This window comes from Oncorhynchus tshawytscha, linkage group LG04 (genome assembly GCF_018296145.1).
Source record: "Oncorhynchus tshawytscha isolate Ot180627B linkage group LG04, Otsh_v2.0, whole genome shotgun sequence".
In the NCBI taxonomy this organism is placed as follows: domain Eukaryota; kingdom Metazoa; phylum Chordata; class Actinopteri; order Salmoniformes; family Salmonidae; genus Oncorhynchus; species Oncorhynchus tshawytscha.
Window position 1 is genome coordinate 43806853 of NC_056432.1, and position 288358 is coordinate 44095210.

Consider the following 288358-nt stretch of genomic DNA (forward strand, 5'->3'; position numbering starts at 1 on the left):
CAATGTTTATTGAAAACAAATACATTTGCACAATGAGCACTTGTTCTCTCAAATACATTGATACAGTTTTTGGTTCGCTAGCTAGCCAATTTAAGCCAAATAAGCATGGACATGAAATCAGTCAAAACACCTCAAAACACCTCAAAAGGGTATCAAGAACAAGATGAAATTAGCTGAAATGAGTCACTTACAAATACCCAGATGGCAGTTTCTAGTCATTCTTGCTAGCAATCTGGCTAGCAATGCTGTTCATTCTTGCAGTTTTACCTTACCTTGCTATCTGGTGTGCTATTGTGATCAACACACACAGTTCCTGAGCCTGTTAAATATAGCTGACAGATTTGGCAGTGCAGGATTCAGTCTCTCTCTCTCTCTGAATTATCTGTGTGTGAATTAAACACAGCTCTTTCTCAGATGAATAAATGATAAAACATTGAGACAAAGACAAATACAATAAGCGACAAAGGAACCACTTGACAAAGAGTCATTGCACACTTGCAGGGAATCTGCTAAAGTGAATAAAGACAGTCTAAACATCAGTTTTATTTTGACACAGTTGAAGACAGAGAATGCAGCTCATCTAACTAGTGATTAAAGGGATTTACTTTTTAATATGATGCAGAATGTATCTCTGCCAGACCAAAGATGATTAGTCAACTCAACATTTAATCGATTGATTTCCATAAGTCTCGCTATTGAAGGCCAAATTTCCATAGATCTGAATCACTTTACCTCCCCTCGGCATTTACTGGTGTCCAATGTTATCAACTGGCCCTCAAAAATCTAGAAAATAAATGCTTAATTCTTAGAAAACAAGTTTAGTAATGAGGAAAGTTGGATAATCAGATGCTGACCTGATTTAATCTGTTTGAAAGCACCCCTTTCAAGTCCTTTAGTACTTTGATAACCCCCGCCTTTGCCAACTCATCTATCCCTCCCTCCCCCCTGAAATTCATGTCAGTGTTAATCAACAAGTGTGTGCCCCTGTTAGAGGATTCAGTGGGTAATGGAACTGGTAACTCCTGACAGCTTCTGTGTGTTCACAGAGCAGACATGAATACAGGGAGTACATGCAGAAGGGCAAGCTATTAACCCTGGATGTATAAGGCAGCTTAGCTGCCTGCGCATGTCTCCCGATCCAGGCTTCCCTCATTCCCTGACTGAAATGAAACCTCCATAACGAGCTGACAGGTGTAATGTTAATGCTTCAATTGTCACTCAAGTCGTAAGGGCCGACGTTCAGTGTTTAGTCTCTTTTTGTTTTTTAATGATACCAGTCAAGCAAATGTCTATACAGATTCAAAGGATTTATGTTAAATATTGGAAGGAGGTCTTCTTAATGCGTGGCTTTGTCATATTATCAATGCCTGCTGTGAACACTTTCCAATCTCAACATGTGTGCTATACTATACTACAGCATGTTTGCAGTAGCGTCTGTAATCCACTCTGATACACAGTGCCTTCGGAAAGTATGCAGACCCCTTGACTTTTTCCAAATTGTGTTACATTACAGCCTTATTCTAAAATGGATGAAGTAAAAAAAACATGTCAGCAATCTACACACAATGCCCCATAATGACAAAGCAAAAACAGGTTTATAGACATTTTTGCAAATGTATAAAAACAAAAAAACAGAAATACCTCTAAGTATTCAGACCCTTTGCTATGAGACACAAAAATGAGCTCAGGTTCATCCTGTTTCCATTGAGCATCCTTGAGATGGTTCTACAACTTAATTGGTGTCTACCTGTGGTAAATCCAATTGATTGGATATGATTTGGAAGGACCCACAGTTGACTGTGTATGTCAAAGCAAAAACCAAGCCATGAGGTCGAAGGAATTGTCCGTAGAGCTCCGAGGATTGTGTCGAGGCACAGATCTGGGGAAGGTTACCAAACAATTCTGCAGCATTGAAGGTCCCCTAGAACACAGTGGCCTCCATCATTCTTAAATGGGAGAAGTTTGGAACCACCAAGACTCTTCCTAGAGCTGGCTGCCTGGCCAAACTGAGCAATTGGGGAATAAGGGCCTTAGTCATGGAGGTGAACAAGAACCCAATGGTCACTCTGACAGGGCTCTAGAGATCCTCTATGAAGATGGGAGAACCCTCCAGAAGGACAACCATCTCTGCAGCACTCTACCAATAATGTCTTTATGGTAGAGTGGCCAGATGGAAGCCAGCCTCAGTAAAAAGGCACATGACTGCTCGTTTGGAGTTTGCCAAAAGGAACCTAAAGACTTTCAGACCATGAGAAACAAGATTATCTGGTATGATGAAACCAAGATTGAACTCTTTGGCCTGAATTCCAAGCGACACGTCTGTGGGAAACCTGGCACCATCCCTACGGTGAAGCATGGTAGTGGCAGCATCATGCTGTGGGGATGTTTTTCAGCGGCAGTGACTTGGGGACTAGTCAGGATTGAGGCAAAGATGAATGGAGCAAAAGTTGAAAAGTTGAGAGTCCCAACATAATGGCAAATGGGATCCTTTATAGCAAAGATCCACCCCCCCTAGACGACATGACAAACCACAGGTCTTAGGAACTTACACAAAGAAAGACTTTACTTCAGAGAGGAGTATCCCCTAGCCAGACAGAGTTGGCTATAAATTATCGTTCAGTTTGGTCTCCTAAACAAAGCTCTTATTTCGTCCTTGGTACAAAATGGTACCAAGACATTACCCCCACCCTATGATATATATCAAATTGTCATTTAGAGACAACCAATTCTAAATACAACCAATCCCGGACAAGCTCACGGAGAGGAGAGTGAGGCTATAGGTTAAGATAGGGGCAAAAAAAAGGGAGCATAGAATGATTCCAGACACTGCCATCCTCCTCTCCCCGATGGGAAAAGTAGGGAGTGACCGGCACACAGACACAGTGGAGCAAAAGATATGTTTACACATGATGACACCTTGACCTCTCCCCTCTCTCCGGCCCAAGCAACTTAGTCTTGACATAGAACAGATACTGCAACCCCGCCACAGTATTATACAAAAATAACATTCTGATGAGAAGTAATTTACAAACATGTGATGAATATAAAACATCTTACCTATGTTACCAACCAATTCTGATTATTCCCCAACACTACGCTAAACATCAATATGAACGCAACATGCAACAATTTCAAAGATCTTACTGATCTCCAGTTCATATAAGGAAATCAGTCAATTGGAAAAAAAATAATTAGGCCCTAATCTATGGATTTCACATGACTGGGAATACAGATATGCATCTGTTGGTTACAGATACCTTAAAAAAGGGTAGGGGTTTGGATCGGAAAACCAGTCGATATCTGGTGTGACCACCCTTTGCCTCATGCAGTGCTACACATCTCCTTTACAAAGAGTTGATTAGGGCCTGTGGAATGTTGTCCCAATCTTCTTCAATGGCTATGTGAAGTTTCTGGATATTGGCGGGAACTGGAACACGCTGTCGTGCACGTCGATCCAGAGCATTCCAAACATGCTCAATGGGTGACATGTCTGGTGAGTATGCAATGGAAGAACTGGAAAATGTTCATGAATTGTGTACAGATCCTTGCAACATGGGGCCGTGCATTATCATGCTGAAACATGAGGTGATGGCGGCGGATGAATGGCATGACAATGGGCCTCAGGATCTCATCACGGTATCTCTGTGCATTCAAATTGCTATCGAAAAAATATCATTGTTTTCATTGTCCGTAGCTTATTCCTGCCCATGACATAACCCGACACCATGGGGCACTCTATTTATAACATTGACATCAGCAAATCGCTCGCCCCCACAATGCAATACACGCTGTCTGCCATCTGCCCGGTACAGTTGAAACCAGGATTCATCCGTGAAGAGCACACTTCTGCAGCATGCCAGAGGCCATCGAAGGTGAGCATTTTCACACTGAAGTCAGTTACGATCCCAAACTGCAGTCAGGTCAAGACCCTGGTGAGGTGACGATCACGCAGATGAGCTTCTCTGAGACAGTTTCTGACAGTTTGTGCAGAAACTCTATGGTTGTGCAAACCCACAGTTTCATCAGCTGTCGGCGTGGTTCATCTTAGATCATCCCACAGGTGAAGAAACTGGACATGGAGGTCCTGGGCTGTTGTGGTTACACGTGGTCTGCGGTTGTGAGGCCGGTTGGATATAATGCCAAATTCTCTAAGGCGAAAAATGGTAGAGAAATGAACACTAAATTCTCTGGCAACAGCTTTGGTGGACATTCCTACAGTCAGCATACCCATTGCCTGCACCCTCAAAACTAAAGACATCTGTGGCATTGTTTGGTGTGACAAAACTGCCCATTTTAGAGTGGCCTTTTATTGTCCCCAGCACAAGGTGGACCTGTGCCATGATCATGCGATTTAATCAGCTTCTTGATATGCCACACCTGTCAGGTGGATGGATTATCTTGGCCAAGTAGAAATGCTCACAAGAAAGGAAATTTGTGCACAACATTTGAGAGAAATAAGCTTTTTGTACATATAGAAACTTTCTTAAAACATGGGATCAACACTTTACATGTCGGTTTATATTTTTGTTCAGTACATATATGGGTCTTTAAACTTCATTAGACACCATAGCATTGTTTTCAAAGGGCCACATGACCACAAAAAGAAACATATGTGGTTAAGATTGTGGTCCTTCCACGAGACAGAAAAAAAAAGCATTACTTCATGTAGACACCTGCTCATCCCCCCCACCCACCTACCCCACTCCATTGTTTGCCACAGACCTGTTTGCAGCTCCTCTGTGGCGGATGAATGGGCCAGTTTGCAGCTCTTCTGTGATGGGTGGTGAGTGGGCTAATGCTCCTCATTAGAGAGGTGAATTTTCCAGAAATTGCAACTACGCTCTCCCCACAACACCCCAATTACCTCTGTTACTGCAGCTCAAGTCAAATACCCCCATTGACTCGCTGGTTGTAGCTCTCATAGACAAGAAAATAAAAAACTTTCATTGATGCCTCTCCTGGCACGTTTACTGGAAATGTGTGTTGGGTGGGGGGTGGGGTTAAAGGGGTGTGTGTGTGCATTCATATGTGTGGATGGCTGATACAGTGTTGGCAGTGCTGGGAGGTAATCATTCTACAGTACATAATAGACCTGGACTGCATGAAGTATTTTTGTTCTACTATTAAATTAGATTCCCAAGCACCAAAAGGTGAAGAAGTCATTGGACATTATTTAACACGAGCGCCGGAATTCCATAACTACTAGAATGGCCATGACATCATTCTGTCCATTGCTATTTAAATTGTATAAATATTCCATAATAAATTGCTAAATGAATGCACTTATGACCTAAAATATGTCATAAGAAACCACAGGACAACAAATACTCTAGGCCTACTTGGAATAAGCTACACTGTGCAATTTACAATGGCAAGACCATGCAGAATGGATGCACATGCTTTGTTAAGGTGTCAGCATGCTTCAGTTTGGCTGGTGGCTAGATGAACCGAATGAGTGTGCGCACATACTCAGCTTGAAAAATGAGAATAGTAAGTCCAATCAAAGCTACTGTAGATATAACGTGATTTGACGTCATTTTATCTGTGGCCAATGACCTTGAGCCTTCTTGGAAGGCAATTCAAATGTAACTCTATGGCAGCACCCAAAGGGCTCACATTCTTGATGTCTACCCTTTCTAAAGGCGGATGACGTAGTGTCCCTATGAGTGACAGAACATTGAGCCAATCACGGTGCAATGCTCCTATTTTCTGCTGGCCTGCCCCACCACAGAAAGCACTGAGCTAGGCTGAAACACCTACATTTGGAGCTGCCTGTTTGTTTGCGGCTTAATTAAGTCAATGATATATATATTTTATTTTATTTTTTTATTTCACCTTTATTTAACCAGGTAGGCTAGTTGAGAACATGTTCTAATTTACAACTGCGACCTGGCCGAGATGAAGGAAAGCAGTGTGACACAGACAACAACACAGAGTTACACATGGAGTAAACAATAAACCAGCCAATAACACAATAAACAAGTTTATGACAGTAGAAAAAAAAGAAAGTCTATATACAGTGTGTGCAAAAGGCATGAGGAGGTAGGCAATAAATAGGCCATAGGAGCGAATAATTACAATTTAGCAGATTAACACTGGAGTGATAAATGAGCAGATGATGATGTGCAAGTAGAGATACTGGTGTGCAAAAGAGCAGAAAAGTAAATAAAATAAAAACAGTATGGGGATGAGGTAGGTAGATTTGGGTGGGCTATTTACAGATGGACTATGTACAGCATTGTTTGCAAACTAATGTGGCACATATAAATGCCAAAATAACATGCAAAACAGGCAAGTCCCCCCCAAAAAGAATTAAATATATATATATTAAATTACATTTTTGCAAAAACATTGGGGCTCAAAACAGGATAACAGGTTGCCACTGTTCACGACATCTCTCATGATTATTATTCTGATTCAGGCTGACCGGCTTTCCATATCTTGGAAAGGATCCATATCGGGCAGCAGGTGAGCGAGTGTTGGATAACGTTTTGTATCAGATGGCACGCCTTTACTAGGTGAAAGGAGGAACACTCCGCTGGCCTGCTGCTGTGTTCGACAACATGCTTGAACTTGGCTACAATCAACGTACACGTTCAAGCAGTGCATGAACAACACGAGTAGGAGAGACTTCATAATGAGTCTGGCACACGGGCTATGTGAGAAACATATCAGGTACAAGGCAGCAGCAGCAAAGATTCACGGAGCCTTTTTTATTTTTATTTCACCTTTATTTAACCAGGTAGGCTAGTTGAGAACAAGTTCTCATTTACAATTGCGACCTGGCCAAGATAAAGCAAAGCAGTTCGACAGATACAACGACACAGAGTTACACATGGAGTAAAACAAACATACAGTCAATAATACAGTATAAACAAGTCTATATACAATGTGAGCAAATGAGGTGAGAAGGGAGGTAAAGGCAAAAAAGGCCATGGTGGCAAAGTAAATACAATATAGCAAGTAAAACACTGGAATGGTAGTTTTGCAATGAAAGAATGTGCAAAGTAGAAATAAAAATAATGGGATGCAAAGAAGCAAAATAAATAAATAAATGAAATACAGTTGGGAAAGAGGTAGCTGTTTGGGCTAAATTATAGGTGGGCTATGTACAGGTGCAGTAATCTGTGAACTGCTCTGACAGTTGGTGCTTAAAGCTAGTGAGGGGGATAAGTGTTTCCAGTTTCAGAGATTTTTGTAGTTCGTTCCAGTCATTGGTAGCAGAGAACTGGAAGGAGAGGCGGCCAAAGAAAGAATTGGTTTTGGGGGTGACTAGAGAGATATACCTGCTGGAGCGTGTGCTACTGGTGGGAGATGCTATGGTGACCAGCGAGCTGAGATAAGGGGGGACTTTACCTAGCAGGGTCTTGTAGATGACATGGAGCCAGTGGGTTTGGCGACGAGTATGAAGCGAGGGCCAGCCAACGAGAGCGTACAGGTCGCAATGGTGGGTAGTATATGGGGCTTTGGTGACAAAACGGATTGCACTGTGATAGACTGCATCCAATTTGTTGAGTAGGGTATTGGAGGCTATTTTGTAAATGACATCGCCAAAGTCGAGGATTGGTAGGATGGTCAGTTTTACAAGGGTATGTTTGGCAGCATGAGTGAAGGATGCCAATTCTAGATTTAACTTTGGATTGGAGATGTTTGATATGGGTCTGGAAGGAGAGTTTACAGTCTAACCAGACACCTAAGTATTTGTAGTTGTCCACGTATTCTAAGTCAGAGCCGTCCAGAGTAGTGATGTTGGACAGGCGGGTAGGTGCAGGTAGCGATCGGTTGAAGAGCATGCATTTAGTTTTACTTGTATTTAAGAGCAATTGGAGGCCACGGAAGGAGAGTTGTATGGCATTGAAGCTTGCCTGGAGGGTTGTTAACACAGTGTCCAAAGAAGGGCCGGAAGTATACAGAATGGTGTCGTCTGCGTAGAGGTGGATCAGAGACTCACCAGCAGCAAGAGCGACCTCATTGATGTATACAGAGAAGAGAGTCGGTCCAAGAATTGAACCCTGTGGCAACCCCATAGAGACTGCCAGAGGTCCGGACAGCAGACCCTCCGATTTGACACACTGAACTCTATCAGAGAAGTAGTTGGTGAACCAGGCGAGGCAATCATTTGAGAAACCAAGGCTGTCGAGTCTGCCGATGAGGATGTGGTGATTGACAGAGTCGAAAGCCTTGGCCAGATCAATGAATATGGCTGCACAGTAATGTTTCTTATCAAAATGTGCACAGCTCCCGGGGAGGAGAAATTGCAAGGTGGGCAGATGCACTAGGAACTCTGACCTGGTTAATGAACTTCTGCCTGTCCTCAACCTGCCCACTGCCTGCCCCCTGTTTTCTAATAAATATCAGAGACTCAAACCCTCTGCCTCCTGTGTCTCACCCTGTGTCGTCATATGCTGGCCCCACATGGTTACCATGTTGACAACTTGATTGCTAACATTCACAAAACACTACAATAACGTTTTTTAGTAAAATAAAATCATTTCATAGCACCTACCATTCATAGCACCTACAAAGCTGTGTTGAGTAACTTTTGCTCAATCATTTCCACATCCTGGACCGTATTCATATGGATATCAGCCTCGGGTAGTGCTGCTGTGTCTGTGTTACCGTTGTCAGGTCCTGACTCGTCTTCATCCATGTCTGAGCATCTGCAGATCAGAAGTCTACTCTGCCTTTTTAAGATTAATCTGGGCCTGTTCATAGGTAGCTGTGAAAAAACACATCAAGTATTTAGGCTACTGATCTAGTGCAACATTTCAGACTTTACCCAAGGGCTCTAAATACTCATTTTAGCTGGTATCTAGTTGGGTAAATCTCTTGGGCCAGTCATTAACAACCCTATGTGGGCTACAAAATGGATCCTTATGGCTGCGTTTACACAAGCAGCCCAATTCTGATAATTTTTTCCAATCAGACCAGCTCTTTTGCCAGATCAGCTGTTATAGTCCTCAAGGGTTTACTCATGTGTGACCCTGGTTGTAAGCCCGACTTCGTCCCAGAGACAGTCCCTGACCCTATTCACACCAGGTAGCCCACTTGGGAACCATGTTATAGCCCACATGGGTTTTCCTATTTGTGACCCAAAAGGTTGGGACCCAATCGTGTTAATCATTATTCCTGAAAAAATAACCTCAGATTGCCCATTTTACAGCCCATCAAAACAATTATCCAGGGCCTGTTTGGGACCCACATGGGTTTGTCCATGTCCGGCCCAAATGTTAACTCAACTGGCACCAGCTAACAACCGTTTAGAGCCCTTGCCCAGTTGAAACCCAATAAGCCCAGTTATCATCCATTTTGTGTTTCATAGCTTGTTATGGGCCTGGTTTTCTTTTGGACAGATCTGGATAAAGTTGTGGCCAATCATAACTTTCCTGACATATGGTATTATTTGAGCTTATAAAAAGCCCCCAAATCTGCTTTCAGAGTGGAGGCTCATCCCTCTTTAATGTTGCCTATTCCAAGTAGAGTTCTTGGGCTCATCCTTTCGAGCTGACTCCATGAATTATAAATGTAGGCTCTAAAGCAGCACTTTGGTATCCCTGCAGCAGTCTTATTAAAAAGACATGTTCTGTCAGAGCAGAGTAGACCTATCCTCCATTTGTTTTTTATCTCAATATCAAATCATGTCTGGGTATCAATAAATTACCTTACTGTGATTTTTTAATTTTATTAAAATGGTCAAAGATCAATTTCTCAAGCAACAATTTAGCTCTGTCTGGGAGTGGTCTGAGTGGGGAGGGGAAAACTGGCTGAGAGGTATGGAACTCTCTTTCTTATTGATCTATCAACTGATTTTCTTGCAGCTTTACTTGTGTAGTTACAGGAATACAATTCTAGGTAGGCACAATGAGACCATAACACCACCTAGCAACAACAATTCATCTACAGTGCCTTCACAAAGTATTCAGACCCCTTGACTTTTTCACATTTTGTTACGTTACAGCCTTATTCTAAAATAGATTTGAGCATTGTTGGTCATTGTTGGTCCAACTGCAACTCTGGTGATCGTTTCGATGTCCTGTCCTGCTCATTTAAGCATTGATCCAGATCCCCGGATGGAACGTCCTGTCTTTCTTACTATTTCCAGGCCAAATCCTTCCTTAAAACAGTTGATGCAGATGAGCTAAGAGGGTTAGAGAGCTTAGGGAGGAAGCCATGATAATAGTTCAGTAAGCCTAGATAGGCTTTCAGCTCTGTAAAGTTTGTCAGAGCTGGAGCTTCCACAACAGCCCTCACTTTAGCTTTGACAGTGTGTAACCCCTTGGCATTCACCTTGTGACCCAGGTACTGCACTTCATCAGCTAACACTTGCTCCTCTTCAGCCGTAGACATGAATGGTAGGTGGGACCCCTTTTAATGTCCCTAGCTCTTCTTTGAAAACACACTCATGCTTTGAAAGCACCTGCTGCAGTGTCAATGTCTCTGTGGTGACATGTTCGATTTCATCTCAGTTCAAATGTATTTCCTCAAACCACCCTCTCCCTAGTAAACTGGGGCCAGTACCTTCCACTACTAAGAGAGGCAGACTTTTCTTTTCTTTTGTCCTTGATATTCCACTTGAACATCAGCAACTCCAATCACAGTGATCTTCTCCCCTGTGCACAGTTTAGGCACTCCAACTCCAAAGTTTTTCCACTTCCTATATAATTGGGACCAGTTCATCAGTGTGACACTACATCCTGTGTCTAGTTCAAACGGTACCTTAAATCCATTTATTCCCATTTCCACAATGAAAGGATTCACCTTTTTCATATTCGCCCCATGTACACTGTACATTGAGAATGCTTGCTCTGCGTCTGCGCAATCACTTTCTATCACTTGATTAGAGCAGTAGCTAGAGCGTCTGGAGGTATTCGGTTTTACGTCCGATTTATTTTATTGCGGCAGGCCCTCGCAATGTGGCCGATTATACCACATGCATAACACTTTTCATGTTTGAATTTACAGTCAAAAACTGCGTGTTTGCCTTTCCAACGATAAGTCTCTATTAGCTGCCTCCCCACGCCTTTCTGTTCTTTGAAATTCAACAAGCTCAGAGCTGCGCTCTTTTACTGTATGGCACGTAGTTGCACCCCTTGCCTGCAAACCCAGTGCATAACTATTCACGGACTCCATTGCCTGGGCCAGTTTGAGTGCATTCTCAAATGTGAGATTGGGCTCTGATAACAAGCGTATTTGTATCCGGTCATCATTAATCCCACGCACCAGCCGATCGTGTAGCATTTGCGATTATGCATTCCCATACTTCCCATATTCAAAAACTCAATAGCCTTGTTTTCTCAAATGACTGCCTCGCCTGGTTCACCAACTACTTTGCAGATAGAGTTCAGTGTGTCAAATCGGAGGGCATGTTGTCCGGAACTCTGGAAATCTCTATGGGGGTGCCACAGGGTTCAATTCTCGGGCCGACTCTTTTCCCTGGCACCCGCCCGCCCGACTAGCATCACCACCCTGGATGGTTCTGACCTAGAATATGTGGACAACTACATATACCTAGGTGTCTGGTTAGACTGTAAACTCTTCTTCTAGACTCATATTAAACATCTACAATCCAAAATCAAATCTGGAATCGGCTTTCTATTTCGTAAAAAAGCCTCCTTCACTCACGCCGCCAAACTTACCCTAGTAAATCTGACTATCCTACCGATCCTCAACTTCGGCGATGTCATCTACAAAATATCTTCCAATACTCTACTCAGCAAACTGGATGCAGTCTATCACAGTGCCATCCGTTTTGTTACCAAAGCCCCTCATACCACCCACCACTGTGAACTGTATGCTCTAGTCGGCTGGCCCTTGCTACATATTTGTTGCCAGACCCACTGGCTCCAGGTCATCTATAAATCTATGCTAGGTAAAGCTCCGCCTTATCTCAGCTCACTGGTCACGATAACAACACCCACTCGTAGCATGTGTTCCAACAGGTATATCTCACTGGTCATCCCCAAAGCCAACACCTCCTTTGGCCGCCTTTCCTTCCAGTTCTCTGCTGCCAGTGACTGGAACGAATTGCAATGATCGCTGAAGCTGGAGACTTATATTTCCTTCACCAACTTTAAACAGCAGCTATCTGAGCTGCTAACCGATCGCTGCAGCTGTACATAGTCCATCTGTAAATAGCCCACCCAATCTACCTACCTCATCCCCATATTGTTTTTATTTACCTTTCTGCTCTTTTGCACACCCGTACCTCTACTTGCACATCATCATCTGCTCATGTATCACTCCAGTGTTAATCAGCTAAATTGTAATTACCTCGCTACAATGGCCTATTTATTGCCTACCTCCTCACGCCATTTGCACACACTGTATATAGACTTTATTTTTTCTATTGTGTTATTGACTGTACGCTTGTTTATTCCATGTCAACTCTGTGTTGTTGTTTGTGTCACACTGCTTTGCTTTATCTTGGCCAGGTCACAGTTGTAAATGAGAACTTGTTCTCAACAAGCCCAGCTGGTTAATAAATAAATGAAATTTAAAAAAAATAGTTACAGTCCAGTGCTAGTTCTCAACTCAGCCACATATTTCCCCACTGATTCGGTAGGTTCTCTCATGCGTGAGTCAAACGTGAATCTCACTGGGTTTGGGGATGAAGTGATTTTTTTAATAGATCGACTAGATGTATAAATGACTTTTCTCCTGGTTTATCTGGGCTCATCAGGTTTCTCATTTAGCTGTAGGTCTGTGCACCGACAATGCTTATGAGTATGGATTTCTGTATAGCGTCATCAGTTGTTTCATTAGCAGCAAAGAAATGTTCCGTTATTTCACAGTACTCCTCCCATTCCTGATTTTTAGGATCATATGATGGTAGCGAGCTTATTGTTGCCAGAGCCATCTTTTCCGATTCTCTCTCTCCTCACATAGTCAATCATTTGTCCTACCCGTATCCAGGGTTATCAAGCCTTCAGAATCTTCCACCACCCACTCATCAGGCATCAAACGCCAAACACTCCGTTGAATTCATGGCAAAAATATCCAACGCAGTCCTCCAATAATTATCCTCAATGCCAAATATGTAGTATCCTAGAGGCTCCTTAGATTGACTCATGACACATAAGTAGAATAACATTCTCTAATGCACCTGGCTTAAGCTACCTGAAGCTTTCTTAAATCATGGTTAAATAGGCAGACATAGGAAACAGCTATGGACAGCGGAAAGCAAACCCCCGTATTGAGTCAATACCGCCATCTATTGGTAAACATAAATATACCAGGTTACCACATTTTTAAAATGTCAATCCTCAGCAATCTTCGCACAATACACCATAATGACAAAGTGAAAACATGTTTTATACATGTTTGCAAATGTATTACAAATGAAAAACATACCTTATTAACATAAATATTCAGACCTTTTGCTATGAAACTTGAAATTTTGCTCAGTGCATTTTGCTTCCATTGATCATCCTTGAAATGTTTGGATGATTGGAGTCCACCGGTGGTAAAATTAAATTGATTTAACATGATTTGGAAAGGCACGTGCATGTCAGAGCAAAAACCAAGCCATGAGGTCGAAGGAATTTTCCGTAGAGCTCAGAGACAGGATTGTGTCGAGGTACAGATCTGGGAAAGGGTACCAAAACATTTCTGCAGCATTGAAGGTCCCCAAGAGCACAGTGACCTCCATTATTCTTAAATGGAAGAAGTTTGGAAACTCCAAGACTCTTTCTAGAGCTTGGTGCCTGGCCAAATTAGGCTATCGGGGGAGAAGGGCCTTGGTCAGGGAGGGGACCAAGAACCTGATGGTCACACTGACAGAGCTCCAGAGTTCCTCTGTGGAGATGAGAGAAACTTCCAGAAGGATAACCATCTCTGCAGCACTCCACCAATCAGGCCTTTATGGTGGAGTGGCCAGATGGATGCCACTCCTCAGTAAAGGCACATGACTGGCCACTTGGAGTTTGCCAATATGCACTTAAATGACTCAGACCATGAGAAAGATTGAACTCTTTTGCCTGACTGCCAAGCGTCACGTCTGGAGGAAACCTAGCATCGTCCCTACAGTGAAGCCTGGTGGTGGTAGCATCATGCTGTGGGGATGTTTTTCAGAGACTGGGAGACCAGTCAGCATCGAGGCAAAGATGAACGGAGCAAAGTACAGAGAGATCCTTTATGAAAACCTGCTCCAGAGCGCTCAGTACCTCAGACTGGGGCGAAGGTTCACCTTCCACCAGGACAACGACCCTAAGCACACAGGCAAGACAACACAGGAGAGGCTTCGGGACAAGTCTCTGAATGTCCTTGAGTGGCCCAGCCGAGCCCAGACTTCAACCCCATCTGACATCTCTGGAGAGACCTGAAAATAGCTGTGTAGCAATGCTCCCTATCCAACCTGACAGAGTTTGAGAGGATCTACAGAGAAGAATGGGAGAAACTCTCCAAATACAGGTGTGCCAAGCTTGTAGCATCATACCCAAGAAGACTCGAGGCTGTAATTGCTGCCAAAAGTGTTTCAACAAAGTACTGAGTAAAGGGTCTGAATACTTATATACATGTGATATTTCAGTTTAACTTTTAGTAAATTAGTAAACATTTCTTATGTATTATGGGGTATTGTGTGTAGATTGATTTAGAAAAAAAACTACAATTGAAAATCAATTTTAGAATAAAATGTGGAATATGTCAAGGGGTCTGAATACTTTCCGAAGGCACTGTGCATGTCATTTAAAATGTCACAGGAAACATGCACACCACATGTTTCTTTGTCATGTCTAGTTGGCAGGTCTTTTTGTCCACTTCTCTATCATTTATAGCCATGCTAAATATTTCTGAAGAATTAAAAAGATAAACAACAGCATTTCTATATGTTTTAATAGTTTATATACATATTATAATACAATATTTTTATTCTGTCAACAAAATCATTTACAATAATTATAACCAAAAATGAAATCATTATAGTCAGTAAACTCTTTAAGCAGTGTGTGTGCGTGAGAGAGAGAGTCTCTGTCTGAAAACTAGCCGGAAAAGTATTGCTTCCTCTCTTTGTTGCCTCCTATCCTTGCAAGTGCACTGTGGCCTGAGGGGAGGAACCTTCCCTCCTCTCCCCCAATGTGCTTTGAGAGGGAGGTGAAACGAGACGAAAATCTCAATTGCTTGTCCTTGATTCCTCACGTGGTGTCTCCTCCTCAAAACCTATTGGATAAGAAGGTGAGAGGAAGAACCTCTGACATTCTCATCCAATGGGTTTTGAGAACAAGACAAGCATAGACGATGCGACAAATCAAATAAATGTAATTGAGATTCTCCCGAAGACAGGGGAAGCAAGTATTTAACAGCTATTAAAGCCCCCATGCAGTCTTTGCAATTACATTTTTTAAATCATCAATTATGTCTAATAAATCACTGTGTGTGTTTATATAATGAAAACAACTCTAATTTATTTCGCTGAGCCTCCTTTGGCCCTTGAAATGTTCAGTCTGATTGTGTGGGTGTTAGGAAACAGAATGGAAGACATTTACTTACACATCCAAAATATTTATTTATTTTAAATACAAAAAGTTTTTAAAGGACCAAAGTGTTTGGTCTGCTTAGTGTTTTCAATTTTGCCAAGGAAAAGATATTGTGATACTGATATAGACATATCATAGAGTGTGTGTGTGTGTGTGTGGAAATATCTTTTTTTTTTAAACAGGAAAATCAAGTTTAACTGTACAGCCCCTATAACATTGCCAGACAGACTACACTACCATAATACCCATGGCCCGTCCAGAAACAACCCCTAGCCCCAACTTCCCAGTCTAGACACTTGTGAAGATCTGAGTGGGATTATTGGGTGTTGACATCGTGAAAGATCCAGCTTTCCCTCTGAAAGGCTTTGTGGAATTGTGGTGGTATTGCTTACACCTGACCAATCCTCTCAGATCTACACACGTGTCTAGGGGTAGGGGCTATGGGTTTCGTCTGGACAGGACCCCACAACCCTCTGGGTGTGTTGTGGACCTACATCGCGACTTCAGGCATTGGTTGGATGTTTCATTCCATTGCTATACACACTTGAATTTGCACAGGTGTAAACAGGACACACCCATGGAACCCTATCAGGCTGATCAGACAGTTCTGGGAAGCTGAAAACTTGCTGTAAACAGTGAAAGGATATATGTACATGTCTACTATCCACATCATTGCTTTATTCCAGCTAGTTATATGTGCAACCACTGACTAACTATAGCTAGGGGCATATCTCTAGTCTAGAAGATACTGATACTGTTGTTTTCATTGTATGACATGATTGAATAGGATTACAATGGTAAGTTAGGTAGCTAGGATATATCGATCAGCTAATCATTTACAGTAACATCAGTTAATTAATAAGTCAATACACACTAAATATTATGAAGACATTGAGAAATGTTACTTTATCTTGGCACTGTTGCGCTGTATTGGCAGCTATTCATCGATTAATTAATAGATAATAGATTCATAAAATGGGGTTAGAAGGGTGAACCCCTACTTTGAAAGGACAGGAAGTGTTGGCTGTGCACTTAACCAATGACAGGCATTCCACATTTAACCCCACCCACATGTGAAAATCAAAATATCAAGTATTTATTTGCTTTTGTCGTGGAAATTTCCTGTATTACCAAATCATGAGAGAGCAAACCACACACAAGTCAGAGTATATTATAAAGTCTCATCTTTAATTATATATGAGCTTTACCATAGCCCTGTTTGACTCTCAGATCAATTCAGTGTCTATAAATGAATTCTCTGAGAGTGCTTACAAAACGGTACTTAGTATCATTTATAGCCAAGACACACCCATCTCAACTCACATGACAATTAACAGATCTTAGGAACACTACACAAAGAACCTTTTACTTGAAAAAGGAGTATCCCATAGCTTTATAGCATTAGCTATAAATTAATGTTCCGTTTGGTCTCCTAAACGAAGTTCCTATCTCGTTCTTGGTACCACTTAGGACCAAAACATTACCTCATCCAATGGCATATATCAATTGTCAATTCTAGATACTCCCATCAAAAAATACAATCCCCCCTGGACAAGATATAATGAGAGGAGTGACTGGCACACAGTGGAGATCCAGTGGAGATCCACATTGTGGAGCCAACTAACTGGTTCCCCATTAATCACACCATCCCTTCACATGGTTTAGGAATAGTTACAGACACATTCACAGATAAGACAAACCTGACCTCTCCCCACTCTGGGCCCAAAGTAACTTTTTCCACATAAGCATACTTATAAACATTGATAAAACATCCTATTTATCAATGTTACCTAAAGAATTCTGATTCTGCCACAGCATTCCCCTCTCAGGGACATTGTCCCTTCTGGAGAATCAGAACATTAATTACATACTCAATATTTAAAATAAAATACAAAAACAAATCCCTTCAATGTCAAATACCTTAGCTTATATGTAAGCTTTCTCCCTTCTGAAACTAAGTTTACAACCTTTATTCTACAAGGCAAACTTGCACATGTTTAATAACATAGAATAATCCATTTGAGGAAAATAAAAACATAACATAGAAATGCTCCCTAAGTTGCATGAGAACCAGTATCTAAACACAGACCTCATCACAGCATACAGGACAGTCCCTCTAAGTCCTTATGCTCAGGGATGTAGTCAGGAATAGAGAATAGGTCAGGAAAATCATTTATATTCCAAACCATAACTATTTATCCAACCAAAATTTAGAATGACATTCCTCAGTGAATCTTGTCACTCAAAGTCAATTAAACTCACTATAACACACATCCATATTAGTAGAATTTACATTCATATTAACATTCAGTATAATTATCCCATAATTCTACTATTAACTTTTTAATCATGATTATAATACAGATCAGTATCTCAATGCATTCTTAATCTAAATTACTATAATTTACATGGTGTAGACCTCTACAATCAACCTGATACCACAAAAGTATAAAAACAATTATTGGCACAATTGACCAACCCCCTCTCTCAGGCATGGATTCTTCTGGAGTCCTTTTCGTTCTTCTTCATATAGCTTTACAGTTCAAAGTGGATGGCCCATGATAATGTCCCAATTTCAATGTCTCATCTTTACCACTCATTATGTCTTGTCCATTCGTCAACCAATATACCAGCATCATAAGAAAAGGTTAGAACAGATCTCTCTCTATGCTTACTCCATGTGGACTCTCCTCTCACACTCAGAAGAGAAGCATGAAAGAAAAGCAGTTGATAGCTTAGATCGGATACTGTACACCGATTTCTGGCTTGGTTCCTTTCTCTCGGTAGAAGGGGTTCGGAAGGGCCTTATTCAACGCCTTTGTCACTCTTCTTCAGCCAGTTAGAGGAGCTTTGGAGGTACACACACTATTCGGTCCAATTAACAATACAATACACTCCTTCACATATCACTCAAGGTGTTTAAACTTCAATCCAAAACCGATCCCATGTTTTACACGTATCTCTCCATGAGAGTAATGTAAAAAACAAAACTACTACTGGAAAAAAATAAAACAACATTTCAAATAACCTAATCAAATTAAAATCACTAAACTGAAAAAACTCCACAAATAAAAAATATTTAACCCATATGGTCATAGGAAAATAGACTTGAAGCAGCATACCCTTAGTTAAAAGCAATGCCATCTCCTTCTTCACATTGGTCCAAATTTCAAATATGGCTGAGAACTACTGTAGAAACTCAAACATATTTATCAATTACACAAACTATATTGAAATCAGTATTACAAATTACCATAAATTCATTATCCAAATGGCTTTCCAATGCGGGTGATCACGCCACAACGGAAGGTCATGATAAAGGTCATAGGTCATACAAAACCTTTCAAAGAAGTCTATTTTACTATATTAGACAAATTATAAGCAATAGTCAGATAGTTCCTACATGTTGTATCCTGGGACCCCAGAACATTCCTTTATCAAAATAATGTGTTTAATTCAACTGTCCTGCCTTATTATTATTCGACCATGCTGGTCATTTATGAACATTTGAACATCTTGGCCATGTTCTGTTATAATCTCCACCCGGCACAGCCAGAAGAGGACTGGCCACCCCACATAGCCTGGTTCCTCTCTAGTTTTTTTCCTGGGTTTTGGCCTTTCTAGGGAGTTTTTCCTAGCCACCGTGCTTCTACACCTGCATTGCTTGCTGTTTGGGGTTTTAGGCTGGGTTTCTGTACAGCACTTTGAGATATCAGCTGATGTACGAAGGGCTATATAAATAAATTTGATTTGATTTGATTAAACCTCAGAAAATAAAAACTCATTAAAATTCCACGTGCGTAAGTGCCCCTTTAAGATACCTTAGCACTAACACAAATCAAACATACTATTTTAAAAACACCAACAAATAGTCATAACAAATGTTTTATGTGTGTGTATTTGCAAACCTTAAGGTAAAAACAAAAACTTCCAGGCCCTTTTCAATTTGGTAGTTTATGGCCTCAATCTCACTCACTCTCCCCAAGATTATAGTCACAGGAAACATTTCAAAGAGAGACAATGAAACACCCATTTTCCCAGAAAAAAACACATAACACTTCGTTAGCATTCATTATACTACATCGATTCAGAAACTCAAAAGTGAACTATAAACCAAACCTAATGATAATTCCACTGTACCTCAAATCATTAATCATAAGTTTTAATCAACATCAATGTATGTGTATGCTTAATTGAACATGTTAGCCTTAGATACAATTATCCTTACTATCTAAATGTAATACTTTTCCCTCTGTCGCAAATGTAGTACATTTCTCAGCGTAAGGAATCTGTAATTTAATCCCAGGCATTTAATAAAAATGTAAACGTGTTCTCCCATGGCTCCTTCAACTTACATATTTTAGATAACTTCCATCCGTCCGGAAGAAAGAATCCTACTCAAACACATCAGATAATACAATGTTTAATTAAGTAAAATCAACACCTAAAATCAACAATAAACAGTAAACAAATAAACAAACCACACAAGAACTCACTACTATAATGGTTCAGATGACAAAATTGCTCAGAGTCTCATGTTTTACACCTCAATAAAATAAAACACAGTCTGCATGTTCCTCAAAAAACAACAACTGATGCCCCTGAGACAGATGTCTATGTATCAGGGGAAAAGCTCAAATAACCAAATTCAACCTAGCTAATTTCCCAAAACATATGAAATTGTTTTGACTAGAGGTAACAAAACTATAATTAAAATCTATGATACTCCCCCACTTAACATACTACCTTACTAGTTTGGCCCAAGCTTACTTTTCAACGTTAATACCCATTCAGTCTTCTGCCAACAGAAGAACAGGAGGTGGGAAATAAAGTGTGCAAAGCTGTCATCAAGGCAAAGGGTTGCTATTTGAAGAATCTCAAATATAAAATATCTGTTTAATAGTTTTTTGGTTACTACATATTCCATATGTGTTATTTCATAGTTTAATGTCTTCATTGTTATTCTACAATGTAGAAAATAGTAAAAAATAAAGAAAAACCCTTGAATGAGTAGGTGTTCTGAAACTTTTGACCGGTTGTGTAAATGTATGAAAACAATAGGTAATGTTTTATGTCACACAATTTTTGCCAAATCTGTGAAGACTCCAAGCTCCAAATAGTCCACTGCATGAAATGCTCACTGGTACCCTAGTTTATAGAAAGACCTTTATATACTTTGAAAAATATCTAAATTTATAGTTGATGTTGATCTTGGTGGAAGGACGTTAAGGTAAGAGGGCAATGATATGTGATGCATGACTAATGATGCCTTTCATGTATGCTTTAAAATCAGACTGTCAACGAACACATGCAATGGACCATGCACTTACGCTGAAGCAATAAAGTCATTGTATGAAGCAAGTAGGGTTGCAGAGAAAGGGTATATTACTGGAAACTTTTGGAGTTTACCAGTAAACTACCAGAATTTTGGTAACTTTCAAGATGACACCTTGTGGCGTCAGATTATCAGGTGTTTGTAATTATCTCTGGACCTCTGTGTGGCCTTATCACGTAAAATATATGAAATAATTACATTTGATTATTTTAATTCATATTTTGATTCACAACTTGCTTATTTAAAAAAATATATATTATGATTAATTTAAACAGAAATATGCAATTGATAAAAAATAAACCATATGAAAGTATCTTCCTGTCCCTGTTTTGCTGTCGGCTGCTGTGTGAGCGAGCTACTCCCTCTCCCTACTCTGTGCACGGAGGAGAGAGGGGTGCATTCTAATAAACACAACCATATGACTGTTACATAGAGGATAGTCAAAGCTTTCTGTGAGTGAATAATATATTTTTCAGCTCTCAATATTGAGTTCATAGCACCACTTCACCACTGGAAAAGGCTATGTAGTATATGGATATTTCCATCAAAAAGCACCAACATGTGCTTATGTTGGGTGTCAAACGAAAGCTAAGAGTAATAAAAAAAAAAAAATTAAAACATCTTAAAAATGTGATATTAAAATCTTAGATTTTTGGATAAATAGATGGAAAAGGGTTCTTAGAAAACATCGACCAGAAAAAGTTTTCAATGATATCAGTTATACATCAAAACACAATAATGTTGACTTAAAGACCCCTGCCAACTAATATCAACATATATTTAGTTTTTAAGACATTGTTAACCTTCTGTAAGTTTAAGAAATATTGCCTTGTGCCTTGTAATTCGTTCCCAAAACCCACCTATTTGGGCTGGTAGTATTACAGAGAAAAAAATGTTTTACAGTATGAATTTGAGTGGGGCTCATGCTATGATGGGTTCAGATTTGGTCCGGTCTGTCTATGGAGGTAAACATCAAGGTTAACCAGACCAAATTTCAACTACTTTTCAACGTGAATGTCTGATCAGCATCCTCACCCACTGAGTACCGATCCGACATCGGACGTCTACGTTGAAAACTAGTTGAAATTTGGTCTGGTTAACATTGATGTTAACCTCCACAGACAGACCGGACCAAATCTGAACCCATCATACACATGTGTCACAAGTTTGGATAGCAAAGTACAATACAGTGAGTATAGCACAGTAGAGTAGAGTTCAACAGAGTACTGTAGAGTGAGTAGAGCACAGAAGAGTACAGTCCAATACAATACATAGGAGAGTACAGTATATTGTTGTGAATTGTACTGTACTCTACTGCAGTGGTTCCCAAACTGTGGGGCGCGCGGCCTATGGGGTGGGGGGCACGAGAGGTCGGCGCAGGGGTCCGTACTCAGTCCGGCTTTAAACTTACTCTTGAAAGTTGTAATAGTAGAAATCACAAAGTGCAGTTTTGAAATTGGGTAGTGCATCATCAGTTCCTCTTGTCATGTTAGTCATTGCAAACTTTAGAGAACTATTTATAACTTGTCAGAAATGTCCAGATCAACGAGCCCATGTCAGCTAATGTTTTGTTTTTTTTGCCCATAAATATTGTTGTACATTTTTTTGTCGCCTAAATATCACATGAATACACATTAGACATGGCAAAATGTATACAATTGCAGAAAATAAGCTTAAAACCTGAAGAATTCTCTCTACCAACAAGAGGAGTGTGAACAGTTTATATCATGAAGAGTGCGTGCGCCATAGAAATAGACGTGGCACATGCAAACAGGTGGGGCACTAGATACTTGCCAATGCTGGACGGGGCGCCCCGAGTGAAAACGTTTGGGAACCCCTGCTCTACTGCACTGTACTGAACTTTACTCTACCCTACTTTGCTCTGCTGTGCTGTATTGTACTGCACTGTACTCGACTGTGCTCTGCTGTACAGAACCGTGTTGTTAAAACTTGTGAAACATGAGGAGAATGACATTCATAACCATAAATATGCATATCTTAGGTAGTACAGATCAGGGTCCCATGATGTAATTACGTTACTATAATTCCATTACTGGGAGTAAACCCACTTCACTTACCAAAATCGTACCAGTGCTAGAGACGTCACAACAGGCCGGGGTAGGCCGTCATTGTAAATGAGAATTTGTTCTTAACTGACTTGCCTAGTTAAATAAAGGTTATATTAAAACAAATACAAATAGTCCTTGCTGACACCCCATTCTTTCTGCAGACATCTTTGAATCTTAATTCGGAGCATATATTTACCCTTATACACTCATGGAAATTGGCCTATATGGATACGGATCAATTGAAATGTTTCTTAATGAAGAAATATGAAAATAATACATAACCATGGTAGTAATTGAAAGGTAACAGTTTGGAGATTATGGGAAAATTATTAGACCAAAAACACAACAGTTCACCTGACACAAGACTGAATCCAAACAACTTTTCATTTTAAATGTGCATTTTACACTTACTGTACTTTGACACATTTGTTGATATTGAAATCTGAAAATACTCTAACATGAAAATAATATTTCTAGAAAATGTGAGGTAGGTGCAACATAAATTCAGTGAAGGGACTAACCGCTGTCCCCAAGTGACTACACACCTCTCTAATGTGTGCACAGTTCCAAAGTAATTTCAACTATTAGGTGATTTTAAAAAAAAAATCTCTCCTAGCTGTGCCGTTGAGGAACTAGAGCAAGCACAATTGTAGTTGTTTTGTTTGGAACAACCCTGCATCCCCGCCATCACACAATTACTGTTGTTTACGCAATCTAAAAATGTTCCATTATAAATATCAATCTGGGTTTGGTGGGCATCATTTGATAGCTTGTTCTATTGCCAACATGACTACTGTAGCTACGATATAAAATATGATATTACAGTGTTAGGCTTTCACAATGCAATTCAGGGAAACAAATCCTAATTTTGGTGGGCATAGAAAGGAGTCATGAGTGCATTCAGATGCGTAGACAAACAAAGGCTCATTCTGTTCAGAACAACCCAGGGTATGACGCCATGTCATCTTGTAACTGTACATAAAACATAGTGCTAAAAAACGACAATATATGACATGAGTTCACATTTGGACTCACATTTGGTTTGCTTGTATGACATCAAAGCAGTATTTATTATAATCCTCAACGTCTCTTCTTTCTAAATACGCAGAGTCCTCTTGATGTACAGCATTTCCCTCACTCAGACAACAAAACACTTGCAAAAGTTGCCTAATTAGTGGGAGAGATGGGGGCGACTTCTTGTAAAGCAAGTTGCTCAAGTTCAGAACGGCTGTCAGTCAAAACCTATACAGCGCTGTGAAGTGCAGAGAAGGAGCTCTGACATCATGTATTGCATGTTACTGTTACAGAAACTGAGTTTCAATCAAAGAGTTTGTCAGTGAAATGTTCAACCCATATACGGGTACAAGTGTAAAGGGCTGAGTTTTTGGAAAACGTGGTTGCAATAAAAACCTGAGAGAGATTTTACCGTAATTCCATTACCAAAGTTTGCATCTACACAGTTCTTCCACTAAATTTGTTTTTGTAAATTTATCTGTGGAATTTGTTAAAGTAGTCCTTGTGTATAGAGTTGTATGGTTTGTAAAACTTTTAAATCAATGTTTTTTAACTTCTTATGGCTGCAGGGGCAGTATTGAGTAGCTTGGATGAAAGGTGCCCAGAATAAACGGCCTGCTCCTCAGTCTCAGTTGCTAATATATGCGTATTGGATAGAAAACACTCTGAATGATGTCTGTGAGTATAACATAACTCATATGGCAGGTAAAAACCTGAGAAGAAATCCAAACAGGAAGTGAGAAATCTGAGGTTGGTCGATTTTCAACCAAGGCCCTATTGTATACACAGTGGGATATGGATGAAGTTGCACTTCCTAGGGCTTCCACTAGATGTCAACCGTCTTTAGAAACTTGAATAAGGCTTCTACTGTGTTGTGGGACTGAATAAGAGCTGAATGAGTCAGGTTACAAGTAGAGAGCCATTTCCTGGTCACGCGCATTCCACATGATATCGACCCAGTTGGAACTTTATTGAAGATTTATGATACCACCCTAAAGATTGATTCTATACTTAGTTTGAAATGTTTATTCGACCTGTAATATAACTTTTTGAAGTTTTTGTCAGAAGTTATGCCTGACCTGCATGAGCGTTTGGATATGTTTACCTACCGCGCTAAAAAAAGTAGCTACTTGGACATAAATAATGGACATTATTGAACAAATCAAGCATTTATTGTGGAACTAGGATTCCTGGGAGTGCATTCTGATGAAGATCATCAAAGGCAAGGGAATATTTATAATGTGATTTCTGTTTTTTGTTGACTCCAACATGGCGGAAAATTGTATTTATTTTCTGAGTGCCGTCTCAGATTATTGCATGGTTTGCTTTTTCCGTAAAGTTTTTTTGAAATCTGACACAGCGGTTGCATTAACCTCTTGCGTCGACCTGAGACGCAGACGTCCCATCTAGGCATCTGGAAATGCAAATGCGCTACGCCAAATGCTAATAGCACTCGTTAAAACTCAAACGTTCATCAAAACACACATGCAGGGCACTGAATTAAAGCTACACTCGTTGTGAATCTAGCCAACAAGTCCGATTATTAAAATGCTTTTCGGCGAAAGCATGAGAAGCATGAGAAGCTATTATCTGATAGCATGCAACACCCCGAAAGTTTTCAGTTTTCAGTGATCAGTTTTTCTTGCGCTTTTCGATGAAACAGACGCTCTGTTATAGTCACAGCGGTGATTTAACCAGTTTTAGAAACGTGAGAGTGTTTTCTATCCACACATACTAATCATATGCATATACTATATTCCTGGCATGAGTAGCAGGACGCCGAAATGTTGCGCGATTTTTAACAGAATGTTCGAAAAAGTAGAGGGTCGACTTAAGAGGTTTTAAGGAGATTATCTACATTTATGATGAGTATTTTTGTTGAATCGAACAAATATATATGAAACAAGGTTTTCATCACTGTTGATGCTTATTGCTTTGAACTGAATAAATTGGAAGGACAAATGTGACCCGTTTCAGGACACTAGGTGTATGTTGCGGTCATTACTTCACAGGAGAGCCATTTGATTGTTTTTTTATTTTTATCAAAATGCTTCTTTTGGCAGAAATGCCTTCTCAAACATGTGAACTTCCATGTGCCTTAATAAAAAACTTAAAATAAAATCTGTAAATAAGAATAAACATTTGAATTACGAGCCTATTTGGTTAAGCCACAGAAAAAGTAAGCAACCTTCCCGCCAGCCATGATTGGCTGAGATAATGACATGCTGAGAGATGAGTTGGGATTGGTCTGCCATATATGACACTTCTGTCTATTTGAGCTGGTCAGTATGTCTATCGCGGTTTTTAAAAACTTTTTATGGCTGCAGGGGCAGTATTGAGTAGCTTGGATGAAAAGGTGCCCATATCAAATGGCCTGCTCCTCAGTCATAGTTGCTAATATTTGCATATTATTATTACTATTGGATAGAAAACACTCTGAAGTTTCTAAAACTGTTTGAATGATGTCTGTGAGTATAACAGAACTCATATTGGCAGGCAAAATCCTGAGTTGAAATCAAAACAGGAAGTCAGAAATCTGAGCTTGTATGTATTCGCCAGAGTCCCCAATGAAATCCCCTTGAGATATGAATGATGTTGCACTGCCTAGGGGTTCTACTAGATGGCAACCATCAATAGAAATTATAATGAGGCTTCTATGTTGTTGTGGGAGTGAATGAGAGCAGAATATATCAGCTGTCCATCAAGCAGCCGTTTTGTGATCCCACTTTTTCCTCATGGTAGTCACTTGCGTTCCATTGCTCACGAAGACAAGAAAGAATACTCCTGTTGGAACTTTATTGAAGCTATATGTTAAAAACATCCTAATGATTGATTCTGTACTTAGTTTGAAATGTTTCTTCGACCGGTAATATCACTTTTTGAAGTTTTTGTCCGATATAACGCTGACCAGAATTAGCGTTTGGATATGTATACCAAAAGAAGGTATTTGGACATAAATAAAGGACATTTTCGAACAAAACAAACATTTATTGTGGACCTGGGATTCCTGGAGTGCTTTCTGATGTAGATCATCAAAGGTAAGGGAATATTTATCATGTAATTTCTTGTTTATGTTGACGCCATCTTTGCGGCTGTGGTGTTTTTAAATTGAGCGCCGTCTCAGATTGTTGCATGCATTTCTTTTTCCGTAAAGTTTTTTAAAAATCTGACACAGCGGTTGCATTAAGGAGAGGTATATCTATAATTCCATGTGTATAACTATATTATCATCTACATTTATGATGAGTATTTCTGTTGAATGATGTGGCTATGCAAAATCACTTGATGTTTTTGGAACTAGTGAATCTAACGCGCCAATGTAAACTCCGATTTTTTAAATATGAACTTTATCAAACAAAACATGCATGTATTGTGTAACATGAAGTCCTATGAGTGTCATCTGATGAAGATAATTCAAGGTTAGTGATTAATTTTATCTTTATTTCTGGTTTTTGATGTTGGCTATATTTTGCAAAAATGGCTGTGCTTATTGTGGTTTGGTGGAGACCTAACAATCGTTTGCGGTGCTTTCGCTGAAAAGCCTATTTGAAATCGGGCACTTTGGTGGGATTAACAACGAAAATAGATTTAAAATGATATAAGACACAGGTATGTTTTAGGAATTGTAATTATGAGATTTCTGTGGTTTGAATTTTCGTGCCCTCTATTTTCACTGGTAGTTGTCATATTGATCCCGGTATCGGGATTGCAGCCATAACAGGTTGAATGTATTGCGTATTAAAACTGCATAAATGTATTTTTCTAAGGTGTATGTAAACTTCCGACTTCAACTGTATATGTTACACTGTCTGGTGGTTAATTTCTTTGCTATCAAATGAGGTGAGACAAACTTACCACACAAGTCAGAGTTATACTTAATTAACCTCTTGCGACGAGCAATCCCAGATCCGGGATCGTAATCATAGCCTCAAACGAATTAGCATAACGCAGCGGACATAAATACCCCTAGTAACTTTTCCTATTCATGAAAATTGCAAATGAAATGAAAGAAATATATTCAAACACAAGCTTAGCCTTTTGTTAACAACACTGTCATCTCAGATTTTCAAAATATGCGTTACAGCCAATGCTAGACAAGCATTTGTGTAAGTTTATCATGGCATAATGCTATGCTAGTTCTGCTGGCAGCAGGCAACATTTTCACGAAAATAAGAAAAGCAACCAAATTAAATAATTTACCTTTGAAGAACTTCGGATGCTTTCACTCAGGAGACTCCCAGTTAGATAGCAAATGTTCCTTTTTTCCAAAAATATTATTTTTGTAGGTGAAATAGCTCCCGTTTGTTCATCATGCTTGGCTGAGAAATTGACTAGAAAATGCTACCACTACAACGCCAAACTTTTTTCAAAATTAACTCCATAATATCGACAAACACGGCAAACGTTGTTTAGGATCCATCCTCAAGGTGTTTTTAACATATCTATTTGATAATATATCCGTCGAGGCAATTGGTTTCTCATAAGAAGCGATTGGAAAAATGGCTACCTCAGTATTTTACTCTAAGATTTTCTGCGGGAGACACCATGTGACCACTTGCTATATATGGTCCCTTACGGCTATTCTTCAATGGAAATGCTTAAAAGGCGTCACAATGCTATAGACACCTTGGGGAATACATGGAAAACGTAAGCTCATTCGTAGCTCATTCACAGCCATATAAGGAGTCATTGGCATGAGGCGGTTTCAAAAAATGCGGCACTTCCTGGTTGGATTTTTATCTGAGTTTCGCCTGTAACATCAGTTCTGTGGCCTCACAGACAATATCTTTGCAGTTTTGGAAATGTCAGAGTGTTTTCTTTCCAAAGCTGTCAATTATATGCATAGTCGAACATCTTTTCGTGACAAAATATCTTGTTTAAAACGGGAACGTTTTTCATCCAAAATTTAGCGCCCCCTAATGCATAACTGGTTAAACTACATGTTTTATTCACTTATTAACTTCTCTAGGGTAGGGGGCAGCATTTTGAATTTTGGATGAAAAGCATGCCCAAATTAAACTGCCTTCTACTCAGGCCCAGAAGTTGGGATATGCATATAATTAGTAGATTTCGATAGAAAACACTCAAAAGTTTCCAAAACTGTTAAAATAATGTCTATGAGTATAACAGAACTGATTTAGTAGGCGAATACCTGAAAAATCCATTCAGGAAGTAGTTTTTTTTTGTAGTTTTCTTTTCAATTCCATTACAGTATACATTAACTCAAATTGCAGTCCCTGTGCCTTCCACTAGATGCCAACAGTCTTTAGAAATTGTTTCAGTCTTGTATTCTGAAAAATGAGGGAGTAAGAGCAGTCAATGAGTGGACCCTGCCGTGTCACAGAGCTTTTTCATGCGGCGACCGAGAGAGTGCCTTTCATGTTTACCTTTTAAATTGACAACGTTATTGTCCGGTTGAAATATTATCGATTATTTAGGCTAAAAACCACCGGAGGATTGAATATAAACATCGTTTGACAGGTTTCTATGAACTTTACGGATACAATTTGGATTTTTTTGTCTGCCTGTTGTGACTGCGTTTGAGCCTGTGGATTACTGAAGACAACACGCGAACAAAACTGAGGTTTTTGGGTATAAAGAGAGACTTTATCGAACAAAAGGAACATTTATTGAATAAATGAATGTCTTCTGAGTGCAAACATATGAAGATCATCAAAAGTAAGTGATTAATTTGATCTCTATTTCTGACTTGTGTAACTCTTCTACTTGGCTGATTACTGTTTGTAATGACTTGTCTGCTGGGCTATGTTCTCAAATAATTGTAAGGTATGCTTTCGCTGTAAAGCATTTCTGAAATCTGACACTGTGGTTGGATTCACAAGAAGTTCATCTTTAAACCTATGTAAACAAGTTGTATCTTCTCTGAATTTTTATAATGAGTATTTCTGTATTTGAATTTGGCACTCTGCAATCTCACTGGATGTTGGCCAGGTGGGACGCTAGCGTCCCACATACCCTAGAGGGGTTAATAAGGGAGCAGGTCACAACAACACACACATATGAAGTTAATTGATTGAGTGCTATATGTTAATGATGGCTGGTCGATTAATTACTCTCAGATGATTCGTTGAAAGCCCTGAGACAAAAGTACAAAAGTTTTTTTATAGACAAGATACACCCCCTTCAGGCTACATGACAAACAACAGATGTATGGAATGGGTCACAAGGTTAAGACTAGTATGAAAGATACTTATAATTCACAGCAGACAGTATATCATTGTGTGGAGACCAGGGTCTGGCCCTGGAGTCATCTCTCCCTGGTACCTTATAGAACAGAATCATGCACTGGAATGCAGTATCACCCAAAGATATCATAAATCTACCAGAGGCCCATCCTCAATCGAACACTCACAGATGAGCGTTCTAACAACTCCTTATTCTGTTGCATAAAATAACCAATTGATGCAATAACAGCATTATAACATCATCTTGTCATTTCTGTTCTGACAACTGACTACCTAAGTTTTACTCAGTGTATACTGCTGTGCTTGGGTTTTAAAAGTGTAACTGATCCCGTAGAGGTTTAAGTAAGAAGTAGATAAGTAAAAAATAGAAAGTAAAAGTATGGCTATATACAGGGGGTACCTGTACAGAGTTAATGGTTAGTCGAGGTAATATGTACATGTAGGTAGAGTTAAAGTGACTATGCATAGATAATAAACAGAGAGTAGCAAAGACGTAAAAGGGAGGTCTAGGTAGCCTTTTGATTAGCTGTTGAGGAGTCTTGTGGCTTGGGGGTAGCTGTTAAGAAGCTTTTTGGATGTGTTGTTACCTACCCTTACCACCTGGGGGCGGCCCGTCAGGAAGTCCAGGATCCAGTTGTAGAGGGAGGTGTTTAGGCCCAGGATCCTTAGCTAAGTGATGAGCTTTGAGGGCACTATCATGTTGATGCTGCTGAGCTGTAGTCAATGAACATCATTCTCACATAGGTGTTCGTTTTGTCCAGGTGGGAAAGGACAGTGTTGAGTGCAATAGAGATTGCATTATCTGTGGATCTGTTGGGGCAGTATGCAAATTAGAGTGGGTCTCGGGTTTCTGGGATAATGGTGTTGATGTGAGCCATGACCTGCCTTTCAAAGCACTTCATGGCTAGTAATTGACAATCGTAATGTATTTTTGTATTGTTGAGATACTGGTCTATATGAGCCACCACCTGAATTCGGTCCTATGTAGCAACATTTAAAAACATTTTTTTTTACATTAGGTAAAAGTTGAGGAACAATGGAAAAGTAGTTCTGCGTTGAAAGTTGATAAACTTGTAACCTCACTTTTGGGAAAATGGCCAGTGAATGTTTTGGTACACCTACTGGAGAGCTCTTCTTTGTCTACACCCATTCAGCATCGCTCACACCCTTTTAAGCCTCACCCATCTCTCCTTTTGGGCTAGGCGTCCCGCTAGCGGGACAGCTTCCGGTGAATCTGGAGGGTGCGCAATTCAAATAAATAATTTAAAAAAATGATGGATATGAAACATTTAGGTACATACAAGTGTCTTATTTCGGTTGAAAGCTTAAAAATTCTTGTTAATCTAACTGCTGATATACAGTAGCCACTACAGCGAAAGCATACCATGCGATTGTTTGAGGATGGCGCCCCACATCAAAATGTTTTTCCACCGGCACAGGTTTCATGAATTCACAAATAGCGATGAAATATTCACTTACTTTTTGAAAATCTTCCTCTGATTTGTCATCCAAAGTGTCCCAGCTATAACATGTAGTGTCGTTTTGTTAGATAAAATCCTTCTTTATATCCCAAAAGGCCTTAGTTGGCGCCATCGATTTGAGTAATCCACTCGTTCAACATGCAGAGAAAATACTTTGAAAATCTACCGCTAAACTTTGTTTCAACTTGTCAAAATACATTTCTATTGACTCCTCAGATACCCTTAAACGTAATCAAAGTAAAATATTTCTTACGGGAAGAAGTATGTTCAATAGGAAACCGATTTTAGCAGGTATGTCTTGTCTTCATCGCGCGCCAAAACACACATTTCCAAGACTGTCCCTGTACTAAAAGTCATATTTCTTATTCGTTTTGAAAGTTACAAGCCTGACACCTTGAACATAGACAGCTGACACCCTGTGGAAACCATAGGAATTGCATCCTGGGAGTTACAACTCAGTATGTTCCTACACTTTCCATTGTAAGATCATGGGCTCTCAAAAAAAACATTCAGGTTGGTTTTTCTTTGGATTTTCTCCTACCATATCTATTGTGCTATAGTCTCCTACATTATTTTAATGTTTCTCCAAATGTCAACGTGTTTTTATTTCCAATGGTATCAATTATATGCATATCCTGGCTTCGGAGACTGAGCAACAGGCAGCTTCCTTTGGGCACGTCAGTCAGGCGGAAATTGAGAAAAAAAGGCGCATAGCCCCAAGAAGTTTTAAAGATTCACAGTGTAGTAAACTAAAAGTGGTGAAAGTAATAGAAAAAGTAGTAGTAAAAATATACTTTATCTATTCCTTGGCCTATATCCTAATCTGATTTTGGTGCAGATCATGTTGTTCTTCACATTACCGTCTCTGGAAAACACATACACTTTATCAAATAAAATCTTAGTATTTGTCATATGCACAGCAATATAGAAGGTGTAAACAATACAGTGAAATGGCTACTTGCATAGTGGAGTCTTTTGTTTAGACATATAGCTCGCAAGCTAAACAATGAACCATAACAACAACTCTAAAGCCGCGTTGAAAACGTTTTGTAAGCGGCAATACTACCATTCATGAATCTGCAGGTAACTAAAGCTAACCAACTAGGTTCAGCATTAACTATCACTAGCAATGCAAATGGGTTTCTGAGATACAAATAATGTACACGTAATGTTAGCTAGCGAGGCAGCCAGCTAAAGTTAGTTAGCCAGCTAACAGTACGCTTTAACTTCCATTGAAAATTACTTTCCGACTAAATTAGAAACATATCATATCTGATAGTGTAGCTAAACTCTTACCTGTATACATGAATGAACACTTTTTTCTCTCTGTCATGGATGCCATGTTTGCCCTTAGTTTGAAGATGTAATCTGGAGACAGGTGTTTTATAGAACAGCCTTCTTTCTGTGTTCTCAACCGCCTTATTCTGAAATGGATTAAATAGTTATTTTCTCCTCACCAATCTACACACAATACCCCATAATGAATTTTTGCACATTTCTGAAAATATTTAAAGTTAGTTTTAGGGTTAATAGTAATGACACCTCAGTTCAATGTTTCTCATTATGAGTGGAACATTGCCCGGAACGTTGCACTTGCAACAGGGGTACATTGACCAGACAATAGACAATGGATGTACAGACTTATTTGAACCTTGTATCTCTTTTTAACTTCTAAGGGCTAGGATTCCCGTCAGCGGGACACCTGTCGACAACATCCGGTGAAATTGGAGGTCCCGCAATTCAAATAAATAATTGTAAAATGAAACATTTATGAACATACAAGTATCTTACATCAGTAAAAAGCTTAAATTCTTGTTAATCTACCTGCATTGTCCAATTTACAAGACTTTACAGCGAAAGCATACCATGTGATTGTTTGAGGATGGCACCCCACATCAAAATACATTTTCAACCAGCACAGGCTTCATAAAATCACAAATAGTGATGACATAATCAATTACTTTTAGAAAATATTTGTCTGTTTGCAATCCCAAGGGTCCCAGCTACAACATGCATGGTGGTGTTGTTAGATAAAATCCTTCTTTATATCCCAAAAAGACTGTTTAGTTGGCGCCATTGTTTTCAGTAATCCACTCGTTCAACATGCAGACAAAGGAATCCAAAAAGCTACGCTAAACTTTAAAACAAGTCAAACAATTTTTCTACTTAAACCTCAGGTACCCTAAAATATAATTAAACTATAGTATTTCATACGGAAAGAAGTATGTTCAATAGAAAAGTAAAATTAGCAAGTGTGCGTCCTCTTCGTCTCACACCCAGACTGATTTCCAACTGTGACTCTCAGTACCAAAACTCAAAATTCTTCCTCGTTTTGGAAGAAACAAGCCTGAAACCTTGAACAAAAACTGTTGACATCTAGTGGAAGCCGTAGGAATTGCAATCTGGGAGCTGGAATTGAATAGGACCCATTTATTTCCATTGAAAGAGCATGGGATCTCAAAAAAAATGTATAGTTGATTTTTCATTGGATTTTCTCCTACCATATCAATTGAGTTATAGTCTCATATATTATTTTAACATTTCTACAAATTTCAAAGTGTTTTCTATCCAATGGCACCAATTATATGCATATCCTGGCTTCTAGGCCTGAGTAACAGGCAGTTTACTTTGGGCACGTCAGTCAGGTGGAAATTCTGAAAAAAGGACCCGAGCCAACTTGATTGCACAAGTTTAGTTTACTTATCTTAAAAGCACAAAGTCTATAATTTGGCCCGGTATAGAATTTATAGTATCTCAAGCTTATCCTCTCCAACGGAGAAAATTGTCAATTAGGAGCAGTGAGTCATTGAAACCAACCATTTGTAAAATCGCTGATCTATAAATTGTATTCCCTGCCAAATAATAGGCTTTGTGCAATTAAGATTCATAGAGCTACGCCTCTGCTGGCTAAATGATGATTCATGGTCAATCCAATGTCTGCAGAGGCCATACAGCATTTACTGCGATGCGGCCTCCACAAAAGTCAGAGGATTTATATTTTTTGCACTTTGGGGAGCTGTCATACACATCTAATAAATTGGTCTGCACTGCACCACTAGTAGTGATAAGCCATCCAGCTAATTACGAGCAACTGGCTAAAGGAAAAGACAAGACCTTACCTCTTCTGAGATGTTGGAGTCCGTTTCCCGGTGCATGATATAGGAGCTCAGCCAAGATGGCATGAAGTAAAAAGGCAGCACCGTTTTCCCACATGCATATCCATCCTGAATCTCCCCATTGCCCCCAGCAAAATGTACCTACATATAGGCTACAGTTCATATATGTATTTCACACTATGTTGAGATAAACATTTGAGTTTTAATGCTTGTATGCATGTCAACCCCAATAAATGGGCATGTTATCATAATCAATCAAATGCATTATAGTTAAAAAAGTACTGTCTACCACTACTGATTTCTGTATGCTAGCTATGCTACCATCTTAAATGTTATGCAGTTATGCAGCCAAATATATCCAAATTGGATTTGAGTAACTATTGGGTTCTAAATAAAGAGCAAAACCTCATGGACGATTAGTAAAGCTCAAACCAAGTTAATTCACCCAATGGGTCAGACAGTTGAACAGACAAAGACATGTTTCCACCAGCACAAGTGTATATATACCCCCATTTGGGTAAAGTCTCCTCCTTCCCTCTAAACATGACATCTTTATTGCTAAGCAGGAAGTTAAGTGATGCGGGTAATAAACTAGTCCTTCTCCCTTAATGTGATCTGACCTCGGCCCCCATTCCTCACTAATCCACAGCTCTCCACCCTTATCAGTGACTGCAAGCATGTGATTGCCTTTTCTTTACTCAGTACATTCCAAGCCCCTGACTCATATCCAACCTTAATTGACCCCACCATATACATTCCTCCTACAGATGACCATTAACTTTGTCACGTTCTGACCATAGTTCTGTTATTTTATTCTTTGTTTTAGTATGGTCAGGGCGTGAGTTGGGGTGGGCAGTCTGTTTGTTTTTCTATGTTGGTTTTTGTGTTCGGCCTAGTATGGTTCTCAATCAGAGGCAGGTGTAGTTAGTTGTCTCTGATTGAGAATCATACTTAGATAGCCTGGGTTTCACTTTTGGTTTGTGGGTGTTTGTTTCCGTGTGTGTGTTTGGGCCACACGGTACTGTTTCAGTTTTGTAAATTCACGTCATTGTTTATTGTTTTGATTCAGTGTTGTGCTTTCTTTAATTAAAATCATCATGAACACTTACCACGTTGCTCTTTGATCCGATCCTTACTCCTCCTCAGACTATGAGGACGATATCCGTGACAAACGTCTGGTGTAGAAACCAGAATGTGACCCTTCTCATTTCCATAGGATACCTGATGATTAACAATATTTCAGGTTTAGAAGTCAGAACCCATGAGTCCCCCCTTTTGAACATTAACACCTTAGTGTTAAACATTATATAACCATGGAAATTACTTAGAGATAAACAAAAAATAACTCATGATTAACGTTCACAGTTGATTATTATGCTTACAGCTCCAAGACTTATGGTCTCTGTTCTATAATCACACTGTGCACACTCTTATTTCCATTTCTCGTCAGATAACTGAGAGTGACATTTCAGCTGGGGTTTTTGACTTTCTCCATTTCCTCCTTCTGGTTCCCAACAGAGTGATAGCACATGACATGAAAAGCATAGAGAAACACAAAGCATAGCAAATATGAATGTGTTAAACTAAGCATAATTATATATGCAAAGAAAAAAAAAAGTTTGATAACATGACGATTCCCACTCTCTCTTCATCTGACTCTATGGCTTCAGGATACTTTTCTGCTAGGTTACACATAAATGAAGACCCTAAAAAACTCCTCATGCTGTCACGCCCTGGTCTTAGTATTTTGTGTTTATATAATTATTTGGTCAGGCCAGGGTGTGACATGGGGTTATTTTGTGTTGTGTTGTGGTATTGGGGGTTTTAGTAGGTATTGGGATTGTGGCTGAGTAGGGGTGTCTAGCATAGTCTATGGCTGCCTGAGGTTCTCAATCAGAGTCAGGTGATTCTCGTTGTCTCTGATTGGGAACCATATTTAGGTAGCCTGGGTTTCACTGTGTGTTTGTGGGTGATTGTTCCTGTCTTAGTGTTTTGTATTTCACCAGATAGGCTGTTTCGGTTTTCATTATTTCATTTCGTTAGTTTTATAGTTTCTGCATGTATAGGTTTTCCTTCGTTAAAATATATCATGAATCATCATCACGCTGCATTTTGGTCCGATCCTTGTTCTACCTCTTCGTCAGAGGAGGAGATAGAAGAGAGCCGTTACACATGCCTTCACCCAGTCTTCCCTTGTCCGGCCACAGGTTCCAAAAGGTGTTCCTAAGCCATGTCATTTTCACTTTGCTTCCTTACTCCTCCATGGCCACCCGATATATACATGCGTGGCTTTAATCAACTTTACCTCATCTTGAAGTAACTCAGCACTATATATGTTTCATCATCAATGCCCTCAGAAGATGATATCCCAATAATGTTAAAAGTAACCCCTGCTACTACTAACACTGACCATGACGCATACTTCACAACTCCCCCCATTTGTGCGTAGTCCAATTTTATGCTGTTACTATAGCATCCTTCAGTTACTGTCCCTACAGCGACTGCTGTGAGAATAACTATTGCATGGAATCTGTCTCCTGTGCTCCTATTATTTTCATGGTTCACCAATAGATCTAGAACGGAACCTTTCAGATACTCCCTACCTACAGTGGGGCAAAAAAGTATTTAGTCAGCCACCAATTGTGCAAGGTCTCCCACTTAAAAATATGAGAGAGGCCTGTAATTTAAACTACTCTAACTCTCTGTTGACTACGCTCATCCACTTGTGTCATCAAATCCCTGCAACTTACCCGCCTGGTGTTCAACCTTCCTAAGTTCTCCCATGTCACCCCACTCCTCCGCACACTCCACTGACTTCCAGAATAAGCCTGCATCATCTTCAAGACCCTGGTGCTTGTCTACTCTGGTGCTGCCCATCCTTATCGTCAGGCTATGCTCAAACAAAACATTCAAACCTGAGTACTCCACTTCGCCGCCTCTCGTCCATTGCCCCTAATGACTAAAATGTAAATGCATATCCATTGCTTAGCTGGAATGGAATTTTTGTATACTGTATATTTGACTGATATGTGGTTGTCTAACCTACAGTTGAAGTCGGAAGTTTACATACTGTGGGGCAAAAAAGTATTTAGTCAGCCACCAATTGTGCAAGTTCTCCCACTTAAAAAGATGAGAAGCCTGTATTTTTCATCATAGGTATACTGCAACTATGACAGACAAAATTAGAAAAAAAATCCAGAAAATCACATTGTAGGATTTTTAATGAATTTATTTGCAAATTATGGTGGAAAGTAAGTATTCCCTATCTTCTGGGAGATATGTCAAGCGTTTGCTGGCTGTTAGAATTGGGGAAGAGATTAGTGGGGTTGAAAGAGTATCCAACCTAACAAAACTCTGAGTCACATGTTTATTTTAATCACACTCTGCAGGAGATGTGATGCTTTTATTACAGCAAACCACCCTTCCGGTGATGTGGCCTCCTGTAATCATGAATCTGTGGCTATCCTTTCAAGCGTTGTACCTTCTTTGACAAACCCCCCCATTGAAAGTTGACAATAGTGTCTGAAATGATAACACAACCTCTGCTACTCACCATGATCTGGGTATGTGTGATGTTCAATTTAACTCCCTAATAGTCTCTATATTGTCCACAGTTAGCTGTACTCCCTCTCCTACAAACTATCTCCTGTAACAATATACATAGTGGTATCATTCCCCAGAGACTATCACCCCTTCCTTAATTTATGAGCCTCACAGATCTCTGCCCCAGTCACATTCCATCTAACCCATAACACATTAGTCAATACTACTAATCCACTTCTATAGTTATAAACATACTAAAACATTCTCAAGACAATTAGTAAATTCCCACCAATCCCTCCTCTGGAACAATGATCACTCTAATGTTCCACGACAACTCGAAAACATATTGACTTAATGCAAAGGAGAGTGGGAAAAGAGCCATCCATCCGTTTTGTTCTATGCCGATGGGATGCTAATCTCCATGCCAGTCTCCTTCATCCTCTTTCTCGGGTATTAACGCAAGACACAGACTATGAGCCTTGTATGTAATTAATTGTACTGTCCAGCAATCCGTACGTGTTGATGTGATTTAACATTAAGATTCTGATGACATTGTAAAACAAAAACCCTCAAACCTTATGACTGGGCCAAGCTATCATCTAGTGGGTTCTCTAATAACCTCCCTCTCAGAGGACACTTAAAGATAAGGTTTCTAGGGAGAAAAACCCTCCCTAGACCCAATAAATTTGAGCAGTACAGCCTCCCCTCACTTTGTGCTCTCCTCACAGCTGAGGGCAGCAAGCAACACAGGGGAATGGAGCGGAGCGACACAGGGGAACCCAAGACTAGACTCAAATCAGGAAGCAGGGATGAATGAACCAAGCTATTTATTGTTACACAGAGATATGGGGTGCAGATCCAGGGAAGCTCAGAGGAGTTGCAGAAAAAAAACAGATGTGGAGACTGAGGTTGGAGTTATCTGAGTAGACCAGGGTAAACAGGTCCTGAGGGGAATCCAATGTAGTGGTGGTAAGTAAAATCCAGAGCAAGGTAGTTGGGTGGTGAGATGTGGAACAGGAGCCAAAAGACAGAGCAGTAATGAGCAGAGATTACAAACTGCCAGAGTGGAAATGGCAGGACTGAGTATTTGTAGATGTCTTGATTATGGAACGAGTTGCAGCTGGTAGGGATCTGCTCTGACTCCAGCACACCTGTCTCCAACCACACAATCACACAGAGAGGGAGAAGGAGAGAGTGTGTGTACAAGGGGAGTAACTGCAGGTCAAGAAGACACCGGATGAACACCAGAGGGCGTTGCAGGAGCAGATGGGACAAGCACTCTCTCTATTATCTCCTTTCTGAATCATAATTAAAACATTTGATAAATTATCCCACCCAAATATAGAATGACAGTCCTTAGACTCAGCTTGAAGTACTATCACTCAAATTCGAGCCCCTCAATGTAGCACACATCGTCACGGTTAGAATGTACATTTATGAACGGGACCATATATTACCTGTATTAACTTTTCTCATTACAACCCACGTTTGTCCCTGTTTTAATGTTGCGAGTGGCAAGTTAATGACAGATCGGTATTTCAATGCATTCTTAGTCTTAATTACTATGAATTTTGCAGTGTACAGACCTCCACAATCAGCCTGATACCCCAAATAACCAATTACGGGCACGACTGATCACCACCCCCTCCTTCTCCCGACACTCATCTTCTAGCATGTCTTCATTGGTTCTTTTTCAGATAGCGTTGCATTTCATCTTCCCAATGGCACATAGGTTACTCATGCCTGTCACAGTTGATGGCCCATGATAATGTCCTGATTTCAATATCTTTGAAAATTAATCAGATTTTCCCAAGCACATAAGTCTCTCAGCTGAGCTGCCACCACCATTCTGTACAGTACCTTCTGTCTGGTCCATTTTTCCCATCAGTACACCAGCAGCATGAGAGAAGTTTGAATGTGATATCTCTCCCTGCTCACGCAACCTGCACGGTCTCAGGACTCATGCTATGCTCCTGCCACTTGTACCCAGGTTGATGGCTCGGACTCAGGTCACATGTAGGAGTGGTAAAAGACATGGTCGTAGTGAATGCCTTTTGTCGCTCTTTCTTCAGCCGGTTAGGGAGGGTTGAGGTTCACACTGTCTTGTTAAAATGATCACTTCCATGCATCAAGACACCATCTGAGTTCACCTTTGCCATAACTTGAGACAGGACAGAGCAAAACAACAGTTTAAGACATTTCTGATTCTGGAAATCCAGACCATCTATTCACCATATGACAAATTATTACATTCTCAATTTTCTCATACCAAAATCTCTAAGACAAATGTCAAAGAGCAAAACAACACACTGTTGAAACATTGTCCACATTGGCTTATACTCCCTTATCATACCAGCGACCTCACCGCAGAGTTACCAAGTCAGGGAGCTAGAGCGCTAACCCTTCGGGAGAAATCCCAACAATACAGCAAACCCAATCATATGCATATTTACCAAAGGTCCAGGGCCCCAGGGAACTGGTCCTTTCCCCTTTGAACACGTGACTCACCTCTTGATTCATGCATAAAAGAAACAAACAACACTGCCTGTTAAATCAAAACTAAACAAATTAGAATAACAAATAACATTTGAATTACAACTCTTGATTACTCCATAGGAAATAATTGTATCCCACCAGTTAGTTGAGGTAGTGTGTACATGTAGGTAAGAGTTAATTAAAGTGACTATGCATAGATGACAACAGAGAGTGGCAGTGGTGGGGAATGGGGGGCAATGTGAATAGTCTGGGTAGCTATTTGACTAGATGTTCAACACCAATAACAAATATTCATAACTGATGAATGCATGCTGGTGTGTGTGGTAATTCATAGGGCAAAAACACTCAAATGGCCAGGCCTTTACTTATCAGCCCTTTACGGCTGAATCTGGATACCTTTATACTTATAAAACCGTCTCAGGAAACATTCCAAAGAGAGAGATAATGACACCCGCTCCTCTCCTGGAAGTGTACACTTCGTTTTAATTCACTATGCTTCATCTTAAATCAGCAACCCAAAAGTTTTAATTACAAACCAAACATGATAATAATAAGTCCACTGTCCTCCCTCCAATCATTCATTGTTTGTTTTAATCCACCCCAATGTTTATGTACCTTTTATTTAGCATATACTACACTTAGACGGTGACATTTATCTCGCCACTGAGTTTAACAATTTACTCCCGTATATCACTGGTCTCTCTTTTGCCCATCATTTTCCATAACCACAGCATTAGAAAATTTTAAAAGGTAATTTTAGGTTTGGTAACCCCAACTCTAACATCTCGTGACCCCTCCTCCCTTTTGTCGATTCTATAAAATATTTTCAGAATAAGTCAAAATAATATGTCTCACGAGATTAAAACCCTGCCAAGGTTTTCCAAGTTTGCAAGGAATGTTTGGCCTGGTCATTTTAATCTGTTACCTTCTTAGAAACCATTCCCCTGGCATTTTGCATAGGTTCTCCCACCCCAAATATCTGCTCCACTTCCTCCCATGTAAAATCTGGGTATTGTTACTGGTCCTATGTTTAAAGACAGGTAGTAATCATATCGCTTTTGATGCTGCCCCTGTTACCTTGCTGTATGTACTGTACATTTAGCATATTTCTCATCGTAAGGAATCAGCGATATTTGATCTCAGGCATCTATTAAAAAGTTGTGTGAGACGTGGCCTCCAACGTCAATCTCTTCACATAGAAACTGTCATCACTATGAAGCACTATCGATCGAACCATTGCCCTACACAACTACAGTGTGTGAGAGTTTCCTGCCACGTTGCTTTCAAGAGTGTTCGCTGCTGGTTCTTTTGTCGCATCGCAGCATTCCCTCTATAACAGTTGTCATCTGGAGAAAGAGAGGAGGACCAAAGGGAAGTGTTCATATTTTTAATTAAACAACTGAACACTGAACAAAACGACAAACGAACAGTCCTGTAAGGTGACAAAGAACACCAAACAGAAAATAATCACCCACAACCAAAATGGGGAAAACAGGCTACCTAAGTATGCTGCCTCTGATTGAGAACCATAACAGGCCAAACACAGAAATACAGCAAAGAAAAAAGAACATAAACTACCCACCCCACACCCTGACCAAACTAACACAAAGACATAATAAAGGAACTAAGGTCAGAACGTGACACCCTCCAAATTCAGCAGGTGCAGTAGGCTCCATTACCACTCTACACTCATTCTTCCACAGACCAATGTCCCCACATCTAAAACAGGGATCTATCGCCCTACACTTTGATGTTTTTTTCGCAACGTTTCCCTCCCTGTTTCTTTGTCTAACCTTGGCCATTGAAACCACTGTTAGTGACTTTTACTGTGGCTGTACAAACCCCTCACACAACTGCGAAGTAAGTGGAGTTAGATTCCACTCTCAAAGCATCCTGCTCTATTTCATCCACTACCCCCCACAATTGCCATTTTGATAAGAGGTTTCAAACCTGCCATCAAAGCAGAAATAAACATTCTATTCAATGTACTCACGTACCCAGTCTTTTTGCAGCTAAGTACATCTACTAATTTGGGGTTTATCTGTTTTTTTATCTGTTTTTTTGTTGATAGAATGCTGACATCAAAAAGCTGGTGTATTGAGCTTGCGATTTCTCATTGATCTCATTGTGCCATACCACAACAGCATCTCTGAGTTCTTTATTTGTTGGGATTTTTCCGTCAGCATGGGTAATCCGGACCAATTTTATCTAGTTTGCAAAACAATAATAATGTTTGAGACAATTTGGTAGAATGCTCATGCACCTCTATGGCATTATTAAACTTTTCTTCCTCTAGCCTCGCTTTACAGGAAGAATCGGGAGCACTGGTCGCCATTTCAAAAGTTATTATTCCGACTCTTCTCCGGGCGGGGTCCAGGGTGTTTAGATTTCCTCATCCATGGCTCTAACACATGCCAATTTGAACTATTTTTCAGGTATTCATTAGGTATTCATATTCATTTCCCGGAGAGGAGTTATGGTATAGGTGCCTAATAATTTGGTCACGCGACCTGATACCTTGTATTAGATCCAAAACTAAAGTGTCTGCCAATTTAATCCTGGAGAAAACAGGTGACCTAATATCTTATTCCAGTGTTACGCCTCAAATATCACTGTTGTTGATAACACACATTACCAAAATTATTCACAGTTGTCTTTCTTTTTCCACATAGTCTGTCACGGTTCCCCACCCCAACAGGTCATAAACCAACCTCTCTCCTTATTGCTACTGATAATACACACAACATTTGAATATCTTCTTGTTTTTTTAACCGTGAACGTGGCTTCCCTCCAGAACATATAGGCAATCTTCTTATCACCATCCACATTTCCACCAGTTGTCCTTCTCCATGTTCTACTTCTTAAAACCTACCGTACTAGTACACAAGCATAACCATTTATCCATACACACACACTCCATGTCCTTACGGCCAACGAGGCTGGGACTTTCACCCCCCCTTTAACCTTTCTGGCACAGGCGTTCCGCTAGCGAACCATCTCGACAACAATGGTGAAATTGCAGAGCGCCAAATTCAAAATACAGAAATAGTCACAATAAACATTCATTAAAAATACAAGTTTTATACATCAGCTTAAAGATGAACTACTTGTTAATCCAGCCGCTTTGTCAGATTTCAAAAAGGCTTTACGGGGGAAAGCATAGCATGCGATTATCTGAGGACAGCGCCCCTCATACAAAAGCATAAAAAGCATTTTCCAACCAAACACATGCATCACGAAAGTCAGAAATAGCGATAAAATAAATTGCTTACCTTTGAAGATCTTCATCTTTTTGCAATCCCAAAGGTCTCAGTTACACAATGAATGGTCATTTTGTTCTATAAAGTTCTTCTTTATATCCCAAAAATGTCTGTTTATTTGGCGCGTTTGATTCAGAAATACACCGATTCCACTTGGTCCAAACATTTCAAACAACATTTCTAATCTAACCTCAGGTACCCTAAAATGTAAATAATCAATCAAATTTAAGACGGAATAAACTGTTTCCAATACCGGAGAAAAACAATAAGGAGCGCGCTCTCATTCACTCGCACCAAAACACTAGAGTCCACCTGAGTGACACTTAGAAAGAATACAACTACTTCTTAATTTTTCAAAAAATAAAATATTAAACCATTTCTAAAGACTGTTGACATCTAGTGGAAGCCATATGAACTGCAATCTGGGTCCTAATAATTCGGCTTCCCCATAGAAAAGCATTGGAAAATCCGATGACCTCAAAACAAATTTTCCTGGATGGATTGTCCTCAGGGTTTTGCCTACCAAATCAGTTCTGTTATACTCATAGACATTACTTTAATAGTTTTAGAAACTTTAGAGTGTGTTCTATCCAATACTACCATGCATATGCATATCCTAGGTTCTGGGCCTGAGTAACAGGCAGTTTACTTTGGGCACCTCAGTCATCTGAAAACTGCCCCCTATCCCTAAGAAGATAATTATTAAGGGTCTAGTAGGGAACTAACCCCACTTGGGATTTACCCCCTAGAACTTACCTTCTGTAGGTACCAGCATGCTCGGGCTTAACTTCTGGGACTTACCATATACCATAAAGCTACGACCGGTCATAATACAATGGGACTACTGAAGAAGCTCAGGCTTTCTAGGTCTGAACTCTATAATCGGTTGAGCCTACGACTCATCTCACCTAGGTCAGAATCAGTGATAAGAGGTGTAGGAACTATGCCTACCTTGTTTTTGGTGCCGGCTCCTGTGTCACTAATCAGTCAGAATCCCAAGTTGGACTGTTTATTGTTGTGAACCCTACTCGCACTGCCAACTGTTCTATATAAAGGATACAATCTCACGGGCGATTAGTAAAGCTCAAACCAAGTTTATTCACCCAATGGGTCAGACAGCTGAACAGACAAAGACATGTTTCCACCAGCACAGGTATATATACCCCAATTTGGGTGAAGTCTCCTCCTCACCTCTAAGCATTTCATCTTTATTGCTAGGCAGGTAACGCAGGTAATAAACTGTCCCTTCTCCCTTAATGTGACCTGACCTCGGCACCCATTTCTCACTACTCCGCAATTCTCCACCCTTATCAGTGACAGCAACCATGTGATTGCCTTTCCTTTACTCAGTACATTCCAAGCCCCTGGCTTATAACCAACCTTAATTGACCCCACCATATACATTCCTCCTACAGATAACCATTATCTTCTGGTGTAGAAACCAGACTGTGGACCTTCTCATTTCCATAGGATAACTAATGATGAACAATATTTCAAGTTTAGAAGTCAGAACCCAATAGTAACCACAGTGTGGTTTATTGATCAGATTTGTTGAATGTGCACCAATCCACGTCCTTCTATCCCTGCGGTCTGCATTCCATTGTCCTCTTTAACACATCTATCGTCATTATCTCCCTGATTTCTTTCCAGGAGTTCAAACTCATTTTCATGTATTTTGAAATCCCTACAAGATGTATCATAAAGATGTATTTTATTTGTGGACTTGTTCTGATACTTTCGTCAAAGTTCTGCATGTTGGTTGTCAAGGATGTTGTCAAAGAAGTGAGTTTGTGTTTATACAGTATGTACCACCCCCACCTACCAATTCTCTCAATGAGACCGATCTCCTCTGTGTGTCAGAGGCTCTTCGCTCTGCCAAAGTTGACTCTTTCTCCTAGGTTTTCATCCTCCTAGATTTATCTGCTGCCTTTGACATTGTGAACCATCAGATCCTCCTCTCCTCACTCTCAAGGTTGGGCATCTTAGGCTCTGCACACTCCTGAAATGCATTGTACCTAGCAGGTTGCTCCTACCAGGTGGCGTGGAGAGGATCTGTCTCTGCACCACGTGCTCTCACTACTGGTGTCCCCCAGGGCTCGGTTCTAGGTCCTCTCCTATTTTCACTCGGCTCTGTCACATGTTCTCTCCTATCATTGCTATGCGGATGACACTCAACTACTCTTCTCCTTCTCCCCCTTGGACACCCAGGTAGCAATACGTATCTCTGCGTGCCTGGCAGACATCTCAGCTTGAATATCGGCCCACCACCTCAACCTCAACAAAACAGAGATGCTCTTCTTCCTGGGGAAGTACTTCCCACTCCAAGACTTCTCCATCATGGTTGACCACTCCACTGTGCCCCCCTCCCAGAGTGCAAAGAACCTGGATAACACCCTGTTGTTCTTTGCAAATATCAAAGTACTGACTCGCTCCTGCAGGTTCACACTCTACAACATCTGTAGAGTACGACCTTTCCTCACACAGTAAGCGGTGCAGGTCCTAATCCAGACACTTTTCATTTCCCGTCTAAACTACTCTAACTCTCTGTTGACTACGCTCCCCACTTGTGTCATCAAACCCCTGCAACTTACCCGCCTGGTGTTCAACATTCCTATGTTCTCCCATGTCACCCCACTCCTCCGCACACTCCACTGACTTCCAGAATAAGCTTGCATTATCTTCAAGACCCTGGTGCTTGTCTGGTGCTGCCCATCATTATCCAGTTAAGCATTAGGGGGCGCTATTAATTTTTTGTGATGAAAAACGTTCCCGTTTTAAACAAGATATTTTGTCACGAAAAGATGCTCGACTATGCATATAATTGACAGCTTTGGATAGAAAACACTCTGATGTTTCCAAAACTGCAAAGATATTGTCTGTGAGTGCAACAGAACTGATGTTACAGGCGAAACACAGATAAAAATCCAACCAGGAAGTGCCGCATTTTTTGAAACCGCCTCATGCCAATGATTCCTTATATGGCTGTGAATGAGCTAAGAATGAGCTTACGTTTTCCACGTATTCCCCAAGGTGTCTACAGCATTGTGATGTCTTTTTACGCATTTCCATTGAAGAATAGCCGTAAGGGACCATATATAGCAGAAAATCTTGCGTAAAATACTGAGGTAGCCATTTTTCCAATCGCTTCTTATGAGAAACCAATTGCCTCGACGGATATATTATTGAATATATATGTTAAAAACACCTTGAGGATTGATCTTTGTCGTGTTTCTGTCGATATTATGGAGCTAATTTTGAAAGAAGTTTGGCGTTGTAGTGGTAGCATTTTCCGGTCGATTTCTCAGCCAAGCATGATGAACAAACGCGAGCTATTTCGCCTAAAAAAATAATATTTTGGGAAAAAAGGAACATTTGCTATCTAACTGGGAGTCTCCTGAGTGAAAGCATCCGAAGTTCTTCAAAGGTAAATTATTTAATTTGGTTGCTTTTCTTATTTTCGTGAAAATGTTGCCTGCTGCCAGCAGAGCCTAGCATAGCATTATGCTATGATAAACTTACACAAATGCTTGTCTAGCGTTGGCTGTAACGCATATTTTGAAAATCTGAGATGACAGTGTGATTAACAAAAGGCTAAGCTTGTGTTTGAATATATTTCATTTGCGATTTTCATGAATAGGTAAAGATTCTAGGGGTATTTATGTCCGCTGCGTTATGCTAATTTGTTTGAGGCTATGATTACGCTTTATTTTCAAATATATTCATAAAAAATCCTACAATGTGATTTTCTGAAATTTTTCTTTCTCATTTTGTCTGTCATAGTTGAAGTGTACCTATGATGAAAATTACTGGCCTCTCTCATCTTTTTAAGTGGGAGAACTTGCACAATTGGTGGCTGACTAAATAATTTTTTGCCCACTGTACACCTTAGCCAAATACATTTAAACTCAGTTTTTCACAATTCCTGACATTTAATCCTAGTAAAAATTCCCTGTCATATGTCACTTAGGATCACCACTTTATTTTAAGAATGTGAAATCTCAGAATAATAATAGAGAGAGAGTGATTTATTTCAGCTTTTATTTCTTTTATCACGTTCCCAGTGGGTCAGAAGTTTACATACACTCAATTAGTATTTGGTAGCATTTCCTTCAAATTGTTTATCTTGGGTCAAACGTTTTGGGTAGCCTTCCACAAGCTTCCCATAATAAGTTGGGTGAATTGTGGTCCATTCCTCCTAACAGAGATGGTATAACCGAGTCAGGTATGTATGCCTCCTTGCTCGCACACGCTTTTTCAGTTCTGCCCACAAATTGTCTATCAAATCAAATCAAATTTATTTATATAGCCCTTCGTACATCAGCTGATATCTCAAAGTGCTGTACAGAAACCCAGCCTAAAACCCCAAACAGCAAGCAATGCAGGTGTAGAAGCACGGTGGCTAGGAAAAACTCCCTAGAAAGGCCAAAACCTAGGAAGAAACCTAGAGAGGAACCAGGCTATGTGGGGTGGCCAGTCCTCTTCTGGCTGTGCCGGGTGGAGATTATAACAGAACATGGCCAAGATGTTCAAATGTTCATAAATGATCAGCATGTTCGAATAATAAGAAGGCAGAACAGTTGAAACTGGAGCAGCAGCACGGCCAGGTGGACTGGGGACAGCAAGGAGTCATCATGTCAGGTAATCCTGGGGCATGGTGCTAGGGCTCAGGTCCTCCGAGAGAGAGAAGGAGAGAATTAGAGAACGCACACTTAGATTCACACAGGACACCGAATAGGACAGGAGAAGTACTCCAGATATAACAAATTGACCCTAGCCCCCTGACACATAAACTACTGCAGCATAAATACTGGAGGCTGAGACAGGAGGGGTCAGGAGACACTGTGGACCCATCCGAGGACACCCCCGGACAGGGCCAAACAGGAAGGATATAACCCCACCCACTTTGCCAAAGCACAGCCCCCACACCACTAGAGGGATATCTTCAACCACCAACTTACCATCCTGAGACAGGGCCGAGTATAGCCCACAAAGATCTCCGCCATGGCACAACCCAAGGGGGGGGCGCCAACCCAGACAGGATGACCACATCAGTGAATCAACCCACTCAGGTGACGCACCCCCTCCAGGGACGGCATGAGAGAGCCCCAGTAAGCCAGTGACTCAGCCCCTGTAATAGGGTTAGAGGCAGAGAATCCCAGTGGAAAGAGGGGAACTGGCCAGGCAGAGACAGCAAGGGCGGTTCGTTGCTCCAGAGCCTTTCCGTTCACCTTCCCACTCCTGGGCCAGACTACACTCAATCATATGACCCACTGAAGAGATGAGTCTTCAGTAAAGACTTAAAGGTTGAGACCGAGTTTGCGTCTCTGACATGGGTAGGCAGACCGTTCCATAAAAATGGAGCTCTATAGGAGAAAGCCCTGCCTCCAGCTGTTTGCTTAGAAATTCTAGGGACAATTAGGAGGCCTGCGTCTTGTGACCGTAGCGTACGTGTAGGTATGTACGGCAGGACCAAATCAGAGAGATAGGTAGGAGCAAGCCCATGTAATGCTTTGTAGGTTTAGCAGTAAAACCTTGAAATCAGCCCTTGCTTTGACAGGAAGCCAGTGTAGAGAGGCTAGCACTGGAGTAATATGCTCAAATTTTTTGGTTCTAGTCAGGATTCTAGCAGCCGTATTTACCACCAACTGAAGTTTATTTAGTGCTTTATCCGGGTAGCCGGAAAGTAGAGCATTGCAGTAGTCTAACCTAGAAGTGACAAAAGCATGGATTAATTTTTCTGCATCATTTTTGGACAGAAAGTTTCTGATTTTTGCAATGTTACGTAGATGGAAAAAAGCTGTCCTTGAAATGGTCTTGATATGTTCTTCAAAAGAGAGATCAGGGTCCAGAGTAATTCCGAGGTCCTTCACAGTTTTATTTGAGACGACTGTACAACCATTAAGATTAATTGTCAGATTCAACAGAAGATCTCTTTGTTTCTTGGGACCTAGAACAAGCATCTCTGTTTTGTCCGAGTTTAAAAATGGAAAGTTTGCAGCCATCCACTTCCTTATGTCTGAAACACATGCTTCTAGCAAGGGCAATTTTGGGGATTCACCATGTTTCATTGAAATGTACAGCTGTGTGTCATCCGCATAGCAGTGAAAGTTAACATTATGTTTTCGAATAACATCCCCAAGAGGTAAAATATATAGTGAAAACAATAGTGGTCCTAAAACGGAACCTTGAGGAACACACTTCTATAGGACTGAGGTCAGGTCGTTGTGATGGCCAATCCAATACATTGAATTTGTTGTCCTTCAGCCATTTTGCCACAACTTTGAAAGTATGCTTAGGGTCATTGTTCATTTGGAAGACCCATTTGCGACCAAGCTTTAACTTCCTGACTGACGTCTTGAGATGTTGCTTCAATATATCCACATCATTTTCCGTCTTCATCATGCCATCTATTTTGTGAAGTGCACCAGTCCCTCCTGCAGCAAAGCATCCCCATGCTTCATGGTTGGTAGTGTGTTCTTCGGCTTGCAAGTCTCCCCATTTTTCCTCCAAACAAAGCGATGGTCAATATGGCCAAACAGTTCTATTTTTCTTTCATCAGACCAGAGGAAAATTCTCCAAAAAGTACAATCTTTGTCCCCATGTGCAGTTGCAAAATGTAGTCTGGCTTTTTTAAGGCAGTTTTGGAGCAGTGGCTTCTTCCTTGCTGAGCGGCCTTTCAGGATTTGTCGATACGGGACTCGTTTTACTGTGGGTATAGATACTTTTGTACCTGTTTCCTCCAGCATCTTCACAAGGTCCTTTGCTGTTGTTCCGGGATTGATTTGCACTTTTCACACCAAAGTACGTTCACCTCTAGGAGACAGAACGCCTCTCCTTCCTGAGCGGTATGACGGCTGTGTGGTCCCATGGTGTTTATACTTGCGTACTATTGTTTGTACAGATGAACGTGGTACCTTCAGGCATTTGGAAATTGCTCCCAAGGATGAACCAGACGTGTGCAGGTCTACAATATTTTTTCTGAGGTCTTGGTGGATTTCTTTTGATTTTCCCATGATGTCAAGCAAAGAGGCACTGAGTTTGAAGGTAGGCCTTGAAATACATCCACAGGTACACCTCCAATTGACTCAAATTATGTCAATTAGCCTATCAGTAGTTTCTAAGCCATGACATCATTTTCCGTAATTTTCCAATCAGTTTGAAGGCACAGTCAATTAGTGTATGTAAAGTTCTGACCCACTGGAATTGATACAAGTAGTGTGATACAGTGAATTATAAGTGAAATAATCTGTCTTTAAACAATTGTTGGAAAAATGACTTGTGTCATGCACAAAGTAGATGTCCTAACCGACTTGACGTAACTATAGTTTGTTAGCAAGAAATTTGTGGAGTTGTTGAAAAATACATTTTAATGACTCCAACCTAACTAACCTAACAACTGTATCTAGCTTAAGATCATTGTTTTAACTGTAAGTCACTCTGGATAAGAGCATCTGCTAAATTACTAAATTGTCAAATGTAAATGTTTTACATACAGATCTCATTTTACTGTATTTTTTTCAACTTCAAAAAACAATATTGATATCACGAATGTATCATTGTACAGTTCTTTATTCAAAATGTAGTTGTTACATTTGACTGTGTTGAACCTAGCAGTACTACTTATTTAGAAATTATTATTTGTCTCTGAAATGAAACCATCAAATAATGTCTTTCATTGAACAAGGGAAAGTAGTCAGTTGCACAACTGAATGCATTCATCCGAAATCTGTCTTCCACATTTAACCCAATCAGAGAAGTGCGGGGGCTGCCTTATTCGACATCCACGTCTTCGGCGCCTGATGAGCAGTTGTTGTTGGGGGGGGAGGGTTAACTGCCATGCTCAAGGGCAGAACAGCAGAACAGCCGGCTCGGGGATTTGAACCAGCTCCCTTTCTGTTACTGGCCCGACGCTCTTAACTTCTAGGCAACCTGTGGCCACTTGTCATGATTAGATAGTGAAAAAACACACTAATCTCTTTCATAAATTCTTTAAAGCCAATTTACCAACATTTCTGAAAATTGATTTTGGTGTGGAATATCTCTGATTCAAAGGAGAGAGACTTTTAGATTTCTTCAAAACAATCAAATTGTATTATTAATTACTACAATAATGGAGCTGATCAACGACCTCCCGTAAGTGATTGCTGATAGCCCAATGAGCACATTTTGGTTACAGCTCTTTATAGCAAAGTACATCCTCCTGAATGTTCATAACAAACAACAGATGTGTAGAATTATACAAAGGTACTGTGGTAGCAGTATTACAAGATTATGGTATATTTATGCACCAAATGGTTGTTTTATTTCATAAAGGTTCTTAGGACTCCTTCTCTCCTTTCTGAGTTAACTGAGAGGAGTCTTTACAGAGCTTGGGCTGGTGACTGATTAAGTGATGGCTTGGTGATAAAAAACCTACAGCTAGCATTCCATAGATCAGATGTGGTGGGTGGGGGTGGGGTGGGGTTGAACCAGCTATGACTGATGAATCTTAGTATCAGGTATATAAGGCACAGCATGGTCTGTAAAAGGTAGGCTCTCAGCCCAACAGTCATGACTGTTGAGTTGACGGTTTCATTATTGTAATAATTAATCGATATTGAATAAAGATGATTGTTTGAATAAATGCTGAAGTCTCTCTCACTTGAATAGAATATTCCATCACAGTACATTTTGCTATCAAGCAAAAGACAGCAAGATTTGCATTGCGCCAGGTTTCTGTCTCTAGGTCATGTACTGGTTGTTTATTTTCTATTTATTTAACCTTTATTTAACTAGGCAATTAAGAACAAATTCTTATTTACAATGACGGCCTACACGGCCAAACCCGGAAGACGCTGGGCCAATTGTGCTCTGCCCTATGGGACTCCCAATCACGGCCGGTTGTGATTCAGCCTGGTTATCTTCTCAGTTTCGCTCTCCTTTACACACAGATACTAATGCAACATGGGACACTAGGTCCTCATCACAATTTCTGTAGTCCAGTGTTCATCTGCATGTGGGAGAGAAACTGTAGGGAAGGTTCACCTGGCCCTGGCAGACAGGCCAGCATTTCACAGACATTAGTTATTCAATGGAATGCAGGCTATAGGTTTTTATCACCAAGCCATCATAAATCAATTGTCAGCGTCAAGCCCCAGAGGTCCAACACAGTCCCACAGACACAAATGTGACAATACTGAGAAACCTTATGATGTATAAACAGTATTAAAACATTATCTTCTAATTTTACATCATAGGATACATAGCATTTTGGAATGAAACGCTTCATATGTTCATATGTCCATATGTTCATATTAATTGTAACATGTAGTATCCGAACGCTATCAGGAACCTGCAGCGAGCTGAGAAGTTAATATAATGGTAAATATGCCAGTGTGCCACCAGGCGTAGTAACTGACCTCAGAGTAGGGGTGGAAGTAAGACCTCGACATGAACCAAACAAATAAATATTTCACTACATTTACAAACACATGCACTGCCTCCATGCTCTTTTCAACATCTACAGTACTGTACCTCTGCTGTACTGTACGTCATTAGCTGACTCACTGTTCCTCCAAAGTACAGAGTACCCACTTTGTTGTAAATAATTTACTGTATGTTATTAATTTATAAACAGAAGACTGTGATTGTGATGAGGCTGATGGTGATGACAAGGAGAAGGATGATGATGACGACAAGGGGGGGGGTGGTGGTTTGGAAACTTTTTTTTGTTTTTACCTGCACCAAATTGTAAAATAATGTATGAATTGACTACATTTTCTGTGTTAGTGGTTCTTTGAGTATTGCTATGTTTATCATTGTGATTCAATTTGTGACAATACAAAATCGAATGACAGGGATTGATACAATTATTTGTTGCTCTGTTTTCTCTAATGCATATTATTTTATCGTCTAGTCAACTCAGTCAAGATTATTTGGTTTAGGAACAACACTTGAGTGTGATGTTAAACCTGCCCGTCACACCCACGAGAACCAGCGATCTACAAAATACTTTACAGGTGAAGCCTTACAATGTGCGACTGACTTATACTCCCAAAGCCGTTTGTGTAATAGCCCTGGCTCTGATGTCATATTTGTAGATCTAGTTCTTTGAGAGCCAGACTGCATATAATTTCATATCTCAAGTGAACAACAAGTGAGAGGGGTTAAGCTCCATTTCTTGGTTATAGCATTACATTGTGGGTGTGAAATCTCTATTTTACTGCTCCTCTCCCTTTTTTAAAATCAGATAAAAGTGGATAAAAGTGGAAAGTAAAAGTGTCAGATTCAACTGTTAAAAAGTGATTAATAGCTCACAGCTTCAATTACTGTTTGGAACATCTGCTTGCTTGTTATTGTTTGAAATTAAATTGATGAGTAATTAGTCATGCAAATCCATCCATGTCTCTTTGGATTTTCCCTGCTACGACAAAATGTGTTTTTGGATTCGAACCACCCCTGTCATGAATATGTGACGGGCTCTATCGTAATCAGTCGGAAGTCTCTATGGCTAATTTGTCTAAATTTATATTTTTTGCTGTTTGTTTCATCTGGTTTTAACCAAAAAAATACCTGTGTTCAAATACTCATACTAACTGCACTAACCGTACTATTGATGACATAAATTGAGTACATAGTATGCTTATTGGTATGGATATAGTTAGTATGCCAAAAGTTCTCGGTTGTTGTACTAGATTCACCAAAATATGAAGTATACACGCAGAGGACACTATTTCCTTACTTTTGTGCCCATAGTGCAATTTTTCAGGAAATAGGCGTGGGTTCACATCATTTTCAGATTTGAGGAAAATAGCATAAAATATGCAGCCGAAGTACAACGAGAGCAGATACAAATTCATTGCTTTAACATATTTTGTCAAATGTTAAGACAAATGTTAAGACTCTTCAAATAAATTACCTAACACGTTATGTTGGCCGACAATTTGTTAGCTACGCTGTCCTTACGAACCACATAGCATATCATTACAGCAGTATGTACCGATATGTTACCTAATGTTAGTTGGCTACTTATACATCAAACTTGCCAGTATATTAGGCTAGCTAACTACCCAACATTTATTGACTTGATTATTCCCATCATTCTTAGCTTAACTATATGGTATAGTTGGTGTGCCTTCTCAATGGACATTCGGGTGCTTTTGTAAATTCGCTCTGGCTATCTACTCCAATTTCAGAGCCCTCTCGTCTGAGTGTACCAAAGTGCAGAATAATGCATATATGAGCGCTCAACACCAGTTGAAAATTGTCTGTGTCAGTAAACGTTGGCAAAAGAAGCACAACTAAATTGTTGCTAGCAGCACAGTTACAATGCTCTGGATAACATGAAAACTGCCTAACCAGATCTGCTAGCGTGAGTGAAATGGTCAGAGTTTGGGTGGGGACACAACAACTGGCCAAGCAACAGAAACTACACAGGACGCCTTATTTAATGAAATGGTTGCAGTCTGCCGTGAAGCATTCATCCATCTATACGGGTAAGAGTCTAGCTACAGTTTCAGATATTATACATTTCTAGTTTTGTCAGAAAGTTATTTTCATTGCATGTTAAAGCATACTGTTAGCTAGCTAGCTGACGTTTAGATGGCTGGCTCGCTAGCTAACATTACGCTTATGATCTGTGTCTAGTAATGTTATCTCAGAATGCCATTTCACATTGCTAGCTAACTAGCTAAAGTTGAACCTATTTGGTAAACTATAGCTAGTGTAATGAAGTGCTATTTCTTATGCAAATGACCAGTTTACTGCTATTACATTGCTATAACTAAGACAACACATAGCAACGTATTTTCACAGTAAAACATGTTAGGCCTCATAACAGGATATCTCTCACACACACACTCACTTAAACCATCCACAACACTGTCAAAACAGGAGACATCCTAGCCACAGGTGCTAGCCTGCAAGGACACACAGACTTGCCAAGATAAGAACGCACACACATTACACACACTCACTGTGAGGACACACAGACTTGACTTGCCAAGACAAGAACGCACACACATACACACACTCATTCCCTCTCCTGGGGATGGGTTCCAAAGACAAAGAACTCTTCCAACTGCCAATGGGACGCCGACACCAGTCTGGAGGGAACTGCCAATCAACTACCAGCAACCTACCAGAGGCCTGATCTACCAGAATCTACCTACGTCATACCCATGAATAAAATGACTGTACACAATGTATCGGGGCTTTTTTCTGAAGGTTCCCTATGAGCCAGACGAACGAGAGTCCGTGCACGCTTTGCCAGATATCTCTACACTGTTAAAATAAACTGCCTTTACTATACCTGATCCACCCTGTCCAGTGTTTCAACTTGGTCTCCTGTATCGATTCATCAATACTAGCGATGGCAATCGGTTTGTATTGCTAGTACTCTATGGATTAAGATTATGGTTCACTGTTTAGCTAGCATGTCTAAGGAAAAGTCTCCACTTTCGCCAGATGATTGATTAAATGAACACTTCAAGTTAGCCAGGTGAATCTGACAGTGATTACGGCTATCTGTTGTGTAATAATGCCAAAATATTTGTTTCTTTAATTTGTCTTTCAGCATCACACCCTGACTCTCCACCAGTCATTCAAGGAGAATGGTCTAATGCCTCCCATCAAAAAGAGAGCTGGCCCAAGCAAACACAGGTTACACCTGAAGCATGAGGACTTGCAGCGAGTGGTGAACTTCATCAACAACCATGCAGAGGATAATGCAACCCAGCTGATGTCATCCCATGTGGCAAAAGCAGCAGTGTGGCATCTCTACAAGGAATGGATGACAACACTTGGTATGTAAAGCATAAACAACACGTTTTGATTATTTAATTGACCTCCAACATGGCTGGCACTACTTTTATTGATCTCACATTATTTCTGTATTTTCCAGAGGTACGTGTAGTCAGGCTGTGTGTTAGCATTTTAATAATCCAGTTTCCAAGATTATGTTTCTGTATGCAGTGCTGCTGCACTCTGCACATTTGTAGGTTACCTGATAATGTTGCATTAAAAAATGATATCACGTTTAACGTTACATTTTCTTTTTATTAACTTATCTTAATGTTCTTTTGTTATTTGCAGGTGGACTATCCTCCTGACCCTATGCAGCCAGGTCCCACCTACTAACTCTTCACAAGTGTGGCTTGTTTGGTGTCTGCTGTGAAGGAATACCACAACAACTTGATTTATGAAGGCATGCCATCCAGCAAAGGCAGCAGCGCAGTCAACTACATGTACCATTTCTTCACCAACTACAGAGTTGGGGAAACACGTGTGGACCTGAATTGTGATAACTGCAGTGGCCAAAAGAATAACAAGTTTGTGCTCTGGTATTGTGCCTGGCGGACCATGCACAAGCTCCACCACAATCTGGACCTTCACTTCCTGATCACAGGCCACAGCAAGTTTGCCCCCCGACTGGTGCTTCGGCCTCATCAAGTAGCGCTTCAGAAAGACCAGAGTGAACACTTTGTCTGCGATTGCTGGTGTTTTGAAGGACAGCACTGTGAGAAGGGTTAACATCCCACAGCTGGTTGGACTGGAGGATGGTATGGTGCTGGAGGAAAGCTATGGCTGTCAACAACACCTGACTCCGTACTTCAGGCCGCTGCCACAGTTCAAGCAATACCAGCACTTCAGGTGAATATAATTTTCATTGCATTGTATGAGGTTATTCTTCTTATCTAAACTTGGGAGGTGAATTGACCCCGTTTTACAGCTTCGATGCTCTGGAGCCTGGTGTTGTCGCCAAGGAGCATTCGGACTCTGCTGCGCAACGCTGACATCCTTCCTCCCATAAATGGTCTGCCTGTACAAGCACCAACTGGAATAGACACAGCTAGACAAACTTATGTTTTTGAGAAGATCAGGGAGTTTTGTGACAAAGAGGCTGTGGACATCACATCCCTTGCACCAAAGTCAAGGGCAGGACAGAAACAGGCTCTCCGACTATAGATTCCCTTTCTTAATGCATGGTTCGGATGGACCAGTAATCAGCACTATCTGCAAAGCCACTATTCAAATGACTCTCTCCTAACACACACGCCATACATTACTGCTAAGGGTTGCAAAATTCCTGGAACTTTCAATAAATTCCCTGATTGGAGGATTCCGGATTTCCTGCTTATTCCCTTCTGATTCCGGGAATCCTCCAAAAGGGATTTTGGGAAATCCAGGGAATTTCTTGAAAGTTCCAGGAATGTTACAACCCTGGTTGCTGCTACAATTGTTTTACCTGCTGCTCAGCCACTTTACACCTGATTGTATGCATATTTAGCTACCTCATCTATTACTGATATTGTTCTTGTACATACTGTATTTGATTTATATTGACACGGTCTATTTCTGATATTGCTACTGTGCAAGAAACCATTTGGCTGTACCGTTTACACCTTCTGTAGAGACCCATCCACTTGGAAATATGTGGCTTGGGGTTATGTAATTTCTTTCACATGACCAATCAATTTTGACAAATGTGTCTGGGTAAGTGTTATCAAATTTTTTATTAAATATTATTATCTGAACACTTTCTGTTTACCTGGAATATTTCCTTATAAGTAGGCTACTACTTTTAGTCTTAATCTTTACTACACTTCTCAATGTTTAGCACCTGACCAAACATGTGAATCCTTAAAGAGATGGGTGGGGCTGGCTTAAGAAGGTTTGAACAATGCTCAATGGGTGTAGACATATGACAACTCTCCAGTAAGGAACACAATATTCAATGGACATTTTCTCAAAAGTGAGTTTCCACGTTTGCCAACTTGCAAAGTAGAATTACTTTCCTATTGTTCCTCAAATGCAGTGAATGATACATCATTTTGGAGCTGTGAGTCTATCCAATGTAAAAAACACCATTTCAAATTTTGCTACTTAAGACCGAATTCAGCCGGTCGGTCACATATGAACTGTAACATTAAAATCTTTGAAATTCCTGCATGTTGCATTTATATTTTTGTTCACTGTAGTTTTGTTCATTATAGAATTTTGCAGGGCATGGAAACATTGCTCAATTGGTATCAAGGGACCTAACGTGTGCCATAAAAACATTCCCAAGGCCATTACATCACCAGCCTGTACCATTGACACGAAGCAGGATGGGGCCATGGACTCATGCTGCTTACGCCAAATCCTGACTCTGCCATTTTTTAAAACATTTTTAATTTTTTTTACCTTTATTTAACTAGGCAAGTCAGTTAAGAACAAATTCTTATTTTCATCAGCATGACTCAACAGGAACCGGGATTCGAAGGACCAGACTATGTTTTTCCACACCTCAATTGTCCCGTGTTGGTGATCGCATGCACACTGGAGTCGCATCTTCTTGTTTTTAGCTGATAGGAGTGGAACCCAGTGTGCTCGTTTGCTTCAATAGCTCAGCCGTTATGCACACCACTGTTGTACTGTGCCATTATTTGCCTGTTTGTGGCCCGCCTGTTCACTTGCAAGATTCTTGCCATTCTCCTTCAATCTCTCATCAACAAACTGTTTTCACCCACAGGACTGCCACTAAGTGGAAGTTTTTTGTTTGTCACACAATTCTCTGTAAACCCTAGACACTGTTGTGTGTGAAAAGCCCAGGAGGCTGGCTGTTTTTGAGATACTGAAACCGGCGCGCCTGGCACCAATGATCATACAATGCTCAAAGTATCTTAGGTCACTAGTTTTGCCCATTCTAACATTCAATCAAACAGTAACTGAATGTCTTGATGCCTGTCTGCCTGCTTTATATAGCAAGCCACGGCCACCTGACTCACTGTCTGTAGAAGCTAAACATTTTTGTGAATGGGGTGGTGTAGCTATATATATATATATATATATATATATACACACACACTGCTCAAAAAAATAAAGGGAACACTTAAACAACACAATGTAACTCCAAGTCAATCACACTTCTGTGAAATCAAACTGTCCACTTAGGAAGCAACACTGATTGACAATACATTTCACATGCTGTTGTGCAAATTGGAATAGACAACAGGTGGAAATGATAGGCAATTAGCAAGACACCCCCAATAAAGGAGTGGTTCTGCAGGTGGTGACCACAGACCACTTCTCAGTTCCTATGCTTCCTGGCTGATGTGTTGGTCACTTTTGAATGCGGGCGGTGCTTTCACTCTAGTGGTAGCATGAGAGGGAGTCTACAACCCACACAAGCAGCTCATCCAGGATGACACATCAATGCGAGCTGTGGCAAGAAGGTTTGCTGTGTCTGTCAGCGTAGTGTCCAGAGCATGGAGGCACTACCAGGAGGCCGTAGGAGGGCAACAACCCAGCAGCAGGACCGCTACCTCCGCCTTTGTGCAAGGAGGAGCAGGAGGAGCACTGCCAGAGCCCTGCAAAATGACCTCCAGCGGGCCACAGATGTGCATGTGTCTGCTCAAATGGTCAGAAACAGACTTCATGAGGGTGGTATGAGGGCCCGACGTCCACAGGTGGGGGTTGTGCTTACAACCCAACACCGTGCAGGACGTTTGGCATTTGCCAGAGAACAAGATTGGCAAATTCGCCACTGGCGCCCTGTGCTCTTCACAGATGAAAGCAGGTTCACACTGAGAACGTGACAGACGTGACAGTCTGGAGACGCCGTGGAGAACATTCTGCTGCTTGAAACATCTTCCAGCATGACCGGTTTGGCTGTGGGTCAGTCATGGTGTGGGGTGGTATTTCTTTGGGGGGACGCACAGCCCTCCATGTGCTCGCCAGAGGTAGCCTGACTGCCATTAGGTACCGAGATGAGATCCTCAGACCCCTTGTGAGACCATATGCTGGTGCGGTTGGCCCTGGGTTCCTCCTAATTCAAGACAATGCTAGACCTCATGTGGCTGGAGTGTGTCAGCAGTTCCTGCAAGAGGAAGGTATTGATGCTATGGACTGGCCCGCCCGTTCCCCAGACCTTAATCCAATTGAGCACATCTGGGACATCATGTCTTGCTCCATCCACCAACGCCACGTTGCACCACAGACTGTCCAGGAGTTGGCGGATGCTTTCGTCCAGGTCTGGGAGGAGATCCCTCAGGAGACCATCCGCCACCTCATCAGGAGCATGCCCAGGCATTGTAGGGAGGTCATACAGGCACGTGGAGGCCACACACACTACTGAGCCTCATTTTGACTTGTTTTAAGGACATTACATCAAAGTTGGATCAGCCTGTAGTGTGGTTTTCCACTTTCATTTTGAGTGTGACTCCAAATCCAGACCTCCATGGGTTGATAAATTTGATTTCCATTGATAATTTGTGTGATTTTGTTGTCAGCACATTCAACTATGTAAAGAAAAAAGTAATTAATAAGAATATTTAATTCATTCAGATTTAGGATGTGTTATTTTATATATATATATATATATATATATATATACACACAGTACCAATCAAAAGTTTGGACACACCTACTCAGTCAAGGGTTTTTCTTTATTTTTACTATGTAATAGAATGTTTATGTTTATGCTTATAACTAATTTCTGTGTTCTATTTATGTGCTGTTCTATAAACCAGTTTCTATGTTCATACAAATGGCTGATGGAACAAATCCTCACTATCAGTAGCTGCAATTTGGCAGTACGCCTAGACGTTGTTTTGAGAACAAAGTACAGATATCTAAGTTTCAAGATCTCAGCTTAGAGGGAAGAAGCCTCCTGAGGTATTAGTCTGTCACATGTTATGAATCAGTATCGGTTGGTCACATGATTAAAACAAAATTGTAATGATACATTAATTATGCTAAATCATGCAAATATAACTTGTCTGTGTATAGCCGTATATAAGACAACTGCTGGGACTACCCAGGGAGACCTCCTGATTTACATGTGTACTATGGTGCATTGAGTTGGTTGGATCCTCTCCAGCACGCTGACAAATAAATGACTATTCATTTAAGGTTGACTTCAATTGTTCCTGTGTAAGAATTTCAACAATAATTATTTTCTATATTGTAGAATAATAGTAAAGACATCCATCAAAACTATGAAATAACACATATGGAATCATGTACAGTGGTTCTTCCTTTAAAAGTTAAGAGCTTATGCCGCAACCGTTAAGTGTAGATGGTGGCATTCTGTCATTGCACCACACTTTCACAAGGGGGACTTAGAACGCTGATATGTCGATAGTCTAAACTGTTGCAATTGATGGAGGCATTTTCAGTCTGAGTCTCTCTTCTCTGGCACTAGAGTACTGCAACACAACAAAACTGTCGGTGGTACTGGAGTTAGGAGAGAACTTGGGTAAATACAATGGGGGGATTTCACTTCACATGTGAACTGCGATTTTTGAAAAATAGTCACAGTGTGCCTTTTGGTTTCTCTCGCTCTAAAAACAGAAATTATTCTAAATAAAAAACTGGCTTTATTTACAAATGAGTAAGAATGTCTCACCCCATGTTAAAAAAAGCCTTTTCCTAGCTAAGACCCTTAATTAAATCACTTTAGCCGTGATTGTAAAGTTAATCAGCTGATGCATTGGTCCAGAGCCAGGTGGCATTGGCGGAGAGTCATGTTATTGGAGGAGAGTCAGGCGGGAACAAGATGGAGTCACAATCCATGCCAGGCACACCTGTGAGCTCTGGAACTCTACCTCCTCTTTGTGGACTCTGCAAACAACGTGTCCTTGATGAAAATTACAGATAAACTCTTTAGTCATACAGTGGGGAGAACAAGTATTTGATACACTGCTGATTTTGCAGGTTTTCCTACTTACAATGCATGTAGAGGTCTGTAATTTTTTTAATCATAGGTACACTTCAACTGTGAGAGACGGAATCTAAAACAAAAATCCAGAAATCACATTGTATGATTTTTAAGTAATTAATTAGCCTTTTATTGCATGACACAAGTATTTGATACATCAGAAAAGCAGAACTTAATATTTGGTATAGAAACCTTTGTTTGCAATTACAGAAATCATACGTTTCCTGTAGTTCTTGACCAGGTTTGCACACACTGCAGCAGGGATTTTGGCCCACTCCTCCATACAGACCTTCTCCAGATCCTTCAGTTTTCGGGGATGTCGCTGGGCAATACAGACTTTCAGCTCCCTCCAAAGATGTTCTATTGGGTTCAGGTCTGGAGACTGGCTAGGCCACTCCAGGACCTTGAGATGCTTCTTATGGAGCCACTCCTTAGTTGCCCTGGCTGTGTGTTTCGGGTCATTGTCATGCTGGAAGACCCAGCCACGACCCATCTTCAATGCTCTTACTGAAGGAAGGAGGTCAAGATCAAGATCTCGCGATACATGGCCCCATCCATCCTCCCCTCAATACGGTGCAGTCGTCCTGTCCCCTTTGCAGAAAAGCATCCCCAAAGAATGATGTTTCCACCTCCGTGCTTCATGGTTGGGATGGTGTTCTTGGGGTTGTACTCATCCTTCTTCTTCCTCCAAACATGGCGAGTGGAGTTTAGACCAAAAAGCTTTATTTTTGTCTCATCAGACCACATGACCTTCTCCCATTCCACCTCTGGATCATCTGGGTCATTGGCAAATTCAGACGGGCATGGACATGCGCTGGCTTGAGCAGGGGGGACCTTGCGTGCGCTGCAGGATTTTAATCCATGACGGCGTAGTGTGTTACTAATGGTTTTCTTTGAGACTGTGGTCCCAGCTCTCTTCAGGTCATTGACCAGGTCCTGACGTGTAGATCTGGGCTGATTCCTCACCTTCCTCATGATCATTGATGCCCCACAAGGTGAGATCTTGCATGGTGCCCCAGACTGAGGATGATTGACCATCATCTTGAACTTCTTCCATTTTCTCATAATTGCACCAACAGTTGTTACCTTCTCACCAAGTTGCTTGCCTATTGTCCTGTAGCCCATCCCAGCCTTGTGCAGGTCTACAATTTTATCCCTGGTGTCCTTATACAGCTCTGGTCTTGGCCATTGTGGAGAGGTTGGAGTCTGTTTGATTGAGTTTGTGGACAGGTGTCTTTTATACAGGTAAGGAGTTCAAACAGGTGCAGTTAATACATGTAATGAGTGGAGAACAGGAGGGCTTCTTAAAGAAAAACTAACAGGTCTGTGAGAGACAGAATTCTTACTGGTTGGTAGGTGATCAAATACTTATGTCATGCAATAAAATTTCCTAGCCACCGTGCTTCTACACCTGCATTGCTTGCTGTTTGGGGTTTTAGGCTGGGTTTCTGTACAGCACTTTGAGATATCAGCTGATGTACGAAGGGCTATATAAATACATTTGATTTGATTTGAATAAATGCAAATTAATTACTTAAAAATCATACAATGTGATTTTCTGGATTTTTGTTTTAGATTCCGTCTCTCACTGTTGAAGTGTACATATGATAAAAATTACAGACCTCTACATGCTTTGTAAGTAGGAAAACCTGCAAAATCAGCAGTGTATCAAATACTTTCTCCCCACTGTATCAGTGTCCCTATTTGCTTATGGTTTAGCCTAAACCTAGATACCTTTTGAATTTATATGAGCAAAACATATTCAATTTTATTTGGAATGGGAAGCCAGACAAAATTAAAAGGGCCTATTTACAGTATATAATGAATATGAAGGGGGCAGAAATGTGAAATTACCTTATCAATTGGAAACTTTATCAAGTGGATGGGGGTAAAAGTAAGGAACTTGTCTGTCGGCCCTACATTAAAGACCAAAATTGGTTAAAGAAAATTGTGATAAATAAAAATATATACCAGTTTCATTTAAGGACCAAAAAATGTACAGCTGTGATAGATTTCAAAATAGTTGGTAAGAGATTTTCGATATACCGATTAAATGGCACATGGTTTATGAATTGACACGCAATTTTCCGTACCTCCTGAAAGCCCTAATATTAAAACCAGTCAAATGCATTCTCTCCATCACCCACACGCACTTTAAATATTTGGATAATAAAGCATTTAAAGGCTGACATTGGTTGATTTTAATACTTCTGACAACCAAAATTCTAACTCCACCCATAACTTTTGGGCTTTTAAACATTCCAGAAGGCATGGATTATTATAACCAGATCTAAAACATGGTTGCAAACAACTTTTCCGTTATGGGCTATTAGCAGGACAACAGACTCTTCAACCTTTACAAAAGGATAGTTCGGGCTAGGTGTGAAAACAAATCTCCCCAACTTGCAATGTATTTAATTACTCTAAAGTTTTACATTTAACTACAAACATCATGCAACCGCAAAATGTAAAGCATATACTTTATGCTTCCGTTAATAAAATAATGATAAACACTCTTGTAACGGTTTTCTTCCGTTGAAGGAGAGGAGGACCAAAATTCAGCGTGGTTAGTGTTCAACATCTTTAATATAGACGATCAACGAGAACACTACAAAATACAAAACAATAAATGTGAAAACCGAAACAGTCCTATCTGGTGCAATGACACAAAGACAGAAGACAACCACGCACAAAACCCAACACAAAACAGGCTACCTAAATATGGTTCCCAATCAGAGACAATGACAAACACCTGCCTCTGATTGAGAACCATATCAGGCCAAACAACAAACCCAACATAGAAACACAAAACATAGAATGCCCACTCAGCTCACGTCCTGAACAACACTAAAACAAAGAAAACACAAAAGAACTATGGTCAGAACGTGACAACTTTCAAAACGTTTATTTCAACTATCAGCAGGACAAAAGACTCTTGCCAAGTTTTGGGACTTAAAATATATTAATGGAATAAATATAATAAATATCACTGAATGACATAGCATGGGGACTGGTCTTGATAAATCAAACAGATTTTTTGGGGAAATGTTAGGAGTACTTCGCTCTTTGCTGTTAAAATATTAAAATCTTTCAAATGTATTCATAATTAAAATGGTTTAGCCAACATGTTGTGGTTCATTTAATGAAGGTGCACATGGGCCTATTTATATAATGAATATGAATTCAGAGGACAGAAATGATTAAATATTAAAGCATTAGAGCTCTCACTAAAGGCGTCATACATACAATAGTTATACTTAAATCCAAACTGGTTTTGAAGCACGCAAAGTTCTTTGTTTGTCAGACGAATCAGTGGGTCAAAACTACAGAACAGTACAAAACAATAGAACACACATGGTTAATGTTCTGGGGAAGACTTTAAAAAAAAATATATATATATATATATATATATATATATATATATATATATATATATATATAAAATATATATAAAAATCAGCAAAAATAAACTTCCCTTTTTCAAGACCCTGTTTTTGAAAGATAATTCTTAAAAATCAAAATAACTTCAGAGATCTTCATTGTAAAGGGTTTATTTGCTGAAAATTGTCCACCATGTTCATATCATCCTGAATAAACAGTACAGCAAAAAAAAATACATCCAGAGTGCATCAAACATGATTTAGACCATAAACAATGAATGAACATGCACCTGTGGAACAGTCATTAAGACACTAACAGCATACAGACGGTAGGCAATTAAGGTCAGAGTTATGAAAACATAGGACACTAAAGAGGCCTTTCTACTGACTCGGAAAAACGCCAAAAGAAAGATGCCCAGGGTCCCTGCTCATCTGCATCAACGTGCCTTAGGCATGCTGCAAGGAGGCATGGGGATTGCAGATGTGGCCACTGAAATAACTTGCAATGTCCGTACTGTGAGAAACCTAAGATGATATAAGCTCAGTGAAACTCCCTTTTCAGGACCCTGTCTTTCAAAGATAGGAAAAATCAGACAGAAAGGGTTTAAATACTGTTTCCCATGCTCGTCAATGAACCATAAACAATTAATGCATTGGCAGACCAACATGATGGTAGGCAATTAACACTGTTATGAAAACTGCACAGGATCTCTGAAAAACACAAAAATAAAGATTCCCAGGGTCCCCTGAACATCAAGGAGGCATGAGGACTGCAGATGTGGGACAGGTACAGAATGGCAAAAACAGGACTAATCGCCCGCATTGGCAGACCACAGGAACACCTGCACAGGATCAATCTGAACCTCGATCAGTGCAAAAACAACTTAGAACTCTCCACAATAGCCTGAGAGAGGCTGGACTGGCTTGTAGGCCTGTTGTAAAGGCAGGTCCTCACCAGACATCACCGGCAACAACGTCGCCTATGGGCACAAACCTACCGTCAATGGACCAGACAGGACTGGCAAAAAGTGCTCTTCACTGATAAGTCAATGAACGGATTTGCGTTCATCATTGAAGGAATGAGCGTTACACCGAGGCCAGTACTCGGGATCGATTTGGAGGTGGAGGGTCCGTCATGGTCTGGGGCGGTAAGTCACAGCATCATTGGACAGAGCTTGTTGTCATTGAAGTCAATCTCAGCTCTGTAAGTTACAGGGAAGACATCCTCCTCCCTCATGTGGTACTCTTCCTGCAGGCTCATCCTGACATGACCCTCCAGCATGACAATGCCATCATCCAAACTGCTCGTTCTGTGCATGATTTCCTGCAAGACAGGAATGTCAGTGTTCTGCCATGGCCAGCGAAGACCCCGGATTTGAAGCAAATCAGGCTTTTATGGTAGAGTGGCCAGACGGAAGCCACTCCTCAGTAAAAGGTGTATGAAAGCCTGGTGGGTGTTTTCCAAAAGGAACCTAAACGACTCTCAGACCATGCGATACAAGATTCTCTGGTCTGATAAAACCAAGATTGAACTATTTGGCTTGAATGCCAAGCGTCACGTCTAGAGGAAACCTGACACCATCTCTACGGTGAAGCATGGTGGTGGTAGCATAATGCTGTGAGGATGTTTTCATCGGCAGGGACTGGGAGACTAGTCAGGATCGAGGGAAAGATGAACATAGCAAAGTACAGAGAGATCGTTGACGAAAACCTGCTCCAGAGTACTCAGGTCCTCAGACTGTGGTGAAGGTTCACCTTCCAAAAGGACAACGACCCTAAGCACACAGCCAAGACAATTCAAGAGTGGCTTCGGGACAAGTCTCTGAATGTCCTTGAGTGGCCCAACTAGATCGTGGACTTAAACCCGTTCAAACAACTTGACAGAGCATGAGAGAATCTGCAGAGAAGAATGGGATGGACTGTGGCCTGGTGATCACCTAGATACTGTCAGTAGGCCATTGATAGTTCTAGAGACATAAAGTTCAAGAAGTTTAACTTTTTCCTTGTTTTCCTTGTTCCTTATTTTCAATATGGATAGCAAGTGAAATGCTAAAGTTTTGCCAATAGGGTGCACAGCTGCGTTGTTGGAGACATGGACAGTCCATGCCACTGACTCTCTCATTCCTGCTCATGAAACAGGTTTGAACTCTAGTGACAATAGTGATGCAATCTTCAGCTGCTTTTACAGTAAAGGATTCCATTGGAATGATGAAGATGAATATCACAAACTCGTGTTCACTATTGGACATCTTATCTGTAGAGACCACACTGCATGCGCTGCGGGAGTGGCTCTCTCAGGCAGGATGGCATAAGAAAAACCTTGTATGGAAATCAATGCATTGCTATAGTGTGTTTGTTTCTGGGGAGGTATATAGGCAGCTATATTTTCAAGTCAGTTGTGACTAGTGATACTGAGAAGTTTGCTCAACAATGTAACTCATCTAATTACCTAATTGTATTTATTCAGATGTTATTATTCTCACCTGCTAGATGGTGAATTGATTAAGATAGCATCGATTGTTTTAGTAATCTCTGAATAGGATTACATAATTCCCTCATTCTCTGTTTTGGGATACATTTTGTTAAATGTAATCCATGTTTCTTCATAATGGATCTAAAGTAATATATTTCAGCTCATTTTATTTGTTGACCTGTGCAGGTTAGAAACCAGTCTGAAATGCACAACACAGTTGGTTTTATGACCTGTCTGCTGAAAACATGGAGTAGAGTTTTATTCAATTTTTTTTTATCCTATAGCTGTTTTTGCACAAACACAGTCTTTGCAACCTTATGTCCTCAATTTGAGCAGTTTATTTTTGGATGCAGATGTTCAGACATTCACAGAAGTAGCAGAAGCACAACACAAATCTCTTCCAAATCGGAAAATGTAGGCTACGTTAGTACTAGCTCTAACTAAGGAAAGATTGAGTTAACACAAGCCATCTGATTTAGCTTACTCTTGGCTGACAGTAACCATAATATGAATTAGCTAATAGCGGTTACTATTGACAACATTTAAAATCCCCAAATAAAGGAACAACACAGTGATTTTGCGGGACATTCACGGGACAGTGTAGCTTAAATGTCGGAGTCCATCCATTGGGGGCTGTCCTGCTGCAGACAATCCCCTAGACCTCACTGCACACGGAGGCACTACAAAGTCTGCCAGTTCAACACCAGGATAAGGAAGCAAAGGAGGTTGACAAAGTATGTGTTTACCTTGTGAGACACCCTTGTGTGTTGCGCCATGCTTTGGGGAAGTACCATACGCTCAAGCACTACTGAGCACATCCTCAGAAGTTTCTGACTGAATGACCGACTTGAAAGGTGACCTGCCATGATACTATGACTTTAGGGGTGGAGGGTGGGAATGCAGTTGTTGTTTAGATTTGATGATTTGAGAATTATAGACTGTTGCTCTATGATTTAAATTCACTTTGTTATTGTGTGAGTTAGTGTGTTCTCGAAAAACCTTATCTTGATGGTGGTCTTGTTGTTTGTTATGGGTGTTTAACCTGCACAACTATGGAAAATACATTTATGTTATAATGGATTTGTGAAGACAGGTTGTGATGCTATCTTGAGTGTTATTTATAGCTAGCCTAGTGCACTTACCAGTATTTCTATAGTAGAGAATTCTGTATAACCCACAGTGTTGTTTAACATTTCCAAAATACAACCTTGGCTGTCAGGAGGTACAGTGTAATTACATATGTAAGGGTGGCAATTGCAGTCTGTAATGATAGAGGTGTAACAACGAATGCTTGTTACCATGCATGTTAAAATGTTAAAGTTTCTGAAAGCATCCGAAAGCTAAAATTTTCAGACTGCACAAACCCCATTATAAGTGTCAGCCAATTTAAAAACCAACCATCTGATTGACGCAACTATCCTATTAAGGGCTTTGGATTCTGATGCCCAGGCCCATCTTTATTTTGAAATGCATGGAAGCCTATGAGAGCTATGGCAAAAAAGGGGGGTTTACATATACGTACTTTTTAATTGTTAAATCATAAATGGTGCATTTGACCTGGAAAGCAACAGTAACCAAGGGGAGGGGCGGGGCGGGGGGGTGAATGGTTTATTAATGCACTAAAATAGTCATAGGACAACCTCTTATTTCATCATGAAACCTTGCAAATGTTTCACAGTTGAAGAACATTCTCACTTTTGGATAGGATGCATTTGTGCATTTATTTATTAAGGCATTACTTCCAGCTGGATAACACATCATCTAGGTAGCTAAACCCAAAATGCTAGAAATCACAATAGTGATGATAGTACAGATATTGCAGGAAGGTTTCTATACCATCTCTGATGATAGCTAACTAGTAGGCTTATTGTAGAGTTTCTTTGCTAAATTGTTATACATTCGTCTTCTTCTCTACCACAAGGTATCAGATACCAGGATGGGAAAATTCTTAGAAGAAAGAAACAGATTAAGTCAATTTCCATTGTTATTTGTAATGTTAAAAAGGGAAGGAAATGATCATCCTATTTTCTCTGAATTGGCTTGCTAGCTACAGTAGGCTACTCACCATTCTATAGGCTGCAGCTCTGAATCACCAAATTATTTTATGTTATTGAGTAGGCCTATATTTTTGTTTTTCTAAATGATCTAATTATTCATCCAACAATAAAAATACTTATCATTTTGTAAGAAATTAAAGCAATTTTTACATGTTCCAATAAAGCTGACTAAAGTAGAAGCTTTTCTTTTGTTTGTTTTTACTTGGTAATGAGTAGTAAGTAAGTATATGATAATTGCTCATTCGTAACATATTTTGTAAGTACCCCTCAAGATACACTTCATTTTAACTAGCAAAATCCTGTGTAACACCTAGTAATTACATTGTACTTGTAACGGTTTTCATATAGTGGTGATGAAGGAGAGTCGGACCAAACTGCAGCGTGTCGATTGCGATCCATGTTTAATATAACAAAGAAACACGAACTTACAAAAAACAATAAACGAAACCGAAACAGCCTATCTGGTGCAAACTAACAAAGAGTACACATAGGACACTAAGGACAATCACCCACGACAAACTCAAAGAATATGGCTGCCTAAATATGGTTCCCAATCAGAGACAACGATAAGCACCTGCCTCTGATTGAGAACCACTCCCGAACGCACCTCAAAACAATAGGGAGGGTCCGGGTGGGCGTCTGTCCATGGTGGCGGCTCCGGCGCGGGACGTGGACCACACTCCTTTAATGTCTTAGTCCCCTCTCCCTTCGTCCCTGGATAGTCCACCCTCGCCGCCGACCATGGCCTAGTAGTCCTCACCCAGAACCCCACTGGACTGAGGAGCAGATCGGGACTGAAGGACAGCTCGGGACCGAGGCAGCTCGGGACTAAGGGGAAGCTCGGGAGTGAGAGAAAGCTCAGGAGTGAGAGAAAGCTCAGGAGTGAGAGGAAGCTCAGGAGTGAGAGGAAGCTCAGGAGTGAGAGGAAGCTCAGGAGTGAGAGGAAGCTCAGGAGTGAGAGGAAGCTCAGGAGTGAGAGGAAGCTCAGGCAGGTCGATAGATCTACCAGCTCCTGGCTGGCTGGTGGTTTCAGCAGATCCTGGCTGACTGGCAGATCCTGGCTGACTGGCAGATCCTGGCTGACTGGCAGATCTGGAAGAGTCTGGTTGACTGGCAGATCTGGAAGAGTCAGGTTGACTGGCAGATCTGGAAGAGTCTGGTTGACTGGCAGATCTGGAAGAGTCTGGTTGACTGGCAGATCTGGAAGAGTCTGGTTGACTGGCAGATCTGGAAGAGTCTGGTTGACTGGCAGATCTGGAAGAGTCTGGCTGACTGGCAGATCTGGAAGTGCTGGGCAGACTGGTGGCGCTGGGCAGACTGAGTCGCTGGGCAGACTGACGACGCTGGGCAGACTGGCGGTGCTGGGCAGACTGGCGGTGCTGGGCAGACTGGCGGTGCTGGGCAGACTGGTGGCGCTGGGCAGACTGGTGGCGCTGGGCAGACTGACGATGCTGGGCAGACTGACGGCGCTGGGCAGACTGGCGGGCTGGGCAGACTGGGGGCACTGGCGCGCTGGGCAGACTGGCGGCACTAGCTGCTCCATATAGGCTGACAGCTCTGGCGGCTTCTTACAGACTGACCACTCTGGCGGCTCCGTGCTGACTGGCAGCTCCTTGCAGACTGGCAGCTCCTTACAGACTGACAGCTCCGTGCAGACTGACAGCTCAGTGCAGACTGACAGCTCCTTGCAGACTGGCAGCTCCTTGCAGACTGGCAGCTCTATGTAGACTGGCTGCTTCATGCAGACTGGCAGCTCGGGCTGCTTCATGTAGACTGACAGCTCTGGCTGCTCCATGCAGACTGACAGCTCCGTGCAGACTGACAGCTCATTGCAGACTGGCAGCTCTTTGCAGACTGGCAGCTCCATGCAGACTGGCAGCTCCATGCAGACTGGCAGCTCCATGCAGACTGGCAGCTCTATGCAGACTGACAGCTCTGGCTGCTTCATGCAGACTGACAGCTCTGGCTGCTCCATGTAGACTGGCTGCTCTGGCTGCTCCATGCAGACTGACAGCTCTGACTGCTCCATGCAGACTGACAGCTCTGGCTGCTTCATGCAGACTGGCAGCTCGGGCTGCTTCATGTAGACTGACAGCTCTGGCTGCTCCATGCGGACTGACAGCTCTGGCTGCTCCATGTAGACTGGCTGCTTCATGCAGACTGGCAGCTCTGGCTGCTCCATGCAGACTGACAGCTCTGGCTGCTCCATGCAGACTGACAGCTCTGGCTGCTCCATGCAGACTGACAGCTCTGGCTGCTTCATGCAGACTGGCAGCTCTGGCTGCGCTGAACAGGCGGGAGACTCCTGCAGCGCTGTGTCGGAGGAAGGCTCTGGCTGCGCTGAACAGGCGGGAGACTCCGGCAGCGCTGGAGATGAGGAAAGCTCTAACAGCGCTAGATAGGCGGGAGACTCCGGCAGCGCAGGAGAGGAGAAAGGCTCCGACAGCGCTGGAGAGGCGAGGCGCACTGTAGGCCTGATGCGTGGTGCTGGTACTGGTGGTACTGGACCGAGGACACGCACAGGAAGCCTGGTGCGGGGAGCTGCTACCGGAGGGCTGGGGTGTGGAGGTGGTACTGGATAGACCGGACCGTGCAGGCGCACTGGAGCTCTTGAGCACCGAGCCTGCCCAACCTTACCTGGCTCGATGCCCACTCTAGCCCGGCCGATACGAGGAGCTGGAATATACCGAACCGGGCTGTGCACCCGCACTGGAGACACCGTGCGCTCCACAGCATAACACGGTGCCTGCCCGGTCTCTCCAGCCCCCGGTAAGCACAGGGAGTTTGCGCAGGTCTCCTACCTGGCATAGCCATACTCCCTGTGAGCCCCCCAAGAAATTTTTGGGGCTGACTCTCGGGCTTCCATCCGCTCTGCCGTGCTAGCTCCTCATAATGCCGCCTCTCTGCTTTTGCTGCCTCCAGCTCGGCTTTGGGGCGACAATAATCTCCAGGCTCATTCCAGGGTCCTTTACCGTCCAATTCCTCCTCCCATGTCCATTTCTCCAGGTGGTGCAACCTCTCCCACTGTAGCTGCTGCTGCTCCTGCTGCTGCTGCCTCTGTTGCCTCTTCTCCTGTTGCTCCTTTGGGCGGCTACACTCCCCTGGTTTAGCCCAGGGTCCTCTCCCGTCGAAGATCTCCTCCCATGACCAGAAATCCTTGTTGAGCATCTCCTTTTTCGGCTGCTCCTGCCTGTTGACACGCCGCTTGGTCCGTTGGTGGTGGGTGATTCTGTAACGGTTTTCATATAGTGGTGATGAAGGAGAGTCGGACCAAACTGCAGCGTGTCGATTGCGATCCATGTTTAATATAACAAAGAAACACGAACTTACAAAAACAATAAACGAAACCGAAACAGCCTATCTGGTGCAAACTAACAAAGAGTACACATAGGACACTAAGGACAATCACCCACGACAAACTCAAAGAATATGGCTGCCTAAATATGGTTCCCAATCAGAGACAACGATAAGCACCTGCCTCTGATTGAGAACCACTCCAGACAGCCATAGACCTTGCTAGACAACCCACTAAGCTACAATCCCAATACCACCACCAAAACCCCAAGACAAACACACCACAATTACAAAAACCCCATGCCACACCCTGGCCTGACCAAATACATAAAGATAAACACAAAATACTTTGACCAGGGCGTGACAGTACTCTGTAGTGTACTAGTGGGTTTATCCTCCCAGTTGGATGGTAAGGAGGTTCAGGTTGTCATAATGGGAAACACACACATTAATTGTAAGGACAATTGTTATTATAATCTGGGATGACACTAGTATGGTAGACCGCAGTCACTGAGGTGGACCTACTGTATATCTGATCTGTTGTTGTAAACTCAGCCAAGTTAACCCAGATCAAATCAAATCCAATGCAACTTTCTTTGTCACATTCGCGGAATAAAACCTTACCGTGAAATGCTTACGTACAAGCCCTTAACCAACAATGCAGTTCAAGAAAGAGTTAAGAAAATATTTACGAAATAAACTACAGTAAAAAATTACAAAAAGTTACACAATAAAATAACAATAACGAGGTGATATAAGGGGGTACCAGTACCAAGTCCATGTGCGGGTTGCAGGTTAGTCAAGGTAATTGGTACATGTACAGTTGAAGTCGGAAGTTTACATACACCTTAGCCAACTACATTTAAACTTGGTTTTTCACAATTCCTGACATTTAATCCTAGTAAATATTTCCTGTCTAAGGTCAGTTAGGATCACCAATTTATTTTAAGAATGTGAAATGAGAGAATTATTTATTTCAGCTTTTATTTCTTTCATCACATTCCCAGTGGGCAGAAGATAACATACACCCATTTAGTGTTTGGTAATGTTTTGGGTAGCCTTCCCCAAGCTTCCCACAATAAGTTGGGTGAATTATGGCTCATTCCTCCTGACAGAGCTGGTGTAACTGAGTCAGGTATGTATGCCTCCGTGCTAGCACACGCTTTTTCAGTTCTGCCCACATATTTCCTATAGGATTGAGGTCAGGGTTTGTGATGGCCACTCCAATACCTTGACTTTGTTGTCCTTAAGCCATTTTGCCACAACTTTAAAAGTATGCTTGGGGTCATTGTTCATTTGGAAGACCCAAGATTTAACTTCCTGACTGACGTCTTGAGATGTTGCTTCTATATATCCACTTAATTTTCTGTCTTCATGATGCCATCTATTTTGTGAAGTGCACCAGTCCCTCCTGCAGAAAAGCACCCCCATGCTTCATGGTTGGGATTGTGTTCTTCAGCTTGCAAGTCTCACCATTTTTCCTCCAAACATAGCGATGGTCAATATGGCCAAACAGTTCTATTTTTGTTTCATCAGACCAGAGGAAAATTCTCCAAAAAGTACAATCTTTGTCCCCATGTGCAGTTGCAAACTGTAGTCTGGCTTTTTATGGCAATTTTGGAGCAGTGGTTTCTTCCTTGCTGAGCGGCCTTTCAGGTTTTGTCGATGTAGGACTTGTTCTACTGTGGATATAGATACCTTTGTACCTGTTTCCTCCAGCATCTTCACAGGGTCATTTGCTGTTGTTCTGGGATTGATTTGAACTTTTCACACCAAAGTACGCTCATCTCTAGGAGACAGAACGCATCTCCTTCCTGAGCGGAATGAAGGCTGCGTGGTCGCTTGATATTGTTTGTACAGATGAACGCAGTACCTTCAGTCATTTGGAATTTGCTCCCAAGGAACCAGACTTGTGGAGGTCTACAATTTCTTTTTTAGGTTTTGGCTGATTTCTTTTGTTTTCCCATGATGTCAAGCAAAGGCACTGAGTTTGAAGATAGGCCTTGAATTTTTCAAGCTGTGCAAAGGCACAGTCAACTCAGTGTATGTAAACTTCTGACCTACTGGAATTGAGATACAGTGACTTATAAGTAAAATAATCTGTCTGTAAACAATTATTGGAAAAAATGACTTGTGTCATGCACAAAGTACATGTCCTAACAGACTTGCCAAAACTATAGTTTGTCAACAAGAAATTTGTGGAGTGTTTAAAAAAGGGGTTTTAATGACTCAAACGTAAGTGTATGTAAACTTCCAACTTCAACTGTTTCTACAGCATAACACAATCATCCAAACTGGAAAAATGTAGGCTACATTTGTCCTAGAGGTAACTGATTGACATAACACAAGAGGTCATATTTGTATAACTCTCAGCTAAAAATCTACAATATGAATTAGCTAATAGAATTTATTATTTATAATTAATCACATTCCGGGTGAGCTCACCATTGATCAAAATAATTGAGTAAAACACTCTCTAGAAATAGAAAGTAATCTGACGATGGGTAGTTTCTCCGCGATGCCATGCTTTTTTCCCTCACAGAAACCAAAGATAATAAGAGAAGACAAGACGAGTTTGGTCTGTTTATAATATGCATGTTCAAGGGGGTGTGTCGTCTACCATCGTTCACATGCCACAATTCATTTCCGGAAGTTCTCAAAAAATGAGTGAACCCTTACTCATCTCATTTTGTTTTAACATCTTTGGTCCACCAGACGATTACGTGAAACCCAGAATGCATTGCATGTCAACAAGCATGGCTCCACACACAGCTGGAATTAGCTTAGCTCATCATAATCAGTACAACCTTCAAAAAAGTATTTTACACACATAGTATGTGCCCATTACAATCTATGCAAGAATTGGAATGCATGATTTGTCACAGGTAATTGAAAACATATGGATATAACAGTAAATATATATATAATTACCACACAAAACATTTTCTGATAGTTATTTATTGATACAAGTGGCACGTGCCGGCAGTCAATCACGTAACCTCTCACTCCCACTCTGAGCCATTCAGTGTTGTTGTTTATGTATGTAGCTAGTGAGCTAAGCTGTAGCAATAGCAATGTCTTTCAAAAGGAGACAACACACAAATGCTGAAATTCTGGAGATTTTTTGTAAATTCTGAAAATGAGTATGAATGTCAGGAATCAGATTCTGACAGTGACAGTGAGGAGCTGAACTCCAACCTTGTAGCCATTGAGAATCCTGAATCTGAGGACCCCTTGTCCACTGACGAAGTCCCAGGTCCCTTTGAAGATGCTGGTGGTGATGGAGGTAGACAGACAGTTGATGAAGTACAGGAGTTCTGTGGTAGCTGGGAGGCCGCCAGCCATTTCACCCCTCCTGGCCCTGCTGTTTGCTTTGATGTGTCCCAGTCTGGAGTGCAACGCCCCTTGCCATTTCCAACTGAGGCAGAGTGCTTCAAGTTGTTTCTAACAGAGGAGCTGGTGGGAGACATAGTAGAGGAGACCAATCTCTATTCCTTTGGAGCTACAGGAGACGAGGGAGCCAGGATCGGGGGGGGGACTCGCTAAATGGGTGACAACCACAATTTGTGAAATGTGTACCTTCCTGGTGACAGCCCTTCTCATGGGGATAGTAAAGAAGAACTCCCTAAGAGAATACAGGAGCACAGATCCTATGTTTGCAACTCCCTTCTTTGCCACCCTCTTTTCCCAAGACCGCTTCTTAGTTCTGCTGCGATGCCTGCATTTCGTCAACAATGCTAATGCCATCCTAAATGACCCATTATGCAAAATAAGAAATGTTCTTACCAGCCTGACATCAGCATTTGGTCGGGTCTTTGTGCCATACAAGGACCTATGCTTTGATGAGTCTGTGATGTTATGGAATGGTAGGCTGGCGTCCAGTCAATATATTCCCTCCAAAAGGCACAGGTTTGGGGTTAAGTTCTTTGTGATGTGCAACGTGAAGACAGGATTTTTCCAGGACATTATAGTTTACACAGGGTCCACCCCTGACATCCAACATTATGAGGGGCTTGGGGTGTCTGGGTCCATGGTGATGATCATGCTGGCTCCTCATCTCAGCAAGGGATACACTTGTATGTGGACAATTGCTACAGTAGTCCCACACTCTTCCAGCATCTGATCTACAACAGCACAGGGGCCAGTGGCACAGTCAGGTCGAACAGGAAGGGGATTCCTGGCATTCGGATGCAGGAAGATGCAGAGAGGGTAGGTGGAGTTCAAGGAGAATGGTCAACAGCTGGCAGTAAAGTGGCATGCCAAATGAAACGTCCATGTCCTCTCCACTATCCAGACAGCAACCATGTCGGCCACATGGAAGGTGGAGAGAAAAACGACAACAGACTGAGTGCTAGACTATAACCTCAAAAGGGGGGCAGTGGATAAGGCGGACATGATAAACAGCTTTGAGGAATGCACTCAGAAAACGACCAAGTGGTCTAAGAATATATTTAACCTCATGTGAGAGCTGCTGGAGGAGCACCACACCCCTCGGCCCCCATCCACTTGGGGTTCGTCTTGCTGCGGACAATCCCCTACTCCTCACTGCACTGCATTTTCCCTTTAAAGTCACTCAAACTGCTGCTCAAGGTGGTCGCACACAGAGGCACTGCAAAGTGTGCCTGTCTGGCACCAGGAGAAGTAAGCAGAGGAAGTTGACAAAATACATGTGTTTAGCTTGTGATTACACCTCTATGTATTTCACCGTGCTTTCATATGCTCAAGCACAATTGAGCACATCTGCAGCAATTAGTGACTGACTGACCTGACAGGTGACCTGCCATGATACTTTGCCTTTAGAGGTGGGGGGTGGAAATGCAGTTGTTGTTCAGTTACTGCATGCATTTTAAATATTGGTTATGCATATTCAGTTTTTTTCCCTCTATAAAAACAAGTAGTTGTTGTTGTTCAACCAACCACCACCAATTCTACAATAAAATAGATGACTACTACATATTGTAATTTACATATATGTGTTTTCATCCAGTAAAACTGTTCAGGAGTTTACACTAGCATACAAAAGCTGGCCTCAATCTTCAGCTCGAAAGATGTCCAGCTCCAGTTCCAGTTCTGATATTGGCAAATACTGTTTGTGGTTTCTGAAAGTACAGAATAAAGAGGAATTATTAAGTAGAATATAGCAATAAAACAATATTACAAAGAAGTTCCAGAATAAACACTATGACAAAAATAGTATATTGGATTGACAAAATCACAAATTTGAGTTATAACAGTAAGAAACAGTAACTTTTGAGCTCCACAACTTTTTATATTTTTGATTTTATATTTTTCTTAACCTCAAATTCAACATACTCTCCTGCAACCTGCCTCACCCAATGTTGCATGGATCTGCTCATTACTTTAGAACCGGAACCCCCAACAGAAGCTAGCCAGCTAACTAGCTACTAGCTAGTAATCAGCGAGCCACTGCTAGCAGTCATCAGCTAACCTTGAGCCCGGACAACTCCTGCCAGTCTGCACAGCCCGATTCAAACCAGAGCATATTGGACTTCTTCTTCTCCATATCTCTGGATTCCTATCGCAAGCTCTGAACCTTTTCACCTGGATCATCGCAGCTAGCTAGCTGTTATCTGAGTGGCTACTTCTGGCTAACGTCTCTGTCCCGAAGCAAGCACCAATTAGCCTGGAGCTAGCCTATGCTAAGCCCATCTATTGGCTAGCTGAAGAGGTCCATCAGCAACTCCTTGGGCTACAATACCTATTTTGCCAATTCTCCTTGACACCTTTTACTTCAGATAATGAGCCCCACCGATTCATCACGACTGGACTATCGATGAAATCCGCCCAAGGGTTTTTTTCTACAGGCTCCTCCGTCGTGATGTCCCCTGAATGCCCATCTGCTAGCCTGCTAGCCGCGACCCTCTAGCTGTCTAGAGTATATCGAACTGTTAGCTGAAGAGGTCCATCAGCCAATTTCTTGGGCTACTATTACTTTTTTTGCCAATTGGCCTGGACCCTTTACTACACGGAGCCCTGCTGATCCATCACGACTGGTCTGCCGATGTAACTGCACGAGGCGGATAGAACAGACTTCCACCATTGCGACGTCCCTATAAGGCCCTGCTGCTAGTCTGCTATCCATGGCTGCCATCTACTCACTGGACCTCTATTATCACTCAGGTATGCATGCCTCTCTTTAATGTCAATATGCCTCGTCCGTTGCTGTTTTGGTTAGTGATAATTGTCTTATTCCACTGTAGAGCCTCCAGCCCTGCTCAATATGCCTTAGCGAACCCTTTTGTTCCACCTCCCACACATGTGGTGACCTCACCTGGTTTAAATGGTGTTTCTAGAGACAATACCTCTCTCATCGTCAATCAATGCATAGGTTTACCTCCACTGTACTCACATCCTACCATACCTTTGTCTGTACATTATGCCTTGAATCTATTCTACCGCGCCCAGAAACCTGCTCCTTTCACTGTCTGTTCCAAACGCACTAGACGACAAGTAATTATACCCTTATCCAACTCCTCTGTTCCTCTGGTGATGTAGAGGTTAATCCAGGCCTTGCAGTGCCTAGCTCCACTCCCATTCCCCAGGCGCTCTCATTTGTTGACTTCTGTAACCGTAAAATCCTTGGTTTCATGCATGTTAACTTTAGAAGCCTCCTCCATAAGTTTGTTTTATTCACTGCTTTAGCACACTCTGCCAACCCTGATGTCCAAGCCGTGTCTAAATCCTGGCTTAGGAAGGCCACCAAAAATCCTGAAATTTCCATCCCTAACTATAACATTTTCCGACAAGATAGAACTTCCAAAGGGGGCGGAGTTGCAATCTACTGCAGAGTTCTGTCTTACTTAGGTCTGTGCTCAAACAATTTGAGCTTCTAGTTTTTTTAAATCCACCTTTCCAGAAACAAGTCTCTCACTGTTGCCGCTATAGACCACCTTCTAACCCCAGCTGTGCCCTGGACACCATATGTGAATTGATTGCCCCCTCTATCTTCAGAGCTCATGCTGTTAGGTGACCTAAACTGGGACATGCTTAGCACCCCTGCCATCCTACAATCTAAGCTAGAAGCCTTCAATCTCACAAAAGTTGTCAATGAACCTACCAGGTACAACCCCAAATCTGTAAACATGGGCACCCCCATAGATATCATCCTAACCAACCTGCCCTCCAAATAGACCTCTGCTGTCTTCAAGCAGGATCTCAGCGATCACTGCCTCATTGCTTCCATCTGTAATGGGTCTCCGGTCAAACAACCACACCTCATCACTGTCAAACACTCCCTAAAACACTTCAGCAAGCAGGTCTTTATAATCGACCTGGCCCGGGTATCCTGGAAGGATATTGACCTCATTCCGTCAGTATAGGATCCCGGGTTATTCTTTTAAAGTGCTTTCCTCACCATCTTAAATAAATATACTCCATTCAAAAAATGTAGAACCAGGAACAGATATAGCCCTTGGTTCACTCCAGACCTGACTGCCCTTGACCAGCATAAAAACATCCTGTGGCGTACTGCATTAGCTTCGAATAGCCCCCGCGTTATGCAACTTTTCAGGGAAGTTAGGAACCAATATACACAGGCAGTTAGGAAAGCAAAGGCTAGCTTTATCAAGCAGAAATTTGCATCCTGTAGCACATCCTGTTTGCACACCAGTATCACAACTTACACACCATTATCTGCATCTGCTCATCTATCACTCCAGTGTTAATCTGCTAAATTGTAATTACTTCGCTACTATGGCCTATTTATTGCCTTACCTCCTCATGCCATTTGCACACACTGTTTATAGACTTTATTTTTTATATTGTGTTATTGCCTGTACACTTGTTTATTCCACGTGTAACTCTGTGTTGTCTCGGTAGCACTGTTTTGCTTTATCTTGGCCAGGTCGCAGTTGTAAATGAGGACTTGTTCTCAACTAGCTTACCTGGTTAAATAAAGGTGAAATTTAAAAAAAAATAGAAGAAAAAAAATCCCAAAAGTTCCGGGACACTGTAAAGTCTATGGAGAGTCAGACCACCTCCATCCAGATGCCCACTGCACTGAGGCCAGGAAACACTGTCACCACCGATAAATCCCCGATAATTGAGAATTTCAATAAGCATTTTTCTACGTCTGGCCATGCTTTCCAACTGGCATCCCATACCCTGGTAAACAGGTTTGGTTTCTCAAATGACCGCTTCGCCTGGTTCACCAACTACTTCTCAGACAGAATACAGTGTGTCAAATCGGAGGGCCTGTTGTCCGGACCTCTGGCAGTCTCTATGGGGGTGCGACAGGGTTCAATTCTCGGGCCTACTCTTTTCTCTGTATACATCAATGATGTCGCGCTTGCTGCTGGTGATTCTCTGATCCACTTCTATGCAGACGACACCATTCTGTATACTTCTGGCCCTTCTTTGGCCACTGTGTTATCTAACCTCCAGATGAGCTTCAATGCCATACAACTCTCATTCCGTGGCCTCCAACTGCTCTTAAAAATGCAAGTAAAATGAAATGCATGCTCTTCAACCGATTGCTGCCCGCACCTGCCCGCCTGTCCAGCATCACTACTCTGGACGGTTCTGACTTAGTAAGTCTTCATTGAAGACTCATCTCTTCAGTAGGTCCTATGATTGAGTGTAGTAGCCCAGGAGTGTGAAGGTAAACGGAAAGGCACTGGAGCAGCGAACAGCCATTTTTGTCTTTGCCTGGCCGGTTCCCCTCGCTCCACTGGGATTCTCTGCCTCAAACCCATTTACATCGGCTGAGTCACTGGCTTACTGGTGTTCTTCCATGCCGTCCCTAGGAGGGTGCGTCACTTGAGTGGGTTGAGTCACCGACGTGGTCTTCCTGTCTGGGTTGGCGCCCCCCCTTGGGTTGTGCCGTGGCGGAGATCTTTGTGGGCTATACTCGGCCTTGTCTCAGGATGGTAAATTGGTGGTTGAAGATATCCCTCTAGTGGTGCTTTGACAAAGTGGGTGGGGTTATATCCTGCCTGTTTGGCCCTGTCCCGGGTATCATCGGATGGGGCAACAGTGTCTCAGCCTCCAGTATTTATGCTGCAATAGTTTATGTGTCGGGGGGCTAGGGTCAGTCTGTTATATCTGGAGTATTTCTCCTGTCTTATCCGGTGTCCTCTGTGAATTTAAGTATGCTCTCTCTAATTCTCTTTTTCTCTCTTTCTTTCTTTCTTTCTTTCTTTCTTTCTTTCTTTCTTTCTTTCTTTTTCTTTCTTTCTCTCCCTCGGAGGACCTGAGCCCAAGACTATGCAGGACTACCTAGCCTGATGACTCCTTGCTGTCCCCAGTCCACCTGGCCGTGCTGCTGCTCCAGTTTCAACTGTTCTGCCTGCGGCTATGGAACCCTGACCTGTTCACCGGACCTGTCCCAGACCCACTGTTTTCAACTCTCTAGAGACAGTAGGAGAGGTAGGGATACTCTGAATGATCGGCTATGAAAAGCCAACTGACATTTACGCCTGATGTGTTGACCTGATGCACCCTCGACAACTACTATGATTATTATTATTTGACCATGCTGGTCATTTATGAGCATTTCAACATCTTGGCCATGTTCTGTTATAATCTCCACCAGGCACAGCCAGAAGAGGACTGGCCACCCCTCATAGCCTGGTTCCTCTCTAGGTTTCTTCCTAGGTTTTGGTCTTTCTAGAGAGTTTTTCCTAGCCACCGTGCTTCTACACCTGCATTGCTTGGAGTTTTAGGCTGGGTTTCTGTACAGCACTTTGAGATATCAGCTGATGTAAGAAGGGCTATATAAATAAATTTGATTTGATTTACGTAACAATCACATTTTGGAATGGAGAGAATGTTCTAACATTACGTGCATAAAAAACTTACGCTGGGGCAACCGTTAGGGATTTTTGGAACCCACGCATGAAAGGGTTAATCCTGTATTGTCGCTTTGCCTGTTTGAGGGTTCATCTGAGGGTGTAGCGGGATTTCTTATAAGTATACGGATTAGTGTCCCGCTCTTTGAAAGCAACAACTCTAGCCTTTAGCTCAATCCGGATGTTGCCTGTAATCCATGGCTTCTGGTTGGGATATGTATGTACGATCACTGTGGGGACGACGTCGTCGATGCACTTATTGATGAAGCCGATGACTGAGGTCGTATACTCCTCAATGCCATTGGATGAATCCCGGAACAAATTCCGATCTGTGCTAGCAAAACAGTCATATAGCGTAGCATCCGCATCATCTGACAACTTCTGTATTGATCGAGTCACTGATATAATTATGGTCAGATTTACTAAATGGAGGGCGAGGGAGAGCTTTGTATAGGTCTCTGTGTGTGAACTAAAGGTGGTCTAGAATTTTTTTCCTCTTGTTGCACTTGTGATATGTTGGTAGAATTGAGGTAAAAATGGATTTAAGTTTGCCTGCATTGAAGTCCCCGGCCACTAGGAGTGCCGCTTCTGGATGAGCATTTTCTTGTTTGCTTATGGTCTTATACAGCTGGTTGAGTGCGGTCCTTGTGCCAGCATCGGTTTGTGGTGGTAAATAAACAGCTGCAAATTATATAGATGAGAACTCTCTTGGTAGATAGTGTGGTCTACAGCTTATCATAAGGTACTCTACCTCAAGTTAGCAATACCTCGAGACTTCTTTAATATTAGACATTGCACACTAGCTGTTATTAACAAAGAGACACACACCCCTGCCCCTTGTCTCACCAGACGTAGCTTCTCTGTCCTGCTGAAGAATGACAAATTCTGCCAGCTCTACATTATCCGTGTCATCGTTCAGCCATGACTCGGTGAAGCATAAGATATTTTAATGACCGTTGGTAGGATAGTCTTGATCGTATGTCATCCATTTTGTTTCACATGGATTGCACGTTGGCCAATAGAACGGATGGTAGTGGAGATTTACTCACTCGCCTACGAATTCTCAGAAGGCAGTCCAACCTCTGTCCCCTTTTTCACCATATTTTCTTCACGCAAATTACCAGGATTTGGGCCCGGTCCCGAGAAAGCAGTATATCCTTTGCGTCGGACTAGTTAATTAAAAAATCTTCGTCCAGTTCGAGGTGACTAATCGCTGTTCTGATGTCCTGAAGTTCTTTTCGGTCATAAGAGACGGTAGCAGCAACATTATGTACAAAATAAGTTAAAAAATAAGTTACAAACAACGTGAAAAAACAAACAAAACAGCACAGTTGGTTAGGAGCCTGTAAAACGGCGCCATTTTCACACTTTTGGAGTTTGCACATTCACAAGTACGTAATTAGAGCCTAGTGAGCATCCAACATTTCTAATCTTGGACACCCAGCGCATCTGTCCACGAGAGATTATATCCTTGTGACAGTTGTTACTCAATCGGATGGAGCTAAGAACAAAGAAAACAATAAATGTGTGAATTTAGTGGAAACTTTCTTACAATTTTAGTGGAAACTTCCTCTGTAATTGTCACATGTTCTGAACAGTTGAAACTGGTTTTCAAAGAGCTGATTGACTCTCTGCTAGACACTAATAAAATACCCATCGTATCAGGCCCTGTGCCCTCTCGGAATCGTGGCATTGAACGCGTGAGCAGGATTATTTATCTTCACAACTGGCTATGTGATTATTGCAGCTCATGTTGACAATTTTGGTACCTTTTGGAAGCAAAACACGTTTTATAAGGGGATAGGATCAACCCAAATAATTTGGGTTCCTGGATCCGTTCACAGCATTATAAGGTTGCGTTGAGACAATGACTTATCAATGACCCAAGTCAAGCTTAGTTAAAGTGCGCCTGTTTACTATAATCAACTCTCATGCACTTGACTTCGCCTCCCATGTACACGCCTAACACATTCTTGTAAAGATTAGAGAGGATCTCATGTTAAATACTGTTGAAGTAATATGGCTGGCTAATATGGTTCATCTGCCTCACCTATAGCCCATTATTGTGGGAAGCTGCTATATACCACCAAGTGCTAACAGACAGTATCTGGATTACATGTCAATGCTTGATAATGTGTATGATATCAACAGAGAGGTATCTTTTCTGGGTGATTTCAATATCGACTGGCTTTCATCAAGCTGCCCACTCAAGAAAAATCTTCAAACTGCCACCTGGTTCAGGTTTTCAGTCAACCTAGCAGGGTAGTTACAAACAGCACGGGAATGAAATCATCAACATGTATTAATCACATCTTTACTAGTGCTGCAGAAATGTGCTTGAAAGCAGTATCCAGATCCATCGGATGTAGTGATCACAATATAGTAGCCATATCTAGGAAAACCAAATTTACGAAGGCTGGGCCTAATATAGTGTATAAGAGGTCATACAATATGTTTTGTAGTGATACCTATGTTGTTGATGTAAAGAATATTTGTTGGTCTGTGGTGTGTAAAGAGGAGCAAACAGGGTGCACTTGACACATTTATGAAATTGCTTATTTCAGTTACTTATCAGCATGCACCCATTAAGAAAATGACTGTAAAAAAACCGTTAAATCCCCGTGGATTGATGAGGAATTGAACAATTGTATTGATGAGAGGGATTGGGCAAAATAAATGGCAAATTTGTCTGACTGCACAAATGACTGGGAAAGTTATTGCAAATTGAGAAATCATTTGACTAAACTGAATAATAATAATAATAATAATAATAAGACACTACACTATGAAACAAAGATAAATGACATAAAACATTATTTTAAAAAGCTTTGGAGCACCTTCAATGACATTCTGTTACCAACACTTAGTAAAGTTTTGGGGAAAAAATGTGTTTGATTAGATACAACAGTAAACAAATTGACAACAAACTTTAAGCCCACTTTTTAAGGAAGGATATTCAACAAGCACAGCACCTACACAAATGACTGATGACTGGCTGAGAGAAGTTGATAATAAAAAGATTGTGGGGGCTGTTTTGTTAGACTTCAGTGTGGCTTTTGACATTATCGATCATAGTCTGCTGCAGGAAAAACGTATGTGTATGGGTTTACACCCCCTGCTATATTGTGGATAAAGAGTTACCTGTCTAACAGAACACATAGGGTGTTCTTTAATGGAAGTCTCTCCAACATAATGCAGGTATAATCAGGAATTCCCCAGGGCAGCTATCTAGGCCCCTTACTTTTTCAATCTTTACAAACGTGGATGACTCAACACTATACATGTCAACTACCATAGCAACTGAAATGACTGCAACACTAAACTAAGAGCTGCAGTTAGTTTCAGAATGGGTGGCAAGGAATAAGTTAGTCCTAAATATTTCAAAAACAAAAAGCATTGTATTTGGGAGAAATCATTCACTAAACACTAAACCTGAACTAAATCTTGTAATAAATAATGTGGAAATTGAGCAAGTTGAGGTACTTGGAGTAACTGCTTGGAGTAACCCTGTCATGGTCAAAACTTATTGATATAACAGTAGCTAAGATGGGGAGAAGTCTGTCCATAATAACGCGTTGCTCTACCTTCTTAACTTATTCTGCGCTATCAACAAGGCAGGTCCTACATGCTCTATCCTGGCTCAAAGTAGAGGAGAAATTGACTTCACTATTTGTATTTGTTAGAGGTATTGACATGTTGAAAGCACTGAGCTGTCTGTTTAAAAGACTAGCACACAGCTCAGACACCCATGCATACCCAGAGGTCTCTTCACAGTCCCCAAGCCCAGAACAGAGTATGGGAGGTGCACGGTACTACATGGACCCATGACAACACATAACTCTATTCCCCATCAGGTAACTAATGCAAACAGTAGAATAAGATTTTTTTAAATGATACACATGCACCTTATGGAACAGTGGGGACTGTGAAGCAACACAGGCACAGACACATGTATACACACACATGACAACATACGCACTATACACACACGTGCACATAGATTTTGTGTTGTAGATATGTGGTAGTGGAGTATGAGCCTGACGGCACACACTTAAGTGTGTTGTGAATTCTGTGATGAATGTATTGTAATGTTTTTAAAATTGTATAACTGCCTTAATTTTGCCTAGACCCCAGGAAGAGTAGCCTTGCCTTGGCAGCAGCTAATGGGGATCCATAATAAAAACAAATACAAAAAGGTAAAGACTGGTTTGTGATACATATTGGATGTCTGTTAACCTTAGGTGGCACCAACATATGTAGGGTTAGGTTAGGACTTGCTTTCGGTTTCTATAAACCCACCTGGATGTCTCATACAGTGGGGCAAAAAAGTATTTAGTCAGCCACCAATTGTGCATGTTCTCCCACTTAATTAAAAAGATGAGAGAGGCCTGTAATTTTCATCATAGGTACACTTCAACTATGACAGACAAAATGAGAAAAAAAATCCAGAAAATCACATTGTAGGATTTTTAATGAATTTATTTGCAAATTATGGTGGAAAATAAGTATTTGGTCAACAGCAAAAGTTTATCGCAATACTTTGTTATATACCCTTTGTTGGCAATGACAGAGGTCAAACGTTTTCTGTAAGTCTTCACAAGGTTTTCACACACTGTTGCTGGTATTTTGGCCCAGTCCTCCATGCAGATCTCCTCTAGAGCAGTGATGTTTTGGGGCTGTTGCTGGGCAACACGGACTTTCAACTCCCTCCAAAGATTTTCTATGGGGTTGAGATCTGGAGACGGTCTGGCCCACTCCAGGACCTTAAAATGCTTCTTACGAAACCACTCCTTCGTTGCCCGGGCGGTGTGTTTGGGATCATTGCTGAAAGACCCAGCCACGTTTCATCTTCAATGCCCTTGCTGATGGTAGGCTTTGTTACTTTGGTCCCAGCTCTCTGCAGGTCATTCACTAGGTCCCCCCGTGTGGTTCTGGGATTTTTGCTCACCGTTCTTGTGATCATTTTGACCCCACGGGGTGAGATCTTGTGTGGTGCCCCAGATCGAGGGAGAATATCAGTGGTCTTGTATGTCTTCCATTTCCTAATAATTGCTCCCACAGTTGATTTCTTCAAACCTAGCTGCTTACCTATTGCAGATTCAGTCTTCCCAGCCTGGTGCAGGTCTATAATTTTGTTTCTGGCGTCCTTTGACAACTCTTTGGGCTTGGCCATAGTGGAGTTTGGAGTGTGACTGTTTGAGGTTGTGGACAGGTGTCTTTTATACTGATAACAAGTTCAAACAGGTGCCATTAATACAGGTAATGAGTGGAGGACAGAGAAGCCTCTTAATAACCTGTTACTCCCCCCCCCCATTCAGCTGAAAAGGTGGCGCGGGGTATTCAAAAATATTCTTATAAATATTTAACTTTCACACATTAACAAGTCCAATACAGCAAATGAAAGATAAACATCTTGTTAATCTACCCATCATGTCCGATTTTTAAAATGTTTTACAGTGAAAACACAACATATATTTATGTTAGACCACCGCCAAACATAGTCACACAAGCAGAATTAGAGATAAAATGCATCACTAACCTTTTGATAATCTTCATCAGATGACACTCATATGACATGTTACACAATACATGTATTTTTTGTTCGATAATATGCACATTTATATCCACATATCTCGGTTTACATTGACGCCATGTTCAGAAATGCCTCCAAAATATCCGGAGGAATTACAGAGAGCTCCGCCAGATAACATAAATACTCATCATAAACTTTGACAAAAGATACATGTTCTACATATAATTAAAGATACACTGGTTCTTAATGCAACCGCTGTGTCAGATTATTTTTAAACGTTACGAAAAAATCCTACCATGCAATAATCTGAGACGGTGCTCAGACGTAAATATATTTCTCCGCCATGTTGGAGTCAACAGAAATACGAAATTACATCATAAATATTCCCTTACCTTTGATGATCTTTCATCAGAATGCAGTGCAAGGAGTCCTAGTTCCACAATAAATTGTTGTGTTGTTCCATAATGTCCAATACTAGTGTCAAATTAGCTGCATTTGCTAGCACTTTCAGCTCATGTGCCGAAAAGCTGGCGCTGGTCCAGGAGAACTCGGATGAAAACTTCAAAAATATATATTCCAGGTCGAATAAACTGGTCAAACTAAGTAGAGAATCAATCTTCAGGATGTTATTTTCATATATATCCAATAACGTTCCAACCGGAGCATACGTTTTCATCTGCAGCCAAATGGAACGATGGTGACATCCACAGACAAATGCGCAACGGGGAAATTCCTTTCTGCCAGGACAGTGACTCATTCCCCTCTCATTCGGTCAAAGTTCACACCAGAGGCTCCATTCCACGTTCTACTGAATGAGGACATCTAGTGGAAGGCGTAGGAAGTGCCATCAGATCCATATCTTATTTGGAAGTGAAGAGGCAATGACTTAAAATTAGACCCGCATTCAGAATTTCACTTACTGCCCTATGAGTTCTGTTATACTCACAGACATAATTCAAACAGTTTTAGAAACTTCAGAGTGTTTTCTATCCAATGGTAATAATAATATGCATATATTAGCAATCTAGGACAGAGTAGGATGCAGTTCACTATGGGCATGCAATTCATCCAAATTGAAAATACTGCCCCCTTTCTCCTCCCATTCATCTACACTGACTCAAGTGACATCAACAAGGGAATCAAAGCTTTCACCTGGATTCACCTGGTCAGTCTATGTCATGGAAAGAGCAGGTGGGCTTACCGTTTTGTATACTCAGTGTATGTCGGCTTGGATTCACCGTGCCAAAAGGTTTTTCCCCAGGTGCATGAACAAAGATGACATTTACTGCGATGTTAATGCATTTTTGCTATTGGATTACCTGTTCGTTAAAATAACTAAATTGAAAAGATATCTTTATGTGTGGTTTTGGTATTTAAATCAATGTTCTCATGGTATTTCACAGTGGGCGACAGGTAGCCTAGTGGTTAGAGCGTTGGGCCAGTAACCGAAAGGATGCTATATCGAATCCCTGAGCTGATAAGATAAAAATCTGTCATGCTGCCCCTGAACAAGGCAGTTAACCCACTGTTCCTAGGCCGTCATTGAAAATAAGAATTTGTTCTTAACTGATTTGCCTAGTTAAATAAAGGAAAAATTGAAAACATATACTTTGGATCAATGGATGTATGGCAAAAGATGTCTTCAAACAAAATGAATATGAGACTTGCTGTGTTACCAGTTTGGAGTTTAGAAAATTCACCATATACTTGTGAAAATAGCACCAAAAAACCTAACACTACATTCCAGACAGAACTGCTGTCTCACGAATCCCACCGAAGATGGTGCCTCTTCCTGTTGGGCGGCGGTCGTCGCCGCCGGCCTACTAGCTGCCACCGATCCCCTTTTCTGTTTCAATTAGTGTTGTCCGGTAGGCCCTACGGCTTTTGTGCGGGCTTGTTTTTCTGTTATTGGTGTGTGTATATTTTGTGGATTTTATTTCCCGAACCGTTTCGTCCTGTTTGTTTTGGACTGGGTCTTTTAGCGTCCTGTGTGTGGCGTTGACCGACACTCTGTTGTTTGGGAATAAATATCCATGTATCAAACTACCCTGCTCTCTGCGCCTGACTCCTCCACCCACTACTTCTAGAAGTCCTGACATGCTGAAGGTCAATGGATTTTCCAATTGATTCTAGCAAATGTTCACAGGTCTGTCAAATGCTCACAAGGTATTTATATTAGGCTGCATATTCCACTGTGTGACCGTCAGAGAGGAGAAGGGTGACATTGATGAACCATCTGCTCGCCGAGCATCACCGTAGGCAGCTGTACTGATGGACAGAGCCCTATGCTTTCTGACACTCTGTGCACTAGAAAATGCCAGCTCAGCAAATTTGGCGTAATAATTATGTACAAACTCCTGTGAACCAGATTCATCAGAGTACAGTGTGCCCTCTCCTCTCTCTGGATTACATAAAGAAAGGAAGAAAGAACATTTTCGGAAGTCTGAGTGAGAAAAATTGCTTGTGAAGGCTGGAGTTTATTTTTTTTTGCACTGGTTTGTGACATCACTGAACCTTTCAGGGCCTTTCCTAATGTATGAATGTATGTGTGTTTGTGTATGTGTGTGCATGAGTGTGTGCTGTACGTGCACATGTATGTGGGTGTGCATGTACTGTAGGTGTGTTTGTCAGAGAAAAATTGTTAATTAGCAGACCGAAAAGCAAGCAACTGTTTTAGCCTCCTTTATATGTCTGAGGTCCTTCAGTGGTGAGCAGTGAGCAGCATAAACCTTGTCATATAAGCCTATGCTGAGAGAAATGTCTTGTTACTCATGATCAAAGGGTGCTGTTCTGTTAAGGAGATGTGGAGAGTCAAACAGAATATGCATGAAGACATGTAGGCAGGTGACTTTTATAAAATATTGGAGAATTTTCTGTCTGGACTGCGGCCATTTATTCTTTGTCGTTGTGACTGCTTATCACTGTGTCTTTGAAGCAAACTGGATTAAATGAAAATGTGTTAAATATCACCAAATTACGAAATATAAACAACAAATAACTGCTAAAATTATTTCTACTAAAATGCAATGCCAAATGTGACTGAATTCAGGAAGGTGAGCTTTGGTTTATATTTTTTATTTTTTACAGTTATATCACAAAGCAGTTGGAGGAAACATGGGAAAGTTATGCTTTTTTAAATGTGATTAACTTGTTATGCCACTTCGCGGACAAGTAGAAGGAAAATGCCCTTGATTGATTTTCACGCTTTCTAGAGAGCTCTTCTTAACTTAGGCCCATTCAACATTGTTCACGCCCTCTTAAGCCTTAAACAATCTCTTTAAGAATTCACATGTACAAAACAATAATATAAACACAATATGTAACGTGTTGGTCCCATGTGTCATGAGCTGAAATAAAAGATCCCAGAAATATTCCATCCGCACAAAAAGCATATTTCTCTTATTGTATTTGTTTTACATCCCTGTTAGTGAGCATTTCTCCTTTGCCAAGATAATCCATCCACCTAACAGGTGTGGCATATCAAGAAGCTGATTAAACAGCATGATCATTATACAGGTGCACCTTGTTCTGGGGACAATAAAATGCCACTCTAAAATGTAAAGTTTTGTCACACAACACAATGCAACAGATAGCCTATGTTTTGAGGGAGCATGCAATTGGCATGCTGACTGCAGGAATGTCCACCAGAGCTGTTGCCAGAGTACTGCATGTTCCTTTCTCCTCCATAAACCGCCTCCAACGTCGTTTTAGAGAATTTGGCAGTACGTCCAAGTCGCTAGTTGCTAGTATCACCTTTTTCCACTACATTTGTAACTAGTCAGATTTTCTAATCCTCTCTTTCGCTTCCGGGTGAGGTAGATCCAGGATTGGCGACAGGTTCTTAATTTAATTTGGCTCAGATGTATATGCCCTCAGGGCTGTTTTGCTAGAGGCTGTTTTCCTTGTCAAAGTACTCTGGGATGAGTCCATGGATGACATTCAAATTCCACATCACTGTACATACACTTTATGTGCATTTTGGATGTGTAACAATTACTGTACATAAATGTTTCTGTATTATAACCACGGTCAAGATTAAAATAGCCATGCGGGTGTCATTTCTTTGAATATTCGGCCAATTTATCATATACACTGAAATCATTAGCAATATAGACTTCATGGATTGCAATATACAGTGCATTCTGAAAGTATTCAGACCCCTTGACTTTTTCCACATTTTGTTATGTTACAACCTTATTCTAAAATTGATGAAATTGTTTTTTTTTTCTCAAAACAATCTACACACAATTGCCCCATAATGGCAAAGCAAAAAACGTTTTTTAGAAATGTTTGCTAATGTATTAAAAATTAAAAACTGAAATATGACGATTACATAAGTATTCAGACCCTTTACTCAGTACTTTGTTGAAGCATCTTTGGCAGCGATGACAGCCTTCTTGGGTATGACGCTACAAGTTTGGCACACCTGTGTTTGGGGAGATTCTTCCACTCTTCTCTGCAGTTCCACAAGCTCTGTCAGGTTGGATGGAGAGTATCACTGCACAGCTGTTTTCAAATCTCTCCAGAGATGTTTTTTCATTTTTTTCACCATTATTTAACCAAGTAGGCCAGTTGAGAACAAGTTCTCATTTACAACTGCGACCTCGCAAAGATAAACCAAAGCAGTGCAACAAAAACAACAACAAAGAGTTACAAAGGGGATAAACAAACATACAGTCAATAACACAATAGAAACATCTGTGTACAGTGTGTGCAAAATGAAGTAAGGAGGTAAGGCAATAATTAGGTCAATAGTGGCGAAGTAATTACACTGGAGCAATATATGGGCAGATAAGGATGTGCAAGTAGAAAATACTGGTGTCCAAAAGAGCAGAAAAACAAAAACAAATATGGGGATGAGGTAGGTAGTTGGTTGGATAGGCTATTTACAGATGGGCTTGTACAGCTGCAGTGGACGGTAAGCTGCTCTGACAGCTGACATGTCTCCAGCTTCAGTAAGGAAGCAGAGAACTGGAAGGAAAGGGATGACCAGTGAAATATACCTGCTGGAGAGCTGCTATGGTGAGCTGAGATAAGGCTGAGCAAACCAGTGGGTTTGACGACAAATATGTAGTGAGGACCAGCCAACGAGAGCATACAGGTCGCAGTGGTGGGTAGTATATGGGGCTTTGGTGACAAAACAGATGGCACTGTGATAGACTGCATCAATTTGCTGAGTAGAGTGTTGGAGGCTATTTTGTAAATGACATTGCCGAATCAAGGATCGGTAGGATAGTCAGATTTACGAGGGTATGTGTGGCAGCATGAAGGAGGCTTTGTTGCGAAATAGGAAGTGTTCTAGATTTAACTTTGGATTGGAGATGTTTAATGTGAGTCTGGAAGGAGAGTTTGCAGTCTAGCCAGACACCTAGGTATTTGTAGTTGTCCACATATTCTAAGTCAGAACCATCCAGAGTAGTGATGCTAGTCGGGTGGACGGGTGCGGGCAGCGATCGGTTGAAGAGCATGCATTTAATTTTACTAGTATTTAAGAGCAGTTGGAGGCCACAGAAAGAGTGTTGTATGGCGTTGAAGCTCGTTTGGAGGTTTGTTAACACAGTGTCCAGAGAAAGGCCACTTGTATACAGAATGGTGTCATCTGCATAGAGATCAAAGAATCACCCGCAGCAAGAGCGACATCATTGATATATAAAGAGAAAAGTGTCGGCCCGAGAATTGAACCCTGTGGCACCCCCATAGAGACTGCCCGATTTGACACACTGAACTATATCTGAGAAGTAGTTAGTGAACCAAGCGAGGCAGTCATTAGAAAAACCAAGGCTGTTGAGTCTGCCGATAAGAATACAGTGATTGACAGAGTCGAAAGCCTTGGCCAGGTTGATGAAGATGGCTGCACAGTACTATCTTTTATCGATGGCGGTTATGATATTGTTTATGACCTTGAGCGTGGCTGAGGTGCACCCGTGATCAGCTCGGAAACCAGATTGCACAGCGGAGAAGGTACGGTGGAATTTGAAATGGCCGGTGATCTGTTTGTTCACTTGTCTTTTCAAGACTTTAGAAAGGCAGGGCAGAATGGATATGGGTCTGTAACAGTTTGGATCTAGAGTGTCTCCCCCTTTGAAGAAGAGATGAACGCGGCCGCTTTCCAATCTTTGGGGATCTCAGACGATACAAAATGGAGGTTGAACAGAATAGTTAGTGACAGGGGTTGCAACAATGGCCCTGGATAAGTTTAGGAAGAGAGGGTCCAGATATGTCTAGCCCAGGTGATTAGGGATCCAGATTTTTCGGCTCTTCAGAACATCAGCTGTCTGGATATGGGTGAAGGAGAAGCAGGGGGGGCTTTGTTTGCCAGGGTTGGGGTAGCCAAGTGGAGAGCATGGCCAGCCGTAGAGAAAAGCTTGTTGAAATTCTTGATTATCGTGGATTTATCAGTGGTGACAGTGTTTCCTAGTCTCAGTGCAGTGGGCAGCTGGGAGGTACTCTTATTCTCCATGGACTTTACGGTGTCCCAAAACCTTTTGGAATTAGTGCTGCATGATGCACATTTCTGTTTGAAAAAGCTAGCCTTTTGATCAGGTTCAAGCTCTGGCTGAGACACTCAAGGACATTCAGAGACTTGTCCCGAAGGCACTCCTGAATTGTCTTGGCTGTGTGCTTAGGGTCGTTGTCCTGTTGAAAGGTGAACTTTCACTCCAGTCTGAGTTCCTGAGTTCTCTGGAACAGGTTTTCATAAAGGATCTCTCTGTATTGCTCCTTTCACCTTTCCCTCGATCCTGACTAGTCTCTCAGTCCCTGCCGCTGAAAAATATTCCCACAGCATGATGCTGTTACCACAATTCTTCACAGTGGGGATGGTGCCAGGTTTCCTCTAGATGTGACGCTTGGCATTCAGGCCAAAGAGTTCAATCTTCATTTCCTCAGACCAGAGAATCTTGTTTCTCATTGTCTGGAGTCCTTTAGGTGCCTTTTGGCTAACTCCAAGCCGGCTGTCATTTTTACTGAGGAGTGGCTTCCGTCTGGCCATTCTACCATAAAGGCCTGATTGGTGGAGTGCTGCAGAAATGGTTGTCCTTCTGGAAGGTTTTCCCATCTCCACAGAGGAACTCGGGAGCTCTGTCAGAGTGACCATTCAGTTCTTGGTCACCTCCCTGACCAAGGTCCCTCTCCCCCGATTGCTCAGTTTGGCAAGGCGGCCAGCTCTAGGAAGAGTCTTGGCGGTTCCAAATTTCTTCCATTTAGGAATGATGAAGGCCACTGTGTTCTTGTCGACCTCCGATGACCTCAAGGCTTGGTTTTTGCTCTGACAGGCACTATCAACTGTGGGTCCTTATATAGACAGGTGTGTACCTTTCCAAATCATGTTCAATCAATTAAATTTACCACAGCTGAACTCCATTCAAATTATAGAAACATCTCAAGGATGATCAATGTAAACAGGATGCACTTGAGCTTAATTTCGAGTCTCATAGCAAAAGGTCTGAATACTTATGTAAATAAGGTATTTTGTTTTTTTATTGTTCTACATTTGCAAACATTTCTAAAAACCTGTTTTCACCTTGTCATTATGGGGTATTTTATATAGATTGATGAGCGGAAAATTATTATTATTTTATCAATTTTAGAATAAGACTGTAACGTAACAAAATGTGGAAAAAAGGAAGGGGTTTGAATATTTTCCAAATGCACTGTACATACATTTTACTTGATCTTTCTGTCAGTTGCCCCAAGGCAAGTGGCATACTGTGTCTGCAGTTAATGCTCAAGCAACTTGACACATGCAGGGCATTTGAACAAAGAAACAGTGGTATAGCTATACCAAATGGGCTTTTATGACCTATTATTCTGTGTCGTGCTTTTTCAAATAGCTTTGAGAGGTCACACCAAAAGCATATTTTGAGAAAAGTGCTAAGGGTAGGCCTACTCTTTACAGACATATCAACTTTGATGACATTAGAACCGATACATTTAGACCCCCACAAAGTTAAAAAGCTGAGAATAAAATAGCTTTAGAGGTCATAATAAAGGTGAATGGGCACTCTCTATAGACATAATGAAAGGTGTATGGGCACTCTCTATAGACATAGCAGTGTTGAGGCCTTTAGCCTCCCACCGAATAGAGAAAGAAAAAAGAATGTAAAAGACAGAAAAATAGTGAAAGGTGAAAAGTATGACATGTGGTCTCCAGGCTATGACCTCACACACACAAACACAGTGGAGCCAGCATGTCACTCATCTGGCGGCAGACGCCAGTATCCCGTAGAGAACTGAGAGGAGAAAGAAGTAAATGTGGAGTACTACAATACTGGGGCTTGAGATCAGGCCACCTTTGACAAAGCACTCTGTAATCAGCCACAAACAATGAGCCTTCCTTGCCACAGTAGGCCTGGGCCAGAAACGGACTGGCAATAGAGCTGGTCCATCTTTACGCAGTGGGCCTGTCTAGGTTGGGGCTCTTGCACAGAACGATCATTATTTGGCTAATAATGGGGGCCTCAAGGAAGAAAATGGGCCAGAATGTGGGCCTGCCATCTGTTTTAGAAGGAACTGAGGGAGAGATTACAGATTAATTGAGGGAGAGATTACAGTCTACTTACTGTACACATAGGTGAAGTGTAATGTGAGGTTTCACTAGCTGTTGTTCACTATAGAGCTGAGGGCAGTTTTTGCTGAAAACATCTGAGGGATCTTTTTATAGTATTATGAGGTGTATATTTTTCACATACCTCATTCAAACAGTATAACAATGCTGTTGTACATTTTTATGAATGTTGAATGTTGATGATGTAGTATCTGAGTTGGCAATGTAAGAGGAAACCTGCCTCTGCTATTATTTAGGTAATTAATTATGTCATGATGTCCATTAGATCATACAGAATGTATAATAAGGTCTCATAATTATTACTGTATGTGCGAATGAATTCAGACACTGCCAAAGGCCTACTGTATGTTTGGACATGTACAGTATTACATTACATTCGTAAGCATTAGTCTGCGTAAGCAATATAAACTCTGTCTTTAAAAGATCATTTGTAAAAATCAAAATAACTTCAGAGATCTCCATTGTAAAGGGTTTAAACACTGTTTCCCATGCAATTAATGAACATGCACCTGTGGAACAGTCGTTAAGACACTAACAGCTTACAGACAATAGGCAATTAAGGTCACAGTTATAAAAACCTAGGACACTAAAGAGGCATTTCTACTGACTCTGAAAAACACCAAAAGAAAGATGCCCAGGATCCCTGCTCATCTGCGTGAACTTGCCAATGGGCAATAAATTGCAATGTCCGTACTGTGAGGCGTCTAAGACATAGCTACAGGGAGACAGGATGGACAGCTGATCGTCCTCGCACTGGCAGACCACGTGTAACAACACCTGCACAGGATCGGTACATCCGAACATCACACCTGCTGGACAGGGACATGATGGCAACAACTGCCAGAGTTACACCAGGAACGCACAATCCCTCTTTCAGTGCTCAGACTCTCCGCAATAGGCTGAGAGAGACTGGACTGAGGGTTTATAGGCCTATTGTAAGGCAGGTCCTCACCAGACATCACCTGCAACAACGTGGCCTATGGGCACAAACCCACTGTCGCTGGACCAGACAGGACTGGCAAAAAGTGCTCTTCACTGACGAATCGCGGTTTTGTCTCAACAGGGGTGATGGTTGGATTCGCGTTTATCGTCGAAGGAATGAGCGTTACACTGAGGCCTGTACTCTGGAGCGGGATTGATTTGGAGGTGGAGGGTCCGTCATGGTCTGGGGCGGTGTGTCACAGCATCATCGGACTGAGCTTGTTGTCATTGCAGGCAATCTCAATGCTGTGCATTACTGGGAAGACATCCTCCTCATGTGGTACCCTTCCTGCAGGCTCATCCTGACATGACCCTCCAATAGGACAATGCCACCAGCCATACTGTTTGTTCTGTGCGTGATTTCCTGCAAGACAGGAATGTCAGTGTTCTGCCATGGCCAGCGAAGAGCCCGGATCTCAATCTCATTGAGCACGTCTGGGACCTGTTGAATCGGAGGGTGAGGGCTAGGGCCATTGCCCCCAGAAACGTCCAGGAACTTGCAGGTAGGTGCCTTGGTGGAAGAGTGGGGTAACATCTCACAGAAAGAACTGGCAAATCTGGTGCAGTCCATGAGGAGGAGATGCACTGCAGTACTTAATGCAGCTGGTGGCCACACCAGATACTGACTGTTACTTTTTTATTTTGACCTCCCCCGCCCTTGTTCAGGGACACATTATTCCATTTCTGTGGAACTTGCTCAGTTTATGTCTCAGTTGATGAATCTTGTTATGTTCATACAAATATTTGCACATGTTAAGTTTGCTGAAAATAAAAGCAGTTGACAGTGAGAGGACGTATGAACAAAACAAGATTCATCAACTGAGACATAAACTGAGCAAGTGGAATAATGTGTCCCTGAACAAGGGCGGGGGAGGTCAAAATAAAAAAGTAACAGTCAGTATTTTGAGTTTGATTGAGTAGTCATGAGTGATTATCTTTAATGCTGTTGAATTCTGTGTGATTATTAGTTATAAATGAGAGCTATCCTCCAGTGCCTAAAAATAACACATCAATAACCAACCAGCTATAGGAAAGGATAACTTTTATTCATAATATATTCATACTTGTACACAAGTAAAATAAAATGCATATCTATGATTCCATTGCAATCTCTGTGAAACATTTAGACAGCATTATTTTAGCCAATGCTACCCGTACCCATACTGTGATGAAAACACAACTCAAACTGGGGAGAGAAAACATTTGTCTTTACTTATAAACATAAAAAACATAACAGTACCCGACAAATGCAACACTTTTTGAATAAATAATGGGGGAGTGAAAATCTATTTTTCAACAAACAGACCCTAAACGTTCTTTGTGTTCGTTCAGACCCTCTGAATCCATGTTATTTTTTATTCATTTTTTGTGGTCTGTCTAAGCAGTCACTGTCTCAGCAGTAAAAGCTTTTGAGACAGAAAAAGGAATAAGGAGAGTCTCCAAAGTGGTGTAGCTTAGACAAGGTACAGTACATACAGAACAAACAATTTTGGGCACTGATTTGTTATATACATTAGATGAGACATGTTCTGTAAAGGCATCCTTTTTTGTTAACTTCTTTATCATCGTAAGTCCTTGTTACCCTGGCGATGGGTCCAAACCTGACTTCCTGTGTTATCAGTCTCTGGGCTGTTAGTGGAGGTCAGAGATCACTGCAGATAGATTCTGTATCATTGTCATGAGCATTAATAACAATCTGTGAGTCCCAACAATGTTTATTTAGCATGAATCCCATCCCAGGCCCTAATGTCCTAAGACATGACCATAGAGAACCAGAACCAGATTATGGACATGAAGATAAAACTCAGCTCCACCTGCATTGTAGATCCATGGCCTTTGAGACATTGTGCATCGGATTTGGGTTTTTTAGTGCACTTCTTTTTCTTCCTGGTTGGGGCTGTAGAAGGTTCCAGATCTTGCAGTTGAACTAAGGACTGGTCAAGGTTGTTGGACAGAGTCCCCAGAGGCCCGTCGTTAAGACTCTGCTTATTCCGGGTGGTCTCATTTTTTGTTCGCTCCTGCTCTCTGAATTTGGTCTTGGATATGTTCTCCTTCTCCTTGAGGGGGTTGTTGGTGATCTGGCGGCTGTTGTAGGATGAGGGGTCAGGGATGGTTTTCTCGGAGATGATAGAGGACTTATCATTATCTGGAAGACAACACCTGGGAATTCCATTTCCCAGAGGATATTCCGTGGAGGGAAATTTTCCAGACCACAGGTTGGAGCTGAAGAGCTGGGTTTGGATCTGAGGAGTTTCCACACACCCTTCCAGATCATCACTCTTCAGCCGTTTCAGGTCCTTCCCAAACAACTCCAATGGGACGTTACACTCAAGCTCTGAGCTGGAGCCCTTGAAGCGTTTGAACCAGTCCCACAGTGTCCTGGCCCGACAGTCACAGACCCACTGGTTCCCGTTGAGACGCAGGTACTGGAGGGACCCAAGCGGGTCCATGGTCTCCCCAGTCAGCACGGTCAGGTTGTTGTAGAACAGGAACAGTGTGGTCAGTTTTCTCAGGTCACTGAATGCTCTTGGTTGGACGTAGATCACCCGGTTCTGGTGCAGCAACAGGCGGTCGAGGTTAATGAGGCCACGCAGCATGTGGTCCGATACGGTCTTGATCTTGTTGTTGTGCAGGAAGAGATAGGTGAGGTTGGCCAGGTCCAGGAAAGTGTCATCGTGCAGGGCCAGTAGGTTATTGTCCTGCAGGTAAAGGTACTGTAGGGAGAACAGTCCCTGGAATGCTCCAACAGGTAACTCCGACAGGCCGCACCTGTGCAGGTGGAGGGTGTGGAGCTTGGACAGGCCCCTGAAGGCCGTGGGGCTGATGATTCTCAGGTTACTGTTGTCCCCAATGTCCAGCTCCTCCAGCCGCTCCAGACCATAGAAGGCCCCAGCTTCGATGTGGCTGATGTTGTTGGAGTACATCCAGAGGATGGTGAGGTTGTGCACAGAGCTGAAGCTGGTGGAGCGGACCACTGTCAGCTTGTTGCTCTGGAGGAATATCCGCTGGCTCTGCACAGGGATCTCATTGGGGATGGAGAACAGTCCTTGTTGCTGGCATGCCACGGTGGGCCGTGGCTCACTGTAACACACACATTTGACCGGGCAGCCCTCTGCTCCTCGAGGCACCAGGTTTAACCACAACACAAGGAACAGGAGTCGGCCCCCTGGAGAGAGAAGAAGAGATGAGTGGGTCAGTTCTACAAGTACATAAAAATACTTAATCTTAATTTCAATATAAATGTGATTTGTAAATGGTTTGTAAATGTGAACATCTCTGCCTATCTTTTGATTGGTTTTTGATTTTGCTTTCCTCTAAAGCAAAACAAAAACTTTACAATATTGTTCCCTGATCTCCCTGGTCATTTTTTGTAATTAGACACTGGCCTAATATTGAACTTCAATACATATACCATCTATCCAATCACCATTACAGCACTTTCCTTTACATTTACAGTAAGTAATCCCCAAATATTTTGCAGCATAAAAAGGCAGTGGAACACCCTCTAGGCCAGGGCTCTCCAACCCTGTTCCTGGAGAGCTACTGTACTGTAGGTTTTCACTCCAACCCTAATCTAGAACACCTGATTCTAATAATTAGCTGGTTTATAAACTGGGGTAGGAGCGAAAACCTACAGGGCAGTAGCTCTCCAGGAACAGGGTTGGAGAGCCCTGCTCTAGACTCTCACATAGTCCTCTCCTAACTAGTGATGCAGTGTGTCTTTAAAGAGAAAACCGTCAGTGATTATTTGCCCCTGGGGACCCATTTCCTCCTTGCTTCTAACGCAAGCATGAAGACCCGGACGATTGAGGAGAGGGGTCCCAAGAAGCTGATTCATTAAATATGGGTGTGTAGCTTTTAAAAGCAGAATCAACAAACGCTGATGGGGTGGATGGAACTAATGTTTGACATTTAGCCTGTCGCGTAAAGATAAGTGTAGTGGGAGCCTGGACCCTTTCGTGCCTGGCTGAGAGGCTGAGATCTTGATGCTAGTTTTCAGGGCGGAGAGCAGAACTGGGTTCAAATAGTATTTGATATCACTTAAAATAAGTTATCTGTTATCACTGTTGTGTTTCTAATTGTTTCCAGAAGTAATTCATTTCCGCTTGAGTTATAGGAGTTATGTGTTATTGCTAACCTAACACCGGAACATATAGATACAGCACAGATACAAGTATAGCGATTTCACTAATTCATCAAATGCAGATCAAGATTTCAAAGTGTGACAGCAGGAGATGCCAAATCCAATATGTCATGTCAGGTGTCAGGTGTTATTGGCAGATATTGTCCAAATCTCAGTGAATCCAGCCCTAGCGCCTATCCTAAGTGTGGATTTCCATTCACAGCTGCCACAGCCATCACTGGAATCCCAGGCTCTGCCGTGACAGGTAGTGAAGTACTGGAAAATGCATGAGCTACCCTCCTTCACTCACTCCCTCCTTCCTTCCTTCTCTCCACCACTCCTGTTTTTCCTCCCCTGCCTCCCTCCCTATCTCACTCCATCTCTCTTTCCTCCTCCTCCCCTACATCCCTCTCCGTGCCTCTCTTCCTCCCTCTGAATCGGTTTTAATCCATCCCTCCCTCTCTTCATCCCCCTCCCTCATCCCTCCATCCCTTCCTGTTCTTCATGCAGCAGTTGTAGCAGCTCATCCCTGGCCATTGTTAAGAGGGAGCTGTGGTGTGGCTTGACAGCAGCCCCCTGCTGCACTTTCTCTCCAATCTCCCTCTTCAGCCTTCAGCCAGACACACTATGCCACCAGAAACCTGTTAAGTTTCCTTCCACTACTCTTTATTTCTGCATCACAACACATTTCCCTCCCAGTTCCCAGCCACCTGCTTCTCTAACAATAGCAATATATTGTTTTGTAACTGCAGCAGGCTTTGTATCTCCTCACCGCATCTCCGCTCATTGTCTTATTTCCACCCATGCGTTGTATGTTGGAGACCTGGTTTTCTCAGCTCCCGGTATAATGTTCTATAATGGTCTTCAATAGCATCTTTTGAATGACAGTATAGTCTAAGCCAATCAGGTGTTATCAGTTTTATAATACTAACTATTGCCTGCTGCCTGCTGACTGCTTTCTTTATATAGAGATGTAGGATATTAATTACAGACCGTTTGCTACAGCAGGAAAATAATCATTCAGAAATAGGAAATGTGGATTATAATTAAAGGACAATTTTGTAAGGGTTGACACATGTTTCAAGTCTGAAATGTAAAGGTGGAAATGGCAAAACTCAGAAGCTTTTTAAAAACCTCAAATACACTACAAGTTTTACATTTCCTGCATTGCAGTAAAGTTGTCCTGCAACAGGGTGATCAAATTAAGATCCTACATCTATAGGACTGTGTCAAATGCCTTGCAGTTAGTGTTGTCAAACAGAATTAAGAAGTCCAAAGCCGTTTTTGCCCTCATCACCTCTTGCACCTTATTTTTACTGTGCTTACACTTCTGTGATTAATAACTGTGTAATAATAACCACACAGTTATAACTGTGTTAACAACATAGTAGTTACATATGTTTTACTATGTAATTAAATGGTAATAGGGTTGAGGAATCAGTTACACAATTTAAACAAGGAATGAGTAATTACACATTCACTTGATGAAGGTTATTCCACATGTGTAACTACTGATGTTATTACACATTTTCTTGTTCCACTATGCAACTGTTTTGTAATTACACATTTGAACGTCACCTGTGAATTACCATATTAATAACTGAAACCAAAACCGGACTTTGTTACATGTAACAACAATTGTAACAAGACACTCCCTGTCATTAACTACCGGCTATTTTTCAATAAAGTTTATTTCTGTTTTGGAAAAAGCAACAATATAAAGTGAAGTGACATTTGAATTGCTTTGTAGTTACAATGTAACAACCTTTACAGACAATAGGCTAACCAAGGGACTTTTCTTTAATGGATTTGACAAAGATTCATTTTCAACCATTTCAAACTCAAAGCAATAACTATTTTAGTTAGTAAAAATACAGGGTGGTAAAGCTAGCTATTTAGCTAGCATTTCCCCATCATTCACTAATGTAGCTAGCTAACGTAAACTCACGTAAACTCGTACATTGCTTTGGTCCGTACAATTGCCCTTATTTTAGCGCCCCAGAAACGTAATACTTCCAGATCAACTGTAATGTCAATACCATTGTAAAGCACAATTTCTCTCCTTTCCAACATAATCAATTACATGACCTAAACGCTGCCCGTTTCTGCATAATTTAAGCAGGCAATGAGCCCCATTGGGTCTTTTTAAAAATGGCGGGTGGGGAAGCGAAACTAATGCGTGATAATGAGAAGGAGAGATGTTGTGTGGGAAAATTGCTTTTTTTCACTCGATCTGGCCAACTTATTACCTTATCGCCTCTAAAATGTAAATACAACACTATAGAGTTTATATAATGTGTCATTACATACCTATTTGAAGGTTTGTGTCAAATTTTAATTGGGTTTTTAGGGCGGTGCTAAAGTGATCTTCGAAGTAAACAGCGGCTTTGAGAATGATGATGATGCAAAAAATGACTAGGTATCCCCCCTTACCCCCGTCACTGTCCATTTCTTGTTTTTAAAGGATGATAAAAGTGCTACACCTGGTGGAGAGAGATTGTAAGACAGAAATAGTTGCTTTATGCGTGCTGTACATTACGACATGACACGTCAAGATGTAACGGAGGGTGAGTTTTTCAACTTTTCTCCAATACTATAGAGCCATTACCATGTCGATCAACGCTTGAATAGAAACCTAGTTCACACCCCCGATTTTGACGTCAACACAGTCGCTACAGTCCCATTAGTTTACTTTGTAGCCACGTTTGAATGTTGCGGTCGCGCACATTTGTACGGAATGGGGTGAGTTTACGTTAGCTAGATGATTAGCTAGGCACTGGTAGCCTAATGTCAACACGTTTTCCAACTCAGTTAAGAAACTTTACTAAATCATGATAAAACTCATAAAACATTTTGTTTACAATGTTATTTCACTATTTTGGAGACTTACATTGAACTTTGCACATTAAAAACATGACAAATGAAGAGACAGAAATAACATGTAACTTCCACTTGGCTGCATAGGAGAGTTGTGAGAGGTCAGTGTGATGTCAGTGTTCTTTTGGCTTCTTTTTTATATATTTATTGTTCTTTTGAATGTACAAATATGTAAATAAATAGTGAACAAAAAGGTTAAAAGGATAAGACCCTTTAAAAAAAAATCTGCGTAAAACGACATACCCAAATCTAAATGCCTGTAGCTCAGGACCTGAAGCAAGGATATGCATATTCTTGATACCATTTAACAGCTTCCACCCCCAAGCCATAAGGCTCCTGAACAGCTAATCAAAGGGCTACCCAGACCCCACTTTTACGCTGCTGCTACTCTCTGTTTATTATTTTTGCATGGTCACTTTAACGCTAGCTACGTGTACATACTACATCAATTACCTCGACCAAAATATAAAAAAGCTGAATGTAAACAATGTTGTATGAGTTTACCAGGAAATTATGTCACACTGACCTATCACCTCTCAAACTGTCCTCTGCAGACAAAATGGAAGTCACATACAATTTCTGTCTCTTAATTTGTCATTGGTATTTAATTGAATGTCCTCCTGTCTCCAAATTTCTCCTGGATAGCCTATGGTCTGCAAAGGTTGTTTCATTGTAAATACAAAGGTTGTTACATTGTAACTAAGTAATTATAAAGCTTATACACTACTGGGTTTCACTTTACGTTGCTTGCTCCTGGTTAGGTACATGATAATGACAAGTATATCCCATGTAACTACATTGTTCTTACAATACACTTGATTCGGAATAGCCTCTGAGCCAGGTCATGGAATAACCTTCAGCAAGTGAATGTGTAATAACACATTCCCTTTTCCCAATTGTTTAATAACTGATTCCGCAACAACCCTATTCCATGTAGTTACATAGTAAAACCTATGAAACTATTATGTTAACACAGTTATGAATGTGCTAGTTACATAGTAATAGGGGCAACCTAATGTAAAGTGTTACCTGAATACATACAGTATATAACACTGTTATCGTTTTGGTGCCAACCTTCATATCAAACAATCACAAAATGTAGCATAAATCCACAAAGAAATATATCTTATTTTGCTTTGCTAGCTTTGGTTTCAACATTGAATCTCCCCTATCTGGTGTGTCGAAACACAGCCCAACACAGCACAATGTCACACATCCACAACTCCAGAAACGGGTGTTTCAGAAACTGGCATCCCACGAGAAAAATCTGTTATGGTCCAACAGCAATCTTAACTCTGTCTAAGATGAGCCAAGAACCTCTTTGTCTTATGGCAACGATACAAAGTCAAACATCCTCCCAAGCTCTTAGTAAACTGAAGCTCAATGACTCAGGCTCGCTTCCGTGTTGGAGAAGCAATTGTCTTCACAAAAGGATGCAAAATCTGAGTCCCAAGTGGCACCCTAGTCCCTATATAGTGCACTACTTTTGACCAAAGCACTATGCCATTTGTGACACAGACAGAGAGGCGGACAGGGGGACAGAGGTGGAGATATGCCCAGACAGTTAACAACCTGGTGATGAACGGCAGACATCAAGCATAATCCTCACTTGTCTAATTGTATTATTTACCAAAACAAAACAAAAGACTATGAACAATGTGGGAGAACAGAGAACACTCCAGATAATAGCGAGGGGTGAGGAGGGGTAAGGAGGACATAAGTGGGAGCAGCCAGAGAGCGCTGTTTACTTAGCGCAGCAGTGCATGACAAGCCTGACACCCTCCAGCTCATTTGCATACATCCCTGGCTGTGTGTGTGTATGTGTGAACTACTTCACTACTCTAGCCCCATCCATGGCTTTCTCTCAGCATGATAGAGGCATCCTATCCCAACCCTGGCAGCACATTGAGAGCACACAGGGCATGCAAAAAGGGGATCCAGGGGATCTGCAATCCATCATACTGGCTTCACTCTGAAGAGGCTTGGATTGGGCCTGGATGGGTAACATGACAGTATTATCCTTCAGCAGAGAGGAGAGGAGTGTGGAAAGGAAGGGAAGAGAAGTGATGTCTCTCTCTGAGATAGATGACACAGAGCATCTCAAGGGATGCAATGGCCTCTTTCTTTCTTTACTCACACAACATTAGTGATTGTTGTTTCTCTGTGGATTTCAACATGTTCTTAATATATTCAAGATGTTTGTACGTTAGGCGGTTTGTTGTAAATGCATTCATGCATACAAATGCACCCTTATATCATGTTGAAATGAATAATTTAGATCAGTCATATCAGGTGATGTGGTGTTATTTTCCCAAAGCACTGTCACAAAGTGGTTGTAAACCCAAGTGATTGTGTATGGTGAGAGTGCATTAAAACCTCCTCCATACTGTCATCTAAGGACCTACATTTTGACTGAATGGTGACCGGATTTGAAAAGTTGGTACCACTCCTAAATGCTTCCCCCCAGGAACATACAGGCATGGAACTACTTTTCCTAAATGTTTTCCCCAAAGAACATTATGCAGGGATGGAACAGATGCTCTCTTGTATCAGTAAATAAAGATGTGTGCATCCTGATCAAACCCGGGTGTTTAGGACAATATGCCACATTGGAGTCACTACCTGGTCCCTGCCTGCTCTGTGTGTGTTTGTGTGTGCATATGTGAAAGTGTGTGTGTGCGCATTTGCATTTGAGTGTGCATGTGTGTGTGTGTGTGTGTGTTTCTAGGGGACACCATGGTCTAGCATGCAGACAAGGACAGAATTAGCGGAGTGGCAGAGGGACAGATCATGTTCTGTCTGCCACACATCTGAAAGAAAGAAAGAAAGAAAGAAAGAAAGAAAGAAAGAAGGGAGCAACAGTGTGTGTAGCTGTGTGTGTGTGTGAGGGGAGGGGGGGATGAGGAGAAAAGGATGGGCGTTATGTGTGGGAGAAGTGAGAAGTGAAAATATGTAAACAATACCAGATTGTGAACTACTGGCCCCAAAACACTGTATTTTCAGATGCACGACTCTTCACTTGTAAAATGGGAAACATTACCAGAAAAAAATAATACAACACTGACACAATATAATCTAGCAAGTCACTGGGTGAAGGCCTTAAAGCACAGCATGTTTAGAATGCTTGTCATCATTTCTAAAATGGTCAACACAATGCCGAGACCAACTTTAAAAAAAAAACTGTGACATCATTTATTCCAGCAAATCACTTAAAGTCTGGGATGAAGTTATGAAAACCTGAGACCACTTGTCCTGATTTGTAGTTGGAATCCAACCAACATGCCCTCAATACAACCTCATGTCATCACGGTAAAATGGGAAGATTGTAATAGATGACATTGAAGTCCCTATGGGAGGTTTTTAGAGGTTTCTTCCATACAGTTATCTCTCTGCACCCCCAAACCCAAAGCCCTTGCCACTTAGCACATTCAATTGTGTAGAATGTATAATGCAAGTAATGTAAGCTGAAAATAATGTAGGCCTCAGTTGAGAAAGTGTGCGTGGGAGCCATATCAGAAGAGTTGACCTACTTTGTGTTATACCATGCGGTTCATCCTATCCTATATATAGCATAGCACATCTATGTACAGTAACAGCAAGCGTCATTCTGCATGAGCATATTTTCTTCAGCAAAAGTGACTTAATTATGCCATGTAGAGGCACATAAGTATAACGTAGATATGCCAATCGGAATAAGCAGCACAAATGCTACTGTATTTAGTGTGGTTGCCATCTTTCAGATGTGACACCATGTAGCTGATTATGGTGATACTAAGCACAGGTGTTTGTCCATCTAAAAGCATCATTCTGCATGGGTGTAGTTATTTTCTGCATACAATTACACTATACATACATAAGTATGTGGACACACCTGAAATTGGTGGATTCGCAATTTCAGCCACACCTGTTGCTGACAGGTGTATAAAATCGAGCACACAGCCTTGCAATCTCCATAGACAAACATTGGCAGTAGAATGGCCTTACTGAAGAGCTCAGTGGTTTTCAACATGGCACCGTCATAGGATTCCACCTTTCCAACAAGTCTGTTTGTCAAATCTCTGCCCTGCTAGAGCTTCCCCGGTCAACTGTGAAGTGGACACGTCTAGGAGCAACCATTGCACCCACTACCGAGCTCCAAACTGCCTCTGGAAGCAATGTTAGCGCAAGAACGGTTCGTCTGGAGCTTCCTGAAATGGGTTTCTATGGCAGAGCAGCTGCACACCAGTCTAAAATCACCATGTGCAATGCAAAGCACTGGCTGGAATGGTGTAAAGCTTTCCACCATTGGACTCTGGAGCAGTGGAGTGATGAATCACGCTTCAACACCTGGCAGTCTGATGGACGAATCTGGCTTTGGTGAATGCCAGGAAAACGCTACATGCCTCAATGTGTCAACTGTAAAGTTTGGTGGAGTTTGGCTGTTTTTCATGGTTCGGGCTAGGCACCTTAGTTCCAGTGAATGCTACAGCATACAATGAATTACATTCTGGACGATTCTGTGCTTCTAACTTTGTGGGAAAACTTTACGGAAGGCCCTTTCCTGTTTCAGCTTGACAATGCCCGTGCATACAGAAATACAGAAATGGTTGGTCGAGATTGGTGTGGAAGAACTTGACTGGCCTGCACAGAGCCCTGACCTCAACCCCATCGAACACCTTTGGGATGAATTGGAACGCCGACTGCGAGACAGGCCTAATCGCCAAACATCAGTGACCGACCTCACTAATGCTCTTGTGGCTGAATGGAAGCAATTACCCACAGCAATGTTCCAACATCTAGTGGGAAGCCTTCCCAAAAGAGTGGATGCTGTTTAAGCAGCAAAGGGGGGACCAACTACATTTTAATGCTCATGATTTTGTAATGAGATGTTCATGTAGTGTACTTCAATATATCACTGAGCTGTATAGAAGCTATCGTATTTAGATTAGTGTTGCCAGATGTTTAAAATGATTCACTAGGTAGCTCATAATGGACTAAGCACAGATGTTGGTCCTTTTTTATCATGGGACCTCCGTTAATCTGAATTTAGATGAAGCCATCATAACTAAACTCTTTAAAAACCATGTCCCTCCTTCCCGTCAGAAATGTCATCACTGTCTCACATTTGGGCCTTTTATTAGCAATAAAGCTTCAATTTGAAATCTGTGAAGTTACCATCACTGCAGGGTTGAGAGAATGAATTACCCTGAAATAAAAGAGAATGAGGACTAATGATTCACCACTGTATTGCTAAAAGGAACCATGTCAGACCTCTAACATGATCTACTCTGTACACAATCGCAACATCAGCCTGTTCATAATGTTAAATTTGAGTGTTTTGTAGACTGTTTCAGACTGGTACTTGTTTTATTGTTGTCAGTTAGAGCCATTTTTGTGTGTGCCCTAAACAACCCAGTGGCCCACATTATCTACTCTCCTGGCAATCTCTGCATCCCCATAACAGTTTCATTTTGGTACAATTGTAGTGTTTGACACCATTTTAAACTGGCACTTGTTCTTTGCTTTTTTGTCTTGGCCATAGTTACGCAGTTAGTTTGGCTATTTAGAAATGGTTTAAGCCATTTAAAAGGCATTACAGTCGGACTACAGTTGGACCTAACATTATGTACTCCATCCACATCACTAGGACAGGATTATTCCGGAAAAATTCTAGTGTTAGGCATTTGGCACCTAGACGTTTAAGAAAGCAATTGTTTTCTGCTCGTCAACAACAGAGGCAAGTTGAGATTAACTCTTTGCAAAGGGGGTTAGAATTGGAGGAAAACAAATCAAACAAGGTTATCTCTTACTCTCGACCTTTAGACTAAATCCCATCCACTTCTTAAATGATCCATTTACAGAGCATTGTGAGTGATAGACGGTGGTAGAAATTGCCTGGTAGCAAGCTGCTGCAAAGGGGGAACTTATAGGGGATTTCGATTTTCTTCCAACACCTCCGGGTTTTGAACTATTTATGTTGAGCTCAACGTGACCTTCCAAAGACTTTAAGAGCATGCACCATTTGCCATTGTCAAAGTTTCTTGCATTGTCTTCTGTATCATGCTTTTGTGACTACAGTAGGGTTGCAAAGCCACCGGTAATTTACCAAAGTTAGCGGAATCTTCAGTAATTTTAGTAATTAAGAAGTAATCTATGGCAATGTATGGTCACTCTGGTAATTTATACTTGAATAACTTAAAAAAAATATATTAATGTATAGATTTATTTTTTAATGGTTAGGGCATTGGTCCAGAAACCGAAAGGTTGCTAGATCGAATCCCCGAGCTGACAAAGTCATAACACCCATACAACCTAGCGGTCAAACAGGGAAATGGTTCCAATCGTTTTTCCACCATACATTTCTCCCATAGGGGATTTTAGAAACTGTCCGAGACAGATTTACATGGTTATCAAAACGTCATGCCAGAGTAAGCCTACACGAAACACAGCCCTTATTTAAAGTGTTTCCCCCATTGGAGTAATGTATTGTGGAAAAACCATAGATATACCATATTGTCAAAGAGGAATTAGCCTTATTAAAGAGATTCTCCTGAACTTTTGTATACTTTTTATATACTTTTGTATACTGAACTTTTGTATACTTTTTAGCCAGTAATTTGGAAGTTGCGCTCACGTAACAAAACGGGTCCCTGGAAATTCTGTACAATGTCATCACGTCATTGTTCTTGAGCCTCTGTAGCGTGCACAAAGAGAATAAAAATAATAATTGTGGTGTGCATGTGGGGTGATCTCACCCTGCAACATCATTGAACAATACTGTGCTGACCAGATCCCACCTCACACTTTAATTCTTAAGAGTCGATTGATCCATGTGTCAATATAATTAACATAACATGCCCCATCAAAATCTGTGTAGCCCTTTCTTGCAGTAAAATAATCAAATCACGCTATAGTGGCCTCATTCGGTGGAATGTTATTAATAATTTTCACAAGTAATAAACATGTATTTTTTTTAGACCTTGAAAATCCTATGTTTCTTTATTTAAAAAAAAAATTGTGTGTGAACTTTACCCCTTTTTCTCCCCAATTTCATGGTATCCAATTGTTTAGTAGCTACTATCTTGTTTCATCGCTACAACTCCCGTACTCACTGTGCACCTGGCAACCATGGTTAGCGCGCACTGCACCCGGCCCGCCACAGGAGTCGCTGGTGCGCGATGAGACAAGGATTTCCCTACTGGCCAAACCCTCCCTAACCCAGACTACGCTAGGCCAATTGTGCATCGCCCCACAGACCGGGACAGAGCCTGGGCGCGAACCCAGAGTCTCTGGTGGCACAGCTGGCGTTGCAGTACACCACTGCACCACCCGGGAGTCTGAAAATCCTATGTATCTATGTCAAACATTTTTGTTATATTTCAAACTTCTGTGATGTATATAAAGTGTAATATTGGGATGCAAACTCAAAATGTAATACATTTGAACTCTATATCTGACATGGTAGAGGAGTCTTTTTAAGGCCATAACTAGGTGTGTGAGGTGTATATTTTTGTTTCAAAGTAGATTTGTTTAAGACCAGATTTTAACCCACTACAAGGAATGTGCAAAGCTGTCATCAAGGCAAAGAGTGGCTACTATGAAGAATCTAAAATATATCGTATATTTTGATTTGTTTAACACTTTTTTTTGCTTACTGCATGATTCTATATGTGTTATTTCATAGTTTTGATGTCTTCACTATTATTCTACAATTTACAATTCTACAAGTTTTTAAAAAATGTTTAAACTTGAATGAGTCCAAACTTTTGACTGGTACTGTATATTATTTAGTATATGTAAAGACAAGATTAAATCAAGAATAGTCTGATGGGTGACAATATTAACCTATCACTTGTGAATGATATATTATCACTTGTGAATGTAAGAAACAATGCCTTTTTTTGCAAATTTTTCGAATCATAGTCGCACACCTCATGTAGCCTAGCCCATAGGCCTTTATGTTTTAATAAGGTTTGTATCACAACTAAAGTGGCCAAATATCTTCTTAAAATTAAGCACATTAATCCAGTTTACAAGGGGTGTAGAGCCTAAATGGCATAGATAAGTAGCGTGTGAGTTTCACATTTGGGGAAGATCATTTTCATCTTTATAATAAAATAATTACATGCGTAATTGAATACGTGGTCACTTTTGATAATGGTGTTTTACTCTAATGGAACATTGGCGCTTATAGCCTACTACCATTGCTGCACTTATTATGTAAAGAAATAGCCTAATAGTTTATCAACATTATAAGCTAAACGTTCTGATCTGTTGCATCAGCCACATTGCATAAAACAGTTTCTTTGATGCTAGTGGTTGTATTAATTTGGGATCAATCTCATCCAAGAACTGTCCCAGACTATGTTCAGAATATGTATTTCTTCTACAAAATATAATAGGTTGACTATTGTACTATGGGGGGATAGTTGATTGACATAGGCTAGTGTTTTTGCTGTTCATTAGGCCTACTGGGCATTTTTTCCAATATCTACAATATGCACCTCGGAATTGGATAAGGGCGCGTGCAGTTGCATCCCCAATGTGTCTGTCTTCACTTGTAGCCTGTGAGAAAAACTTGATTACGTGACGGGGGGCCATGTTCGGATGTTAATGCGAGTGTAGCGAAATGCTTGTGCTTCTAGTTCCGACAATGCAGTAATAACAAACAAGTAATCTAACTAACAATTCCAAAAAAAAAACCTACTGTCTTATACACAGTGGAAGGGGATAAAGAATATGTACATAAGGATATATGAATGAGTGATGGTACAGAGCAGCATAGGCAAGATACAGTAGATGATATTGAGTACAGTATATACATATGAGATGAGTATGGCATAGTGGCATAGTTAAAGTGGCTAGTGATACATGTATTACATAAGGATGCAGTCGATGATATAGAGTACAGTATCTACGTATGCATATGAGATGAATAATGTAGGGTAAGTAACATTATATAAGGTAGCATTGTTTAAAGTGGCTAGTGATATATTTACATCATTTCCCATCAATTCCCATTATTAAAGTGGCTGGAGTAGAGTCAGTGTCATTGACAGTGTGTTGGCAGTAGCCACTCAATGTTAGTGGTGGCTGTTTAACAGTCTGATGGCCTTGAGATAGAAGCTGTTTTTCAGTCTCTCGGTCCCAGCTTTGATGCACCTGTACTGACCTCGCCTTCTGGATGACAGCGGGGTGAACAGGCAGTGGCTCGGGTGGTTGATGTCCTTGATGATCTTTATGGCCTTCCTGTAGCATCGGGTGGTGTAGGTGTCCTGGAGGGCAGGTAGTTTGCCCCCGGTGATGCGTTGTGCAGACCTCACTACCCTCTGGAGAGCCTTACGGTTGAGGGCGGTGCAGTTGCCATACCAGGCGGTGATACAGCCCGCCAGGATGCTCTCGATTGTGCACCTGTAGAAGTTTGTGAGTGCTTTTGGTGACAAGCCGAATTTCTTCAGCCTCCTGAGGTTGAAGAGGCGCTGCTGCGCCTTCCTCACGATGCTGTCTGTGTGAGTGGACCAATTCAGTTTGTCTGTGATGTGTATGCCGAGGAACTTAAAACTTGCTACCCTCTCCACTACTGTTCCATCGATGTGGATGGGGGTGTTCCCTCTGCTGTTTCCTGAAGTCCACAATCATCTCCTTAGTTTTGTTGACGTTGAGTGTGAGGTTATTTTCCTGACACCACACTCCGAGGGCCCTCACCTCCTCCCTGTAGGCCGTCTCGTCGTTGTTGGTAATCAAGCCTACCACTGTTGTGTCGTCCGCAAACTTGATGATTGAGTTGGAGGCGTGTGTGGCCACGCAGTCGTGGGTGAACAGGGAGAACAGGAGAGGGCTCAGAACGCACCCTTGTGGGGCCCCAGTGTTGAGGATCAGCGGGGAGGAGATGTTGTTGCCTACCCTCACCACCTGGGGGCGGCCCGTCAGGAAGTCCAGTACCCAGTTGCACAGGGCGGGGTCGAGACCCAGGGTCTCGAGCTTGATGACGAGCTTGGAGGGTACTATGGTGTTGAATGCCGAGCTGTAGTCGATGAACAGCATTCTCACATAGGTATTCCTCTTGTCCAGATGGGTTAGGGCAGTGTGCAGTGTGGTTGAGATTGCATCGTCTGTGGACCTATTTGGGCGGTAAGCAAATTGGAGTGGGTCAAGGGTGTCAGGTAGGGTGGAGGTGATATGGTCCTTGACTAGTCTCTCAAAGCACTTCATGATGACGGATGTGAGTGCTACGGGCGGTAGTCGTTTAGCTCAGTTACCTTAGCTTTCTTGGGAACAGGAACAATGGTGGCCCTCTTGAAGCATGTGGGAACAGCAGACTGGTATAGGGATTGGTTGAATATGTCCGTAAACACACCGGCCAGCTGGTCTGCGCATGCTCTGAGGGCGCGGCTGGGGATGCCGTCTGGGCCTGCAGCCTTGCGAGGGTTAACACGTTTAAATGTCTTACTCACTTCGGCTGCAGTGAAGGAGAGACCGCATGTTTTCGTTGCAGGCCGTGTCAGTGGCACTGTATTGTCCTCAAAGCGGGCAAAAAGTTATTTAGTCTGCCTGGGAGCAAGACATCCTGGTCCGTGACTGGGCTGGGTTTCTTCCTGTAGTCCGTGATTGACTGTAGACCCTGCCACATGCCTCTTGTGTCTGAGCCGTTGAATTGGGATTCTACTTTGTCTCTGTACTGGCGCTTAGCTTGTTTGATAGCCTTGCGGAGGGAATAGCTGCACTGTTTGTATTCAGTCATGTTACCAGACATCTTGCCCTGATTAAAAGCAGTGGTTCGCGCCTTCAGTTCCACACGAATGCTGCCATCAATCCACGGTTTATGGGAACGACATCTTCAACGCACGTTCTAATGAACTCGCACACCGAATCAGCGTATTCGTCAATGTTGTTGTCTGACGCAATACGAAACATCTCCCAGTCCACGTGATGGAAGCAGTCTTGGAGTGTGGAGTCAGCTTGGTCGGACCAGCGTTGGACAGACCTCAGCGTGGGAGCTTCTTGTTTTAGTTTCTGTCTGTAGGCAGGGATCAACAAAATGGAGTCGTGGTCAGCTTTTCCGAAAGGGGGCGGGGCAGGGCCTTATATGCGTCGCGGAAGTTAGAGTAACAATGATCCAGGGTCTTTCCACCCCTGGTTGCGCAATCGATATGCCGATAAAATTTAGGGAGTCTTGTTTTCAGATTAGCCTTGTTAAAATCCCCAGCTACAATGAATGCAGCCTCCGGATAAATCGTTTCCAGTTTGCAGAGAGTTAAATAAAGTTTGTTCAGAGCCATCGATGTGTCTGCTTGGGGGGGATATATACGGCTGTGATTATAATCGAAGAGAATTCTCTTGGCAGATAATGCGGTCTACATTTGATTGTGAGGAATTCTAAATCAGGTGAACAGAAGGATTTGAGTTCCTGTATGTTTCTTTCATCACACCATGTCACGTTGGCCATAAGGCATACGCCCCCGCCCCTCTTCTTACCAGAAAGATGTTCGTTTCTGTCGGCGCGATGCGTGGAGAAACCCGCTGGCTGCACCGCTTCGGATTGCGTCTCTCCAGTTAGCCATGTTTCCGTGAAGCAGAGAACGTTACAGTCTCTGATGTCCCTCTGGAATGCTACCCTTGCTCGGATTTCATCAACCTTGTTGTCAAGAGACTGGACATTGGCAAGAAGAATGCTAGGGAGTGGTGCACGATGTGCCCGTCTCCGGAGTCTGACCAGAAGACCGCTTCGTTTCCCTCTTTTTCTGAGTCGTTTTTTTGGGTCGCTGCATGGGAACCATTCCGTGGCACTGGTTGTAAGGCAGAACACAGGATCCGCATCGCGAAAAACATATTCTTGGTCATACTGATGGTGAGTTGACGCTGATCTTATATTCAGTAGTTCTTCTCGGCTGTATGTAATGAAACCTAAGATGACCTGGGGTACTAGTGTAAGAAATAACACGTAAAAAAACAAAAAACTGCATAGTTTCCTAGGAACGCGAAGCGAGGCGGCCATCTCTGTCGGCGCCGGAAGTCAACCTGCCACACATGCAGTGACCTCATCTGGCTTAACTGGTGCCTCTAGAGACAATACCTCTCTCATCGTCACTCAATGCCTAGGTTTACCTCCACTGTACTCACATCCTACCATACCCTTGTTTGTACATTATGCATTGAACCTATTCTACCGGGAACAGAAATCTGCTCCTTTTACTCTCTGTTCCGAATGCACTAGACGACCAGTTCTTATAGCCTTTAGCCGTACCCTTAACCTACTCCTCCTCTGTTCCTCTGGTGATGTAGAGGTTAACCCAGGCCCTGCAGCTCCCAACACCACTCCCATTCCCCAGGCGCTCTCATTTGTTGACTTCTGTAACCGTAAAAGCCTTGGTTTCATGCATGTTAACATTAGAAGCTAAGTTTGTTTATTCACTGCTTTAGCACACTCTGCAAACCCTGATGTCCTAGCCGTGTCTGAATCATGGCTTAGGAAGGCCACCAAAAATCCTGAAATTTCCATCCCTAACTATAAGATCTTCAGACAAGATAGAACTCCCAAAGAGGGTGGTGTTGCAATCTACTGCCGAAATAGTATGACAGAACTCTGCAGGCTATCCAGGTCTGTGCTCAAACAAGAGCTACTACTTTTAAAAATCCATCTTTCCAGAAACAACTCTCTCACCATTGCTGCTTTTATAGACCCCCTTCAGACCCCAGCTGTGGAATAGAATAGGAGGAATAGCTTTTATCTTGCCCTCTTCACGACTGTCTTGGTGTGCTTGGACCATGTTAGTTTGTTGGTGAAGTGGACACCAAGGAACTTGAAGCTCTCAACCTGCTCCACCGCAGCCCTGTCGATGAGAATGGGGGCATGCTCGGTCCTCTTTTTCCTGTAGTCCACAATCATCTCCTTTGTCTTGATCACGTTGAGGGAGAGGTTGTTGGCCTGGCACCACACGGCCAGGTCTCTGACCTCCTCCCTATAGGCTGTATCGTCGTTGTCGGTGATTGATCAGGCCTACCACTGTTGTGTCACTGGCAAACTTAATGAGGGTGTTGGAGTCGTGCCTGGCCGTGCAGTCACAAGTGAACAGGGAGTACAGGAGGGGACTGAGCATGCACCCTTGAGGGGCCCCTGTGTTGAGGATCAGCATGGCGGATGTATTGTTACTTACCCTTACCACCTGGGGGGTGGCCCGTCAGGAAGTCCAGGATCCAGTTGCAGAGGAAGGTATTTAGTCCCAGGGTCATTAGCTTATTGATGAGCTTTTAGGGCACTATGGTGTTGAACACTGAACTGTAGTCAATGAATGGCATTCTCACATAGGTGTTCCTTTTGTCCAGGTGGGAAAGGGCAGTGTGGAGTGCAATAGAGATTGCATCATCTGTGGATCTGTTGGGGAAGTATGCAAATTGGAGTGGGTCTAGGTTTTCTGGGATAATGGTGTTGTTGCGAGCAATGACCAACATTTCAAAGCACTTCATGGCTACAGACGTGAGTGCTACGGGTCTGTAGTCAGTTAGGCAGGTTACCTTAGCGTCCTTGGGCACAGGGACTATGGTGGTCTGCTTAAAACATGTTGGTATTACAGCCTCGGACAGGAAGAGGTTGAAAATGTCAGTGAAGACACTTGTCAGCTGGTCAGCGCATGTTCGCAATACACGTCCTGGTAATCGTCTGGCCCTGCGGCCTTGTGAATTTTGACCTGTTTAAAGGTCTTTACTCACATCGGCTGTGGAGAGCGTGATCAGACAGTCTTCCGGAACAGCTGGTGCTCTCATGAATGTTTGTGTAATTTTCCTCAAAGTGAGCATTGAAGTAGTTTAGCTCGTCTGGTAGGATCGTGTCACTGGGCAGCTCTTCCCGTTGTAGTCAGTAATGGTTTGCAAGCCCTGCCACATCCGACGAGCATCAGAGCCGGTGTAGTACGATTCGATCTTAGTCCTGTATTGGCGCATTGCCTATTTGATGGTTTGTCAGAGGGCATAGCGGGATTTCTTATGAGCTTCCGGGTTAGTCACGTTCCTTGAAAGCGACAGCTCTAGCCTTTAGCTCAGTGCGGATATTGCATGTAATCCGTAGCTTCTGGTTGGGGTATGTACGTACGGTCACCGTGGTGACTGATGTGGTGTACTCCTCAATGCCACCGGAGGAATCCCGAACATATTCCAGTCTGTGCTAGCAAAACAGTCCTGTAGCTTAGCATCTGCTTCATTTGACCACTTGTTTATTGATCTAGTCTATCACTGCTGCTTCCTGCTTTAATTTTTGCTTGTAAGCAGGAATCAGGAGGATAGAATTATGGTCAAATTTGCCAAACGGAGGGCGAGGGAGAGCTTTGTATGCGTCTCTGTGTGTGGAGTAAAGGTGGTCCAGAGTTTTTTTCCCTCTGGTTGCACATGTAACATGCTGATAGAAATTTGGTAAAACAAATTTAAGTTTCTCGCTCCTCCTTGGGCTCGAACCAGGAACACAATACAGCCACCCTCGAAGCAGCGTTACCCATGCAGAGCAAGGGAAACAACCACCCCAATGCTCAGAGCGAGTGACGTTTGAAACGCTATTAGTGCGCGCTAACTAGCCAGCCATTTCACTTCGGTTACACCAGCCTAATCTCGGGAGTTGATAGGCTTGAAGTCATAAACAGCGCAATACTTGACGCACAATGAAGAGCTGCTGGCAAAACGCATGAAAGTGCTGTTTGAATGAATGTTTACGCACCTGCTTCTGCCTACCACCACTCAGTCAGATACTTAGATACTTGTATGCCTGTATGCTCAGTCAGATTATACGCAAGGCAGGACACGCTAGATAATATCTAGTAGTATCATCAACCATGTGTAGTTAACTGTGTAGTGATTATGATTGATTGTTTTTTATAAGATAAGTTTAATGCTAGCTAGCAACTTACCTTGGCTTACTGCATTCACCTAACAGGCAGTCAGTCTCCTTGTGGAGTGCAACGGTCGTTATTACGTTGAACTAGTTAACTGTAAGGTTGCAAGATTGGAACCCCCCAAGCTGACAAGGTGAAAACCTGTCGTACTGCCCCTGAATGAGGCAGTTAACCCACTGTTCCTTGGCCATCATTGAAAATAAGTATGTGTTCTCTAAATGACTTGCCTAGTTAAATAAAGGTGTAAAAATATATTTAAAAAATACCGATTTCCGATTGTTATGAAAACTTGAAATCGGCCCTAATTAATCATCCATTCCGAGTAATCGGTCGACCTCTAATCCTGTAGCACTAGTTTTGGGACACTGTAAAGTCCATGGAGAATAAGAGGACCTCCTCCCAACTTCCCACTGCACTGAGGCTAGGAAACACTGTCACCACCGATAATTCTACAATAATCGAGAATTTAAATAAGCACGTTTCTGCGGCTGGCCATACTTTCCTCCTGGCTACCCCTAGCCTGGCCAACAGCTCAGCTCCCCTGCGACAACTTGCCCAAGCACCCCTCCGCTTCTCCTTCACCCAAATCCAGACAGTTGATGTTCTGAACGAGCTGCAAAATCTGGATCCCTACAAGTCAGCTGGGCTAGATAATCTGGATCCTCTCTTTCTAAAATGAACCACCGAAATTGTTGCAACCCCTATTACTAGCCTGTTTAACCTCTCTTTCGTATTGTCTGAGATCCCCAAAGATTGGAAAGCTATCACGGTCATCTTCCTCTTCACAGGGGAGACACTCTTGACCCAAACTGTTATAGACCTATATCCATCCTGCCCTGCCATTCTAAAATCTTTGAAAGCCAAGTTAACAAACAGATCACAGACCATTTTGAATCCCACCATAACTTCTCCACTATGCAATCTGGTTTCCGAACTGGTCATGGGTGCACCTCAGCCACACTCAAGGTCTTAAACGATATCATAACAGCCATCGATAAAAGACAGTACTGTACAGCCATCTTCATCGACCTGGCCAAGGCTTTCGACTCTGTCAATCACCGCATTCTTATCGGCAGACTCAATAGCCTTGGTTTCTCAAATGACTGCCTCGCTTGGTTCACCAACTACTTCTCAGATAGAGTTCAGTGTGTCAAATCGGAGGGCCTGTTGTCCGGACATCTGGCAGTCTCTATGGGGGTGCCACAGGGTTAAATTCTTAGGGCCAACTCTTTTCTTCGTATATATCAATGATGTCGCTCTTGCTGCTGGTAATTCTCTGATCCACCTCTACGCAAACGACACCATTCTGTATACAACTGGCCCTTCTCTGGACACTGTGTTAACAAACCTCCAAACAAGCTTCAATTCCATACAACAGTCCTTCCGTGGCCTCCAACTGCTTTTAAATGCCAGTAAAACTAAATGCATGCTCTTCAACCGATTGTCGCCCGCACCCGCCGGCCCGACTAGCATCACTACTCTGGGCGGTTCTAACTTAGAATATGTGGACAACTACATACAGTATATACTGTATTCTATACCATCTACTGCACCTTGCCTATGCGGCACGGCCATCGCTAATCCATATACTTACAAGTACATATTCTCATTCATGCCTTTATATTTGTGTGTATTAGGTAGTTGTTGGGGAATTGTTAGATTACTTGTTCCCCTCTCTCCACTGGGATTCTCTACCTCAAACCCTATTACAGGGGCCGAGTCACTGGCTTACTGGTGTTCTTCCATGCCGTCACTAGGAGGGGTGCGTCACTTGAGTGGGTTGAGTCACTGACATGGTCTTCCTGTCTGGGTTGGCGCCCCCTTGGGTTGTGCCATGGAAGAGATCTTTGTGGGCTATACTTGGCCTTGTCTCAGGATGGTAATTTGGTGGTTGAAGATATCCCTCTAGTGGTGTGGGGGCTGTGCTTTGGCAAGGTGGGTGGGGTTATATCCTGCCTGTTTGGCTCTGTACGGGTGTATCATCGGATGGGGCCACAGTGTCTCCTGACCCCTCCTGTCTCAGTCTCCAGTATTTATGCTGCAGTAGTTTATGTGTCGGGGGCTAGGATCAGTCTGTTCTATCCGGAGACTGAGACAGGAGGGGTCAGGAGACACTGTGGCCCCATCCGATGATACACCCGTACAGAGCCAAACAGGCAGGATATAACCCCACCCACCTTGCCAAAGTCTGTTATATCTATTTCTCCAGGGTCCTGTGCAAATTTAAGTATGCTCTCCCTTTCTTTCTCTCTCTCTCCCGGGCACCTGAGCCCTAGGACCCTAGGACACTCCAAGACTGCTTCCATCACGTGGACTGGGATATGTTTCGTATTGCGTCAGACAACAACATTGACGAATACGCTGATTCGGTGAGCGAGTTCATTAGAACGTGCGTTGAAGATGTCGTTCCCATAGCAACAATTAAAACATTCCCAAACCAGAAACCGTGGATTTATGGCAGCATTCGCGTGAAACTGAAAGCGCGAACCACTGCTTTTAATCAGGGCAAGGTGACCGGAAACATGACCGAATACAAACAGTGTAACTATTCCCTCCGCAAGGCAATCAAACAAGCTAAGCGTCAGTATAGAGACAAAGTAGAATCTCAATTCAACGGCTCCGACACAAGAGGTATGTGGCAGGGTCTACAGTCAATCACGGATTACAAAAAGAAAACCAGCCCCGTCACGGACCAGGATGTCTTGCTCCCAGGCAGACTAAATAACTTTTTTGCCCACTTTGAGGACGATACAGTGCCACTGACACGGCCCGCAACTACCATTGTTCCTGTTCCCAAGAAAGCTAAGGTAACTGAGCTGAACGACTACCGCCCGTAGCACTCACTTACGTCATCATGAAGTGCTTTGAGAGACTAGTCAAGGACCATATCACCTCCACCCTACCTGACACCCTAGACCCACTCCAATTTGCTTACCGCCCAAATAGGTCCACAGACGATGCAATCTCAACCACACTGCACACTGCCCTAACCCATCTGGACAAGAGGAATACCTATGTGAGAATGCTGTTCATCGACTACAGCTCGGCATTTAACACCATAGTGCCCTCCAAGCTCGTCATCAAGCTCGAGACCCTGGGTCTCGACCCCGCCCTGTGCAACTGGGTACTGGACTTCCTGACGGGCCGCCCCCAGGTGGTGAGGGTAGGCAACAACATCTCGACCCCGCTGATCCTCAACACTGGGGCCCCACAAGGGTGTGTTCTGAGCCCTCTCCTGTACTCCCTGTTCACCCACGACTGCGTGGCCACGCATGCCTCCAACTCAATCATAAAGTTTGCGGACGACACAACAGTGGTAGGCTTGATTACCAACAACGACGAGACGGCCTACAGGGAGGAGGTGAGGGCACTCGGAGTGTGGTGTCAGGAAAATAACCCCACACTCAATGTCAACAAAACTAAGGAGATGGTTGTGGACTTCAGGAAACAGCAGAGGGAACACCCCCTAATCACATCGATGGAACAGTAGTGGAGAGGGTAGTAAGTTTTAAGTTCCTCGGCATACACATCACAGACAAACTGAATTGGTCCACCCACACAGACAGCATCGTGAACCTCAGGAGGCTGAAGAAATTTGGCTTGTCACAAAAGCACTCACAAACTTCTACAGATGCACAATCGAGAGCATCCTGTCGGGCTGTATCACCGCCTGGTACGGCAACTGCTCCGCCCACAACCGTAAGGCTCTCCAGAGGGTAGTGAGGTCTGCACAACGCATCACCGGGGGCAAACTACCTGCCCTCCAGGACACCTACACCACCCGATGTCACAGGAAGGCCATAAAGATCATCAAGGACAACAACCACCTGAGCCACTGCCTGTTCACCCCGCTATCATCCAGAAGGCGAGGTCAGTACAGGTGCATCAAAGCTGGGACCGAGAGACTGAAAAACAGCTTCTATCTCAAGGCCATCAGACTGTTAAACAGCCACCACTAACATTGAGTGGCTGCTGCCAACACACTGACTCAACTCCAGCCACTTTAATAATGGGAATTGATGGGAAATTATGTAAAACATATCACTAGCCACTTTAAACAATGCTACCTAATATAATGTTTACATACCCTACATTATTCATATGTATACGTATATACTGTACTCTATATCATCTACTGCATCTTAATGTAATACATCTATCACTAGCCACTTTAACTATGCCACTTTGTTTACATACTCATCTCATATGTATATACTGCACTCAATACCATCTACTGTATCTTGCCTATGCCGCTCTGTACCATCACTCATTCACATATCTTTATGTACATATTCTTTATCCCCTTACACTTGTGTCTACAAGGTAGTAGTTTTGGAATTGTTAGCTAGATTACTTGTTGGTTATTACTGCATTGTCGGAACTAGAAGCACAAGCATTTCGCTACACTCGCATTAACATCTGCTAACCATGTGTATGTGACAAATAACATTTGATTAGATTTGATTTGATGCCTCAGGACTACCTGGCATGATGACTCCTTGTTGTCCCCAGTCCACCTGGCTGTGCTGCTGCTCCAGTTTCAACTGTTCTGCCTGCCGCTATGGAACCCTGACCTATTCACCGGACGTGCTACCTGTCCCAGACCTGCTGTTTTCAACTCTCTAGAGACAGCAGGAGCAGTAGAGATACTCTCAATGATCGGCTATGAAAAGCCAACTGACATTTACTCCTGAGGGGTTGACCTGTTGCACCCTCGACAACTACTGTGATTATTATTATTTGACCATGCTGGTCATTTATGAACATTTGAGCATCTTGGCCATGTTCTTTTATAATCTCCACCAGGCACAGCCAGAAGTGGACTAGCCACCCCTCATAGCCTGATTCCTCTCTAGGTTTCTTCCTAGGTTTTGGCCTTTCTAGGGAGTTTTTCCGAGGTATTTCCTAGCTGTTTTCCTAGCTTGCTGTTTGGGGTTGTTTGTTTCTGTACAGCACTTTGAGATATCAGCTGATGTACGAAGGGCTATATAAATACATTTGATTTGATAGTATTGCACTCGGAACTAGAAGCACAAGCATTTTGCTACACTCGCATTAACATCTGTTAACCATGTGTAAGAAAATAACATTTGATTTGACATAGGTGGATGTGGTGGATTGAGACGCAGCCCAGATATCTCAGCTTATATTCACGGATTTTGGGATTTTTGTATCATGTTACTTAGATTGACGCGCTGGTGGGTCAATAGACTCAAGGTTAAAATCTTCTTATTGGATTATTTTATATATTTTACATGAGATAAAACCACACAGAGGGCCAAAGATACTTACAGACCCCTGTGATAATCTGAAGTACCCAAAAGGCCAGAAGATTTCATCTGATAGAATTCCCTCCCAAACTGAAAGTTAACAAAATGCTGGTAGTTTACTGGTAAACTTAAAAATGTCCAGTAATATATGTCTAGTAATATACTCTCCATTTGAAACCCTAAATGTGACAGACTGATAGAGCTTTTGAAGGCGGGTAGAAATATGAACTGTGAACGGTTTGAGAGACAAACCACTATGGACCCCTCTCTTATCTCTTTAATATGTCGTGTAACCTCACACTATCTGCTCTGTTTCTGCAGTCTCTGCACTTTGGTGGAGGACTGTGCTCTGTCACTACCTACGCAGGCAGTCGACAAAGGTGTCATCCACAATCATCTCAGGCTTAGCTTGATTGGGAGAGGCCCAAAGGGTGTGCTTCAATTGATAAACCAAAGTACGTAAGCAAGTCTAACAAACAGAATGGGCTAATCCTTCAGTGATGCGTTATAGTGTTGTGCTGGCGTTCAACTTAGAAGCCACATGAATGACTTATAAGCACAAATAGACTCAACATGCACATTCACACACACAGAGAGAGAGAGAGTTCCATATGGGTTAGCTTCCACAAGCATCTGCCATTCCAACCTCACTTGCAAGGCAGCAAATTAATAATCAAATCAAATCCCATTTTATATGTCACATGCACCGAAAACAAGTGAAAAGTGAAATGCTTACTTACGAGCCCCTAACCAACAATACAGTAAAAAATAATGTGGATAAGAATAAGAAATAAATGTAGCAAGTAATTAAAGAGTAGTAGTAAAATAACAATAGTGAGACTATATACAGTGGGGTACCGGAACCAACAATGCAGTTAAAAAAAATATGGATAAGAATAAGAAATAAAAGTAACAAGTAGTTAAAGAGCAGCAGTAAAATAACAATAGCGAGACTATATACAGGGGGTAACGGTACATGGTCAATGTGCGGGGGCACCGGTTAGTTGAGGTAATATGCACATGTAGGTAGTGACTATGCATAGATGATAACAACAGAGAGTAGCCGCAGTGTAAAAGGGGGGGGGATGCAAATAGTCTGGGTAGCTACTTGATTAGATGTTCAGGAGTCTTATTGCTTGGGGGTAGAAGCTGTTTCGAAGCCTCTTGGACCTAGACTTGGCACTCCGGTACCGCTTGCCGTGCGGTAGCAGAGAGAACAGTCTATGACTAGGGTGGCTGGAGTCTTTGACAACTTTGGACACCGCCTGGTATAGAGGTCCTGGATGGCACTAAGCTTGGCCTCAGTGATGTACTGGGCCGGTCGCACTACCCGCTGTAGTGCCTTGCGGTCGGAGCATGAGCATTTGCCATACCAGGAAGTGGTGCAACCATGCTCTCGATGGTGCAGCTTTAGAACCTTTTGAGGATTTGATGACCCATGCCAAATCTTTTCGGTCTCCTGAGGAGGAATAGCTTTTATCTTGCCCTCTTCACGACTGTCTTGGTGTGCTTGGACCATGTTAGTTTGTTGGTGAAGTGGACACCAAGGTCCTCTTTTTCCTGTAGTCCACAATCATCTCCTTTGTCTTGATCACGTTGAGGGAGAGGTTGTTGGCCTGGCACCACACGGCCAGGTCTCTGACCTCCTCCCTATAGGCTGTATCGTCGTTGTCGGTGATTGATCAGGCCTACCACTGTTGTGTCACTGGCAAACTTAATGAGGGTGTTGGAGTCGTGCCTGGCCGTGCAGTCACGAGTGAACAGGGAGTACAGGAGGGGACTGAGCACGCACCCTTGAGGGGCCCCTGTGGAGGATCAGCATGGCAGATGTATTGTTACTTACCCTTACCACCTGGGGGTGGCCCGTCAGGAAGTCCAGGATCCAGTTGCAGAGGAAGGTATTTAGTCCCAGGGTCATTAGCTTATTGATGAGCTTTTAGGGCACTATGGTGTTGAACACTGAACTGTAGTCAATGAATGGCATTCTCACATAGGTGTTCCTTTTGTCCAGGTGGGAAAGGGCAGTGTGGAGTGCAATAGAGATTGCATCATCTGTGGATCTGTTGGGGAAGTATGCAAATTGGAGTGGGTCTAGGTTTTCTGGGATAATGGTGTTGTTGCGAGCAATGACCAACATTTCAAAGCACTTCATGGCTACAGACGTGAGTGCTACGGGTCTGTAGTCAGTTAGGCAGGTTACCTTAGCGTCCTTGGGCACAGGGACTATGGTGGTCTGCTTAAAACATGTTGGTATTACAGCCTCGGACAGGAAGAGGTTGAAAATGTCAGTGAAGACACTTGCCAGCTGGTCAGCGCATGTTCGCAATACACGTCCTGGTAATCGTCTGGCCCTGCGGCCTTGTGAATGTTGACCTGTTTAAAGGTCTTACTCACATCGGCTGTGGAGAGCGTGATCAGACAGTCTTCCGGAACAGCTGGTGCTCTCATGAATGTTTGTGTAATTTTCCTCAAAGTGAGCATTGAAGTAGTTTAGCTCGTCTGGTAGGATCGTGTCACTGGGCAGCTCTTCCCGTTGTAGTCAGTAATGGTTTGCAAGCCCTGCCACATCCGACGAGCATCAGAGCCGGTGTAGTACGATTCGATCTTAGTCCTGTATTGGCGCATTGCCTATTTGATGGTTTGTCAGAGGGCATAGCGGGATTTCTTATGAGCTTCCGGGTTAGTCACGTTCCTTGAAAGCGACAGCTCTAGCCTTTAGCTCAGTGCGGATATTGCATGTAATCCGTAGCTTCTGGTTGGGGTATGTACGTACGGTCACCGTGGGGACGAGGTCATCGATGCACTTATTGATGATGTGACTGATGTGGTGTACTCCTCAATGCCACCGGAGGAATCCCGGAACATATTCCAGTCTGTGCTAGCAAAACAGTCCTGTAGCTTAGCATCTGCTTCATTTGACCACTTGTTTATTGATCTAGTCTATCACTGCTGCTTCCTGCTTTAATTTTTGCTTGTAAGCAGGAATCAGGAGGATAGAATTATGGTCAAATTTGCCAAACGGAGGGCGAGGGAGTGCTTTGTATGCGTCTCTGTGTGTGGAGTAAAGGTGGTCCAGAGTTTTTTTCCCCTCTGGTTGCACATGTAACATGCTGATAGAAATTTGGTAAAACAAATTTAAGTTTCCCCGCATAAAAGTCCCTGGTTACTAGGAGCGCCGCCACTGGGTGAGTTTTTTGTTTGTTTGCTTATGGTGGAATACAGCTCATTCACTGCTGTCTTAGTACCAGCCTCAGTCTGTGGTGGTATGTAAACAGCTACGAAAAATACAGATGAAAACTCTCTAGGTAGATAGTGTGGTCTACAGCTTATCATGTTTCATCTTTAATCTTCCGCGTAGGTCACTGATTTTTTTATCCAAAGATTGCAGATTTGCTAGCAGAATGGAAGAAAGTGGGGTTTATTCGATTGCCTGTGAATTCTCAGAAGGAGGGCCTTCTGGCCCCTTTTTCTCCACCTCCTCTTCACGCAAATCACGGGGATCTGGTCCTGTTCCCGAGAAAGTATATAATTCGCTTTTGTTTGTTTAATTTCCAAACAAAATAATACATTATTTTTATTCTTAAAAGGAGTTCTGATATTCCTCTACCAGCCAGTGATAGGTAGGTTGTAACTAGATGCATTGGACTTAAAAGCCTGCAATGCAGTAAAACAGCTTAAATGAACCTGAACTTATTCGATCGATAAATTGAATGCGCTGATTGAAGATTGATTGACATGAGAGGTGCGTGTGTGCATGCATACATGTGATGTTTCACCCTGAAAGTAGCACCTGGTGGTCCTTGGTGTTGGCATACACTGTACATACTGTACATTATGACACAATGCTGACATGCCGATCGCTGTGATCGCTGAAAGGCATGCTTTAGATACACTAGTACCCAGTTGACAGATGGGCTGCTTTGTATCTGGAAAAGTAACTGAACAGAGCTGACATCTTAGTTCTGTGGCCTGTCTCTGAGCTCAAGTTTTGCATGGTTGAATTCAAGACTGTGAGATATGTGATACTCTGCTTTTGTTATGAGAGTAATGGATGGACACACTACTGGATGAAGATAAAAGGATGAGATGGATTGCATAGTGCAGGGACTCATTTACAAGCTCTTGAGGTGTATGCGTACATATATGTGTGAGTATTAAAAAAGACTATACTGTTGACATATACAGAGGCAAGAAAATATATGTGAACCCTTTGGAAATACCTGGATTTCTGCATAAATTGGTCATACAATTTGATCTGATCTTCATCTAGGTCACATCAATAGACAAACACAGTCTGCTTAAACTAATAACACAAACAATTATACATTTTCATGTCTTCATTGAACATACCATGTAAACATTCAGTGCAGGGTGGAAAAAGTATGTGAACCCTTGGATTTAATAACTGGTTGACTCTCCTTTGGCAGCAATAACCTCAACCAAACATTTTCTGTAGTTGCAGATAAGACCTGCATTTATGATTTTCTTTACAAAACTGTTTCAGTTCAGCAATATTCTTGGGATGGCTGGTGTGAACCACTCTCAAGGTCATGCCACAGCATCTCAATTGGGTTGAGGTCAGAACTCTGACTGGGCCACTCCAGAAGGCATATTTTATTTTGTTGAAGCCATTCTGTTGATTTACTTCTGTATTTTGGGTCGTTGTCCTGTTGCGTCACCCAACTTCTGTTGAGCTTCAACCGGCGGACAGATAGCCTTACATCTCCTGCAAAATGTCTTGATGAACTTGGGAATTCATTTTTCAGTCAAGCTGTCCAGGCCTTGAGGCAGCAAAGCAGCCCCAAACCATGATGCTCTAATGTTGGTAAAATTATGATTAAATGACTGAACAAATCATTTTAAATGGAACTGTAACTAAGTAAACTTATACTCTGTTTTATTATATCTGATTAACAACATGAGTTCATAAGATGTGATTGTGTGACACAGACAAGGAGTAATTAAAGTTAATGAACACCATTCCAACTAGGAAGAAAGAAGTGGACTGTGTAAACAGATAAGGTCTTTAACCTATGGTTGAACCGACAAAACTTAGCTCTGGGGTTTGTAGATAAGACAGTGAGTGCATTCCTAGGTTTTCTGTTAATTAGAACTGTCAGCTAAGTGGTGATTGATAATGTTGAGGGGTCAAAAGTTACCTGGGAGTGTGTTAGTAAGTTAGAATGAACGTTTCACCTCACTTTGTCCCTGTCGAGAGGAGGGGTTTCTGTTAAGCAATGAAATGACATCATGTTTTGTATATAAACTGTTGCTCGTGGTGAAGTGGCAGCGCCCTCTGAGAATAAATTCTGTTACCTATTATTGAAAAGACTGGTCTCCGTCTATTTTATGCAAACAAGAATCTTACAAATTCTCATAAAATAGATTAAGGGTTTTCAATTAATGAAAACACATTAGCATAATTAAATTACAGTAACATCCAACCACCATACTTTACAGTTAGGATGAGGTTTTGGTGTTGGTGTGCTCTGCCTTTATCCCACCCTCCACACATAATGTTGTGTAATTCCTTCCAAACAATTCAACTGTAGTTTAATCTGTCCATAGAATATTTTTCCAGTAGCGCTGTGGAACATCCAGGTGCACTTTTGTAAACTTCAGACGTACAGCAATGTTTTTTTGGACAGCATTGGCTTCTTTTGTGGTGTCCTCCCATGAACACCATTCTTGTTTAGTGTTTCACATATCGTAGACTCGTCAACAGAGGTGTTAGCATGTTACAGAGATTTCTGTTAGTCTTTAGCTGATTATTCTCTAGGATTATTCTTAACCTTATTGAGCATTCTGCGCTGTGCTCTTGCAGTCATCTTTGCAGGACGGCCACTTCTGGGGAGAATAGCAACAGTGCTGAACTTTCTCAATTTATAGACAATTTATCTTACCGTGTACTGATGAACATCAAGGCTTTTAGAGATACTTTTGTAACCCTCGCCAGCTTTATGCAAGTCAACAAATCTGAATTTGAGGCCTTCTGAGACCTCTTTTGTTCGAGGCATGGTTCACATCAGGCAATGCTTCTTGTGAATAGAATACTCAATTTTTGTGAGTGTTTTTTATAGGGCAAGGCAGCTCTAACTAGCATCTCCAATCTTGTCTCATTGATTGGACTCCAGGTTAGCTGACAACTGACTCCAATTAGCTTCTGGAGAAGTCATTAGTCTATGGGTTCACAAATTTTTTCCAACCTACACTGTGAATGTTTAAATTATGTATTCAGTATAGACAAGAAAAATACAATTTGTGCATTATTAGTTTAAGCACACCATGTGTGTCTATTGTCGTGACTTAGATGAAGATCAGATCATTTGATAACCAATTTATGCAGAAATTCAGGTAATTCCATAGGGTTCACATACATTTTCTTGCCACTGTAGACTACAATTGTAGTCAAACCCCTGCCTACAGTAAAGGTTGTTATCCCTCAACTGACATATACACCATTATAATCAACAAGGCTCGGATCACACAACACATTTGTTTTCTCAAGTAGCATCTCAAGTGACATCCATTAGCTAGCCATTAACTCACATAATGAGTTCTAATCTGAATGCAAAGCACAACTTGACTCATAGCATAACTCATCACTAAAGGGGAATTGGGTAGAGAAAACTACACAACTCTGTGATTTGTAGGCTACATCCATTTTTGGTATTTAAAAAAGATATATATATATATATATATCTATTGATTCTTCAAATGTATCATCTCATAAATGCCTCATGAGCTAAGGCCAACACCAGTCGACTGCGAAGTTCTGGGACACTGTAAAGTCCATAGAGAATAAGAACACCTCCTCCCAGCTGCCCACTGCACTGAGGAAAAGAAACACTGTCACCACCGATAAATCCACTATAATTGAGCTTATAATAAAGAAGCATTTTTCTATGACTGGCCATGCTTTCCACCTGGCTACCTCTACCCCGCTCAACAGCACTGCACCCCCCACAGCAACTCGCCCAAGCCTTCCCCATTTCTCCTTCTCCCAAATCAAGTCAGCTGATGTTCTGAAAGAGCTGCAAAATCTGGACCCCTACAAATCAGCCGGGCTAGACAATCTGGACCCTTTCTTTCTAAAAATGATCTGCCGAAATTGTTGCAACCCCTATTACTAGCCTGTTCAACCTCTCTTTCGTGTCATCTAAGACTCCCAAAGATTGGAAAGCAGCTGTGGTCATCACCCTCTTCAAAGGGGGGGACACTCTTGACCCAAACTGCTACAGACCTTTATCTATCCTACCCTGCCTTTCTAAGGTCTTCGAAAGCCAAGTCAACAAACAGATTACCGACCATCTCAAATCCCACCATACCTTCTCCGCTATGCAATCTGGTTTCAGAGCTGGTCATGGGTGCACCTCAACCACGCTCAAGGTCGTAAACGATATCTTAACCGCCATCGATAAGAAACAATACTGTGCAGCCGTATTCATTGATCTGGCCAAGGCTTTCGACACTGTCAATCACCACATCCTCATCGGCAGACTCGATAGCCTTGGTTTCTCAAATGATTGCCTCGCCTGGTCCACCAACTACTTCTCTAATAGAGGTCAGTGTGTCAAATCGGAGGGCCTGTTGTCCGGGCCTCTGGCAGTCTCTATTGGGTTGCCTCAGGGTTCAATTCTTGGACCGACTCTCTTCTCTGTATACATCAATGATGTCGCTCTTGCTGCTGGTGAGTCTCTGATCCACCTCTACGCAGACGACAGCATTCTGTATACTTCTGGCCCTTCTTTGGACACCGTGCTAACAAACCTCCAGATGAGCTCAATGCCATACAACTCTCCTTCCATGGCCGCCAATTGCTCTTAAATACAAGTAAAACTAAATCCATGCTCTTCAACCGATCGCTGCCTGCACCTGCACGCCCGTCCAACATCACTACTCTGGACGGTTCTGACTTAGAATATGTGGACAACTACAAATTCCTAGGTGTCTGGTTATACTGTAAACTCTCCAGCCAAACTCACATCAAACATCCACAATCCAAAGTTAAATCTAGAATTGGCTTCCTATTTTGCAACAAAGCATCCTTCACTCATGCTGCTAAACATACCCTTGTAAAACTGACCATCCTACCGATCCTCGACTTCGGCGATGTCATTTACAAAATAGCCTCCAATACCCTACTCAATAAATTGGATGCAGTCTATCACAGTGCCATCCGTTTTTGTCACCATAGCCCCATATACTACCCACCACTGCGACCTGTACGCTCTCGTTGGCTGGCCCTCGCTTCATACTCGTCGCCAAACCCACTGGCTCCAGGTCATCTACAAGACCCTGCTAGGTAAAGTCCCCCCTTATCTCAGCTCGCTGGTCACCATAGCAGCACCCACCTGTAGCACGCGCTCCAGCAGGTATATCTCTCTGGTCACCCCCAATATCAATTCTTCCTTTGGCCGCCTCTCCTTCCAGTTCTCTGCTGCCAATGATTGGAACGAACTACAAAAATCTCTGAAACTGGAAGCACTTATCTCCCTCACTAGTTTTAAGCACCAGCTGTCAGAGCAGCTCACAGATTACTGCACCTGTACATAGCCCATCTATAATTTAGCCCAAACAGGTACCTCTCCCCCTACTGTATTTATTCATTCATTTTGCTCCTTTGCACCCCATTATTGCCCTCTCTACCTTGCATATTCTTCCACTGCAAATCTACCATTCTAGTGTTTTACTTGGCCACCATGGCCTTTTTTGCCTTTACCTCCCTTATCGCACCTCATTTGCTCACATTGTATATAGACTTATTTTTCTATTGTGTTATTGACTATGTTTGTTTTACTCCATGTGTAACTCTGTGTTGTTGTATGTGTCGAACTGCTTTGCTTTATCTTGGCCAGGTTGCAATTGTAAATGAGAACTTGTTCTCAACTTGCCTACCTGGTTAAATAAAGGTGAAAAAAAACACACGCCTGGATAAATCACAATAGAGACATGAAGATGGAGGAGTGATTCACACAAGGCTTAGCCCATACGGATACAGTAAGCTCCCATCACAGAGCAGTCTCTAATAATTCTGACCAAGCTTTTTGCAGATCCATCTATTTTCGATGCTTAGGCACCCTTGAGGAACGTTGACCTGGAAGAGACAAACCCTCTCTCTACTTTCATCTCTGAAATCTAACGCATTAGGGCCAACTGCACAGTGTGCCTTATATCTCTCCTGTGATTCTGCCCAGTAATAAGATACGTATTTTCTACTCTCCTCTTCTGTGCTGTTTGGTCAAATATATTTCCACCCAAGAGAATTTGTGAAATTTTAACCCACATTTCTACAAATAGAATGTCAGTCCATATAGGCCACACATCTAGTCTAGACACATTTTTATTCTGAAACTAAGTTCACCTTTTCATCTTGTTCGATTCTTTGATTCTGACCAGTACGAGAAGGGCACTGTAACTTCTACTCTCTGTTACTGTGGTGTTTTCAGTCAGTTTCTCTTTTCAAAAAAGCTATGTCAAAGAGATATATTTACTGCTTAGTGACTGACTCCCATTTGCGTCGCCGCCATACTGAGCTGTGTGTGTGTGGGTGGAGAGCTGAAATCACGGGGGCATGCAGTCTCATATCATACTTTTATGCTTTCACATATCGCAAAGTATAGGTATCTCATTCTACTCTAAACCCTTCACATATCCTGGACTCCACTGCACAATGTGAAATACACTACTCAATTATTTTGAGAGTCTTTATCCTAAAACTCTGGGTTCATTGTTACTATGCTAAAACTATTTTGAGGAAGTCATAAAAAGGACCACATAGTGAATCAGATGATAACGTCTTTATTCATTTATGATGTAAACACTTCAGAGTGATGATAAAGAGGGATTTTGCTGGCGAGAAAGAGAAGGGGATCAAAAGACAGAAGAGTCATGGCATTGGGCAGAAATCCCCCTCTTTGTGCAGAGAGAGATACTGTATGACATGCAGGCAGGCAGAGGGTTTGAGTCCCAAACTTTGAATTCAATCAGGCCTGCTCTGCTCTGAATCCCTTCCAGAGAAAGTTGAATGCCTTCATGGACGTACGTCACATTCCCCATCTGCTCCTCTGCTTGATGTTTGCTGATGTCAACACTGTAAGCCAGCAATTACACAGCAAAGAACAGAGTTGGCCTACAGTGGTTCCTCCTTTAACAGTTGTGTCGTACTGCAGCACAGCTTGCGGGCTAGAATTCTATGGCATGTTATTTGTCAGCCATTGTTGCCATTAATGCTAGTTAGTGCTAGTTTGACCACCAGAGGGTGAACCGCTGTTTGATCTTTGAGAAGCATTTGACTGTTTTTAATATTGGCTGTACTAGACGATTTAAAAACCTTTTTTTGTAAGAACATAGTATATGAGATTGATTTTATGAAATGCAGCTTAATTAATTTGTGGCGTTTCAATTCCCCAAAAAATTAAAAAGCAAAACCCTCATGGTTTCTGTTAAGAAAATATGGCACTGTACAACGTGACCGGTTGGGAGTAGGCTATTAGTGCCAGAGAAGAGAGACTCTCAGACTAATAATGTTAATTTGTGCCACAGTTTAGACTACCGATAGATCAGCATTCTAACTCCCCCTTGTGATAGTGTGGTGCAATGACAGAATGCCACCATATACCACTAACGGTCATGGCATAAGCTCATAACTTTTAAAGGAAGAACCACCGTAGCTGGCCTATGATCTGGGAACAAGACCCTATTTGCACCGGGATGGGAAAAGGCTGAGTTCTGGGTTCTCTTCTGTGCTGCATTCTCAACATCTCCACAGTCAATTATAGTAGGGACACAGGGGGGCACTTAGGAGGAAAAATGGGTTGGGAATGTACGGCACTCTGAAACACAGATTCTGATTTGGGAAAAAAGTGAGAGGTGTACACACTAAAAAGGGTTATTTGGCTCGTAACGATAGCGGATCCCTCTATGGTGCTATATAGAACCCTTTTTCAAAGGTTCTATAAAGGACCATGCTCATACGGTTCTAAATGACACCTTTATTGTGCTATAAGGAAGGGTTTCCCAAACTCGGTCCTAGTTAGCCATATTATATTGTTAAAATTCCATAGGGTTTTACTATTATGTTAATTGACAAGTTGAATCAGGTGTGCTAGCTGTGGAATGACTAGGGGGTCCTTGAGGAGAGGCTTGAGAATCACATATTTAGACATACGTTTTCTCAATTGTCACAATGCTATACTTGAGTCTTTCACAAGACACTTTCACTGGCCATAATCATATTTAACATGTAATGGCATAACACAACAGATTAGATGAACTGGAATGACACTCTTGACCTCTTTTTCTCCCCAATTTCGTGGTATCTAATTGGTAGTTAGTATTGTCTCATTGCTGCAACTTCCGTACTGACTCGGGAGAGGCGAAGGTCGAGAGGCACAGTTGCACAAAAAGAGCTCAGCGCAAATCATTCCCAAAAATGTCCTATGAGCCGCTGCCCCTACATTTGAACTATCACTAAAAGAGCACATGACCCTTTTATGAACTGCAAAGGATGATTGAACTTCTCAAAGGGTTATTTTAATCATTATTGTTCCAAATAGAACCATAACGCTTCCAAAGAACCCTTGAAAAATTTTTTTTTCTTAGTGTGTGTTTAATGGCCTCCTTTGGCACACATGCTGTGTGCAACTGGGATTATTTTGCTACCCAACAAAATAAAAAGAGGAGGAGAGCGAGAGTGAGAGAAAAAGGAGATGGAGAGGGAAAAAAAGAGGGGTTGGGGCGGCACACAATGGAAATAGTCTGAGTAGTCATTTGATTTCCTGTTCAGGAGTCTTATGGCTTGGGGGTAAAAACTGTTGAGAAGCCTTTTTGTCCTAGACTTGGCACTCCGGTACCACTTGCCATGAGGTAGTAGAGAGAACAGTCTATGACTGGGGTGACTGGGGTCATTGACCATTTTTAGGGCCTTCCTCTGACACCGCCTGGTGTAGAGGTCCTGGATGGCAGGCAGCTTAGCCCCAGTGATGTACTGGGCTGTACTCACTACCCTCCGTAGTGCCTTGAGGTCAGAACCTTTTGAGGATCTCAGGACCCATGCCAAATATTTGTAAGTTTCCTGAGGGGGACTAAGCTTTGTCGTGTCCTCTTCACGACTGTCTTGGTGTGTTTGGACCATTCTAATTTGTTGTTGATGTGGACAACCAAGGAACTTGAAGCTCTCAACCTGCTCCACTACAGCCCCGTCGATGAGAATGGGGGCGTGCTCGGTCCTCCTTTTCCTGTAGGCCACAATCATCTCCTTAGTCTTGGTTGCGTTGAGGGAGAGGTTGTTATTCTGGCATCACCCAGCCAGGCCTCTGACCTCCTCCATATAGGCTGTTTCGTCGTTGTCGGTGATCAGGCTGATCAGTTCACTGTTGTGTCGTCTGCAAACTTAATGGTGTTGGAGTCGTGCCTGGCCATGCAGTCATGGGTGAACAGGGAATACAGGAGGGGACTGAGCACACACCCCTGGGGAGCTCCAGTGTTGAGGATCTGCGTGGCAGATGTGTTGCTACCTACCTTCACCACCTGGAGGTGGCCCGTCAGGAAGTCCAGGATCCAGTTGCAGAGGGAGGTGTTTAGTCCCAGGATCCTTAGCTTAGTGATGAGCTTTGAGGGTACTATGGTTTGAACGCTGAGCTGTAGTCAATTAACAGCATTCTCATATAGGTGTTCCCTTTGTCCAGGTGGGAAAGGGCAGTGTGGAGTGCAATAGAGATTGCATCATATGTGGATCTGTTTGGGCGGTATGCAAATTGGAGTGGGTCTAGGGTTTTTGGGATAATGGTGTTGATGTGAGCCATTACCCACCTTTCAAAGCACTTCAATTAAGGTCACAGATATGAAAACTTAGGACACTAAAGAGGCATTTCTACTGACTCTGAAAAACACTCAAAGAAAGATGCCCACAGGGTGCCTGCTCATCTGCATGAACATGCCTTAGGCATGCTGCAAGGAGGCATGAGGACTGCAGATGTGGCCAGGGCAATAAATTGCAATGTCTGTACTGTGAGAAGACCAAGACAGTGCTACAGGGAAACAGGATGGACAGCTGATCGTCCTCGCAGTGGCAGACCACGTGTAAGTGCACCTGCACAGGATCGGTACATCCGAACATCACACCTGCGGGACAGGTACAGCATGGCAACAACATCTACCCGAGTTATACCAGGAACGCACAATCCCTCCATCAGTGCTCAGACTGTCCGCAATAGGCTGAGAGAGGCTGGACTTAGGGCTTGTAGGCCTGTTGTAACGCAGGTCCTCACGAGACATCACCGGCAACAACGTCGCATATGGGCACAAACCCACCGTCGCTGGATCAGACAGGACTGGCAAAAAGTGGTCTTTACTGACGAGTCGCATTTTTTTCTCACCGGGGGGGGGATGATCGGATTCGCATTTACTGTGGAAGGAATGAGCGTTACACCGAGGCCTGTACTCTGGAGCGGGATCGATTTGGAGGTGGAGGGTCCGTCGTGGTCAGGGACGATGTGTCACAGCATCATCAGACTGAGCTTGTTGTCATTGCAGGCAATCTCAATGCTGTGCGTTACAGGGAAGACATCCTCCTCCCTTATGGGGTACCCTTCCTGCAGGCTCATCCTGACATGATCCTCCAGCATGACAATGCCACCAGCCATACTGCTCATTCTGTGTGTGATTTCCTGCAAGACAGGAATGTCAGTGTTCTGCCATGGCCAGCAAAGAGCCCAGATCTCAATCCCATTGAGCCCATCTGGGACCTGTTGGATCGGAGGGTGAGGGCTAGGGCCATTCCCCTCAGAAATGTCCGGGAACTTGCAGGTGGCTTGGTGGAAGAGTAGGGTAACATCTCACCGCAAGAACTGGCACATCTGGTGCAGTCCATGAGGAGGCGATGCACAGCAATACTTCATGCAGCTGGTGGCCACACCAGATACTGACTGTTACTTTTGATTTTGACCCTCCCTTTGGTCAGGGACACATTATTCCAATTATGTTAGTTTCCTGTCTTGCAGGAAATCACACACAGAACTTGTTCAGTTTATTTCTCAGTTGTTGAATCTTACGTTCATATAAATATTAACACTTGTTATGTTTGCTGAAAATAAATGCAGTTGATCGTGAGAGGACGTTTCTTTTTTTGCTGAGTTTATATTGAAGACAACAGAAAACGAACTACAAACAAAAAAATGTTGGTTCCTCAATGGTTCTTTGGGAAGGGTGATTGTTCGATGTGGAACCATACTGACCCAAAGAACCCTTTGAACTCAATGGTTCAAAAAGTTCAAAAAGGGTTCTTTCCTCTTTTAGTGATAATTAAAATATTGCTCACAGATTGTGAAAGACTCCTATGACCTTTAAAACGGTTGACTAAGTCAGTAGTTCTCCATTTTGGTGCTATACAGAACCTTTTTGAATGGTTATTTATAGAATCTTAGGAAGAGGTTCTTTATAGCACCATACAGGTCTTGTACAACAATCATTTATGTAAAATAAAACATAATGGTTACTTCTATGAGACCTTTGAATTATCAACAGGCAACAAACAAAAGTTGCCCTCCATACCCATTTATAATGGACATTGAACTGATAGCTTTAAAAATCCGATCTAATGACAACAAGTGGCAAAACATTTATAATTTTTCCAGTTTCTCTGGACTAAAACCCAACTATGATAAGTGTACTATATTACGGGTTGGGTCTTAAAAAATAAACACATTTTAAATTGCCAGGTGATCTCCTGATTAAATAGGTGGATGGTGAAGCCGATGTGCTTGGTGTACATATCTTCGAAAAGTTGAGCGATCTTGCAGCTATTAACTTCGATAGAAAACTTAGCCAAATATTACAAATCTTTTTTTTCATAAAAATAAAAAAACATTTTTCCCCAATTTCGTGGTATCCAATTGTTTAGTAGTTACTATCTTGTCTAATCTCTACAACTCCCGTACGGGCTCTGGAGAGACAAAGGTCATGCATCCTCCGATACACAACCCAACCAAGCCGCACTGCTTCTTAACATAGCGCGCATCCAACCCGGAAGCCAGCCGCACCAATGTGTCGGAGGAAACACCGTGCACATGGCAACCTTGGTTAGCGCGTACTGCGCCCGGCCCGCCACAGGAGTCGCTGGTGCCCCGATGAGACAAGGATATCCCTACCGGCCAACCCCTCCCTAACCCGGACGACGCTAGGCCAATTGTGTGTCACCCCACAGACCTCCCGATCTTTAAGCCTTCGAGAGGGAAACACCTATCCATTTACGGGACCCTGATTACCCGGATTAATTATCTAGTGATATCGCAGTTTACATATTTATTCACGGCTCAACCGACTCCAGGAGAATCCTTAAAAATGTTAAACGAGCATATTTATATAACGAACATGCGTTTGGAGGGTTACTATTACAAATTAATGTATTAAACCGCTCTTTCTAAGCCTTAATTGTACTGAAATTGAATCTATATCCAAACTGGTTTTCTAGCTACTAAGAGTGGACCATCCTATGTTTAAGAGTGGGCTCTTTGCCTTTTTGCAGATTAAAACCTTACATTTTCGGTGGATTGACAATGGATCCCTGTTTAAATTATCCTCCTTTTAAATAAAGTCATACAAAGGTGGCTACATTTTAAATTTCATCCTCCATAAAATGCAGATCTAATATTATAGCAAGCATTATGGCTAAACTCCAATGTACTGATAGAGAAAAATATATATTTTCTTGGGAAAATTTATAAGAAGGGTATAATATTAATGAAGGACTTTGTAAACAAGGACAGTACAATTTAACACAAGCAACTAACTATAATGTATGGAGGTGTATGCATGATACAACCACGGCTCTGCCAAAAAAATTGGAACAGACAATTACTTGAAGAGGAAATTAAAGAATGAGTCTGTCTGCCACCCATTATAATAATTGGTTTTAAATGGTTAGTATAAATCAAAAAATGGTATCAGTTTCACTTAAAGTCAAAAGGGTTGACAGCAATTGCCTATCAAATTCAAGTCAGTTGGGAACGGGTCTTTGATATCCCAATACCTTGGCATCGGGTCTATGAGCTGAAATATAAAACAATAATTGACACATCAATCCGTTCATTTCAATTTAGGATATTATATAAAATACTTTCTACAAAAATAATTCTCAATGCAGTATGTGAAGAATTGAACAGTCAGCCTGGTGCAGATGCCATGAGGAAACAGAATCAATAGAGCATATTTTCTGGTACTGGTGGCTCGCTTTTGAAGTCAGGTCCAGGAATGGTTGCTATGTTATAATATCGGGATTCAAATGGACCTGCAAATTGTATTGTTAGGAGATCTGAAAACCATAATTAGACAATGCGAAATTTCATTATACTCTTGAGTAAAGTATTCATTTTTAGGGGAATATCATTTTTACAAACGGGGAGACTAAAAAAATCTCCTAAAACATCACAGTAAAATGGAGGGACATATCAAGTGGGAACTACATGTACAGTACATGTGAGCGAAAATAGCTGTAAGTAGCAGTAGAAGTACTGATGTTTGTTAGTTTAAGTCAATCAGGGGATGAATGGTAGGGTTGGGAGGAAAAATAATAAAGAAAAATAATGATAAGGGGGGAAAGAAATGATGCAAAAAATTCAATTGATAGAACCCAAAATCTATCTGCAATATTAAAAAATAATTCTGGTCCATTTTCTCAGTTGGACGAATCGACTGATGTCAGTGGGGAAGCCCAGTTGATTGCATTTGTGCGATACACAGACATTTGGGAAATAAATAAGCACATTCTGTTCTGCAAGAAGCTAACGGGGAGAACTACTGTTGAGGAAATGTTTCACGTTATTGACAGCTTTTTCTCAGAGCACAATCTGGATTGGAAATCCTGTGTTCATGTGTGCACGGATCATGCTGCATCAATGCCTAGGAGAGTGAAAGGATTAACTGCCCAAATAAAGAAGGGCAATCCCACTGTATCATTCAAAGAGAGGCATTGGCCAGCAAGAGAATGAGTCCTAAGTTACATGATGTTTTGAATGATGCAGTGAAAGTGATTAACTTTATCCATCAGTCCAGGCCTCTAAATCACTGTTTGAAAGGCTCTGTGATGACAGTTGGACTGAGCACCAGCAGCTACTGCTTCACACCAACATCTGTTGGCTATCCAGAGGGAAAACGCTACACAGGCTTTTTGAACTGCACGCCGAAGTAAGTGATTTTCTGTCTGAGCACTCACACCCCCTTCTGGCTGTGTTCGAGGACACAGACTGGGGAGCCCGCCTTGCCTATCTTGCTGATGTGTTCAGCAAACGGAACATCCTGAATCTAACTCTGCAAGGTAAAGACACACACAATCTAAACGTGTATGACAAACTGTCTGGATTCATGAAGAAGATCAAACACTGGGGGAGGAAATGTGAAGATGGGGATATAAGTCGTTTCCAGCAGCTTGACACCTACCTTTCTACAGGTGATGTTCACCGAGCTCCTATGGTGCTCTATAACCTGCTAATTGTGACTGTGATATATAGGCCTAAAGGCCGAGACAATAAGAAGATACAGCGGCAGAATAAATTAAACCACACCTTTGTTTTATCACCAAGCCAAATAACAACCTCTGTCTAGTGAAGTCCACATTGCATATTGCATGTACAGTAACAGACAGTTACATGGCCTACAGCATGGTGAAGCAAGTTAATGTTTCCGACATTTTCAGACCACTAAACAACTACTGATTTGCACTATTCCAGCATAATTTCAACATCACCAAATCCCCACTACTTAGTCTAATACAGTGACAACTAAAATACTTTAGTCCAATCAACGTAAGCTAAATATGTGGCTGTCCATGGTTCTGATTTAAGTGTGTGTGTGTGTGCGCATGCGCATTCCTAGAAGTAAAAAACATGTTGACTCACCCTACTTGTAGAGAAACGCCAATACTTTCATGTTGACGAAATGGTCTAGCATTCTGTCATAGAATACACACTTTCATTTTTTGTTGTCCTAGGCTACCTGGATGAAATGCTTACTCAGTAACCTATCTTCCATTCATGGGCAATGTTAGCTAGTTAACATTAGCCTTCTACATCTATCTACAACATATTGAACTTCCATCCTATCAGTCTAGGGGCACAACAATGTATGAATTAATGGTTGGATCAGTTATATATAACCAATTAATGGTTATAATCATTGGTCAGTATGGAGATTTAACTTCTTAAGGTATAGGGGGCAGCATTTTCACTTTTGGATAAATAGCGTGCCCAATTTCAACTTCCTGCTACTCATGCCAAGAATATAAGATATGCATATTATTAGTATATTTGGATAGAAAACACTCTGAAGTTTCTAAAACTGTTTGAATCATGTCTGTGAGTACAACAGAACTTATGTAGCAGGCAAAACCCCGAGGACTAACCATTCAGATTTTTTTTTTGGAAGCTGTTTTTTTCTGGATCAAACGCGTCAAATAAATTTTGGATATATATGGACGGAATTAATCGAACAAAAGGACCAATTGTGATGTTTATGGGACATATTGGAGTGCCAACAAAAGAAGCTTGTCAAAGGTAAGACATGATTTATATTTTATTTCGGTGTTTTGTGTAGCGCCTGCAGGGTTGAAATATGCGACCCTCTTTGTTTACTGTTGGTGCTATCATCAAATAATAGCTTCTTATGCTTTCGCCGAAAAGCCTTTTTAAAATCTGACATGTTGGCTGGATTCACAACGAGTGTAGCTTTAATTTAGTATCTTTCATGTGTGATTTAATGAAAGTTTGATTTTTATATCATTTTATTTGAATTTGCTGCATTTTCCCTGGCTTTTGGCCAAGTGGGACGCTAGTGTTCCCTATCCTAGATAGGTTAGGGGAAAAAAGTCAAAATCAGTCCATGGCTAATTTAGGTAAGGGACAATTTTAGCTAGATGGTTAGCTAGCCACCGGAAGACAACACGAGATGCAACAGTTCCAGTTTTTCTGTCAATGACGTATGCTCCAAATGGGATTTGATAAGAGTGACACCAAATCCAAGATGGCTTCCCTCGACACTTTTTCTTGGTGCTCCAGGACCATTCACGGTTGAGCTCGCTCGACAACAATGTCATACTTGTTTGGACCAGACAGCATCACATATGGCCTACAAGTAGAGACAGAGGGGCACTGTTTTGGTCGCTCGGATGCTTTCTCCTGTGAAATAAATTCAGTCAATTGCGAATTGAAGGAAAATTATGAAAACACAGAGAGACGAAAGATACAGTGGGGCAAAAAAGTATTTAGTCAGCCACCAATTGTGCAAGTTCTCCCACTTAAAAAGATGAGAGAGGCCTGTCATTTTCATTATAGGTACACTTCAACTATAACAGACAAAATGAGAGAAAAAAATCAAGAAAATCACATTGTAGGATTTTTAATGAATTTATCTGCAAATGATGGTGGAAAATAAGTATTTGGTCAATAACAAAAGTTTCTCAATACTTTGTTATATACCCTTTGTTGGCAATGACAGAGGTCAAACGTTTTCTGTAAGTCTTCACAAGGTTTTCACACACTGTTGCTGGGATTTTGGCCCATTCCTCCATGCAGATCTCCTCTAGAGCAGTGATGTTTTGGGGCTGTTGCTGGGCAACACGGACTTTCAACTCCCTCCAAAGATGTTCTATAGGGTTGAGATCTGGAGACTGGCTAGGCCACTCCAGGACCTTGAAATGCATCTTACGAAGCGAAGCCACTCCATTCGTTGCCCGGGCGGTGTGTATGGGATCATTGTCATGCTGAAAGACCCAGCCACGTTTCATCTTCAATGCCCTTGCTGATGGAAGGAGGTTTTCACTCAATCTCACGATACATGGCCCCATTCATTCTTTCCTTTACACGGATAAGTCGTCCTGGTCCCTTTGCAGAAAAACAGCCCCAAAGCATGATGTTTCCACCCCCATGCTTCACAGTAGGTATGGTGTTCTTTGGATGCAACTCAGCATTCTTTGTCCTCCAAACACGACGAGTTGAGTTGAGTTATATTTTGGTGTCATCTGAGCATATGACATTCTCCCAATCTTCTTCTGGATCATCCAAATGCTCTCTAGCAAACTTCAGACGGGCCTGTACATGTACTGGCTTAAACAGGGGGACACGTCTGGCACTGCAGGATTTGAGTCCCTGGCGGCGTAGTGTGTTACTTTGGTCCCAGCTCTCTGCAGGTCATTCACTAGGTCCCCCCGTGTGGTTCTGGGATTTTTGCTCACTGTTCTTGTGATCATTTTGACCCCACTGGGTGAGATCTTGCGTGGAGCCCCAGATCGAGGGAAATTATCAGTGGTCTTGTATGTCTTCCATTTCCTAATAATTGCTCCCACAGTTGATTTCTTCAAACCAAGCTGCTTACCTATTGCAGATTCAGTCTTCCCGGCCTGGTGCAGGTCTACAATTTTGTTTCTGGTGTCCTTTGACAGCTCTTTGGTCTTGGCCATAGTGGAGTTTGGAGTGTGACTGTTTGAGGTTGTGGACAGTTGTCTTTTATACTGATAACAAGTTCAAACAGGTGCCATTAATACAGGTAATGAGTGGAGGACAGAGGAGCCCCTTAAAGAAGAAGTTACAGGTCTGTGAGAGCCAGAAATCTTGCTTGTTTGTAGATTACCAAATACTTATTTTCCACCATAATTTGCAAATAAATTCATTAAAAATCATTTTTTTCTTATTTTGTCTGTCATAGTTGAAGTGTACCTATGATGAAAATTACAGGCCTCATCTTTTTAAGTGGGAGAACTTGCACAATTGGTGGCTGACTAAATACTGTTTTGCCCCACTGTACATCATTTTATGTTTTTTGTTTTGTTTTTTTGGTCATCCATGAATACACACCACTGCTTCCCTGACACTGAAAAGAAGTCTGCCAAACTTGACTGGGTGCGTAAACCACATTTTTGTCAAATGTACACCTAATCTAGGAATCACGCAGGTCTCACCCACATGAGGGGGTACTTCAGGCAGGTCAGGGGTACAGTACCCAAAAAAGGTTGGGAACCACTGCTGTAGCAAGCCGAGCTGAGCAGTTGTTCTCCTTTAGAGGAATGAAGAGAGAAAGGCCTGTGCATTATTTACCAGATGTATCTCTGTAACCTGTGCAGACAAAGAGCCCTGCAGCAGGAAAATTGATTTTCTGTAGAGGAGATGCCATGATAAGGAGGAAAAGAAGGAGAGACATAGAGTTTTACTTCCACCTACACCAATATACTATTCTGCGCTCGGCTATCTCCTCTGCCTCCTCCCGGTCTCCTGATAAGGCCGATAAATGTGTTATTTACATTTGAGCCCTCCATGGAGCAGTCACCTTTTTCATTCCAAAGTTTGAGCCCTGGCCCACCGCATGTCCACACTGGGAAACTATCATCCCTCTTCTCTTTATCTCCAGCGTAAATAATGAGCCCAGACCCAGGGTAACGCCATATCACCCCCTCTATCCCATGGAGCGATTTCAGCGCCAACAGAAACTATTTGAATTCAATATTTTTGTAATGCACACATTGAATCCATAAATGTAACTTGTATTTTATGATTTGAAACTGAATTGAAAGACTATTGCATTCAACTTTACAATTCAATTAAAATGTACAGTTGAAGACGGAAGTTTACATACACCTTAGCCAAATACATTTAAACTCAGTTTTTCACAATTCCTAAAAATTCCCTGTCTTAGGTCAGTTAGGATCACAACTTTATTTTAAGAATTGAAATGTCAGAACAATATAGAAGAGAGAATGATTTATTTCAGCTTTAATTTATTTCATCACATTTCCAGTGGGTCAGAAGTTTACATACACTCAATTAGTATTTGGTAGCATTGCCTTTAAATTGTTTAACCTGGGTCAAACATTTCATGTAGCCTTCCACAAGCTTCCAAATACAAGTTGGGTGAAATGTGGCCTATTCCTCCTTTGTAACTGAGTCAGGTTTGTAGGCGTCCTTGCTCGCACACGCTTTTTCAGTTCTGCCCACAAATTGTCTATGGAATTGAGGTCAGGGCTTTGTGATGGCCACTCCAATACCTTGACTTTGTTGTCCTTAGGCCATTTTGCCACAACTTCGGAAGTATGCTTGGGGTCATTGTCCATTCGGAAGACCCATTTGCGACCAAGCTTTAACTTCCTGACTGATGTCTTGAGATGTTGCTTCAATATATATCCACATAATTTTCCTCGCTCATCTATTTTGTGAAGAGCACCAGTCCCTCCTGCAGCAAAGCACCCCCACAATATGATGCTGCCACCTCTGTGCTTCACGGTTGGGATGGTGTTCTTCGGCTTGCAAGCCTCCCCCTTTTTCCTCCAAACATAACGATGGTCATTATGGCCAAACAGTTCTATTGTTATTTCATCAAACCAGAGGACATTTCTCCAAAAAGTACAATCTTTGGACCCATGTGCACTTATAAACCGTAGTCTGGATTTTTTATGGCGGTTTTGGAGCAGTGGATCCTTCCTTGCTGAGCGGCCTTTCAGGTTATGTCGATATAGGACTCGTTTTACTGTGGATATATACACTTTCGTACCCATTTCCTCCAGCATCTTCACAAGGTCCTTTGCTGTTGTTCTGGGATTGATTTTCACTTTTCGCACCAAAGTATGTTAATCTCTAAGAGACAGAATGTGTCTCCTTCCTGAGTGGTATGATGGCTGCGTGGTCCCATGGTTTTTATACTTGCATACTATTGTTTGTACAGATGAACGTGATACCTTCAGACATTTGGAAATTGCTCCCAGGGATTGAACCAGACTTTTTTTTCTACGGTCTTGGCTGATATCTTTTGATTTCCACATGATGTCAAGCAAATAGGCACTGGGTTTGAAGGTAGGCCTTGAAATACATCCACACGTACACCTCCAATTGACACAAATTATGTCAATTAGCCTATCAGAAGCTTTGTATGGAATTTTCCAAGCTGTTTAAAGGCACAGTCAACTTAGTGTATGTAAACTTCTGACCCACTAGAATTGTGATACAGTGAATTATAAGTGAAATAATCTGTCTGTAAACAATTGTTGGAAAAATTACTTGTGTCATGCACAAAGCAGGTGTCCTAACCAACTTGCCAAAACTATAGTTTGTTAACAAGAAATTTGTGGAGTGGTTAAAACGAGTTTTAATGACTCCAACCTAAGTGTATGTAAACTTCCGACTTCAACTGTATTTAAATATTCAAATTCAATATGTATGTACTGTTTCAATATGGTAGATATTGCATTCATTCTCTGTGTATCAAGTTAACAAACTATAATTTCAAATTTACCAAATGTAATATATTCAACTTTTCAGACTCAGTTCTCAAGTTCAGTTCTCTAAAGTGAGATTCAAAACCAGAGACAACATCCAAGTACTTTGCCAGCCTGGAATTTTCAAAAATAACAGACAGAATCAACCACTATCTGTGTTAAGCAGTGGTTTCTGAAGACAATGTGGCATGTTGACTGTATTTTCTTCCTATGTATTTGGATCTAGTGTTTGAACCGTTTGGGACAAGTCTTTGAATGTCCTTGAGTGGCCCAGCCAGAGCCTGGACTCGATCGAACATCTCTGGAGAGCCTGAACCCAATCGGACATCTCTGGAGAGACCTGAAAATAGCTGAGCAGCCACGCTCTCCATCCAACCTAACAGAGCTTGAGAGGATCTGCAAAGATGAATGGGAGAAACTCCCCAAATACAGGTGTGCCAAGCTTGTAGGGTCAAACCCAAAAGACTCAATGCGGTAATTGCTGCCAAAGGTGCTTCAACAAAGTATACAGTGCCTTCTGAAAGTATTCACACCTCTTTACTTTTTCACATTTCCTGGCCTACACACAATATCCCATAAAGTTAAAGTGGAATTATGTTTTTCGATTTTTTAAACAAATTGACTAAAACTGAAAAGCTGAAATGTCTCGAGTCAATAAGTATTCAACCCCTTTGTTATGACAATTCTAAATAAGTTCAGGAGTAAAATGTGCTTAATAAGTAAAATAATAAGTTGAAAGGACTCACTCTGTGCAACAATAGCGTTAAACATGATTTGTTAATGACTACCTCATCTCTGTACCCCACACATACAATTATCTGTAAAGTCCCTCGGTCGAGCAGGGGATTTCAAACACAGATTCAACCACAAAGACCAGGGATGTTTTCCAATGCCTCGCAAAAATCTACTTATTGGTAGATGGGTAAAGAATACTGACATTGCATTTATCTTTGTGCATGGTGAAGTTATTAATTACACTTTGGATAGTGTATCAACATACCCTTGAGCCCAACGGTGACATTAGGACAGTTAGATTTTAATGGCTGTGATAGAAGGAAACTGAGGATGGAACAACAAGACTGTAGTTCCTCCACAATACTAACCTAAATGACAAAGTGAATAGAACGAAGCCTGTAAAAAATATATATATATCCAAAACATGCATCCTGATTGAAATAAGGAACTTAAGTAAAATGTACTTTATATCCTGAATACAAAGCATTATATTTGGGACAAATGGAACACAACACATCACTGAGTACCACTCTTCCTTTTTTTGAGCATGGTGTTGGCTGCATCATGTCATGGGTATGCTTGTCATTGGCAAGGACTAGGGAGTTTTTTTAAATAAAAATAAACGTAATAGAGGTAAGCACAGGCAAAATCTACTTTCCAACAGATACTGGGAGAGAAATACACCTTTCAGCAGGACCATAACCTAAAACACAAGGTAAAATATGTGACTCAACACCTGGATTCGGTCTTTTGTTGCAAAATGTGAAATGGTGTTTTAAATTTTTGGGGGGATAAACATAGAGACTCAGATCTACAACATGGTATATCAAAGACTGCATTTTAGGAACAATTGGTAAGTAATTCTGCTTTGAAAGTTGATCAACTTAGAAACTCACTTTTGAGAAAATCTCCTTTGAATGTTTTGCTATCTGGTGAAGTTCTTTGTCTAGACCCATTCAGCATCGTTCACACACTCTTAAGCTTTAGCCCCACCCAATGTTAGCTAGTTAAACAACAATGAAGAACAAACCATAACGTTGTTTTTCACTGGCCGCATTAACAAAGCTTAGTTAACCACTTTTGAGATATGGAAAATGGTTGCCTCCAAAATTTCAGAACTCTTGGAGTGAGGACAAAAATGCTATCTTGGTGTTGATAGGCAAACAATGTTATGGTTTGTACTTATTGTAATGTATGTATTGATTGTATTGTATTTGATCTAATAAAAATATATTATTTACAAAAAAAGGAAGTTGCATTGTATGGATCACAGGCGACTGTCACACCCTGACCATAGTTTACTTTGTATATTTCTATGTTTTGGTTGGTCAGGGTGTGAGCTGAGTGGGCATTCTATGTTTCATGTCTAGTTTGTCTACTTCCATGTCTGGCCTGATATGGTTCTCAATCAGAGGCAGGTGTTAGTCATTGTCTCTGATTGGGAACCATATTTAGGTAGCCTGGGTTTCACTGTGTGTTTGTGGGTGATTGTTCCTGTCTCTGTTTTTGCACCAGATAGGACTGTTTCGGTTTTCACATTTTCATTATTTTGGTAGTTTTTTCATGTATAGGTTTTCCTTTATTAAAATAACATGAATCATCACAATGCTGCATTTTGGTCCGACTCTCCTTCACCACAAGAGAACCGTTACAGAATCACCCACCGCAACAGGACCAAGTGGTGTGGTAACAGGCAACAGCAGCAGCAGGAGCCGCGTGACAAGAATTTCTGGACTTGGGAGGAAATCCTTGACGGGAGAGGACCCTGGGCTAAACCAGGGGAGTGTAGCCGCCCCAAGGTGCAGCAAGAGAAGGAATGGACATGGGAGGACGAACTGGACGGTGAGGGACCCTGAGCACAGCCTGGGGAATATCGCCGCCCCAAGGAAGAGCTGAAGGCGGCAAAGGCGGAGAGGCGCTGGTATGAGGAGGCAGCGCGGCGTCGTGGATGGAAGCCCGAGAGTCAGCCCCAAAAATGTCTTGGGGGGGCTCACAGGGAGTATGTCTACGCTAGGTAGGAGACCTACGCCAACTTCCTGTGGTTACCGGTGGGCTAGAGAGACCGGGCAGGCACCGTGTTATGCAGTGGTGCGCACGGTGTCCCCAGTGCGGCTGCATAGCCCGGTGCGGTATATTCCAGCTCCTCGTATCTGCCGGGCTAGAGTGGGCATCGAGCCAGGTAAGGTTGGGCAGGCTCGGTGCTCAAGAGCTCCAGTGCGCCTGCACGGTCCGGTCTATCCAGTACCACCTTCATGCACCAGCCCTCCGGTGGCAGCTCCCCGCACCAGGCTTCCTGTGCGTGTTCTCGGTCCAGTACCACCAGTACCAGCACCACGCATCAGGCCTACAGTGCGCCTCGCCTCTCCAGCGCTGCCGGAGTCTCCCGCCTATGTAGCGCTGTCAGAGCTTTCCTCATCTCCAGCGCAGCCGGAGTCTCCCGCCTGTTCAGCGCTGCCAGAGCCTTCCTTCTCTACAGCGCTGCTGGAGTCTCCTGCCTGTTTAGCGCAGCCAGAGCTGCCAGCCTGCATGGAGCAGCCAGAGCTGCCAGCCTGCATGGAGCAGCCAGAGCTGCCAGCCTGCATGGAGCAGCCAGAGCTGCCAGCCTGCATGGAGCAGCCAGAGCTGCCAGCCTGCATGGAGCAGCCAGAGCTAGAGCTGCCAGCCTGCATGGAGCAGCCAGAGCTGCCAGTCTGCATGGAGCAGCCAGAGCTGCCAGTCTGCATGGAGCAGCCAGAGCTGCCAGTCTGCATGGAGCAGCCAGAGCTGCCAGTCTGCATGGAACAGCCAGAGCTTTCAGTCTGCATGGAGCAGCCGGAGCTGCCGGTCAGCATGGAGCAGCCAGAGCAGTCAGTCAGCCAGGATCCGCCAGTCAGCCAGACTCTTCCAGATCTGCCAGTCAGCCAGGATCCGCCAGTCTGCCAGACTCTTCTAGATCTGCCAGTCAGCCAGGATCTGCCAGTCTGCCAGACTCTTCTAGATCTGCCAGTCTGCCAGACTCTTCTAGATCTGCCAGTCTGCCAGACTCTTCTAGATCTGCCAGTCTGCCAGACTCTTCTAGATCTGCCAGTCTGCCAGACTCTTCTAGATCTGCCAGTCTGCCAGACTCTTCTAGATCTGCCAGTCTGCCAGACTCTTCTAGATCTGCCAGTCTGCCAGACTCTTCCAGATCTGCCAGTCTGCCAGACTCTTCCAGATCCGCCAGTCTGCCAGACTCTTCCAGATCCGCCAGTCTGCCAGACTCTTCCAGATCCGCCAGTCTGCCAGACTCTTCCAGATCCGCCAGTCTGCCAGACTCTTCCAGATCCGCCAGTCAGCCAGGATCTGCCAGAGCCTTCCTCCTCTCCTGTGCTGTCAGAGTCTGAAGAGCCCCTCTGTCCCGAGCTGCCCCTCTGTCCCGAGCTGCCCCTCTGTCCCGTGTTATTAAGTAGGGTTGCCGTGGCTAGGAGGTCACGGAAGCGGACAAGGTGGGGGAAGACTACGGTGAAGTGGGGGCCACGTCCAGCACCAGAGCCGCCACCGCGGACAGATGCCCACCCAGACCCTCCCCTATAGGTTCAGGTTTTGCGGCCGGAGTCCGCACCTTGGGGGGTACTGTCACACCCTGACCATAGTTTACTTTGTATATTTCTATGTTTTGGTTGGTCAGGGTGTGAGCATTCTATGTTTCATGTCTAGTTTGTCTACTTCTATGTCTGGCCTGATATGGTTCTCAATCAGAGGCAGGTGTTAGTCATCGTCTCTGATTGGGAACCATATTTAGGTAGCCTGGGTTTCACTGTGTGTTTGTGGGTGATTGTTCCTGTCTCTGTGTTTGCACCAGATAGGACTGTTTCGGTTTTCACATTTTCATTATTTTGGTAGTTTTTTCATGTATAGGTTTTCCTTTATTAAAATAACATGAATCATCACAACGCTGCATTTTGGTCCGACTCTCCTTCACCACAAGAGAACCGTTACAGCGACCTGGGTTAGAAGCCCATTAATCAAACTAAGGCAGGTCTTAGGCAAGGTTTCTCATCACACTAATCACCAAACCACCTCAGTTGAAATCTCTTTAAATGGGGTGCACAGATTCTTTTGTATGTCCACCTTCAACATGGACATAAAGTGTTGTTGTGCAGTTGGCCCGAGTTCGAACAGAGTCAGCACACCAAGGCCAACACCTTCCCAGGTTAACTTCAAAGTGCCAATGGAAACAAAGCTTAGGCCACTTTTCAACCTCATATTAAATCATCTCCAGAACCAAACTAGTGTCCGTCTATATACACATCTGATCTGTGGTTAAAAAGATAATAAGAAAGTTCCTTAAAAAATGACTGTTACGGTCTTCCTCCTCTTCATCTGAAGAGGAGAGGCGAGAAGGATCGGAGGACCAAAACGCAGCATGGTTAATGGTTATCTTGATACATCTTTAATAAAGATAATGACGAACAATACGAAAACAATAAACGTAACGTGAAAAACCGAAACAGCCCTATCTGGTGCAAACAAACACAGAGACAGGAAAAATCACCCACGAAACACAAAGAATATGGCAGCCTAAATATGGTTCCCAATCAGAGACAACGATAAACACCAGCCTCTGATTGAGAACCACTCCAGGCAACCATAGACTTTCCTAGACTACACCACAATCCCATAACCTACAAAAAAACCATAGACAAAACACACCACATAAATACCCATGTCACACCCTGGCCTGACCAAAATAATAAAGACAACACAAAATACTAAGGCCAGGGCGTGACAATGACATCACAGGGTGGGATTAAAAATAAAAACGGCAAACTTCTTGCTTTTCATGTCACTGCAAATCTCATAGCGTTTGAAAATCATTGTTTTTAATGTCTTACCTTTTGATGTTGTCATCATATAACTTTTTAATTTTTCTACAAAACTTTAAAATGCATCATTTTCACATATGTTGACCCTGGTATTTTGCTGGAGATAATGAACACGAAGTTGTCTTTTAAGTGCCTAAAACATAACGTCAGCGCATTTAAAGTGCTGATAATGGAGGTCAGGTGGGTCACTCTGGGTATGGAGTAAGTTGAGGTAAGTGGGTGCTGGTGTCCTGTGACAGTGGATGATGGCGCTGGTAGGTCAACGATTAATGATGATGTCTGCTCTGTAACAATAAAAATGTACTTGACTTCATTCGCATGACACAATGTAAAAGTATTATGCATATTATGCATAAAACTGACAAAATGTAATCATAATTTGCATGTGGTGGTGGCCATTGGCTCAACTTACCCCCATGGCCATTTGCTCAACTTAGCCCAACATTTTAATTATATTAGCACACACAGCCACAAGGATGCACTTTCATGCTAGGTTTATGACCACATGTTGTAGCTTATAGAGACCTCAACGGATGTATGAAACAATCATACATCTATCTACTTTGGTTTAGATACAAGCATCATGAAACCTATAACACACAAAAATGTATTTGACTCTTTGAAAATCATTTTTTTACGTAACTTGTGGTTTCTTGCTTCACCCCTTGTTTCTGGGAAACCATACACAAAATGAATCAGGTGACTAAATATTTAGGAAGCGGTCATAATTTCATAGAGTCTGTGAAGGAAGAAACCACAGACTACGAAATTATGACCACTTCCTAAATATTTAGTCACCTGATTCATTTTGTGTATGGTTTCCCAGAAACAAGGGGTGGTGTCTCAACTAATCCTTTGGCTCAACTTACCCCACTCTCCCCTACAGTAAAGATGGATGAGATAGAGTACTGTCCCTAAGCAGTACTTTAATGTGCAGAGGGGCATGTGAATCCAATTCCAAAGTCATTAGAACTGTCATCTGACTTCTGAATTCAATACTTTGAAGTTAATTTCACCCCCTGCTTGGCAACCATCAGCACTTGACATTGTTTGATTGTGTGTGCATCCATGAGATATTAAAAAAGATATATATATATATATATATTTAACTAGGCAAGTTAGTTTAAGAACACCTTTTTATTTACAATGACAGCCTTACAGGGAACAGTGGGTTAACTGCCTTGTTCAGGGGTAAAACGACAGATTTTTATCTTATCAGCTCAGGGATTCCATCCAGCAACCTTTTGGTTACTTGACCAAAACTCCAACCACCGGGCTACCCGCTGCCCCTATGAAGCCAGCAGCAGACACAGAGCGACTAAGCCCACTTGATCTCCCCTCTGCTGAGAATTCTGCTTACAAAGACGGCATCACCACCTGAGCAGACATCACCTGTAGGGCTAAACCCATTCACTGGTCGATTGTTTGGTCTATAGGCTGTTGGTCAATCGAGATTTCATTAGATTATCAGTAGCAAAAAAATATATATATATATATATATATCATGGTGTACAAGACACCTGTCTGATTCGGGTGGACTGATCCATTGTGGAGGCCGTGGGAATGGCACAGTCCATTAGTCTAAGACATGTGCTACTGAAATTGTATATGGTTATATTACATAAGAACAATGGTGCAACACTAATAAAAATAATATTATTTTATAACAAATGCGGCCGCTGTCCACGGTTCTGAGCCAAATCAGTGCGCTGTTTAATTGGCCTTTTCCTAGACCATGTTGCTGTGTGCATAATAGCAACGTTAACCAGCATATTGGTGTTGAGAACAATGCCGCGGAGGCAGCAGCAGAATAAGGAGATGAGAAATCAGCCATTGCCTTATTGTCTAAGAAAAGGAAACTCCAATTTAAATTAGGTCTATAATCAAAAGCCTAACTGTTGAATGCACCTGGCTTTATAAATCATCAATATATCTACAGAAATATATCTACAGAAAGACAGATCCTGTGTTGGTTTAATAGCCTACTGATTCTGTGAGCAACAAACTTCACGCAACGACATGTCAAGTAAACAATTTCGCTAATTAGGCTTTGCTATAATAAAGGCTTGACACTTTTTGTCATTAGTACAGCCTTTCTGGCATGGGCTCAACTTTGGTTTTAGAAGTGGGTGGGACATTATTATATTTTAACCAGTCGGATAAAAACTACAAACAGCCTACCTGACCGCTCGGAGGCATTTGCATTATCCTAAAGCATACCATTGCATCATTTTGTATCACATTAAAATTATAAAACTGGGGGGGGACATGTCCCCACCGTCCCCAGTGAAAGTTACTCCCCTGCTCCAAAGACGGAATTTTTACTCTGATTAAATGTCAGGAATTGTGAAAAACTGAGTTGAAATGAATTTGGCTAAGCTGTACTTAAACTTCCAACTTCAGCTGTATATATTTTTTTATTTGACCTTTAACTAGGCAAGTCAGTTAAGAACAAATTCTTATTTTCAATGACAGCCTAGGAACAGTGGGTTAACTGCCTTGTTCAGGGACAGAACGACAGATTTTTAACTTGTCAGCTCGGGGATTCGATCTTGCAACACTTTTGGTTACTAGTCCAACACTCTAACCACTAGGCTTCCTGCCTCCAAAGAAAGAAAGTATTTACAGGAGGCAGTTCAGAAAAATGCCTCCTGTAAGGCATTATTCCAGAATCGTCCTCTGGAATAACGGACATTCTGGAATAATAATTACATAACCAACATTCTCTAGTAATACTAGTCCTGTGCAAATTGTTATTTGGTCACGTGCATGTGTCTACTTAAGTTGTAGACTTTTCCCAGTGCCCCCATTACAAACATGCAGTTAAGAAAAAAATGGCGTTTAGCTCTTACAAGCATTTCGCTACGCCCTCAATAACATCTGCTAAACACGTATATGTGACAAATAAAAATTGGATTTGAAGGGATTTCCAAGGATTGAAACGTGCTCAAAGAGATAATGTCTATCCCTTCTCAAAACCTTGTTAAGAAGTATTTTTAACAACCAAGGTGGTTATGTCATTTATGCATGTTTTTCTTTGCAGGAAATTATTGACCAAATCAGGGACAATATGAGGGAGAATCATACAGTTAGGACCTGCTTTATAACACTCACATACCATTAACGTGTATGAAAAGAGCAACATTGCAGTGTCTGGTGTTAATAATACAACCCATTAGTTGGCTACCTGGGGGAATAGGGATGTATATTATTCACCTGATAAGCATCACTAGAGTTTTGCATTCAACAGTATATCTATAAGAGCTGCCTCGCTGTACGGTATCTTGAGATAACAATAGAACATAAGGTTTCCCTTTTCCTTACTACATTCATTATCTTTGCGAGAGGTTTCTCACTACAAACTGTCTGCAGTCAGATATACGACAAACAAGTGAACATGTTACAAGAGACAGTTACAGTGCCTTGCGAAAGTATTCGGCCCCCTTGAACTTTGCGACCTTTTGCCACATTTCAGGCTTCAAACATAAAGATATAAAACTGTATTTATTTGTGAAGAATCAACAACAAGTGGGACACAATCATGAAGTGGAACAACATTTATTGGATTTTGCACGCCCAATTTTTCAGTTTTTGATTTGTTAAAAAAGTTTGAAATATCCAATAAATGTCGTTCCACTTCATGATTGTGTCCCACTTGTTGTTGATTCTTCACAAAAAAATACAGTTTATCAAATAATAATAATAAGCTGATTGCCCACGATACAAACAGAATATATATTGTGATTAGCTAAATAGTTACTCATCCAACTTCTGTTAGCTTACTAGCCTAATGCTAGCATAGCATTAATATCTCACTGTTGCCTATGAAACTAACAACTGATAAACCCCCATGACAACAAAACGTCTGTTGTTGATTATATTTGTTAATAAGAAAAACAACTGGGCGAATACATATGCCACAGTACAGCTTTGCTACAGCCTATACATTCAAAATGTGCTACTATGTTAATTAAGAAAATCCATAGTCATACTTTATAATCACAGTGATGACCTGGGTAACCTCGATACATAAAGGAGCCTGACAAGCAAGTTATGATTAATGAGACCTTACCCTCTGGGCCTGGATGAAAGTTATATTAGCTGCCGGGGCTAGCAGGGCAAAGACCTTGACTTTAGCTCCAATGGCTAGTCCCATATCTTTTGTTAGAGAACTGAGCGATTTCCCCTTAGATAGGCCAGCTGCAAAGTCAAATGGATTATATTGTAAAAATTTAATGAAAACAAAAGTTAGTATTTTGGTCTTAATTTAAGGTTAGTGTTAAGGTTAGGTTTACAATTTGATGACTTTGCGGCTGTGCCAGCTACAGTGACCACTCTGCAGAGCTGCCTCCAGAACAAGATTCATGACAAAAACACGTTAACCTGTCTTAGCTAACAGCAGGGGGTAAGAACATCATTGCTGTTGTCCAACATCAGTTAAATACACAGCCTAACCTACTTTTTATATTAACAATTATTCAACAACATATCTGATTTCATAGCACAATCCTTGTAAATGTAGTTTCCATTTATATGATGCTGGACTGACTGTGTGAAGACAATTTTGACCAATCTTTCCCATCTGGCATTGCTGTACTTTGCCCTTGAGGGCTGCCCGCCTGTGACAACACTCATTGAGAGGAATTAAATTAAACTATTTTTAAGCTCCATGGTGTTAATATTTGATGGGGGCTAGGCCTCCGTGGCCTCCTGCGAGGAATCTGCCATGCTTAAAGGTAGACTCAGCAATATGACATACAGTCGTGGCCAAACGTTTTGAGAATTACACAAATATTAATCGAAGTATGCTGCCTCAGTGTCTTTAGATATTTTTGTCAGATGTTACTATGGAATACTGAAGTATAATTACAAGCATTTCATAAGTGTCAAAGGCTTTTATTGACAATTACATGAAGTTGATGCAAAGAGTCAATATTTGCAGTGTTGACCATTCTTTTTCAAGATCTCTGCAATCCGCCCTGGCATGCTGTCAATTAACTTCTGGGCCACATCCTGACTGATGGCAGTCTACTCGCCTCTTGAGGATTGACCACAAGTTCTCCATGGGATTAATGTCTGGGGAGTTTCCTGGCCATGGACCCAAAATATCGATGTTTTGTTCCCCGAGCCACTTAGTTATCACTTTTGCCTTATGGCAAGGTGCTCCATCATGCTGGAAAAGGCATTGTTCGTCACCAAACTGGATGGTTGGGAGAAGTTGCCCTCGGAGGATGTGTTGGTAGCATTCTTTATTCATGGCTGTGCAAAATTGTGAGTGAGCCCACTCCCTTGGCTGAGAAGCAACCCCACACATGAATGGTCTCAGGATGCTTTACTGTTGGCATGACATAGGACTGATGGTAGCGCTCACCTTGTCTTCTCCGGACAAACTTTTTTTCCATTTTGGGATTCAGTTAAAGAGGGACTTTGCAATGAATTGCAATTCATCTGATCACTCTTCATAACATTCTGAAATATATGCAAATTGCCATCATACAAACTGAGGCAGCAGACTTTGTGAAAATGAATGTTTGTGTCATTCTCAAAACTTTTGCCCACGACTGTAGATGCAGAAAGTAAACAGCATAGTGGGTCAATTTCTGCAACCACTAAGAGCGTTGAAGCACAAGGCTCAACTTCTCCACCGTTTTGGTTCCCTGGCTACCACGTAATGAACAGCGTGAAGCGAACCCATACCCATGCACATATACTGTGTGTCACTGTGTAAGAGCGAAGTCTTGCATCACGCTCGTCTCAATATCTGTGGTGCTGCTCGTAGCAATGTCATTTCGCTGACAGTCTAGTACAGTCTACCTTTAACCCACATTCCTCCTCCCTGTGGTCTGGCCACGCTGATTAGAGTAATTTTATACTTCTTATCAGGCTGGTGGCTGAACACTTTATACACAGTTGCTACAGTCCTCTAAAGCATGCATACAATGACATCTACATCACATCAATGGGGGCCAGTATACAGTACAGAGACCACTGGTTGAAGACTTCATATACAGTCAGAGTCATGCATATATTTAAATATGGCTCTGACTACAATGCTCAAAGGCAACGACACAAGGACATATAGTACATCACATCAGAGAGTTTGCTAACAGTACATTACAGTAGCTAAGTACAGTGTGTGCTGTTCTCTCTAGTGAGAACCATGCCCTCGATGGGCAAACTTGGGTCGCCATCTGTTCTACCTGCCTCAGTGGAAACAAAAGAGGGACAGAAGAGTGACAGACAGACACAGAGAGACAGACAGAGTGAGATTTAGAGAGCAAGATACAGAGAGGGAGACACAGGCAGGCAGGCAGACGTAGAGACAGACAGATACAAAGTGACAGATGGACAGTCAGACGCAGAGAGAGAGAGAGAGAGAGACGGACAGAAATGTGTAGAGATACAGACAAACACAAAAAGAGAAAGAGCGAGAGCGCGCGAGAGAGCACCACTCCCATCCCCGACCAGTCAGAGCTGCTGGGAACAGATTGCAGTGGCACAGGTACCTGGCAGATAGCTAAACGCAGGATGAAAAGAGCTGTCAGGGGGAGAGGAGAAGAGTTGAACGGGGGGCTGACACTTCAAACGCACGACTGATGCAAATTAAGGCAGGCACTGCAAAGGAGACGCCATGCGATGTGGGAAAGAGTTGAGGCATCGGATACAATACATTTTTAATTCGAGGAGAGACACCAGAATGAAGTCCACACAACTTGCCTCAATCAGAATACTAAGTACCCTGCTGACATTATTATTAGATTTAAATGAATGTGGGCGGACTGACTGTGCATGCATGCACACAAGCATACACACACACCCACACGCACAAACACACCTACACAAACACACCTACACACACGCACATTACATAGATAGCAGGACAGTATTAGAAACAGTGAAAGAGATTCAAGCTTCTCAATGTCATGTAGTATAGTTGCGTGAGAAAAGCTTAAGCCTGCCCCCTAGTGTTCATCCCAGTCCCACATGACACCAGATCAACTCTAAAATGCTGTTACTAGTTTATACTTAAATACCCTAAGTATGTCTGTGCTCACATCTCTAATTGAACCCCTATTAAGCATTCTGTCTTCTGCAGAATCAAATCCCCACTCTCCAAACCCCTATATCAGTTAAGATCTTGTATGATTTCATATGAGACACCATTCCATGTCTGTAGTATACAGTAGTTAATACGTCCTCCTTGGCCAAGAATATCTGTGCAGTAGTACAAGATGTGTGAGAGCCACTGTGACTGTGTAATCACACTGTCTCTGTAGCTCGTCTAAAAACAGGTTGCTCTGTCGGGAGGAAGGTAGGAGTGTGTGTGTGTGTGTGTGTGTGTGTGTGGGGGGGGAATCCAGCAGAAATGTCCAAAGCTCATTAAATGGTCTGCGATGAATCCTTTAGAGACGGTATTCATTGAACTCATGATTTGCATGACATATCTCTATGAATACATTTCTGCAATAAATGGGGCTATCAACAGCACTAACACACACAAATGTTCTGGCATCAAAAGGTATTAATATAGAGGACAGAATGTGCTAGGCTACAATATTTAACAACAGTAGAAAGATACAATAAACTGTCAAGAGAGTGCCGTTGGTAATAAGTGTATGCTAATTTATTGTCCTTTGTGGAACTACATCAAAGTCTAGCAGATTGCATTAAGAGGGAGATGAATCCTATGACAAATAGAATTCACAAGATACAAAATAAAGTGATCTACTGTATTAATAACTAGTCTTGTTTTGAAAATCCTCCATATTTCAACAACACATTGTTTGTTGGCTACAGAAATGCTGTTATATAGTCATTTGCAGCAGACCACTAAAACACTAAAAGAAATAAATTAGGAATCTCACCCCAACATCTCTTCCCCCTGATACATAGGGATTCTGGCCCTCACGTACGTTTCTTCCCACCGGACGGTAATCCGATGGTATAAGTTAAACACTGCTCGTCTCAACCATCAGCAGTACGTATGATTATGGTCTCTTTGTTTAAGAATCCAAAGCTAGCAAATATCTGACAGCTCAAATCCCAGCAGCCAATGGACTGAATAACAAACAGCATCGAACCATTACCGTCCAACCATTGTTATGCAGAAGGAATGTCTTCGCTAGCTGCTATGTAAATGATTTCCCTGTCAATGAAAGCTTCCGATTGTCAATAGAGGATGTCAACAGCTATAATCAAGCTGTGATATATATATAAACAACAGGTTTAAAAAAAAAAAATCTTTCTGGATAGGTGATGCTGTTTGTGGACAAGGGCATTAACTGAAACCCAGACTTGTTTAATTTAGATTTAAACCGAGCCTCAATGAATGGGCTATAGCTGTCATGGTAGGAACTCTTGTCAACAGTTGTGTAAACTGCAATTACCTGCTGTCAAAATATAAACCAGCAATCAAAGATACAAGAGGGAAAAGAGAAAACATACAATCAAATGGTGATATTTGGAAGAGTTGGGGACTTGAAGTCGGTACATAGCCTAAAGTGAAGTCTAATATTTGGTCATTGAACCTGAAGTTGGACTATTACTGTGCAAGTGTGCCATATTTCACCTCAGTCCCCAAGCAGTATCGTGCATAAGCCCTATAGATGGAAATCCCCACCAATTTGGAGACCCTGCTGTCTACAACATTGGCTTCAAGTCTAAGTCTGCCTCAGAGGCCAAGTCTTGGCAGGGGTGGAGAATAGCTATAGTATGTTCAACAGGACTCTTAGCTTGTTGGTTTGTTATTTTATTCAATTGACTTTAAGGGTTGACGAGAGGCGTACGTATTTTTGGTATTTTATTAGGATCCCCATTCGCTAAATACTTATTTTTCTTGTTTCCATGAGTCTAATTGGGTAAAAAAATTATTGGGCCAAAAATATTTCCTGACCACAGGTAATTGACCCCAGTTATCAGTTCAACAAGGGCCCAGAGTTCTCCCCTGTTCAGGTCATGTAGTCAACAAAAAAAATAATACAAGATTATTATTTAAAGTCCAATGATTTCTTATCTTCTCATGTGGAAAACAAGCAATGATTAATGGATATGAATCATAACCAAATGGTCTGATTACCACCTCCCTCATAATCCTTCTCCTAAACTTTAAGAGTTCTCCTCCTGCTTCGCTTCCTTCTCATTATGATTTAATAAGGCATGGCAAACAATGCTAACTGACAAACTCCCTGATACTTCAACCCATTATCTTAACATTTGTTCTTCCCCTGGCAGAACAAATTGATTTTTTTTAGACCACCACACTCATACGGAATGCAGAATAAAAGGGGATAAAAAGGAAGAGGGAAAATACATGTTTTGTGGGAGGAAGCTGCAGTTCCATCCATTTAACCAATTTGTTTTCGTGGATTTTTTTTCCTCAGACAATAGCACTGTGCATACATCCACCCATCGCAACAGGGACATGTTAATCAGACAGGCACCATTCTAGAAATGACTAATTTACATAGTAGCCTACCAAACATGAAGGTGATGAACATATGTCTACACGGAACTCAACACCTGCTTAATATTCTGTCAGACAGGGATCAAATCTGTCACGATTGTCGTAATGATGAGACCAAGGCGCAGCGTGAACAAAGTTCCACATATTTTTTATGAACTGAAACTCACCAAAACAAACCGACCGACCGACCGACCGACCGACCGACCGACCGACCAATCGAACTGTGACGCTATTAGTGTGCACACAGGCACCTAACTGTAGACAAGAACCCACAAACACAAAAGGGAAAATGGCTACCTAAATATGATCCCCAATCAGAGACAATGATAAACAGCTGCCTCTGATTGGGAACCATATCAGGCCACCATAGACATACATATATCTAGACCTACAAAACCCCTAGACATGCAAAACCCCTAGACAATACAAAAACTAGCATACCCACCCTCGTCACACCCTGACCTAACCAAAATATAAAGAAAACAGAGATATCTAAGGTCAGAGCGTGACAAAATCGTATGGAAACAAATAGGATCAGTACCTGCCCTTTACAGTTGAAGTGCCCATTATACAAAGTTACTACCCAGATAGCACAGAACATTCTGAGAACCATATGTTTTTTAGAGCTTGGTGAGTGCATTGTTGTCCTATGGTTATTTTGCATACAACCTTTCCAAAACTTTCTAGGAATGGTGCAGGATAGTTGGCTAGATTTGGAACATTCTCAGCACAATTTAAGGAACTTGGCAAAAAAAAGGTTATTTTCTTGGTATTTCATTACTTTAACAGAACGTTTTCTAAAACTTCAAACATGATTACATTTCATTTCAATTTTGGTAATATTCTATGAATGTTCTCCAACTGGTTTGACATTGGGAATGTTCTCAAATAGTTCAGAGAACATTAAGAAACATCATTCTTCTGTGGGAATTTCAGTACTTCAGTTTCATACAGGTTACCTCATGGTCCTATTTAAAGTCATGTTCTCAAATTGTTCTGAGAACGTTAATACAACTTTCCAAAAACTCCATAAGAACACACCTGATCTTAGTGAGTGCTTGTCTCTTTTGAAATGGGGTCTGTTTGAATAGACAAAAATGAACAGCTTTGTATGCGTAAAAAAAAACAAAAAAACATGGCATGCTATGTGTAAAAAAAAAACATGTCATGCTAGCTCAATCCTGGTTGCACAGTGGACTATTTCCATGGAATAGAGGATTATAGGTACGAATCTCACAGATACCATGTCAACAAAAAAATATATATGTTTGCATGATTAATGCCTAAGAAAATTAATTTCCATGTGTCTTATCTGTGCATGGAGATAAAAGTTAACCCAAAATATGCTAGCAGTGTTAATAAAAGTAGTATTGAAACATTCAGTGAAAGTTTTAAGGAAGTTATTAAAAAACCTCATACTAACCTATAATTTCCGTTCTCAGAGCGTTAAAGGGATACTTTGCAATTTTGGCAAAGAAGCCCTTTATATACTTTCCCAGATTCTGATTAACTTGTGGATACTATTTTTATGTCTCTGCGTCCAGTATGAAGGAAGTTAGAGATAGTTTTGCAAGCCAATGCTAACTAGCGTTAGTGCAATGACTGGAAGTCCATGGGTATACTAGCAGTGGATAAATGGCCTCATTACCAAAATCCTGAAGGGAAACGTTTCCAGAACCTCCCTGCAACCTAAAAATAAATTTTCCCAGAACAGGTAAAATTTTCGCTTCTGTTTTCAGATCATTTAAAAAAACGTATGGCTTTATTCCCACAACCATTGTGAATCCAAAAACATACAGTACCAGTCAAAAGTTTGGACACACCTACTCGTTCAAGGGTTTTTATTTATTTTTACGACTTTCTACATTGTACAATAATTGAAGACATCAAAACTATGAAATAACACATATGGAATCATGTTTGGGTGAAGTATCCTCCTTCCATCTAAACATTACATCTTTATTGCTAAGCAGGAAGTTAAGTGATTGAAGGGCAATAAACTGTTCCTTCTACCTTAGCGTGACCTGACTTGACCCCGGCCCCCATTCCTCAGTAAACTACCTCTCTCCACACTTAACGGTGACTGCAACCATGTGATTGCCTATCCTCTACTCAGTACATTCCAAGCTTAATTGCCACCACCATATCAACTCAGCATAAAAAGAAACGTCCTCTCACTGTCAACTGAGTTTATTTTCAGCAAACTTAACATGTGTAAATATTTGTATGAACATAACAAGATTCAAAAACTGAGACATGAACTGAACAAGTTCAACAGACATGTGACTAACAGAAATGGAATAATGTATAATGTGTCCCTGACCAAAGGGGGGGCAAAATCAAAAGTAAGTCAGTATCTGGTGTGGCCATCAGCTGCATTTAGTACTGCAGTGCATCTCCTCCTCATGGACTGCACAATTTTGCCAGTTCTTGCTGTGAGATGTTACCCTACTCTTCCACCAAGGCACCTGCAAGTTCCCGAACATTTCTGAGGGGGGAATGGCCTTAGCCCTCAACTTCCGATCCAACAGGTCCCAGACGTGCTCAATGGGATTGAGATCCGGGCTCTTCGCTGGCCATGGCAGAACACTGGAATTCCTGTCTTGCAGGAAATCATGCACAGAACAAGCAGTATGGCTGGTGGCACTGTCATGATGGAGGGTCATGTCAGGATAAGCCTGCAAGAAGGGTACCACATGAGGGAGGAGGATGTCTTCCCTGCAACACACAGCATTGAGATTGCCTGCAATGACAACAAGCTCAGTCTGATGATGCTGTGCACACCGCCCCAGACCATGACGGACCCTCCACCTCCAAATCGATCCCGCTCCAGAGTACAGGCCTCTGTGTAACGCTCATTAGTTTGACGATAAACGCGAATCCAACCATCACCCCTGGTGAGACAAAACCGCGACTCGTCAGTGAAGAGCATTTTTTGCCATTCCTGTCTTGTCCAGCGACGGTGGGTTTGTGCCCATAGGCGACGTTGAAGCCGGTGATGTCTGGTGAGGGCCTGCCTTACAACAGGCCTACAAGCCCTCAGTCTAACCTCTCTCAGCCTATTGCAGACAGTCTGAGCACTGATGGAGGGATTGTGCGTTCCTGGTATAACTCGGGCAGTTGTTGTTGCCACCCTGTACCTGTCCCGCAGGTGTGATGTTCAGATGTACCGATCCTGTGCAGGTGTTGTTATACGTGGTCTGCCACTGCAAGGATGATCAGCTGTCAATACCAAGAGTGTGCAAAGCTGTCATCAAGGCAAAAGGTGGCTACTTTGAAGAATCTCAAATATAAAATATATTTTGATTTGGGTAACATTCTTTGGTTACTAAATGATTCCATATGTGTTATTTCAAAGTTTTGATTCACTATTATTTCCAAAGAACCAAATGTGCTAGCTGGGAATCGACCTCGTGCAGCAGCCTGCTGCTGCTCTACCATTGAGCAAACAGGGCTTAGTGGGGGGAAAGCAAAGTTAGCTATTGCATTATGGGGAGGAAAGAAGGGACTTTAAGGATTAAAGTTTATATTTTTTGAATTGAATATCAGAACGTCGGCGCAAGCCGGGATAAATAAACAAAGGCAATGCAATCCGATTAAATCCTCTTGTACCTTTGAATATATTATATTATCGTGTCTGCTTGTGTGTAAAACAGATTTCTTTAGTTTTGTTTAGAGTCGTTGTGTGTGTATGTGAGTGTGCCTGACAAGGGATTTAGTTCTTGGAAGGCTTATAAAATGGATGTTTCCGGTATAAGCTGACCAGGTAGATCATATTGGGCGAGAGAAAGCGGGAGAGAGAGAAAGACAGAGAGAGAAATCATGAGAGAAAGAGAGGCAATCAGCATAACATACAGGGGTAAAGGGAGACAGGTAATAGAGCAATAAACAGTTAGCGAAAGGGATAAATTGTGAGTAGGACTGCATTACTGTGAATAGAAATAAAAGGTCTGTATAGGTCCTCTAAACAAAATTTGGCTATTCAAACATGAGTATTTGCCTTTGAGCCTGGGTAAATGTCCATTTGGGATAAAACACCACCATGCAGAATCTCAGACAGTGTCTCTCCTCTTTAAGCCCCAGATCCTATCAGGACGACAGAGGACTTAAAGTAAACTTATCCTTAAAGATGTTCAACTTAAATCAACACTTTGAATATGAAGGCTTGGGTGACTTGTATGTGTCCGTTGCAAGATGCCAATGTGAGTCAGCCAGAGGCCTGCAACTTCAGTCAGTCCCCTAGAGGTGCAAGAAGGGCCCAGGCCCACAAACCTGAGCATGTAAGATATCTCCTCTCCTCTTCAGAAGGAGGGGACAGCTTGAAGAGATAAAGTGACATCACTCAGCCAGACCTCTCACTCAGCCAGACCTCAATGGTGGCTGTGGTCAGCGGCTCAGATAAGAGGCCGAATGGAGCTGTGCAGCTGGAGTGGTGACTGGCAGCTCCTTGAGTAGGCAGATAAGGAGGTCTGGAGACATTAGCTGTCGCACATTTGGGGAGAGGTTGAAAAGTTCCCCTTATACACTCCAAGCAATCCAAGCAGTGATGATAAGCTGTCTGAGAGAGTGATATAACACTGAATTAATTTAAAGATGTCTCTCAGACTATGCTTTAGCATTTCCTTTTTCAGCTGTATTGCTTTCTTAGTGATTGCTCCAAGCAATATGTACAAACTCACACAAGCACAATTTCAAATAGCATTTTCAAACAAGATTAATCATTTTCTGAATTCAATGAGAAACTAATGCTCCTTTCTCTGCACCCTCTGTATTGTCATTACCACAGCAACATACAGTACATCTGAGGGATTACAAAATGGAGGGCATCAACAGTACTGTGCTGCCATCCTGTTAGAAGGTAACAGATTATTTTATTACAATGGTTCAATTGGATTTTCATTGTGTTCAATTGTGTTATTTGCCCCCTAGTGGATGTTTCTGGTACTTAGAATGACTACGCAAACAAGGAAGTAGAGAATTTGTTCTGCACGCAAAGAAGCAGCTACAAACAACGCTACGGTGCAGGTCTTTCAATGTAGTTATTTCTTGTCACGCTTCAGCCTTGGAGTATATTTGTTTGTAAATTCAATTCAAGCATTTAGCTAATGATTATAATCTTGTTATTGATAGAGTTCCTTACATATCAATGTTGGTTAGTTGCATTTACTCACAAATTGCAATGCCTTTCATGTATGTCGTTAGCTGTATTACTTTGCTCGTGCGTCATGCAAACGAATTGTAAAATATACAATACTGTAGTTTGGTGTTCCTAGTGTAATATGCTTTGTTATTCTACATAAATGGTTGTACATTATTAGAGTAATGAAAGGAGCCAATTACCATATGAGTAACAATTAGCTATATGGTTTGGCATCATGCCAGATGCATGGTACCTTAGCGCTTGCTTTGTATTTATGCAACTTCAAATGTATAATGTACAGCTACTGTCGGTGTGAATTGAATACTAAAGTGTATTATTTTCTGTAGTTTGCAGTTTCACAACATAAACGTTTTCAATATATTCATTCAAGAAAAGTCACACCTTGGGAGTTTTATTGAAGACTTAGTTGTTAGCTATCTGTCTAGTTTTGCATGGGAACGTAACTCAAGGGCAGAATAAGTACAGCAGTATGGATCCAAACCAACGAAAGCTCCAGCGACTCTAGGGCAACACCCAAGCGGTGGCGAGTCACAGCAGTAGCTGTTGCGTTTTGGCAAACACTGAACCCAACGTGTGTCTGAGAGTTATTTCAGAACAGTATGGTGCTCCTGAATGTCTCTGAACTTGCCTCCGTGTTCATTGGTGTTTTGACTTACTTGACTTATTCCTTTTACCTCCTGGAGTAAATGCACCAATGCATCTCCAGAATTGAAGTTCTAAGGAGTCAAACCTTTTCTGTTCTGCAGGTAGAAAGATTATGATTGGTTCTTGAACCACTGAGAGACTCCTCTAGGTTCACAGGGCACAAACAAGCCACCTCAGCTTTGTTTTGATCTCATCGCATAAAAGCAAAAGCAATTTGTGTAGCTACTCAAGCATTCACTGAAGTACAGTAGTAACTAATGACATGATGCTACGTCTGACAGCTTTTCATTCATCATGCCATTCCAATGACCTGTAAGTCAATTAGCTGAGCCAATAAGTTGTGTTAGTTATCACTAGGGTTGCAAAGCTTGGTTCATTTTTCTAACAATAATATCTGTGTCAATTTTGCAAAATTAACTTTCTAACAACTTGTTATTGTATTCACATGGCTGTTGTCATCAACCAGAAACCCGGAAACATGGTATGCTGTCATTTTACTTTTCAAAGTTTGTTTTACTTCATTAATCAAAATGACAGCGCTGAAGCAAAGATGACTTTTCACTGTGAAATAGGCTTTATTTATGTTGGTTGGTAATAAGGATTTGCACACTTTGAAAAGTGATGACAACGAGGTGAGTGAAATAGGTAAACAGCAGATATATGCTGGGTGTTGCTGATGTTTGATGTTGCGAAACTTGGGGAATAGCTCACAGATTAGCAAGTCCTGTCATGTCATGATAACTTGGTTGGTACAGGCTAGCACATCAGCGGTAGAGGTCGATTGATTGCTCTCTGTCTCATGGAAATAGTTGCAGTGTTTAGCTGTTTATAGTCAGCTAACTAGTTGATTGTTTTGTCTTGTTTCTACCGATGTAATTCATATGGAAATGGCCCAAGCTGCTTGCTATAGCTAGCTAACTAGTTAGTCTGTCAGGCAAAAAAAATGGTGTAATGTATCTATTTTGGGCTGCGCCCACGAACCTCTTCACTTTCACTAGCTTGCCATACAGACAACCAGCTAACTAGCCACCGAAATGAAGGCTAGAGTAATTTGTGTTTAGCTGTTGGGCTTAGGTTATGGTTTGTCATGTTTGCTAGGTGCAGATATTCATAGACCTCATTTTCCTATTATTTGACAGCTTAGCTGTCATGTTAAAGTAGTAGATGCCCGCACAGTGGAGCTCATATGATGAGTTGAATATTTGTTTACATAGACAGCTAACAAGTTGCTTGTTTAGTCCTGTTTCTACCAATGCAATTAATTTGTAAGCTGTCCCAGTTTTGTAATTAATCAGATGACATTGGCGAACTCTGTAGTTAGTCTGTCATGCAAGGTAGCAAGAGTTTATTAGAGAGAGAGAGAGAGAGGTCTGTACTAAATCTTATTGAGAGAGGTTACCTAATATATTATATTATCGTGTCTGCTTGTGTGTAAAACAGATTTCTTCGTTTTGTTTAGTGTCGTTATGTGTGTATGTGAATCAAATAGCCTACTTTGTGTGGGTTTTGAAATACATTCTGAATATTGTCCTCTGGACACACTTTGGATCATTTATTTATTCACATGTAAATATAAATATAATATATTCCTATTTACATTATTGTGGTGTCCTATTAAAGAAGAAGTTGTGCTCTTTATAGCTAATCGGAAGTCCATTTCCCCTGAAAACAGGAACATCCAGTTGTTGGGGACTTGGCAGAGGCTGGGGCCAAGGAAGTGAAAGATATGACATTGAAGAAAGGGGAGGAAGCCCCAGTGCTGCCTTATAACTTCTAATTGTCGTTTGTTCTTTGTTTTTGAGCTATGTCTGTTTGAACTGTGTTTGAAAATTAGCTTTATCTTGAAAATTCTCAGTAATCTACAGCAGCACTCTCAAATCAAATCAAATTGTATTGGTCACATACACATATTTAGCAGATGTTATTGCAGGTGTAGCAAAATGCTTGTGAAATTGTATTTCAGAATTGTATTCTAGAATTCTATTGGGGTCTAAAGGGTTAACAGAAAATATATGGCAATTTATGGTAATTTAGGTAATTTATACTTGAATAATAATAATGTAGTCATATATATTTTACATTTTGTGTCAATATTGTCCATTTGTTTCTAGTAGATAAACCATATAGTTCAAGAGAAAATAGCCTAATTAATTTTAAAATAATCTAATTCTCAAAAATGCCATTATTGCCTTTTTTCTTAGTTTTTTTTGTGTTAAAGGTATTTTTTAAGGAGTGGGGCCCACTTCTTTTTGTATTTTTTTTAAACTTTATTGAATAGATAATAAAGTGTTGGAAAGACAGGGGAGGTAAAGTCAAATGGCAGTGATTGGACAGATTAAAAACATTGGGATCTTTAGTGACCACAGAGTCAGGACACCAATTTAATCTCCCATCCAAAAGAAAGCACTCTACACAGGGCAAAGTCCCCCAATCACTACTCTGGGGCATTGGGATAATTTTTATCATAAATGTTTTTATTTTAAAACCATATTATTTAATTATTTCATATATATATATATCTGCATATATATATTTTTTCCTATTACATATATATTACATATTACATATATATATATTACATATTACATATATATATATATATATTATATATATATATATATATATATTACATGTAATAATGCCCCACAGAAGGCCATAGATAATTACAGACACCTGTGATAATCTGAAGTACCCACAAAGGCCGCTAGATGTCATTTTACAAAATTTGGAATAAACCTTGAATGTTTCGGATCGAAACGTTGTCAATACAAGCTGTGAATTGGGAGATTTAACCTCTTGAAGCTAGGGGGCACTATTTTTGTGTTTGGAAAAATGACGTTCCCAAAGTAAACAGCCTATGTCTCAGGACCAGATGCTAGAATATGCATATAATTGAAAGCTTAGGATAGAAAACACTATAAAGTTTCCACTGTAAAAATATTGTCTGTGAGTATAACAGAACTGATATTGAAGGCGAAAGCCTGAGAAAAATCCAATCAGGAAGTGACTCTTATTTTGAAACCCCTGTGTTCCTATGCATCCCTATTGCCCATTGAAAGGGATATCAACCAGAATCCTTTTTCTATGGCTTCCCTAAGGTGTCAACAGCCTTTAGACATAGTTTCAGGCTTTAATTTTGATTAATGAGCGCGAACGACCACATTGCGTAAGTGGACAGGTGGGGGCTAAAGCAGATAACACGGTGCCTGACCAGTACTGCGCTTTCTCCGGTAAGCACGAATGGGATCAGGTCTCCAACCTGACTCTGCCACAGTCCCCGTGTGCACCCCCAAATTTTTGGGGGGGCTGCCTGTCGCGCTGCCGTGCTATCTCCTCATATCGCCGCCGCTCAGCATTCGCTAGCTCCAGCTCTGCCTTGGGGCGGTGATATTCCCCAGCCTGTGCCCAGTGTCCCTTGCCGTCTAAAATCTCCTCCCATGTCCATGAGTCCAGAGAACGCTGCTGCCCGATACCACGCTGCTTGGTCCTTGGTTGGTGGGTGATTCTTTAACTGCTGTTGTTGGTGGAAGTAGAGGAGGACCAAAGCGCAGCATGGTAAGTGTTCATATTTTTTATAAAACTGAACAAAAACAACAAAACGACAAACGAACAGTCCTGTAAGGTGACGAAAAACACTAAACAGAAAATAATCACCCACAACTAAAATGGGGAAAACAGGCTGCCTAAGTATGATTCTCAGAGACATTGAACGACACCTGCCTCTGATTGAGAACCATACCAGGCCAAACACATAAACACAACATAGACTACCCACCACAAACTCACGCCCTGACCAAACTAAACAAATACATAATAAAGGAACTAAGGTCAGAATGTGACAATCAGCTGCCAGAGCATCTTACCAATCACTGTACCAGTACACAGCCCATCTGTAAATAGCACACCCAACACCATATTGTTATTTTGGTTGTTGCTCTTTTGCATCCCAGTATCTCTACTTGCACATCATCATCTGCACACATCACTCCACTGTTAATGCAAAATTGTAATTATTTTGCCTCTATGGCCTATTTATTGCCTTTACTCCCTAATCTTACTACATTTGCACACACTGTACATTGAACTTTTCTATTGTGTTATTGACTGTACGTTTGTTTATGTGTAACTCTGTGTTGTTTTTGTCGGCAGCTTTGCTTTAACTTGGCCAGGTCGCAGTTGTAAATGAGAACTTGTTCTCAACTGGCCTACCTGGTTAAATACAGTGGCTTGCGAAAGTATTCACCCCCCTTGGCATTTTTTCCTATTTTGTTGCCTTTACAACCTAGAATTAAAATATATTTTTTGGGGTGTTTGTATCATTTGATTAAAACAACATGCCTACCGACTTTGAAGATGCAAAATATGTTTTATTGTGAAACAAACAAGAAATAAGACAAAAAGTCAGAACTTGAGCGTGCATTACTATTCACCCCCCCAAAGTCAATACTTTGTAGGGCCAACTTTGGGAGCAATTACAGCTGCAAGTCTCTTGGGGTATGTCTCTATAAGCTTGGCACATTTTACTGCAAGAATATTGTCAAATCTGTATACTTGGACTTTGATTTAGCTTTTCCAGTATTAGTAGCCATATTATAAGTTCAACATTTGTAAAACAACCAGTTTTCATAACTTCATAACTCTGAATATTCGTATATTTTTGATCAAAAGGAAAAGGCATGCTGTTGCACAAGGTTAGCAGCTACATTTTGCGACAGATACAGGATACTCCCGTAAAGCCCAGCTCATTGGCGATCTAGCTCGCTTTATTTGACCCCGATTGGTGCTTATTTGGCAAAGTTAGAGTCGATCAAATGAAAACCGCCATGCCATGAATGCGTCACTCTCTGACCAAATTTGGTGTCCTATAGAATGTACTACACCCCTAATGATATAGTGAAGTCTGGTTACATTCTAGGATCTCTGAGGAATACATACAAATGTGATTTGACTGGTTGAAGCAACGTTTAGGGTTAGATTTGTTAGGAACACTCCTCAAACAATAGCATTTTTTTAAATAGGTACTGTAAATTGGACAATGCAGTTATATTAACAAGAATTTAAGCTTTCAGCTGACATAAGACACTTATATGTACTGATTATACAAATTGATGGAAAGTGGTGTTGGGGAAAAAACATATGACATTATAAAATAAATGTACACAAACAAATCTGCAGTTAAAATTGTCAAAAGACAAACATTTCATTCCACATGGCAGTGGGGTGAGACAGGGATGCAGCTTAAGCCCCACCCTCTTCAACATATATACTGTATCAACAAATTAGTGAAGGCACTATAGAACAGTCTGCAGCACACGGCCTCAACCTACTAGAATCTAAAGTCAAATGTCTACCAATTGCCCTTTGTGGTTGTGAGGTCTGGAGTCCAGTCACCAACCAAGAATTCCCAAAATGAGACAAACACCAAATTGAGACTGCGTGCAGAAAATCCTCTGTGTACAAAGTAAAACACCAAATAATGCATGCAGAGCAAAATTAGACCAATCCCCGCTAATTATCATAATCCAGAAAAGAGACGTTAAATTCTACAACCACATAAAAGGAAGCGATTTCCAAACCTTCCTGTCAGGTGTGTGTGTACTGGTATTAAAGTCAGGTGCAGGAGAGCAGAGATTTGTGAACAGGCGCACACTTTATTGAGGCAAAAGTGCAAAACACAAAACACGCAAAACAGTCACAAGAATTATGTTTAACAATAGACATCTTTGAAATAACATGGAAAAACAAACCAGTCTGGCGCATCAACAATACACACGTAACACAAACATTTTAACACAAAGACATGAGGGGGAACAGAGGAATAAATTCATGTAGTGTGATTGGGAATGAAAACCAGGTGTGCAGGGAATAAGACAAAACAAATGGATAAATGAAAAATGGAGCGGCGATGGCTAGAAAGCCGGTGATGTCGATCGCCGAACTCCGCCCGAACAAGGGGAGGAGCCGACTTCGGCGGAGGTATAACACTTCCATAACAAAACCATCACCTACAGAGCGATGAGCCTGGGGAAGAGTCCCCTAAGCAAGCTGGTCTGGGGCTCTGTTCACAAACACAAACAGATCCCACAGAGCCCCAGGACAGCAACACAATTAGACCCAACCAAATCATGAGAAAACAAAAAGATAATTATTTGACACATTGGAAAGAATTCACAAAAAAACAGAGCAAACTAGAATGTGATTTGGCCCTAAACAGAGAGTACACAGTGGCAGAATACCTGACCATTGTGGCTGACCCAAACTTAAGGAAAGCTTTGGCAATGTACAGACTCAGTGAGCATAGCCGTGCTATTGAGAAAGGCCGCCATAGCCCGTCTTCTCTTGAGAGCCAGGTATGCCTATATGCACACTTTCCCTCAGATTGCACAGATCCACAAAGAATTCTAAAACAAACCTAATTTTGATAAACTCCTATATCTACTGGGTGAAATACCAGTGTTCAATTACAGCAGCAAGATTTGTGACCTGTTGCCACAAGAAAAGGGCAACCAGTGAAGAACAAACACCATTGTAAATACAACCCATATTTATGTTTATTTATTTTCCCTTCTGTACTTTTAACCATTTGCACATTGTTAAAACACTGTATATATACATAATATGACATTTGAAATGTCTTTATTCTTTTGGAACTTCTGTGAGTGTAATGTTTAATGTTAATTTTTATTGTTTATTTAACTTTTGTTTATTATCTACTTCACTTGCTTTGGCATGTTTCCCCTGCCAATAATGCCCATTGAATTGAATTGAGAGAGATAGACAGAGAGAGTGTGTGAGTGAGTGTGTGAGCGAGCGAGATGTGAGTCCTGTTCCACATAAGCCACGGGGTACTGTGTTGCCTCGCTGAGTCTGCAGTAACTCCTCTCAACATGTTCAATACAGGAGGAGAGGGAAAAGGGCTAAGCATTCTACTGGCAATTTGACTGCCTCTTCAAAGAGATATTAACATAATGCCGGATCCCTTTTATCTTCCGTTAATTTTAAGGATGCCAGGCCCAAATTTAAATTCCGTGAGAATAAAAGGGCCTAAAAATATCAGATGGAAAAATCAGTTCAAAAAAGAAAGGGATGTGAAAAAAGAGGAGAGTAAAACAGGTTGAGGACAGACAGCTGGGAGGAATGAAAATGCCTTCTCATTAATTAACTGCACCGTCGGAAAGAGAGACAGACGCTCTCACAAGCTCTCACAACCGTCGCCATGTCAGCTGTAGTATACAGGTGCCATACAGTCTTAAGGACACAGGTGTAACCATATTGAAATAACTGGAATGTAGTGTTTGGCAGAAAGGACAGCTTCCTGGTTTGTGATTTGAATTAAATTCCCAAGTGGAATTGTTAGTGCGTCATTGTACTACTATCATCTAAATGAGTAGCACTCTACTCTATGATAATAATACAGTAATGATAATCATATTCTCTGTAAGCAACCACAGTCAGGCTGAGAACGGTCACCTCCCAGCTTCTGCCTGCTGCCTCCTGCCTGCCTGCCTTCCTCAGCTTAGTTCAGTTCAGTGGGTTGAGCTGCCGTGGGAGGGCTGTTAGGATCGGAACTAAAAGTGGCATGAGAATAGGGGGAGAGGAGTGTGAATAGCAAAACTCTAAATGCGTGTAACACAAACAGCAATACAGTGGCAGGGTAGCCTAGTGGTTAGAGCGTTGGACTAGTAACCGAAAGGTTGCAAGTTCAAATCCCTGAGCTGACAAGGTACAAATCTGTCGTTCTGCCCTGAACAGGCAGTTAACCCACTGTTCCTAGGCCGTCATTGGAAATAAGAATTTGTTCTTAACTGACTTGCCTAGTAAAATAAAGGTCAAATTTAAAAGAATTCTGTGTGCCGTGCCTCCCTCCCACAGCATCAGGGAGATGGGAATATCATCTATTTCAGTTAATCTCAATTTTACCCCAAAACAGCAAAACACACATCCCATCTCCACCTGCCACAGACAAAAACCTCTCTCCCCGCCCAGTAGCAGAAGCCCTATGTATTTGTCATCACTATAGCCTTTCTTTGAAGGTTTTCCAGCCAACTGTTGTTTTTCTTTCTTTAAATTTGAGTACATTTCAACCACGTCCCTAGCTAAAACAGGCGAGGCACAAGACTCCCCCCTACATGGGGCCCACACAGTCAGTCAGAATTAAAAAGTTTCCCAGGTTTTCAAAGTGAACTTCAACCATTCAACCCTCTCCCTTCCTCCCGCTCCCACCAACTTTGCATACCATGTTTAAGATGCACCAAACAGTGAAGTGAAAAAATAAGAATCCTGAAGCAGGAGGATGATGAAGTGGTGATATGTAGTAAGGCAAGAGAGAAAAGAGGGAGAGAGAGAGAGAGAGAGAGGAAAAGAGGGAGAGAAGGAGTAGATGAGTGGTGGGAAGAGAGAGAGAGACAGAGTGGTATGTACTGTAAATTCTGATGCCCTCATCAGCTTTCTCCCCTTTTCACACGGTCTTCTTCAACAAAAAAAGGTTGTCTGCCAAGAGTCTTATACTGTACATCATATCACTTCATATTACTTTACACACACTATATACACTGCTACACACTCCTACACTCCTTGGTACATACCCTTTAGCTTTAACTATAGGATGCTCCAATCTATTCCCAGTCATCTTTTCGTTGCCTACCTTTTTATTTATTTATTTTATTTATTTCACCTTTACAGTGCCTTGCAAAAGTGTACATGTTTTTCCTATTTTGTTGCATTACAACCTGGAATTTAAATTGATATTTTATTTGGATTTCATGTAATGGACCTACACAAAATAGTCCAAATTGGTGAAGTAAAATGAAAAACATTATTTTCAAAACGGTAAAGGAAAAGTGGTGTTTGCATATGTATTCACCCCCTTTGCTATGAAGCCCCTAAATAAGATCTGGTGCAACCAATTACCTCCAGAAGTCACATAAGTTGTTAAAGCAAAGTACACCTGTGTACAATATAAGTGTCACGTGATCTCAATATATACAGTTGAAGTCAGAAGTTTACATAAACCTTAGCCAAATACATTTAAACTCAGTTTTTCACAATTCCTGACATTAAATTATCCAAAAAATTCCCTGTCTTAGGTCAGTTAGGATTACCACTTTATTTTAAGAATGTGAAATGTCAGAATAATATTAGAGAGTGATTTATTTCAGCTTTTATTTCTTTCATCACATTCCCACTGGGTCAGAAGTTTAGATTCACTCAATTGGTATTTGGTAGGAATGCCTTTATCAAATCAAATCAAATTTTATTTGTCACATACACATGGTTAGCAGATGTTAATGAGAGTGTAGCGAAATGCTTGTGCTTCTAGTTCCGACAATGCAGTAATAACGAACAAGTAATCTAACTAACAATTCCAAAAAACTACTGTCTTATACACAGTGTAAGGGGATAAAGAATATGTACATAAGGATATATGAATGAGTGATGGTACAGAGCAGCATAGGCAAGATACAGTAGATGATATCGAGTACAGTATATACATATGAGATGAGTATGTAAACCAAGTGGCATAGTTAAAGTGGCTAGTGATACATGTATTACATAAGGATGCAGTCGATGATATAGAGTACAGTATCTACGTATGCATATGAGATGAATAATGTAGGGTAAGTAACATTATATAAGGTAGCATTGTTTAAAGTGGCTAGTGATATATTTACAGCATTTCTTTAAACTGTTTAACTTGGGTCAAATGTTTCAGGTAGCCTTCCACAAGCTTCCCACAATAAGTTGGGTGAATTTGACTCATTCCTCCTGACAGAGCTGGTGTAACTGAGCCAGGTTTGTAGGCCTCCTTGCTCACACACGCTTTTTCAGTTCTGCCCACACATTTTCCATAGTATTGAGGTCAGGGCTTTGTGATGGCCACTCCAATACTTTGACTTTGTTGCCCTTATGCCATTTTGCCACGACTTTGGAAGTGTGCTTGGGTCATTGTCCATTTGGAAGAACCATTTGCGACCAAGCTTTAACTTCCTGACTGATGTCTTGAGATATTGCTTCAATATATCCACATAATGTTCCTCCCTCATGATGCCATCTATTTTGTGAAGTGCACCAGTCCCTTCTGCAGCAAAACACACCCACAACAGGATGCTGTCAATCCCGTGCTTCACGGTTGGGATGGTATTCTTCAGATTACAAGCCTCCCCCTTTTTCCTCCAAACATACAACGGTCATTATGGCCAAATAGTTCTATTTCTGTTTCATCAGACCAGAGGACATTTCTCCAAAAAGATGTCCTAACCGACTTGCCAAAACTATAGTTTGTTAACAAGAAATTTGTGGACTGGTTGAAAAACGAGTTATAATCTCTCCAACCTAAGTGTATGTAAACTCCCGACTTCAACTGCATACACCTGTTCTGAAAGGCCCCAGAGTCTGCAACACCACTAAGCAAGGGGCACCACCAACCAAGCGACACCATGAAGACCAAGGAGCTCTCCAAACAGGTCAGGGACAAAGTTGTGGAGAAGTACAGATCAGGGTTGGGTTATAAAAATATATCCGAAACTTTGAACATCCCACGGAACACCATTAAATCCATTATGAAAAAATGGAAAGAATATGGCATCACAACACACCTGCCAAGAGAAGGCCGCCCACCAAAACTCACGAACCAGGCAAGGAGGGCATTAATCAGAGAGGCAACAAAGAGACCAAAGACAACCCTGAAGGAGCTACAAAGTTCCACAGCGGAGATTGGAGTATTTGTCCATAGGACCACTTTAAGCCATACACTCCACAGAGCTGGGATTTACAGAAGAGTGGTTAGAAAAAAACATAGCTTAAAGAAAAACATAAGCAAACATGTTCAGTGTTTGCCAAAAGGCGAGTGGGAGACTCCCCAAACATATGGAGGTACTCTGGTCAGATGAGACTGAAATTTCGCTTTTTGGGCATCAAGCGACAGTGAAGCGTGGTGGTGGCAGCATCATGCTTTGGGGATGTTTTTCATCGGCAGGGACTGGGAAACTGGTCAGAATTGAAGGAATGATGGATGGTGCTAAATACAGGGAAATTCTTGAGGGAAACCCGTTTCAGTCTTCCAGAGATTTGAGACTGGGACGGAGGTTCACCTTTCAGAAGGACAATGACCCTAAGCATACTGCTAAAGCAACACTCAAGCTTTAGCAGTATGGGATAGATTATCCTGGCAACGGGACAGTTGTAAATCATGCAGCGCCTTGTATCACGATCGCATATTTTAGAGAAACAACAAATGTCGGTACATATAAGTGTCTTATATTGGCTGAAAGCTTAAATTATTGTTAATATAACTGCACTGTCCAATTTACAGTAGCTATTACTGCGAAAAAATGTTTGAGGAGAGCTCCTAACAAATATAAACGTAAATGTTGTTTCAACCAGTCAAATCACGTAAGTATGTATTCCTCAGAGATCCTAGAACGTATCCAGACTTCACTATATCATTAGGGGTGTAGTATATCCTATAGGACACCAAAATTGATCAGAGAGCGACGCCTTCATGGCATGGCGGTCTTCACTTGATCGACTCTAACTTTGTCAAATAGGCACCAATCGGGGTCAAACAAAGCTAGCTAGATAGCCAATGAGCTGGGCTTTATGGGAGTATCAAGAAACCCTGTATCTGTTGCAAAATATAGCTGCTAACCCTGTGCAACAGCATGCCTTTTCCTTTTGGGCAAAAATTCTACGAATATTCAGAGTTATGAAGTTATGAAAACTGGTTGTTTTACAAATGTTGAACTTATAATATGGCTACTAATACTGGAAAAGCTCAATAAAAGTCCAAGTAAACAGATTGGATGATATTCTTGCAGAAAAATGTAATTTGAATGCAAATGTCTCCATCACAATTTTCCCAAATGTACCTGGGTGACTTCACATTAAATGTCATATAGTTCGCTCATACTTGAAGTTACACCGCTGCCATCTTGTGGACCCCATCGGAATTACAACCAGAGTGATGGCTGGAAGTGGGACCTTTCTCTTGCATTCCAAAGATGGTGGGTCTTTGTATTTTCTTCTACCAGATCTATTGTGTTATATTCTCCTACATTCAATTCACATTTCCACAAACCTCAAAGTGTTTCCTTTCAGATGGTACCAAGAATATGCATATCCTTGCTTCAGGGTCTGAGCTATAGGCAATTAGATTTGGGTATGTCAGAGGCAAAAATTGAAAAAGGGGGCTATCCCTATAAGAACTCCATTTAACCTTGCCCACACAAGTCACAAGTTGCACATTTATCACACTGAGAAATGTGTAGAATGTCCATGGGCACACTATCTGGGGCTGAATCTAATAAAAACCCTTTAATATTTTCATTTGACACCCATTTCCCTGTTTCCTCCTCTTCTCTCTCTCTCTCCCACATGTTGTATTTATTCTTGAGTGTCGTGTCATGACACCTCACCGATTTGTCTGTGTTAAATCTCTAAAAACCCAGATTTTTTTAGTCTCAGAAAACGGCACACTCTAACATGAGTTTATGGATGGTTCAACAGATGTGCTAAATAAACATCCTCTCATGTGGTGTGATGTCCTGCAAGATCCTCGAATAGAGCTTGGAATTAAAGTGTAGGAACCACTCCAGAAGCATCTCCTCCGCTTCTCTCAATTGCACCCTATTCCCAAGTGCACTGTATGGACACTGGTCAAAAGTAGTGCACTACATAGTGAATAAGGTTCCATTTGAGACGCAGCCTCTCTCTCTCTCAGCGCTCGGCAGCCTGGTCTAACCCGTCCTCCATCTCCTCCAGTCTGAGAGAGAGAGCTGTTGAACCAACCAACGGACCAATTGCACCACCGCAGCATCGGACCACGCTGCGACTTTAATACTCAGTTAATTACTCTCATCTTGACATAACTGCATTTATCTAGCATTGAAAATATATTAGCTCACGCTCTCTTTAATAGTTTTAATTAGCTGTTTAAAGGAAGCTGGTTTGCCGCTAAGTGACCGACGAAGTCGATACTGTAATGTTTCTAATATGCATAGATATAGCCCTCGATGCCTGTTTAAAGAGGTGGTGCATTGGGATTTTGTATGGTGATAACGGTGATGAGATGCCGGATGAATCTATCCAATTATAACAAACTAATAGGCCTATCCTGTCGCAGGCAGCGAGGCAGAAACCCAGACAGGCCATATCAAATGAGCATTAATTCTTAGCAGTGATAATGGAATGGAATTAATCCGCCAAACTATTGACAATGGAATCCTTTTCAGAGGAGCTGTTTCAATGTCAGTTTCATCTTGATGATGAAAAGTTAACCTCTCACTAAAGCGAGATGAAACATAGACATTATCTATCGATGGGGAGTTTTGTTTTTCTTTCATATCAGATTAAACAGAAAGGACAGGGCGTGTATTCACACAGTTTCTCAGAGTAGGTGATCTAGGATCAGTTTTGCTTTTCAGCTCATAATGAATAAGACTCTTTGTGAATTCAGGTCCAGACCTTTTTGCTCTTGCTTGAGCAAAACAATTTTCAGATAATAATGAATAAGACAGGGCGGACCTTTTTCTCTTGCTTCAACAAAACCCCTTACAGACTGTATGGTGTTGGAAGCAGAACCTCTACTACACTAACATTCAACAGTAATATAGTTCCAAGTCTATAATATATCAATTTGCTGAACAACTGCCTCCCTCAGTCCAGTCAGTGGTGAGCTGCCCCTCACAGTGGAGTATGGACCTAATGGATACTCATGGTTTTTAATGTAGAGTCATATTCCACTCAATACAGGCCAGAAGCACCACTGATATTATTACAGGGTTGGGCCTCTGAAAATGATTCAGCGAAAATCAACAAGCATTGAATGATGGGAAATTAACAGCACTTGTGTTAATTTCGGTCTCCACCCACAGTGAAGCATAAAATTGGAACTGGAGATGTTAGCTGTCTATTGACGTCAAAATGTCTAATGACATTTTTAGGAGAAAATATAACTGCTACTGAATCATTTAAATTATGCGGTAACTGCCCCCAAAAGCAGCCAAGCTTAGGTTTGGAGTCAGTTAACACAGAAGAAAAAAACAAAAACTCCTTCCCCTCAGTATATAAACACAAGTATAAGGGTCTCAATGCGGGCAGAAACAGAGCTTGAGGAAAATTATGCTCTAAATGAAGATGTCCTCCTACAAAATAAGTAGTCTACCTGTTGCCCGGCTCCAGTAGTTGGATAAACACCCAGAAAACATAGAGAGAAGCCTAGAAGTAAACTGAAGAATGAGTCATAACACCTTTATCACACAGAGGACGGTGCACCTCTTTCATGGGTGTTTCTCCTGAGTCAAAACACACACACACAAATACGGGGGTGCTCCTATTTCTGGCAGTTTTCCGTGACTCTGAGGAGGCAGTAGGATGCGCCAACATGATGCCCAATAGTATTTACAAATCACCTTCTCACAATATGCTCTTTCTGCCGCCTAATCAGTGTGTGAGTCAGTGTGCAGCGGGGAGTGTGACAGTTGGTGTGTGTGTGTGTGCTTGCTAGTGCATGCCTGTGAGTGTGTGTAAGAAGACAAGAGAAGAAGAGGCATGCATGCTCTCTCTCCGGGCTCATATTTCTCTGCGGTGTAGAATAGTGTACCGTCTGGCAGGCCGCCTATTCAAGCGCCACATTTTAAAGGCATGGTGGGAATCGCATCACAGTCAGGCACGGAACATAATATGCTAAAACTTCCCAGGGAGCGATGGAGAGAGAGAGAAAACATAACCTGTCAATTACCCAAGGCACAAGCACTGGAAGATTCATTGTAAACCGTCAGAATTTTCCACAAGACAAAGCAGGTCTCGGAACAGAGAGTAAAGATCAGCAGTCCTGTAAGGCTGGGGTCGCTAGCTGACTAACTACAATGTTAAAGCTGAGATCTGCATTAGGAGAAAAAGCAACACTGGCCGCTCCAGGCGCATTTCTTATCGTTTTAGTTTTGTTTATTGAATGACGGAGAGGAGCTCTGGCATCAAGGCAAAAATCCTAGTACATACTTTGCTGTTCTAATGCGTGTGCAATAGACCAACTCTAACTTCTGTGATGCATACAAGGCCCTCCCTCACCCTCCCTTCAGCAAATCCGACCACGACTCCATCATGCTCCTACCATCCTATAGGCAGAAACTCAAACAGGATGTACACGTAACTAGAACCAATCTATGCTGGTCTGATCAATCGGAAGCCACGCTTCAAGATTGTTTTGATCATGCGTACTGGGAAATGTTGCGGGCAGCCTCAGAGAATAACATCATTCTAAACGCTGACTTGGTGAGTGAGTTTATAAGGAAGTGCATTGGAGATGTTGTACACACTGACTATTAAAACCTATCCTAACCAAAAACCATGGATGGATGGCGGCATTCACACAACTGAAAGCGAACCACCGCATTTAACCATGGAAAGAGGCAATCAAACAAGCGAAATGTTGGTATAGGGACAAAGTGGAGTCGTAATTCAACGGCTCAGACACGAGACATATGTGGCAAGGTCTACAGGCAATTACGGACTACAAAAAAGAAAACCAGCCACGTCACGGACACTGACATATTGCCCGCTCTGAGGATAATACAGTGCCACTGACGCGACCCACTAACAAGGACTGTGGGTCCCAGCCACGTCACGGACACCGACATATTGCTTCCATATTGCCCGCTCTGAGGATAATACAGTGCCACCGAAGCGGCCAGCTAACATGGACTGCGGGCCCGTGGCCGACGTGAGTAAGACATTTAAATGTGTTAATCTTCGCAAGGCACCACAAGGGTGCGTGCTCAGCCCCCTCCTGTGCTCCCTGTTCACCCATGACTGCTTGGCCATGCACGCCTCCAACTCAATCATCAAGTTTGCAGACAACAGTAGTGGGCTTGAATACCAACAATGACGAGACAGCCTACAGAGAGGAGGAGAGGGCACTTGGAGTGTGGTGTCAGGAAAACAACCTCACTCAACATTAACAAAACAAGGGAGATGATCATGGACTTCAGGAAACAGCAGAGGGAGCACCCCCTATCCACATCAAAGGGACAGTAGTGGAGAAGGTGGAGTGCTTCAAGTTCCTTGACGTACACATTAAAAACAAACTGAAATGGTCCACCCATACAAACAGTGTGGTGAAGAAGGCGTAAGAGCGCCTATTCAACCTCAGGAGGCTGAAGAAATTTGGCTTGTCACCTAAAACCCTCAAACTTTTGCAGATGAACAATCGAGAGCATCCTGACGGGCTGTATCACTGCCTGGTACGACATCTGCACCGCCCTCAACCGCAAGGCTCTCCAGACAGGGGTACAGTCCACACAACATATCAGCTGGGGCAAACTACCTGGCCTCCAGGACACCTACAGCACCCGATGTCACAGAAAGGCCAAAAAGAACATCAAGGACAACAAACCACCCGAGCCACTGCCTGTTCACCCCACTACCATCCAGAAGGCAAGTTCAGTACAGTACTTCTATCTCAAGGTCATCAGACTGCTAAACAGCAATCACTAACTCAGAGAGGCTTCTGCCTACATAGAGGCTCACTAGTCACTTTAAACAATGCCACTTTAATAATGTCTACATATCTTACATTACTCATCTCATACATACAGTGGGGCAAAAAAGTATTTAGTCAGCCACCAATTGTGCAAGTTCTCCCACTTAAAAAAATGAGGCCTGTAATTTTCATCATAGGTACACTTCAACTATGACAGACAAAATGAGAAAAACAATCCAGAAAATCACATTGTAGGATTTTTAATGAATTTATTTGCAAATTATGGTGGAAAATAAGTATTTGGTCAATAACAACATTTTATCTCAATACTTTGTTATATACCCTTTGTTGGCAATAGATGGTATATTATACCATCGATTGCATCTTGCCTCTGCCGTTCAGCCATTGCTCATCCATATATTTATATGTGCAAATTCTTATTCCATCCCTTCAGATTTGTGTGTATTAGGTAGTTGTTGGGGAATTATTAGATTACGCGTTAGTCATTACTTCACTGCCGGAATTAGAAGGACAAGCATTTCCCTACACTTGCATTGACATCTGCTAACCATGTGTATGTGACCAATAAAAGTTGATTTGATGATGTGCAATGATGTCCGCCGGGAAAAAATGTGTCTTTGTTGTTCGCAAACGGACATGGCAGTTTCATCGCTACGGATTCTACCTTTAAGTCAATGGCATTGACTTTTGATCTTACATAATAATAGTTTGGGTGAATTATATATAATAGAATTAAGTTGAGAACTTGAATTATTCATATACATACAGTACCAGTCAAACGTTTGGAAACACCTACTCATTCATGTGTTTTTCTTTATTTTTTACTATTTTCTACAATGTATAATAATAATGAAGGGCATCAAAACTATGAAATAACAAAGTAAGTGAATGGATGATCTCCTGTGTGGTTCCCATAGTGAAGCATGGAGGAGGTGTTGTGATGGTATGGGGATGCTTTGCTATTGACACTGTCTGTGATTTATTTAGAATTCAAGGTGCACTTAATCAGCATTCTGCATCGATACGCCATCCCATCTGGTTCGCGCTTAGTGGGACTATCATTTGTTTTTCAACAGGACAATGACCCAACACACCTCCAGGCTGTGTAAGGGCTATTTGACCAAGAAGGAGAGTGATGGAGTGCTGTATCAGATGACCTGGCCTCCACAATCACCTGACTTCAACCCAATTGAGATGGTTTGGTTTGAGATGGACTGCAGAGTGAAGGAAAAGCAGCCAACAAGTGCTCAGCATATGTGGGAACTCCTTCAAGACTGTTGGAAAACCATTCCAGGTGACTACTTTGAAAAATATATAAAATATATTTTTATTTGTGTAACACTTTTTTGGTTACGACTTGATTCCATGTGTTATTTCAAAGTTGTGATGTCTTCACTATTATCCTACAAAGTAGAAAATATTAAAAATAAAGAACCTGTGGAATGAGTAGGTGTGTCCAAACTTTGGACTGATCCTGTGTGTGTATATATATATATAAATATATTTATATATATTTAAGAAATAAGACATAAGAGGTCATCAATTGTAAAAACACTAGTTTTCTTTGAATAAGTTATATCACACATCATATATGCAATCATTCCATGAGTTTCTGGGAATCCAGAATGCTTAGGGATCATTACCATCCAACATCAAAATACATTTCTGATGATTGAAATGTTTCCCCTATATTTGAAGCCTTCATAGTAATTTTTTTACTGGGAGGATATTAAGTGTCGGCAGGGCTTGTGTCTCTCACTGATAATTGCTGAGATGATTGGGTTTACTCGAAACATGAAGAGACAAGCAAAAACAAGTTCAGATTCTGATTAGCGATATGAATATCTGAGCAAGGCACCCAGACATCCCTGAATCTCTGCACTCATTAGATCGATTCTCCCAGGGTAATCATCACAGCACAGAACCCAAAATGGATGTCAGAATAATCCCACGCAGCATGCCATCAAGCCCACACATACACACACACATGGAAATGGCTTGAAATGGACACACAAGATCATGTTCACAGTGTTCCAGCAAAGCTGTTGACCTGGACCAGGGTTCATGACCCAGGCTTTGGATCAGGAGGACCTGGGCATTGGTTCCCATGTGGAGGGCAAAACTGTTTGAAATTATGTCATTTCAACCAGATTTTCCTGCTGGGTTGGAAGTGATGTTTGATGCGATCTGACTCTGGCTAGGTCATGGATGGGATCAATGGGTGAGGTGTAGACATGAGGTCAGTGTGAACAAAACACACACACAATCTCATCTGCTGAGGGAAAAATCAACCATCTCATCTGCTGAGGGAAAAGCCATAGCTCTGCTGATATCTACACTAGATAGTCTGCCTTTACACCTGAGAGAGATGGAGCGGGAGTGGGCTAGAGAGAGAGAAAGAAAGAGAGATTTAAGAGAGAGCAGGAGCGAGAGAGATAGTGAAGGAGAGAGAGAAGGAGAGAAAGAGAGAGATGGAAAGAGGGAAGAAGAGAGACTCACTTTACTTGGATAGTTCGGATAGTCTACCTGTAGAAGCTCTACAGATGGTCATAATATCAAGGTTTAGAATAAGGTTTAAGGTTAGGGCTAGGGTTAGGATAAGAGTTTGGGTTAGTAGATAGTCTGTAGAGCATCTACAGATGGACTATCCAATTAAAGAGTTACCGAAAAGTGTGTGTGAGAGTGTGTGAGAAGAAGAGAGCATACATACAGCAGGGACAAAGGGAGTCTGGTGACAGAGCTGCACTTGTCAGATTTGCATTTTAATAAGTGTAACCTACTGTATTTTATGCTGCTCAGAAGACACAATTGAACCTGATTCACTTGGACATCTCTCAAGACTGTTGTAACATTTAATGGTACATTCTGCAATATTTATACCTGTTTAATAGTTATTTCATTCAACGATATACACCTGTAGATTTTTTAAGAATATAAATGATATAACTCTTAACTTTTTTAAAACTGCATTGTTGGTTAAGGGCTTGTAAGTAAGAATTTCACGGTAAGGCTACACCTGTTGTATTCGGCGAATGTGACAAATACAATTTGATTTGATTTGAAGTGTTGGAGCTGCCATTTGGCTGATATTGAATTATGGATTGCTTTTTTTTTTCCAAGTACCAACACAGAGATCCTATAAATATGTAATTATATACTGTAAGTGTCACGACTTCCGCCGAAGTCGGTCCCTCTCCTTGTTCGGGCGGCGTTCGGTGGTCGAAGTCGCCGACCTTCTAACCATCGCTGATCCTCTTTCATTTTCCTTTGGGTTTGTCTTGTATCACACCGGGTTCCAATCCCATTCATTACATGTTGTGTATTTAACCCTCTGTTCCCCCTCATTGTTCTTGTCGGTGATTGTTTGTTTGTAAGCATTGTGCAAGATATGTTCTGGTGTGCGACAGGTTTTGTACCCACTTGTATTATTTTGTATATTTTGGTTTTTGGAGTTTGAGCACTTATTAAACTGCTCCGTTTTATACTAAGTTCGATCTCCTGCGCCTGACCTCCTTGCCACCAGCACACACCCTTACAGTAGGAAGGGTTGGGGAGTAACGGATTACATGTAACGGATTAAGGGAACACAAAAAACAGTAACTGTTATCAATTACGTTACCAGCCCAAATATTGTAATCAGATTACAGATACTTTTGAAAAACTAGATGACTACTTCGAGGATTACTTTTAAATTCATAAAGGATGTCTGTGAAAAAAAATCTTTGACATTTCTCTGTTTTCTCAATGACATTCAAATCAGCATTGAAAAAAGGTGCAAGTTTACGGTGGTTCCACCTGAGCGAGTCTGACCACAAGTCAGCGACCAGTATGATGACACACCGAATGTGTTTGATGGATTGCGGGAAAAGAGCAGGAATAGGCTTTTGTAGGCTACAGTCCAAGCTGTGTCTTCCAATGGTGTAACTGCTGTCGGCATCCAAAGATTATCCAACTTGAATAAATGCTTGGAGTTAAGGATGAAAGCAGTGGTGTAGTCTACGGTGATATGGATAGCACTTATTATTGATATCTACATTGCGCATTGATGTATGCGTCACACTGCTGGTCTCTCAATGAGCTATTTGCGCCTTACGGATTGTGGTTGTTCACAAATATAAATGTGTATTTGAACCCAATAATGGTTAAATTCAAGGAGTTTAAGCTGCCTATCAATCTTTTTTTTTTTACCAGTGGAAAATGCGTTCTTGCAACATCTGCATAGTGAGGATCCCAGCCTATGGAATAAAAGTGGGGCTTTTATTGCTCAATCTAATTCATGCTAAGGAAAAAAATACATCCATAGGCATAATGGACACATGCTCAAACTCGCACACTTTTGATAGACTTAATGGGGCAATCTGCAGTTGCTACATCCATTTTTGGACGTATAAATTATATATATTAGTGTAAGGATATAATTTAATTGTATTATTATATGTAGTAGAAAGTGATGGGTTAGAAGAAGCCTACATAACCAACCCACAAAGTAAAATTTGACATCCATATATGGCCAGCTATGTAAACTTTAAAATGTATTTATCCTGCAATAGATGTCGTTCAATTGGTAACATATATTTTTGTCTTCTTCTAATGCAACTGAAGTAGAAAGTAATCAAAAAGGAACTGAATGTAATCAGATTACGTTACTGAGTTTGGGTAATACAAAAGTTATGTTACTAATTACAATGTTAGACAGGTAACTAGTAACTAACAGATTACATTTAGAAAGTAACCTACCCAACCCTGACTGTAGGTACCAATATCACACAAACATATAAAATCTGATTTCATATGTGATGTTTGGGCTGGATGTATTACTGTTTACATAATCTGACTTCATTCAATGTACTTCAATACTTGGACTTCCAGGATTGTGTATTTAGTTTGTGTATTTGGCAAACTCCATCTATTCCATTCTCCATCTAAACTATTCCTCAAATCCCTCTGAAAGAGTTTTAAAGAAAACATTCAGACTGGCTAAAGAAAGTTATTGCACCAACCATGAGTCAGACGGTGGAAATGGAAATTCTTGTTTGAAAAATACTGTCCTCTACGTATTGCCGTTAGGCTCCCTTGCGAAGAATGGGCTTTCAGATCAATTTCCCCAGAGCAGCCGAGTGACGGCCTGAAATGCTATTAGCGTTAAAGAAATTGCATAGTGTATACTTAAACATCTCCGACTTTCAGTAGAACTCAAATCATAAAAGTGGTTCAAACTCAGATATCAATAAGTTTTCTTATCATTTAATGAGTACAGTTAACAAATATTAAGTTATTGAGAAAATATAACCTGATTTATTTGTGTTCTACTAATCTAAAGTTATTGAGTTTTCACAAGTTTTGCTAATTTAATATTTATATTCAATCTAACATTTATTAAAGATGCAGAAATTACTCTGCCAGTTCCTGGTTGTTAAAATTAGAATAGTTCACCTAATTTCAGCTTGTGTGCCAAAACAAAACAGAGTATCATTGTACCATCATTGTACCATCTAAACCGCAGGGAAACTATTTTATTTTCAGCTGTTTGAAGGTGATGTACATAACAAAAAGTTAATATCTGGAAGCATAGATATAGCGCACACAGATCAGATGTAATCATTGTGTGTACAGTGGGGAGAACAAGTATTTGATATCCAGTGTTTCCTACTTACAAAGCATGTAGAGGTCTGTCATATTTATCATATGTACACTTCAACTGTGAGAGACGGATTCTAAAACAAAAATCCAGAAAATCACATTGTATGATTTTTAAGTAATTAATTTGCATTTTATTGCATGACATAAGTTGCATGACATACAGTTATTCTAGCGAGCTAGCTAAGTTAGCTAAACAACTACCGGTAGCCATACAATGATTAAAAAGAAGAGGTTTTAGAATTGGAGATCTATTGTATTGTATTGTACACTAGGTGTACAAAACATTAAGTACACCTTTCTAATATTGAGTTGCACCCACCATTTCAGAACAGCCTCAATTCGTCAGGGCATGGATTTTACAAGGTGTCAAAAGCGTTGACCCAATGCTTCCCACAGTTGTGTCACGTTGAATGGATGTCCTTTGGGTGGTGGACCATTCTTGATACACACGGGAAACTGTTGAGTGTGAACAACCCAGCAGCATGGCAGTTCTTGACACAAACGGGTGCGCCTGGCACTGTTATATATATATATATATATATATATATATATATATATATATATATATGTAAACATTCATACACATAGCTCATATATTATACAGCGCTAAGCTAAACCGCCTGACTCAAGTCATCTTACGTACCCTTGCTAAAACAGGAACTAGCTCACACAGCCAGCAATAAAACTACCCCCCTAATACTATCCCCTCAGCTTGGTTGTCTCCCGACCCCAGGAAACAAAGACATTCCATCGCAAGAACACATACACCCAGCCATAAAACTGACCCCCTCTGCTCTCCTGTGTCAGATTTCCTGACACACAAATGTCACCTTGTATAAGCACACATCTCACCCCCTCTACTGGTTGGGTGCTCAGAACAAGACTCTGCTATGCACCAATGGGGCCCGCTCTGGCTAGAGCAAGGCCCGCCTCCAACCCTTTGTGACCAGTCAGAAGACCAAAACGACAAGACTCCACCTACTTTATTCTATGTATAAAAATGAATGTAACCTTTGTATAAGGCCTCTTTTTCACCTGACTCCTTGCCGAGTTATATGAACTAGATCCGTGCACGTAAAACTGCGGGACAAGATATCTTTGACTCATTAAAACTGTCTTTTGTTACAACTGAAATCCACTCTGTCCAGCGTCCGTGATTTGGTCTCAACTCTCCAATATATAAACACTAACAGCATCTACTACCATACCCCGTTCAAAGGCACTTACATTTGTCTTGCCCATTCACCATCTGAATGGCACACAAACACAATCCATGTCTCAATTGTCATAGAAACAGCAGGGGTCCTTAAGGTTTTGTAAACTCGGTGTATATCGCTGCTAAACAGCAAGCTACAACCAGCCACCTAAAGCTAAGTTTACCAGCAAATGTTAGCACATGACTGAAGTTGGCTAGCTAGTTAGCCTGGCTCTTGCTAACTTGCTATGTGCCATGCCTCACATTTCTAACTTGTTAGCAAGCATGTGTAACATCAGCAACTGTAAATAATTTTACTAGCTAGCTATGTAAAGACCACAAAGGTCTGCACACTCTTTAAGCTCTTAATTCACTGCTTTATTTACTATGCAATATAATTAATGAGGGTTGACATTGGTTATGATTATGCCACTGGATGCATTTCAGTCTCACAAAATGATAGGCATGACAAAAGATAGTACTCCAAACAGATGTTAATGAAATTATTGGCTACCCAGCAAGCCAGCTAGCTAAGTTCAATAACAGTGAGGAGAAAAAAATAATGCAACAACTTACTGTTATTGATCTCTAAAACTGTTGGTGTTGGTGTTACTAGAAAAATATTTACCGAAGCATGGCTGATATACATGACTAGACAGTATCTAGGTAAGTTTGTACAATCTGGTCACTGTGCAAAGGTTGAGGCTTTTGCCATATTTCTTTTTAATTTAGCTAGATATTGTTCTAAATGTAATATCTGTGCCTGTGCACATGTATGCATGTCTGCACATTACACCTTAGACACACTCAAACACAATGCAGCAGCTGCTGCTAAATCACACAGCTGTACAAGTATTCCCTGAACTGTACTACACCGATCACACTGTATTTTCTTAATGCATGTTTCTTTGTGTATGGCAATTTCATCATGACCACCTCTCCTGCTGATCACCAGTTATCTTAGCTACAGACACCCATCTGTCTCAGTCAATGAGAGAAGGCTTGAAATAGACAAGACGGAGGCATTTTCTAAATACAATCGGACCCCTGCAACTGGACATTTTAGGAGACTCCTGTTTCCAAGAATCGAGGACAGTATTGCCAAGCTAAGGTTGGTCGAAAATGTTCTGTGCTACACCAAACAGTACCTGTCCTATAACTCCCAGTAATGGATACAAAAAAATCTTTGATTAAATCACATTATCTGGTGTAACAATCTTTAGCTACAGGTCTCTCCAATTTACTACACCTGAGACACACTGAACACTCACTGTATTTTATTCATGTTACTTCTACCAAATAACATTCTTGTTGAATACCCAGTTCTCCTTATGAGTTAGTGTTAAATAGTGTACATTTCCCTGTATTTTAGATTGACAACCCTGTTTTTTAGATTGACAAATAAACATTCTTTGGATATATCTGGTCAAACATCTGTTGGAAGATATAGAGCCCTGTAACGCTTATATAAATATATTCTGTAAATCTAGAAAGGCAAACAATTTTGAATATAAAAGAGATCCATATTTATCTTATGGTGGTTCAACATGGTCTTATGCTGAGCCACACTGTTCTTTATCCGGCTTTGGTACACTGGCAATGGTGTTTGTCATAGTGGGCTCCTTAAAGCTGAGACTCTTTGTGCATGTGGAGAATGCGGTGTACAGCCAGCTGGATAAGAATCTGACGGAAGTGGTGTAGGGCTTGTAGACCTTCTTAACCACCAACTGTTTGTATCTCTTGCAGGAGATTTGCTGGTACTGCACATCTCCCGGAAAGACATGGTTGTGGTGTTTGCATTTCACACTTTTTGTGGAAGGGACTTAGGTCCCTTTTGGTTGATACTTTTACAAACAAAGGCGTGTTGCCCTAAGTGTTTAGAGACAGGCTATTGTGTTGTCTAGGGACAATGACGGATATTGGGAGCTGCTTTTGAGAGGAACAATCTGTCAAGAAAGTGAATTTGCTGGGAGGCTGCAGAAGGTGTGAAAAGTCTTAGGAGGGCAGTTCCTACACAGTATGCAATTTTTTTGTTTGTTTTTTTGTATTTAACTAGTTAATTTGAAAAATGTGTTCAGTTAAGAACAAATTGTTATTTACAATGATGGCCTACCAAAAGGCCTCCTGCGGGGACGGTGGCTGGGATTAAATAGATAAAAAATGTGTGTATATATATATATATATATAAGAAAAACACACATCACGACAAGAGACAACACAACACTACATAAGGAGAGACCTAAGACAACAACACAACAACATGGTAGCAACACATGCTAGCAGCACAAAACATGGTACAAACATTATTGGGCACAGACAGCAGCACGAAGGGCAAGAAGGTAGAGACAACAATATATCACACAAAGCAGCCACAAGTGTCAGTAAGTGTCCATGATTGAGCCTTTGAATGAATAGATGTATGGGAGATTGAGGAAAAATGGCACCTCTCAATCGTTCTCATAGAGACAGTAAATGTATTGTTGTGTAAGCACAACTCTGCACAACCAAAACCCCCTTCCTCATCTCAAAGACCTGTCTGTAAACCTCCCCCAGCCTATTGACTTTGACAGAGAATTCTTGTCAATAGTAGCCCTTGACAGGGGATTTTGTAAACATGCCTTTGTATTGTGTTTTGAGAATCTGCAGAAGGAAGAATGATGTGGTTGTGTCATTACTGTTGTAGTCTTGATTTTATACCTTTCAGTGTCCCTTGCTGGTTTCTGTCCCACAATCTTGTGTTGCTCTTGTTGTGTGTTCGCTCCCTCATGCTGCCGCTTTGGGTATTTTTCAGCAGGGCACTGTGGAAGAACTCGAAATAACCTGAGTTTTACAAAGAGAAAAGGTGTAGACTAAATTGATTACATGGTCTGGAAGGTACTCTGTGGTCCTCAGGCTACATCTTACCACCTATAAACACAAACCCATACAAACACCACCCAATTCATGTTTATGCCATGTTACTGTAAATTGAGCAATCTTAGCCGTCAGCTTGAAATATTTTTGCCAATTTACCTTCACCTGCATAGCTAGGGGTTGGAAGCACATGATGGTGGAATCAGATTCTGTACTGCCTACACCAATATACACAATAGAGGTCGACTGATTATGATTTTTCAACGCCGATACCAATTAATCAGCTGGTATTGATTTATTTATATGTAATAATAACAATTACAACAAAACTGAATGAACACTTATTTTAACTTAATATATCAATAAAATCAATGTAGCCTCAAATAAATAATGAGACATGTTCAATTTGGTTTAAATAATGCAAAAACAAAGTGTTGGAGAAGAATGTATAAGTGCAATATGTGCCATGTAAAAAAGCTAACGTTTAAGTTCCTTGCTCAGAACATGAGAACATATGAAAACTGGTGGTTCCTTTTAACCTCTTACTGCTGCATCCCTTGTTCTCAATTTCCACCTGAAGACATACCCTAATCTAACTGCCTGTAGCTCAGCCCTAGAGGCAAGGATATGGATATTCTTGGTATCATTTGAATGGAAACATTCAGTTTGTGGAAATGTTAATTGAATGTAGGAGAATATAACACAGTAGATCTGGTGGAAGAAAAGAGAAAGAGCATATGTTTTCTGTTTTTTTATTGTTGTAGCATCATCTTTCTTACGCTTCTTACGAACCCCGGGCGGTGTGTTTGGGATCATTGTCATGCTGAAAGACCCAGCCACGTTTCATCTTCAATGCCCTTGCTGATGGAAGGAGGATTTCACTCAAAATCTAACGATACAGCACCCCATTCATTCTTTCCTTTACACAGATCAGTCGTCTTCGTCCCTTTGCAGAAAAACAGCCCCAAAGCATGATGTTTCCACCCAAATGCTTCACAGTAGGTATGGTGTTCTTTGGATACAACTCAGTATTCGAGTTGAGTTTTTACCAAAAAGTTATATTTTGGTTTCATCTGACCATATGACATTCTCCCAATCATCTCCTGGATCATCCAAATGCTCTCTAGCAAACGTCAGACGGGCCTGGACATGTACTGGCTTAAACAGGGGGACACGTCTGGCACTGCAGGATTTGAGTCCCTGGCGGCGTAGTGTGTTACTGATGGTAGGCTTTGTTACTTTGGTCCCAGCTCTCTGCAGGTCATTCACTAGGTCCCCCCGTGTGGTTCTGGGATTTTTTTGCTCACCGTTCTTGTGAACATTTTGACCCCATGGGGTGAGATCTTGCGTGGAGCCCCAGATCGAGGGAGATTATCAGTGGTCTTGTATGTCTTCCATGTCCTAATAATTGCTCCCGCAGTTGATTTCTTCAAACCAAGCTGCTTACCTATTGCAGATTCAGTCTTCCCAGCCTGGTGCAGGTCTACAATTTTGTTTCTGGTGTCCTTTGACAGCTCTTTGGTCTTGGCCATAGTGGAGTTTGGAGTGTGACTGTTTGAGGTTGTGGCAGGTGTCTTTTATACAGATAACAAGTTCAAACAGGTGCCATTAATACAGGTAATGAGTGGAGGACAGAGGAGCCTCTTAAAGAAGTTACCGGTCTGTGAGAGCCAGATATCTTGCTTGTTTGTAGGTGACCAAATACTTATTTCCCACCATAATTGGCAAATTAATTAAAAATCCTACAATGTGATTTTCTGGATTTTTTTTTCATTTTGTCTGTCATAGTGGAAGTGTACCTATGATGAAAATTACAGGCCTCTCATCTTTTTAAGTGGGAGAACTTGCACAATTGGTGGCTGACTAAATACTTTTTCCCCCACTGTATGTTTCAGACATAAGGAAGTGGATGGCTGCAAACTTTCTACTTTTAAACTCGGACAAAACAGAGATGCTTGTTCTAGGTCCCAAGAAACAAAGTGATCTTCTGCAGAATCTGACAATAAATCTTGATGGTTGTACAGTCATCTGAAATAAAACTGTGAAGGACCTCGGCGTTACTCTGGACCCTGATCTCTCTTTTGACGAACATATCAAGACTGTATCAAGGACAGCTTTTTTCCATCTACGTAACATTGCAAAAATCAGAAACTTTCTGTCTGCAGAAAAATTAATCCATGCTTTTGTTACTTCTAGGTTAGACTACTGCAATGCTCTACTTTCCGGCTACCTGGAAAAAGCACTAAATAAACTTCAGTTAGTGCTAAATACGGCTGCTAGAATCCTGTCTAGACCCACAAAATGTGATCATATTACTCCAGTGCTAGCCTCCCTACACTGGCTTCCTGTTAAGGCAAGGGCTGATTTCAAGGTTTTACTGCTAACCTACAAAGCATTACATGGGCTTGCTCCTACCTATCTTTCTGATTTGGTCCTGCCGTACATACCTACACATACACTACGGTCACAAGACGCAGGCCTCCTAAGTGTCCCTAGAATTTCTAAGCAAACAGCTGGAGGCAGGGCTTTCTCCTATAGAGCTCAATTTTTATGGAATGCTCTGCCTACCCATGTGAGAGGCGCAGACTCGGTCTCAACCTTTAAGTCTTTACTGAAGACTCATCTCTTCAGTGGGTCATATGATTGAGTGTAGTCTGGCCCAAGAGTGTGAAGGTGAACGGAAAGGCCCTGGAGCAACGAACCGCCCTTGCTGTCTCTGCCTGGCCGGTTCCCCTCTCTCCACTGGGATTCTCTGCCTCTAACCCTATTACAGGGGCTGAGTCACTGGCTTACTGGTGCTCTTTCATGCCGTCCCTAGGAGGGGTGCGTCACTTGAGTGGGTTGAGTCACTGACGTGATCTTCCTGTCTGGGTTGGCGCCCCCCCTTGGGTTGTGCCGTGGCGGAGATCTTCGTGGGCAATACTCGGCCTTGTCTCAGGATTGTAAGTTGGTGGTTGAAGATATCCCTCTAGTGGTGTGGGGGCTGTGCTTTGGCTAAGTGGGTGAGGTTATAACCTTCCTGTTTGGCCCTGTCTGGGGGTATCATCAGATGGGGCCACAGTGTCTCCTGACCCCTCCTGTCTCGGCCTCCAGTATTTATGCTGCAGTAGTTTATGCGTCGGGGGGCTAGGGTAAGTTTGTTATATCTGGAGTACTTCTCCTGTCTTATCCGGTGTCCTGTGTGAATTTAAGTATGCTCTCACTAATTCTCTCTCTTTCTTCTCTCTCTCGGAGGACCTGAGCCCTAGGACCATGCATCAGGACTACCTGGTATGATGACTCCTTGCTGTCCCCAGTCCACCTGGCCGTGCTGCTGCTCCAGTTTCATCTGTTCTGCCTGCGGCTATGGAATCCTGACCTGTTCACCGGACGTGCTACCTGTCCCAGACCTGCTGTTTTCAACTCTCTAGAGACAGCAGGAGTGGTAGAGATACTCTTAATGATCAGCTATTAAAAACCAACTGACATTTACTCCTGAGGTGCTGACTTGCTGCACCCTCGACAACTACTCTGATTATTATTATTTGACCATTCTGGTAATTTATGAACATTTGAACATCTTGGCCATGTTCTATTATAATCTCCACCCGGCACAGCCAGAAGAGGACTGGCCACCCCTCATAGCCTGATACCTCTCTAGGTTTCTTCCTAGGTTTTGGCCTTTCTAGGGAGTTTTTCCTAGCCACCGTGCTTCTACACCTGCATTGCTTGCTTTTTGGGGTTTTAGGCTGGGTTTCTGTACAGCACTTTGAGATATCAGCTGATGTACGAAGGGCTATATAAATACATTTGATTTGATTGTTATAGTTCAGACTAAATACTGCAAGTTAGTGTCAAAAAGTTAATAAAATACAAAACAGTTAAGTATTTACAACTTAAAAAGATAACCATATGGGTGGTGATGTCACTTTATTACTTTAAGTATTGAACACTGAAATACTTTGAGTTGGATTATTTGAATGGTTCTAGGCAACAGGTTTTCACCCCCAAAAAGTTTTTGCGGAACGAATTACATTTCAAAGAGAATGTCATTATATTCATTCTAGCTGAGTATCAACCTTTTGATTAGTCTATTTACAGTGTATCTCTATCTGTCTGTATGCTCATCTGTCAGAGTTTAGGTCTAAAGACTTGAAAGCTATCTTTTTACAAATGTAGTAGAAGATGCAGTCACTGAAATCAGCATACAAAACCGCTGCAATATATGCAAGTCAAGAATTCCCTCTGAATCTTTTAAACTTCAGTTTGAATGAAGATGAATAGAACAGAATGCAGAAAAAAAGCTAAGAATGAATAGAATAGCACCACTAAAACAGTGCAGAGTTCCACACAAAGAGCACATACAGGATTCTAAAAAAATCACCATCCATATCCAATTCCCTTCAGTCTCTTTATTTTCCAGTAACTACGAGTAACAATTTATACAGAAGAGGAAACAGATCAGAGAAATTCATTGAGACCAACATTTTCCCTCACATACTAATGAGATAAATATTGCCAGAAATATATATGAACTCAGCAACAACAAAAAACGTCCCTTTTTCAGGACCCTGTCTTTCAAAGATACTTCTTAAAAATCCCAAAAACTTCACATATCTTCATTGTAAAAGGTTTAAACACTGTTTCCCATGCTTGTTCAATGAACCATAAACTATTAATTAACATGCACCTGTGGTACAGTCGTTAAGACTGTACAGCTTACAGATGGTAGGCAATTAAGGAAACAGTTATGAAAACTTAGGACACTAAAGAGGCCTTTCTACTGAATCTGAAAAACACCAAAAGAAAAATGCCCAAGGTCCCTGCTCATCTGTGTGAACGTGCCTTAGGCATGCTGCAAGGAGTGCAGATGTGTTCAGGGCAATAAATTGCAATGTCTGTAACTGCGAGACACCTAAGACAGCGCTACAGGGAGACAGGACAGACAGCTGATCACCCTCGCAGTGGCAGACCACATGTAACAACACCTGCACAGGATCTGTACAGCTGAACATCACACCTGCGGGACAGGCACAGGATGGCAACAACAACTGCCCGAGTTACACCAGGAACGCACAATCCCTCCATCAGTGCTCAGACTGTCCAGCCTCTCTCAGCTATTGCGGACAGAGGGCTTGTAGGCCTGTTGTAAGGCAGGTCCTCACCAGACATCACCGGCAACAACGTTGCCTATGGGCACAAACCCACCGTCGCTGGACAAGACAGGACTGGCAAAAAGTGCTCTTTAGTGATGAGTCACGGTTTAGTCTCATCCGGGGTGATGGTCTGATTCACGTTTATCGTCGAAGGAATGAGCGTTACACCGAGGCCTATACTCTGGAGCGGGATCGATTTGGAGGTGAAGGGTCTGTCATGGTCTGGGACGGTGTGTCACAGCATCATCGGACTGGGCTTGTTGTCCTTGCAGGCAATCTCAATGTTGTGCTTAACATGGAAAACATCCTCCTCCCCCATGTGGTACCCTCAACCTGACATGACCCTCCAGCATTACAATGCCACCAGCCATACTGCTCGTTCTGTACGTGATTTCCTGCAAGACATGAATGTCAGTGTTCTGCTTTAGCCAGCGAAGAGCCCGGATCTCAATCCCATTGAGCACATCTGGGACATGTTGGATCGGAGGGTGAGGGCTAGGGCCATCCCCCCCCAAAATGTCCGGGAACTTGCAGGTGCCTTAGTGGAAGAGTGGGGTAACATCTTACAGCAAGAACTGGCAAATCTGGTGCAGTCCATGAGGAGGAGATGCACTGCAGTATTTAATGCAGCTGGTGGGCACACCAGATACTGACTGTTATTTTTGATTTTGACCCCCTTTGTTCAGGGACACATTATTCCATTTCTGTTAGTCACATGTCTCAGTTGTTGAACCTTTTTATGTTCATACAAATATTTACACATGTTAAGTTTGCTGAAAATAAACGCAGTTGACAGTGAGAGGACGTTTCTTTTTTTGCTGAGTTAATGTTCATATCTATCTCTGAAATGTTGTTGTTGATCCCTTTCCTATCAGATCATGGCTGATCATCAATTCACAGCCGTCTTGTTGCTGGAAATATCACAGCCATTAAAATACAACCACCATTCAAACACCCAGGACTGCCTGGGCTGCAAAACCTGTCAAAGCATGTCAACTTTGATATTAGAAATGGGAATTCTCTACAGCTGACCACTAACACTCATCCAATAACATATTTTTCCATCATAACAAACAGAATGGCAATTCTAAACCATGATTGGTATCGGAAAGATAGATCTATAAACATGATCAATTGGATATGAAGGGCACGATATACACTGTATGAATGCTCTACAGTCTATACAGGACCAAACACCACGGTAGAGCAGGAATATTCCTGGTTCCACTCCTGGTTCCATAGCCTTTCTGGTTTTAATTCCTCCCTGGTGCTTAATTGATTGATTACAGTAAAGTTATTAATTGGCCATGCAGAGGGTTCATTCCCTAGCACCTGAGGGAAAGGTGTTTCAGACCTCCTTGCTGTAGAGTATGGGTTGAAGTTGCACTCTGGTTACTACTCTTAACAACTAACTTGTCCTAATTGAAAGTACCAACCCAGGCCCTGGAGTAGTAGCGACAGTAAGGACATTATCACATGAAGTTTGGTACCCTGGTTTGATTTCCTGGAGCGTTTGTGAGAATTCTACAGAAAAAGTTTTGCATTCACAAGACCTGAAAATAACAATTTCAGGGTGCGCTTAGCAAGACACACATTTTACATGACGTTAGATACAGTAGCTAGCTTGTTTAGAAAGGGTATAAAAAAAAGATGGCCTCTCGTGCTGCCGTGCCACAATACCTGGTATTTTGGTCCTGTATCTTGGACTCACAACTCACGCTGGTCCAGGATTCATTTCAGCCAGGGTTCGTTTGCGTTTCACACATGCTTTATAGCGTGGATGAGGGTACTGAGCGCTCTAGAACCCTGAATCATAAGTGGATATGTGAAAGCGCCCTAAGAGCAGAGCAGTATACCCAGGCTGACAAGAGAAAGAGCAGTGCTAGTCCATGTGCCTGAGTTATAAGCCTGACAAAGGCTCTGTTCTACCATCTAATTTAAGAGCTGCTTCTGCTCTGTCTTATTAACAATTTACTAGACATCAGTCAAGTCCCTCCATTGTGGCATAATCTGCCGTTACAAACTGAACCGAACGCACCGGCGCCCTGAAATGCACCCTTTCATGTCTGGGCACTTGTACATTTAACCATGCAACTTTCATATGAAGGCAATCAGGACATGCACCGTTCAGTCTAGATAGGGTTGACTTGACTTGTCATACTTTTCATTGTATGTACTCGTGCAAGTACGAAGGACATGGCATTAACGAACAGGTCCCGATAGGTCTGGTTGAGTTGACTTACCCTGGCATTGACTTGGTTGACATGGCAATGTACTATATGCGCCTTGTGCCGGCAGAGTACAAAGAACAAAGCATTAACCCTCTGTGTCTGATAGACACAGACAGGTTGACCCCAGGTAGATTAAACCATGCAACTTTAATGGGATGCACATAAACCATGATATACACCGGACGGTCCCGACTCCCGATAGTCCTTGTTGATTTATGTCAGAACTGAAATTACAACATTATGTTTTAATACTGTTATTGCATCAAATGGTTGTTTTATGCAACATAATAGGGGATTTTTAGAACACTCATCTGTGTGTGTGGACTGAAAGTGGGCCTCTGGGAGATTTAACACTGACAGTAGATTTACGATGGATTGGTGACAAGGCAACATTCCATTCCATGATTAGTGTCTGTGTGCTTGTCTGTCAGTAACAGGGAGAACCAATCTCCAGTTTCTTTAAAGAAAGGATTTAGTATTCTAGGATGCATTAGTATTTTTGTACAAGCAAGCCGTAAATTAACTAGAGACAAATATTTGGCGCCATGTCAATTTTGATGTCTGTTGCAGGAGATCAAAATGTGCCTTTGTATAAATTCCATCATCTGTGATATGTCATGAACATCCAGGAGGATGGACTTTGCCAGAAAATGCTGTGGCTTAGTCCTGCTGACTGGGCTCTCAACTAATAACCTACAGGGGGCTCGTTGACAAGCTCCATTACCGCAGTACTTAAATAAGAAAGTTTACTTGTTTTAAAGAAATGTCTCTCCTTTTGATTACAATAATTCCATGACACTTCACTTGACATCGTATGTGCCTTGTGGCAGATAAGGTTAATTTAGTTGACATGGTACTGTATTGGTCATGCCATTACAGAGACTTGTACAAAGTAGAGATGACACTGCATTAACTCTTTGTGTCAGCTCTGCCAGATAGGCCTCTGTATGCTGAAGCCTCCCTGAGAGTGGCTATGCGTGTGAGAGAGAACAAGAGGGGCAGTCCCATCAATTAGTTAGTTCAAAGAGTCATCGACCAATGCACATATGCATTCTAGGGCTAAAGTGGTACACTATATATATATATATATATACAAAATTATGTGGACACCTCTTCAAATAAGTGGATTTGACTATTTCAGCCACACCTGTTGCTGACAGTTTATAAAATCGAGCACACAGCCATGCAATCTCTGTAGACAAACATTGGCAGTAGAATGGCCTTACTGAAGAGCTCAGTGACTTTCAACGTGGCACCTTCATAGGATGTCACCTTTCCAACAAGTCAGTTCATAAAATGTCTGCCCTGCTAGAGCTGCCCAGGTCAACTGTAAGTGCTGTTATTGTGAAGTGGCAATGTCTAGGAACAACAACGGCTCAGCCGCGAAGTGGTAGGCCACACAAGCTCACAGAACGGTACCGCCAAGTGCTGAAACACGTAGCTTCTAAAAATGGTCTGTCCTCGGTTGTAACACTCACTCCCGAGTTCCAAACTGCCTCCGGAAGCAACGTCAGCACAAGAACGGTTAGTCGGGAGCTATATGAAATGGTCTTCCATGGCAGAGCAGCCACACACAAGCCTAAGGTCACCATGCGCAATGTGAAGCGTTGGCTGGAGTGGTGTAAAGCACGCTGCCATTGGACTCTGGGGCAGTGGAAACGCTTTCTCTGGAGTGAATCACGCTTCAACATCTGGCAGTCCGATGAATGAATCTGGGTTTGGCGGATGCCAGGAGAACGCTATACCTGCCCCAATGCATTGTGCGAACTGTAAAGTTTGTTGGAGGACGAATAATGGTCTGGGGCTGTTTTTCATGGTTTGGGCTAGGCCCCTTAGATCCAGTGAATGGAAATATGAATGCTACAGCATACAATGACATTCTAGACAATTCTGTGCTTCCAACTTTGTGGTAACTGTTTGGGGAAGGCCTTTTTCTGTTTCAGAAAGACAATGCCACCTGTGCACAAAGCAAGGTCCACACAGAAATGGTTTGTTAAGATCTGTGGAAGAACTTGACTGACCTCTCAACCCCCTTTGCACACCTATGTGATTAATTGGATCGCCACTGATGCTCTTGCGGCTGTCCCAGCAGCAATGTTCCAACATCTAGTGGAAAGCCAGAAGTGTGGAGGCTGTTGTAGCAGCAAAGGGGTGACCAGCCTCATATTAATGCTCATGAGTTTGGAATAAGATGTTCAATGAGCAGGTGTCCACATTCTTTAGGTCATGTAGTGTATTTAAAAAATATATTTTACCCCCTTTTTCAGCTTGCACTGTGCCCGGCCCACCACAGGAGTCGCCAGTGCGCAATGAGACAAGTACATGCCGGCCAAGCCCTCCCTAACCCGGACGACGCTATGCCTATTGTGCGCCGCCCCACGCGGCCGGCTACGACGGAGCCTGGGCTCGAACCCAGTCTCTGGTGGCACAGCTAGCGCCTTGGACCACTGCGCCACCCGGGAGGCCCCCCATGTATTACCATGATAGGAGCATCAGATGCAACAGATGTGATGGATAGTGGAGATAATGAGATAGTGGATACCCCCGGGGGCTTTGTGTGGTTGGTCAGATGGTTGGCTGTATGATGTATCATATCTGGCGTGTGAAGTAAATTGAGCATCTGATCTGCATATTGATCCACATACTTCCCTTGCATGTGACCTGTCATAATATTGCATGATGTTGCTGTGAGCACATTGGTGAGGTTTTGATCTTGCCTGCCATGCGTAGGCTTCTTTAAAGGATTATGATACCGTTTATGTTAGAGTGGATTTTTTTAAGCACATAAATAAATCTGTTGCGTAACTCAAATTTCATTCCGGTTCCTGGAGGGGTTATAGGCCCTACCCTGAAGAAAGAGACAAATAAAAAATGCATCCTGTGTCGGTTAATTGATGGAGGAACTACATTTTTCATAGGCCGTCGCTGTAGCATCCCAGAACCTTGTCCCTTCCAAATATAAAATTCCAACAGTCAGGATAACCCAAAGAGGGGATTAGAACCATATAATCTAAATTACATTACATTCTCTCAGCAGGCTGTTTTTTCTCTACTTATTTTCTGTATAAACGAATATAATTTTCTTAAATTTATCCACTTAGTCTCTCGGTCTACTGATTAGTAATGACGGGTTTGAAAGACATGGGCTAACCTGCAGAGATGGTTCTGGGGCCTTTCTTGCTTTCTCTCTCTGTGTGTAAACATCAACACAGCTCTTCATGAGGGCTAGCCTGCCGAGCCAATTACAAAGGGTTCCCCTGAAGAACTGAAGTTAATCAGGATTCACTAAAGAAGCTTTGTCCCAAATGGTACCCTATTCCCTATTTAGTGCACTACTTTTGACCAGGGGATAGGGTGCCATTTGTGACAGAACTATTACCCTGAAGATTCACAATCAGTGGAGACTTCCTTCCAATTGCAATCCAATACTATCCACTAACTAACACCTCTAGCACCCCGTTGCAGTATTCTCTATGGAATCTGTGGTTGATTCATGTGAGAGGGTATCTCCTTGCTGGTCATTTAGGCACTTAGTGTGAAGGATGCCTCTTGTGTCCAATGTGTTGCTGTTCCTTAGAATTTAGGTCAGGTTTAAAGATACTTGAACTTAATTTTTAGACACCGCTAAGATGAATGAGCTATCACCTTCTGGTGGCGACAAACAGTTGCGAATCAACACGTAGAATCATCTGAAAATTAACAGAAAAAGGTCCCCCGGTGCTGTAAGCTGTTTATCGGCAGTGTGTTTTGTCTATTATAGCCACCAGAGACGTTGATGGAATTACTCAGACTGTGTCCATTTAGGAACTGTAAAACCTGGTGTATACTGTACCTTGCTTTCAAGACAAGGTGCACAAACAGAAGAGCAAACTGAAGAAAGGAAAATACTCAGCCGCTCTTGGATAACAATTGAAGTTCACTTCAAAAGAGCTTCTTTATTGTTGAAACGTTTTGGTATTTAACCTTCATCAGGGTTTTTATTTTATTTATTTATTTTATTTTACCTTTATTTAACCAGGTAGGCAAGTTGAGAACAAGTTCTCATTTACAATTGTGACCTGGCCAAGATAAAGCAAAGCAGTTCGACAGATACAACGACACAGAGTTACACATGGAGTAAAACAAACATACAGTCAATAATACAGTATAAACAAGTCTATATACAATGTGAGCAAATGAGGTGAGAAGGGAGGTAAAGGCAAAAAAGGCCATGGTGGCAAAGTAAATACAATATAGCAAGTAAAACACTGGAATGGTAGTTTTGCAATGGAAGAATGTGCAAAGTAGAAATAAAAATAATGGGGTGCAAAGGAGCAAAATAAATAAATAAATAAAAATTAAATACAGTTGGGAAAGAGGTAGTTGTTTGGGCTAAATTATAGGTGGGCTATGTACAGGTGCAGTAATCTGTGAGCTGCTCTGACAGTTGGTGCTTAAAGCTAGTGAGGGAGATAAGTGTTTCCAGTTTCAGAGATTTTTGTAGTTCGTTCCAGTCATTGGCAGCAGAGAACTGGAAGGAGAGGCGGCCAAAGAAAGAATTGGTTTTGGGGGTGACTAGAGAGATATACCTGCGTGTGCTACAGGTGGGAAATGCTATGGTGACCAGCGAGCTGAGATAAGGGAGAGACATGGAGCCAGTGGGTTTGGCGACGAGTATGAAGCGAGGGCCAGCCAACGAGAGCGTACAGGTCACAATGGTGGGTAGTATATGGGGCTTTGGTGACAAAACGGATTGCACTGTGATAGACTGCATCCAATTTGTTGAGTAGGGTATTGGAGGCTATTTTGTAAATGACGAGGATGACAAAGTCGAGGATTGGTAGGATGGTCAGTTTTACAAGGGTATGTTTGGCAGCATGAGTGAAGGATGCTTTGTTGCGAAATAGGAAGCCAATTCTAGATTTAACTTTGGATTGGAGATGTTTGATATGGGTCTGGAAGGAGAGTTTACAGTCTAACCAGACACCTAAGTATTTGTAGTTGTCCACGTATTCTAAGTCAGAGCCGTCCAGAGTAGTGATGTTGGACAGGCGGGTAGGTGCAGGTAGCGATCGGTTGAAGAGCATGCATTTAGTATTACTTGTATTTAAGAGCAATTGGAGGCCACGGAAGGAGAGTTGTATGGCATTGAAGCTTGCCTGGAGGGTTGTTAACACAGTGTCCAAAGAAGGGCCGGAAGTATACAGAATGGTGTCGTCTGCGTAGAGGTGGATCAGAGACTCACCAGCAGCAAGAGCGACCTCATTGATGTATACAGAGAAGAGAGTCGGTCCAAGAATTGAACCCTGTGGCACCCCCATAGAGACTGCCAGAGGTCCGGACAGCAGACCCTCCGATTTGACACACTGAACTCTATCAGAGAAGTAGTTGGTGAACCAGGCGAGGCAATCATTTGAGAAACCAAGGCTGTCGAGTCTGCCAATGAGGATGTGGTGATTGACAGAGTCGAAAGCCTTGGCCAGATCAATGAATACGGCTGCAGAGTAATGTTTCTTATCGATGGCGGTTAAGATATCGTTTAGGACCTTGAGCGTGGCTGAGGTGCACCCATGACCAGCTCTGAAACCAGATTGCATAGCAGAGAAGGTATGGTGAGATTCGAAATGGTCGGTAATCTGTTTGTTGACTTGGCTTTCGAAGACCTTAGAAAGGCACGGTAGGATAGATATAGGTCTGTAGCAGTTTGGGTCAAGAGTGTCCCCCCCTTTGAAGAGGGGGATGACCGCAGCTGCTTTCCAATCTTTGGGAATCTCAGACGACACGAAAGAGAGGTTGAATAGGCTAGTAATAGGGGTGGCAACAATTTCGGCAGATCATTTTAGAAAGAAAGGGTCCAGATTGTCTAGCCCGGCTGATTTGTAGGGGTCCAGATTTTGCAGCTCTTTCAGAACATCAGCTGAATGGATTTGGGAGAAGGAGAAATGGTGGTTGACTTCACTTATACTGCCATTGTACATGGTGGTTGTGTTCTCCTCCAACTGTTGTAGATTATATACTTCCCACTATGCAAAGACATCATATCAACCTCCAATGTTGACAAATATGACTTCAATTTGAAATCAACCAAACCTTGAAAAATGCTGTTGTCGAATTTTGCTGGAAACCAAGGATAAAAATAACAGTTTGTTGTTGCATTTTAACAAATTAAATCAAAAGGCACATTGATGCAATGCAATTCGTTAGAAAAAAACTCTGGAGAAATAATGTGATAACAATGTGGTCACAATCTTTCCCTGGCAGGTTTGTTTATGATTTTTTAATTGCGTACAGGATTCCCTCTTACCGGGCTAAAGTGTTTCCTTCCTCTATCTGTAATTGGGCCTTGGGTTGCGTATCAGCTTAACACCAAAGCATATGTTGTGCTGACTGTAATTGACCCCTGGGAGGTTTATCTTAAACCTCATGGGGAAGAGTTCTGCCAATTTTTTGGCCTAATGCCAATCACAGCCAATCCAGTTTAGCATACTGCCCTATCTGGAGAACCTCAATTAGATCATCCTGGGTAGGAGCACACACAAGCAACACATTTTATCAGCACTACTGTATCCACATGGGCAGAGCCTTATCTAGGCATAAATGCAATAAGTGGCCGATTAAGCCTGTCGCATTCCTCCCAGTCAAAATAGTTTGCGCATATGACAAAAAAACTATTATGTTTTTGTTTGTTTTAGTGTTCGGAACCGAAGTCTACACCCCTTCGTCAGTGATTGGTCAACAGTACTACTCCTAGTAGGAGTGGAAATTATGGACAGGATTCTTCAATTAAGTGTTTGCTGTCATTCAACAAGAGACAACTAGTTTTCCACTTTTCCACTGCACCGAACATCTTATTTAGATGTAAAATTGCCTGACTAAGACCACTGCAAAAATATTTCATTTTCAGATTTCTTGATTTATGTTGTTTCTACAGTGTCTCAACAGTAACATTGTTATATTGCTGCTTTTTATATTGCTGCTTTTTTGTTTTTAAGCGAAGGTCTTTTGAGAGAGTATGTGAGGCAGAGATCTTCTCTTCGCATAGCTGAGTTCTGCTAGGAGTCTCAACTTCCTGTTAGTTAAGATAGTAGAATACAAAAGTAGTGCATCAGCAGTCACTGTCAATTTTTTCAATGTTTTATTGAACCTTTATTTAACTAGGCAAGTCAGTTAAGAACAAATTCTTATTTACAATGACGGCCTACCCCAGCCATACCCTAACCCGGATGACACTGGGCCAATTGTGCGCCGCCCCATGGAACTCCAAATCACGGCTGGTTGTGAAACAGCCTGGAATCGAACCAGGGTCTGTAATGACACTTCTGTTCAGAGATGCACTGCGACACTCCATTGTCAGCTAACATTTTCTAGATTAATAACTATCTAAACCTTGTAGTAACGAGGGACTCTGACCTCGAGGGGGCCCCCATTGATTTCTCACTCAGATATCATATGAACATGGCAAAATTGCAGGAAATTAGCTTTTAAACTGTATTTTTTTTCACAAAACCCCATGGCAAAATGTGTAGAACTGCACGAAATTACATAGGATCTTAATTTGAGAATTTTCAATGCAGAAAATACATTCATATTTCACTGAAAATTTGCACGAACAAAAGGTTTTATTAACACTATTGCATTTTTCATGTAGGCTAATTTTGGCAAGTTATCAGCTAAAATAACAAGCTAATAACTACCAATCAAGCAACATTATGGACTAAATGTTAAAATCCTGTTGTTGCATGATTATTTTGCTGCGACAATACTGGTCCAATTGAGATCCATGTTTGTAGCTTTAAAACTAATATTTTCACTCCTTTCCATGGCAAAATGTGTAGAATTGCAGAAAATGTACTTTAAAACTGCAACATTTTCCCTGCACCCCATGGAAAAATGTGTAGGAAAATGTACTTTAAAACGGCATATTTGTCTCTCTGCCGCCATGAGGGGGGCTACTAAATGTTTTTGCCCCCCATCCAAATGTCGCTTAGGGCCCCATAGAAATGTCCCTGCACATGGGACTGCATTGCGTGGAGGGGAAATGTGGAATGTACTCTTGTTTGTTTTCTCTCTCCGTCTCTCTTGGTGTTACATACCCCTGCACTCTCACTCAGCCCGCTCTCTCACTCAGCCCGCTCTCTCCCTCTCTCTCTTCCTCTCTCTTTTTCTCTCACTCTATTCTTCATCTTGTCTCTCTCTCTCCCTCCTCCTCCCACTCTCGCTCCTTCCCTCTTACTACCTTCTCCTCTCAACCTCATCTTTCATAATATGCACCCTCCAAAGCTTTTAGATACATTACTAATACATTGGCAGTATGTATTGTCTTCTAATAGGAAACAATTGAGGAGAATTCACTCAAATAGAAGTTGAGCTTGGAAATAATCATTCTCTCACACACACTCTAACTGCCTGCCCCCCTTTCCTGTCTCTCTGCCTTTCCCTCCAGGCTCTCTATTTCTATAACCCCTCTCTCTCCCTCTTGTCTCTTGCCTCATTCTCCTACCTCTCTCCCAGTACCTCTCAAACACGCCCATTCAGAAATCTATTTTAAATTCCCTTTTAGAATACAGAAGCTGCCATGTCTTAGTGTGAATTTATACCAATATGATGTTTGATCATACCTATTGCAGTGTATATGCTAATCAAGCTTTGTTTTTCATGTTTCTATTCCATCATTCTTTCAGCTCTAATATTCCAAACATTCTGCTACCTCATATTTTGTCACTTCAAGCAGCCTATTTACAAAAATAGAGCAAATGGCAAATTGTTGCCAAAATATTAGCAGAGTCCTCATTGTTTGGGTTTAAAAGCTCATGAAATTAAATCATTCAGCTCCATATAATGATTTTATCCATTAGTTTGTCCTACATTGGCTTTGATTGGCAATTGACAGGAAATAAAAGAAAGAAGCCCCAGAGCAACAGCTACTCCAGGGGAGGTGGTTGGTATTTGATCATATGCTGGCTGAATGAGAAATAGCATACATTAAACCTGCTTTGGCTGTGACAGTTTAAACACATGACACGACAGTCTATTTGATGAATCCATTCACAGTAAAGGCTTTTGAAATGTACAATTTACAACTGTACAACTCACTGAGATATCAGCACATTTGGTCGTGTGTCATTAAGCATAATACTAAATCACAACAGAAAGTGAATGATGAACATTTGCTTATAGAGCACTGGGGAGCCATTCCATGTTGCATGCCAATGAAATGGGATACAAATGATTTTATATCAGCTGTGGACATCAAATGGAATACACAAATAGATGTTGTCCTTTTGATTTGGAGTTGTGATACACAAACACACTATAGGCTACTGTAATCTGATGCTTTCTTACTATAATCCTGTGTTTTTAGGAGTGTACACAACATATTGCGTGAGCAGAGTGGCCTTAACAGGGCTGCTGTGGAGCAGGTCAAGTTCTTTGTTCCCACATCAGTAAGAAATTACCATGGTCCACACACACCAACACAATTGTGAAGAAGGCACAAGACCTCTTACCCCTCTGGAGGCAAAAAAAACAATGTGGCATGGGCCCTCGCCACTTGGTATGGCAACTGCTTGGCATTCCTTCGCAAGGCGCTACAGAGGGTAGTGTGTACGGCCCAGTACATCACCGGGGCTGAGCTTCCTGTCAACCAGGACCTCAACCTTTGGCGATGTCATTTACAAAATAGCCTCCAATACCCTCCTCAACAAATTGGATGCAGTCTATCACAGTGCCATCCGTTTTGTCACCAAAGCCCCATATACTACCCACCATTGCGAACTGTACACTCTCGTTGGCTAGCCCTCGCTACATACTCGTCGCCAAACCCACTGGCTCCATGTCATCTGCAAGACCCTGCTAGGAAAAGTTCCCCCTCATCTCAGCTCGCTGGTCACCATAGCATCACCCACCTGTAGCACGCGCTCCAGCAGGTATATCTCTCTGGTCACCCCCAAAACCAATTTTTTCTTTGGCCGCCTCTCCTTCCAGTTGTCTGCTGCCAATGACTGGAACGAACTACAAAAATCTCTGAAACTGGAAACACTTATCTCCCTCACTAGCTTTAAGCACCAGCTGTCAGAGCAGCTCACAGATTATTGCACCTGTACATAGCCCACCTATAATTTTGCCCAAACAACTACCTCTTTCCCTACTGTATTTATTTTGCTCCTTTGCACCCCATTATTTTTTATTTCTACTTTGCACATTCTTCCACTGCAAATCTACCATTCCAGTGTTTTACTTGCTATATTGTATGTACTTTGCCACCATGGCCTTTTTTGCCTTTACCTCCCTTATTGGGGCAGCAGGTTAGCCTAGTGGTTAGAGCGTTGGACTAGTAACCGGAAGGTTGCAAGTTCAAATCCCCGAGCTGACAAGGTACAAATCTGTCGTTCTGCCCCTGAACAGGCAGTTAACCCACTGTTCCTAGGCTGTCATTGAAAATAAGAATTTGTTCTTGACTGACTTGCCTAGTAAAATTAAATAAAATAATCACACCTCATTTTCTCACATCGTATATAGACTTGTTTCTACTGTATATTTGTTTTACTCCATGTGTAACTCTGTGTCATTGTATGTGTCGAACTGCTTTGCTTTATCTTGGCCAGGTCACAATTGTAAATGAGAACTTGTTCTCAACTTGCCTACCTGGTTAAATGAAGGTGAAATAAGATACATTTTTTTAAAGTATTCCGGCTCTCACAGACCTGTTAGTTTGTCTTTAAGAAGCCCTCCTGTTCTCCACTCATTACCTGTATTAACTGCACCTGTCCACACACTCAAACAGACTCCAACCTCTCCACAACGGCTAAGACCAGAGAGCTGTGTAAGGACATCAGGGATAAAATTGTAGACCTGCACAAGGCTGGGATGGGCTACAGGACAATAGGCAAGCAGCTTGGTGAGAAGGCAACAACTGTTGGCGCAATTATTAGAAAATGGAAAAGTTCAAGATGACGGTCAATCACCCTCAGTCTGGGGCTCCATGCAAGATCTCACCTCGTGGGGCATCAATTATCATGAGGAAGGTGAGGGATCAGCCCAGAACTACACGGCAGGACCTGGTCAATGACCTGAAGAGAGCTGGGACCACAGTCTCAAAGAAAACCATTAGTAACACACTACGTCATCATGGATTAAAATCCTGCAGCGCACGCAAAGTCCCCCTGCTCAAGCCAGCGCATGTCCAGGCCCTTCTGAAGTTTGCCAATGACCATCTGGATGATCCAGAGGAGGAATGGGAGAAGGTCATGTGGTCTGATGAGACAAAAATAAAGCTTTTTGGTCTAAACTCCACTCGCCGTGTTTGGAGGAAGAAGAAGGATGAGTACAACCCCAAGAAAACCATCCCAACTGTGAAGCATGGAGGTGGAAACATTCTTTGGGGATGCTTTTCTGCAAAGGGGACAGGACGACTGCACTGTATTGAGGGGAGGATGGATGGGGCCATGTATCGCGAGATCTTGGCCAACAACCTCCATCCCTCAGTAAGAGCATTGAAGATGGGTCGTGGCTGGGTCTTCCAGAATGACAACGACCCGAAACACACAGCCAGGGCAACTAAGGAGTGGCTCCGTAAGAAGCATCTCAAGGTCCTGGAGTGGCCTAGCCAGTCTCCAGACCTGAACCCAATAGAAAATCTTTGGAGGGAGCTGAAAGTCCGTATTGCCCAGCGACAGCCCCGGAACCTGAAGGATCTGGAGAAGGTCTGTATGGAGGAGTGGGCCAAAATCCCTGCTGCAGTGTGTGCAAACCTGGTCAAGAATTACAGGAAACGTATGATCTCTGTAATTGCAAACAAAGGTTCTGCTTTTCTGATGTATCAAATACTCATGTCATGAAATAAAATGCTAATTAATTACTTAAAAATCATACAATGTGATTGTCTGGATTTTTGTTTTAGATTCCGTCTCTCACAGTTGAAGTGAACCTATGATAAAATTCAAAGACCTCTACATGCTTTGTAAGTAGGAAAACCTGCAAAATCGGCAGTGTATCAAATAATTGTTCTCCCTACTGTACGTACGTACGTACGTACATACATACATACATACATACGTATGCGATACGCCATCCCATCTGTTTCACGATTAGTGGAACTATCATTTGTTTTTTAACAGGACAATGACCCAACACACCTCCAGGCTGTGTAAGGGCTATTTGACCGAGAAGGAGAGTGATGGAGTGCTGCATCAGATGACCTGGCCTCCAACATAACCAAATTGAGATGGTTTGGGATGTGTCGGACCGTAGAGTGAAGGAAAGCAGCCAACAAGTGCATAGCATGTGGGAACTCCTTCAAGACTTTTGGAAAAGCATTCCAGGTGAATCTGGTTGAGAGAGTGCCAAGAGTGTGCAAAGCTGTCATCAAGGCAAAGAGTAGCTTTTGGAAGAATCTCAAATAGAAAATATATTTTGATTTGTTTAACACTTTTTTAGTTACTTCATGATTCCATATGTGTTATTTCATGGTATTGAGGTCTTCACTATTATTCTACAATGCAGAAATTAGTAAAAATAAAGAAAAACCCTTGAATGAGTAGGTGTTCTAAAACTTTTGACCAGTAGTGTATGTATGGACATAATGCATTTACTTATTTATTCACATTTTCAAGTACAGGTGACAAATCATGCATTCCGTTTTTGCTTAGATTGCATCAGACACATACTTTGATGGTTGTACTGATTAGGATGTGCTAATGCTAAGTTACTTGCCGGCTGTGTGTGGCGCCATGTTTGTTGACATCATTCAATGCTTTCTGGTTGTCACGTAAGCGTCTGTAAGACCAAAGATGTTATAACAAGGGATAGTTCACTCGACTGACTTACGGTGCATTCAAGACAACCGGGAACTCTGAAAAATATTAGGATAAAGTCCTGACATCAGAGAGCTTCATGTCGGCGCTCTTGGATGACCGTTCAAATGATTCTTCCCAGTCAAAGCTAGTTTTTTTCAGAGTTCCCAGGTGTCTTGAATGTACTGAAGTCTGAAGTCTGAGATTTCCGAGTTCCCAGTTGTTTTGAACGTGGCATCAGATTGTAACTTTGGAACATCAGGGTTGCCAGCTCAGACCCCCATTTCCAGGGGTATTTATTTTTATTTAGAGTATAAACTTCCTATGTTTGCCTCCGATTGATAAATCACCCATCATAGTAATATTTCCTGCATCATATCCTCACACAACACCGTCCACCCATGGAATTGAAAACCCCCATAAAATGGTTTCATACCTATTTAGCTTTCGCACTACTGTAACGGTTGTCTCTGACGAGGAGGAGTAGTAGGAAGGATCGGAGGACCAATGCGCAGTGTGGTAAGTGTCCATATTGTTAAATAAGAATAATGAACACTGAACAAAACAATAAACGACAACGTGAAATAACAAAACCGAAACAGTTCCGTTTGGCACAAACACTGACACGGAAAATAATCACCCACCACCTAAAAGTGAAACCAGGCTATCTAAGTATGGTTCTCAATCAGGGACAACGATTGACAGCTGCCTCTGATTGAGAACCATACCAGGCCAAACACAGAAATCCCAAATTATAGAAAAAGGAACATAGACTGCCCACCCCAACTCACGCCCTGACCATACTAAAACAAAGACAAAACAAAGGAACTAAGGTCAGAACGTGACAGCTACGGTTAAGCTAGGCAGTAGGCTTGTATTTGGGGTAATGGTAAACGACTTGTCAAGATATGTGCTCCAGTTCTTTTAATTTTTTAAAATTTAATTTGTAGAATTTTTCATTATTGAATATCCGAAACATACCATGTACTTGCAGTGAAGCCGCTCAACAACTACACCATACCAGTCATCCAACAGACTCCCATTCAGAGGGACACACAGAAGCATCCAGGGTCAATGCCCTGCTCCAGGGCACGTTGACGGGTCGCCAACCAGGCCAAAAAACGTGAACCTGAACCCTCCAAGATCCCCCCACAGTTCCGCAATAGCTGTCCCTCAACCATTTGAGACCCCCCGAAGCATAATAAAATAAAAAATACAATTAGTTCCATTCCCCACCCCAAGAACCCCCCAATGCACCAACAACCAAGAGAATGAACTAAAGAGAAAAAAGAAAAAGACAAGAAAACAGTAAACAACAATGGGTTATGGAATGAGTTTAGCTATGGATGTGTTCCATGTGATGTTTGGATGTTTTTGCTTGTATGTTTCACAATAAAAGGTGAAATTGAGGAATACATTTGTGAAGACCTTTATTTCCCATCAGTACAAAACATTGTTCAGATGCTTTTCCGACAACATCGCCGTTTAGACGCGTTTGTTGCATCATACGTTCTGTTGCTACTGTTCCAATCACATATTTGTGATCATATGCTGCAGGGACCACTCAACAATGATCACAAATATGTATGATTGTATGTGTCAAAGGGTTAACCACATTTTCACATGTATTACATTTTGTTCAGACCACATGTTAAGACCACCTTTTCACGTGAGGAGAAAAGCATGTTTTTACCTCAGGTGTGAATTGTGAAACATTCATCATTTCACATGTAAAAAAAAAACTCCACATGACAATCTCACTTTCACATGTGGAATTGCATGTTCACATGTGAAAGCGAAAATCAAACTTGCAGTTCCACATGTAAGAAAACTCCACATTTACTCCAATGTTTGTAAACAATGTAAATGCAAATAAACAGTGTATAGCCTTCAATCTTTTTAAAACGACAATTTTTACATTATGGATGGTCAGTCCTTGCATCCATAGTGTAGTCTATTGATTTGAGTGTGGTTGCAATTTTCCCTAGCTTTGGTAATGTTACTCTGGCCTTCGCTTTTACTGCTCTTTTTCCAGCTGAAAGTTTTAGCAGATTCATTCCACCAGCATAGCACCCTGCATCTCACTGCTGTTTTGCCTCTGCAGATAAACCGAGTAGGTCTCTGGATGGGTGACCAGATGAAGCGGGAAGTGGTGTAAATAAGAATGTGGGAAAAAAACGTGTAAAAAAAATGTTAATGTGAAACTTCAACATGTGGCCAAAAACCAAATGTCTGACTTTCGTGAACGTTTTACATGATTTATTATTATTTATATCTGAAATTGTTCATTATGTTTTTGTTATAAGGGCGGGGCACCAATACACAATCAATCATTGGTAAAGAAGCAGTTACAGCGATATCATCCGATCGGTCTGAGCATCCAAGCAGACCATCTGCAGACTTCATCAAAGAGCAGCTCCTAATGGCCATGGCAGCAATGGGCCAAAATAGGTATAGACGAAGTTACGAAATCCCATCGGCACATTGTTATTGCAAGCTTTGTCTAAATATACTGATGCAACTGTCCTTTGGTCAAATAGGCTTATGGTAGAATGTCAGATGTATCATCATTATTGATACCATCAAAGTCACTCAGTGTGAGGTTGTTTGTTACTGCAATGAATGAATGACTATCCATAACAGGAGATTTACAAATCGATTGTCCCACTCAAATTTGAACATTATTGATCCTATAGGTGTCAGAGCTAGACGAACAGAGAGCATTATTCTATTTTGTAAATCATTTTTATGTAGGTAAGAGGTATCCTTATATAATGATAACTTTGCTTTCACAAAGCACTGAGTCAAATTGCATTATGTTTAGTATGCTAGTTTGAAATTCAATAAGAAATATTTCAGATTTGTCCAAATGGTCCCCTTCACGTTACCTTATGAATGTAGCAGCAGCATGCGGAGCGCATGACCTTGCTCTATTTCAATTGTATTAGTCCATAGCCTAATTTACAATCATGCACCTGCACCATCCTAGTCAATGAAGCCTATAAACAACTTTCTGGGCGGTTGGTTATCTGTGTACTTACCCTCAACAAGACTGGTCTTCATGATTTATGAATAAATCCAGCAGTTGAATAAATCCAGCAGAGGGAACTCTGTTTCCAGAGACTGTATATCCGCTCTCGGTTGCAATCGATAGATAATTGCAAATCCAGTTCACTGTGTAGTCACGGACCCCCTAAGCCACGGTTATATTCAAACTTTAGACGGAGGTTTTCCTGCTGAAGCCGACAGAAGGCTGGATCAGCGCTCAGTCATTTGGGCCAGTGTGAGCGAAGACAAAAACTAGAGTGTAATATCCAAACTGGGACCTTTCAACCAACACACAACGCACGGGAGCGCAGAGCACCCTTCCAAAAGGACGCACAAACAAGCAACAAAAAAACACACAAAGAAGCTCAAAGTTCCAGAATTTGGAAAATCAAAAATAGACAGAAAAAAATCAAAAATAAATCCATGGATACTGTGGTACATATCCTGTCTGATTTCTACCAGGCTGTAATCCGAACGAGGTAGGCCGAAATGAGAAGAAACCGCTGTGTATGGTTGTATATTGGCCGCACTGCCATGCAAGATACAGTATGCGTTTGCATGGAGTCGTGAAAAAAGAGAGGGCGGGGCGGGAAGAGAGGGGCACTCAATCGAGAGAGAGAGAGAGAGAGAGTCCAAAGATTAATGTTTTATGGGTCTGGATCAGGGACTGCACGCTAATGAATGTTTTATAAGATTCGGGTGGTTTGACGTGCTGGGAATCTATTTGGATCAGACATGTTCAAGCAAGCACACACATGCATACGAAAAAAAAAAAAAAAAAAATTACACTGTGTATGTGAATGGCTTTATGGGATCAGGCTTTACGGTACCAGGCAAAATAAACTATGGTAGGGATGTGGCAACGCAGTTCTGACTGTTAAACATTCTAGACGGAATGGATCTTGACTCGCCAATAAGAACTGCATTGAGAATGAGCTTTTGACTGAACGTAATTATATAGCCTACACGTAAAAATATAAGCTTTTGTTATTTCAGTAAAAAGTAATACACAATTCTATTCTGTTAGAAATCTCCCAAATATTCATCACAGTTTAACATTCACCAAGTGAACCATCGAGGTCTTATTTTTTAATTGAGATCGTATAGCCTACTGTCAGATACATTTTCGCACCGTCATTAGGTGTACACTACAGTAGACTACACAAGTGCACAAAAAAAGCTTCTGGGGATCATGCGAAACGTTTGAGTGGATGCGGCCAACAGCTATTTGATGTAATACAAACTGCTGTTAAAAAGTGATTGAATATTGAGCACAATCGACGCATGGTGTTGAGATTGATTGGACCGAGAGAGTACCAAATCCCTGTGCTGTGTGCAGGCAGGCCTACTGAAACCCAAGTGATTTTGATCAGTAAAGACTCACTGTTATTTTTAAGTACCATGCGCCCCCTAGCGGTAGACCGAGTTATAACGTGGTCCTTCACCACTATGGACAACACCAGATGCTGTGGTAGATGTTCTCTCTCACCTTATAGTCTTGGGGCAACAAACTGGATATAGTGCAATTGAAGCTACCAGATTTCGTAACATACAACAAATGTTTTAAAAAAAAAAACTTTCTGGTATATCTTATAAAGTAGACCAAATTCAATAGAAGATACAAGAGAGAATAGCATCTGATTTGCATCTGATTTGAGTCAATCAGACTGAACAATGCACTTCTGATGCCTGTGTTCTAGCATCAGCCATAATGCCAACATATGTGGTCTTAGTTTACTTCTGGCCACAGTACAGGTCATGGTGTATTTTAAGCTACAGACACTAAAACCAAGAGATTAAAGAATATCATATCTGACAGGTGAGATGATGCAATGATGGATTGCTGAATACAATTTGTGGGTAGACTGTAAACCGGGGGGGATAAGCCCAATCACCTTTGCTATTGAATCACACTAATAGAATACCCTGCAGAGCCTTCTATGAAACGCTTTGCGGTACAGGCCAGATAGGTTGGCAGTTGGCATGGGTAACATTACTTTTGTAACCTGGAAGAGCAAAGGTCACCCATTGTACGGAAGCACTGAGAGACTTAAACCTAAGTTAACACCTGGCTGGGGCTCAAGTCATACCCATATTACAGTTTTTAACACTGTAGCTCTTTTTCCCATGGTCAAATAAAATCACAGAATGGAATCGGGTAGATCGTGTAGCAACCAGGTAGTCTCACCGTACACATACAGTACCTTCAGAAAGTATTCACGCCCCTTGACTTTTTCCACATGTTGTTGTGTTCGAGCCTGCATTTAAAATGTATTAAATGGAGATGTTGTGTCACTGATCTACACACAATACCCCATAATGTCAAAGAGGAATTATGTTTAAATGGTGATTTTCAAAACAGTTACAGAGTTTAATGGCTGTGTTAGGAGATAACTGAGGATGGATCAACAACATTGTATTTTACTTCACAATACTAACATAAACAACAAAGTGAAAAGAAGGAAGCCTGTACAGAGTAAAACATACTCAAAACATGCATCCTGTTTGCAATAAGGCATTAAAGTAATGCTGCAAAAAATGTGGGAAAGAAATGTACTTTTTGTCCTGAATACAAAGTGTTTCACTTGGAACTAATCCTTTACAACACATCACTGAGTACCACTCTTCACATGTTCAAGCATAGTGGTGACTACATCATGTTATGGGTATGCTTGTCAAAATCCTAGAGGGAAACCTTGTTCAGTCTACTTTCCAACAGACACTGGGAGACAAATGTAAATTTCAGCAGGACAATTACCAAAAACATAATGTAAAATATACACTGGAGTTGCTTACCAAGACGACATTGAATGTTCCTGAGTGACCTAGTTACAGTTTGACTTAAATCGGCTTGAAAACCTATGGCTGGACTTGAAAATGTCTGACTAGCATTGATCAACAACCAACTTGACAGAGCTTGAGGAATTTTTTAAAGAATAAATTGGCAAATCTTGTACAATCCAGAAGGACTCACAGCTGTCATCGCTGCCAAGGGTAATGTATTGACTGATGGGGTTGAATCCTTATCTAATCAAGATATATTCGTGTTTTATTTTCCATTAATGTTTTTAAGATTTTAGACATTTTCTCCCACTTTAACATTAGAGTATTTTATGTAGATCATTGACAAAATATTACATTTATATCCATTGTTATCCCACTTTGTTAGACAACATGTGAAAAAAGTCAAGGGGTGAGAATACTTTCTGAATGCACTGTAGTTTTCAGGAATATCACTGTGGAGATCTTGAATTAATTCCAGCCTCCTTTTATGTCCATATGTCAGTGTGCGGGTGGGGGATATATCATTACTGATTCTACTGCTTCCTCTCAACTCATTATAGAGTACAGTCTCTAATCTCCAAGACACCCACATTACCACTGCAGTGCATTATTCACGAATATGCATCCCAAATGACACCTTATTCCCTTTATGATGCACTACTTTTGACCACAGCCTTATGGGCCATGGTCAAAAGTAGTGCACTATATAGGTAATAGGGTGCCATTTGGGAAATGGACACTGATATACAGGACTGAAAAGGATAGGTATATTGTGTGGGAGGTTGGAGGTTGTAGTCTCCTCCGTACAATAAGAGACTCTAAATTACTGCAGGTGATCACCATCACCATATGAATGAACTTCAAGAAGATCATCTAAAAATCTTTAATTCATGACTGTAATGAAATGAGTGAGTCAAGATGTTGGAGTTTCAAAGCCGAAAGTTCTGGTTTCTATACTATCCTTTCAAACATGGGAGCTGGATCAGATCAATTACATCCTTCGGTAGGAGTGGAATTTGCAGGTGTTGCCATTGGAGGGATATCATTAATTAAATGACATGTGCAGGACTAGCTTACATTCATAACCAGAACGATTAGTGTCCCGTGTAGTAGTAATAGCTATGCAACAGTAGTAAGTTGTATTTGCACATTGTCATTCCCTACCTCCATCAAAAGCATCACAGGTGCATCTTAAATTAACGATGGCTGTTCATTCCATCAATATCAATATTTTACAAGATACCCTGAATGTATTACATGCCAGGCTTCATAAAGAAACACTCTACATTGCATTGAGGAAAACCAATCAAGATTCCCTTCATCCAATCCCTCTTTCCACAGCTGCTGTCATTATTAGGAACAGAATGTGAGACAGATATCACACATTCTTTTCAACTTGTAGGACATAGTGTTCACTCACAATGCTGCTGGGTCTTCATTGAGGTGACACTAGGAGTGCCTCCCAACTTGCACCCTATTTCCCATATAGTGCACTTCTTTTAACCAGGCCCCTAGCTGGACAAAGGAAGTGCACTAAATAGAGAATAGGGTACCATTTGAGATGCACACCTAGTCAGATATCACTTCTGCCCTTGCAGACCTCATGACAGGTAATTTTCCCTCAGTGGCCTGGAGAAGACAATAGCAGTGATGGAATTGTTTTCACACTCTGTCCAGAACCTTATTAACTCATTGGAATAAATACAATGTTGACTTGTTCACATGAAGTTGTAATTACGCTGATTCCTTCTTTCCTTGCCTACAAGTTCTCATCTCACACTTTTTCCATTTGTTGTTTCAATTAGATTCCCCTTCTAAGTCATAGGGACCATGTGGATTGGATTGGCTTTGACTCATAAAATAAGACGCAGTCGTCCGATGTATGTACTTTAGTGTGGCTGGAGGCCGGTGGGGAAAGGCTTGTGTCCCTATTGGCACCCTATTCCCTATATGGTGCACTAACTTTGATCAAAGGCCCATAAGCTCTGGTCAAAAGTGGTCCATTATTTAGGGAATAGGGTGCCAGATCACGCCTGACGGCCACTACCTCTAGAAGGGGGGAAATGCAAATGTCATCCCCAATGGCGGTAAAGTCATACGTTATCGGCCCACAAGGCTATATTCCTTGAAACTGTCACTTGGTTTAAAGGACAAGTAGATGGGAATGTATTCTCTCTTGCTCTCTCACTCTCTCACTCTGCATCTTAATGTGCTCTGTCTGTCTGTTGACTCTACGTTTCTTATACAGAGTGTAGAGGATGTTTGGGTGAGCAGTACAGACCCAGATCATTAGTCTCATAGTATAGCTTTGGTTTGATGCTGTCTTCTGGGTGATATGGGGACACAATGACAGATGTCAGTGGGTGTATTTCTCCCACAGTAGCAAAATCAATTGAACTTTTCATAAGCTGTCTGTAAGTTGAGAGTTATACAGTGTACTTAAGGACTCATGGTCCACTGTATAGGCCTACTGTATAGGCCTACTGTGTGTATGCACTTCACATTATCAGTATTTATTGGATAACAGCATGAATTGGTTCTATAAATTGTTTGAGACTTTTTGTGATTATAGGTCAGATAGAATATAAAACCTATTTGATGTTAGTTTCAGTGTAACAGATGGAACACAACAAGAGTAAAAAAGATTACATTGGACAATCAACTCCACTACAGCACAGAACAGTATAAGAACCTTACATAATCAAGCATTTGTTTGTAGCTGGTATTTACAGCCCCCCCTTCTGCACTGACGGATGCTGAATATTCAAAACCTTTCAATCTGAATGAGTTATTTTAAAAGATTTTTAACTGGATTGGTTTACCCCGGCCTTTGATCATTTGCAGAATATTTGTCTTGACATTAACCTGACTCAACTAAGATTCAAACCTACACCTACAATGTAAGAAACACGCTGATTTACCTAATTTTGAAAATTTGCCCCCAAAACTAGTTACTGAGTGGTGACACCAGTTATCACTGTCCAACTACATGTATTAGAGATACCAAACAGAAAAACATTGATTCTCATATGATTATAAAGAGAAATGTTTTTTTTTAAAACTCCCCAGACATTTTGCATGACATGCAATTGCTCTGAGCTTTCCTCTATCAGCTGCATGCCTGACCCTAAAAGGGCTCTTGAACATTTCTCATCTATTTTTATATCTCTAGCAGATGCTCCCTTTAAACATCTTAGAGTTAAAAATAGAACAAAACCAACAAATTGGTTCTCTGTAAAACTTTCAGATCTCATTATGATGAGAAATCAGGCCTGGGACAAGGCTAGAAAAACTGACCCTGTAGCTGATTGGCCGCACTTCAGGCAATTGAGAAATAGATGTACTTCCTCAATTAAGAAAACAAAATCAAGCTACTTTCTATGTTCTATCTCAGACTCTGGTGCTGGTAATCCACTGGGACTGGTTTTCTTGATCCTTTCTTGTTGCAGCTTTCTGCTCTCCTGATTGCTGAGTCATTGACGCATATTTTTAATCATGACGGTGATCTCTAATGCTATCCCCAGAGTTTGGAAGGTGGCCCATGTTCTCCCTCTCCATAAAGATGCTCATGCCTAGCAAAACATTTCTAATCATTAATCCACTGTCAGCTTAGATCCTTCCTAGCTACGAGATTGGTGAACATTTTAGATTCAGTCTGGTTTCAGGAAACACTGGATGCTTGCTTTATTCACATATCAAAAGCTTTTTATATTGTTAACCACTCTATATTAATTCAACATTTGTCTGCAATCAGTATGGATCAGGTATTATGTAATTGGTTTGAAACTACTTGACAGACGGGACACAATGTGTTTTTTCGTATGGTGTTTCATTGATATTACGAAAGGTGTCCCACATGGATTGATTTTAGGTCCTGCACTTATTACTGTCTATAAAAATTATGTTGCTCAATCAAAAAAAAAAGTTTTACATGACACTGTTGTGTATGCTATTGCCCCCAAGGTTGACCAGACTTCAGTCTGCCTTCATTGCTTTGCAGAAAGCCTTTTTTGAACTGAAATTGGTAGTTAATGCCGGTAAAACCAAGTATATGTTATTCTTCAAATCACATAATTGATTTATGCATATGTACATTGGATGGTGCCATCATTGATCGTGTCCCCGCTTATAAATACCTGGCTATCTGAATTGACGAAAGCTATATTTCAAAAAGCATGTTGATGAGTTATTTAAGAAATTAATCCTTAAAATAGGCTTATTTTATATGAATAGGTTATGTCTTTCATTAAATAGCAGGGGAAAAAATCATTTATTCGACATTCATACCGGATATAGACAATGGTGAAATTATTTATATGAAGGCAGCAGCCACTGTATTGAAGCCAATAGACACCGTTTATCATAGCGCACTCCGCTTTTTATGGGCAATAAGTTCCGTACACATTATTGCATTCTGTATCAGAAAGTAGGCTGACCCTCTTTGAAGTCTCGTAGATCAATGCATTGCACTCTTTTTGTTCATATAGACCTCCAGGATAAACTAAACCATACCTTACCTCATTGTTAACTTACAGACGTACGTACGACATACTGTACCCGACCCGGCCTCAGGGATGCTAACTCTGGAGATGCCTTTGATCTCCACTGAGTTGGGTAAATCTGCTTTTAGTTTTTTTTGCACCTCACTTGTGGAATAATTGCCAAGGCTGGATGAATTGGTTGATGACCTTTTAACTAAAGAATGTGTTTAGCTTTTCTTGTGTTGATGTAATTATTCATGTGTATATTGATGTGCATAGTGTATATGGATGTGTATACGGGCTCATCTGTAAAAGAGATGTTGGGTTTTGCTTGGGTGTTGTGGACAGGGGTGGTGAAAAGACAATCTCATGACTCTGGATAAGAAAATTGTGTCTTTGATCCCAGTTGTGGACACTGAGGGCATGTTAAATCCATGGGGGGAGCCCTAATAAAACAAGGTAGATTGGTCCTACTACTGTTCAAATGTACAAAAATGTAGCCGTACAAATCAACATCTGACACAAGAAAGATAGGCCTACATGTCATTTGTGCCGATCAACACGCACAGATCAGCTCGACAGAATTAACACCACAAGGTTATCAATGATTCTTACAGGCTTCACAGCTTGAACTTCAATCATTAGAACTATAGGCTATATTGCTGTCGGATTTGTGACACTACGCAATGAGTGTTAGTAGGCTACATACGGTATTGGTTGTACTACTGCGACATACAAAATGTTCAACATTTTTAAATCTAGGCCTATCTGAAATGCAGCCATTTACACAACTGTAATTCTGCACACAACAAAAGCACACAATGTTGTAGAGAAGCCCCACAAAGACTGGAAGCCCAAGACGCGCTCATTAAAACAGGACACACCGCACACCGTAACCATCATTCTTGACCATAGACAGAAGGCTTCCTAAGCCAGTTACCGTGATAAATGGATAATGTTAGATGTGCTGCCAATTTCAGCACCACTGAAGTTGACAGCCAGGACAACAGGAACATGGCGCCAGGGCTCACCTCGGAACACAACCAATTAGGCTACATTGGTCATTGTCCCTATACACATCAAATAACGTAAAGCTGTATATCTATCAAAAAGCAATTAGACCCGCAATGACATTAAATGACATTAAACACTGTATGTCCATAGTAAAACAAGTCCTAGATCAACATAGCCTGAAAGGCCGCTCAGCAAGGAAGAAGATACTACTCCACAACCACCATAAAAGAGCCAGACTTTGCATCTGCACATGGGGACAAAGATCGTACTTTTTTGGAGAAATGTTGTGGGTGTGTTTTGCTGCTGGAGGGACTGGTGCACTTCACAAAATAGACGTAATCATGAGGGAGGAAAATTATGTGGATATATTGAAGCAACATCTCAAGACATCCGTCAGGAAGTTAAAGCTTGGTTGCAAATGGGTCTTCCAAATGGATAATGACCCCAAGCATACTTCCAAAGTTGTAGCAAAATGGCTTAAGGACAACAAAGTCAAGGTATTGGAGGGGCCATCACAAAGCCCTGACATCAATCCTATAGAAAATGTTTTGGGCAGAACTGAAAAAGCGTGTGCGAGCAAACCTGACTCAGTTACACCAGCTCTGTCTGGAGGAATGGGCCAAAATTCACCCAATGTTTTGTGGGAAGCTTGAGGAAGGCAACCTGAAACGTTTGACCCAAGTTAAACAATTTAAAGGCAATGCTACCAAATACTAATTGAGTTTATGTAAACTTCTGACCCACTGGGAATGTGATGAAATAAATAAAAGCTAAAATAAATAATTCTCTCTACTATTATTCTGACATTTCACATTCTTAAAATAAAGTGATGATCCCAACTGAAGACAGAGAATTTTTACTAGGATTAAATGTCAGGAATTGTGAAAAACTGAATTGAAATGTATTTGGTTAAGGTCTATGTTAACTTCCGACTTCAACTGTATTCCTTGCCATCCATTCTGAAACTAACTGCTGCTCTTTGTTAAGTGTTGCAGTCAGTTCAGTCGCTGTAGTAGCTGACGTGTATAATATTAAATCATCTGTGTACTGTACATAGACACACTGGCTTTACTCAAAACCAGTGGCATGTCATTTGTAAAGATTGAAAAATATAAGGGGCCTAAACAGCTGCCCTGGGGAATTCCTGATTCTACCTGGATTATGTTGGAGATGCTTCAATTAACGAACACCCTTTGGGTTACGTTAGACAGGTAACTCTTTATCCACGATATAGCAGGGGATGTAATCATAACACATACGTTTTTCCAGTAGCAGACCATGATCGCTAATGTCAAAAGCCGCGCTGAAGTCTTACAAATCATTCCTTGTAATCTCTTCAACCCTCACCTCAGTCACCATGACAGTAGCAGACTTGATGTTTCACCTCACCATTAACACTGGCAAATGGTTCAAAACAAGTCAGGATTATTAAAAATATGGAATTTTAAGTTGCAGTGACAGTTCATAATTATTGGCACCCTTGATAAAGAGGAGCAAAAAAGACTGTATAAAATAAATAATACAAATACTGAGCTATATTGCATGCTCCAAAAAAATGGGGAAATTATATTATTTTATACTAATACCAGGGAAGGACAACTTTGATAGGGGTGGGGACCACAAAACATCTGAACTCATCATGAGGGGCCGCAGTGGCTCGTGGGTCTGCATAACAACATCCATACCCACACATGCAGTGTCCTCAGCGTATTTAAAAATATATATATATTTAACCTTTTTTTAACTAGGCAAGTCATTTAAGAACAAATTCTTAATTACAATTACGGCCTAGGAACAGTGGGTTAACTGCCTTGTTCAGGGGCAGAATGACAGATTTTTACCTTGTCAGCTCAGGGACTCGATCTAGCAACTTTCCGGTTACTTGGCCCAACGCTCTAACCACTAGGCTACCTGCTGCAACATTTTGTCATGAAAATAGAGCTCGTCTTTGGTCACACACCAGTGCAGTGGTGGGTTTGATGTTGAAAAACAGAAGCATATGCAGAAAAGTACCCCATGCCTACGGTAAAATATTGTGGTGGATATTTTGCATCCACTGGATCTGAGGTCCTTGTTAAAGTCATAAACTTGTGCCAGGACATTTTGGTGCCAGGACATTTTAACCAAAAACCCGGTTGCCTATTCAAGGAGGATGCCACTTGGTAGCTAGTGGATCTTTCAGCAAGACAATAACCCAAAGCATTCCGAGATAATATACAGTATGCTGGTTTTAATCTCATTATAGTTTATATTCAGATAGGATTTTGAGGATTATGCTACTTTCATAATTTTCTATTTGGTTGTTTTATTGGTTTCTGTCACATTTTGTCTTAACTCTAAAAAAGAATTCAGGACAGGGCCAGGATCTGTTTTATTCCAGGAACAATACATTCTTCCAACAATACATTCCTCCCCCTCTCCTTCCCTCTCCTCCCCTTTGATTCCAGGAACATGCCCATGTCTTCCACACTGATCAGGCAACTCTTACATCTCAATGAGCAGGCGGCAACCCTGTGCTGGATATGAAAGAGAACCAGAGAAGCCCCAGTCCAGTCTGACAAGGCAGAGGAAGGCATGGCTAAGGATCAGTCAAGGACCTCATCTGATCTCTTTCTTTTCTAAGTCTCTCTCTCTTTATCTCTTTGCTTTGCCAGCTTTGCATAAGAAGTTGGTGTAAGGTCAGAAGAGAAAGAGTGAAGCCTGAGGATTTGAGCTTGTTAGACAGCTGAAACAAGGACACAGGGAATTGGAGCTCCTGACACTATCTACTGTATATTCTGCATAGGGGTTACTGTGGGTATCTGCTTTTTAATCTACAGCAATCAACTTTGTTACGAGTTATATTGTGTTGAGAGAAGTTTTGGTTTCTGTGTTATTCACTTGAATGAAACAGCTTTATGGGCTCTATTCAGTGATTAGTTTAATTCCATTGCAATTGTATTCAATGTAGCCCTATACATGTAGCCCTATGCAATGACACATGGAATTATATCATACAAAAGTGAGCTTTGGATGTGAAGCTTATGAGCTTAGCGCTTAACAGGAACAAATTAACAATTTGACACAGACATAGATTAAATTACTTTAGTTCATAAAGAAAGCACTGTTTAACCATTTATTATAATAGATTACCATGCATAATCTTGGCGTGGCGTTAGGCTCTGCTCCTTCAGGGTAGCTGCTGAAAAAAACTGCATAGACCAGCATGGTCTAGAGACCAGCCTTCATTGTGTTTTCGCTGGAGACCAGCATTTGTTGTGTTTTTGCTGATGACCAGACTTCGTTGTGTTTTGGACACATAAACTGGTCACCAGCATACCAGAATATACCTGCAAAACCAGCTTCAAGTCACATTATGTTGGATTGCAAAGTGATGTCGCTGAAGCTGGAGACTTATATTTCTCTCACTAACTTTAAACATCAGCTATCTGAGCAGCTAACCGATCAATGCAGCTGCAGCTTTCTTTTTTTCTATTGTGTTATTGACTATACGATTGTTTATTCCATGTGTAACTCTGTGTAGCAGGCCAGGTCGCAGTTGTACATTTTAACTTGTTCTCAACTAGCCTACCTGGTTAAATAAAGGTGAAATTTAAAAAGGTCTAATTACTATTGGAATCCAGCCTGACTGTGGATAATTTTTAAAATGATATTCACCCACAATCTTGTATTCAGAATGACTGCCAGGGTAAGAAAAAATAATAAAGTAGAGTACCTAAACCATCTAAACTGGAACAACCATTTCAGTAATGCAATAAACCCAACTAACAGATTAGTTTAGAAAAATGCATGCTATTTATCTGTGTGTAGCATGAAAGGTGAAATTAATTCATTAAGCAAACAATGTACGAGGTCAGCTGTGAATTACAACCTGATAGCAATATATTTTGGACCACCAAAAAATGTATTGGTGAATTATAGTAATCATGCATTGAACTGCATCCATCTATTCTGACAACAATGCCTTACTGTATGTCATGGAATGTTGAGTCAAATAGAACCTATTTTTAGAACCTGGTCTAGGAATTTGGTATTTGTGACTGATATTATGTTGGTCTGTTTGTTTCATAGCTGCAAAGTAGTTAAAAAACTGTCAATTCCACTTTAATTGTTTGTTCTAAATCTCATGATGGCTGGCAACGTTCTCATCCCTTGCTTGCCTGCTAGCTAGTCAACTATGGCTAGCACAGTCACGTCAAACAGTGCAGCCAGAATAACAGCAGAGTAGCTGCATTTGCGTTTGTTTAACCCTCCCGCTGTCCTCGGGCATTTTGACCCGACACTACAGCAGTGAAAACAATCACCTCCATGATATTATGCAACTTGAAGTTTGATGACTTGTCCTAGACTGACCCCAGTAGTACAAAAGTGAATGGGTACATGTCCAGACATGTGGAGCAGTGAAAACAATCCCCTCTTGTAACGGTTTTCTTTAGGTGAAGTAGAGGCGGACCAAAATGCAGCGTGGTTGTTATTCATTGTACTTTAATAAAGAAACTGTGCACGAATAAACTAACAAAAAAAACAAACGTGCGAAATCCTAAAACAGTCCTATCTGGTGCAAAACAGAGACAGGAACAATCACCCACAAACACACAGTGAAACCCAGGCTACCTAAATATTGTTCCCAATCAGAGACAATGACTAACACCTGCCTCTGATTGAGAACCATATCAGGCCAGACATAGAAATAGACAAACAAGACATCCAACATAGAATGCCCACTCAGATCACACCCTGACCAACCAAAACATAGAAACATACAAAGCAGAGGGGCGGAAGCTCGGGACAGAGGGGCGGCAGATCGGGACAGAGGGGCGGCAGCTCGGGACAGAGGGGCGGCTGCTCGGGACAGAGGGGCGGCAGCTCGGGACAGAGGGGCGGCAACTCGGGACAGAGGGGCAGGGGCTCTGGCGCCTCTGTGCTGAGGGGCTCTGGCGCCTCAGACTCCGGCAGCAGCGCCGGACAGGCGGGAGACTCCGGCAGCAGCGCCGGACAGGCGGGAGACTCCGGCAGCAGCGCCGGACAGGCGGGAGACTCCGGCAGCAGCGCCGGACAGGCGGGAGACTCCGGCAGCAGCGCCGGACAGGTTGGAGCCCCTGTAAGGATGAGCCGGAGAGACAGCCTGATACGGGGGGCTGCCACCGGAGGGCTGGTGCGTGGAGGTGGTGACGGATAGACCGGACCGTGCAGGTGCACTGGAGCTCTTGAGCACCGAGCCTGCCCAACCTTACCCGGTTGAATGGTCCCGGTCGCCCTGCCAGTGCGGCGAGGTGGAATAGCCCGCACTGGGCTATGCAGGCGAACCGGGGACACCGTGCGCAAGGCTGGCGCCATGTAAGCCGTCCCAAGGAGACGCACTGGAGACCAGATGCGTAGAGCCGGCTTCATGGCACTTGGCTCGATGCCCACTCTAGCCCAGCCGATACGCGGAGCTGGAATGTACCGCACCCGGCTATGCACCCGCACTGGGGACACTGTGCGCTTCACAGCATAACACGGTGCCTGCCCGGTCTCTCCAGCCCCCCGGTAAGCACAGGAAGTTGGCGCAGGTTTCCTACCTGGCTTCGCCACACTTCCTGTGTGCCCCCCCAATAAATTTTTGGGGCTGACTCTCGGGCTTCCTTGCCAGCCGTGTTCCCTCATATCGCCGGCTCCTCTCTCCGGCTGCCTCTGCTCTCCTAGCTGCCTCCATCTGTTCCCATGGAAGGTGGTCCTTTCCCGCCAGGATCTCCTCCCAGGTGTAGCAACCCTTGCCGTCCAATACATCGTCCCATGTCCATTCCTCTTTGCGCCGCTGTTGCTGTTGCCCGTTACCACGCCGCTTTGTCCTGTTGTGGTGGGTGATTCTGTAACGGTTTTCTTTAGGTGAAGTAGAGCCGGACCAAAATGCAGCATGGTTGTTATTCATTTTACTTTAATAAAGAAACTGTACACGAATACACTAACAAAACAACAAACATGCGAAAACCTAAACCAGTCCTATCTGGTGCAAAACACAGAGACAGGAACAATCACCCACAAACACACAGTGAAACCCAGGCTACCTAAATATGGTTCCCAATCAGAGACAATGACTAACACCTGCCTCTGATTGAGAACCATATCAGGCCAGACATAGAAATAGACAAACAAGACATCCAACATAGAATGCCCACTCAGATCACACCCTGACCAACCAAAACATAGAAACATACAAAGCAAACTATGGTCAGGGTGTGACACCTCTAGGATATTATTCAACTTGGAATGTGCTGACCTGTCCTAGACTAACCCCAGTAGTACAAAAGTGAATGGGTACATGTCTGTACATGTCCAGATATGTGGAGCAGTGAAAACAATCACCTCCATGATATTATGCAACTTGACATTTGATGACTTGTCCTAGACTGACCCCAATATTTAACAAAAGTGAAATGTTGCCTTTATTCATGTATCCATGTAAGCTGTAGGAAACAACAGATACTAATATTGTCATGGGTACATGTCCATACATGTCCAGACAAGTCTGTACATGTCCAGACATGTAGTCTTGTCCAAGGTGCTGAAGCCATGACTGTGCGTTTCACTGCTGAACAGGTTCTAGAACCGATTTTTTCAAATGTCCAGCAAGACGACTCTGATTCTGAAGAGGAAGTGGAGGATGTGTCAGAAGATGAAGATGGGGAGGAACAACCCAGAGCACGATGCATCATCTTCAGAAGAAGAAATCCCTCAAGCTGAAAAAAAGAGACTTTCCTGTCAAAAAACGGCAAAATCAAATGGTCCTCAGTAGCATATCACAACAAGGGCAGGATGGCAGAGCATAACGGCCCGGAGAGGACCCCAGGACCCACAACGTATGTCGTTTCCCATGCCTATGACATGGCCTCAACATTCTACCTGTTCATCACACCGGCAATAGAAAAAAATCATCATGGACATGACAAATCTGGAGGGTTTTCGAAAATTTGGAGACAGCTGGAAAGGGATGGATGAGACTGACCTGCATGCATACATAGGGCTGCTAATCTTAGCAGGTGTAAACAGGTCCCGAGGTGAGGCTGTAGTTAGTCTATGGGATGCAGAGAGTGGAAGGGAAATTTTCCGTGCCGCCATGCCACTCAAACTCTTTCACACTTACTCAAGACTGCTACGATTTGATGACCGTGAGTCAAGACCTGCAAGATGTGCGACAGACAAACTGGCAGCCATAAGAGAGGTCTGGGACAAGTGGGTGGAGCGGCTGCCAGTCCTCTATAACTAGGACTTGACACGACAGTGGATGAGCAACTGGTTCCATTCAGAGGTAGTATATGGATGCCTATTAAAGCAACAAGAGGAGGGTGTTACTGGAGCAGATGGGAAAGGCACTTGTAACTCCATTCATCAAAAGAAGGGAGCGTGTCCCCCGCACAGACGCATCTGCAGCAGTTGTAAAAGCTGTTCAGAGGGCCAGATCTCATGATCAACCTGAGGAGCCACTACCCACTGCCCCGGCCACTGCCCCAGCTGGGGAAAGTAAGAGGAAGAGGTGTCAGATCTTCCCACCAAAGAAGGACGCTAAACACATACTGTGTGCTGCAGGTGTAAGAAATATATCTGCAAAGGCTGTGCAAATGCATACTGTCACACATGTGCTTATTGGGGGTTTAGTCAAGGCGGGTCAGTTTGACCCAGAGCACACGGGGTGTATAAAGAATATGAGGACAATGGGAGGGTTAAGCTGTTTTCTAGTGATTTTGGGGTGGGATACAACCATAACAATTTGCTAATGATGCACGATTTCGCCTGGCATGGCATAGAACATTTGCTCTCTCGCCAGGACACTGTTCAGAGGAGCTAGGCAAGTCTGTTGTGAGGAGCAAGTTTGCTGGAAAACTAGCTGCATTTTGTGTTTTTCTATTGGTATTTATTTGTATATATCTATAAAAAAGTATGCTGACTCATGATTACGACTGGCTGAGAAAAGTTGCCAGACTCTCTGTCTCTTCCCGACACGTGTATTACTATGGAATAGCTGGAGATCGAATTTCAATATTGAAAGTATATCGAAACAGACAGCAAGGTTAATACAAATCTCCGCTGTTGAAAAGCAAATGCTAGACTAAAATAAATGGTCATGTCTAGATCTCTTTTACAGATGAATTACATACAGTAAATTACAGAAAATACACACGTAAAAATATAAATATAAAAGTAGAAAGAAAAACATGGTCATATGTTCATCGTAAGGTCCTCAATCAGCTTTCTGAATTGCCGTAGAGGCACCAGAACATAGATTTTTTTTTACATGAATAAATATGGTGCAAGAAAACTAAAATCTGGTTTACCTAACTCAGTAGAGATCAAAAGAATTTCCAAAGTTAGCCATCCCTGAGACCAGATGTGATAACTTGAATGTCTGAAGTTTATTAAGGATGTTAAGTACAGTGGGACTTTTTTGTAAAAAGGACTTTGTAAATGAAAACATAGCAATGTATCAACCTACCTGACATAAAAGAGGGACAACCAACCTTCTGGTGGAGAATCTAGTGATGTGTACTAAAATGATCTCCCGTAATAAAGCCCAGTGTGCTATGATAAACTGCTTCTCACGGATTTGAAAAAGTTGGGTGCTGCGTTCATAAAGATGATGTCGCCGATAGGAACGTTGACTGAATAATCTGCTTTCAACTATTTAACGAGAGGCAGGACCTATTTCTATTGAAGAAGCCCATTTTTATTCTCAGCTTCTTAATAACTAACTCATCAATATGCTTTTTAAAAAAGACAGTGGAGATAAAGTTTATAAATTGCTTGGCTGTGCTGATGAGACAGTGGATTGCGCAGTCAGATGGAATAGTAACTTGTGTAATAGACACGGGTTGGAACAAGGTTTAACAGCATCTAAGATTAGACCGACCCATTGTATAAACTCAAATAGGCTAAACGGTTGTTGTCTTTTCACTGTTGATCAACAATGCAATTTCGGGAAAACATTGGACATTATAAAATAATGTCATGTCTTTCTCCTACAGTACCCAACAAACAATTTTTAACAATGACTCATTTTATACATTTATATTATTTGGACACTGAGAGTAGGCCTAACTCCGTGATAAGAACCGCCTGAGATCAAGTCAATGAAACATGTTGCTTGTTTTGTCTTAGCCCAGTTTAAACCGAGTGGAACTAGTCTTATAACACATAGGCCTACCCACCTGGCAAGTTATTTGCCGACCCGTGCCTCTGCCTGTTTTGCAACACTTTTCCCATGTCCGAATATACCAGTACACGGTTCTGATTATGGGGTTGTTATTTGCATCGTCGAGCAGTGCCCAAGAAACAATTGAGCCCAATTACGAGACGCTACCTGTCACGACTCCGACTCGAAGGTGGCTCCACTTCCCATTCAGGTGGCGCTCGGCGGTCGTCGTCGCCGGCCTACTAGCTGCCACTGATTCTTTCCTCCCCCTCCTTATGTGTTTATTGAGTACACCTGTCTTGGGTTGGGTATAATTAGTGAGGCTTTATTAGTCAGCCGGCCCGCCTGGTTCCTTGTGCGTGATTAATTATTGTGACTTTCTGTTTTGTTTAACTTTTGTGCACGTCTGTGGGTTACGTGTTTTCCCATTTCGTGGGTTTTGCTGGACAGTTTAAGTCCCCGTGTTTGGGGCATTTGTTTTGTTATACGCCCTGTGTTTTCGTGGGGTTGGCTTATGTTCGCAGTTTTGTGCATTAAAGTAGCACTACCCTGAACTCTCTGCTTCCTGCGCTTGACTTCTCACCCACTACACTCAGAACGTTACACTACCAACCCCCTCCAGAACCAAACCAAACATGGATTCCATGTTGTCTTCTCATCTTGCCCGCACACCTGTCTGTGTTTTACACCTGTTTGTCCAAGCTACTCAGCCTTGCAATAGACCGCCACAGTGGAAGTGCCATAATTACCCATAAAAACACGGAAATGATTCCAATGGATTTTCCGCCATTCATTTTTCACATTGTGAATTTTACAAAACAATTCTAATGAATTGTGTTTGGTCTAGGCTTACCTCGGCGTGACATTTTGATAGCCATGTAACTCTCTAGGACAAGATGAGTTTTATCAATATAATTGCCTCAATTTACAAAAAAAAAATTGCAATGCTAATTATTGATAAAAGTTACCTTGTACAAGACAGATTTGCACGGTTTTCAAAACATCACACCAGGGTAAGCCTGTATGAAACACAGACCTTATATGAAGTTGTTCTAAAATCCCTGGGGGAAAAAATGATTGGAACCATTTCCAGGTTTTATGACTCATGCCAGGAAGCAGACAAGAAGTAGAATGGACATGCGCACACAAATATTGACATCCATGTTTGGTTTTGATTTGGAGGGTGGTGATACTGTAGCATCTAACTATTGGATAAAATTATTTATAGGGCACTGCTCGGTGATGCAAACTCTCACGTTCTGACCTTAGTTCCTTTTTTATGTCTTTATTTTAGTTGGTCAGGGCGTGAGTTGGGGTGGGCATTCTATGTTGTTTTTTCTATGTTTTGTTCTGTTGTTATATTTCTATGTGTTTGGCCTAGTATGGTTCTCAATCAGAGGCAGGTGTCAGTCATTGTCTCTGATTGGGAGCCATATTTAGGTAGCCTGTTTTCTGTTGTGTTTTGTGGGTGGTTGTATCCTATGTTAGTGTTTTCACCATACGGGACTGTTTTGTTTTGTTTTGTGTTGTTTTTGTGTGTGTGTGTGTGTGTGTGTGTGTGTGTGTGTGTGTGTGTGTGTGTGTGTGTGTGTGTGTGTGTGTGTGTGTGTGTGTGTGTGTGTGTGTGTGTGTGTGTGTGTGTGTGTGTGTGTGTGTGTGTGTGTGTGTGTGTGTGTGTGTGTGTTTTGTTGATTTATTAAATATATCATTATGGACACTTACCATGCTGCACATTGGTCTGATCCTTGCTACTCCTCCTCTGAAGAAGAGTAATTCCGTTACACAAACCAGGACATTTTAATCAGAACCATCTACCGATTGTAAACATATATTCCAACGTCAAACACATGCTGCTAAAAAAGGTAGTCATTTGCCACATCCTTAACTCAAACACTTATCCAATGTTATGCACTAAGACGGAACGTTACTTTTAAAATGGCGGTACTTAATGTTATTAATTGTATATGTGAGGGCAAACTCTATTTTGTCTACATGTTTTATAGCCTACTAGCAGGTATTTGGTTAGCCCTTGTTGGTAAGTGTTACCACACAGGTTAAGATTAACAGACAGACTCAATTACCTTTTTTTTGTACCTTCTACAAAGAACATTTGTACCTAGTTACTGTGAAAGCCAGTCTTACTTCAGGGAGTCAGGTCAGGTGAAGCCTACATGGCCTTACTCCTAAACACAATGTGAGGACAGGTGAGGTGAAGCTAGCCCCTCTAGTAGGCTTCTTCTTACAGATGGACGGGGGCTGTTATTTGATGAGCTCCCCAACCAGCTGAGTAGCACATTAACATGAAAGAGCGCCTCACCCATGACCCGGGGGCTGAACCATGCTTCTGAGAGGGAGGAGAGGTTAGAATAAAAGGAGAGGGACAGGAGAGGAAGCGCCTCTGTGTCCCAAATGGCACCCCATCCCCTTTAAAAGTAAGGCACTGTAAAGGGAATAGAGCACCATCTGGGATCCATCTAGTAACTTTGACCTCTCCCGCTAGCTGTATCGACCGTGGATGTGAGGCAGAAGAGCAGTCAATATGCCCATGTCTAATTAAAGCCTTCTCCAGCAGCACCGTCAATGGTTGTAATTGCAATGCCTTTCACGAGTCATTTCATATAGTTAACGTAACACACGTGTAGCAACGGGTCCATGGTATAGCTCTGTCCGCTCCAGATGGTAAAGCACGCCAGGCCAGTCCAGCCAGGGATGATATACTGTATACACTTAACCTAACACACGTGTACAGCAAGCAGTGGGTACATGCTATTGCTTGTTCTCTGTCCAATCTAGACATGTGCTATTACACTCCACGGCAGGCCAAGCAAGGCAAGGGAATATACACTGAGTGTACAAAACATTAGGAACACAATCCTAATATTAAGTTGCAACCCCCTTTGCCCTCAGAACAGCCTCAATTTGTTGGGGCATGGACTTTATGAGGTGTCAAAAGCATTCCACAGGGATACTATCCCATGTTGACTCCAATGCTTTCCACAGAACCATTCCTGGACAATCCTAGCCTTGTGGCATCGGGCAATATCCAGCTGAAAAAAATATATTCGCTGATGGATATATGCTGCCATGAAGGGATGCACCTTATTGACAATGATGTTCAGTTATCCTGTGGCATTCAAATGTTGCTCCATTTGTATCAAGTGGCCCAATGTGTGACATGAAAACACACCCCACACCATCACACCACCAGCCTGCAATGTTGACACACGTCACGATGGATGCTTGTACTCATGTGATTTTCTCCATACCCTGGTCCTACCATCAGCGTGAAAAACAGGAACCGGGATTCATCAGACCAGGCAATGTTTTTCCAATTGTCCAGTGTTTTCGTTCCTTAGGCCACTGCAACCGCAGTTTCTTGTTTTTTGTTGAAAGAAGTGGAACTCTGCCATTCCACATTTGTATCAAAGTATGACGAGTTGTGCATTATTTTATTGGTCTTAGGGCACCAATGTTGTACTGGACTGTCAGTTGACTAACAGTAGCCCATAGCCCATTATTTGCTCTGCACAATTTATGTATGTCACTCTCCTTTGTCCTCTTTCATCAATGACTCATTTTCGAACGCTGGCCTGCCATTGGCTAGATGTCCTTTGGGTGGTGGATCATTCTTGATACACACGGGAAACTGTTGAGCATGAAAAACCCAGCGGCGTAGCAGTTCTTGACACACTAAAAACGGTGTGCCTGATTTAATACCCTGTTCAAAGGCACTTAAATCCTTTGTCTTGCCCATTCACCCTCTGAATGGCACACATACACAATCCATGTCTAAATTGTTCCAAAGCTTAAAAATCTTTCTTTAACCTGTCTCCTCCCCTTCATCCACACTGATTAAAGGAGATTTAGTTGACTAAAATGGCCCACTCCTTTCCTCAATTTGAACACAACTAGACTAAATCATTATGTGAATGTCACAAATGTGACTAAGACTAAACTAAATCTAAAAAAAGAGTGTCAAAAACACTGCTGCAGCTGCTAAATACATGTTTTTACTTACAAATTAATGATATGTACCCATTCTTTCTTAAAGAATATAACTTAGAAATTCCTCATGAGCTTAGTTAAACTGTTGTACCCCACCAGAACCCAAAATATATGCTTGTTTTACTCCAATGTTTGCAAACAAAGTAAATGTAAACAAACAATACACTCTTAGAAAAAAGGTGTTATCTAGAACCTAAAAGGGATCTTCGACTGTCCCCATAGGAAAACCCTTTGAACCCTTTCGGTTCCAAGTTTTGGGTTCCATGTAGAAACCTTACCACACATGGAACCCAAAATAGTTCTACCTGGAACCAAAAAGGGTACTCCTATGGAGACAGATGAAGAACCCTTTTTAGAACCCTTTTTTATTGTATATACAATAGCTTCAAACATGGCTAAAACGATCATTTTGATATCATTATTGGTCAGTCTTTGCATCTATACCTCTGTATATGAATGTGAGTGTTTAGTTTTTCTCCAGCCCCTTCCCTCAGCTTTAAACAAACAAAAACAGGGGCAGGAAGGAAGGAAGCTTTGTTATTTCAAATGGAGATCACCCCTTTATGGGGGGAATGCATATTCAGAGGCATCTGGTAACAGATTGACACTTATGTTGATCTATGTGGAAAATGTAGGTTTGTTTTTGGTTGTTGTTGTTGTTTAACATGACCAGAAGTCTGGGTGGCACTACTGGTATTTACTGGTCCCTGCTGCTCTGTGTCTTCTGGTGGTGGAGGGTGGGCCAGCTTCCAGGTAGGGTGAGGTGATTTCGCCTTAACCTCTCTGCGCACCGAACCCGTTCGCGGGATGACATCCGACAACATACGGTGATCACTACATAAATAGTCATATTAAACATTCATGAAAATACAAGTGTCTCACGTGTTTCGAAAGCCTAGAATCTTGCTAATCCAACTGCATTGTCAGATTTAAAACATGATTTACTGCGAAAGAATACGATGCGATTATCTGAGGATAGAGCCCCATAAAAAACAACTATTTCAACCAGCACAGGCGTAACAAAATCACAAACTGCAATAAAATAAATTGTTTACCTTTGACGATCTTCCTCTGTTTGTAATCCCAATGCTCATTGTTACACAATGAATGGTCTTTTGTTTGATAAAATCAATTTTTATAGCCTAACACGAAACATTTTGTGAACCGCTTGTGTCGTGAATTCCGTCTCATTCCATTTTCGACGACACATTCGATGTAAATACACACACTAAATGTGACTCTTCCAGTCCTGTTTGGTTTCATTGCAATCAACTGGTTTGTTTGTAACACAACCAAACCTGATGGGTCATTACGTGGGACATATTGACTGAAATAAACTGATTTGAAGACAACAAGTAATGACATCATTGTGCACCAATGATATGACCGCTGTTTCGTTGATTGACTGTATTTTAACCCAATGACCACTGGTCGTCTTGAAATTTAGCTGGGTAGATAGCCAATGAGCTGAGGTAAACGCAAAATGTAATGTTTATGTGTTGGAAGACCAACCCATGTAGTAAACTCTGACTTAAAGAGGGTCATTCGCCATTGAAGTTTCATACCGGAAGGAGCAACACATGTTACGCACAGAGTTGTTTTGGTAAAGCGCATCTTCAGCTGTTTATATATCAATCTGTATGGCGAATAAGTCAGGGAAAGCTAAATCTAAGTCTAGATATACAGACGTACACACAATTTTAGAAGAAATTGATCGGGAAAGTGAGACAGAGATTGTTGGAGGACGATTCATTTAGCAATTGCCAAATGGAGGAATATTTTTTGAACAGAGAGGACATCGTTTTGGACTGGTAAGTTCTTCTCATGCTAATGCCGTTGTTTGAAATAAATAATATAAAATATTATTTGTGATTTAAATTTTTTTTTAGTAGCAATATATAAAAATGTAATGTACTGAAATGTGAGATGTGTGTGTCTGCCGCCCCAACCCACCCCCACATGAAATAGCCTATTTGAGGCTGTTGAGGGGAGGGCAGGCCCACAACAATGGCCAAAGTGAAATGGAGACAGTAGATACAGCTGGTCTGTTGTAATATAATGAAGGCAGTAGATCTAGCTGGTCTGTCATAATATAATAGAGGCAATATCTAGCTGAAATGTCATAATATAAAATAGACAGTAGATCTAGCTGGTCTGTCATAATATAAATGAGACAGTAGATCTAGCAGGTCTAATAATAATATATTCAACCTTATGTTCCATGTACTCTATATATCTGTTTATTCCACCTGTTGATACAGGGCTCATATGTGAAACTATTCTAACTGAACATTTTCTTTCACAGTGACACTGACTCCAAATGGGAGCCCCCAGTGCCAAGGTGTCCCTCCCCCACTGAAGCTGGTTCATCCAGCTCCTGCCACAAGTGGTGTTCATCTGCCCAAATTGATTTCTGCAGGCATGGATGTGCCTCGGGGCCAAAAGGGTACAGCATGGAGGCGTCGATGTGTTCTTTGCAAAATTAAGTCCCCCATCACCTGCACCACATGCTTGGTGACCCTCTGCTTTACAACAGAAAGAGACTGCTATGGCACCTGGCATCAGCAGCACAATATTGTGTAGAGGACTGAGGGTCTTCCAAATATTGAAAGTGTTATTTTGTAAATGTATATATTTTTTAAAATGTTTTTTCTCCATTTTTGGGGGGGTGTGTTAGAATATCATTTTGGTATTTTGTATATAGTTATTCCATTCAAAATGTATCACTTCACCAATTTGGCCACTTGGGTACATTTGGGCTACTTGTGTGGGACACCTGGGTGACTTCATGATAAATGTCATGTAGCACACTAATTTTGGAAGTTATCATTCTGAAACTTTGCACAAGTACTGATGTCCTCTTATCTCTTTCACTGAAATTGTCCCCATCATACTATCTGAATGTTTGTTTTGTCATCATCATTTTAAAGATGATACAACAATAAAAATGAAAAAACATGTTTTTTTTCATTGTATTATCTAAACCTCATCTATTGTGTTATATTCTCCTACATTCAATTCACATTTACAAACTTCAGAGTGTTTTCTTTCAAATGAAATCAAGAATATGCATATCCTTGGTTCTGAGCCTGAGCTATAGGCAGTTAGATTTGGGTCTGTCTTCAGGTGGAAATTGAAAAAATTAGGGGGGTTTTAACTTCTTGGTGAGAGGGGGCAGTATTTTCACGTCCGGATGATATTCATGCCCAAATTCAACTGCCTGCTACTCATCACCAGAATAGAAGATATGCATATTAAAACACTCTGAGGTTTCTAAAAATGTTTGAATCATGTCTGTGAGTAATAACAGAACTTATTTAGCAGGTGAAACCCTGAGGACTCTCTTTTCAATAGGGTTTAATTGAGAATCCAGATTTCTAAGGGACCTTCTTGCACTTAATTTCGCTTCCACTGGATGTCAACAGTCTTTAGAAATTGGTTGGGGTTATTCCTTTGTGTAATGAAGAAGTACGGCCATCTTTAATGGGGTCACTTGAAGTGTACTGTTAGAGGCGTGTGAACAGAAAGCATGCTTCAGTTCGTTTTCTTCCTGTATTGAACACAGATAATTCCGTCTTCAATTGTATTGATTATTTACTTAAAAAATACCTAAAGTTGTTTGAAATGTTTTGGCAAAGTTTACAGGTAACTTTTGAGATATTTTGTAGTCACGTTGCTCAAGTTGGAACCTGTGTTTTTCTGGATCAAACGCGCCAAATAAATGGACATTTTGGATATATATGCCAACAAAAGAAGCTCGTCTAAGGTAAGGCATGAATTATATTTTTATTTCTGTGTTTTGTGTCGCGCCTGCAGGGTTGAAATATGCTTTCTCTCTTTGTTTACGGGGGTGCTATCCTCAGAAATTAGCATTGTTTGCTTTCGCCGAAAAGCCTTTTTGAAATCTGACACCTAGGCTGGATTCACAACATGTGTAGCTTTAATTTGCTATCTTGCAGGTGTGATTTAACGAAAGTTTAATTTTTATTGGAATTTATTTGAATTTGGCACTCTGCATTATCCCTGGCATTTGGCCAGGTGGGACGCTAGCGTCCCACATATCCCAGAGAGTAAAATTAATCCCCTAGAGTCTAGGGCCCCGGGGCTAGACTAACATGTGGAATTTAAATAATGGTAATACTAAGAATAATTTAGCTATTTAATTTAGAATTGTAGGACCCATGTAGGTATCAAAGATGTATAAAGTACCAGTCAAAAGTTTGGACACACCTACTCATTCAAGGGTTTTTATTTATTTATTTTTTACTGTTTTCTACATTGTAGAATGATAGTGAAGACATCAACTATGAAGCAACACATATGGAATCAATTTTCCGCATTGACTGACCTTCATGTCTTAAAGTAATGATGGACGGTCATTTCTCTGTGCTTATTTGAGTTGTTCTTGGTCTTTTACCAAATAGGGCTATCTTCTGTACAACACCCCTACCTTGTCACAACACAACTGATTGGCTCAAACGAATCTAAGAGATAAAATATATTTTGATTTTCTTAACACTTTTTTGGTTACTACATGATTCCATATGTGCTATTTCATAGTAGAATAACAGTGAAGACATCCACACTATGTAGAAAATAGTAAAGATAAAGAAAAACCCTGGAATGAGTAGGTATTTTCCCAACTTTTGACTGGTACTGTATACTGTTGAAGTCAGAAGTTGACATACACTTAGGTTGGAGTCATTAAAAGTAATTTTTCAACCACTCCACAAATTTCTTGTTAACAAACTATAGTTTTGGCAAGTCTGTTATGACATCTACTTTGTGCATGACACAAGTATTTTACAACAATTGTTTACAGACAGATTATTTCACTGTATCACAATTCCAGTGGGCCAGAAGATTACATACACTAAGTTGACTGTGCCTTTCAACAGCTTGAAAAATTCCATACAATGATGTCATGGCTTTAGAAGCTTCTGAAGCTTCTAATTGTCATAATTTGAGTCAATTGGAGGTATACTTGTGGATGGATTTCAAGGCCTACCTTCCAAATCACTTCCTCTTTGCTTGATATCATGGGAAAATGAAAAGAAATCAGCCCAGACCTCAGAAAAAAATAGTAGACCCTCACAAGTCTGGTTCATCCTTGGGAGCAATTTCCAAATGCCTGAAGGTACCACGTTCATCTGTACAAACAATAGTACGCAAGTATAAACTCCATGGGACCAAGCAGCCGTCATACCACTCAGGAAGGAGACACGATCTGTCTCCTAGAGAGGAACGTACTTTGGTGCGAAAAGTGGAAATCAATCCCAGAACCACAGCAAAGGACCTTGTGAAGATGCTGGAGGAAACGGGTAGAAAAGTATCTATATCCACAGTAAAACGAGTCCTACATCGACATAACCTGAAAGGCCACTCAGCAAGGAAGAAGCCACTGCTCCAAAACCACCATAGAAAAGCGAGACTACGGTTTGCAACTGCACATGGGGACAAAGTTCATACTTTTTGGGGAAATGTTTGGCCATAATGACAATTGTATGTTTGGAGGACAAAGGGGACGCTTGCAAGCCGAAGAACACTATCCTAACTGTGAAGCACAGGGCTGGCAGCATCATGTTGTGGGGATGCTTTGCTGCAGGATGGACTGGTTCACTTCACAAAATTGATTGGATCACTAGGAAGGAAAATTATGTGGATATATTAAAGCCCACATCTCAAGACATCAGTCAGGAAGTCAAAGCTTGGTCGCAAATGGGTCTTCCAAATGGACAATGACCCCAAGCATACTTCCAAAGGTGTGGCAAAATGGCTTAAGGACAACAAAGTCAAGGTATTGGAGTGGCCATCACAAAGCCCTGACCTGAAAAAGCGTTTGCGAGCAAGGAGGCCTTTACAACCCTGACTCAGTTCCACAAGCTCTGTCAGGAGGAATGGGCCAACATTCACTCAACTTATTTTGGGAAGCTTGTGGAAGGCTACCCAAAATTGTTTTACACAAGTTAAACAATTTAAAGGCAATGCTTCCAAATACTAATTGAGTGTATGTGTCACGCCCTAACCTTAGAGAGCCTTTTTATGTCTATTTGGTTTGGTCAGGGTGTGATTTGGGGTGGGCATTCTATGTTTTGTTATCTATGATTTTGTATTTCTATGTTTTGGCCGGGTATGGTTCTCAATCAGGGACAGCTGTCTATCGTTGTCTCATATCGGAACCATACTTAGGTAGCCCGTTTTCCATACTTTCTCTGTGGGAATTTGACTTTGTTTAGGGCACATAGCCTTTGAGCTTCATGGTTTGTTCTTGTAGTGTTATTTGTTTTGTTCGGTGTCATTTTGATTAATAAACAAAAATGGAACGTTCGCTATGCTGCACCTTCGTCCTCTCCTTTCAACAGCCATGACAGTATGTAAACTTCTGGCCCACTGATGAAAGAAATAAAAGCTCAAATAAATAATTCTCTCTATTATTCTGACATTTCACATTCTTAAAATAAAGTGGTGATCCTAACTGACCTAAGACAGGGAATATGTACTAGCGTTAAATGTCAGGAATTGTGAAAAACTGAGTTTAAATGTATTTGGCTAAGGTGTATGCAAACTTCCGACTTCAACTCTATATACTCAACATAGAGCAATCATATTAGTGTGTAGCCCAAACTGTTTGGAAGCTACAGACAGAAGTTGGGACATTGGCGGTATCGACTTTAGTCGAGTCACATGATGCTTGTGGAGGTCAGAGCAAAACGGAGAACACCGTCTTGTGTTAGTTTGTAGCCCAAACCGTCTGGACAGAACAGACTTTTTGTTCAGAAGACTTATTTTTAGGATGTCTCCTTGGTCTGACAAACACAGCTGTAGCTCTGTTACCTTCCACTGCAGATGCGGAAGGCTGACATTCGTGGATGTGGTGGATTGAGACGTCCAAACAGAGATCCCTACCTTAATCAGAAAGATTGAAGTGAATTTTTTTGTTGGGTGACCACGAGCCGCCAGCACAGCTTCAGTGCGCTTTGACATTGATTCTACAAGTGTCCGGAAGTCTATTGGAGGGATGTGACATCATTCTTTTTCACTTTTTTATAACTCATTTGGTACATAATGTTGCTTCTATCGTCTCTTATGACCGAAAAGAGCTTCTGAACATCAAAACAGCGATTGCTCACATTGAACTGGAAAAACATTTTTATTTAATGAGTCCGTCCGACTTGAAGGATATACTGCTTTGTTGAGACAAGGCCAAAATCCCTGTCATCCGTGTGAAGAAAAGATGGAGAAAATGGGGGAGGAGGGCAGGGTGCTTTGTGAGAATTCACTGACGAGTAGGTAAACCACCACAACCCTCCATATTATTGTCCAACATGCAATCATTGGAAAACAAACTGAATGATCTATGACTAAGACTATCCTACCAACGGGACAATAAAAACTGTGTCTAGTTTGGGAAACAGATGCCTCAAGTCCTCAACTGGCAGCTTCATTAAATAGTACTCGCAAAGACCAGTCTCAACGTCAAAAAGTGAAGCGTACACAGTTTTATGAGATCTTAAGTTTCTTGGCAATTTCTCACATGGAATAGCATTCATTTCTCAGAACAAGAATAGACTGACGAGTTTCAGAAGAAAGTTCTTTGTTCTGGCAATTTTATGACAGCTGTGCTAACATAATTGCAAAAGGGTTTCCTAATGATCAATAAGCCTTTTAAAATGATAAACTTGGTTGGATTAGCTAACACAACGTGCCAATGGAACACAGGAGTGATGGTTGCTGATAATGGGCCTCTGTACGCCTATGTAGATATTCCATAAAAATTTCCAGCTACAATAGTCATTTACAACATTGACAATGTCTACACTGTATTTCTAATCAATTTGTTATTTTAATGGACAAAAAAATGTGATTTTCTTTCAAAAACAAGGACATTTCAAAGTGACCCTAAACTTTTGAACGGTAGTGTATTGCTCACCTGAGGTAGTGCAGTCTACAGCTTATTATAAGGTATTCTATCTACCAAGAGAGCTCATCTATATTATCCATAGCCGTCTATTTACCACCACAAACTGATGCTGGCACTAAGACCGCACTCAACAAGCTGTATAAGGCCATAAGCAAACAACAAAATAGGTTACTCCACACACAGAGACATGTACATCGCCCTCCATTTGGCAAATCTGCAAATTCTATCCTCCTGATTCCTGCTTACAAGCTAAAACTAAAGCAGGAAATACGAGTGATTCGCTCATTACGGAAGTGATCAGATGCTACGCTACAGGACTATTTTGCTAGCACAGACTGGAATATGTTCCGGGATTCATCCAATGGCATTGAGGAGTATACCATCTCAGTCACTGTCTTCATCAATAAGTACATAGACAACGTCGTCCCCACAGTTACCGCACGTACATATCCAATCAGAAACCATGAATTACAGGCAACATCCACCCCGAACTAAAAGCTAGAGCTACCACTTTCAAAGAGCAGAACACTAATCTGGAAGCTTAGAAGAAATCCCGCTATGCCCTCAGATGAACCATCAAACAGGCAATGCGTCAATACAGGACTGCAATTGAATCCTACTGCTCTGATGCTCGTCTGATGTGGCAGGCCTTAAAAACTATTATGGATTACAAAGGGAAACCCAGCTGCTAGCTGCCCAGGGACGCAAGTCTACCAGATGAGCTATATGCCTTTTATGCTCACGTCGAGGCAATCAATACTGAAGAATACATGAGAGCACCAGCTGTTCCGAGCAACTCTGTGATCACGCTCTCCATAGCCATTGTGAGCACGACTTTTAAACAGGTCAACATTCACAAAGCCGTGAGGCCAGACAGATTACCAGGATGTGTACTCAAGGTATGCGCAGACCAACTGGCAAGTGTCTTCACTAACATTTTCAACCTCTCCTGACTGAGTCTGTAATACCTACATGTTTCAAACAGACCACGATAGTCCATGTGCCCAGGAAAGCCAAGGTAACCTGCCTAAATGATTACCACCCCGTAGCACTTTAGTCGGTATCCATGAAGTGCTTTGAAAGGCTGGTCATGGCTCACAACAACACCATCATGCCGGAAACCCTAGATCCACTCCAATTCGCATATCGCCCCAACAGATCCACAGATGACGCAATCTCAATCGCATTCCACACTTCCCTTTCCCACCTGGACAAAAGAAACAGCTATGTGAGAATGTTCATTGACTACAGCTCAGCGTTCAACACCATAGTACCCACAAAGCTCATCATTAAGCTAAGGACCCTGGGACAAAACACCTCCCTCTGCAACTGGATCCTGGACTTCCTGACGGGCCACCCCCCAGGTGGTAAGGTTCGGTAACAACACATCTGCCACGCTGATACTCAAAAATGGGGCCCCTCAGAGGTGCGTGCTTAGTCCCCTCCTGTACTCCCTGTTCACCCATGACTGCGTGGCCAAGCACGACTCCAACACCCTCATTAAGTTTGCTGACGACATAACAGTGGCCTGATCACCGACAATGATGAGCCAGCCTATAGGGAGGAGGTCAGAGACCTGGCAGTGTGGTGCCAGGACAACATCTCCTTCAATGTGTGAAAGACAAAGGAGCTATAGGAAAAGGAGAGCCGAACAGGCCCCCATTAACATCAACAAGGCTGAAGTGGAGCAGGTCGAGAGTTTCAAGTTCCTTGGTGTTCACATCACCAACGACCTATCATAGTCCAAACACACCAAGACAGTTGTGAAGAGGGCACGACAACACCTTTTTCCCCCTCAAGAAAATGAAAAGATTTGGCATGGGTTCCCAAAATCCTCAAAGTTCTACAGTTGCACCATCGAGAGTATCTTGACCGGTTGCATCACCGCCTGGTATAGCAATTGCTCGGCATCTGACCATAAGGTGCTACAGAGGGTAGTGTGTACAGCCCATTACATCACTGGGGCCAAGCTTTCTGACATTCAGAACCTATATACTAGGCGGTGTCAGAGGAAGGCCCAAAAAATTGTCAAAGACTCCATTCACCCAAGTCATAGACTTATCTATGCTACCGCACGGCAAGTCTGCCACTAGTTGTTTATTATCTATGCATAGTCACTTAGCATATTACCTCGACTATCCTGTACCCCCGCACATTGACTCTGTACTGGTACACCCTGTATATAGCCTCGTTATTGTAATGAACATTTTCTTGTTTTTTATTTATTTATTTTTTACTTTAGTTTATTTAGTACATATTTTCTTAGCTCTATTTCTTGAACTGCATTGTTGGTTAAGGGCTTGTAAGTAAGAATTTCACTGTAAGGTGTTGTTTTCGGCGCATGTGACAAATAAAATTAGATTTGATTTGATTTTGTTGCTGGTGATGGAAAACACTCCAGAATCTCCCATAAGTGTTCAATTGGGTTGTGATCTGATGACTGATAGACCCCCTATGCTACTTTGAGACCCCTCTTTCAAAGACACTGATCTCTTCTGGCCGTAGTAGCCAAAATAATGGAGAACTGGCATTTCTTTTACATACCCTAAGCATGATGGGATGGTCATTTTTTTATGAACTCGGTAACCACGCCTGTGTGGAACCATCGGCTTTCAATATACTTTGAATCCTTCATTTACTCAAGTGTTTATTTTCTTTTGTCAGTCATCTACCTGTATCTTCATTTTGCTGTCAGACTGCCTTTTGGGTAGTTGATGCTAAAATGTTGTTCACTACTTACAGAATTGGTCAAAACAGTCACTCAAGTTTGGGGAGTTTGTGCTGAGGGCAAATTCACCTTATGACAAGCATGGATTTGCCTCATTATGGTAATTTGCACATAAAATGATTTAACAGCAAATGTGAAGGTGATATTTGATTCATGTTTTACAAGAAATACATTATTACCTAAAATGAGGAAGAAAAAATGTATTCCACTATGGTTTAAGACAAAAAGATAACCTGCGTACCATGACATTGCCCTGATGAGATTTATCCTTTTACTATTTTGTTGAAAGTCAAATGTTTGCCCACTGTGCCTTGCATTTTAATGTATTCGTTCAAGCAGAAGTCACCCCCCCCTCCCCACTTCCTTCATCATAGTGCCGTGGTGATTCATTACTTGCATGCTAAATATGGCCTTGACTTTCCAGTTGTTACATTAGACCTCAGCACCAGTCTCACTGGCCTCTGTAAATCAACCAGTACTGCTAATGGAGGTTTTACACCATTTGTAATTCTTTCTTAACTGCTGCATAGTGGGGTATTGTCTCTCCTCAGATGACAGCCGTGAAAAAAAAACTGTTTGTCACTAAATCCGGCGGGAACTAGGAGGTGTTACAAGGAGCAGGTGAACCCAAAAGCAGACAGATAAGGAGATTGGGATAAGGTATCCAAGGTTTTTTTTTTTAAAGCAGGGGAATGATGGTGTGCAGGTCAGGGGAAGCTTGGACGGGTTGCAGGAAGCCAGGTTCTGAGGCTGAGGCTGGAGCGAGGGGAGTAGGGGCTGGGTAAGTAGGTCCAGAGCGGAATCCAAGGAAGCAGTGGAGTGGGTGTTGTGGGTAGGGTGGCAGGACTGACGAGATGTGGGGCTGGAGACAGGGACCAGAGTCAGAGCGGATGGAACTATAGGGGAGAGAAAACAGTGTCAGGCAAGGGAAAACAGGCACAACATGAAAACAGGATCTATGCATGAGCCAATGGATAAACCGCAGACTGACTGAGCAGAGGCTACGATCTGGCGGTGTGGAAGTGGCATGGCTGAGTATTTGTAGAGGTCTTGATTATGGAACAGGTTGCAGCTGGTGGGGATCTGCTCTGACTCCAGCACACCTGTCTCTGCCCACACAATCAAACACACACACACACACACACAGAGAGAGAGTCCGAGAGACAGAGGAAGAGAGCACTGGGGGAGTAGCGGCAGGTCAAGAAGACGCAGGATGAGCAGTAGAGGGCATGGCAGGAGCAGATGTAACAGGAGGACCATGAAAAAACATCTAGCTGGAGCTCCTCTGAGCGGTTGGCTGGATATGCCGTCACCCGCTATATACCTAATGCTGATTAGTTTTGGTTCTGCCCACTATAGTGCTGTCTGATTAGAACATGATGTTGAGGCCCATAATTATATACTTGTCTGTCACTACCACACACACGCAGACACAGCTGTTTCCAATAGAGTTATTTTTGTGGTCATAAAAAAAGACAGAACATTACATGATTAGGATCTATGTATAAGAGACTAGATAAATATACATGCAATGAATGTAATAATATAGCAGGCTAACCCAGGGATATTTTCACACATTAGCATTATAAACATATTGCCAGAGAAGGTGAGGCCTGGCTACATATCGTATCTGAGGCAATTAGTTACAGCGCAAGTGCAAGCATGGGGTGTACATACTTAAACAAACAATTCTAGCATTAGCTGGGAGCTAGCAAATAACATTTCAAACTTATCTTACAACTATACCCAGCACCAGGCATTTTATACAATGCCTTCAGAAAGTATTCACACCCCTAAACTTTTTCCACAATTTGTTGTGTTACAACCTGATAAAAAAATACTTAAATTGAGATTTTGTGTCACTGGCCTATCCAATGTTAAAATAGTTTTTCAAATATTTCCAAATTAATAAAAAATGAAAAGCAGAAATGTCTTGAGTCAATAAGTATTCAACCCCTTTATTATGGCAAGTCTAAATAAGTTCGGGAGTAAATATTTGCTGAACAAGTCACAATAAGTTGCATGGACTCTGTATGCATTAATAGTGTTTAACATGAGTTTTAAATTACCTCATCTGTATCCCACACGGATTTAAACACAACGACCAGGTAGCATTTCCAATGCCTCACAAAGGGCACCTATTGGTAGATGGGTAAAAACATAAAAAAGCAGACATGGAATATCCTTTTGAGCATGGGGAAGTTATTAATTACACGTTGGATGGTGTATCAATACACCGAGTTACAGTGCCTTCAAAAAAGTATTCATGCCCCTTGGCGGTTTTCCTATTTTGTTGCATTACAACCATTTGGATTTCATGTAATGGACATACACAAAATAGCTCAAATTGGTGAAGTGAAATTACTAGTTTAAAAATACTATATAAAAAACAATGGAAAACTGGTGTTTGCATATGTATTCACCCCCTTTGCTATGAAGCCCCTAAATAAGATCTGGTGCAACCAAATACCTTCAGAAGTATAATTAGTTAAATAAAGTCCACCCTAAGTGTCACATGATCTGTCACATGATCTCAACTGAACACCTGTTCTGAAAGGCCCCAGAGTCCGCAACACCCCTAAGCAAGACACCACCAAGCAAGCGGCACCATGAAGACCAAATAGCTCTCCAAACAGGTCAGGGACAAAGTTGTGGAGAAGTACAGATCAGGGTTGGGTTATAAAAATATATTTGAAACTTTGAACATCCCACGGAGCACCCTTGTTAAAAAAATGGAAAGACAATTGCACCACAACAAACCTGCCAAGAGAGGGCCACCCATCAAAATTAATGGACCAGGCAAGGAGGGCATTAATCAGAGAGGCAACAAAGAGACCAAAGATAACCCTGAAGGAGCTGCAAAGCTCCACAGCGGAGATTGGAGTATCTGTCCATAGGACCACTTTAAGCCGTACACTCCACAGAGCTGGGCTTTACTGAAGAGTGGGCAGAAAAAAGAAAAACATAGGCAAACATGTTTGGTGTTCGCCAAAAGACATGTGGGAGACTCTCCAAACATATGGAATGTACTCTGGTCAGATGAGACTGAAATTGAGCTTTTTAGCCATCAAGGAAAACGCTATGTCTGGTGCAAACCCAACACCTCCCATCACCCCGAGAACACCATCCCAACACAGTGAAGCGTGGTGGTGGCAGCATCATGCTGTGGGGATGTTTTTCATCGGCAGGGACTGGGAAACTGGTCAGAATTGAAGGAATGATGGATGGTGCTAAATTCAGGGATATTCTTGAGGGAAACCTGTTTCAGTCTTCCAGAGATTTGAGACTGGTACGAAGGTTCACCATCCAGCAGGACAATGACCCTAGGCATGCTGCTAAAGCAACACTCGAGTTGTTTAAGGGGAAACATTTAAATGTCTTGGAGTCACCTAGTCAAAGCCCAGAACTCAATCCAATTGAGAATCTGTGGTATGACTTAAAGATTGATGTACACCAGAGGATCCCATCCAACTTAAAGGAGCTGGAGCAGTTTTGCCTTGAAGAATGGGCAAAAATCCCTGTCAATTGATGTGCCAAGCTTGTAGAGACATATCCCAATCGACTTGCAGCTGTAATTGCTGCAAAAAGTGCCTCTGGGGGGGTGAAAGTTATGCTTGCTCAAGTTTTCAGTTTTTTAAATCTTATTTCCTGTTTGTTTCACAATAACAAATATTTTGCATGTTGTATGTTGTGTAAATCCATTTTAATTCCAGGTTGTAAGGCAACAAAATAGGAAAAATGCCAAGGGGGGTGAATACTTTCGCAAGCCACTGTACTACAAAGGTACAGGGGTCATTTTTAACTCGGTTGCTGGAGAGTTAAGAAACCACTCAGGGATTTCACCATGAGGCCAATGGTGACCTTAAAACAGTTAGAGTTTAATGGCTGTGACTATAATAACCTAAATGACCTAGTGAAAAGAAGGAAGCATGTACAAAATTAAACTATTCTAAAACATGCATCCTGTTTGCAATAACGCGCTAAAGTAAAATTGCAAATAATGTTTCAAAGAATTTTACTTTATGTCCTGAACACAAAGGGTTATGTTTGGGGCAAATCCAACAGTACCATTCTTCATATTTTGAAGCATGGTGGTGGCTGCATCAGTTTTTTTTGTTGATAAAAATAAAGGGAATAGAGCTACACACAGGAAAAACCCTAGAGGACAACCTTGTTCAATCTGCTTTCCAACAGACACTGGGAGACAAATTCACCTTTTAGCAGGACAATAACCTAAAACACAAGGCCAAATATACACTGGAGTTGTATTCAAGATGACATTGAATGTTCCTGAGTGGCCTAGTTAGTTTTGACTTAAATCGTCTTGCAAATCTATGACAAGATGTGACAACTGTTGTCTAGCAATGATCAACAACCAACTTGTCAGACCTTGAGGTATTTAAAGAATAATGTGCAAATATTATACAATCCAGTTGAGCAAAGCTCTTAGAGACTTACCCAGAAAGACTCACAGCTGTATTCACTTCCGAAGGTGATTCTTACATGTTTTGACTGAGGCGAGTACTTATTTACTTATGTAAAGTAGATATTCATTTCAGTAAATTCAACTACATTTAATTTTAAAAATCTCATTGAGTGTAAATGGGTGAGAGAAAAAAACATATATTTAATCCATTTTAAATTCCACCTTTAACACAACAAAATGTGGATTAAGTCAAATTGTATGAATACTTTCTGAAGGCATTGTAAACATCATCAATCATCACAACAAATATGCCCCAGAGAATATCCCCAAACTTACATTCCAATGGACGCACAACACTTTGGTTAGGTAACAGCATGTGAATGTCCGTCAGCATCAAAACACTATTCTCCACAGACGGCAAAGCACGCTCTAAGTTGAGGGACATGAGCTGCAGAGCCCTGGAATGAGCCTGAGCACCTTGATTGATTAGAATGAGTAGAGGCTTGAAGGGTGATTGACAGGGCTGCAAGCCAATCACGTTGAAAAGGGACAGCCTTTTTTTACATGCCATCTGCACTGACCTGTCTGATAACTCGCAAACATTTTTGGGATAGCTGAAAATACGTTGAGCTACAATATGCTTTCCTAACATTCTAAAATGTTACCAAGGTGACATCATCCTTTCATGCTCAAAATAGTCTGAGTTAATCTTACCAAAAACTATAAAGCTGTAGCCAATAATAAAATAATAATGATCAAGTCTTCACTATCTACAGTAATTATACATCTAGCTAAGGTGTTTTGAGGTTTTAGAATCAGTATTTCTCAAATTTGAAATAGACATGAAAACGTGCGTCTGCTTGCTGGCTGAACAATTATCTAATCAATCCACAAAGGCAGGTGTGATAACAATAGCAGTCCACACAATTGATGCTGAATAATCCCTTTAACTAGCTAGCTAGAGTAGCAAAGTTCTAGCTAATGCATACATTCATTTTTATTATCTGTTTAGGCTGAGATTATAGTGCCTAGTTCTACAGCATAACTTACTGCTTTGTTACAAAGTAGTGAGGCACAGTGCAAGCTGTCCGAGTCAGATACATGCTGATTTCTGAGAACAGTCCCATAACTTTGGTGCTGTACAACTTCATCAACAAGTTTGCAAACTAGCAACTGTATGGCCATACAAACAAGCTTGTCCTAGGCTGCTAGCTATAGCAAGTTTGCTCAGCTGATTGAGCGTGGTTTCCCATAGTAGCCAGTGTGGCAAAGCTTCCGAAAGCGGAGTGGTTTTCAGAATTAGAAATTAGTGTAAGGTACATGAACAAAATGTAGATTTTTTTAGAGATGAGTTCCACGTCCTACAAGACAGATCGATTGAAAGACAAGCATTGCGTAGCAGTGATGCCATCAGACATGAGACAATTGTCATGACTGTCCTGTAAGGATCCAAATAGGTCAGATCAGGTTTACAATGAATAACTTCAACCAGACTCCCTCTCACCCACAGAGGGGGGAAGGCGGGAACTGGTGGGGGTTAACAACTCACACTCTGTTGTAAATCAAGGACAGAACATTTATCTCTCCAATATTCAGAGGAATGTCTTTTGTTTCAACAGACTTTTCCCGACGGAACTCTAACACGTTCTAATTTCTAACATAGAATGTGGAGAACAGTCAGAGGCGACTAATGTAATTTTGTTTGTTATTTTGTGATCTTATTAAAAATGATATAAAGGAAATACTGTAACTTGGAAAGTACACCCACTACATGTGTGAAGTGTCCATCTTATGTGTTGTGCATAAAATACGACAAATTATGAAAGTGTTTTTGTTAAGAGAGGGGTGTGATTTGAGAAACTATAAGAGATAATACTTTGACATAACTGTACAAATGACAAGTCACGCCCCCAAGTGCAGTCAGAGAGCGTGTCAGGCTGACGGAATCACCCCTCTCGAACAACCTGCATAAATGATTGGTAATGAAATTAACATATCAGACCAGAGAGACGTAGATCTGCAGCTTTACATTTAAAGTGGTTTGAACTTTGAATCTCAAAATTAGGTAGAGACGATAAGCTCACCTCCCGGACAATCACTGGTACGGATGATTAGCTGTCTTAAGTAAAATATCTTCAAAAGTGAATTGAAGTGGGACCATTCTACTATTCTGTTCAAACGATCGTTTTACGCTACTCCTATCACCCCACTGGGAACCATCAACACGGCTTGCTAGCCTATCTTCAAATAAGCATCTTCCAGAACGAATGGAAGTAGATTCAACTCTGTATCAGGTTAGAAGGTAAGACCCAGATGCAGACTGTGTCCAAGTAACAATGTTTATTATAGCAACAGAGGCAAGCGGACAACAGGTCAAGGCAGGCAGGGGTAGATAATCCAGAGTAGTGGGGCAAAGGTACAGGACGGCAAGCAGGCTCAGGTCAGGCAGAGATCGGTAATCCAGAGGTGGTGCAAAGGTACAGGATGGTAGGCAGGGTCAGGCAGGTGGGCTCAGTCAGGACAGGCAAGGGTCAAAACCAGGAGTGCAAGAAAAAGAGAGACTGGGTAAAAGCAGGAACTGAGACAAAACGCTAGTTCACTCGACAAACAGGAAGAACTGTCAACATAAACAGAAAACACAGGTATAAATACACAGGGGATAATTGGGAAGATGGGGGAGGGTGGAGACAATCACAAAGACAGGTGAAACAGATCAGGGTGTGACAGTACCCCCCTCTAGGGGAGCCACCTGGCATCCTACCTGGGCGCATACCTGGTTGACCGGGGTGTCGGCCTGGGTCCAGGATGTCTCTGGCAGGGACCCAACACCTCCCCTCCAGACCATAACCCTCCCAGTCAACCAGGTACTAGAACCCCCTGCCCCAAGGTCGAACCTTCAGGAGACGTCTCACCATGTAAGCCTGTCGGCCGGCGATGAGACATGGGTTTAACTCTGGACACATGAAAACTAGGATGTAAACGAAGGGTCCGGGGGAACAGAAGACAAAGAGCAGAGGGGCTAAGGATTTGGGAGATGGGAAATGGGCCGATAAACCCAGGGGAGAGTCATACCTTCTCTCCGAGGCTATACCAGGGAGCCGGGGTTCGGTGGCGATCCACTTGTCGTCGATACCTGGAGGTGGTCTTGAGGGCCGACCGGGCTCTCCTCAAGGTACGACAACAGCAGCGGACAAACATCTGGGCAGAAGGCATGCCGACCTCCTCTTACTGCTCAGGGAAGAGCGGGGGGGCTGATACCCCAGGGAACACTCAAAAGGAGATAGGCAGAGCAAGGAAGGGTGTTGAGGGCATATTCTACCTAGACCAGCTGCTGGCTACATGTGGTGGGGTTGGCGGAGAACATGCAGCGCAGAGTAGTCTCCAGATCCTGGTTGGCTCGCTCTGACTGGCCGTTGTACTGGGGGTGGAATCCAGAGGGGTGGAATCCATTCTTCGCCGTTATGTCCTTGAGTCCCCGGTAGTCGATGCATGGGCCCAGGGCCTTTGTCCTTCTCCACAAAGAAGAACCCTGCGCTGGCGGGAGAGGATGAAGGATGTATCATCCTGGAGCTAGGGAGTCCCCAATGTAGTTGTCCATAGCCTTGGTCTCTGGTCCTGACAGCGAGTACAGTCGTCCCCGGGGCAGAGTGGTGCTAGGGAGAAGGTCAATTCCGCAGTCAAATGGTTGGTGCGGCAGATGTGAAGTGGCCCAGGCCTTGTTGAACACCTACTGAAGGTCCTGGTACTCCGTGGGAATGGCGGAGAGGTCTGGGGTACCTTCCAAGCCCTCAGGAAGACATATCGGGGAAGGTTGCGCTGACTTCAGACACAGGGCGTGGCAGAATGGACTCCAGCCCATGATAGCACCAGTAGACCAGTTGATGAAGGGTTTGTGTCGCTGGAGCCAGGAGAATCCGAAAACCACGGGAATCTGAGGAGACTTGATGAACAGGAATTGAATAGTCTCGCTGGAATTCCCTGACACCCGTATGGTTGATGGGAGTGGCAATATGAGTGACCGGCCTATAGAGCGACAGTGTAGTGCTCTAACATCCATGGGAGTGGAAAGGGGCTGAGTGGGGATGATCAGCTCGGAAGCAAGGGTAGCGTCCAAAAAGCTCTCATCGAGCCCCAGAGTCAATGAGGACATTGAGAGATTTAGACTGGTTTCCCCACAGCAGAATGGCATGAAAAGGGGCACAAGCAAGGGAAGCAGGAATGTTCTCTATATGTCCCACCAGAGTACTCGCTCCTACCAGTGAGCCTGGTCTTTTTTAAAGGGCAAGAGGACACAAAATGACCAAGAGTCCCGCAATACAGACAACTCTTCGTGTTGATCCTGTATTGCTGTTCCGCTGGTGACAGCCCAGCTTTACCTAGTTGCATAGGCTCAGGAAATGGTGACTCAGCCATCTTCGTCGACTCTCGGAAGGCCGGGCAGCCTTGGGTTCTTTTGGCAACGGGTTCATCAGGGACTTCCGGGATGACTCAGAGGCAAGGTGGAATCCCTGGACGTGCGAGCAAAGTCGAATTTCCTCTCCCTCTGTCGTTCCCGTAGTCTCCCATCGGTTCGGATGGTCAAAGCGATGAGGGTACCGAGGTCCGTAGGTAACTCCTGAGCTGCAAGCTCATCCTTGACCTCCTTCAGGAACATATTGAACAGTGCTTCCTGGTTCCAAGCACTCTCCCCTGCCAACGTGCGGATATCCACCACATAGTCTGCCACACTGCGGCAGTCCTGCCGAAGCTGGATTAGCTTCCGGGCAGCTTCCCTCCCAGACAACCGGGCAGAAAAAAACCTTCTTCACCTGTCCCACGAACCACTACAGACGAACGCATATTGCTGGCTGTTGTTCCTATACAGCAGTAGCCCAGGTGAGAGCCCTCCCGGACATCAGCGTATTGAGATAGGCTATCTTGGAGCATTCCGAGGGGAAAAACGAGGGCTGAAGCTCGGAAATAAGGGTACACTGAGCTAGAAACACCCGACAGGTAATCGGCTCTCCATTGAAGCGTTCACGGGGGGTTAAGCGGGGCTCCTGAGATGGTGTAGTGACCTATGAGACGGTGCTGCTAGCAGCTGGGTTACCGAGGGGCAGTGGGGTTACCACTGTGGTAGGCTGCCTCCCAGACAACCCACGGAATTGCTCGAGCAAAATGTCCAATGCCCGGTTATGGTGTGCAGCCAACGTTTGGACCCCCTCCATAACGTCACAAAGCAGTTCCTCGTGCCTCCCAATGGTGGTTCCTTGGGAGGAGATAGTGTTGCGCAGCTGGCCCGGGTCTGCTGGGTCAGTCATGGCCAGTTCGTACATTCAGGTTAGAAGGTAAGACCCAGATGCAGACTCTGTCGACGTAACAATGTTTATTACAGCAACGGGGGCAGGGAAACGACAGGTCAAGGCAGGCAGGGGTCGATAATCCAGAGTAGTGGGGCAAAGGTACAGAACGGAAGGCAGGATCAGGGGCAGGCAGAGGGGTCAGGCAGGTGAGCTCAGAGACAGGACAGGTAATGGTCAAAACCAGGAAGGTGAGAAAAAGAGAGACTGGGTAAAAGCAGGAGCTGAGACAAAACGCTGGTTGACTTGACAGACGAGATGAACTGGCAACAGACAAACAGAGAACACAGGTATAAAAGAGGGGATAATGGGGAAGATGGGTGACACCTGGATGGGGGTGGAGACAATCACAAAGACAGGTGAAACAGATCAGGGTGTGACATTGTAGTTCTGTTCAGGACTACACAATAAGGTCTACTGCAGAGGAAACAAAAGTAGAAGACTTGTTGGAAACCCTTTAAGACAATAAGAGCCTTACAAATTTGCCGCAAAAAAGGCCCAACCCCCTTTCTAACATGGCCAGGTTCCGAGAGAGACACAGTGAACCAAGGCATTTCACGTAAATACATTCATGATTTCTTACTCCAAGCGGGCGTTGGTTTGTGTGCAAGTTGTAGGAGTACTATGTGAGAGTAGTTTCTAAACACCCCGGACTTGAACCCGATCGAACATCTCGGGAGAGACCTGAAAAGAGCTGTGCAGCGACGCTCAGCATCCAACATGACAGAGCTTGTGAGGATCTAAGAGCTTGTAGCTTCATACCCAAGAAGACTCATGTCTGTAATCGCTGCCATAAGCACTTTAACAAAGTACAGAGTGAAGGGTCTGAATAATTATGTAAATGTGATATTTAAGTTGTTTATTTAAAAAGATTGCTAAAATTTCTAAACCAGTTTTTGCTTTGTCATTATGGGGTATTGTGTGTAGATTGATGAGGGGAAAAAACTTTTTAATACATTTTAGAAGAAGACTAATGTAAAATAAAATGTGAAAAAAGTCAAAGGGTCTGAATATGCACTGGATAGTGTCATTGTAAGATCAATGCAGATAGTTCAGGTAACCTTTGAAATAACAATTTTGCAGTTTTATGGCTTGGGGTAGACTCTGTCTGGGGGCCTGTTACCATTTGCCGGACAGTAAGAGTGTGAACAGTCTATGGCGTGGGAGTCTGATGTCATTGGCAATTTTAGGTCCTTCCTCTGCCTGAGAAGTTCTGGATGATAGTTAGCTCGGCCCCAGTGATGTACTGGGCTTTCCGCACCACACTCTGTAGTGCTTTGCGGTCGAGGGCTGAGCATTTGCCATACCAAGCGGTGATGCAGCCAGTCAAGATTCTCTCGATGGTGTAGTTGTATAACTTTTTGAGGATCCGAGGGCCCATGCAAAATCTTTTCAGCTTCCTGAGGGGGAAGTGGCTCTCGTGCCCTCTTCACGACTTTGCAGGTGTGTGTGGACCAGGTTAAGTTCTTAGGGATCTGGACACCAAGGAATTTGAAGCTCTCAACCCGCTTTACTGCAGCCCTGTCGATTTGAATGGGGGCATTCTCTCTTGTCTTTCCCCTGTCGTCCACAATCAGCTCTTACTGAACTTGAGGGAGAGGCTGTTGTCCTGATCAGACCTACCACAGTTGTGTCATCAGCAGCAAACTTGATGTTGTTGGAGTTGTGCTTGGCCACACAGTCGTGGTTGAACAGGGAGTGCAGGAGGGGACTAAGCACACACCCCCGAGGAGCCCCCGTCTTGAGAGTCAGTGTGGGGGAGGATTTGTTGCCTACCCTGACCACCTCGGGCCGTCCCGTCAGGAAGTCCAGGATCCAGTTGCAGAGGGAGGTGTTCAGTCCCAGGGTTCCGAGATTGGTGATGAGTTTGGAGGGGACTATGGTGTTGAAAGCTGAGCTATAGTCTATGAAGAGCATTCTCACATAGTTATAGAGGGAAGTGTGAAGTACAATTGAGATTGCGTCATCTGTGGATAGGTTGGGACGGTATGTGAGTTGGGTGTCTGGGATGATGGTGTTATCATCAGCCTTTCAAAACACTTCATAATTACAGATTTGAGTGCTACATGGCAATAGTCATTTAGGCAGGTTAGCTTGGAGTTCTTTGGAACTGGGACAATGTTGGTCATCAAGGATATTTGTAAGGCTTTCCACTGATTTTGGGCGATTAGTCCTGGCTCGCAGTCAGCGTCCCACTTCATCCAAAAGGTGTTCGATGGGGTTGAGGTCAGGGCTCTTTATACCCTTCCCCATTTACACTACATGACCAAGTATGTGGACACCTGCACGTCAAACATTTCATTACAAAATCATGGGCATTAATATGGAGTTGGTCCCCCCCTTTGTTGCTATAACATCCTCCACTCTTCAGGGAAGACTTTCAACTAGATGTTTGGACATTGCTGCGGGGAATTACTTATATTCAGTCACAAGAGCATTAGTAAGGCTTTCCACTGATTTTGGGCGATTAGTCCTGGCTCGCAGTCAGCATCCCACTTCATCCAAAAGGTGTTTGATGCCGTTGAGGTGAGGGCTCTGTGCAGGCCAGTTAAGTTTTTCCACACTGATCTCCACAAACAATTTCTGTATGGTTGCTTTGTGCACGGGGGGCATCCTATGACGTTGAAACGTTGAAAGTCACTGAGTTCTTCAGTAAGGCCATTCTACTGCCAATTTTTGTCTATAGAGATTGCATGACTGTGTGCTCCATTTTATACACCTGTCAGCAACGGGTGTGGCTGAAATAGCCGAATCCACTAATTTATAGAGGTGTCCACATACTTTTGTAAACACTACTCGTCAAACGTCATAGAACACCTAAAGGGTTAGAGGGTTTTCCTTTATTTTTACTCTTTTCTACATTGTAGAATAATAGTGAAGACATAAACTATTAAACAATACATATGGAATCATGTAGTAACCAAACAATTGTTAAACAAATCAAAATATATTTTATATTTGAGATTCTTTCAATTGCCACCCTTTGCCATTATGACAGCATTGCACACTCTTGGCATTGTCTCAACCAGCTTCCTCCAGTCTTGAAGGAGTTCTCACATATGCTGAGCACTTGTAGGCTGCTTTTCCTTCACTCTGTGGTCCGACCCATCCCATACCATCTCATTTAGGTTGAGGTCGGGGGATGTTGGAAGCCAGGTCATCTGATGCAGCACTCCATCACTCTCCTTCTTGGTAGAAAAGCCCTTACACAGCCTGGAGGTGTGTTGGGTCATTGTCCTATTGAAAAACAAATGATAGTCCCACTAAGCCCAAACTAGACAGGATGGCGTTTTGCAGCAGAATGCTATGATAATCATGCTGGTTAAGTGTGGCTTGAACTCTAAATAAATCAGACATTGTCATCAGCAAAGCACCCACACCATAACACCTCCTCCTCCATGCTTTATGATCGGAAATACACATGCGGAGATCCTACACCTACTCTGCGTCTCACAAAGACACAGTGGTTGGAGCCAAAAATCTCCAATTTGGACTCCAGACCAAATGCTGTTGATGTGTCTGTTACTTAAACTCTGTGAAGCATTTATTTGGGCTGCAATTTCTGAGGCTGGTAACTCGAATTAACTTATCCTTTGCAGTAGGGGTAAGTCTGGGTCTTCCATTCCTGTGGCGGTCCTCATTAGAGCCAGTTTCATCATAGTGCTTCATGGTTCTTGTGACTGCACTTGACATTTTTCCAGATTGACTTTTTCCGGATTGACATGTCTTAAAGTGTTGATGGTCTGTCATTTCTCTTTGCTTATTTGAGCTGTTCTTGACATAATATGGACTTAGACCTATTTGGTAATAGACCATCTTCTGTATACCACCCCTACCTTGTCACAACACAACTGATTGGCTCAAACACATTAAAAAGGAAAGAAATTCCACAAATTAACTTTTAACAAGGTGACTACCTCATGAAGCTGGTTGAGAGAATGCCAAGAGTTTGCAAAGCTGTCATCATTGCAAAGTGTGGCTACTTGAAGAATCTCAAATATAAAATATAATTTGATTTATTTAACACTTTCTGGTTACTACAGGATTCCATATGTGTTATTTCATAGTTTTGATGTCTTCACTATTACTCCACAATGTAGAAAAAAGTTTTAAAAAATAATGAAAAACCCTTGAATGAGTAGATGTTCTAAAGCTTTTGACTGATTTATATCTCTGAGATCTACGGACTTCATGGTATAGTTTCCGGTCTGACATGTACTGTCAACTGTGGGACCTTATATAGTGTGTTTCTAAATCATGTACATACAGTGGGGCAAAAAAAGTATTTAGTCAGCCACCAATTGTGCAAGTTCTCCCACTTAAAAAGATGAGAGAGGCCTGTAATTTTCATCATAGGTACACTTCAACTATGACAGAAAAAATGAGGGGAAAAAATCCAGAAAATCACATTGTAGGATTTGTTATGAATTTATTTGCAAATTATGTATATATTTGAATTGCCCACAGGTGGACTCCAATAATGTTGCAGTTACATCTCAAGGATGATCAAAGGAAATTGGATGCACCTAAGTTCAATTTGATGTGTCATAGCAAAGGGGTGTGAATATGTATGTAGATTTTATTTTACCTTTATTTTACTAGGCAAGTCAGTTAAGAACAAATTCTTATTTTCAATGACAGCCTAGGAACTGTGGGTTAACTGCCTGTTCAGGGGCAGAACAACAGATTTGTACCTTGTCAGCTCGGGGATTTGAACTTGCAACCTTCTGATTACTAGTCCAACGCTCTAACCATTAGGCTCCCCTGCCACCCCAGATGAGATATTTCTGTATTTCATTTTCAATAAATTTGCAAAAATGTCTTAAAAACATGTTTTCACTTTGTCATTATGGAATATTGCTCGTAAATTGGGTGACAAAAATAATCAATGTAATCCGTTTTGAATTCAGGCTGTAATACAACGGAATGTGTTATACGTCAATGGGTATCAATACTTTCTGAAGGCACTGTACTGAAGGCACGTGCCCTGCTCTAAGCCTTACACATTTACTGCTTTAACAGTTACTCATCGTGCTGACTTCATATGTGGTAACTGAATATTGTTGTAGTACAGTACATAAGGGAGGCCAACATGCAGTACAGTATGTTGAGGTATTGTTCCTTGGTCACTGAGCATACATAATCAATACCAATAGGACCTGTGTTGTGTTATGCAACTTCTCTGGTTGTTATTGACTGTGGAATCCAAACTAAGATAACTATAAGTACTGCTCTTTACTCTGAGCACACTGACATCCTATAGTAAGTATGCTATCAGTGTAGAATGCAAGGCTAGTGCAGTTGTTAAAATGATTCACTATGTCTTGTAAAGGCAGACATATGGGGTACCCTTGTCCCCTCCCATGTGACTGCTACCCCTGCCTTCATTACTTCACCTAACAGAGTGAAAATGGATGTGTGAACGGGGGAACTCCATTTTTTAAGGGCCTGCATGGTCTGTCTATTGGGGTGAAATTAGTAATCGCTCCACCATCCATCATACACTGACCTGCTATTGATCGCCACTGCACCTCTTCTCTTCAAACAAAATTGAATTCCAGAAAAATAATACCAAATGTAGGGTGGCCCAGCCCCCGAAGTAACTCTTATCAACTGTATGCAAGGATTCCTTTGTGTTGTCTTAGGAATGCTGCATTATTACTCCAACACCTATTTTACCACCCCCACACCTCTGAGAAGCAGAGGTTATGTTGTCTTTACATCCTGAAGGTTTGGTATCTGATTGGAAGTTAACTGAACAGTAATGCTATTGATCAACATCTCAGAGTTTGAATCCCAAACAACTCATATGCTTATAAAAGGGTCTTAGATTCATTGTCTCGCTCTCTGTTCTTTGTATCTGACCTGCGCTGTTGAGATACACTCTCTAGTCCCTGGGGCTGAGAAACAAGGACATTATGTCTCTCTCCCTCTCACCTAGAGTAATGCCTTGTAATGCGTGTTAAACTAGGGTAGGAGGCACTATTTTCACCTCTGGATGAAAAGCGTGCCCAAAGTAAACTGCCTGCTACTCAGGCCCAGAAGCTAGGATATGCATATATATTGGTAGATTCGGATAGAAAACACTCTAAAGTTTCCAAAACTTAAAATAATGTCTGTGAGTATAACAGAACTGATTTGGCAGGCGAAAACCTGAGAAATATCCATCCAGGAAGTGGGATTTTTTAATGTTTGTAGTATTCTATTGAGTGCCATTACAGTATCCATTGACTTAGGACTCAAATTGCACTTCCTATGGCTTCCATTTGATGTCAACAGTCTTTAGAAATAGTTTCAGGCCGGTATTCTGAAAATGAGATAGTAAGACCAATGAGTGGACCATTCAGTGTCTCAGAGCTTTTTTATGCGCACGACTGAGAGGTTATTGTCCGGTTGAAATATCATTGATTATTATGACTAAAAACAACCTTAGGATTGATTATAAACATCGTTTGACATGTTTCTACTAACTTTACGGATACAATTGGATGTTTTGTCTGCCTGTTGTGATTACGTTTGAGCCTGTGGATAACTGAACAAAGCGTGCAAACAAAACAGAGGTTTTTGGATATAAACATGGACTTTATCGAACATTTATTGAGTAAATAGGAGTCTTGTGAGTGCAACCATATGAAGATCATCAAAGGTAAGTGATTAATTTTAGCACTATTTCTGACTTGTGTAACTCCTCTACTTGGCTGGTAACTGTTTGTAATGATTTGTCTGCTGGACGCTGTTTTCAGATAATCATTGGTATGCTTTCGCTGTAAAGCCTTTTTGAAATCTGACACTGTGGTTGGATTAACAAGAAGTTCATCTTTAAACCGATGTATAACACTTGTATGTTTTATGAATTTTTATAATGAGTATTTCTGTTTTCGATTTGGCGCGCTGCAATTTCACTGGATGTTGGCCAGGTGGGATGCTACGCTAGCGTCCCACGTACCCTAGTGAGGTTTTAATGCTTGTAACTTAAGTTAATGCCTTTATAATGTTATCATTCATTTTACAAGGTAATACAATACACTTGCATTTAGAATTCCATTCTCAGACCTTAGTTGACGTTCCAATTCCTGTAACTCAACTATAGTTTATTGCATATTGCTAAATCATTTTATGGAATCAGATAACCATTTTAATAGGCTTTGTTAAAAACTTATTTTTGCTGGGAGCGGTATTGAGTAGCTTGGATGAATAAGGTGCCCGGAGTAAACTGTCTGCTACTCAGTCCCAGTTGCCGAAAATATGCATATTATTAGTACATGGATAGAAAACACTCTGACGTTTCTAAAACTGATTGAATGATGTCTGTGAGCATAACAGAACTCATATGGCAGGCAAAAACCTGAGAAAAAATCCAACCAGGAAGTGAGAAATCTGAGGTTGGTCATTTGTGAACTCATTCCCTATTGAAGATACAGTGGGATATTGGTCATGTTGAACTTCCCAAGGCTTCCACTAGATGTCAACAGTCTTTAGAAACGTGTTTGAGGCTTCTACTGTAAAGGAGGGGCTCATAAGGGCTCTTTGAGTCAGTGGTCTGGCAGATTGCCACAAATTTGTGATGCTCGTTCACATGAGAGGTAGCTCGCATTCCATTGCTTTTCTACAGACAAAGTAATTCTCCGGTTGGAACATTATTGAAGTTGTATGTTAAAAACATCCTAAAGATTGATTCTATACATCGTTTGACATATTGCTACGGACTGTAACGGAACTTTTTGACATTTCGTCTGCTCCTAGTGAACGCGCTTCGTGAGGTTGGATTTGTTTACAAAACGAGCTAACAAAAGTAGCAATTTGGACATAAATGATGGACAATTACGAACAAAACAAACATTATTGTGGAACTGGGATTCCTGGGAGTGCATTCTGATGAAGATCATCAAAGGTAAGTGAATATTTATAATGTTATTTCTGACTTCTGTTGACTGCACAACATGGCAGATATTTCTTTGGCTGGTTTGGTCTCTGAGCGCCGTACTCAGATTATTGCATGGTTTGATTTCTCCGTAAAGCTTTTTTTCATTTTTTATCTGACACAGCGGTTGCATTAAGGAGAAGTCTATCTAAAGTTCCATGCATAACACTTGTATTTTCATCAACATTTCTTATGAGAATTTCTGTAAATTGATGTGGCTCTCTGCAAAATCACTGGATGTTTTTGGAACTACTGAACGTAACGTGCCAATGTATACTAAGATTTTTTTTATATAAATATCAACTTTATTGAAGAAAGCATACATTTATTGTGTAACATGAAGTCCTTTGAGTGTCATCTGATTAATTATCTCTCTATTTCTGATTTTTGTGACTGTGTTTTGGCTGTGGCTGTGTTTTTCTGTGACTTGGCTCTGACCTAACATAATCGTTTGTGGGGATTTCGCCGTAAAGCCTATTTGAAATCGGACACTGTGGTGGAATTAACAAGAAGTGTATCTTTAAAATGATGTGAAATACTTCTATGTTTGAGGAATTTTAATTATGGGATTTCTGTTGTTTTGATTTTGGCGCCCTGCACTTTCACTGGCTGTTGTCATATCGATCCCGGGATCTCAGCCCCAAGAAGTTTTAACATACACAGCATAGTCTTATCACAGGTTGCATGTGAGGTGTATATATAATAGATGCTTAGGCTACTGTATATGATAAATATTACACTACATACAATTATATATCATTAGGAATTTGTGGATTATATTGATAACTTTAGGTGTCCGGCGCAGGTGAGTAATGTAGAGGATTGACATATTTTTCAGTGTTCTATACCCGCTGGTCTGCACAATAATTTTACAGACAATCATCTCACAGACAACGAGAGTTGACTGAAGGCTTCATACTTACTCTCTCATAACATTTCAAAGTGCCAGGTTCCTTTCACTTTAGTTGAAACGCTTGTCATGCCCTCAATCATGGATGCTTGCCAAGAGGTTTTAATCTCAACTGCTGCCACAAAGATCAGTGAAATCTCACTTTCCAATGACACTGTCACAAGTAGAATCCAGGATATGGCCAATGATACTGAATGACTTGTAGGTGTAGACAGAGCCTGCACATGAAATTGGTTTGCAATCCAATTAGATGAGATGACTGACATTAAAAATGGCACGCCTTGCCCTGCTTCTTGTATATATATTCGCTACAGTATATTAATAATTTATTTGTTGCAAAGAGTTGCCGAAGAATACAGCTAACTGCAGGTGAAAGAGTATGTGTTCTGAACGAGTACAGACTGTAATTGACATGGTTTATGATGGGACTGTTGTATCAGGATTTGTAGGTCTACAGACTAGACTGCTGCCTAACTTATCCATGTGGGGATGCGGAAGTGACATTTTCCAAGCAAATTATACAATTGCAGAAAAGGCTGGTCATCTGGAGTGAGAGTGGATAGAGGCATTTTCGATATGCTCCGCCAATTCTCAACTCTGTCTGACATGGGTGATGTAGACCTAGATAAAATGATGGGGTCACATCTGAGAAAAATTTGAGGAGTACTTCCTCTCAATCTGATCCACGCCCAGAAAAGCAGTGGATGTGTAATCTGTTTACAAGAACCGAAGAGACTCACAGCTTGTCACCGGTTTCTGATGATAAAATATTGGAGCTGACCAGTGACTAAGGCCTGCATGCTCGTTTTAATGAGGTGTGCCTGTCCACCAGGGGCGCAACTTTGGTTTTAGAAGTGGGGTGGACATAACCTGGCAAGGATCTGGGGGTCATATCCCAGAGTTTTGGGGGCATCTGAAGATCATTTCCTGCATTTCTACACAATCCAATATGACCCATGGCCCTTCAAGATGTCTCTATTTAGAATAACAAAAAGTAAGCAAATTGCCCACAGTCATCAAGCTAGGTAGGAGATCATTATTAAATAAGACTGAACTAGGTCAAAGGTATTTCAATAATCAATATAGTGTTGCACCTTCAACTAGTAGCCTAACAAATTAACAACTCTTTAAAAAATGAAGTACAAAGAGACATACTCTATATCAAATTTCAGCCAGACCGCCCGAGCTGCCTACACACCCAACACCCACCAGTCTAGTCAATGGAGCAGCAGGTAGCTTAGTTGTTAGCACATTGGGCTAGTAACTGAAAGGTTGCTGGGATCGAATCCCTGAGCTGACAAGGTAAAAATATGTTGTTTTGCCTCTGAAAAAGGCAGTTAACAGTTACACAGTTCCTAGGCTGTCATTGTAAATAAGAATTTGTTCTTAACTGACCAGTTAAATAAAGGTACTTTTTTTTAAAGAACTAAACTTTTTCTCAAACAATTTCCTTCACAACTTTTTTTTTATTCCCAAGGGAAAGGTTTAAAAAATAAAATAAATAAATAACACATACACCTACGCATATACATTAACATACAGAAACAGAAACAGCACATCCTCCATATAAAGTGCATTCAGAAAGTATTCGAACCCCTTGACTTTTTCCACATTTTGTTATGTTTTTTCACCCTCATCAATCTACACACAATACCCTATAATGACAAGAAAAAACAGGTTTTTAGAAAAAAAAATGCAAAAAATTATGAAATATTACAAAATATTTTTGCAAAAAAAATGTAATGAAATATTACATTTACATAAGTATTACGACCCTTTACTCAGTACATTGTTGAAGCACTTTTTGCTGAGATTACAGCCTAAAGTCTTCTTGAGTATGATGCTACAAGCTTGGCACACCTGTATTTGGGGAGTTTCTCCCATTCTTCTCTGCAGATCCTCTCAAACACAGTCAGGTTGGATGGGGAGCGTTAAAGGTCACAGCTATTTTCAGGTCTCAAGAGATTTTAGATCGGGTTCAAGTCCGGGCTCTGGCTGGGCCACTGAAGGATATTCAGAGACTTGACCCAAAGCCACTCCTGTGTTGTCTTGACTGTGTGCTTAGGGTTGTTGTCCTGTTGGAAGGTGAACCTTTGACCCAGTTTGAGGTCCTGGGCACTCCGGAGCAGGTTTTCATCAAGGATCTCTCTGAACTTTGCTCCGTTCATCTTTCCCTCAATTCTGACTAGTCCCCCAGTCCCTGCTGCTGAAAAATCTCCACAGCCAGGGTTGGGGAGTAAGGGAATTAAAAAAACTCTAACTGTAATCTGTTACGTTACCAGCAAAAATATTTTAATCAGATTACAGATACTTTTGAAAAACTAGATGATTACTTTGAGGATGACTTTTAAATTCAGAAAGGATGTTTGCGAAAAAACTCTTTGACACTTATCTTATCAATGACATTCAAATCAGAAAAGAAAAAAGGCGCAAGATTAAGTTTGTTCCACCGGAGTGAGTCTGACCTCATGTCAGAGATTGCTATGATGACACACCAAATGTGTTTGATGGATCGCCGGAAAAGAGCAGGAATAGCTGTTTGTAGGCTATAGTCCAAGCTATGTCTTCCAAGGATGACAGCAGTGGTGTAGTCTATGGCGATAGAGATATAACTTATTATTGATATCTACGTAGTGCATTGATGTGAATCACACTGCGGCTCTCTCATTTAACTATTTGTGCCTTACGAATTGTGGTTGTTGTGAATGGCTGTTCACGAATCTAAATGTGTATTTGAACCCAATAATGGTTGAATTACAGAAGTTTAAGCTACCTATATCAGTAATTAATGCTGATATAGCACAGCTGAAAACTGTTGTTTTGATTAAAGAAGAAATAAAACTGGCCTTCTTTAAACTAGTTGAATATCTAGAGCGTCATCATTTGTTGGTTCGATTACAGGCTCAAAATGGCCAGAAACAAAGACCTTTCTTATGAAACTCGTCACTCTATTCTTGTTCTGAGAAATGAAGGCTATTCCATGCAAGAAATTGCCAAGAAACTGAAGATCTCGTACAACGCTGTGTACTACTCCCTTCACAGAACAGCGCAAACTGGCCCTAACCAGAATAGAAAGAGGTGTGGGAGGCCCTGGTGTACAACTGAGCAAGAGGACAAGTACATTAGAGTGTCTAGTTTGAGGAAAAGATGCCTCACAAGTCCTCCACTGGCAGCTTCATTAAATAGTACCCACAAAACACCAGTCTCAACGTCAACATTGAAGGGGTGACTGCTGGTCTTCTAGGCAGAGTTGCAATGAAAAAGCCATATCTCAGACTGGCCAATAAAAGATTAAGATGGGCAAAAGGACACAGACACTGTACAGAGGAACTTTGCTTAGAAGGCCAGCAGCGGTGAAGACGTTAAGTCCTTTTCATTCTAACTACTTATGTGAGCAGCTTCTCCTCTCTTAGTGCAGTAAAATTTAAATATTGCAACAGACTGGCTGTTGAAAACACCTTGACAACCTCTGGGGTGTCCCTGGTACAATTAGGCTAAAGGCCTAGGCTATACAGAAAGCATGCTTGAGAGAAATAAGCTTTTTGTGCTTATGGAACATTTCTGGTATCTTTTATTTCAGCTCATGAAACATGTGACCAACACTTTGAATGTTGCATTTATATTTTTGTTCAGTATTAAATAAAATCTCATTATCTCTGTTCCATCATTTTATAAGGATTTCCGATTTGGAACGTAAAGGTATTACATTTACCGAATGTGTTTCAGAGAGGAGGAAATTGCTTTTGAAATCTGACCTCTCTTCGTTCCAAGTCCCTCCAGAGATTTGTCATCTCTGCTCAGACTGAAAATAGTCTGTGGTTTAGGTTAAACCCTGTCGTAGAGAACTCAATGAGGGCCGAATAATACCATTTGCAGACAAATTCAGGACCGTCAGAACATGCACACACACATGCACAAGCACACGCACTCGCACACACACTTTACGGAGCATGAAGTTATTTAACAGTCAGATTAACACTGGAGTGTAATCTGTTGTCTGGGGAGACACGGCAAAGGTGAGGGTCATCATTCACACTGTAGATAAATAAATACAACACTTCCCAACGACCTTTTTACAAGGTTAATTAGGCTTTGTAGTTTTGCGAAGACAGACAATTTCCAGGTCTGACCAGGCTGTGTTAGTGGAATGGGTGTCTGAGAGAGAATTGTGCTCGTGCTTCTTAGGAGAGTGGGTGGGTGGAGGAGGCTGGAAATAGAACGGTCTGTGTAGCATCCTAATTACAGCAGCTCCATACTGCTGACTACTGTTGTTTCTCTGTCTGTGGCAGCCTACGAAAGGGAACGCCGAACACCTTACCGCTTTTTGGATTGAGGCGAAACTACATAATTAAAGAAACAGTCTGAGATTTGGGAAGCTGAGGGCCAAAACAAGTGGTTTGAATCAGCAGCTATCAGTGTTAAACAGAACTGCAATGGACCGTCATTACCACAGATGGAGTTATGTTATCAGATTTAGCATGGTATTATTCTGGACACATACTGTAGTAGTTTCATAGTGCATTCAGTGCATCATCTATTTTCTAACTTAATGGGTATTTTAACACATATACTCAGAGAATGGGAGGTCAAATCAAATGGGATGCCCTGAGCTGTCCAAACGCCACACAGCTGGATCAATCATTTCGATTAAAGTCTTACTCCGTGGCATAGCAGATCTCCTTTAACACGTTTTACAAGGTGAAGGATTTCACGTAGGTTGGTGAAACTGTACTGTACATGCTGATGATCTCTGGGAAAGTTAATCTCGTTAAATCCTTCCCTTCACACACACGATGAGGTGAGAGATAATGAATGGGAGTCAGTCACATGGGCAGGTTTTGATATTTTGACAAACTGGAGATGTAAGAGGGAGCGGACATCCCAATTACTGTAATGAAGTTCTTTACGAAGACTCACTAAAGTCCACTTTAATGCTCAAAGCAAAACCGTGTTACAGAGGAATAGCAAGGGGGAACATGAATGGGGTGACATTTTGTTCCACTTGTGTAATAAATTACTGTGTCAAATCCTATAGATCCTCTCGTCTGTCATCTCGCGGCTGGAATCCACAGCATTTACTTTACAATATAACAACTTGTCATTGACTTACCACACATCCAATGCTCAGATTGAAATTAATAAAGGGTGAGATTCCAACACTGTTAACATTTTTGTATGACATTTGCGACCCGTTTCAAAAAACTAGGCATTTGACGCGGGTCACTCCTTCACAGGAGAGCCATTTGAACATAACCTTTTTATTAAAATCAAAATGCCTTCTTGAACTGATGAACTTTCATGTGCCTTAATAACAAATTTGTATGCCATCGGAAAATACAAATACAATTGTTGAATTATGAGCCTAGTTGGTTTAGCCACAGAAAAAGACAGCAACCATCCCGCTAGCCATGATTAGCTAAGATAATGAGATGGCTGGACATGCCGAGAGATTAGTTAGAATTGGTCTGCCATATAGCACACTTCTGTCTGTTTGAGCTGGTCAGTACGTCTAGGTATTCTGGTTTTAGGCGGCTTTTATTTATTTTTATTGAATAGTAAAACTTCATAAACCTAATGTCAAGTTAAAGTGTTTTGCTAGCTAGCTAATTTTAGCCGGATGACAACCAACCAGGTTCAGGTAGCTAACGTTACGTGTAAGCTCCCCACTTTCTGAAGGACAGAGTTTTGAAATCATTGGAATTTGAGGAAAAAAGTAGACCATGATGATAATCTAGCTAGCTGCATTTTCAGATATTACATATTTTGACAGAAAGTGGTTTCATTTCAAGTTAAAGTGTACTGTTAGCTGGCTGGCTCACTAGCTAACATTGTGTATGATCTTATTTTTTGTATCTCAGACACATTTGCTTGACTAGTTGTAGCCTAATGTTAGCTAGCTAATATTGAACCTGGTTGGCTAGCTACCTGCAGATTCATGCAGGGTAGTAACATCATGAGTTGGGATTATGGTTCATTGTTTAGCTAGCTCCATGTTTTAGCAAAAGACTCCACTATGCAAGTATCCATTTTAATAGAATGCCACTGCAACAACTGTTGAGTTGTACTAGCTGGTAAATTCACTATGGCTATCTACTCCGATTTCAAACCACAGGTAAGATAGTCTAGCTAGCTACATTTTCAGATATTGCACGTTTCTAATTTTGACACTGTCTTTTCAGTTCAAGTTAAATTGTACAGTTAGTTAGCTAACGTTAGCTGGCTGGCTCGCTAAGTAACGTTATGTGTATGATCTTATAATTTGAATCTCAGAGCCACTAGTTATAGCCTAATGTTAGCTGGCTTTACCATTGAACCTGGTTGGTTAGCTACCTGCAGATTCATGCAAGGTATTAATGTCATGAGTTGGGATTATGGTTCATTGTTTTCCTAGCTAGCTAGCTACATGTCTTAACAAAATATTGTCTTAGTGTGCAAAAGCGCGGAATAACTGATGCATTTACGAATACTCAAAACCTGTTTAATATCGCCGGTGTATGTATACGTCATCAACAAAACATAATTCAATTGTTGCCAGCAGCGCAGTTACAGTCATCAATGCTCTGGATAACATGAAAAGAGCCTAAACAGCACTGCTAGGGCAAGTAATTTTCAGTGTGCTGTTCTCTCTCTCTCTCGCTCTCTCTCTCTCTCTCTCTCTCTCTCTCTCTCTCTCTCTCTCACTTAGCTGTCTGGAAGTAGCTAGCAAGTTAGCCAATATACTAAGCTTGAATGCTGTTGTTAGTACATATTGCTCGGATCAACCCTAAAAAGGGTTGGGTGGGCTAAAGCTTAAGATGGTTTGAACAATGCTGAATGGGTGTAGACAAAGAAGGACTCAATAGTAGTACCAAACAATTCAAAGGCCATTTTCTCAAAAGTGAGTTTACAAATGTATCATCTTTCAAAAGCAAATTGTATTTCCCATTTCTCAAATGTAGTGTATGATATACAGACCATTTTGTAGCTCTGAGTCTCTACTTTTCCCCATGTAAAAAAAAAAATCACATTTTTCTACATAAGACCGATTTGAGCCGGTCACATTTCATTATTTTCTTGTAACACTAAATTGGAACATTCTTTATGGATACACGTTAGAATTGTCCAGGAAAATACAGTGGCAGGTAATACTGTACAACCCATAGGCCATTGTCTTTCAAATGTTTTATGTCACCCTTTGACACCACCTGTGTCAGATCAGCAACTTGATCTTGTCCCTTTAGCACTAATGCAATAATAATGTGTCCTAAGAGTCTGGATGTGCTACTGGTAGCTAGGGATGGTGGACATTTTTTGTTGTTGCAGACAACACTGAAGAGGCGACTTAGGGATGCTCGCCTTCTAGGCAGAGTTGCAAAGAAAAAGCCATATCTCTGTCTAGTGTCTGTGTTCTTTTGCCAATCTTAATTTTTTACTTTTATTAGCCAGTCTGAGTTATGGCTTTGCAACTCTGCCTAGAAGGCCAGCATCCTGGAGTCGCCTCTTCACTGTTCACGTTGAGACTGGTGTTTTGCAGGTACTATTTAAAGCCAGCAGCATACCACCCTGCATACCACTGCTGGCTTGCTTCTGAAGCTAAGCAGGGTTGGTCCTGGTCAGTTCCAGGATGGGAGACCAGATGCTGCTCGAAGTGGTGTTGGAGGGCCAGTAGGACATTAAATGGATGCCCAGACTCTCTGAGGTCATTAAAGATCCCATGGCACTTATTGTAAGAGTAGGGGTGTTAACCCTGGTGTCCTGGCTAAATTCCCAATCTGGCCCTCAAACCATCACGGTCACCTAATAATCCCCAGTTTACAATTGGCTCATTCATCCCCCTCCTCTCCCCTGTAACTATTCCCCAGGTCATTGCTGCAAATGAGAATGTGTTCTCAGTCAACTTACCTGGTAAAATAACAGATAAATAAATAAAATCATAATGAAGCTGCCAGTTGAGGACTTTGAGGTGTCTGTTTCTCAAACTAGACACTCCAATGTACTTGTCCTCTTGCTCAGATGTGCACCAGGGTCTCCCACTCCTTTTTCTATTCTGGTTAGAGGCAGTTTGCGCTGGTCTGATGAGTTTCATGAGAAAGGTCTATGTTTCTGGCCATTTTGAGCCTGTAATCAAACCCCAAATGCTGATGCTCCAGATATTCAACTAGTCTAAAGAAGGCCAGTTTTATTGCTTCTTTATTCAGGACAACAGTTTTCAACTGTGCTAACATAATTGCAAAAGGATTTTATAGTGATCAATTAGCCTGCTAAAATGATCAACTTGGATTAGCTAACACAACATGTAATTGGAACACAGGAGTGATGGTTGCTGATAATGTGCCTCTGTACGCCTATGTAGATATTCCATTAAAAAAACAGCATTAACACACTGTATTTCTGATCAATTTTATGTTATTTTAATTGACAAAAAATAACTTTTCTTTCAAAAACAAGGACATTTCATGGTAGTCGGTATATACATATATATATACACTGAGTGTACCAAACTTTAGGAACACCTGCTCTTTCCATGACATAGACCGACAAGGTGAATCCTGGTGAAAGCTATGATCCCTTATTGATATCACTTGTTAAATCCACTTCAATCAGTGTAGATGAATGGGCAGAGTCGGGATATTTCAGGATTTTCAAGCCTTGAGACATGGATTGTGTATGTGGGCCTTTCAGAGGGTGAATGGGAAAGACAAGATTCAAGCGCCTTTGAACAGGGTATGGTAGTAGGTGCCAAGCGCACACTTTTGAGTGTGTCAAGAACTGCAACGCTGCTGGGTTTTTCACGCTCAACAGTTTCCAGTGCGTTTTAAGAATGGTCTGCCACCCAAAGGACACCCAGCCAACATGACACAACTGTGGGAAGCATTAGAGTCAACATGGGCCAGCATCTCTGTGGAACACTTTCAACACCTTGTTGAGTATATGACCTGATGAATTGAGCCTGTTCTAAGGGAAAATGGAGGTGCAACTCAATATTTGGAAGATGTTCCTAGTCCTTTGTACACTCTAGCTGGCGCTAGTTGGCTGTATCTGCACCAAAACTCCAGTATTTCTCATCCTATAGCTTATTCTCCATCTTCCTTTTGAATGTTTTAAATGGTGTGCCAACATGTTTTGAGCATTTATCTCCAAAACTAATTTTCTCATGTCTCTCTTGTTCCTCTGCAGTATCAAATCACAATACATATAATACATTTAATCGGGATAATATTGTATCATGAGGTTTGTCAGCAACTATAGTCCCAAACACAAGTGCTTTGATAGAAGGGGGATGCGATTTAAAACCTCTCACTGGATGAGTGTGAACAACTGAACCAGTTTGTGCTCACAGATATTAATAATAGTTCATAAGATAAGGTGCTCTTTGGCTTCCCAGGTTTGTGAAATTGATGAAAAATTGGAGGCTGAACTTGTAGTAACTTCTATTACCCTCTCAAAAAAACACTCCACTCCAAACAGATGCAGTTGCAGTTAAAAGGCCTTTATTAAGTTGTTGTATCCATGTACAGTAGGAAAGTTAAAACAAGGCAAACAATTTCTCTACGACCAAAGTGTGGCAGGGTTTTCCCAGCAGGGCTGTGTGACTGGACCTCTCTGGCAGTGTAAATCTACTTTTCACTAGATACCACATCAACAGCTTCCATTGACCTAGATTCAGAGACACACAGGGTACAATAACATGAGAGGATATTGTGGAATTAAGGGCAAGCTGGGCAATTTTAGCTGAGCAGAACCCTCCAGGGGGTGGGGGCTGGCGGTGGTTACATTTCCTCCCCAAATCTCTCAGAACAATCACTTGCATTTGTCATGACAACAACCTCTCCCTCAACGTCAGCAAAACAAAGGAGTTGACTGTTGACTTCAGCAAGCAGAGGAGTGAACATGCCCCGATCCACATCAACAGGACAGCAGTAGAGAGAGTCACAAGTTCCTCTGCTTCCACACCACTGAGAACCATACCACCAGTGGATGCTCCTCGGAGGAGGAAGGTGAGGACCATCCTCCTCAGACAAATTTCATAAAAAAGTAAATTATGTCTGAGGAAAGCAAGCAGCATCATAAAGGACCCCACACACCCCAGCCACGAGCTGTTCTCTCCCTTATCGTCGGGCAGAAGGTATCGGAAGGCTATTTCGGCCATCAGACTGTGAGGTCTCATACACATATATATCTCAAAACATATAATACCAGAGCAAAAACATTGGATGTAATTATAGCATTGAATGGACTAGAATCTAACAGTTTCTTGATATTTGTCACAATTTAATCAACTCAAAGTTTCGTAAAAGTCACCACACTATTTTGGCCACGCGTGAGATTAAATTTCATTCCGGTTAATCTGTTCTGTTGTACTGTTATCACATGTTAAGTTTGAATACAGACACTTTTGAAGTTTTAATGAGGCTTACACAAGTGTATGAGTTCCTCAAGACCCTATGCATATCCCAGTGTTGGGATAGTTACCACAACCTCCTCTGTAAAAGACAAAGGTGGCATTTATCTGACAGCAGCAAGAGACAGCAGAGAGAGAATAGAGCCTTCGTCTCTCCATGAATTTCCGTCTCTCCTTTCCCTATCCTGTTTTTATTTGTCCTTTTGCCTTTCCAGCTTTCTCTCCCCCTATCTCTCTTCCTCTCTCTTGTTTCTTCTCTCCCAGTTCGCCTGCCCCTCAGGTAAGGGCGCTGTCTTGCACGAGGCATTGGTCTGATGAATGAAGGACCTGACTGTACTACGTAGGGGCTTGGCCAGCAGGCAGAGCACATGGCGCACATTGGGCTAAATTACCGCCATTGATTGTGCTGCTTCGAAGCTCTGACAAAGACAATGATCACTCATCTTGTTAAAAGAGGATTATCGGCCTCTTTGTAGCTTTTTATCGGACTTTATAGGCCCTTTTTATCCCCAATTTCATGGTATACAATCGGTAGTTACAGTCTTGTGTCGTCACACATCGCAGTCTTGTCTCAACTCCCTTACGGACTCGGGAGAGGCAAAGGTTGAGAGCCGCACTGCTTCTTGACACAATACCCGCTTAACCCGGAAGCCAGCTGCACCTGTGTGCACTGCGCCCGGGCCTGCCTCAGGAGTCGCAGTGCGCGAGGGGACAAGAACATCCCTGCCGGCAAAGCCCTCCCCTAACCCGGACGACGCTGGGTCAATTGTTCGCCTCCCCATGGGTCTCTCCGTCGCGGCCGGATGCAACAGGGCCTGGACTCGAACCAGGATCTCTAGTGGCACAGCTAGCACTGCGATGCAATGCCTTAGACCACTGCACCACTCGAACAGGGAATACCGTGCGTAGAGCTGGCGCAGGATATCCTGGGCCGAAGAGACACAACGGAGACCAGCAGCGCTGAGCCGGCACAATACGTCCTGGCTGAATGCCCACTCTAGCACGGCAACTGCGGGGAGCTGGAACAGAGACACCGTGTGCATCCCCGCATAACACGGTGCCTGACCGGTCACACGCTCCCCACGGTAAGCATGGGGAGTTGGCTCAGGTCTAAACCCTGACTCCGCCAATCTCCCCGTGTGCCTCCCTCCAATTTTTTGGGGAGCAGCCTCTCGGGCTTGCCGTGACTCCTGATTTCGTCGCCGTTCCTCCCTCGCTGCTTCCGTCTGTTTCTACGGCAGGCTCTCATGCTCTGCCATTACTTCCTCCCCATGTCCATGATGTCCTTCACTCCGGGGCACGCTGCTTGGTCCGTTGGTGGTGGGATCTTCTGTTGCGGCTCTCGTTGGTAGAAGAAAGAGTGGACCAAAGCGTTGCGTGGTAAGTGTTCATGATTCCTTTTATTCAAAAAACACAAAGCGAAAACGAACAGTTCCTTCAGGAATAGACACTAAACATAAAACAAGATCCCACAAAACCCAAAAGGAAAATGACAACTATTATATGATTCCCAATCAGAGGCAACGATAGACAGCTGCCTCTGATTGGGAACCATACTCGGCCACAAACAAAGAAATAGAACACAGACTTTCCCACCCGAGTCACACCCTGACTAACCAGACATAGAGAATACTAAGGATCTCTAAGTTCAGGGCGTGACAGTATTAGTTACATGCGCCGAATACAACAGTGAAATACTTACTTACGAGCCCCTAACCAACAACGCAGTTTCAAAAAATACAGATAAGAATTAGAGATAAAAGTAACAAGTAATTAAAGAGCGTGTGTGTGTAGAGTGAGTATAAATGTATCTAAATATTATGTGTGAGTGAGCAGATGATGGAGTTAGTGTGAGTGTATAGGGCCCTGTGAGTGTCCATAGTCCATGTTGCTATTTATCAGTCTTATTGCTTGGGGATAGAAGCTGTTCAAGAGCCTATTGGTGCCAGACTTGATGCACCGGTACCACTTGCCATGTGGAAGCAGAGAGAATAGTCTATTGCTTGGGGGGTTGGAGTCTTTAACGATTTTCCGGTTCTTCCTACCAGACCACACGATGAAGATGTCCTGGATGGCAGGGAGCTCAGCCCCAATGACGTACAAAAAAATCCTACATGAATGCAGCAGGAATTCAAACCTTTTCTGAAGGACTCCTGTAGGATTGACAAATTCCTGCAGGAAAAACCGCTGATGCTCCTGCAGGACTCCTTTGAAACGTACTTCAAAGTCACCTCTAACCTGAATAGGAAACAGCATCATCACGCAGCTGGCGTTAACAAAGCAAGCTTTTATGCTAACTAGCTACATCTGTTTACATTGTAGCCAATGTAGCAGTGTGAGCAACTAGTGCTAGCAATTCAGTGAACAACTTTCCCAGAATGGAAATATTTAACACAAATAATAATAATACAAGTAAAATATTTGATTTACTCAGTACATTACCCGATGTCACAGGAAGGCCAAAAAGGGTATCAAGGACAGCAACCACCCGAAGAACTTGCTGTTCACCCTGCTATCATCCAGAAGGCGAGGTCAGTATAGGTGCATTAACGCTGGAGACTTAAAAACAGCTTCTATCTCAAGGTCATCCGACTAATAAATAGACATCACTAGCACTAGCTGCTGCCTACATACACAGACTTAATAATTTGTGACTTTAATACATGGAAAACTAGTCACTTTAATAATGTCACTTAGTAATGTTTACATATCTTGCATTACTCATCTCATGTGTATATACTATATTCTATACTATCTACTGTATCTTAGTCTATGCCGCTCTGACATTGCTCATCCATATATTTATATGTTCTAAGTTTTAATTCCATTCCTTTACTTAGATTTGTGTGTATTCGGTATTTGTGGTGAAATTGATAGATATTACTTGTTAGATATTGATGCACTGACAGAACTAGAAGCACAAGCATTTCGCTACACCCACAATAACATCTGCTAAACACATGTATGTGAACAATAAAATGTGATGTTCGTGAATTAAGGTGACACCGACCAGAAATGTTTTACGTGGGTTACTCCTCTTGCAAATCGCTTGGTCTGCTTCTACATCATTGTGGATACATGACATGTAAGCTTTCATGCGTTGTACAGAGGCTGAAGCAAAAAAAAAGTGAAATTGCAAAATAAGCTTACAGGTTAAGAATGACAAATAGCCATAATAGTTGTGTTTCAGTGTGAAGCTAATATTACATTGCATTAGGACTGCTGGTGTTTTATTTCCAAGGAGCAGGTTTGCATCGTGATAAATTCATACAACTCTAACACCTATGCATATTATTAAATGATGCTTAAGATATGTTGGTTTTATTTTCACCTTTTGCATTGATAACTAAATGATAGGTGATATGATGCAATACAACTAGATTAGAAGGCCACTTCATCCTAGTGTAAGCTAAACGCATAGGATACAAAGCAAACACTGGCATATTAAAGGACAATGTCCACTTTAATTATATGCATGCATATCAAACAGGAATATACTGCATTCGGAAAGTATTCAGACAGACCCCTTGACCTTTTTCTACATTTTGTTACGTTACAGCCTTATTCTAAAACAGATTTTTTTTGAAAAGCAATACACCATAATGACAAAGTGAAAACATTTTTTTTTTTTGCAAATGTATTAAAAATAAAACCAGAAATACCTTATTTCCATAACTATTCAGACCCTTTGCTCTGGGACTCGAAATTGAGCTCAGGTGCATCCTGTTTCCATGGATCATCCTTGAGATGTTTCTTCAACTTGATTGGAGTCCATCTGTGGTAAATTGGATATGATTTGGAAAGACACACACCGGTCTGGAGAGACAACATCTCTGGAGAGACCTGAAAATAGCTGTGAGGCGATGCTCCCCATCCAACCTGAGAGCTTGAGAGGATCTACAGAGAAGAATGGGAGAAACTCCCCAAATACAGGTGTGCCAAGCTTGTAGCGTCATATCCAAGAAGACTCTAGGCTGTAATTGCTGACAAAGGTGCTTGAGTAAAGGGTGAGTAAAGGGTCTGAATGAGTAAAGGGTCTGAATACTTATGTAAATGTGCAAAACTTTAAAAAAACAGTTTTTGCTTTGTCATTATGTGGTATTGTGTGTAAAAATTCAATTTTAGAATAAAGCTGTAACATAAGAAAACATGTAGAACATGTAACATGTAGAAAAAGTTAATTGGTCTGAATACTTTCCGATGGCACTGTACATCTCTCTCTCTCTCTCTCTCTCTCTCTCTCTCTCTCTCTCTCTCTCTCTCTCTCTCTCTCTCTCTCTCTATATATATATATATATATATATATATATATATATATATATATATATATATATATATCTGTCAGTCTCTTTTTCTCATTTATCAGATGATTAGAAGCAAAAAATCACCCATTATATTATTATTAAACACCTCTTATTCTTGTGGGGATACATTTTTTTCCCCTGATCTGAAATACCATGGACTGCCCTACATAGTGATCAAACTACGTGTGTGATGATTTGTTGTGGCTATAGATGCTTTGATATTTATCCAACTATTTGGATGTTGCTTTCCACCAGCTCCTTTAGCTCTGCTGAATTATGATGGATTAATCTCAATTGGGCTCATGAACTACTGAGCCGTGTACGTTGCTTCAACTTTAGCATATTCCCATTTAAATGATTTGCCTGACATGATAGCTGCCTAATATGGGCCTCTGCAGTGCATTTAATATTTACCCTGGCATTTAAGTACATGAATAAATGCCAGCTAGGAGACTACATGTCAGAGTTGCTTGTTAGAGACATTAGAAAGACACTCATATATCAGCAGGCACTTTGTGTTGCTTCCCAAATGACACCCTATTCCCTATATAGTACACTACTTTTGAACAGGGCTCAAAAGGCTCTATAGCGTATAGGGTGCCATCTGTGACTTAACCTCTGTTTTCTTATCTATCGTCCCTACAATGACACATTTTAAGTGGAAAGTATTCAAACTAGCACTTCAGTGTGTTCCACCTCCACACAGTCATAACAAGTCCTGAATTGAATGAATCTCCCTGATGATGAATGGTTGGTGTGTGGAGCCTGCTGTGTCTGTCCATCTTTAGACTGAATGCTAATGCACCAGTAGTGCGAGAATCATTCTCCTACATGCTATGTGTCAAGTAAGCTCAGCAACACTCTGGAAACACACACACAAATACACACACACACACACACATAAGCCCCCAAAAAGGCCAGCAACACTCTCTCTCTGGATGGTTTCTGTCTTGTCTTCACACCCACAAGTTGGCAGTTGCTGGATCATACATGTGATGATTTCTGATCTGTTCTGGCTCTCTGATATTTTGTTATTGGTGAACTATACCGAATTATCCTGACCGCATTGAAGAGCAGGCACCATATTTATTTACAATAACGTAAAAACGCTCATACACACTCACAAACTCCTCAAGCTATAGGCAAAAATTCTTTTTTCCAAGCATTTTGATCCTCTTACTCATAACCGAAGGTGACAAAATGTAAATGGTGAAGATTTTAGGCAAGACCTGCACTGTGTCACGGAACAAGTACAGCAGATGAGAGTTCAGTCTTACTTCCTTATATTAGGTTACTCTGATTCCCTCCCTTACTTACTTGATTTAAGTTACTGTAACTGTCCCCAGTCATGTTGCTGACTCCAGTGCCATGTAATGCTCTGCAGAGCCTCCCCTTTATCCAGGAGACCATATGCACTGTAGATTAAAACAGCAAACCCCAGATTAAAAGACTCTGCCATCCCAGATCCTAGCCTGCTGAGTCCTAATGAAGGAAACGCTAGGGCTTAGAGCGTTTTAACGGAGACACAGAATTATTTCCCGTACCAAGCCCCACAAGTCTTGCACTTACCATCAGATATGCACGACACAAAGCTAAATGGTTTTGGGAAGATTTCTTTGTGTAATAAAGGGAGACAGGGTGTGTGAGGAAGCGTGTGTGTGTATGTTTGGCACAAGCTTGTTTGTATGCGTGTGAGGAAATATGTTTGTGTGTGTACAGTTATGTGTGTTTGTGTTGGTTGAATTTAACCAGTGATTTATTGATTTAAATACATTTTAGAGCCCCCTAAAGGCAGCTACGAATGAATGAGAGAAATTGCCACCTTGAGAGCGTGGACGTGTGGGACGTTGATATGTTTAATTTGTTTTGTGCTTGAGCTACAGCTAAGCCTATATAGGCTGCATACCAAATGGCACTTTTATTCCTATTTTTGATCAGGGCCCATAGGGAAAAGAGTTCCTGTCACTCTCAACTTCCTATTGGGTTTGTTGTTTGTCGAGTCGTTACAAAATGCATCCTGTCGAGCTAAAATGTGACAAAACACTTTCTACCCTGCTCGCTACTCAATTTGATTAAGACGATCCTTGAAGCTCTGGCTCCACTGTGTGTGTGTGTGTGTGTTTTTGTGTGTGTGTGTGTTTTTGTGTGTGTGTTTCTGTGCGTGCGTGCGTGCGAGCGAGAGAGAGAGAGTGGATGAGAATTGGTTCAATGCCACCTGGTTAAAATTACGGCAGAATGTGTTGAAGAATGCCAGATTAGTGCCAAGAACACTCCAATGAAATCTGTCACGATAATGAGGTGATGAGAATGTTTTCTGACTAGTAATTAAACGGTTGGCAACAATAAATGTGCCAAAATAACGAGAAAATTCCTTGTAAGACTATGGCCATCGCTTCAGTGGTTTATTCACTGGAACATGGTGTCCATACCACTAATGACATACCACTAATGACATAATCCAATTACGTCACTAATATAGGCCTACTCTACCTACACATTCATACACTAATCTGAACATAGAGGCAGTAAGTGAAAGGTTGTTTTTTGAATCCTGAGCTGACAAGGTGAAATTTCTGTAGAAGTGCCCTTGAGAAATGGCATTTAACTCTAATTGCTCCAGAGTCACTGCCGTTGATGAAGGAAGATAACATATGGAATTGTTTTAAGATGGTCATACCATGGATCATTAAGCTATTTGATTTTGAATTTTAGGACCACTGTATGTTTCCGCAAAAAATATAAAATAAATCAAATGTTGAATTCAGCCTTTAATATTATAGCCCAATGAAAGTCATTGAAAAATACATTAATTTATGGCAAAAAAAAATATTAAGGAATAAGGTTTTGTAGTGTCTGTCCTATATTTTACAATTGGCTCATTAATCCCCCTCCTATCCCCTGTAACTATTCCCCAGGTCGTTGCTGCAAATGAGAATGTTTTCTCAGTCAACTTACCTGGTAAAATAACAGATAAATAAAAATATTTAGGAGATACAAGAAAGCTAAGAAAATATATGTACTTTTTTTTACAAATATTTAACCCCTTTTTTTGTTGACACAAAACTACCTCCATACTTCCATTCATTTGTATGGTTCACCTTCAGACGAGTCACGTGACACTTGTGCAGGTTGTAGAGCAAAATGGAGAACACCATCGTTCTGATGCTAGAGACGTTTCCGTGAGTAGACAAATTTTCTGAATTTCTCCTGGTCTGAAAACAGCGCTGTAGCTCTGCCACTTTGGATGGAGAAACAGCCCATACAAAAAAATGGATTACTCTAGTTTAAACTGATGGATTTTGATGTGGATTTTTGTAAATTATCATTAGATTGACGCATGGGTGTATCAATATACTCTTAATATACTATATTCAGATGATGATATTCAGCTGAGCTCTCAATGTATTACTGTAAGAGAGTAATTCCATGTGTGTGTATGTGCATGCGTGTTTGTGTGAGTGCTTGCGTCTGTGCTTGCGTCTGTGAATGGATGCGCATATGAAGGGAGGGTTGAGGGGGTAAGAGAAGAGAGGAAGAGGGTGTGCAATTGGCTCAGATCAGCCACCCTGACAGAACCCTAGTTGTGTAACGCCGATGCAATCCCAACGTACGGAAGAAG

General features: G+C 41.8%; 1 protein-coding gene across 1 annotated transcript; it reads right to left on the reverse strand.

Moving 5' to 3' along the window:
- Window positions 1–99790: 99790 nt before the first annotated feature.
- Window positions 99791–219913, reverse strand: LOC112248851 (reticulon-4 receptor-like). Its single transcript, XM_024418203.2, has 2 exons — window positions 219353–219913; window positions 99791–101931 (listed from the first exon to the last, which is right to left on the reverse strand). Exons 1-2 carry the CDS (start codon window positions 219372–219374, stop codon window positions 100517–100519), a joined length of 1437 nt encoding a protein of 478 aa, XP_024273971.1. The 5' UTR covers window positions 219375–219913; the 3' UTR covers window positions 99791–100516.
- Between the last annotated feature and the right edge of the window lie 68445 nt (window positions 219914–288358).

Bases quoted from the DNA above. Each gene is read 5' to 3' on its own strand.
- LOC112248851 (XM_024418203.2), bottom strand. From the start codon at position 219,374: ATGAAGACCAGTCTTGTTGAGG. The intron at 101,932-219,352 runs GTAAGTACACAG...TTCTCTCTCCAG, and splicing joins GAAGACCAGTCTTGTTGAGG to GGGGCCGACTCCTGTTCCTT.